The sequence below is a fragment of the Salvelinus fontinalis genome, chromosome 4, assembly GCF_029448725.1.
Source record: "Salvelinus fontinalis isolate EN_2023a chromosome 4, ASM2944872v1, whole genome shotgun sequence".
Lineage (NCBI taxonomy): Eukaryota > Metazoa > Chordata > Actinopteri > Salmoniformes > Salmonidae > Salvelinus > Salvelinus fontinalis.
Window position 1 is genome coordinate 28,809,554 of NC_074668.1, and position 259,187 is coordinate 29,068,740.

General features: G+C 44.8%; 5 protein-coding genes and 1 long non-coding RNA gene across 10 annotated transcripts in view; 5 read left to right on the forward strand and 1 right to left on the reverse strand.

The window, feature by feature from the left end:
- LOC129853473 (semaphorin-4C-like) overlaps nt 1-21,377 on the forward strand; it is a 51,979-nt gene extending 30,602 nt beyond the window's left edge. Inside the window, exons 2-16 of the mRNA XM_055919561.1 lie at nt 1,111-1,316; nt 7,424-7,578; nt 8,481-8,543; nt 9,519-9,617; nt 11,179-11,275; nt 11,394-11,513; nt 12,130-12,281; nt 12,830-13,005; nt 13,371-13,515; nt 13,805-14,018; nt 15,376-15,491; nt 16,138-16,295; nt 16,595-16,686; nt 16,879-19,487; nt 19,832-21,377. Of these exons, the coding sequence (XP_055775536.1) occupies nt 1,214-1,316; nt 7,424-7,578; nt 8,481-8,543; nt 9,519-9,617; nt 11,179-11,275; nt 11,394-11,513; nt 12,130-12,281; nt 12,830-13,005; nt 13,371-13,515; nt 13,805-14,018; nt 15,376-15,491; nt 16,138-16,295; nt 16,595-16,686; nt 16,879-17,789 (2,601 nt within the window). The 5' untranslated portion in view covers nt 1,111-1,213 and the 3' untranslated portion in view covers nt 17,790-19,487; nt 19,832-21,377. The remainder of the gene's footprint in view (nt 1-1,110; nt 1,317-7,423; nt 7,579-8,480; nt 8,544-9,518; nt 9,618-11,178; nt 11,276-11,393; nt 11,514-12,129; nt 12,282-12,829; nt 13,006-13,370; nt 13,516-13,804; nt 14,019-15,375; nt 15,492-16,137; nt 16,296-16,594; nt 16,687-16,878; nt 19,488-19,831) is intronic.
- A 1,051-nt stretch (nt 21,378-22,428) lies between these two features.
- LOC129853472 (cell division cycle-associated protein 2-like) lies at nt 22,429-37,319 on the forward strand. The gene is made up of 14 exons (XM_055919560.1): nt 22,429-24,606; nt 25,101-25,282; nt 25,500-25,630; nt 25,911-26,076; nt 26,342-26,541; nt 26,772-26,990; nt 27,266-27,383; nt 31,764-32,083; nt 32,362-32,413; nt 32,512-32,583; nt 32,771-32,859; nt 33,129-33,206; nt 33,651-33,801; nt 35,802-37,319. The coding sequence occupies exons 2-14, from the start codon at nt 25,129-25,131 to the stop codon at nt 36,902-36,904; spliced, it is 2,853 nt and encodes a 950-aa protein (XP_055775535.1). The 5' UTR covers nt 22,429-24,606; nt 25,101-25,128; the 3' UTR covers nt 36,905-37,319.
- Nucleotides 37,320-59,962: 22,643 nt separating this feature from the next.
- Nucleotides 59,963-95,458, forward strand: LOC129853474 (histone acetyltransferase KAT6A-like). Of its 2 annotated transcripts, none has more exons than XM_055919562.1 (17): nt 59,963-60,151; nt 62,137-63,500; nt 80,252-80,360; nt 80,683-80,798; nt 81,027-81,108; nt 81,466-81,580; nt 82,068-82,402; nt 82,845-82,957; nt 83,984-84,099; nt 84,236-84,377; nt 85,226-85,387; nt 87,279-87,372; nt 87,874-88,105; nt 88,338-88,521; nt 88,636-89,334; nt 89,505-89,760; nt 89,901-95,458. In XM_055919562.1, the coding sequence occupies exons 2-17, from the start codon at nt 62,829-62,831 to the stop codon at nt 93,155-93,157; spliced, it is 6,684 nt and encodes a 2,227-aa protein (XP_055775537.1). In that variant the 5' UTR covers nt 59,963-60,151; nt 62,137-62,828; the 3' UTR covers nt 93,158-95,458. The 2 variants fall into 2 exon arrangements, with proteins under 2 accessions (XP_055775537.1, XP_055775538.1); XM_055919563.1 differs by lacking the exon at nt 59,963-60,151 and adding an exon at nt 60,424-60,851.
- Nucleotides 95,459-100,803: 5,345 nt separating this feature from the next.
- LOC129853476 (AP-3 complex subunit mu-2) lies at nt 100,804-112,337 on the forward strand. Its single transcript, XM_055919569.1, has 9 exons — nt 100,804-100,920; nt 101,417-101,694; nt 103,023-103,194; nt 103,495-103,632; nt 103,771-103,856; nt 107,300-107,433; nt 109,515-109,722; nt 109,956-110,100; nt 110,833-112,337. Exons 2-9 carry the CDS (start codon nt 101,422-101,424, stop codon nt 110,931-110,933), a joined length of 1,257 nt encoding a protein of 418 aa, XP_055775544.1. The 5' UTR covers nt 100,804-100,920; nt 101,417-101,421; the 3' UTR covers nt 110,934-112,337.
- Nucleotides 112,338-124,296: 11,959 nt separating this feature from the next.
- LOC129853475 (methylcytosine dioxygenase tet3-like) lies at nt 124,297-183,055 on the forward strand. Of its 4 annotated transcripts, none has more exons than XM_055919564.1 (11): nt 124,297-127,120; nt 142,615-142,674; nt 162,029-165,017; nt 167,080-167,170; nt 173,259-173,352; nt 174,085-174,293; nt 174,623-174,773; nt 174,980-175,069; nt 175,608-175,745; nt 176,255-176,615; nt 177,017-183,055. In XM_055919564.1, exons 1-11 carry the CDS (start codon nt 126,731-126,733, stop codon nt 178,762-178,764), a joined length of 6,321 nt encoding a protein of 2,106 aa, XP_055775539.1. In that variant the 5' UTR covers nt 124,297-126,730; the 3' UTR covers nt 178,765-183,055. The 4 variants fall into 4 exon arrangements, with proteins under 4 accessions (XP_055775539.1, XP_055775541.1, XP_055775543.1 ...); XM_055919568.1 differs by lacking the exon at nt 124,297-127,120 and adding an exon at nt 141,740-141,832; XM_055919566.1 differs by lacking the exon at nt 142,615-142,674.
- A 54,869-nt stretch (nt 183,056-237,924) lies between these two features.
- Nucleotides 237,925-240,088, reverse strand: LOC129852777 (uncharacterized). The gene is made up of 2 exons (XR_008759048.1): nt 239,362-240,088; nt 237,925-239,098 (listed from the first exon to the last, which is right to left on the reverse strand). It is a non-coding gene; the product is annotated as an uncharacterized LOC129852777 (long non-coding RNA).
- Nucleotides 240,089-259,187: the final 19,099 nt, after the last annotated feature.

A 259,187-nucleotide genomic window follows, 5' to 3' on the forward strand; every position in this document is an offset into this window, starting at 1 on the left:
AGGATGCTTACTCACTCCATTTCTTAACTCTTGGCAGAAAGAGAAAAAGAAGATAGAATGCCATTATTGAGGACCGGGGGACTCTCAGCAGCGTGGAAGATAACGTGAAGCCTCCTGGTTTCAGACGCCCTCCATGTTTCTAAACACACCTTTCTGTCCATGTCTCTCCTTCACCCCCCCTCTCTCCACTCAAGGCGATAGCCAAAGGCCTCTTCATTGATCTAATAAAACCTGGAGTCAGAGCTGTGAGCTGTGAGGCATCAAATATTCTTATCCCGGCCCTCCATTTAAGCCTACTCATTTAGAGCACATTTCGATGATCTTGGACTTTTTCTGTCAGTGCGGCTGCTCTTACTTTCCTGAAAGAAAAATCAATAGGAGTCAGATTGGGTTCAGAACGTGCAGTACAGGCTCCGCATCTCAATTCACACCCCCGTCTCCTAAATGCCAAACAGGACAGAAGGTCTGCCTGTTGAAACGGACATTTAAAATTCACATGACATTGAGCAATAATAATGCAACAGCACAGACGGATATTTTCCATTTAATCTCCAAGAGGAAACACAATTTGACATTTAATGCATGTTTAGAAGTCAACAGCTTTCTTCTCAAATGGGTAAACAGCATCAAAGTGTTTATTTGGCTCCCCGATATACGCCAGCAGGTGTGCAGTGATGATTCCACAGGCGGGAAAGCAGAATATCTTTGATAGTCTATTCCTGAGGCATTTATTTGTGTATTTTTCAGCCGTGTCCACGGTGATGTTTGTATCATTTACCTCCATTAGTTGAACAGGCTACCGGTAGCTTCACCTGTCAAAGACAAAACAAGTCTGACGTTTGACATATTCACTTAGGAGAATTATCATGAACTAGATTGTGTGTTGAATTGTCCTTGCTTCGACATTAATTTCCCAGAGTCTGGTTGATGTGCTGCCAACACACATGAACTTCGATAGCGCTGCATTTCACTTGAATTGCTGTCATTGAATTGGCTTGACAGAGCTCCGATAAGTTGTTTGCGGATGTTGCACGGCTGTTACGCTAACGAGGTATCAAGGTAGTCGGTTCTGACGCTTTAACTGATTCTGCTTTTATCTTTCTTTGTCAGGCTGCCAGAGGCTGTGCCCACCCGGTCTATCTCTCCCCTGTCACTCATCCGTCCACCAGCGAATCAACGGCCTTGCTGAGACTGGGCGGGTCCTATCGGAGCCATGGGTGAGGCTAAGGTCCTGCTGTTGGTTCTTCTGATTGGTTGGGAGAAGTCGTTGTGTCTCAACTGGAACCCAGTCCCACGCAAGACGGTCAGATACCGCGGTGAGTAGATACAGGCCATACCATGTCTGTGGCTGAAATGGAACCCTGTTGGCCAGGGCCAATAGAGACTAGGGTGCTATTTCAGATGTAGCCTATATGAACTGTTCACAGTCACTCCGTTTCCTGTTCTTCTGTTGTCGACTGTCTGTTTTAAGTCCAGCGGTCAATGAAAAACCAGTATATAATTTCAAAAGAGGAAGTAACGTACTGCCTCTTTGTCACTCATATACCACATAACCACCTCACACCTTCATTCTGTCCTTTCTTTCCCTCCACTTCCTTCTCTTCCTTCTCCTTTCTATCCCACACCTCCCTCCTCTCTTTGCTTTCAGCCCTGCTACGAACCAAACAGCCTGTACTATTTTCACAAAGAGATCACATTTCAGCTACACTTAGCAAGACTGCTATTACGTTAAAGCAGTCCCTTTTCTGTCTTCTTTTCTGATTCCCATCTCCCCCCACACACCTTTTCCTGTCCCCGACTCACACTCAACCGTCATTGTTGGTGGTGAGGGTTGTGGATGGGGGATACAATGAAAAAAACAATGGACAAGCAGTCAATAGCAGCTTGAGAGACATGGCTAGCGGTGACACACAACTCCTGCTCACTCAACTCTAGTCAATCCACAGGCTCATCCCAGACCAATAAACAGACTCGGTAAACATTCAACAGGCAATGCAAACATCCATGCAGCTCGCTCACACAATCACTATCTCAACTAGACAGAGAGACAGAGACAGAGACAGAGACAGAGACAGAGACAGAGACAGAGACAGGGAGACAGAGACAGAGATAGGGAGACAGAGACAGAGAGACAGAGAGACAGAGAGAATCAGAGAAAGTTAAATAGAAGAGAGTGAGAGACAAATAGAGTTGAAGAAAGAAAGACAGAGCAGAGAGAGAGAACGAGAGAGCAGAAGGAGAGGAGCAGGGAGCAGACTGCCTTAAAAGGACAGGAAATAGTTTCACAGTAGCGAGAGGAGCAACGGAGTGAGAAAGAGACGGAAAAGACAAATACACACACAGCGCGGAACGTCTACAAAGTGTTTTATGTCGCGTGGAGCTGTCTCTCTGCACACGCAGATCTCATAAACATGAACTCTGTGTGTGGTGTGTGTGTGTGTGTGTGTGTGTGTGTGTTGGTTTTACTATCCTAAAAACATTTTTTTTATTTTAGGCTTAGGGTTTAGGGTTAAGGTTAAGTTTAGGGTTAGGGGTTATGGAAAATAGGATTTTGAATGGGAATCAAGTGTTTGGTCCCCACAAGGATAGTAAAACAAACGTGTGTGTGTATTTGTATGCAGTTTGGTTGCAGCAAACGTGAGACAATAAAAAGAGAGAGGGAGAGAGAGAGAGAGAGAGAGGCCCAGAGTGTGTGTATGAATAATGCTTAGCCTGGCTGTCTGAGGGATTTAGTACTCCCAGGCAGTTTGGGGTGGGTGGTGAAGGTGGGGGGGGGGGGGGGGGGGGGGGGGGGATCGGAGCAGAGATAATGTTTACTCCCTCTCTCTGCCCACCCAGGCCCCGCCTCTATAATTATGTGTGGCTTAAAGTCATTTAGGTTACGAAGGGGAAAAAACACAAACACTTTGAACTGCTTCTTCTCTCTCTCTCTCCATCTTTCCATCTCTCTCCATCTTTCAATCTTTCTACCATCTTTCCATCTCTCTCCATCTTTCAATCTTTCTACCATCTTTCCATCTCTCTTCTTCTCTGTCATTCGCTCTCTCTTTCCACTCTCCTCTCTTTCTCATTTCTCACACACCCTCGTTGCGCCCTGATTTGGGCACGCCTGATTGGAGTATCCATTGGCTGGTTATTTTCAAACACTTAGCGGACACAGACACGGCCCCGCTACCCGCTACTCACCCGACCTCGCCTGTGGCCCAGTCGGAAGCAGATAAAATGCCGTTTTGGGGGGTGGTTGTCCCCCCTCACCCCGGCACACCCCTCTCCCCTTTCCCAGCCCAACCCCAATGACAGAGCCCTGTAAACCATCTCCACACAAAGCACAGCAGCTGTGGCCAGAGAGAGAAAGAGGGACGGGGGACGGGCAGTTTGTTTGAAATGCCAGCAGGATGCTTTGATGCAGAGAATGAGACTCAAACTTAAAAGGAAAAACCAAAGCAAATGAGTGGTGCTGATTGAACGAGAGAGATAGACTGAGGATGTGAAGTGAGATCCACCCAGAACAGAGATGGGGGATGGACTTTTTCATTTTCTCTCTCTCTCTCTCTCTCTCTCTCTCTCTCTCTCTCTCTCTCTCTCTCTCTCTCTGCCCACCAATTACAGTAATGAGTGGTTGGGAGGGATTGAGGGATAGATGGATAGATGGATAAAGTTGTGATGGGTGTGTTTGTGTGATTGGGGGAGGACAGACAGAGAGAGATAAATCATCCATCCATCCATCCACACGCTATCTGACATGTGTCACTCACCCCACCAGCTTCCATCTCTCCATCCCTCCATCTTCCACTATGTCTCTGATTGAATGGGATTAATAGTATGGCGCAGATGTGACCTAGAGTGGAGTAGAGGGGCTTTAAGTCATATTGTTCAGTTAACAGCTGGGGGTCTATGATTTTCATAAATCCATCCACGCGCCATTCTCTCTCTCTAGCCAGGTTGAAGTAGAGCAGTCTTAACTGTGGCACTCTTCTTCAGAAAGGTCATTTGTGGAGTAAATCAACAACTCCTCCACTTGTCCTGTTGTTGTGTTAATCCACTTTTAACATTTCCTTTCCGTGTTTGCCCTCCCACTCCTCCTCCCCCGTCTCTCCCAGTTCCCTTCATTCCTCTCACACCACTCCCTTTGCTAATCTACAGCAATTACACAGTGCTTCCCATCTCTCTCTCTCTCTGCTCTCATTCTGTCTCATGCCTTGACATTCAATACAATCCACTCTGAAGTTTCCCTAGTCTCCTGATACAACAACTGGCTTTGTGTGTGTGTGTGTGTGTGTGTGTGTCCGTGATGCTAATGTTTGTGTGTACGTTTATCCCCATGTGGGTACCTGACTTGAGGGATTGAGTGTGTGTGTGTGTGTGTGTGTGTGTGTGTGTGTGTGTGTGTGTGTGTGTGTGTGTGTGTGTGTGTGTGTGTGTGTGTGTGTGTGTGTGTGTGTGTGTGTGTGTGTGTGTGTGTGTGTGCGTGCGTGCGTCTTTTGTAGTGGGCGGTGGGCTACACAGTGTGTATGTCTCCTTGTTTCTTAGTCTGTGTTGCTGCTTCAAAGGTCCTAAAATAGCCCTTTAATTATAGTGCAGTGTGTGAGCTCCTCCATGGTTAGCAGCGTAACGCAGACCGTGGCAGTATTTATAGTTAAGCACTCAACGAAAAGAAGGAGCGTTAGCTTGCTGGAGAAGAGAGGAGAGGCTGGAGCAGCAGCGTACACGGAGGCACATCAGAGGGGATCTAAACTAACCAGTCTTGACTGAGCCCTACTCCCTGCTCCCTGGACCGCCTTGCCTGGCCAGCCGCTCTGGCCTCCCTCCCTCCCTCCTTCCACCAGACTGACCCTGAGCTCTCCCAAAACGGCGCACACACCGAAACACACACACACACACACAGACACACACACACAGCTAGAGTGTGGCATCACAGAGATGGGAGTATAGAACTCCTTCGGTGTAGTGGCTAGCTTAGCATCACAGGGCGACAGAGCGCTGGTGCTCTTGTTACCATAGAACCCATCAAACTGACCTCGGCACATCTCAAGAGTTCAGCTGTGGAGAGACACAGACCTCTGCTGCCTCACCCACAAGCAACATTTTATGGGCTTGCAGTTTTCCCTTTGGTCTGTGTGTGTGTGTGTGTGTGTGTGTGTGTGTGTGTGTGTGTGTGTGTGTGTGTGTGTGTGTGTGTGTGTGTGTGTGTGTGTGTGTGTGTGTGTGTGTGTGTGTGTGTGGGGGTGGGTGGGGGGGTGGGTGGGGGGGTGCGTGGGGAGGTGGGTGGGCGTGTGTGTGTGTGTGTGCGTGTGTGTGTGTGTGTGTGTGTGTGTGTGTGTGTGTGTGTGTGTGTGTGTGTGTGTGTGTGTGTGTGTGTGTGTGTGGGGGTGGGTGGGGGGGTGTGTGTGTGTGTGTGTGTGTGTGTGTGTGTGTGTGTGTGTGTGTGTGTGTGTGTGTGTGTGTGGGGGTGGGTGGGTGGGGGGGGGTGTGTGTGTGTCTCATCTGTTGGAATCATTAGATCTTCTCTTTGCTCTCATTTCTGTGGCATGTTGCTCCTTCCCCTTTCATTATATTTTCCCTTACTAGTACAGTCTGTCCTCTTATGTTGTTACTTTAATGTCTGGTGTCTGTTCATAACAACTGCTAAATCAGACAAAGACCCCTCCGTCCACTGTATTAAAACCAAAAGATTTTTGAGTGGATTTTTCCTTTAAGGCCCCCTGCCGCGCAGACAGGCCTCAGGGCTGCCACTGTGTGGTGACAGGTGGGAAGTGCAGCCTTCCAGAACAACTAGCAATGACACTGCCACTAATAATTGTAAACAACCCCCTTCAAGCTCTGTAAAACTTTCTGTGAATGTGGACAAACATTATTTTCACTATGCAGGTACCCTAGGAGGGTTGTTTGCCAGTATGTGTGGCGGGAGGAAGGTTTGCGCGTGTGTATGCAAGCGATTGTGTTGGAGTGCACAGCCGTTTGTGTCAGCACACGTGTCTATGTGTGTTTACATGTGTGCAAGTGTGTGTGTTTATGTGCGTGAGTATGTGTGCTCTAGTGTGTGCGTGTGTGTGTACATGTCAACGCCAGACATTTTCTGGCTGTGTAGAACCGAGCAGATGTGCTCTGGGCTCCCTTGAGGATGTCTCGTCTCCTCTCTCCTCTTCTCATCTCATCTTTCCTCATCCAGCACAAGCGCCAATACCCTCCAATGTTTTTACGGTGCTGCTCTCTAGATAATAACTCTAGTTCCACGTGTATTACCTTCTCCCACCGCCTGTCCCCTCAAGTTTCCTCTCCTCCTTATACTGTCTCTCTATACCTCCATGCTCTCTCTCTTTCTCTCTCTCTCTCTCTCTCTCTCTCTCTCTGACTTGCTGTCCTGCACCCCGCCACCTCTATAGTTCTGGTTCGTTGCTATACCCTTAAACTAGGCCAGGAAGGAAGTCACATGACGTGCCCACCATAAATCAGAAGTGAAGTCTCTTCCCCCTGCTGTAGGATCTCAGCTTTTATTTGTAGAGGAACAGGAACATTATTATTCAATTCATGACATCACTTTACTGAGGCTTGCCTGACGTTTCGCTATATGACTTCCCTTTGCTAAGAGCGAGACGCAGAGACACGACAGGAAACACAGGCGTGGATAATGGAAACTAAACTGCATTTGTGCTCTGTCAGTTTCTCCCTGTGTGTTTGTCTTTTACTGCATTGTGTGTGTGACTGGGTGTGTGTGTCTGTGTTGGGTAGGGTGTGTGTGTGGCTGGGTGTGTGTATGTGTGGCTGGGTGTGTGTGTGTGTGGCTGGGTGTGTGTGGCTGGGTGTGTGTGGCTGGGTGTGTGTGTTGGGTGGGGTGTGTGTGTGTGTGTGGCTGGGGGTGTGTGTGTGGCTGGGTGTGTGTGTTGGGTGGGGTGTGTGGCTAGGTGTGTGTTGGGTGGGGTGTATGTGTGGCTGTGTGTGTGTGTTGGGTGGGTTGTGTGTGTGTGTGTGTGTGTGTGGCTGGGTGTCTGTGTTGGGTGGGGTGTGTAGCTGGGTGTGTGTTGGGTGGCAATATGTGTGGCTGTGTGTGTGTGTTGGGTGGGGTGGGGTGTATGTGTGGCTGTGTGTGTGTTGTTTAGGGTGTATGTGTGGCTGTGTGTGTGTGTGTTGGTTAGGGTGTATGTGTGGCTGGGTGTGTGTGTTGGTTAGGGTGTATGTGTGGCTGGGTGTGTGTGTTGGTTAGGGTGTGTGTGTGCTTGGGCCTTTTCCTGTGTCTCTCTGTGTGCCACTTTGACGAAACAGAAAGTCGTCACCTTCACACCGGTGCTGAGCTCCCATGTAGTTCCAAAGGCGCTTGATTTGTGACATAAAGATGGGCAACACTTCGATCTGCATTGCCATCAGGTCAAGTGAGACACGTGTGTGTTTCTAACAGTATTGTCTATGTATGCGTGTTCCTCTACAGAGGTGCTGGACAGCATGGCCAGGTTCCGGGCTCTAGGTGTGTGGAACTACACCATGGCGACTCTAGCAGAACACGAGAGGGTTCTGTATGTAGGAGCTAGAGAGGCCCTGTTCGCCCTGGACCCTAACGACATCAGCAGACAGCTACGACCTCAGGTAACTACACACACACACCTCAGCGCAGCAGACACCAACGACAGCTGGGACCTTAACCCCACAGACAGCTTCTTGTGCAACGTTCCTTCACTTTGTTGCATGGCAGTAAAGTTTCCTGATTCCGATGCCTTCTGCTCAGGGGTGGAGGGGGAACAAGGCTATTACATGATTATGGGAATGTTAATCAGTGTAATTAGCCTCGTACAATAAAGGCTTGATAAAATGTCTTAAGATGCCTCTGTCCCCTCTCATCTCATATCCCACTCAGACATATACCAGCACTATGGGGATTGTTATCTGATTAAACTTTCTAATTAGCATGAATTGGACTGTTGTGTGACTGATGATGAACACGCAACAGTTCTGTGTTGTGAGCAGCCCAGTAATACGCAGCCCACCTGTTCGCTGTTGCTCTGTCTACCAAGTGTAGAGGGATGATCGGGCCACTGGATGCCACCTGCCCCACTGTCTTCACTCTGCACCTATCTCAACATCTGCCTTCTCATTCTGTTATCCATCTCTCTCTCTGGTCCCGCTGTCTCTAAATCCCATCTCTCTCTATCGGTCTCTCTCTCTCTCCTCCCGCTGTCGCTAAATCCATCTCTCTCTATCGGTCTCTCTCTCTCTCCTCCCGCTGTCGCTAAATCCATCTCCCTCTATCTGTCTCTCTTTCTCTCTCATCCAACTCTCTTTCTATCTGTTACTGTTGCCGTCTCTCTCGTCCACTCATCTCTCTCACACACACATTCCTCCCTCTAATTCTCTCTCGCTCTCCCTTTGTCCCTCTCTCTATTTATATTTCTCTCTCTCTCTCTCTCTCTCTCTCTCTCTCTCTCTCTCGCTCTCTCTCGCTCTCTATTTCTCTCCCTTTCTCTCGCTCTCTATTTCTCTCGCTCTCTCAGATTGAGTGGCCAGCACCACAGGAGAAGAAGAGAGAGTGTGCCACCAAGGGCAAGAACAACCAGGTACATATCCTAAAAGTTTCTGTTTACATTTGAGTACCATCATAGACTGAGTACCCCTTTAGACTGAGTACCACCTTAGACTGAGTACCCCTTTAGACTGAGTACCCCTTTAGACTGAGTACCACCTTAGACTGAGTACCACCTTAGACTGAGTACCTCTTTAGACTGAGTACCACCTTAGACTGAGTACCTCTTTAGACTGAGTACCCCTTTAGACTGAGTACCCCTTTAGACTAAGTACCCCTTTAGACTGAGTACCCCTTTAGACTGAGTACCATCATAGACTGAGTACCCCTTTAGACTGAGTACCATCATAGACTGAGTACCCCTTTAGACTGAGTACCACCTTAGACTGAGTACCTCCTTAGACTGAGTACCACCTTAGACTGAGTACCTCTTTAGACTGAGTACCCCTTTAGACTGAGTACCCCTTTAGACTGAGTACCACCTTAGACTGAGTACCACCTTAGACTGAGTACCTCTTTAGACTGAGTACCCCTTTAGACTGAGTACCACCTTAGACTGAGTACCTCTTTAGACTGAGTACCACCTTAGACTGAGTACCCCTTTAGACTGAGTACCACCTTAGACTGAGTACCTCTTTAGACTGAGTACCTCTTTAGACTGAGTACCCGTTTAGACTGAGTACCACCTTAGACTGAGTACCACCTTAGACTGAGTACCACCTTAGCCTGAGTACCACCTTAGACTGAGTACCACCTTAGACTGAGTACCCGTTTAGACTGAGTACCACCTTAGACTGAGTACCACCTTAGACTGAGTACCCGTTTAGACTGAGTACCACCTTAGACTGAGTACCACCTTAGACTGAGTACCCGTTTAGACTGAGTACCACCTTAGACTGAGTACCACCTTAGACTGAGTACCACCTTAGACTGTGTGAGCCAGTGGTTATTGCTATAAATGGTTGAATATTATCCTTCAGTCTCAGCCCCATCTTTCCCCCTCCTACAGACGGAGTGCTTCAACTACATCCGCTTCCTGCAGAGCTACAACCACACCCACCTCTACACCTGTGGAACCTACGCCTTCCAGCCCAAGTGCACCTACATCGTGAGTGGCTTTCAATGGCCCAAATGACAGCCTGTTCCCTACTCACTGTTCCCTACTCAGGGGGAAAAGGGTGCCATTTAGGACAAATAGGGCCAACTTCATCCCACTCCCTCTGTCAGGGTGTTGCATTTTTGGTTGTATTAGAGCTGTATTAGAGTTGTATTAGGGTTGTATTAGAGTTGTATTAGAGTTGTATTAGGGTTGTATTAGAGTTGTATTAGGGTTGTATTAGAGTTGTATTAGAGTTGTATTAGGGTTGTATTAGAATTGTATTAGGGTTGTATTAGAGTTGTAAAAGGGTTGTATTATAGTTGTATTAGGGTTGTATTAGGGTTGTATTATAGTTGTATTAGGGTTGTATTAGGGTTGTATTAGGGTTGTATTATAGTTGTATTAGGGTTGTATTAAGGTTGTATTAGACTTGTATTAGACTTGTATTAGAGTTGTATTAGGGTTGTATTAGAGTTGTATTAGAGTTGTATTAGAATTGTATTAGAGTTGTATTAGGATTGTATTAGGGTTGTATTAGAGTTGTATTAGGGTTGTATTAGAGTTATATTAGAATTGTATTAGAGTTGTATTAGGATTGTATTAGAGTTGTATTAGGGTTGTATTAGGGTTCTATTAGAGTTGTATTAGAATTGTATTAGAGTTGTATTAGGATTGTATTAGGGTTGTATTAGAGTTGTATTAGGGTTTTATTAGGGTTCTATTAGAGTTGTATTAGAGTTGTATTAGAATTGTATTAGAGTTGTATTAGGATTGTATTAGAGTTGTATTAGAGTTGTATTAGAGTTGTATTAGAGTTGTATTAGAGTTGTATTAGAGTTGTATTAGAGTTGTATTAGAATTGTATTAGAGTTGTATTAGGATTGTATTAGGGTTGTATTAGAGTTGTATTAGGGTTTTATTAGGGTTCTATTAGAGTTGTATTAGAGTTGTATTAGAATTGTATTAGAGTTGTATTAGGATTGTATTAGGGTTGTATTAGAGTTGTATTAGGGTTTTATTAGGGTTCTATTAGAGTTGTATTAGAGTTGTATTAGAATTGTATTAGAGTTGTATTAGGATTGTATTAGGGTTGTATTAGAGTTGTATTAGGGTTTTATTAGGGTTCTATTAGAGTTGTATTAGAGTTGTATTAGAATTGTATTAGAGTTGTATTAGGATTGTATTAGAGTTGTATTAGAGTTGTATTAGAGTTGTATTAGAGTTGTATTAGAGTTATATTAGAGTTGCATTAGAGTGGAGCTGTCCTCGTGGTGGCTTCACAGCTAGCAGGACCACTGACATGGTGTCATGTCTCATATCTTCTATCTCCACGCCTCCACACCACATCCTCCCTAAGGCTGAATCCTCTGTGTCAAAGGAAAGAGTATTCAATGCCAACGAGGCCGTGGTATCTGGCTCTACATGTGTTTGTAACGGTGATATGATAAGACAGTGTGGTGGATGCAGGGAGCGAGGACTGTGGCTCCTGTTACAAATGTTGTCACGGACAGACAGAGCCCGGAGCTGTGTTAGTCGACACAGACCACTGACCACCTCTGTCTCTCCACAGAATGCAGACCACTTTAGTCTCAACCCTGGCTCCCTTGAGGATGGGAAGGGCAAGTGTCCCTACGACCCAGCCAAGGGCCACACAGGCCTTATAGTGGGTAGGTCATCTATTCTGTTTTATTCTATTCTGTTTTATTCTATTTATTCTGTTCTATTATGTTCTATGTGTAACTGTTCTCTAATTGTGCCTATCCTGCCTGTCTCTGTGTCTCTCAGACAAGGAGCTGTATTCAGCCACACTGAACAACTTCCTGGGTACTGAGCCTGTGATACTGAGAAACCTGGGACAGCAACACTACAGCATGAAGAGTGAATACCTGCCGGCCTGGCTCAACGGTGAGAGAGAGAGAGAGAGAGAGAGAGAGAGAGAGAGAGAGAGAGAGAGAGAGAGAGAGAGAGAGAGAGAGAGAGAGAGAGAGAGAGAGAGAGAGAGAGAGAGAGAGAGAGAGAGAGAGAGATGGAGAGAGGATGGAGAGAGGATGGAGAGAGGATGGAGAGAGGGGGGAGATGGAGGAAGAGTAGGGAGAGGAAAAGTGGAGAGGAAGAGGGGTTAGATGGAAAAAGCAAGGGATAAAGGATAGTCTATGTATGGGGAAAGAGTTGAAGAGGGAGACGAGACACGGGAGATAAGAAAAGGACTGGGTTAGAGGCTAGCTAATAGGAGCAGAGAAGCAGTGAGATGGAAAAAGCAGGCGAGAGTGTGAAAGAGTCTGGTGGAGGGGTGAGAGGTGGAGAGATGAGGTTAGAGAAGTGGACAGGAGGGATACGTGAGGGAAGAGGGGTGAGAGAGATGAGGGATAGTGAGAGGGTATAAAATTGAGACGAGGTTAGAGGGTTAAATTGCAGCGCATGTGAGAGGGTGGGAGATTAGGGGGAGTGGAGGTGGCAGTGTGTGTGACTGTGCAGTCATACGTGCGTGTTCATATATCGTGTGTGTTTGTTGTCCCATCAGAACCTGACTTTGTGGGCTCGGCCCTGGTGAGGGAGAGCAGTGGAAGCAAGGAGGGGGACGATGACAAGATCTACTTCTTCTTTAGTGAGAGAGCTGTAGAGCTGGACTGTGACACGGAGCTCACTGTGGCCAGGGTGGCCCGCGTCTGCAAGGTAGGCTACACGCACACACACACACACACACACACACACACACACACACACACACACACACACACACACACACACACACACACACACTGCCAACGGAACACACACACACAAGCAAACCACTCAATCCTACTCTGCTCACGGCCTTTTTACAGTGAGACTCAAACACTTCCAACCCTCTTTTCACTCTTTCTTTCCAGTCACTCTTCTCACCCAGTCCTACCCTCATTAGGTGTCAATAGTTATCAGGAGAAGTTGTGAGTTATGAGCTCAGAGTTTGCCATCCACTATCATTACATCTTACAACCTGTTGTTTTTCCTGGTGAGGTCAAAGGATAAACCCTTGCCCCTAGACTACCTCTCCTAACTTTTCCTCTGTCCCCTCCCAAGTCTATCAGACCACTCTTCTCACCCAATTCAATCCTAAAATGGTATCAAAATCCATCAGCAAATTGTAATGCAAGTGAACTGATTTTCCCCTCCACACTGGCAATATGCCACCTCTCCTGACTCCTGTCCCCTGACTGACTCGTGTGAGTCTCTCCCCTCAGGGTGATCTGGGGGGCACCAGGACCCTGCAGAAGAAGTGGACCACCTTCCAGAAGGCCAGGCTGGTGTGTTCTCTCCCCGAGCGACACGTCACCTTCAACAACCTGCGGGCAGTCTTCACCCTGCCAGGCACCGACTGGCGCACCACCACCTTCTATGGCATCTTCCACGCCCAGTGGTGAGTCACAATAACACTACCGCCAGGGGGTCCGGTGTGCCAAAGAGAATAGGCTCTCTCTCGCCAACTTAAGTTAGCACTTTTGTACCACTGGGTTAGTGTGACTTCTTAGTCTACACTATCGAAACTTTTCCAATTCTTTTGAAAATATTGTCTCATGCCCAAAATCACAGTTTTAACGGCCTTTAGTCAGCTAACGTGTCTTCTCTGTGTATGGACTTTTTGAATTCTGTTATTATCTCCTAGTAGAGCACAACCATCATTCTGTTTCTCATACAAACAGACAATGTAAAAAATGACAACAGGAACAACCCGTCTCGTTAATAACCTGAAGCCCGTCGTTTGGTTGTTCTCTCCTGTCCCAGGGGCGATGTGGATGTGTCAGCAGTGTGTCAGTACCAGATAGGGGAGGTGAAGAAGGTGTTTGATGGCCCTTATAAGGAGTACAGAGACGCGTCGCAGAGATGGGGGCGATACACTGGCACTGTCCCCAGCCCACGGCCCGGAGCGGTGAGTGATGGAGGGAGGGTGGAGGTAGGGAGGGAGGGAGAGGCGGCGGAATAGAGTGACTTGGACAGGGAGAGTCTGGAGAGTGATCAGAGCCAACAAGCAATGCCAGCCTGTCCTACAACTAATAATGTTCCTTGTTTCTCCCTCCCGCTCTCTCTCTCTCTCTCTCTCTCTCTCTCTCTCTCTCTCTCTCTCTCTCTCTCTCTCTCTCTCTCTCTCTCTCTCTCTCTCTCACGTCTCTCTGTTCTCTCCTCTCTGTCTCTTCTCTCCTTTCTTCTTCACGGCGCAGTGTATTACGAGCTGGCATAGGGAGAACGGCTACAACAGCTCTCTTCAGCTGCCAGACGCCACCCTCAACTTTGCCAAGAAGCACCCTCTGATGGAGGAGAAGGCTCAGGCTCGCCCCCTACTGCTCACCAAGGGCATCAACTTCACCCGCCTGGCAGTGGACCGGGTCAGCGCCCTGGACACGCGGGCATATAACATGCTCTTCTTAGGCACAGGTAGCTACTGACAGGGCGTACAGCGTGGGCTAAGAATCTAGCCACTGAAGATGGTCGAGTTTGAAGTTGCCGCAAGATTCCGAATATTTTTGACCTGACCACCGTTCCTAAGCTTAACCACAATGGAGGAAACACTAAACTGACTGAGATCAGTGTACTGTGTAAGAACTTCCCATACGCAACATAACAGTATAGGACCAAGACAGGTCCCAGATTAACCCATATGCCCACCAAAGATGCCCTTAACCACAGCTGTAGGATCAGTTTACTTTAACCCCCAACCATCCTAAGAAAACCCTCAAGACCCACAGTTTGCCTGAGATCAGTGTTCAGGTGGATTCAGGACAACTTCATCCTACTTCCGTAAGATTGTCTCACGTCAGATAGCACGACGACTCCAGCTACGTGGCCGGTTGAAGACGGTTGAAGACGGTTGAAGAAGGTTGAAGACGGTTGAAGACCGCATGTGGCCTAGGAAGGACACTGCCTGTCGGGAGACGATGCCTTTCATCAATAACATACAGTACATCCAACTGCAGTAGCTACTTCCCATTAAGTAGCCTACTACTTAGAATTCCACTCACTGCAGTGCAGTGTAGAGTGAATCTCTGACTGTGCCTGCGGTGTGTTGGAGGCCTATGACTGTCAGACTGACGATGGGCTCAGTAGCTTGGCAGGCCCCCTGCTGCCTTGCTTCACAGCACAAACTCAACGGGGCCCTTGGCACACGTACACACTGCCAATTGGGCTGCGGGCTTGATTAGCTATTAACTGCAGCAGGCTGACAGCTGATGCGGAGAGAACAAGTCTGGCGAGGATGGTTAGGAACGGAGGATGGGAGCGGGGGATTAGCCAAAATGCTCTCGACACAGCGAGAGAGGAGCATGATACGTCATGCATGGTACAGCATTTACGTGTTTGTGTGTGCGCGTGTGTGTGTTGCTGCTCTGCTCTGTGCCAGGCTCCCGTAGGGTCCAGGGTCAGTCCCTCACATTATCCATGACAGTCCTACTGTGGTGAGGGCAGGAGGCAGGGCAGGTTCAGCACACACAGCAGATCTCTGCTCATAAAAGTGCCATACACCCAGACAGACACACAAGGTCACACCGCCGGCAGCAGCAGCTCAATTGCCTTTCAATGCAGGGGATGTAACCTTGCTCCCAATATTACCCAAAGAGTAAACTACAGTACAACATTCTGAAATTATGTTCCTCTCTTCTCATCCTACCTACTTTTTTTCTGCTTTCCTCTTTATCCCCTCTTCTCTTTTCCCTCCTCGTCTCTCCTACTCTCTTTTCCTCCTCTCCTACCCCCCCCCCCCCCCCCCCCCCCTCTTTTCTCTCCTCTCCTCCTCTAGCGGACGGCTGGTTACAGAGGGTAGTGATCCTCGGCTCGGAGGCCCATGTGATTGAAGAGATACAGCTGTTTGATTCTCCCCAGCCAGTGGACAGCCTGACCATCTCTCACACCAAGGTAACACTCAACACTAAGGCCAAGGGATTTCCCCATCCGTACATATAGTCCATATAACTAGGCCCAGGAGTTTTCCCTGGCCCTACACCATCATGGACCATCACTAGGGTCAGGAGTTTTCCCCAGCTCTACACATAGACCATCAAGTTGTACTTGTACATCAAGCTGCCTCACACTACAGAAACAGGAGGTTGGGTCCTGCCCTATGGGCCGTTCTGAGTTTACTTACACATAGACCATCACTGGACCAAGAGTATTCCCTGATCATGTGACGCAACTAGGAAAGACTCCCTACTCGTCACCATTATGCCCTCACATGTCTGAGTGTCACCACTCTGTTTCACTGGCATTACACTCACGTGCTGATCCTTATCTAATTAAACCAGGCTTTTCCTGGCCAGCTATTTCATAACAAGCTTTGCTCTCTAGCCAAACAGAGAAAGAAGAGGGGAGGGAAAACAAAATGTTATTGTAATTGAGAGCGATTATCCCATTATCTCCGCTGCCCTCTGTCTGACTTGTTCTTTTTCTGTTTCTCCCATCCTCCTCAACTATCTCTATCTCCTCCCTCTCTCCTTTTCCCCTCTTGTCTCTCTCTCAACCCCCCTCTTTCTCTCCCTCTGTCTCTGTCTGTCTATGTCTGCAGAAGTACTTGTACATTGGCTCACGTTCAGAAGTGCTCCAGCTTCCCTTGGCTAACTGCAGCCGCTATCAGTCGCAGCCAGACTGCCTTCTGTCCCGAGACCCCTACTGTGCCTGGGACAGTGAGGGTCGCGCCTGTGTCCGCATCGACCTCCACCGCGGGTGAGCATGCCTGCCTCTCCCCTCCACTCCCCCTCTGCCCCTGCTCAGTGGTTCTGCCTCCCCCTCTTCTACTTGGTCCCTCCTCTGCTCTGCCCCTGCTCAGTGGGCTGGGTCCACCTGTGCTAGCAGTAGCTCAGTGGAGGCCAGTAGCAGAAAGTGGAGGCCAGTAGCAGAAAGTGGAGGCCATTAGCAGAAAGTGGAGGCCATTAGCAGAAAGTGGAGGCCATTAGCAGAAAGTAGAGGCCAGTAGCAGAAAAACATGTTATTAATGCCTGTTCTCTGTGCTCTCTGTTCCACAGGTCTACCTCCTCCCTGTCCCAGGATCTGATGCTGGAGAGATTCAGCAGGGGCAAAGCCAAGTTTGACAAGCCTGTGGCCATCCCCAGCCCTGGTGAGTAGGAGAGAAACTGGACTGGTGGCCCCTTGTGGCAATAACTGGTCACTACAGTTGTAGTTTTTTGATAGTTATTGAATGGATTTGAGCTTAGAATTTAGTAATTGAATCAAATTTAATTCAGTTGAGTTGAACTAAGAGTTTAGGAATTAAACATCTTGGCTAACACATACCCTCTCTCTCTCCCAGACAACTCTCGACTGAGGAATGTGACAGTAGTGGTAGAATCAGACATGGTGCTGCCCTGCCAGCTGGTGTCCAACCTGGCCCAGCCCTCCTGGCTCCTCAATGACCGGGAGCTGCAGCTAGGAGACGAGGAGGCCGGGGGGCCACGCTTCGACCGGGCCCTGAAGGCTCTGGTGGTCCCCAACGTGATGCCTGTGCACGCAGGACGCTACGTGTGCTACTCCGAGGAGCAGGGGGTCAAGTTTCAGACGGAGCGCTACCAGGTGTCGGTGGTGGCCAGTTCTCCTGTGGTCATGGCAGCCCGGGCCCCTGACGGCAGCATGGGTCTGTTCTGGGTGCTGGTTATCACCCTGGGGGCCGCTTGTCTACTACTACTGGTGGCAGCTCTGTATCTGAGGAGGCGTCTGAAGCTGGCCATAGGTAAAGGAACGGAGATGAAGCCCCTGGAAAGCACCTTGGTCTACCCCATCACCCTGCCCAAGGAGCCACCTACCTTCGTGCCCAGCAAGATGCCCAGCGACGAGGACCGCTTCTGGGAGACGGGCGCCAACTACTACTACTCAGACGGCTCGCTGAAGATCGTTCCCGGCCACGCCCTGTGCCCCAGCAGCCAGTCCCACCACCACGCCCCCACGGCGTCTCCCAGCGCCATCCCCGGTCAGCCCATCCACTCCCCCAGCCGGCTCAGCCTCACCAACATCAGGGGCTCCGGCAGCAACGGCTACATCCGCCTCAACCTGAGCTCGGCCGGGGAGGATAGGGTTAGCGGGGGTGGTTCTGGTGGAGGAGGGCTGGGGCTGGGGCTAAGCGGGGGCGGGAACGACTATTCCAGCCCCTTCAAGGAGGAGCTGCGTCGGACCCTGCAGCAGAGGAGCGTGCTGCCCGACGCCAACCCTGAAGAGTCGTCTGTGTAGCAGCAGTCGTCTTTCTCCACGCCCGTTGTAATGAAGAAAAAAATGAAAAAATAGACAACGAACGGCAACTAACCTACCTCCCTCCTTTAGAGGACGCCTCTCTCTCTCTCTCGACACCACTCTCGCTCCATGCTCTCTCTCTCTTTTTTTCTGCCAGTGCTCGTTTGGCTGACTGTGACTGGTGGTAGATGTTTCTTTTGCACACAGCATGTGATGTGACACACACCAACCCGTTCCTCAGCATCCTCTCCTGTTATTGTGTTCCCATACGCCACACTGACTGTCACACTTTACCTTCTTCACCAGTTTCACTTGCTTTCACTGTGCAAATCCCAAGCTGTGTAAATTCGGTATTTAAAGACAATTGAACTCAGAGAGCCTACACCTCAAACAAATGGAGAGATTTCCTGAGAGAACTCCTTCAGGATAAGAGACGACCAACAACTCATGACAAGGTTGCAGCTTCAGGGCTAAACCAATAAAGCAAGCAGCACGAGTTGACTGACTGAAAGATGGAGGAGCTGGCTTGCTTTTTTCCCTGTTCTGTTGAGGACTAAATCAATGTTGTATTTGTGAGCAAAGAGAGTGAGAGAGTCACATAAAAGACAAATGAATCCCAAAAACAATGACGACAATCACGTTCCCCTCTCAGGGGGTAAAACCTGGGAAGGAACGAGTGGGACAAAGAGAGAGAAAATGAAGTGAGTTTTGTTTGAAAGACATGGGGTTTTACATGAAGGACAAACTCTTAATTAGACTTTCTCGGCTCAATTTGTACTTTTTTCACATTGCCAGTCTATCCTCTGAGAAAGTCTTCAACCCCTGCCACATTGATATATTGTGACAATTTAAATTAATTTAAAATAACATTTCTATGTTCTTTTTCTATGTCTTGCGGACTACGGAAGCGACAAATAGAGACCAATGGCTTTAAAGCGCCTCTCTGTGAATGAGAATGTGATGGAAGCGTGTACAAACGTCTCATATCCCTGCACAAAGTAGATATCTCCCCAAATAACCTCCACACTAGTAAATACATTTTCGCACTACTTTTACAATAACTACACTACACATTTACACAAGTGGTTGATGGGAATTTAAACCCCTTCTGATGCTTATACACTTCCTTGGGATATGGTTATGGACATGTCTGTTTGACATAATCCCACAACAGAACCTACAATAGCACACTCGCTTATTATTCTGAATTTCAGACGAGACAAAGGCATTGTTTTCAGTAAAGTAGCAGGGATGGCACGGGGGAATGTAGGTCAACTCTCACTAAACTGTTGCGACTGCAGTGGATGTCTCAACAATTGCTTTACATAGTATGTTTGTGTCTGGGCGGGGTTGGTGGCGAGTTGAACTGCCAAAAAGACCTCCCTCCCTGCACCGCCCTGAATGCCAAACGTGGTGGATGTACTAGTGTGTCCTGGAGGGGACGGAGCAGCACTGTACCTGGACACGCCCTTTAACCACTTATTTCCCTAAACCCCACCCACCTACCTAATGACGTCCAGAGAATGACCTGGCACCACTGTGGAAAGCCTGAACACAGAGAGAAGGATGGACACTCAACTGTAAACACACACTGCCCTGTGCTGTTGGAGGGACAAGCAGAGAACAGCTGGAAGATAGATGAATGGCCTGTGACAAACCAACAGCTCCAGAGAGCAATCAGAGGCACATCAATCAGAGGTATGGCGCTCTCTCGCTCTCTCTCTCTCTCTCTCTCTAAAAGCCTACAGACACACAAAGATTCTAGCCAGGCCCAAGATCTGTTTGTGCTGTCATGCCGACTCCTATGTCACTGTTATGGCTTGGCGTGAACAATTCTGGAACTATCCTAAGAGACACCCAAAAACCGAACCAGAAAAAGGAGTGTCACAATCAAGAGTTTTACAGCTTTTGAGATTAAACATAGTTGTTTTATTATGCTGCGTCATCTCTACTCTCATGGAAGTGGCCTTTCATATACAATTATCACTATGTGTGCCCACTCTAACATGCTAGTTTTCCCCTTCCTGTGCTTTGACTTCCAGGGGTGGCTGTGTGACACATCAGCAGGGACCAGAGAACAACACAAGACAAAGAAAGAAACAAGAGGGTGACGACGTTTCTTTCTTTCTCTCCACAATGTAGACTAGAGACAGCTGAAGGCGATGTAGAATATTGCAACGATCCCTGAGTTGAAGAGGTACTTACTTACTTGGCCATCAGTGGTTAGTTCATCCTAGTGTTGCATGACCTTCTCTGCAAATGTACTGTACACATCTCCGATAACATGCTCATAATTGTAAAAGAAGTTTATCATGTTTCAAACTTTTGCCTACACTGATGTTCTCTAGGGAAAATAGAATATATGGTTAGAGTTGTTAAGGACTTCATCACGAATACTTCTTAATATGTTTTCTTTTGCCGTGCCTCTTCACCTTCGGATGAGCCAAAGTAGACTGCAGTTGCTTTTTTTTTTCTTCAACATTATTATTTAATATTATTTTATTATTCCACTTTGATATTTAAGTTTCAACAGTCCGTCCAACTTCACTTCAAAGAACTCTCATGTCTAGAACTTTCCTGCATATTTTATTTAGAGCTTAATTTCTTTCAGAAGGCAAAATGTTTGTGGCTGGTCAACATCCTGTTTACATGTCAGTAGTAATCTACTGAAGCAAACCCCTGATTCCCTAGCTCATGAAAAGGTAAACAAAAATCTTTAACCGTCATAGAACCAACCAAGCACAGCAACCTCCTTAAAACCAAATGATAACTCATAATTTGATGATCTAAGGTTTGATACTAAATCTTAAATATTTATAGATGCCTTTAATTTGAACATATGTACGTTTTAATATGTTACCAAGCACTGGTTCAGACACTTAACCATCTATTATGCATCAACAGCTACAGGAGCTGTTAAGATTGGTATAGATATTTATCTGATTTGTCTACCAATGGACATTATGTCTGATAAGTCATGAAACTGTCTTAAAAGAAAGTTCTCCATCAAACTCACAAAAGGGATGTTAGGCTAAGGGATGTTGGGGAGGCAGGTAGCCTAGCGGTTAGAGCGTTGGACTAGTAACCGAAAGGTTGTAAAATCGAATCCCCGAGCCGACAAGGTAAAAATCTGTCGTTCTGCCCCTGAACAAAGCAGTTAACCCACTGTTCCTGGGCTGTCATTGAAAATAAGAATTTGTTCTTAACTGACTTGCCTAGTTAAATAAAATGCTAAAGCTACCAAAATAAATATTTGCCCGTGTGTAACAATTCTGGATATAGATAGGCTAGTTATTACAATATACCTGTCAAAAACAATGCCTTCCACAGTCTTCTCAAGGCTTTCGATTCTGCTGTTATTCAATATTATTATTGTTATATTATCATTATTATTCATTTCTTCCTTTTTGGCTTTAAGTTGCAAAGGTTCCTCTGCCTGTTCGTTCACAATCTTTTGTTTGTTTTTTAAAGGATGTTAAGTAACTTATTTCGCTTGTACAAACATGTCGATATTTATTATCATTGTACATATGTCCTTATTTTTTATATGTGTATATATACATGAATAAAAGTAGAGATCGACCCAGATTGTGTGTGTGTGTGTGCTGGTGGTTCATGGATATAATCAAACCAAGAGTATGGGTGTAAGCATAAACATCTCTGTTATCCAACATTCAAGGGTACAACATTATACATGCTGCAAATGAAAATCGCAGTCTGCTTCAGCTCATTAGTGCAATAGCAGCCTGAGCATTCAGCGCATTAGAGGCAGAATGTGCAAAGGATGTAGTCGTATACTCTCACTAATTGAAACAAGTAGCTATGGGAAGAGCTTTACCAGCGGTAAAATATAATTAACAGGAAACAAAGATCACAAACATGTTATGTAAGAACTCGAGTAAGATACCTCATTAAAGATTCTTTATCTCACAGGGGAATTATAATGATGATATAAGGTCTTCATAAAGAAGGAGAGACAATTTGTAACATCTCAAAGAAGGATGACTGGCTCTGTCCTTTTGGAATCCTTTAAAAAAAAAAGAAGATTATATTAGGCGCCAAGCTTATTATTCTAATATTTTACTAAGCCTCTGTCACAGACTTGAACCTCACCTTGAGCGAAGCCTGGGAGCCAAGGCTATATTCTATTAGGCCTGATTCTATTTTATCAGGCCCGACATATGGCCTATTAATCTATTGTATTATACCTATTCTTTCTCCTGTTTCAAGGCCTGCATTACCATGTCTAGCGCTCATTCAGTCTCCTCTTCCCTGTTCACGTTGTGCCTGCTGCTTTGCCTGTATGCCTGGTGCTAGCGAGGCCACATGCTCTCAGTGTGCCAGACAGACGGATCCAGCTGTGGGGAGGGGTGGAAGTGTGACGTCACGGTGTACACAGCTGGGTCACAGAGAACTGCTTTAATCCCCTCTTTATAGGTCACCAACCATGGCTATGTCATCTCATCATACTCAAATGCACACACACACACACACACACACACACACACACACACACACACACACACACACACACACACACACACACACACACACACACACACACACACACACACACACACACACACACACACACACACACACACACACACACACACACACACACACACAGGCAACAGAGAGAGAGAGAGAGAAGGAGGAATAGGAAGAAGGTGGACCGTGGGTATACTGTATAGGGAGCGTCAGAGGGACAGAAAGTGGAAAGTACCTAACTAAAAATACTTTAAAGTACTACTTAAGTAGTTTTCGGGGTATCTGTACTTTACTTTACTATTCATATTTTTGATTCATTTTACTTCACTACGTTCCTTGTGAAAATATTGTACTTTTTACTCCATACATTTTCCTTGACACCCAAAAAGACTTGTTACATTTTGAATGCTTAGCAGGACAGGAAAATAATCAAATTCATGCAGCAAACGAACATCCCTGGTCATCCCTACTGCTTCTGATCTGGCGAAACTAAACACGGGATTTGTTTGTAAAGGATATCTGAATGTTGGAGTGTGCCCCTGGCTTTCCATAAATTTTAAAAACAAGAACATAGTGCCGCCTGGTTTGCTTAATATAAGGAATTTGAAATTATTTACTGCCATTAGGTACCGAGATGAGATCCTCAGACCCCTTGTGAGACCATATGCTGACACATGCACATTTGTGGCCTGCTGGAGGTCATTTTGCAGGGATCTGGCAGTGCACCTCCTTGCACAAAGGCGGAGGTAGCGGTCCTGCTGCTGGGTTGTTGCCCTCCTACGGCCTCCTCCACGTCTCCTGATGTACTGGCCTGTCTCCTGGTAGCGCCTCCATGCTCTGGACACTACGCTGACAGACACAGCAAACCTTTTTGCCACAGCTCGCATTGATGTGCCATCCTGGATGAACTGCACTACCTGAGCCACTTGTGTGGGTTGTAGACTCCGTCTCATGCTACCACTAGAGTGAGAGCACCGCCAGCATTCAAAAGTGACCAAAACATCAGCCAGGAAGCATAGGAACTGAGAAGTGGTCTGTGGTCACCACCTGCAGAATCACACCTTTTTGGGGGGGTGTCTTGCTAATTGCCTATAATTTCCACCTTTTGTCTATTCCAATTGCACAACAGCATGTGAAATTTATTGTCAAACAGTGTTGCTTCCTAAGTGGACAGTTTGATTTCACAGAAGTGTGATTGACTTGGAGTTACATTGTGTTGTTTAAGTGTTCCCTTTATTTTTTTGAGCAGTGTATATTTTAGAAATTACATTTAGTTTGGATACTGAAGTAAATTTTAAACCAAATACTTTTAGACTTTAACTCAAGTAGAATTTTACTAGGTGACTTTTACTTTTACTTGAGTCATTTTCTATTAGGTATCTTTACTTTTACTCAAGTATGACAGTTGGGTACTTTTTCCACCACTGGGGACAGATAGTAATGAGAGGAAGGACACAGTAGGCCTACATTGTTTTGTCTGAAGAGATTTTCTTCAACCCTGCATCAACATCCTTGGTCTTGCATTCAGACTAATACTACAAAGCTACACCATGGGGACAACCAAAGAACAATTTTAGGTTCTAGATAGCACCTTTTTTTCTAAGAGTGTAGACACATAAACTCTCCCCTCCCTGTTTGGAGGTAAATAAAGATGCTTGTGAGGTGACTGCAACCTGTCTGTCTGACAGATTGGATGTTGGCAATTATCATGTGAATTGTCAACGAGGGGGAAAAACTGTATTTGTATGAGTAGCAGCAGCAGAGACCGAGTAGGTGCCTACCAGAATATCCCAAAGGCCGTCTGGCGGACTACTACCAGAGGGTCCAATTAATCTTACAAAATGTATAGGCAATGTGAGACAAAGTTTTAACACAAAGAAGAGCTTTGATTTGTTTTTGGGAAGAAGTTTGGAAACTTGGGAATGGATGAGCTGTTCCTACACCAGTGCGCAAGGAAAAATATTATCTACAAAGATCATTTAAATGGAAAATAATGTTCTGCTCGCCTCTTCTTCTTCGCTGGCGTAGGAACTAATTTTGGAGCACTAAAACAGATGTGATTCATTGGATATTCTAGAGACACGTGACATTTGCTTTCACATTTATTGGCCAGTTCGTATGAAACTAGATCGTTTTGTAGACATGCGAAATAGTGCCCAAATGTCCATAACTATCGATTTATATCCGTATTTTGACAAGTTTTAACGAAAATGTTTTTGAATTTGGGTTTGATTTTGTTTAACATACATGTAATGATTTCGTTGGACATTTTAACGTTAACCAACATTTGTTTAGGTCGCGGAAGGATCTTCGTGCCACAGCTACTGTGAGTGGTGCGAAATTTGAAAATTACACTAGTATGGACTAGCTAGCAAGCATGTTAGCTAGCTGGAAAACGTTTTTTTCTTGTAGTCATTTAGCTGGTATGTTTAGCTAAGTCTAGTTGGATTCATAAGGGTGGATATTGTAGCGTTTCTAAAAAACATTCTTATTAAGGTAAGATGCTGTCGATTGAGTGTTAACTCTAGCTAGTGTTAGCTAACGACGTTAACTGGCCAACAAGCTAACGCTAGCCAGTTTGTAACGTAGCAAACAGTTAAATGTGAACTTGTAGCTAACTTCAGAGTTTGTTTATAAAAGTTGTAAGTGGCTTTGTAAGATGTTTTTAATGTGTTTGTTTGATGCATAGTGTCAACGTGCAAGCCACAAATGCGAGTGATCATCAAGTGATCATCAGTCGTTGCTTGTTTAGTCAGCCTTGCCTTCCTTGAATGCGTTATTGATCGACTGTTAACAGCAGTTAGGTGATCTCTAATTCAGGTGAAAGACCCCACTGAAGTCGCTGAAAATGGACAACGTTGAGGGAACTGAAGCCTTGACTGAACTGGAGGCCTCTTGTCCTCCTCTGAGCAACATCACAACACCTTTGGAATTATCCCAGCTCACATCCTCCCAACTGGATATATCCCCTCAGAGCTTCACGCCATCTTCTAACATCAAAGGTAATTCAGACATTGAAGAAGTTATCTGCTTATCATTCCACTGGGTCCACTGCTCTATCTAATCAACTCATTATTGTAAACGGAAACGCACATTTCCATGGCAATGTGCCGTTATGTTATAAGTCTACAGAGTGCTTTGTCAAGAGGTGCAATGAAATCTTAGTTTTTCTGAACTAAGAATGTCCCAATAAATGGTGCATCTATTGTCTTTCTGCAGAAAAATCCCGCCTGGCTCAGCTGAAGGTTAAGCGGCGGTCCAATGTTGGTGTACGGGGTTCACCAGAGACCAACTCCCTTATCCGCTACATAGCCCAACAGAGGATGAAAACTCCCCCCACAACCACACAGGTGAGATGTTTGCTCATGCATGATCATACTCAAAGATTGTGCAATAAAAATACTGTAGGTAGTGCACTGCAGATACAAGTTGCTCTGGGACTGCTTGTGTTAATCTGAGTTGGAGTTAGCAATGCTCCTAGCCAGAGTCAATTCAATTTATGAAATAGGCCTATAAGCTGTCTCTCTTGCTACAATTGTCTCTGTAATTTGTCAAACAGCTTGGTTTGAAACCAAGAATTAGAAACAATGAATTGGAAACGGTGTGTTTACCATGTCTTTCTCTTCATAGCCTACCCAAGCCAGATCCTTCTCTCCCAGATTCCCCTCTACTCTAAAGCAGAAGATGGCTGTTTTCCAGAGCATAATGGCTGTGGAGGAGAATGAGAATGAAACGGTGCCACCACAGGGCAATCACACTGGGGGATGCATCAAGACAAGAGATTTTCTGTCTGGTGGTTAGTCTGATTCAGTGACAAAGGCTAAATCATTTATTAATCAGTTATTATTACATTAACTGAAATTGGTGCTTTGTCTGAGTATACTATTTCAGTTTCAACTAGTTAGAATTTGAAAGAAATGTTGAAGTTTTGATATATTTTGTATACTACTTTGAGGGAATGGAGAAACATCCAGATACTACAGATTTCCCCTTTTAGTGTCTTCAATAAAGGTTTTCTATTCTGGGCTGTGGTTGTTTATGGGTGTTGTCTTAACTCTCAGATGGGTGGAGCTGTGATGATGGCAGTGGTGGGAAGGAGAACAAGACCCCAGTGAGCCAGCCTCCCTTTCTAACTCCACCACCCAGTAAGAGGCGCTGCATAGCAGTCCCCCAGGGGACATGTGTGGAGGAAATTGGCGAGGCCAACACTCCTGTCCTCAAACGCACCGGCACCATACTGAAGCAGCAACAAAACAATGAGGTAACCTCACCAAGCACTTCTGTCTGTTGAATGACAAATATAACTTGGCCAACCATTCAGCATCTGTTGGTGTGTTGATGTTTTTTGCGACTTTGGCTTGTACACGTTGTTCAACTGGTAAGAAATATTGAAAAGTGCTTATTTAAACTAAATGTATTTTACTATTAACTATTCTACTGTGGCCACAATGTTCTGATGTCCACTAAACCCACCATGACCCCCTACCCCAGGTTGCTGTTGTCCAGAACAAGGACCATCATCTAGCTCTCACTGTAACACCTGGCGCACAGACCCAGAATGACACTGAGCTCTCTGGTGAGCTAGAACGCGCTAGTGTGTCCCTGCCACCAGCCCTGCATACTAATGCTGTGTCCCAGGTCACACGGGGTGAGCCGCAGTCCTCTCCTCTAAAGCAGATTTGTACTCCCACCAAGGAGGAGCAGGACCAGGTAAGATGCCACCAGGCTTTATCTACACACACCAAACATGTGTCCCAACTGGCACCTTATTCCCTATATAGTGCACTACTTTTGACCAGGGCTCGGTCCCTGGTCAAAAGTAGTGAACTATATAGAGTGTTGTTTGGGACACAACCCCAACACCCCAACCTCCTCTCTTCTGTCTGTGAAGTCCTCACAGCTCAGCAGAGCACACGACTGCTATTCTCACCCCATGTTCCTGCCTGGCTCTCAAAAATTCAGTTTGGTTCCCTCTCACTCAACAGGAGTGCTCCTTTGAAGTCCACAGCCCCAGCCAACCTCTGGTTGTGCATTCAGGACCAGACAGGACAACTCTGTCCCCGCTGTTTGCTATTCCATCTCTTCTGGAGATGAACCCCACAGGTAAATACACTATGCTGCTCTCCTCTCTGTGCTTTGAAGCCCAGTGCAAGCTTAGCATAGTATAGATAGGCCTGGCATGGCAATTATATAATCGTATAACCTAGTGATGGGGGTGCTCGATACGGTTGCATTTCGGTATATTATTTTTGACGATATATCGTTTTGGCTATCGCTGTGTGTGTATATATAATTTGCGCTCGTTGGCTATACCTGCACCAAAACTCCAGTATTTTTCCTTCATAGCTTGTTCTCCATCTTTTTAAATCGAGAGCTAATTAGTTTTTTAGCACTTTTATTTCCATGACTGATCTAAACTAGTTTTCTCACGTTCTCTTGTCCCTCTGCAGCAGACATATGGTAAGCAATATGTTTGGAATATGGCATCGCAATAAAATCCCAGTATCAAATCACAATACTTTGGAATTGTGATATTCTCAATTCATATCTTAACGGCACCCACGTATCATGGTGATAATATAAGTAACCGACGATTTATGGATGAATACAGTCGTGAAAATAAAATAACCGTTATACAGTACCAGTCAAATGTTTGGTCATTCATTCAAGGGTTTTTATTTATCTTTACTATTTTCTACATTGTAGAATAATAGTGAAGACAAACTATGAAATAACACATATGGAATCATGTAGTAACCCAAAAAATGTTCAACAAATCAAAATATATTTTTTATTTTAGTTTCTTCAAAGTAGCCACCCTTTGCCTTGATGACAGCTTTGCACACTTGGCATTCTCTCAACCAGCTTCATGAGGTAATCACCTGGCGTGCATTTAAATTAACAGGTGTGTCTTAGTTAATTTGTGAAATTTCTTTGCTTATTAATGCGTTTGAGCCAATCAGTTGTGTTGTGACAAGGTAGGGGTGATAGCCCTATTTGGTAAAAGACCAAGTCCATATTATGCAAGAACAACTCAAATAAACATTTCCTTATGTGTTATTTCATAGTTTTGATGTCTTCACTATTCTACAATGTAGAAAATAGTACAAATAAACTCTTGAATAAGTAGGTGTGTCCAAACTGTTGACTGGTATTTATTTTTTATTTAACCTTTTTATTTAACTAGGCAAGTCGGCTAAGAACAAATTCTTATTTACAAATGACGGCCAAACCCGGACGACGCTGGTCCAATTGTGCACCGCCCTATGGGACTCCCAATCACGGCCGGTTGTGATACAGACTGGTACTGTGTGTGTATATACATACATGCATACATACATAAACGCAACATGTAAAGTGTTGGTTTCATGAGCTGAAATATTGTTCACAAATTTGTTTACATTCATCTTAATGAGTATTTCTCTTTCGCCAAGATAATTCATCCACCTGACAGGTGTGGTATATCAAGAAGCTGATTAAACGGCATGATCATTACACAGGCACCTTGTACTGGGGACAAAAAAAGGCCACTCAAATGTGCAGTTTTGTCACACAACACAATGCCACAGATGTTCCAGGTTTTCAAGGAGTCGACTGCAGGAATGTCCATCAGAGCTGTTGCCCAAGAATTTAATGTTCATTTTTCCACCATAAGCTGCCTCAACTGTCGTTTTTAGAGAATTTTGCGGTATGTTCAACCAGCCTCACAACCACGTGTAACCATGCCAGCCCAGGACCTCCACATCCGGCTTCTTCACCTGCGGGATCGTCTGAGACCAGTCACCCAGACAGCTGATGAAACTGGGTTTGCACAACCAAATAAACGTCTCAGGGAAGCTCACCTACGTGCTCGTCGTCCTGACTGCAGTTTGGCGTCGTACCCGACATCATCAATGGGCAAATGCTCTCCTTCGTTGGCCACTAGCACGATGGCGATGTGTCCTCTTCAGGGATGAATCCCGGTTTCAATTTTACCAGGCAGATGGCAGACCGTGTCGTGTGGGCGAGTGGTTTGGTGACGTCAACATTCTGAACCGTGCCCCACGGTGGGGTTATGATATAGGGATACATAAGCTATGAACAATGAACACAATTGCATTTTATCAATGGCAATTTGAATGCACAGAGGTACCGTGATGAGATCCGCAGCTTCCACTACATGTCACCCATCGAGCATGTTTGGGATGCTCTGGATCGTCGTGTACGACAACGTGTTCCTGTTCCCGCCAATATCCAGCAACTTCGCATAGCCACTGACAAGTGGGACAACAATCCACAGGCCACAATCAACAGCCTCATTAACTCAATGTGAAGGAGATGTCACTCTGCATGAGGCAAATGGTGATCTCACCAGATGCTGACTGGTTTTCTGATCCACACCCCTACTTTTTTTATGCGTATCTGTGACCAATCGATGTATATCAGTATTCCCAGTCATATGGAATCCATAGATTAGGGCCTAATGAATTTATTGCAATTGACTGATTTCCTTTTATATGAACTGAAATTATTTTGAAATTATTTTTGTTTAGTCTGTAGACTGTGCCTTCAAAGTATTCACACCCCTTGACTTTCATTGGTCTACACACAATACCCCATAATGTCAAAGTGGAATTATGTTTTCCAAAATTTGTACAAATTAATTACAAATGAGAAACTGAAATGTCTTGAGTAAATAAGTACTCAACCCCTTTTTGTTATGGCAAGCCTAAATAAATTCAGGAACAACTCTCATAATAAGTTGCATGGACTCTGTCTGCAATAATAGTGTTCTGAATGATTGCCCAACACACATCTGTACGGTCTCTCAGTTGAGCAGTGAAATTCAACCACACAGATCAGGGAGGTTTTCCAGTGCCTTGCAAAGAATGGCGCCTATTGGTAGATGGGTAAAAGTAAATAAAGCAGCAGACATTGAATGTGCCTTTGAGCATGGTGAAGTTATTACGCTTTGGGTGCTGTATCAATACTCCCAGTCACTACAAAGATACAGGCATCCTTCCTAACTCTGTTGCCAGAGAGGAAGGAAACCGCTCAGGGATTTCACCATGAGGCCAATGGTGACTTTAAAACAGCTGCACAATTTAATGGCTGTGATAGGAGACAACTGAGGATGGCTCAACAACATTGTAGTTACTCCACAATACTAACATAACTGACAGTGAAAAGGAAGCCTGTAAAGAATACAAATATTCCAAAACACGCATGCTGTTTGCAACAAGGCACTAAAGTAAAACTGCAAAAAACAATTGCAAAGGAATTACCTTTTTGTCATGATTACAAAGTGTTATGTTCGGGGCAAATCCAATACAACAGATTACTGAGTACACTGCAGTTTCTTACCAAGAAGACAGTGAATGTTCCTCAGTGGCAAAGTATGTTTTTACTTTAATATGCTTGGAAATCTATGTCAAGACTTGAAAATGTTTTTTGAGAAATTAACTAATTTGTCTGAATATATATATTGTATAGTCCACGTGTGCAAAACTCTTAAACTTACCCAGAACGCTGTAATCATTGCCAAATGTGATTCTAACATGTATTGACTCAGCGGTGTGTATATGTATGTAAATGAGAAATTTCTGTATTTCATTTTCAATGAATAAATCACTTTGTCATTATGGGGTATTTGTGTGTAGATGGGTGAGAATTATACATTTGAATCCATCTTGAAATCTGTCCAACAGCGTATAATAAGTCTAGGGGTATAAATACTTTCTCAAGACACTGTCAAATGTTTTGGGGCAGTGGCTCTAAGTGACTGCTTATGTCGCTTATGCCTGGAGCTGGCCCTGCTTGAGCGTGTTTCAAACAGGACTATCTTTAATTTATATTGTAAAACCATATGCCCTGGACTAGAGTATGGGTGGTGGTTCAAAACCAAAGTGTTGGGTTTTAGCAAACACAAATAAGCATTCCACATTTCTTCCCATAAAGGAAGCATGGTCCTATTTGGCTCAGTTGGTAGAACATGGAGCTTGTAATGCTAGGATAGTGGCTTCAATTCCCGGGACCACCCATATGTAAAATGTATGCACTCATGACTAAGTTTCTTTGGATAAAAGCGTCTGCTAAATGGCATATAAGACTTGGAGCTACACAAGCAGAGCAGAAAGTAGTTAGCGTTTAGCAAACACCAAGACTCAAAACTAGCAACGTCTAGGGGGATGAGTACTTTCTCCACAGATAGACACCTAAGTTGGAGCCGAATCCACTAGTCTTTGTGCTTGGAAATTGTTTCACAAATTCTCCTTCAGTCGAGCTGAATTGAGGAAGTGAATCCGAGCCCAGGTGTTAAAGCCAGGAAGGCGGCGCTTCCGAGGGTGGGCTCTGCATTTCATTGGCGTATTTTTAGTTCAGGTGAATGTCATACCGAACGACCGACTGAAATGGAACCACATTTTTCTGTAAGAGAAGCAGTTGTTTGAATAGAGCTGTTTTGAGTAGGGTCAAGTGATGATAAATATGTATTTTTCCTTTTAGATGAAGCTGATTCCTCTGGTGGTAACGTTACCTCAACTGTGAAGAGGAAGAAGCAGGTGCGTTTCGGGATCCTGCTGCCCCCCGAGCTCTTTGACAAGAAGCTACCCCCCAGCACCCCTCTACGGAAGGGGGGCACCCCGGGCAGGGTCCCAACATCTGCCGGGGTGTCCCAGCTGAGGTCACTGCTGAAGACTCCCCAGAGGACCCCTTTAAACCTGGCCCAGCCAGACTTCAGCAGCCCCTCTCTGACTGGAGCATCCCCACCCCTCACTAGTGGGCCATGCTGTGGGGAACAGAAGAGCGCTGACACTCAGGGAAAGGTACAAGTCACTCACTAACACATTGATTGATTGACCTGTCGCAAAAATTATGAAGTAAGGGTTGTATTCATTAGGCACCAAACAGAAGAAAATGTACTGAAACAGGAAGGGACTACCTGATCGGCCAATAAGGAACTCTTGTTTTACGTTGCCAAAACATTTAGCTACAGTGTTCCCTAATGGGAACGGACAATCATTGAATTGTTGTTCTTGGTAATCCAGCATGTGGGTTAGTTGTTTTTCACCATGGAAATAATGCAGTAATTCTCTGTCCTCAGATCACTTTCCCTTCAATGGAAGATGATGTTGACAGTTCCTTGAACAATGCAGGTTGGTTGTTGAACAGTGATCATGGCTGAGAGGATGTTATATTTCTAGTCAAGCACTGTGTAAAATGTAAAATTGTTACCTGCTGTACATATTTACAGAGCTGGAAACTCAACCTCTGGATTTGAACTCCGCTTTCCAAAAGGAGGACTCCGTTTGTGAGGCACTGCCAGGTGAGAGAGAGTCACTTCAGTTGACTCCCACTTCAGACGGCTTATATTCCATCCGCCCCCACCCTCTCTCCACACCCTCTCTCTCTCCTTAAGTAACAGCACCTCTCCTCCTCAGCCTCAAGTCATTGATTTACAGTGGTGCCAGTGAGTGTCAAATGAGAGTCTAAAACTGAGGTGTTTGCTGTAGATGCTGCCCCGGTGCCTGACGCTGCCCTGGACCGTGAACCAGAACCAGACGCCCCTGCCACAGCCCGCTCTCGCGGCAGAAATAGAAAGGTCATTTAACACACCACTCATTCACAGAACAGGATAACCTCATGCCCTCCACTTACACACCAATGAGAAGATTATCTCTGGATTAATGTTACCATAGTTTTAATATTATCTTCATCTGATGATTTAGGGTTAATCTCAATGGAAGATCTTGTGGGTATAACGAAATAGATCCTATCCTAATGCCACCTGTCTCTCGCTACCTATTTCTCCCTCTCTACGTCTATTTCTCTCTTTCTCTCTATATCACTCAATTTTCTCTGCTCTTTCAGCAACCAGAGGAGGAAAGTAAGCCTGTGAAGAAGAGGTCGACGCGTACGGCTGCCAAGTCTGCCTGTGGGAGGATGAAGGTCCGTCTGGGCTCTGCTCATCACTTTACTTTCTCTAGCGACTTATGATATTACGCGCTGAGGCTGTGGATAGTACAGTGAGCTAAGCCTCGGGGAGGTATTACATACACCGAGCTACTTTCCTCGTTCTAACTTTCTTTTATTTAGCCACAGTCAATCTGCCTTCCTCGCGCTCAAGGGATTTAGGTGATTCAAATTTTGAGCACGAACCAAACTATATTTAGAAGGTGGTGTTTTGAGTACTTGTGGGATTTACTTTAGTTCTGAACATGAAAGGAATGAGCGTTTTCGGGACCAAAGAAGGAAGTCTACTGTGATTGATGTAATAACTGTATCCCTCAGAGGTGACAGTAAAACAACATCAAAACATAAACGAGAAGAGGTGCACGGTTGTAAGGCTGGGGCAAACCAGCTTGGGTGTTCAGTTTGTTTGTGTTTCTCCAGATCCTAGCAAAGCGTGGCTTTGGGAAGAAGGCGGTAAATCACTCTCTGTACGGGAAGAGAGCCTACGCATCCAAAAACCCCAACCTCAGCCCAATCACGGAGAACCTGTCCTCCCTCAGCTGCTCCCCCACCCCTCAACACCCCCCCACAGGTAAGCACGCCGCTGTTAGGTTCTGTTTTGATTACCCAGGAAGAAACATTCCTTCCTTGAACTAATCATTGATCAAATATGATTGGATTGGTGAGAGCAAGGTTTCCACTCTGCTGATTTCACTGTATGCCTACTAGAGGTCGACCGATTATGATTTTAACACCGATTTTATTGGAGGACCAAAAAAGCAGATACCAATTAATCGTCCGATTTTTATTTATCTATGTATCTATATATTTTTTGTATTAATGACAATTACAACAATACTGAATGAAGACTTTTATTTGATTTATAAAAATCAATTTAGTCTGAAATAATGAAACAACATGTTCAATTTGGTTTAAATAATGCAAAAACAAAGTGTTGGAGAAGAAAGTAAAAGTGCAATATGTGCCATGTAAGAAAGCTAACGTTTTAGTTCCTTGCTCAGAACATGAGAACATATGAAAGCCTGTGGTTCCTTTTAACATGAGTCTTCTATAATCCCAGGTAAGAAGTTTTAGGTTGTAGTTATTATAGGACCATTTCACTCTAAACCATTTGTATTTCATATACCTTTGACTATTGGATGTTCTTATAGACACTATAGGTATTGCCAGCCTAAGTTGTTGATAGGCTTGAAGTCATAAACAGCGCAGTGCTTGAAGCACAGTGAAGAGCTGCTGGATAACGCAGGAAAGTGCTGTTTGAATGAATGCTTACGAGCCTGCTGCTGCCTACCACCGCTCAGACTGCTCTATCAAATCATAGACTTAATTATAATATAGTAAACACACAGAAATACGAGCCTTAGTTTCCAGATTTGATATTAATGAACTATCATTTCGAAATCCAAACATTTATTCTTTCAGTGAAATACGGAACCGTTCCGTATTTTATTAAACGGGTGGCAAGTCTAAATATTGCTGTTACATTGAACAACCTTCCATGTTATGTCATAATTATGTAAAATTCTGGCAAATTAATTACGGTCTTAGTTAGGAAGAAATGGTCTTCACACAGTTCGCAACGAGCCAGGCGGCCCAAACTGCTGCATATACCCTGACTCTGCTTGCACTGAACGCAAGAGAAGTGCCATACAATAATATTGCCTGCTAACATGAATTTCTTTTAACTAAATATGCAGGTAGAAAAAAAAATGTATACTCGTGTGTTGATTTTAAGAAATGCATTGATATGGTTAGGTTAGATACGTTGGTGCAACGACGGTGCTTTTTTGGCGAATGCTCTTGTTAAATCATCACCTGTTTGGCGAAGTGGGCTGTGATTCGATGATAAATTACCAGGCACCGCATTGATTATTTGCCACGCAGGACAAGCTAGATAAACTAGTAATATCATCAACCATGTGTAGTTAACTAGATTGATTGTTTTTATAAGATGAGTTTAATGCTAGCTAGCAACTTGGCTCCTTTCTGCACTCGCGTAACAGGTGGTCAGCCTGCCACGCAGTCTCCTCGTGGAGTGCAATATAATCGGCGTCCAAAAATGCCGATTACCGATTGTTACGAGGACTTGAAACCGGCCCTAATTTAATCGCCCATGCCAATTAATCAGTCGACCTCTAATGCCTATACCCACACTCACACATGAAGACACTGACGATACACCGCTCAAGGCACTCTCCACTCTCACTGACTGACACTTGAAATACAGTACTAAGTACAGTCAATAATAGAATGCTGCTACTGTGTATTGTGTAAACGTTCTCACGTAGGCCATTCAATCTGACTCGGTGCATGTCCAAGTACAGCCATTCCAACTGTCTGTTGTAGTAGTACCTGTAGTCTAGACAGTGTTATAAACTGGGTGGTTCAAGCCCTAAATGCTGATTGACTGAAAGCCGTGGTATATCATACCGTATACCATGGTTATGTCAAAACATGACTTTATTTGTACTGCTCTAATTACGTTGGTAACCAGTTAATAATAGCAATAAGGCACCTTGGGGGTTTGTGATATATGGCCAATATACCATGCTGTGTGTCCTCCATCCACAGCCAAAGGAAACTCCGGCCTATTGGAAGATGTCATTAACAGCGACTCAATCACTGGAGTGGTCATGGCTGCAGCCCTGTGGCAAAGCTGCCTGTGCCCCGCGGCCGGTGGGGTCTCACCAGAAGACACCATCCCAGCTGCAGAGCCCTCTGTTGGGCCTTCAGAAGCCCCTGTAGGCTTTACCACAGGCCGCTCTGGGACTGGGAGAGCAGCACGGGCCGGGAGACGACGGTCAGGTCCAACAAATACCTTCAGAACCAAAGAGCAGAAAGAACCGAGTGTTATTAGAGGAAAAGGCAGGAAGGTGAGTGTTCCTGTTGATGACTGTCTCAGTGAAGAGCAGGTAGAGAACACTGATGCTGAGCAAGACCCAACAGAAACAAGCCAGGCAGAGGTTTCAGAGTCCAGCCCAGCCAAGCACACTGTACCTGGTGACCGAGAGGGTGAACCTAATGCTCAGTGTGCCTCAGACCCTGTAGATACAGATCAATGCACTTGCACACTACCAGATGCAGGTAGGAGTGGGGAAAGTACAGTTAGGGCAGACACTACACCCTGCCCTCCTACATATGAGGTTAGTGCCACAGTGGCTTCATTAGAACAGGAGGCAGTGAGCCATGTAGAACAGAGACCAGACAAAGGCAAGCAGAGAGAAGAAGCTCGGGGCCCAGGCCGCTCCAGGGGTAGAAGGAGCTTTATATACGCCAGATCAGTCGTAGAGGAGTGGGAGGAGGCGCAGGCACCCCAGTCAAGCGGTCCAGAGGCAGTGGAGGAGAGCGGCCAGGATGTGGAGAATGACAGCCACAGGTCAGAGATGGAGCAGGGTAGCATTACAGAACAGGCCTCCTTCCGAGACTCCCTCCTTCCCCCCTGGGCAAAGGAAGAGTTCAGCATCGATGATGTGCTGCGGGCTCTTCCCAGCAGGGGGCATCGGTCTGTCCGCCGCAGCCTGAGGAACCAGAGCCAGAGCAGCACCCTTAAGGCCAGCGGCTCAGGCCTGGCCTGGCTGCCTCAAACCTCCCCAGAATCCATCAGGGCTATCCGCAGGAAGACCAGGGGCCGCCGCAGCTCAATCCAGGCTCTACTGCCCCCTCCCCTGGAGTAAGTGGACCACATGGACCGTTGAGCTGCTCACGCTGTCGGCTACTGGACACTGGTTGTGTCTGAAATGGTGCCCTATTCACTATGTAGTACATATTATATTGAATGGGGTAGAATTTGATACACACCTGCCTTTTTGATACTTTCAGAGAAGCTAAATGGAATGTGGTTCTCTGAGTTAATTGTTTGTTGGTAGTTTTATAAATCTTTTTGTTTTTAGTCGGTAACAAGTTGTGTAAATAGAATAAGGTCTTCCTTTAATGTGATTGAGCTGTCTGGCAGTTATTTAGTCTTTTTTTATTTTTATGTTTACCTCCTGTATCCATTGAATAAAATGGTTATCTTCCAAACCATTCATCGTCTTAACATTGTACAGGCCTCTTGAAATACACATTAATAAAAACATGCCTAAAGTTTAACATATACACTATATCATAGGAAGTTGGTGGCAACTTAATTGGGAAGGACGGGCTCGTGGTAATGGCTGGATGTAATTGGTGGAATGGTATCAAACATGGTTTTCATGAGTTTGATGCCATTCCATTTGCTCTGTTACAGACATTTATGAGCTTTCCTTGCCTCAGCATCCTCCTGTGATGACTGTTCTATTAAAAACAATGATGGTTATTTCGTACAATAGATCAGACTACTGATCTGTAGCTGGTTTCATGAACCAAGCTTGTCAATATACACTGCTCAAAAAAATGAAGGGTACACTTAAACAACACAATGTAACTCCAAGTCAATCACACTTCTGTGAAATCAAACTGTCCACTTATAAAGCAACACTGATTGACAATAACTTTCACATGCTATTGTGCAAATGGAATAGACAAAAGGTGGAAATTATAGGCAATTAGCAAGACACCCCCAATAAAGGAGTGGTTCTGCAGGTTGTGACCACAGACCAGTTCCTATGCTTCCTGGCTGATGTTTTGGTCACTTTTGAATGATGGTGGTGCTTTCACTCTAGTGGTAGCATGAGACGGAGTCTACAACCACAAGTGGCTCAGGTAGTGCAGCTCATCCAGGATGGCACATCAATGTGAGCTGTGGCAAGAAGGTTTGCTGTGTCTGTCAGCGTAGTGTCCAGAGCATGGAGGCGCTACCAGGAGACAGGCCAGTACATCAGGAGATGTGGAGGTGGCCGTAGGAGGGCAACAACCCAGCAGCAGGACCGCTACCTCCGCCTTTGTGCAAGGAGGAGCACTGCCAGAGCCCTGCAAAATGACCTCCAGCAGGCCACAAATGTGCATGTGTCTGCTCAAACGGTTGGAAACAGACTCCATGAGGGCCCCATGTCCACAGGTGGGGGTTGTGCTTACAGCCCAACACCGTGCAGGACGTTTGGCATTTGCCAGAGAACACCAAGATTGGCAAATTCGCCACTGGCGCCCTGTGCTCTTCACAGATGAAAGCAGGTTCACACGCACATGTGACAGAGTCTGGAGACGCTGTGGAGAACGTTCTGCTGCCTGCAACATCCTCCAGCATGACCGGTTTGGCGGTGGGTCAGTCATGGTGTGGGGTGGCATTTCTTTGGGGGGCCGCACAGCCCACTATGTGCTCGCCAGAGGTAGCCTGACTGCCATTAGGTACCGAGATGATATTCTCAGACCCCTTGTGAGACCATATGCTGGTGCGGTTGGCCCTGGGTTCCTCCTAATGCAAGACAATGCTAGACCTCATGTGGCTGGAGTGTGTCAGCAGTTCCTGCAAGAGGAAGGCATTGATGCTATGGACTGGCCCGCCCTTTCCCCAGACCTGAATCCAATTGAGCACATCTGGGACATCATGTCTCGCTCTATCCACCAACGCCACGTTGCACCACAGACTGTCCAGGAGTTGGCGGATGCTTTAGTCCAGGTCTGGGAGGAGATCCCTCAGGAGACCATCCGCCACCTCATCAGGAGCATGCCCAGGCGTTGAAGGGAGGTCATACAGGCACGTGGAGGCCACACACACTACTGAGCCTAATTTTGACTTGTTCTAAGGACATTATATCAAAGTTGGATCAGCCTGTAGTGTGGTTTTCCACTTTAATTTTGAGTGTGACTCCAAATCCAGACCTCCATGGGTTGATACATTTGATTTCCATTGATAATTTTTGTGTGATTCTGTTGTCAGCACATTCAACTATGTAAAGAAAAAAGTATTTCATAAGAATATTTCATTCATTCAGATCTAGGATGTGTTATTTTAGTGTTCCCTTTATTTTTTTGAGCAGTGTATATACTCAGAGAGGAGCACAGTTAACTACTGGTAGTCAGAGTGCATATATGTCACCATTGTAGTAAAATCATACTGTTCTACATTTCCCGTTCGAGCAGGAAGTTTCTCCTTGGCTCTTTTGACCATTACAGCCTGAGCTGAACCATGCTTCCTCCCTATTTTATAGACATGAAGTGGATGTTTTAGCTAAATGAAAGGAAAACAACGTGCTCTGCATATGGATACACACTCTGGTAAATGCAGAAATAAATAAAAATAGCAGGGGACTAATGTATGCAATAAAAACAATCTGCAAGGATCATGTACTTTGATATGCCATTTCGTTCTGGGTGCTGGTAGTTGACCAGTAGAGGTCACTCTCCCCTCTGAACTAAGGCCCAAAGACCGTACAGCAGCACAAAAAGACACAACCAAGACCTAGACCAATATAATATCAAACCTTTGGCGAAATCTATTTCACAATATGGTAAGAGAATACAATTTAGTGGGATGGAACTGACTACATCCAATACAGGACTGTGTAAACTAAGGGTAAAGCTGTGACTTGTCTTATTTCATTTCAAGATCCCTCTTGTTTTTCTCTGTAGAAGATGGATGGTTGAGCTGATAAGTACTGGCCAGGTGGGGACATGTTGCCATATCGGGAAGGCAATAGGACAATATGCATATCAAACAATTTATCAGGCCTAATCAACCACTTAATATTCAATCCCATCATTGGATATTGTGCCCTTGTGGAATAGTCTCTTTTTTTAAAGACTTCAAGAAATACTACAACATACATTCTGTTCAGGTTTCTTGTAAGTTTTTCTTTCTTACATGAACTCGTTAATAGAATCTGATTCATTTACCAATTTGTCTTTGTTCCGTCCTTGTAGTTGGACTAATGTATATGCCTTCATTCCTCCTCGCTGTCTATAAAGGTGATTTGTGTTGTAATTGCAGTGTTTGTCTGAACGTGCCGCCTCCTACTACTTAATGGGTTCATTGGGCCAGTGTGTGTCGGGGTGTGAAGCCCCTGTCCCTGAGCCTGGCAGACAGGCATAGAGAAGACGGCTTAACACAAGAACAATGGAGTCCTTTGACCAAAACGACGCCCCCAAGACGTGGCCTCCTGTCACCGTGGCAACCCCCCCCCCCCATGGGATAGGGAACGGGCTGACAGCTGGAGAGGGAGAGTTACAAAAATGTAGTCTTGAACCTTTCCTCCATCATTTCCTCTCTCAATCATCACTCTGTGTGCAGGAGGTCTATATGTTACACTGCACTTCCCAGCTGTTGCAATGAACATGCATGTGGCTCCACTTTGTGACCTATCTCCGGTTTTGATATACTGTGTAGGCCTGGCTGCCCTACCTATAAATAAAGTGAGTGTGACACCAAGTGATAAATCACACAAATGTTACTTCCTGTTCATGGAATAATGACATTTATTTACCAATGGGGTCATTGATACTTTGGGTGATTTACAGGATCCTACAGTAAATCAGTTTTTACACGTAATGCAAAAAGCTATTCCAACAAAAGAAAACCATTCCTTAATAACAACGTCACACTTGATTTATATAATGTTACATACATTATACACATCCCTTCTCCTTGAAAGTCAATGGGGATGACAGTTTTGTTCCTATATGCTCCTCAGGACCTTAGTGTTGTAGGATGAGGATCTGAGCTCTCTATTATTCATGCTCTGTGGTGTCCCTCCCTCAGCTCTGCATGGGTTTCCTATAGAACTAAGGACAGCAGGAGGATGAGAGCAACAAAGAGTGGAATGGACTGCTGCAGCACCAAGGGCTCCTAGGGCCCCAGCCTCCAATCTATTAGTGTTTTTCTCCTGATCTGTCCAGCTGCTATGTCTGTAGCGGTGTTAGCTGGTTGCTACCTCTTTCTTTGACAGGTGACTTTTCCCAGGGCTCTAATATGAGTAGATAAATACAAGTCTAATTTGAATAGAAGGTTAAGTGGGATAGAGCTGTTCTGGTCACCTGATTGACAAGTGACTTGAGGTATGATAACAAGCCAACCAGCACGCAGGGACAAACATCAAACTGAAGAACAGTATTGCCAGTAGCAGTAACACTCCTACAGTTGAAGTCGGAAGTTTACTTACGCTTTAGTCAAATACATTTAAACTCCGTTTTTCACAAATCCTGACATTTAATCCTAGTAATAATTCCCTGTTTTAGGTCAGTTAGGATCACCACGTTATTTTAAGAATGTGAAATGTCAGAATAATAGTAGAGAGAATTGTTAATTTCAGCTTTTATTTCTTTCATCACATTCCCGGTGGGTCAGAAGTTTACATACACTCAATTAGTATTTGGTAGCATTGCTTTAAATTGTTTAACTGGGTCAAATGTTTCGGGTAGCTTTCCACATGCTTCCCACAATAAGTTGGGTGAATTTTGGCCCATTCTTCCTGACAGAGCTGGTATAACTGAGTCAGGTTTGTAGGCCTCCTTGCTCGCACACGCTTTTTCAGTTCTGCCCACACATTTTCAAAAGGATTGAGGTCAGGGCTTTGTGACGGCCACTCCAATAACTTGACTTTGTTGTCCTTAAGCCATTTGGCCAAAACTTTGGAAGTATGCTTGTGGTCATTGTCCATTTGGAAGACCCATTTGCGACCAAGTTTTAACTTCCTGATTGATGTCTTGAGATGTTGCTTTAATTTATCCACATAATTTTCCTCCTTCATGATGCCATCTATTTTGTGAAGTGCACCAGTCCCTCCTGCAGCAAAGCACCCCCACAACATGATGCTGCCACCCCCGTGCTTCACGGTTGGGATGGTGTTCTTTGACTTGCTGAGCGGCCTTTCAGGTTATTTCAATATAGGACTTGTTTTACTGTGGATATAAATACTTTTGTACCTGTTTCCTCCAGCATCTTCACAAGGTCCGTTGCTGTTGTTCTGGGATTGATTTGCACTTTTCATACCAAAGTACGTTCATCTCTAGGAGACAGAACACATCTCCTTCCTGAGCGGTATGATGGCTGCGTGGTCCCATGGTGTTTATACTTGCGTAGTATTGTTTGCACAGATGAACGTGGTACCTTCAGGCGTTTGTAAATCGCTCCCAAGGATGAACCAGACTTGTGGAGGTCTCCCCAAAAAAATTCTGAGGTCTTCCCAAAAAAATTCTGAGGTCTGATTTCGTTTGTTTTTCCCATGATGTCAAGCAAAAAGGCACTGAGTTTGAAGGTAGGCCTTGAAATACATCCACGGGTACACCTCCAATTGACTCAAATGATGTCAATTAGCCTGTCAGAAGCTTCTAAACCATTACATAATTTTCTGGAATTTTCCAAGCTGTTTAAAGGCACAGTCAACTTAGTGTATGTAAACTTCTGACCCACTGGAATTGTGATACAGTGAATTATAAGTGAAATAATCTGTCTGTAAACAAAATTACTAGAGATGTAGATGTCCTAACCGATTTGCCAAATTGCCGATTTGCCAAAACTATAGTTTATTAACAAGAAATTTGTGGAGTGGTTGAAAAACGAGTTTTAATGACTCCAACCTAAGTGTATGTAAACGTCTGACTTCAACTGTATAAGGAAAGATCGTTTCTTCCTGTGCATGTCTGGACTAGATGAGACACAATCTGACAAGGTGTGTCTTTGGGATATGCTGAGGAACATAGTACCCCTGTGTGTGTCTGTGTTTCTGAGGGAAGCTCATTCCAGTCACCCTGAGAGAGACAATCTGCCCAGTGGAGCCATTAAAGCAGGGATTGGCATCTAGATTCAGCTGTGGGACAATTTGTATTTGAATGTATTGTCTGGGGGCCGGAACATAATTATAATAATTTGTAAAATGCAAATTGACCACAAATAAGGCCAACAAGAGATAGAATTTGAAAATAACAATAATTTCATATGATTTCCTACATTTTTTTTTTTTTTTACTGAATTCCTGGTGATTTGACAGTTTAAAAACATTTTTTAATGTGACTTATTTATCTTATTAAAAACTTTTGGTGCCCCTGAAAAATATCACTTGCGGTCTGGTTTTGTCCTGCAGGCACCTGCTGCCAACCCCTGCTTTAAAGGATGTAGTTTTAGATGTGGAGAAACAAGAAGTGAACATAATCATGGTTCAAAACCATATGACACTGGACAAGGCTCCATATCAGAGATGACTAGCCCACCACAGGGATGATACTAACTAGGCACTGTGTGATCTTGAAGGGATAATAGTAGAAGTAGGCATATTAGGTTAATTTTAGGGTTAAGGGTTTGTTAGGGTAAGAGTCCGTTTTAGATCTTGTTTTTTTATAGGTCAGGAGTGGTCTTATAGCAGGGCCAGCGTTATGGGTGGGCCTTAAGGGGCCTGGCCAGCCCTCGTACCTTGTTGCCCATCCAAATAAAATATTTAATTTCAGTGGTTTCCAGCCTGGGGTACTTGGCCTATCCACAGGTGGTACTTGAGAAGACTCATGAGACCATAGACTTACTGGTGAAATGCACACGAGGTGGTACTTCAGCGGTACTCCAATGGTGGTTCACTAACCTGAAAAGGTTGGGAACCACTTATTTATTTATCTGAGACTCGCGCCGACAGAAAGACGCATCAATCTCAGTTAAAGCATATAGCCGAGTGAAACAGCGCCCCCTGTTTTAGTAAGTGTAGTATACCATGTACCTGAGGCTGTCTGGACTAAATGAGTATGGTATGTCATACTATGTATGTCCAGACATCATCAGATACATGGGCTACATATAGAAGGGCTATGTTTCGCTCGCACGGATGCTTTCTCCGGTTTTATAGTTTCAACAGAAAGGAAGAGGCGAGGCAAGAGGGCAAACTCTCGCCAAAATCGGTCCAGTATAAACCCAATGCGTTTCTATTGGAAGAATATGCAGACCTAAGCTTGTCGCTTGCCTTCCCGCCTTTGGGACAAAGACTCCCATTATTAGGCCGGAGACATGAGCGTCTCGTCATTATATTCAGATCTCTGGTTTCAGCCTCGCGAATTGGAAAGGAAAGTTGGCGAGTGCAGTTAGGATACTGGATTGATGTTTCGCCAAAATTATAAATGTCTAAATAAAACCATTTAAAATACTTCACCAGGGAGCATGACTTTGCCACATTTTATTTTTGCTGTGGATTGTTTTAAATCACAAGTGTGTTTGGGAAGCTCGCCATTTTGGTAGTGCGGGTGACAATAGGTCTAACTAATTGAGTTGCGGCTGTCAGTGAAAAGCGTCTAAAATATTTGTGAATATAATATGTATTCTTGAGTATAATTTCAAATATTGCAACAAGAAGAAAAGGTGATGATTTGATCATATGTTGAACTTCACTAGCAATAGTTCATGTCAAGACAGATAGAAAGGGAGGCAGACAGGTGGAGAAGAGAGGTGAATGTGATTGAAAGTACAGAAAGTATCGGAATTTATCAGGATATTTTCTACTGTTTTTAGTTGTCGGCTTTAGGCCTATGTATTTTACTTAGTTGATGATGGACGTTATAAGCGTACTGCTGCATTGGCTATCTCTGAGTTGTGCTATCTCTGAGTTGTACTCTCATTTCTTTAGCCGCCAATGGATCACAGTGTATCAACGTGTCCATATGACAGCGGCTAGCGCTCTTGCCATAGTTGAATTTAAACTTTTTGATTTTTATCATTTTACTGTAGATTGATATGATTTACAACGTGACAATACTTTTGAGAAACTAAAACTTTATTATTGAAATGAAACTGTTCCATGAAAATGTGCATATATAAATATTCATAAATGGCATGCAGATCGGTAGAAATAGTAGGATAAATTGTAATCTTCCCCAAACTTGAAACTCATGAGCTGCCTATGGCCTTTACTATTAAACCCATTTTTTTTTAACGCGTGCAAGCACGTGCACACATAGGAGGTCCCGTAAAAAAAAAAACGGCCTATGGAAATCAAATGCCCTCCAACTGATTCCTTCTGGCGCCGGGTCTGCCTCATAGCCTCTCCCCACTGGTCTTCTATGGCCGTCTGGCAGTGGACAGAGGGCCTGTAGATTAGCTGTGACATGCCAATTTCATGTTTTATTTGTACAATCATACTATCTATGACATGATTGTAGTAGCATTATGGAAGAGGTTAATGCATTTAATGGGAAAGGTAAGCTATATACATCACAGGAGGTTGGTGGCACCTTAAATGGGGAGAACAGCTAGTGGTAATGTCTGGAGCGGTTATATGGAATGGTATCAAATACATCAAACATGGTTTCCATGTGTTTGATACCATTCCGTTTGCTCTGTTCCAGCCATTATTATGAGCCGTCCTCCCCTCAGCAGTCTCCACTGCAAACACACTGTATTTCTCCCACATCTTTCTAGTTTCCCCTGGTCGGCACAGGGGGGAGACAAACATACACATCTTTACACAAACCTGATCTTAATTATGTGCTATCTTGAATGGACGACTGGATGACTGAATAATGAGGATCATACAATCCAAACCAAGGACTTACATTAGGTGTTTAATGCAATTTACGACATAAGGAAGGGCATAAAACTTAAAAGGAACCCAGTAGACTGACTTGTCTAAATTTCATATGGGTCTTGAATATGTATCAATGATATATTAACAGGGAATATTCAAGGACAAAGGCATATCCACAGAACACTTAAGATATTAAAGAACTCTCGACTACCTATATGTTAGTTCATAGACAAACCCACATAGTCATGAATCCTGATTCATAATGAAGCTACTAAAGCAGAAGCAGTACTACTAGTTAATGAGAAGGAGATTATTGAGAAAGTAAATGTAGCGGGAATGAGAAAATGGGGGTATACTATGGGAGTCTGCAGAGACAGCGGGAGGGGGGGGGGGGGGCAGTGCAGACAATGAGTGTTGAGCTCCAGAGGTTAAGTCCCCCAGCCCGCCAATAGGGCCCACAGGAATGTGTAAGGCTCTTGGAGGGGGCATTGTTGTCTGAGGTGCATCCTGCTCTGTAAATATTAGACTACACATTACAACTCGAGGTCTATGGACTGACTAGTCTATGGAAATACTCACACTTCTTTTTTTAGGCCTACGGTAGAAGACATAATTCACATGGTATCTTCACAATCTTTCAACTTCTATGTGTTTAATGTGTGGTTTGTCTTCTGAAATAATCTATATGGATATGTAAATGAGCACAGAAGCACTGATCATCCAGGATATTGAAGCATTCTTCTCTGTATGCAGAACCTTCCGGATAAAGACAACTTGGGGCATTGATATCCCTTGACTGAGCCCTCTCAGGCAGAGTGGCTTGTGATACCACTGTGTATCAGTGACTATAGCCCCAGGGGAGTGTCCTAGCCCTAACCAAGCTTGTGTCTGGGATAGACAAAGGGGGTCCAACAACACACTGAATAGACTGGGGGCTGTTGACCCACCTAGGAAGATGCCTATGGCAGAAATGGATCTAAGCCAGAGTTAAACCATCAATTGAGTTTTAACACCAATAATGTTCCTCTCTTAACACATAAAATAGGAGGCACTACATTATGACATGCATCCTGCTGTAAGACTGGTCTGAGAATCATGGTTTTGGAGGAATGGCTAACTGGCATTGGTTTGGAATGGTGCCTTGGCCAATGGATTCTCTGCAAAAGGGTTTAGCTATGTTATCAGAAGGACCCAAATTGCCGTAGAGCAATTAGCAAATGGTATCTCAAAGTAATGCCTCGTATTATGACAGAGTATAATTCACGTTTTGAACCAACAGGTTCCTTCATGGACCTACGGATTTGTTACAGTATGTCAGTAGCTCCATTGCAGAGGAGGTACCTTTCTGTCATCGTTACTATATACAGAACTCCTCCACTTAGGATTAATTATATTAGAGTCAGAATTAGTTGTTCATGTTAATTACCTTGTCAGCGACACAGCTGTAAATGTACTCACGTTGAAAGGATTGCAAAGTACAGTCAGCAAGACAATTGATTTGTCAAACAGAGTTGCCCACACAACCTCCTCCTTTGTCTTTCAATTGGGCACCGTCTTTGACAGAGAAGTGTACTTCAAGGCACTTTAAAGGTACTAGTGGAGGAGTTTAGGTTTTCAGGGGATTTCTGAAAAAGGAAAGCGTGGAAAGAGTTATCCACCACTTTGTGAGTGTGTGAGAGGTGTCTGGCCAAGTTTAAGTTCCATCCTCAATTCCATCCTCAATTCCTGGAGTGTGTGTCCAGTCAGGGAGACCCCTGCTCTGGGTTTCCAACACGATGCACTTCACCTTCCAGCTGCTCTCTGTCCCCTTTGGATTGAGGGAGGGGAGGCAATAGGGGCCATGTGGGTGGGGATGCAGTGGGGGCATGTTCTTGGGCAGACAGGCCTGGAAATTTCCGTTGTATGTTTCAGCAGCCCATTCCAGGATGGGAGGGGTGTGAGCAGTGGGGTTGGGGTTTTGGAACTTGGCTAGGAGCCAGCCACAGCAGGAAGCTTTCTAGTTCACACAGACAAAAGCAGTCCTGGCCGCTGCCTAGCTATCTTTGCAGGACTCAACAGCCCTCACAAAACAGGAACTCTGCACAGTTATGAGTCTGGCTACACCACTGCAAAGATTGACTGCAGTCACTCACTCACAGCTACACTGTCTCCTCAACACTCTAGTATATATGTAATATCAGCAGTGTTTGTCTTCATTGTGGAAATGTTCATTTCAAGTTCCATTATGTTCCATTTATGTTTTCATTTGTTATCTTTCTCTCCTTCTCAAAATCCAGTTGTCTGTATTTTAAAGGCCCAGTGCAGTCAAAAACGTGATTTAACTGTGTTTTATATATATATATTTCCCTACTATAAGGTTGGAATAATACTGTGAAAATTATGATAATGCCTCTCCTTCTGCCTGCACTCTGCCTGGTGGTAAAATTGCCTATCAGGACCCCTCAATGGGCCCGTGTGTAAACAGCAGCAAGGACAAAAACAAAAAAGTAATCTGCTTCCACTGTTGATCAGTCTGGATAGAAAACCATACATCTGCTTTACCAATATCCAGGGTGATATACAGTGCATCAATCAGACCCATTCCCCTTTTTGACATTTTGTTATGTTACAGCCGTATTCTACACACAATAATGTGTAGAACAATGACAAAGCGAAAACAGTTTTTTTTTTTTTTTTTTTGCAAATGTATTAAAAATAAAAAACAGAAATACCTTATTTCAGACCCTTTGCTATGAGTCTCACATTTGAGCTCAGGTGCATCCTGTTTCCATTGATCATCCTTGAGATGTTTCTACAACTTTATTGGGGTCCACCCTGTGGTAAATTCAATTGATTGGACATGATTTGGCACACACCTGTCTATTTAAGGTCTCACAGATGACAGTGCATGTCAGAGCAAAAACCAAGCCATGAGGTCGAAGGAAATGTCTGTAGAGCTGAGAGACAGGATTGTGTCGAGGCACAGATCTGGAGAAGGGTACCAAAACATTTCTGCAGCATTGAAGTTCCCCAAGAACACAGTGGCCTCTAGCATTCTTAAATGGAAGAAGATTGGAACCATTAAGACTCTTCCTAGAACTGGCCTCCCGGTCAAACTGAGCAATCGGGGGAGAAGTGCCTTGGTCAGGGAGGTGACCAAGAACCCGATGGTCACTCTGACAGAGCTCCAGAGTTCCTCTGTGGAGATGAGAGAACCTTCCAGAAGGACAACCATCTCTGCAGCACTCCACCAATCAGGCCTTTATGGTAGAGTGGCCAGACGTAAGCCACTCATCAGCAAAAGGTACATGACAGCCCGCTTGGAGTTTGCCAAAAGGCACCTAAAGGACTCTTAACTTAAGAAATAAGATTCTCTCATCTGATGAAACCAAGAAGTCTTTGGCCTGAATGCTAAGCATCACATCTGGAGGTAACCTGGCACCATCCCTATGGTGAAGCATGGTGGTGGCAGCATCATGCTGTAGGGATGTTTTTCAGTGGCAGTGACTGGGAGACTAATCAGGATCAAGGGAAAGATGAACAGAGCAAAGTACAGATAGATCCTTGATGAAAACCTGCTCCAGAGCACTCAGGACCTCAGACTGGGGCGAAGGTTCACCTTTCAACAAGACAATGACCCTAAGTACACAGCCAAGACAACGCAGGAGTGGCTTCGAGACAAGTCTCTGAATGTCCTTGAGTGGCCCAGTCAGAGCCCGGACTTGAACCCGATCGAACATCTCTGGAGAGACCTGAAAATAGCTGTGCAGCGATGCTCCCCATCCAACCCGACAGCACTTGAGAGGATCTGCAGAGAGGAATGAGAGAAACTTCCCAAATACAGGTGTGACTAGCTTGTAGCGTCATACCCAAGAAGACTTGAGGCTGTAATCGTTGCCAAGGGTGCTTCAACAAAGTACTGAGTAAAGGGTCTGAATACTTATGTAAATGTGATATCAGTTTTTATTTTATACATTTGCAGAAATTTCAGACCAGTTTTTGCTTTGTAATTCTGGGGTATTGTGTGTTGATTGATGAATGGAAAACATACAATTTAAAACATTTTAGAATAAGGCTGTAACGTTACAAAATGTTGAAAAAGTCAAGGTGTCTGAATACTTTCCGAATGCACCGTATATTCAGTGAGTACTCCCATACCCAGGAGGGTGTTCCCACTCTTTTTGTTAAACCAGACTTCTGCATCAATTTATATGATATCTGTAATAGATAGTACATGACATTATTAATTGATGTTGATTGCGATGGTAGATCTGAGTCAAGGGGGGATGCCATGAGCATTCCCCATCTTCTATCTGTGCTTTCTATTTCTTGTTCAGTTTAAACTCATGATCACTATAGTACTGAAATATTTGAAAGATGCCTTTTTTTTTTGAGACGTATGCCTGTGATGATGGTTTCATGTATGCTAAGAATATTTTTTGCACACATATTTGATATTTCTCTTCTGTCAAAATCTACTACAGGTAACACAGCCTGCATGTCTACCTACCTACCTACCTACCTATGTACCTACCTTGCCTACAGGTAGCTACTTCAATGTGCATATGTGATGTATATGTTTTGTCTCATATGTTTTTTTTTCTAAACAGGGAAAACCTCTTCTGATCTAATTGCTCCCTTTATAACTTGATAATCCCACTCCGAGGACTGCAGGGGGCTAATCATTTTAAACAAAGCTTCAGATAATTACATTTTGCATCCATGAATAGGGAGTTCTAATAAGGAGGGCTGGTCTTTGCCCGGTTGATAGACAGGCAGGTGTTGTTCTCTATTCAGCAAAGAGGAAACTAAAGAATTAAGGACATTTTAAAATCCATGTGGTTGACAGATTTAAATGCATTATAGGCTACATTGTCGATAGGGTAATTGCTAACAGCCCAATTCTATTATTTTCCCCAGTTGTTAGCAAAAGATATGATCTGATCAGTCAAAAGATCAATTATTGGCAAAAGTTCAGAATTGGGCATTCACTAAATGTGACACTAAACTGATCCAACTTCAATAGGGTAGGTACTCCCCAAGGATTCCGGATAGCATGGACACATGATGTAGCCTTGCTCTGGAGAACCCAAGGCATTGACAAGGCATTCTACCTTATCCCACGGGTTTTCAGCTATAAGCACCGCTTACAGGTGGGACCATGTGAACTACAATCCCGATGCTCTGTTTTCATTTTTAGAAACGTAAATAAACATTGCTTGCCATACGGTTGTCGAAACATGGAATTATCTTTCATAACAGCGAAATATAATCTTTAAAATAAAAAAGATACAGGTGTCACGACTTCCGCCGAAGTCGGCTCCTCTCCTTGTTCGGGCGGCGTTCGGCGATCGACGTCACCGGCTTTCTAGCCTAGGCCTCTCCAATTTTTCATATATCCATTTGTCTTGTCTTGTTTTCATACACACCTGGTTTTCATTTCCCCAATCTGTCACGTTCCTGACCTATTTCTGTTAGTTTGTTTTATGTGTTAGTTGGTCAGGACGTGAGTTTGGGTGGGCATTCTATGTTTTCTGTTTCTATGTTGGTTTTTGGGTTGCCTGGTATGGCTCTTAATTAGAGGCAGGTGTTTGGCGTTCCTCTAATTAAGAGTCATATTTAGGTAGGCGTTGTCACAGTGTTCGTTGTGGGTGATTGTCTTCCGTGTCTGTACACCACGCGGGACTGTTTACGGTTTGTTCGGTTTGTGTAGCCTATGTTCCTATTCGTGCGTTTTTCCTTGTTTTATGTAAGTACGTCGTCTAGGTCTGTCTACACCGTTTGTTGTTTTTGTTAGTTTAATCAAGTTCGTGTTTCGTTAATAAAATATGTCTTTTCACTACGCTGCGCCTTGGTTCCCTCAATTCATCTGAAGAGGAGGACTGCCGTTACACAATCAATCGACTTGTATTTAACCCTCTGTTTCCCATCATGTTTTGTGTGTAATTATTTTTATGTTATGGTTGTTGAGCGCTTTACTTTATTGTTCCGTTTTTTTGAGCGCGTTTGTTTTTGTTGTGCTCCCGCTTTGGAACTATAATAAGGTGTGCTTTATTTAATCATACTCTGCTCTCCTGCACCTGACTTCGCCTTCATACACAGCCTGACAACAGGGCCATATTTCCACATTACAGCGATCTGTCTTCCATAAACAAGTGCTGTAACATAGAGATATGACCATGTGGGAACACTAACCCGAACCCTATAAAGGTGTGTAATAATTGAACCTTCATTTGTTTTTATTTCTAGCTGATACGTTCCTTATGTTTCCAAAACCGTACCGCAAGTGATGCATGTTAACATTCAGAAAGAGCGCTAGGGCTCTTATCTCCCCCAGTCTGAAGATAACTTCATGAATAGACGCTAAAGGTAGTTAGCGTCAATGAATGGGCTAGATGTAGCCCGAAGGGATAATCAATGGGCTAGATGTAGCCCGAAGGGATAATCAATGGGCTAGATGTAGCCCGAAGGGATAATGAATGGGCTAGATGTAGCCTTTAAGGGCAATTCACTTACGCACAGTGGCGATTTTATCACGTAAATCTAGGTGGAGCAAACTCCCAAAAAATGTTTTAGATGCATGCCAGCAAAGCCACTACACAACACTAAACAATACATTAATTGCACTATAAAACGGTGACAAACGGTGCCCGATCACATCGACAGTGTTTTTGTGCAAAATAGTACACAGCATCATCTTAATATGTGTGGAACCAAAGTTCAAAATTCACCTTATGCTACCATTTCTGTCAAGCAGTCTACGCATACAGTTTGACGCATATGTTCGATAAATCCAACGTATGTACCACACAGAATGCACTGCCTCTGCAATGCAATGCTGCAAGGCAAACACAGTTTTCCATTGTAAATTAATGTACTTCTGGTGTACCAAAATGCAATGACCCTGTCGGTGTGATCGAGGTGTTAGGGCCTACACAAAGCTGTCCCAACAGCAGAGTTTTCTTTTCAGCACCATGGAGTGAATCCTTACCACTGCTACACCTGGCTATCAGCGGAGCCTTGTCTGGCAGCGAAACAGTTAATTCAGCCTCATTTAGTGCCATTTTAAAAAACATGGCTGACTTGCTTAAACAAACGTGGTTTCTACTGACAATTGAGATGTCAAACTATAGCATAAGGGAACGACGAGCGCATAAGAGGCAATCTGTAATTTTGATTAAGACATTAATGAGCTAGGACGGACGTAATCAATATAACTATTTGTTCAGCACTTTTGAAATGTACAGTGACAGAATTCAGAACATGGATCGTTCTTACAGTATTCTCCGTGTACACCAAGTCAGAACCGTAGGATAAATAAAAGGGGGATTTAAGCAGACAATCAAATGTCTTACAATGTTCAATGATACAATTTCTATAAAACAGGCTAAAGGCTACATGTGCACCACCAAGTCAGAAAAGTAGGCTAAGTTAAGTGGGGGAAAGGGACCAAAATTATTATGGTGAGGCACATGGGCTACTAACAGCTTACATCACAACATAAACTTAGTATTACTTTCTAAGAAAAAGTAAAAGTCTGAAAAGCTGTCATCAAGGCAAAGGGTGGCTACTTTGAAGAATCTCAAGTATAAAATAGATTTGTTCAACACTTGTTTGCTTCTACATTCTACATTCTACAATGTAGAATAATAGTAAAAATAAAGAAAAACCCTAGAATGTGTAGGTGTGTCCAAACGTTTGACTGGTACTGTATATATACAGTATATACAGCGGCAGGAAGCCTAGTGGTTAGAGCATTGGGCCAATAACCAGAAGGTTGCTGGACCGAATCACCGAGCTGACAAGGTAAAAATCTGTTGTTCTGCCCCTGAGCAAGGCAGATAACGCACTGTTCCCCGGGCGCCGAAGACGTGGATGTCGATTAAGGCAGCTCCCTGCACCTCTCTGATTCAGAGGGGTTGGGTTAAATGCGGAAGACACATTTCAGTTGAATACATTCAGTTGGACAACTGACTAGGAAACCCCCATTCCCCTATATATACAGTTGAAGTCGGAAGTTTACATACACTTAGGTTGGAGTCATTAGTTTTTCAACCACTCCACAAATTTCTTGTTAACAAACTATAGTTTTGGCAAGTCGGTTAGGACATCTACTTTGTGCATGACACAAGTCATTTTTCCAACAATTGTTTACAGACAGATTATTTCACTTATCAAAATTCTAGTGGGTCAGATGTTAAAATACACTAGGTTGACTGTCTTTAAACAGCTTGGAAAATTCCGGAAAATGATGTCATGGCTTTTGAAGCTTCTGACATAATTTGAGTCAATTGGAGGTGTACCTGTGGATGTATTTCAAGGTCTACCTTCAAACCCAGTGCCTCTTTGCTTGAAATCATTGGAAAATCAAAAGAAATCAGCCAAGACCTCAGAAAAAAAATTGTAGAACTCCAAAAGTCTGGTTCATCCTTGGGAGCAATTTACAAAACACCTGAACATACCACGTGCATCTGTGCAAATAATAGTACGCAAGTATAAACACCATGGGGGCACGCAGCAGTCATACCGCTCAGGAAGGAGACGCGTTCTGTCTCCTAGAGATGAACGTGCTTTGGTGTGAAAAGTGCAAATCAATCCCAGAACAACAGTAAAGGACCTTATGAAGATGCTGGAGGAAACAGGTACAAAAGTATCTATTTCCACAGTAAAACAAGTCCTATATCAACATAACCTGAAAGACCGCTGAGCAAGGAAGAAGCCACTGCTTCAAAACAGCCATAAAAAAGCCAAACTACGGTTTGCAACTGCAGATCGGGACAAAGATCGTACTTTTTGGAGAAATGTCCTCTGGTCTGATGAAACAAAAATTGAACTGTTTGGCCGTAATGACCATTGTTATGTTTGGAGGAAAAAGGGGGAGCCTTGCAAGCAAAAGAACACCATCCCAACTGTGAAGCACGGGGGTGGCAGCATCATGTTGTGGGGGTGCTTTGCTGCAGGAGGGACTGGTGCACTTCACAAAATTGATGGCATCATGAGGGAGGAAAATTATGTGGATATATTGAAGCAACATCTCAAGACAACAGTCAGGAAGTTAAACCTTGGTCACAAATGGGTCTTCCAAATGGACAATGACCCCAAGCATACCTCCAAAGTTGTGGCAAAATGGCTTAAGGACAACAAAGTCAAGGTATTGGAGTGGCCATCACAAAGCCCTGACCTCAATCCCATAGAAGATTTGTGGGCAGAACTGAAAAAGCGTGTGCGAGCAAGGAGGCCTACAAACCTGACTCAGTTAAACCAGCTCTGTCAGGAGGAATGGGACAAAATTCACCCAACTTATTGTGGGAAGCTTGTGGAAGGATACCCGAAACATTTGACCCAAGTTAAACAATTTAAAGGCAATGCTACCAAATACTAATTGAGTGTATGTACATTTCTGACCCACTGGGAATGTGATGAAAGAAATAAAAGCTTAAATAAATCACTCTCTACTATTATTCTGACATTTCACATTCTTAAAATAAAGTGGTGATCCTAACTGACCTAAGACAGGGAATTGTTACGAGCATTAAACGTCAGGAATTGTGAAAAACTGAGTTTAAATGTATTTGGCTAAGGTGTATGTAAACTTCCGACTTCAACTGTATATATAAACTAAGCAAAAAAAGAAACGTCCCTTTTTCAGGACCCTGTCTTTCAAAGATAATTCGTAAAAATCCCAAAAACTTCACAGATCTTCATTGTAAAGGGTTTAAACACGGTTTCCCATTAAACAATTAATGAACATGCACCTGTGGAATGGTCGTTAAGACACTAACAGCTTACAGACGGTAGGCAATTAAGGTCACAGTTATGAAAACTTAGGACACTAAAGAGGCCTGTCTACTGACTCTCAAAAACACTGAAAGAAAGATGCCCAGGGTCCCTGCTCATCTGCGTGAACGTGCCTTAGGCATGCTGCAAGGAGGCATGAGGACTGCAGATGTCGCCAGGGCAAGACATTGCAATGTCTGTGCTGTGAGATGCTTAAGACAGTGCTACAGGGAGACAGGATGGACAGCTTGCAGTGGCAGACTGTGTGTAACAACACCTCCACAGGGTCGGCACATCCGAACATCACACCTGCGGGACAGGTAAAGAATGGCAACAACAACTGCCCGAGTTACACCAGGAACGCACAATCCCTCCATCAGCGCTCAGACTGTCCGCAATAGGCTGAGAGAGGCTGGACTGAGGGCTTGAAGGCCTGTTCTAAGGCAGCTCCTCACCAGATATCACAGGCAACAACGTCGCCGATGGAAACAACCCTACCATCGCTGAACACAGTGTCTGTGTTCTTTTGCCAATCTTAATCTTTTATTTTTATTGGCCAGTCTGAGATATGGCTTTTTCTTTGCAACTCTGCCTAGAAGGCCAGCATCTGGGAGTCGCCTCTTCACTGTTGACATTGAGACTGGTGTTTTGCGGGTACTATTTAATGAAGCTGCCAGTTGAAGACTTGTGAAGCATCTCTTTCTCAAACTAGACACTCTAATGTACTTGTCTTCTTGCTCAGTTGTGCACCGGGGCCTCCCACCCCTCTTTCTATTCTGGTTAGAGCCAATTTGCGCTGTTCTGTGAAGGGAGTAGTACACAGCGTTGTACGAGATGTCACATGGAATAGCCTTCATTTCTCAGAACCAGAATAGACTAATGAGTTTCAGAAGAAAGTTCTTTGGTTCTGGCCATTTTGAGCCTGTAATCGAACCCACAAATGCTGATGCTCCAGATACTCAACTAGTCTAAAGAATTACATTTGTATTGCTTTTTTAATCAGCTCAACAGTTTTCAGCTGTGCTAACATAATTGCAAAAGGGTTTTCTCAATTAGCCTTGTAAAATAAACTTGCATTAGCTAACACAATGTGCCATTGGAACACAGGAGTGATGGTTGCTAATAATGGGCCTCTGTACGCCGATGTAGATGTTTCCAGCTAAAATAGTAATTTACAACATCAACAATGTCTACACTGTAGACTGATCAATTTTATGTTATTTTAATGGACAAAAAAATGCGCTTTTCTTTCAAAAATAAGGACATTTCTAAGTGACCCCAAACTTTTGAACGGTAGTGTTTGTGTTTTTTTGTGTTTTTTTTTGCAAAACAGGTGGGGCTCTACCCCACATGCCTTGAATAACGGTTCGCTACTGCTTATGCACATATACTTAGCAAAAATAAAAACACAACATGCAACAATTTCTATGATTTTATTGAGGTCCAGTCCATATAAGGAAATCAGTCAATTGAAATAAATAAATTAGGCCCTAATCTACGGATTTCACATGATTGGGAATGCAGATATGCATCTGTTGGTCACAGATACCTTCGCATAGAGTTTGATTAGGCTGTTAATTGTGGCCTGTAGAATGTTGTCCCACTCCTCGTCAATAGCTGTGTGAATTTGCTGGATATTGGCGGGAACTTGAACATGCAGTCGTACACGTCGATCCATGCTCAATGGGTGAAATGCCTGGTGACTATGCAGGCCATGGAAAAACTGGAACATTTTCAGCTTCCAGTAATTGTGTACAGATCCTTGCGACATGGGGCAGTGCTTTATCATGCTGAAACATGAGGTGATGGCAGCAAGCTCACTAGTGGCACAGCGGTCTAAGACAATGCATCTCAGTGCTAGAGGCGTCACTACAGACCCTGGTTCGATTCCAGGCTGTATCACATCCGGCCGTGATTGGGAGTCCCATAGGGCGGCGCACAATTGGCCCAGCATCGACAGGGTTAGGGTTTGGCCGGGGTGGGTAGTCATTGTAAATAAGAATTTGTTCTTAACTGACTTGCCTAGTTAAATAAAGGTTACATTTAAAAATTAAATCAAATGTTATTTGTCACATGCGCCGAATACGTAGAACCTTATAGTGAAATGCTTACTTAAAGCCCTTAACCAACAATGCAGTTAAGATTTTTTTTTTTAAAGGTAAGAAATAAAAGTAACAAATAATTAAATAGCAGAAGTAAAATAACAATAGCGAGGCTATATACAGGAAGTACCGGTACAGAGTCAATGTGCGGGGGCACCAGTTAGTTGAGGTAATTGAGGTAATATGTACATGTAGGTAGAGTTATTAAAATGACTATGCATAGATAATAACAGAGAGTTGCACGACTGTCTTGGTGTGCTTGGACCATGTTGGTTTATTGGTGATGTGGACACCAAGGAACTTGAAGCTCTCAACCTGCTCCACATCAGCTCCATCGATGAGAATGGGGGTGTGCTCGGTCCTCCTTTTCCTGTAGTCCACAATCATCAAATTGTTATTGACAAAATGCAGATGTGTTCGTTGTCTGTAGCTTATGCCTGCCCATATCATAACCCCACTGCCACCATGGGGCAGTCTGTTCACAACGTTGACATCAACAAACCACTCACCCACACAACGCCATATATACTGTCTGCCATCTGCCCGGTACAGTTGAAACCGGGATTCACCAGCATGCTTCTCCAGACTGCCAGTGGCCATCGAAGGTGAGCATTTGCCCACTGAAGTCAGTTACAATACAGAACTGCAGTCTGGTCAAGATCCTCGTGAGGAAGATGAGCATGCAGATGAGCTTCCCTGAGACGATTTCTGACAGTTTGTGCATACATTCTTAGATTGAAAGTGTGGGTATGCACATCAGCTGTCCGAGAGGCTCATCTCAGACCCCCCTGCAGGTGAAGAAGCCCGATGTGGAGGTCCTAGGCTGGTAGATACACATGGTCTGCGGTTGTGAGGCCGGTTGGCCATATTGCCAAATTCTCTAAAATGATATTGGAGGCGGCTTATGGTAGATAAATTAACATTAAATTATCTGGCAACAGCTCTGGTGGACATTCGTTTAGTCAGCATACCAAGTGCACACTCCCTCAAAACTTGAGACATCTGTGGCATTGTTGTGTGACAAAACTGCACATTTTAGTGGGCTTTTATTGTTCCCAACACAAGGTGCACTGTGTAATGATCATGCTGTTTAATCAGCTTCTTGATATGCCTAAATGACTTACCTTTCAGAATAATATGCAAATAAAAAATATATTGTTTCAAGCAGGGTTGAAAGCAGCCCCCTTTCTGAAATGCAGAACATTCATAGGCGGTGTTGATATGGTACCGAGATGAAATGAGTTTTATATTGGATATTCGGGTTTCTCTCGTCAACAGCTTTTGAACCACGCATGCGATGACTATAAAGAAGGTATATTCTGAATCGGGTGGATGGAGAATAATCCACACCTAGAAAAATGTTTTTATAATAGATTTTGGATTTCAATCTTCAATAGCTCTTATACAAAGCATTTCATGAATCTGATAATGATATATTCTGAATCAGGGGAGGATGGACAAGAATCCACAGCTTTTTTTTTGGGGGGGGGGGGGGGGGGGGGGTAAAATAAAAAAATATCTTCTGGCTTTCAATCTTGAATAACTGTTACACATAGCTTGCCATGACCATGAAAATGATATATTCTGTGTCAGGGGAGGATGGACAAAAACCCACTAGAGAAAATAAAATATATTAAAAAGCTTGCCATTTGTGTAAGAACTTTATGTAAGAAATATTAAAGATTGAAAGCCTGAAGAAAAACATGTATAATATTTATATTTTTGTCCATCCTCCCCTGACTCAGAATATATAATTTCATAGTCATGGCACGTTTGTGTAAGAGCTATTGATGATTGAATTATTTTTTTTTAAAGAAGAAAAAAATGAAATTCCAACAAAAAAAATCGGTGTATTTTTGTCCACCCTACCCTGATTCAGAATATATAATTGCCATAGTCATGGCAAGCTTTGTGTAAGATCTATTAAAGGTTGAAATCCGAAATCGTATTATTATGGTGTGGTTTACTGTTGCTTGGCATTGCGGGCAATTTACATAATCGTTTTTTTGTGGGAGGATAATAGCTGCCCACGTATCATAATCTGACTGGCGGGGAATAAGCGCTCAACATAAACAGATAGGCTTTGTCAAGTGATAGCCTACTAGCATGATCGGATACATAGTAAGAAGCCCTCAACATAGGCCTATTTCGAGCACTGTATAAATTGCTGGTTTATTCTCCTGCTCTAATAAATAACAGAGCTGCTACCATAGATTGTAGAACCTACCTGGCTGTGTGAAGGGCTCTTGTTTGATCTTTAAATACCCTCTAACATTAAAACCACACTCAGTTGCTTTGATTTCTCTTACGAGCCAGCTGTAAAGCATACATTCAGACGTTCCCCTAAACGCCAATATCCGTGTGCGCGCGCCCCAGTGGAGAAAGCAAGAACACCTATCCCTTCACCATCTGTCCCTTTCTTCCATTTCATGTGTTCAACCAATATCCACCCTCACAGCTACAATTCCGTTGTCCCCCCTCTCCCCTTGCAGTGTATTTTCCTGTCCGGTCCACTCGGGTTTGCGTTTGAACGATGCAGACGGTCCCTTGCCCCGACTGTTCCCCCCTCCCCCACTAGCTGAGCTCCTGTTCCACTCAAAGATGGCGTCAGCTTTGGAGCCTCTGGTCTCTGGCTGCATTTTTGGGCTTGTTGTTGTCTCTGATTCGAATGATTTTTGGCACATTCTACTCGGCAACTCGACACGAAATTACGGTGAGTAGCGGCTAGTGGGAAGAGGATATTACAAGTTCTCCGAGCTTCCCTTTAAAACCCGAACTGGACCCGTCCTAGCTTTCTGGGAACCGCGAGAGGTAGAGGGAAAGGGGTACGGGAGATGGAAGATCGCGAGGGGGGGCCGTGGTTGGTTGGTTGGTTGGAAGGAAGGAGGGGGCGAGTGAGTGAGCGAGCGAGCCGAGGCCTACTTCGCTCCAACGGCCTTGTCTTCACCGCAGGCACTAGGTGGGCGGGTGGGTGATGGAGGAAGGAAGTAGGGAGAGGTGAGGGTTATCTAGCGGTGTGTAGGGACGCGTCTTGCGGGGAAATATTTTCACCCAGAGCCGAGGCGGAGGAGGAGGCCGAGCGGCCATAGAACATGTCATGTTAATGGAACATTCTTCAGCACTTTGAGATCTTCATTTTTGCACTTGCCCGATAGCGGTTATGGCCGTTTGTAATTTACATTGTGCCTTGGTTTTGTAGGCCGTGATCTCACCGTGAATATCATACATGACATTCTAAATGGGATTATTCCTTGTGATGGCTGCGTGTTATTGTTTGAAGCCTCGGGCGTTGTAGGAATCTGTCATTGTTGATTGTGTCAAAACACAGTTTTCCTTCACCGAGACTACATGTTGTTACTATTTTGAGCTATTTCGTCACTACTCCCAAGCAAATAACTACAGTTCGCGGGAAGGTTTGTAACAACATAATTGCCTGACAATTCATATCAGTACTAGAGTGACGTAAAGAGTCAGAGCAGTAAATGTTGAGAAAGTTAGGCACTTGGGGCTGTTTCTTGGATCGCTAACGTTACTGTAACTAGCTATGCTAACGGTAACGTTAACCACCAATCTGTTTTGACCGACATGGCTAACGTTAGCTAACTATAGACACATGCTCAATGTTAGCCAGATAACGAACACAGCTACTAGGTCACAGCATAGTTTTTAAACGATTTATCTTCATCAGTTACTGACTGCCATACATATGTAATCAATGATCATGTTTATGTTGTGCATGGAATTGAAAGCTAGCTAGCTAACGTTTGCATGCTTGCTGATATATGGCACTGAACACAACTAACGTTAACTAGCTAGCCAAAGTATATGAAGTGGCTTGCTGGTGTTCTGTGTGTTTTTTTGCTATTTCAGTTGATTTGTTCTGCTATGCAAAGTGACAACCATGTTGCTTGGCAAAGTCATAATAACAAGTGTTCCTCACATGTGGCTAGTTTTCCCATAATCTGGGAAGTTGTGTTATTACCTGCGATCAATCTCTGTGTTCTGACCCAATTCATGATGTTGTGAAAAGTATATGAAGATACTATACTAGTTATATAGCATGTGAATGTGGTGTGGCCTTCTCCACTAGTGTTTATGTTACTATCATCACAGTTATGAAAGTTGCTGTGGTTTTGGGGATTAGACAAAAACATAGTGAACCAGACTTTGTAAAGTTACCTCCATTATCACAGTTGGTGATGTTTACCTACTCACAGACACTAGTCTGGGACTGTCCTGAGCTACTGGTTAAGGAAGACAATGTTTAGATCTTGGTTTATGCCCTCTTTGCTCAGGGGTTTCTCTTCCCCACCTAAATGTGTTTTGTATCTCGAATCTTTAACCTTTATCTTTTAGCTTTTAACTTTGCACATGTCCTGTAATGTTGATCTAGACTCCAGGCAGTATCCATCACATACAACGCATGTGGGTTAACTGTGTCGTGTTGTTTACGTGCTGCTGTTGTTTTGAGGAGTGTGTTTGTACATGTGTCCTGAGGGGTTGCATTCAGTAAGCACTAAAGGAAGCAAATGTTTTGAAACAGCAGTATTACCTGAACTCCAATAAAAACTAATTTTAAGACACTTTTTTTTTTAAATTACATTTTTTGTCTACCGATTGTGACCCAGTCTTGCTGCTGTCCCTCTTGCACATTGTTTCTCTGACCCTGCCATATGTGTGTGTCCTTTTTTTCTGCAGAGTGCGTTTCCTGTTGAAGCACAATTGGCATGAAGGTGATTAGCCCTCGCTGCTCCATGGGGTGTGATATCTGTTCCCTTCCAGACCTTAGAACAGGTGGATACCGCTAGAGAGAGAGGAAAGAGAACAACTGGAGCCGCGTGGCTGAAAGACTTTTAAGTCCTCCTGGACTTCCCAAACACTACAACTGATCTTCAACTCAAGATGACGGTCACAGTTTCAACATCACATTGAGAGCCTGTTATTTACATTGATTGGAGACTGAATCAACAGGTTTCTATCTGTTTGTCCCTCTGTCCTTTTGCAACAGGCAGTAGTTGGAGATACCTAAGTGTTATTGTGAAAGCCCCCGTAGTGTGCGAGTCAGTCCTCCACAGCTCCAGAGTTAGTCTAGTATCTGGTGCTCCACGACACTGCTCTCCCTCAGGCTAACTGACCCTACCGGGCGAGGGTAGTGGGTGGCCAGGTTTTATTTTTTTAGGGGGGGTGGGTGGGGTGGGCTATGCTATGGTGAGCTGCTCCCTGCCGTGCTGCTCGTGCTCAGGCTCTGAGGGACTCTGTGCAGCCCCGGGACAAAGGATAGTCCTTGGGCAGAGGGGCGAGGAGGCGGCGGCTTAGGCCGCAGGACTCTTACCTTTTGCCCGCCACGGGTGTTAGCGTGTGTGTCGTCATCGTGACCTCCAGCCACAGCCATGGTGAAGCTGGCCAACCCGATGTACACCACCTGGATCCTGGAGGCCATCAAGAAGGTGAAGAAGCAGAAGCAGCGGCCGTCGGAGGAAAGGATATGCAACGCTGTGTCCATGTGCCACGGGCTGGACCGCAAGACTGTACTGGAACAGCTGGAGCTCAGCGTCAAGGATGGAACTATCCTCAAAGTGTCTAACAAGGGGCTCAACTCCTACAAGGACCCAGAGAACCCCGGCCGCTTGGCCTTCCCCAAGCCCTGCATGGGCAGCGGTGAAGTGGAAGGAGGCGGAGAGGATGGTCATCATGAGGATGGGGGTCATGGGGGGAGCCACCAACACTCTGGGAAGAAACCAGGACTGGACTGGAACAAGCTGATCAAGCGTTCCCTAGAGGGGCTTCATGAGCCAGGGGGCTCCACCCTAAAGAGTGTTGAGCGCTTCCTCAAGTGCCAGGGTGACGTGGCGGCCTACTTGTCCGGCAGCGGCTCCATGGGGCCCGGCCTGTTCCACCAGCAGCTGAGGGTTGCGCTGAAGCGGGCGTGTGCCCACGGTAGAGTGGCCAAGAATGGGCTGCTGTTCCGCCTCATCAGCCGCAGCTCCCAGTCAGATGGGACGGGTACTGTGGTGCTGGACTCCCTGCCGCCCGTCCGCCTCCTGCCACACGAGAAGGACAAGGTAAGCCACACACCGTCCCATACATCACATTCTCTTCCTCAAATATGAACACAATGTAATGTCTCTATGTAAACATGCAGTGTAAGTGTAAGAGGTTAACTGTTAAAAGAGCAATTGGTAATTTATTTGTCCTTTGTGGGAAGAAGTAAACAATCAAGGCTGAAGGCAGAACACCCACCACACGATCAATCTTAGCAGAGCTCAACCTTTATTCTGAATAGTAGATCCCATGTTGTGGTAAGGCTGCCAGGGAATACGTAACGCCTAAAATGTTACTTTATCACGGGCAATTAGTAGCCAGGTCAGGCAGCCAGGCAGTAGATTTTGGCAACCCACAATGCAGAGCCTGGAACGTAGTTTCATTTTTACCCAGTCAGTGCACTGTACTCTCACAAAATCCCTTGCTCTTTTTTAGGGCAATAACTTACAGATTGCATGATCAATATGTTTCCATGTTGTGGGTTGACTGATAATGTCGTTGCTGGAGTGAGTGGTCACTGGTGTCGAATCATTATCGTAGATAGGAGTGTGAATATAGGCAAGGGAAGAGACGAGATGTGTTGCATGTCTGTGTTGCATGTCTCTGTGTGATTAACATGACCCTAAAGCCACACTGTTGCTAAATTGACTCCCGATTTTGAGACGCTCCGTGGGGGGGGGGGGGGGGGACAAGCGTATCATCGCTGTGGCAGTCAGTGGGTCGATTCGACCTGTGTGTATTCGGAGCCCTGGCTTGGGCACAGAGTACCAGGGCTTTCAGTGTCTCTTTCAGTGGGCCAGCCCTGGGTTTGGGCGTAGTGGTGGCGTGTTGCGTGCTCAAGGAGGCAGCAGGAGTGAGTGGAGCGCCATGCGAGCCGGATGAGCTTAGTGCTCTGTGGTCGGCTGCCAGGGGTAAGGGCTGCTCTCCAACCTTCTGTCTCAGGCATGCAGCAAGAGGAGAAAGAGAGGGGAGGAGGAGGTTAGGGAAGATTCACGTGGCGCCATAGCGAGCGTCCTGCTGGGGCGAGAGTGACTGGCGACCAGCTGCAGGGCTGCTCCCTGTCAGGAGCTGTCAGGAGATGAGAGGAAGAGTGTGTGTGGGAGAGAGAGAAAAAAAAACAGGAAGAGCGGAGGAAGAGGCCTGGCTGACGCATGCTCTGGGCCACCTTACCCAGTCACGAAGAGGGAGAGAGAGAGGGAGGGAGAGAGAGAGGGAGAGAGAGAGGGAGGGAGGGAGGGAGGGAGGGAGGGAGAGAGAAAAGAGACTGAGACAGTGGCAGAGGAGCAGACACGCAGGCCAGGACGGTGCCAAAAGACACACCCACAGGGTAACCTGACAGACCGCAGCCGGATGGGCACTAACCTCTCCTACTACCCAGGGGCCGGACCGCACATAGCTAACACCCATTGCATGCGTTCATGCACACATATAAACGTATGGCATGTGCTGTGAACAAACACAAGTGCGTGCAAGCTGACATACTGTACACACACTTGCACCCCTACACAAACACATACAGTACACACACTTATCAGCCATCAGTTGGAATTGTGGGAGGGTGGAAATGTAACTTTTTGGTCCAGCTGACGCAGTGGGTGATAGCAGACCAAATGTTACCAGCCACTCACATTTTTTTTGTTCTCCTGCAGGTGAATAAATCACTGAAAACGCACGTGTTTTGTAACGTTAAAACAACAGTTAATGAATGGTTTTTAAATGGATTGAAAGTGATTTCAAAGGAAAACCCAGAACATGACAGACAGAAGTGGATATCAGTGTGTGTTATTGACCCATTTCAGTGGGCGAGATCGCCACCTTTCTCTCTCTATTGTTTGAACCAAATATTGAACCTATGCTGCAGCTGTACCCCACCCCGCTTTCACCACTGTACCATTTGACATTCTCTCATCCAGAACTGACACACACACACTTTTTTTTTTTTTAACACGTGGGCTTTGCATAATAAGAAAATGATAAAATATCTGAGCCCAACTGCTCTGTGTGACCACCTGTCAGTGTGGCTGGGAGGAATAGACATTCTACAAGGGTAATGTCCTACCCAGGATGTAGTGTATAGTGATTTGAAAGGTCCTGGCCTTGCCCCTCCAGACAGACTTTGTGACTGGGGGTGTTGTAAATCTCTGCTCTACTCTGCCGTTCTGCAGGGTTGGGTCCTGATGGCACCCTATCCCCTACACAGTGCACTGCTTTTGATCCGAGGCCTATGGGCCCCGGGTCAAAAGTAGTACCCAATAAAGGGAATAGGGTGCCATTTGGGGACGCACCATGGGATTTAGAGTGGTGGGAGCAGCCAGGAGTCATATGCCTGGCTGACTGACCGGCTGACTGATCGGCTGGCTTGCTGGCTCGAGGGCTGTGTAGGCTAACGCACTACCGACCCTCTGGCCCAGATGGGCCTTCGCTGACAACTGTGATCCCTCTTTGACTTAACTCACTATGAACGTCATTGAACTAACGGGCTCTTTCGTTGTGGTGTTCATGTGTTGCTTGGAGGTGTTGCATGGTGAACCATGAGTGTACTGCTACTACAACAGCTGCCAGTCTGGCTGGGAGTGATTTGAATGTTTCTCTTTGGCATTCACACAACCTCCACTCCAGACAGCTCTGTTCCTCTTATGCTGCTATTTGCAGTATTCAAGTAGCCGTCTCTCCATATCTCAGCTATAGAGCCTCTCTCTCCGCCTCCTGTCCTCTAGCTAGCCCCACTTTTGTGTTTGTGTGTGGTTGGTGGGGTGTGACGCGATGCTCACTCTTCTCACTCTCACTCTCTCTCACTCAGGCGAAGTCTCATCAGTGCCATATTGCCTGCATGATTGCTATGGGTTGTGATTTAGAAAGGGAAGGGGTGGGTGAGGGGAGAGGAGGAAAGGAGGGGAAATTAAGCAAAACAAATGAATAAGCCCCGGCTTTGACCCCATTGCAGGGGAGATTTGTGTACTCGACCGCCGATTGACTGTGTCGCCCAGCTCCATTCAAACAGGATCGCAGACCCACTCACTCTCCCTCTCCCCCTATTAGGAGGTCACTGGCGGGCCAGATTGGGGGAGGCGAGGGGTGTGTGGAGTCATCCAAGGGTCACGGATATATACATGGGAAACGTCTGCTTTTCCTGAGATGAGCCACCCGTAGCTGGCCATAGTTATGAGCCTAGTGGGCCATTAGGAGGCTAGTGGATGGGGACGGGGATATGATGGGGATGGGCCTGAGTCTGTTGTCGGGAAGAGCGATCATGGCCCTGTGCTTGCCCTTTTCACAGCAGCTGGACCCAGGAGAAGCAGAGTTCTCCTCACTGACGTTGCCGTGTCGTGGGAGGAACGACACTGACCGGGGTGATGGTGTTCTATGACCTCGTGGGCTTTGTTCTGTCAGCTAGCATGGTGGCTGTCTACCTATGAATGAGCTGTACTGTAGTTAGGCCTAATTGGAGCCTAATTTTATCTTTATCCCAGTCTCTTTCAAAACGTAATGTCATACGCATGTACTGCTCGCCCTGTGTAGGTTAGGCTAATTACTGAAACCTCTCGCATAGATGTTAGCTGTCCTTTGCCTTTTTAGCGAACATTACAACCATCTAGTGTTTTCTTTCTGCTCAAGGTGAAGGAAGAGCGCTACACAGGACATGAATACAAAATACCAGTAAACATTGATTATGTGCCTTGTGTCAGTGCAGTCTCCCCACTACTACGTCATTGTGCGTGTGTGTGTGTGCGTGTGTGTGTGTGCGTGCGTGTGTGTGTGGCGCCGGGCAGAGTATTTTATTCAACCTTTTATTTAACAAGGCAATTCAGTTAAGAACAGAGCCATTTCTCTTAGTAGTGGACACCACTGGGGTCAAGAGAGAGGGCCATCTTTCAGGGCCATGATGGCAATGTCTTTGATGCCTTTTGGTTGACAATAGAGCAGCTATATTAGTAGACTACTAAACTAATGGAACAAGTAGTGTTGAGGAAAGCATTCACAGCCAATACAGGGCTGATATTTGGTAGTGGACGAAACCGTCTTATAGGGAGGGGTATGGAGTCTAGGGAAGTTTAGGTTGATTTACTTTGGAGGCAGCCATTGTTTACCTTTTCAACCAACGCATCACCTGGTGTCCTTAGATACGAGACATAACTTTTTAAAATTTTTACAATATTTTATTTTAGCAGGAAAGATATTACTCCCAGTAAATAAATAAAAATATCCCCTGTTGGAAAGGTTTGAATTTGTATGTGTGTGTCTAACAAACACACACATACATCTACACACATACCTGCTTATACACACAGCAACAGCACAGCCTCCGTATAATTCATTTCAGAATATTAATGTAGAGCTCTCTTTACTTGCTCACAATATTGCTTGGTCGCCCCGCCTTGAGCCGTAATTTGAATATGCTTCTACTCTGTGCTCAGTCCACGTCCATTGACCTCTACTTCACTCGGGCAATGATATTTCCTTATGGACGTATTCAGCCTATGCTTGGCCTTTTAAGTAGGGGTGTATTATGAACAGGTTGTTAGTGATGGTGTGTCACTAATATAATCTAACAGAGCTCATGTTTCACTGCCTAGGTGTTCCCACTTTCCACATTCACACCAGAGGTGCTGAAATCAACACCCAGACACACATCATCGGGACAGTAGTCTGGTGAAGTGCCATTATCCGGCTGACTGAAGATAAAGTGGCTAGGAAGGGCGAGAGTGATGAGAATGTTTGTTGCTGTGAGAATGACTGGAACTGTAATCCAGCAAATGGGGGCAATGTGTCCTCCATCTGGAAAGTGTTTTGCTGCCACACACACACACACCCACACATGGCCAACCCGTACCTTTTTGATACAGGGATTTACCCTGGTTACCTCGTTAATCTCACTACTGTACGGTGCCCCACTGCTTCCAACAGCTAGACTGGCAGGAAGCATGTCTATTTCAACTGAAACGCCAACATGTGTAATAATATGGTCATGTAGTTCATCCTAATGGATTTAGTCAGTATTACAGCTGTTCAGAATGTGGTCCACTGGTCTGTGCAGAAGTCAAACCCACTACTCGGGTGTTCCTAACAGCATTCTCCACTCAACCAACTGAGCCCATCGAACCATGTTTTATTACTCCACCGTCAGTTGAAGTCGGAAGCTTACATACACTTAGGTTGGACTCATTAAAACTTGTTTTTCAACCACTCCGCAAATTTCTTGTTGACAAACTATACTTTTGGCAAGTCGGTTAGGGCATCTACTTTGTGCATGACACAAGTAATTTTTCCAACAATTTTTTTTACAGACAGATTATTTCACTTATAATTCACTGTATCACAATTCCAGTGGGTCAGAAGTTTACATACACTATGTTGACTGTGCCTTTTTAAACAGCTTGGGAAATTCCAGAAAATGTCATGGCTTTAGAAGCTTCTGATAGGCTAATTGACATCATTTGAGTCAATTGGAGGTGTGCCTGTGGATGTATTTCAAGACCTACCTTCAAACTCAGTGCCTCTTTGCTTTACATCATGGGAAAATCAAACGAAATCAGCCAAGTCCTCAAAAAAAATGTTGGACCTCCAAGTCTGGTTCATTCTTGGGAGCAATTTTCAAACGCCTGAAGGTACCACGTTTATCTGTACAAACAATAGTACGCAAGTATAAACACCATGGGATCACGTAGCCGTCATACCGCTCAGGAAGGAGACACGTTCTGTCTCCAAGAGATGAACGTACTTTGGTGCGAAAAGTGCAAATCAATACCAGAACAACAGCAAAGGACCACGTGAAGATGCTGGAGGAAGCTAGTACAAAAGTATATATTTCCACAGTAAAACAAGTCCTATATCAACATAACCTGAAAGGCCGCTCAGCAAGGAAGAGGCCACTGCTCCAAACCGCCATAAAAAAGCCAGACTACGGTTTGCAACTGCACATGGGGACAAAGATCGTACTTTTTGGAGAAATGTTCTCTGGTCGGATGAGAAAAAAAAAAAAAAAACAATAGAACTGTTTGGCCATAATGACCATTGTTATGTTTGGAGGAAAAAGGGGGAGGCTTGCAAGCCGAAGTACATCATCCCAACTGAAGCACAGGGGTGGCAGCATCATGTTGTGGGGGTGCTTTGCTGCAGGAGGGACTGGTGCGCCTCACAAAATAGATGGAATCATGAGGGAGGAAAATGATGTGGATATATTGAAGCAACATCTCAAGACATCAGTCAGGAAGTTAAAGCTTGGTCGCAAATGGGTCTTCCAAACAGACAATGACCCCAAGCATACCTCCAAAGTTGTGGCAGAATGGCTTAAGGACAAGAAAGTCAAGGTATTGGAGTGGCCATCATCACAAAGCCCTGATCTCAATCCTATTGAATATTTGTGGGCAGAACTGAAAAAGCGTGTTCGAGGAAGGAGGCCTAGAAACCTGACTTTGTTACACCAGCTCTGTCAGGAGGAATGGGCCAAAATTCACCCAACTTATTGTGGGAAGCTTGTGGAAGGCTACCTGAAATGTTTGACCCAAGTTAAACAATTTAAAGGCAATGCCACCAAATACTAATTGAGTGTATGTAAACTTCTGACCCACTGGGAATGTGATGAAAGGAACAAAAGCTGAAAAATCATTCTCTCTGCTATTATTCTGACATTTCACATTCTTAAAATAAAGTGGGGATCCTAAGACAGGACATTTGTTACTGGGATGAAATGTCAGGAATTGTGTAACTGAGTTTAAATGTATTTGGCTAAGGTGTATGTAAACTTCTGACTTCAACTGTATTTTAAGTAGTCCTCCTACATTCCATATTCCTGCTATGGCCAAGTGGGCTTGTGTTTCTCGTGTGTGTGTTTCTCGCTCGTGCGTGTGCGTTTGTGTGTGTGGCGGGCGGTGTGTAACAGTGATCAATGAGTTTGGGGTAAGAGGTCTGGGTCTGTATTGGGGAGGGGGCTGCTCGGCACCACCTGGTTGGACATTGAGATGGGTTTCACATGTTAATGAGAACCTTGACTTCAGAGGAGACAAGGACAACAGGACAGCTTTTCCCATTCGTTCTCCCCCCCTCTCTCTGTTCCACACTCGCATCCTACCCCCCCCCCCCCCCTTCATCCTTATCCTCCCGTCCTCTCTTCATTGCTCTCTCTTTCATTATCTCCCTCCACCTCTATTACACCCAGTACCACTGCAAATGGACAAGGAGAAACCAGGCCACTCTCACAGTACATCTCTCAGCTAGTGTATTGTACACCCCGCACATCTGCCTCCGTAGCATGGGCCAGTCTATCTTTCACATCTAATCTGTGGAAAATGTAGTCCTACACCACAAACCTTTCTATCAGCTAGGCTCTGTTTTTGCTCAAGTGTAGGCCCTTAGTGATACAGAGGGTTAGACGTGTCAGGATAGAGACGGAGACTCTTCCTGCCCGTCTCAGTATAAAGGACCTGAGCCCTCACTCTAACCTGAAGGACGTGTTTTGGCCTCTGTCTGTAATTGTTGTTCAAGTCGAGCGGGTAGATTACTCTGTTGGCATGGTGAGACGTTATAGGCGTGTCTGTGTTGTGACTAACTGGTGTTTCCTGTTGAAATCATCTCTCTTAGCTAGTGTGCATAGTAGCTTAGAGGTCAAAAACACACACACACACACACACACACAGGTTAAAAAATATGCCCAGCAGTAGTCCGGTGCTAGTAAAGTAAAAAAGGAGGGCAACCTAAGACTAACGTGACAATAAATGTTGGCTTTTGAAATAAAGAAAGCAAGAGGATTTTAAAGGAAATGTTGGCCTATTCCATTTCTCCCACACATATCTTGGAAAACGATTAGCTCTTTTGTGTCTTTGGGATTATTTTAGTCACAGTCGGACAGTAATTGAGTCATGTCACAAATGAAACCCTGCATTGTAATGTTTGTATGAAACACGATGCCTGGACTCTGCCTGCGCTAGTTACTCGTGGAGAAAGCAAACGTGTGTGTGTGTGTGTGTGTGTGTGAGAGCACACAGACACAGGTAAACCCCTTCCCTCCCGCTGAACTGGCAGGAATGATTGGGAGGCTGCACAAAGGGGTGTTGCCATATTTTCGCTCTTCCTCTCGCTCTCTTTCTCTCTCTCTGTGTCTCTCGGTGTGTCTGTGGTGTGATGAGAGGTGTCCCTGTATGGAAAGCGGGAGCCTGAGTCCGAGGGAAATGAACTCAATAAATCAAGCTCTTCAGCCCGTCTCTCCTCACTCCCTGCCTGGACTTGCTCCTTCCCTCTTCCCTCCCTGTGTTGAGCTATGTGCAGCCAGCCAGGAATATCTTTGCACCTGCCACAGCCCACCGAGCCCCTCCCACCCTACCCCACAGCCCCAACCCCATAGCATAGCGCCAGCCCTATAGCCTAACCCCAGCCCCAGTCCAGGCCCCCTACCTCAAAGCCCCCTTTAGTCATCAGCAGGGCTCTCATTTCTCAGCGGCCATGGCCATCGATGCCGCCTTGTGTGGCCTTGCGGCCAAATTGTTCCCTTGGACTGGATATAATATTCATAATTCCCTAATTCCCTTCCCGTGAAGCACCTCTCACTCGCATGGCTCTCTCAGATATCTCCATTTTTATTAGCCAATACCCATCACGTGATCGGGTCCTTCTCACAGGCATTGCAGCTCCGAAGTAGGCTACAAGTGAAGCCAGACACATTGGGGATGGAACGGTGCACGTCCTTATTGAATTTCGAGGCGCATGTTGAAGATGATAGAACTGTCCACGTTTACTTTTCTTCAGCCAATAACATGAGTAGGTTTAACAAACAGTAAAAACACTAGCCTATGTCAATCTACTATCCCACACAGTACAAAAGTTGACCTATTCTATTGGTCAGCTTGTCCTTCTGTGCGAGAAATAAATATTCCAAACATACACTGGGACAATTGTGGGATGCGATAGATCCCAAATTAAAACAACCACTGTACATAAAAAAATTTAACAATTTAAAAGTAACAGATCAGAACGTTTAGCTTAAAATGTTGCTAAACTATTAAGCTATTTGTTCACATTTATAAACGTAGCAATGTGCACATGGCAGTAGGCTATAAGCGCGAATGTTCCCAAATGCAATTAGCGGGAAAATACGGTTCTCAAAAGTACACCGCAAATGCAAGCGGTTTGATATGACCAAGATGAAATTATCAAAAAGAAATGTAGAAAGAGGGAGACGCAACCACAAGCATGGCTTGTTAATATGACTAGGATTGTGTTTTTGGTTGCTGGACAACGAAAGAAAGTTGAACATGAGAGAATTTCTGGTTTCAATGGCATATGAGAAAGTGTTTATAAAATACTACTTTTAACGTTCCTATGGCCGGAACATGGTAAGACATGCCTCATAAAATGACAAAACATTGAGGTTTTAAGTAATTACGTTTATGGTTTACTAGTTTCAAAATGTTGACTGCCTCCGCTCCGATTGCAAGGTGGGGGATGTTGCAGGGCATAACAGGCACTGGCCTTTCTATCCTATCGGAACGAACAGTGTCTCAAGTATATCACAGAATCCAGCCTTTACATATGAATAATTATCCTACATTATTTTTGTAAAACATGACTGGTGTTTAGCCTATAAAAATATAAACGCAACATGCTTCAAATTCAAAGATTTACTGAGTTACAGTTCATATGAGGAAATCAGTCAATTGAAAAACATTTCATTAAGTCCTAATCTATGGATTTCACATGACTGGGAATACAGATATGCAAAAAAACTATTTGCCTCACAAATTGAGATGGTTTGGGATGAGCCGGACCGCAGAGTGAAGGAAAAGCAGCCAACAAGTGATCAGCATATGTGGGAACTCCTTCAAGACTGTTGGAAAAGCATTCCAGGTGATGCTGGTTGAGAGAATGCCAAGCTTGTGCAAAGCTGTCAAGGCAAAGGGTGGCTATTTAAAGAATCTCAAATGTAAAATATATTTTGATTTGTTTAACACTTTTTTTGGTTAGCACATGATTCCATATGTGTTGTTTCATTGTTTTGATGTTTTCATTATTATTCTACAATGTAGAAAATAGTAAAAATAAAAACCCTTGAATGAGTAGGTGTTCTAAAACTTTTGACTGTGTGTGTAAAATCAAATTTTATTGGTCACATACATATGGTTAGCAGATGTTAATGCAAGAGTAGAGAAATGCTTGTGCTTTTAGTTCCGACAGTGCAGTAATATCTAACAAGTACTCTAACAAATTCACAACGACTACTTTATGCACAAATGTAAGGGATGAATATGTACATGTAAATATATGGATAAGCGATGGCCGTGTGGCATAGGCAAGATGCAGTAGATGATATAGAATGCAGTATATACATATGAGATGAGTAATGTAGGATATGTAGACATTATTAAAGTTTACACGGCTGTGACTATAATTGAAGAGAATTCTCTTGATAGAGAATGCAGTTGGCATTTGATTGTAAGGATTTCTAGGTCAGGTGAACAAAAGGACTTGAGTTTCTGTATGCTGTCATGATCACACCATAAGGCATACACCCCCGCCCTTCTTCTTACCAGAGAGTTGTTGCGCGAAGAAACCGGGTGGCTGTACCGACGCTGACACCATATCCCGAGTGAGCCATGTTTCCGTGAAACAGAGAATGTTACGATCTCTGTCTCTCTGGAATGCAACTCGTGCCATAATTTCGTCCACCTTATTGTCTAGAGAGGGGATATTGGTGAGTAATATGCTCGGAAGTGGTGTATGACGTGCTCACCTTCTGAGTCTGAGCAGTAGGCCGCTCCGTCTGCCTATCCTGCGGTGACCGCGTTGTTTTTGGATCGGCCTCTGGGATCAGATCCCATGTCCAGGGTGGAGGTCCGAACAGAGGATCATGCGTGCGTATGTATATGTAATGACAAAGTATGTGGACACCTGTTCATCGAACATCTCATTCCAAAATCATGGACATTAATACGGAGTTGGTACACCTTTTCTGCTAGAACAGCCTCCACTCTTCTGGGAAGGCTTTCCACTAGATGTTGGAACATTGCTGTGGGGACTTCCATTCAGCCACGAGCATTAGTGAGGTTGGGCAATTAGGCCTGCCTCGCAGTCGGCGGTCCAATTCACCTCAAAGGTGTTCGGTGGGGTTGAGGTTAGGGTTCTGTGCAGGCCAGTCAAGTTCTTCTACACCGATCTCGACAAACCATTTCTGTATGGACCTCGCTTTGTGCATGGGGGCATTGTCATGCTGAAACAGGAAAGGGCCTTCCCCAAACTGTTGGAAGTACAGTACTGTATTTTGTAGCATTAAGGGGCATAGCCCGAGCCATGAAAAACAGCGCCCAGACTATTATTCTTCCTCCACCAAACTTTACAGTTGGCGCTATGCATTCGGGCAGGTAGCGTTCTCCTGGCATCCACCTAACCCAGATTTGTCTGTCGGACTGCCAGATGATGAAGTGTGATTCATCACTCTAGAGAATGCGTTTCCACTGCTCAAGAGTCCAATGGCAGCCATCTTTACACCGCTCCAACCGACACTTGGCATTGCGCATGGTGATCTTAGGCTTGTGTGCGGCTGCTCGGCCATGGAAACCCGTTTCATAAAGCTCCCGATGAACAGTTCTTGTGCTGACGTTGCTTCCAGAGGCAGTTTGGAACTTGGTAGTGAGTGTTGCAACCGAGGACAGAAGATTTTTACATGCTAAGCGCTTCAGCACTTGGCGGTCCTGTTCTTTGACCCTGTGTGGCCTACCACTTTGCAGCAGAGCCGCTGTTTCCACTTCACAACAGCAGCCCTTACAGTTTACCGGGGCAGCTCTAGCAGGGAAGAAATTTGACAAACTGAGGTGGTGTCCTATGACGGTGCCAACGTTGAAAGTCACTGAGCTCTTCAGTAAGCAACAGGTGTCAGCAACAGGTGTGCCTGAAATTGCCGACTACTAATTTGTGTGTGTCCACATACATTTACATTTACATTTAAGTCATTTAGCAGACGCTCTTATCCAGAGCGACTTACAAATTGGTGCATTCACCTTATGATATCCAGTGGAACAACCACTTTACAATAGTGCATCTAACTCTTTTAAGGGGGGGGGGGGTTAGAAGGATTACTTTATCCTATCCTAGGTATTCCTTAAAGAGGTGGGGTTTCAGGTGTCTCCGGAAGGTGGTGATTGACTCCGCTGACCTGGCGTCGTAAGGGAGTTTGTTCCACCATTGGGGTGCCAGAGCAGCGAACAGTTTTGACTGGGCTGAGCGGGAACTGTACTTCCTCAGAGGTAGGGAGGCGAGCAGGCCAGAGGTGGATGAACGCAGTGCCCTTGTTTGGGTGTAGGGCCTGATCAGAGCCTGAAGGTACGGAGGTGCCGTTCCCCTCACAGCTCCGTAGGCAAACACCATGGTCTTGTAGCGGATGCGAGCTTCAACTGGAAGCCAGTGGAGAGAGCGGAGGAGCGGGGTGACGTGAGAGAACTTGGGAAAGTTGAACACCAGACGGGCTGCGGCGTTCTGGATGAGTTGTAGGGGTTTAATGGCACAGGCAGGGAGCCCAGCCAACAGCGAGTTGCAGTAATCCAGACGGGAGATGACAAGTGCCTGGATTAGGACCTGCGCCGCTTCCTGCGTGAGGCAGGGTCGTACTCTGCGAATGTTGTAGAGCATGAACCTACAGGAACGGGTCACCGCCTTGATGTTAGTTGAGAACGACAGGGTGTTGTCCAGGATCACGCCAAGGTTCTTAGCACTCTGGGAGGAGGACACAATGGAGTTGTCAACCGTGATGGCGAGATCATGGAACGGGCAGTCCTTCCCCGGGAGGAAGAGCAGCTCCGTCTTGCCGAGGTTCAGCTTGAGGTGGTGATCCGTCATCCACACTGATATGTCTGCCAGACATGCAGAGATGCGATTCACCACCTGGTTATCAGAGAGGGGAAAGGAGAAGATTAATTGTGTGTCGTCTGCATAGCAATGATAGGAGAGACCATGTGAGGATATGACAGAGCCAAGTGACTTGGTGTATAGCGAGAATAGGAGAGGGCCTAGAACAGAGCCCTGGGGGACACCAGTGGTGAGAGCACGTGGTGCGGAGACAGATTCTCGCCACGCCACCTGGTAGGAGCGACCTGTCAGGTAGGACGCAATCCAAGCGTGGGCCGCGCCGGAGATGCCCAGCTCGGAGAGGGTGGAGAGGAGGATCTGATGGTTCACAGTATCAAAGGCAGCCGATAGGTCTAGAAGGATGAGAGCAGAGGAGAGAGAGTTAGCTTTAGCAGTGCGGAGCGCCTCCGTGACACAGAGAAGAGCAGTCTCAGTTGAATGACTAGTCTTGAAACCTGACTGATTTGGATCAAGAAGGTCATTCTGAGAGAGATAGCAGGAGAGCTGGCCAAGGACGGCACGTTCAAGAGTTTTGGAGAGAAAAGAAAGAAGGGATACTGGTCTGTAGTTGTTGACATCGGAGGGATCGAGTGTAGGTTTTTTCAGAAGGGGTGCAACTCTCGCTCTCTTGAAGACGGAAGGGACGTAGCCAGCGGTCAAGGATGAGTTGATGAGCGAGGTGAGGTAAGGGAGAAGGTCTCCGGAAATGGTCTGGAGAAGAGAGGAGGGGATAGGGTCAAGCGGGCAGGTTGTTGGGCGGCCGGCCGTCACAAGACGCGAGATTTCATCTGGAGAGAGAGGCGAGAAAGAGGTCAAAGCACAGGGTAGGGCAGTGTGAGCAGAACCAGCGGTGTCGTTTGACTTAGCAAACGAGGATCGGATGTCGTCGACCTTCTTTTCAAAATGGTTGACGAAGTCATCAGCAGAGAGGGAGGAGGGGGGAGGAGGATTCAGGAGGGAGGAGAAGGTGGCAAAGAGCTTCCTAGGGTTAGAGGCAGATGCTTGGAATTTAGAGTGGTAGAAATTGGCTTTAGCAGCAGAGACAGAAGAGGAGAATGTAGAGAGGATGGAGTGAAAGGATGCCAGGTCCGCAGGGAGGCGAGTTTTCCTCCATTTCCGCTCGGCTGCCCGGAGCCCTGTTCTGTGAGCTCGCAATGAGTCGTCGAGCCACGGAGCAGGAGGGGAGGACCGAGCCGGCCTGGAGGATAGGGGACATAGAGAGTCAAAGGATGCAGAAAGGGAGGAGAGGAGGGTTGAGGAGGCAGAATCAGGAGATAGGTTGGAGAAGGTTTGAGCAGAGGGAAGAGATGATAGGATGGAAGAGGAGAGAGTAGCGGGGGAGAGAGAGCGAAGGTTGGGACGGCGCGATACCATCCGAGTAGGGGCAGTGTGGGAAGTGTTGGATGAGAGCGAGAGGGAAAAGGATACAAGGTAGTGGTCGGAGACTTGGAGGGGAGTTGCAATGAGATTAGTGGAAGAACAGCATCTAGTAAAGATGAGGTCAAGCGTATTGCCTGCCTTGTGAGTAGGGGGGGAAGGTGAGAGGGTGAGGTCAAAAGAGGAGAGGAGTGGAAAGAAGGAGGCAGAGAGGAATGAGTCAAAGGTAGACGTGGGGAGGTTAAAGTCACCCAGAACTGTGAGAGGTGAGCCATCCTCAGGAAAGGAACTTATCAGGGCGTCAAGCTCATTGATGAACTCTCCAAGGGATCCTGGAGGGCGATAAATGATAAGGATGTTAAGCTTGAAAGGGCTGGTAACTGTGACAGCATGGAATTCAAAGGAGGCGATAGACAGATGGGTCAGGGGAGAAAGAGAGAATGTCCACTTGGGAGAGATGAGGATCCCAGTGCCACCACCCCGCTGACCAGAAGCTCTCGGGGTGTGCGAGAACACGTGGGCAGACGAGGAGAGAGCAGTAGGAGTAGCAGTGTTATCAGTGGTAATCCATGTTTCCGTCAGTGCCAAGAAGTCGAGGGACTGGAGGGAAGCATAGGCTGAGATGAACTCTGCCTTGTTGGCCGCAGATCGGCAGTTCCAGAGGCTGCCTGAGACCTGGAACTCCACGTGGGTCGTGCGCGCTGGGACCACCAGGTTAGAGTAGCAGCGGCCACGCGGTGTGAAGCGTTTGTATGGTCTGTGCAGAGAGGAGAGAACAGGGATAGACAGACACATAGTTGACAGGCTACAGAAGAGGCTACGCTAATGCAAAGGAGATTGGAATGACAAGTGGACTACACGTCTCGAATGTTCAGAAAGTTAAGCTTACGTTGCAAAAAATCTTATTGACTAAAATGATATAGTACTGCTGGCTGGTGAAATAGGCTAGCTAGCAGTGGCTGCGTTGTTGACTTTGTTTGAAAGTGTAGCTGGCTAGGTAACCTCTAACTGGCTAGGTAACCTCGACAATTACTCTAGACTACACAATTATCTTGGATACAAAGACGGCTATGTAGCCAGCTAAGATCAAACAAATCAAACTGTTGTACTGTAATGAAATGAAATGTAATACTACCTGTGGAGCAAAGCGGAATGCAACTACTCGCTCCAACCCGGAAGTGCGTATCGTAGAGGGAGAGGCAATAGAAGTGTTGTTTCTTGTATTATTGTCTTTTGTGTCTTTAGAGGACTGCTTCATCTTAATGTCCCCTTTCCCCCCTTTCCCTTTTCTTCTGTCCTTATTTTGTCCCACTTTGTCCCTTCTTTGTCCCTTCTTCTCTTCTGCCAACTAGACACTCCTTGTTAGCTAACATACACACACACACACACAGACACATTCTATACAAAAGTATGTGTAATTAAAAGTGTCATTATTGCTAAAATATACCATAAGGTAAGGCTTAGCTCTTGCAGATAATTTTTTTTCAAGAATGGGTTATTTTTACACTTTTCAGGCGCCTCCCTCATGTCCGCATAGGTCTGTACATGACAGACCGTAGCCAAAGGCTATCGCCTACACTTCGACATTTACGCTCGTTCTTTATGTACATTTACATACAATTGTGTTTTTCTTAACAGAATAGCTACTGTTTCGGGGTTTTCAAATCAATTTAATTGGCTATTTTGGTTAGTGGCCTTGGTGCCCTAGCAGATTGGGCACCTCCTTGAAGGTCAAACGGCCTAAAATCACAAAATTCCAGGCCTGGTCATCAGCCTCCCTCCACCACTGGCTATCCCCCTGGGCTCTGTGTAGCTGCCCTGCGAGAGGGAGAGTTTGTGTGTATCTGTCTATGTATGTTTGTGTGTGTCTCAGAAACAGGTTCATGGGAGGCTCTCCTCTCCTCCTGCTCCATGCTAAAAGATTTATGGTGCCCCAGAAGTGAATGTCAAGATGGCGTGCTACAGAATAAGCATCAGAACACAACAGGGCCTTTAGTGGTGCTCACGCCGCAGAGCTGCTCTGGAAATGATATGGGAATCCAGTTGAGTGGAACAAAGACCTCTGGGTAGTGTAGTAACTATCACCTCTGGGCTCATATGTATCAAGCGTCTCAGTTGGCGTGCTGATCTAGGATCAGGTCCCCGTGTCCATTCAGTCCAATCTAAAAGGCAAAACCTATAACCTGAGAGTATAGGCAGGTTTTCATCATCATCATAGCCTTTAATGGTCATCTGTTAGGTCACAACGTCATCACCAGGGAATAGTCTGCTGCCTCTGCCATTCACTTAATCTGACGGACAAATTCTGTATTCATTTTCTGTCTGAGTGAACTGTAACTGCTGTCTCTGTGGCACATTGACAGTTATCTGAATGTGGACACACAGCGATTACTGCCCCCCCCTCCCCCTCATGTCTGGTACAATGGAGCTGTTTTGTGATTTGTCTCTTTCTGTGTCCCTCTCCTTCCTCTCTCCACCCCCCCCCCCCCTTCCTCTCCTGCCCCACCCCCCCGTCTGACTCCCGTTTATCTATATATCTCACTCTCTGTCCGTCTCTCTCTCTCAGCCTGTGGCAGAGCCCATCCCTATCTGCAGCTTCTGCCTGGGGACCAAGGAGTCGAACCGCGACAAGAAGCCAGAGGAGCTCATCTCCTGTGCAGACTGTGGCAACAGCGGTGAGTAGCACTGTGGCAGCACGGTTTATATATGCTGGGGCGTCAATGAAGCGCTGCCTGCTACTCCCCCCCCCCCGTCCCCCCCCCGCCTGCACCTTGGATTTACGTCTCGGGTTTCATTTGAATACTATGTCAGATGTAGTTTTTGATTCGTCGAACTAGGCTAAACGTGTGTTTCGACAGGCTGTTCTGTTAGATGTTTGAGTCTTTCAGTTTGTCGTCATGGTTGCGCTGGATCTATACGGCTTTCGGAGCGGTGTTTTGATCTTGTGTGGCTGTCAGGCCTGTGAGTGTTTCCACGTTGTTGATCTGTGTCCCCTAGGCCACCCGTCCTGTCTGAAGTTCTCACCGGAGCTCACCGTACGAGTCAAAGCTCTGTGGTGGCAGTGCATCGAATGCAAGACCTGCAGCAACTGTCAGGATCAAGGCAAAAACGCGGTGAGTGCTTGTTGTACTCGGATCGTTTTTTGTGTTTTTCAACTGACTGAGAACTATTTTAGACGGCTGCTACAGATGGTTCTCTCTCTTCTGAACGTCCAAGTACACTACAGGACTGGTTGAAGGCAAATGGTGGAAATGTAAGTTCAGCGTAAACATGATGTGCAGTGAGTGACCATATATTTACTGTGTGTGTTTGTGTGTGTGTGTGTGTGTGTGTGTGGGTAGGAGAACATGTTGTTCTGTGACTCCTGTGACCGGGGCTTCCACATGGAGTGCTGTGACCCCCCACTGATGCGGATGCCAAAAGGTAAACCCCGTCCTCTCTCCCACCCCTGACCCGTCTAACGTACCCAATAAAACCCACTTAAACATACACAGTCCCTGGAAAGACCTGCGCCTCTCTGCAGTAAATGGATCCACTGTACATCTGAATGACTATGGCCACGAGGTAATTGGTAACGAATGACAGAGCTCAGAAGGACCACAAACCCATTTTCCGACAGTGTAATGAAACGTATCCATTTTTTTTTTCTGTTCTCATGCTGCTGGTACTGTGTGGCCGGTGCATGTCATAGAATAGTAGTAGTAGTAGTACCGAAGAGGTTTAATGCCAGCTAAGCTAATACACAATGTTCTGATCGGTTCTGCTCTGCTCTCCCACCAGGCATGTGGATCTGTCAGATGTGTCAGCCCAGGAAAAAGGGCAGAAAGCTCTTACATGAAAAGGCGGCACAAATCAAACGGCGCTACAACGCACCACTGGGACGACCCAAGAACAGGTTGGTAACGTGACGGAGAGGGCGGCTGCACTGTCCGGGAGCCAGCAGCTCGGGCACGGCGTGTCGCTGGACCTGTGAAACACAGCAGGCCACTTCAGATCGGCTCCGCTACAGTTTCACTGGCCGGAGCAGACCATTTCCCATGACCACAAACTGTTTTTAATGACAGTGTCTAATAGCTACAAAAAAACAGGTTGGCTGTGTTTCATGCTGGAAATGAAGCTTTGTCGGAGCATAAGAATCTAAATATGAAGCTCACCGATTGACGTTTTAATGTCGGGAGTGAAGGACCGAGCCTTACTCATTTGTAGACACTATTCGATCATTGGAAACATGAATGCCAATCTGTACAAGGGATCATTAGTTTAGTTGTTACGTTTTGGCTGTGTTCAGTGGCTCTTGTCGCTTCCAAATGACCAGGCCTTAGTTTGTATAGTGTGTTGCTTTTTCCTGCTGCGTCTCTGACCAATCCTATCTCCCGTTGCAGACCAGGCCGGCCATTCACGAAGCTGCGTGGGCCAGGTGGGCGTGGCCGGCGGAAGGGGGACCGTCGCTCGCAGTGCTCCTCCCCGCGCTCGTCGTCCAGCTCGTCCTGCGAGGGTTACCCTGGCGACGATCGGCTGCTGTTCTCCCTGCGAGAGGACTCGTCGGAGCAGGGCGGCCTGCGCTTCAACAGGAAGACCAAGGGCCTGATTGATGCCCTCACCAAGTTCTTCACGCCCTCGCCAGACGGACGCAAGGCCCGGCACGAGGTGGACTACTCCCAGCAGTACCGCATCCGTAAGAAGGCCATACGTAAGGGAGAGGGCGACGACAGGACAGGTGAGGAGGGTAGGCTGGAATAATGCGTTGAATACTGAGGGTGAAGGAGAGGCTGTCGTGGCTTTATTTGTGTCAATCAAACGCCGAACTTGCTTACTCCAGACGTTTGTCCACACACCTCACGGCCCAACGCCTCTCCCCCTGTTTGACCTCGATAGTTTGTGTGTGTACTGATATATGTAGGCTATGCGTGGCATTTAAAAAAAAATTGACATAGTTCTGTCCTTGAACTGTTCTTGTCTATTAATGTTCTGTATTATGTCGTGTTTGGTGCGGACCATAGAAAGAGTAGCTGCTGCTTTCGCAACAGCTAATGGGGATCGTAATAAAATCCCAAATAGCATTTACAAGTTCCAGCACTTTGTGTCTGTCAGAACCTTAAAACATGACTGTGCTGTTCCCTTTCTGTAAGTGTCCCGCCGACTGTTTCTTCCCTCCACAGACAATCAGGACAGTAGTGACTGGCGCGAGGATGAGGACAAGCTGCCAGGACATGAGAACCTGACCGAGAAAGACGTGGAACTCTTCAGACGCATCCAGGAGCTGGCACTACAGGTAACCAGACGGAGAAGGAAAGAAAGTGTGTCTGTGTGTGTCTCTCTCTCTCTCCGTCTCTTTCTTTGTGTGTGTGTCTGTCTCTGTGTCTCTCTCTCTTTCTCTCTCTGTCTGTCTCTCGCTCTGTGTGTGTGTCTCTCGCTCTCTGTATGTGTGAGAGTGAGAGATCAGCTGCCCTCCATATCTCTCTCTCGGTGTTTAATCCGTTGCGATTCCTCACTGGCACAGACGCCGCAGAGCTTCAGAGCGTTGCTGTACATCACAGGAGAAACTCTCAATGCCAACGTTGTTTTATTCCTCTCCTGACTTTCCTCTAGTCTTGGTCGGTAGGAGAATAGGAGAGGCAGGTGAAAGGTAGAGGTGCACGCTCAGCGATAAAATTTCCACTTTTTTATTTTATAATTGATGGCTTCCCTTTTTGTGTTGTGGTTTGTTTACAAATAGTGTAGACTAGACGCATTCTGGTACTGCTCGCTTTTGTCTTCGAGTGGATCCTCTCTCCCCTGTCATGGCAGTCAGTGAAAAAGACCTGACACTGTAGGCATGGGTGAGGGGCCTCTCTGTGTGTGTGGAAGCGTGTGGTTACCAGAGTGTCAACAGAACCCAGTGGCAGATGCCTAGAGTTTCCACTCAAGACAGACCAGAGAGCTAATAATAATCCTATGAGCAGCACAGGAGACCAGTTTGTTTCTGTTTTACTGTGCCTGTGTGCCTTCTTTTTAGCATGTGTGTGTGCGTCTTCCTGTCACTAAGTGTGTGTGTATTCTTGTGTTTGAGTGCCAGTGCGTGTCAGGCAAACACAACCACACGCTGTGCTGGGTTAGGCAGGGGGCAGTCAGAAAGCCCAGTAATCCCTGGTGTGTAATCTCTGTCTGCTCCATGCTCTTCTTAATCCCCTGTTGGAAAACCTGGCCTTCGCTTGATGCTGGAGCTCCAAAACTAAACCCTCCTCTCTCTCTCTCTCACTCCGTGTGTGTCTGTCTCTTTTTTTCTTTTCTTTGGTCTGTATTTTTTTGCCTTTTGCAGAAAGTTGGGGTGACCGGCCCTCCAGATCCCCAAATGCGTTGCCCGTCTGTCATCGAGTTCGGCAAGTTTGAGATCCAGACTTGGTACTCTTCTCCGTACCCGCAAGAGTACAGCAGGTAACGAACAACACGACCCACACTGCTTTTCCCCACACACGCTCCACTCTGAGTCAGTCCACTGTTAGTTGGCGCTCATGTAACGGGATGTCTCACCCTTTCCCCCTCAATCTTCTCCCTCCTCTGCCTGGCCCAGGCTGCCTAAGCTCTACCTGTGTGAGTTCTGCCTGCGTTACGTCAAGAGTCGCAGCATCCTCTTCCAGCACATGAGGAAGTGCGCCTGGTTCCACCCTCCAGCCGACGAGATCTACAGGAAGGACGACGTCTCCGTGTTCGAGGTGAGACAGAGGGATACAAGATGGAGGCGGGGGTGGGGAGACCGAGGTCACCTCCTCCGCCACAAAACCACCCTGCTCCTTCTACGTCCTCTGCCAAGAGTGGCAGTGTCACACAGGCGTTTGTCAAAGACTCTCGTTCCCCCACTGAGGCGTCAACTGTTCCCAAAACCACCGTGTTATAATATTGACCCACAACACAGTGCACCTATGTGAAGCTACCGTACCTAGATTGTTGTTTAGTACAACTACTACTAGTCTTTTGTTGTACCTGGAGCCGGGACTGCTTGTGCTAAAACTATCACTTCGGAACCAACTACCGTGGTGTCAGCTAATCCGTCTGAGTTACTGATCAGCGACATCCAAGGTGCAGAAGGTTAAGAACCGCTTTACCAGTACATACTGCAGGCCTCTAATTCGGTCTATGGCCGTCCGTCGGTCTTGTAGGATAGCGTCTGCAATTTCGCTACCGCAGGCTGGAGAGGAGCCCTTCCTCTCCCGCCTGCCTCGTCCACTCGTCCTGCCTCGTCCACTCCTGTCCTCACTCAGCAGCAGAGTAGAATAGCTGGGACGTCTGGCTGCCTGCCAGGGAGCCCCTCGCTCGCCCAGCCTGGGACACCAGAGATGCCATGGCTCACATCGTTGGCATCATTGTCTGAGGCTATAAAAGCAATCGACTCCCCTCCCGTATCCCATGAGTGTCTGTCTCATAGTTACTGACGTTGCGGTTCGGAAAGGGGCTGAATGGTGCGGTCAAGACTGGTGGTTGCTGTCTGTGCTCATGATGTGCAAATCAAATTCCCTTCGGGGCAATATAGGTTTTCATTCATGTTGTGTGTGTGTGATCTCAGGTGGATGGGAACTTGAGCACAATCTACTGTCAGAACCTGTGTCTGTTGGCCAAGCTGTTCCTGGACCACAAGACGCTGTACTACGACGTGGAGCCCTTCCTCTTTTACGTTCTCACACAGAACGACAGCAAGGGCTGCCACCTGGTGGGCTATTTCTCCAAGGTACGTCTAACCACCAAATAAATGCATATATATACGTTCCGTCAATTTTTTTGTGTCACTGAGCAAATTTTAGGTCTTGTGAGCGGAAACTTTTTTGTGCAACTTCCCGGCGCGCGTTTACAGTGAACACTGAGGCTGTACCCTTACAGTTTTAGACAGTAGCCAATAGGCTACAGTGGCTATTTGAGCGTAATGTAGGCCTATCAGAGTGGCCTACCAATAAAACCAAAGGAGCAAATCCCATAACATTTTCACAGGGAAATACTGTAGTTATTGATTTCTCCATGTAGCCTATATGTGGTGTTCAATGCAGGACTACATTGCATGAGACTTAAAAAATATATATATATTATGAAGGGCTTGACATTGAGGGATGATTGTTTTCTTGGTCTGCAACACCATGGGTCAAATAGGTGACTGTAAATTGCATTTTATTGAATGACGCAAGAAACTGTAATTGTTACCATACAGAGAATTAGACAATGTAATCTACCCTTTGCCTATTGGCTTAATTGCATATTCAAGCCTGTCTCAAAATACAACACTGCCCCTTTAATTAAGACAAGCTTTTTTTGTTGTTGGCCTGACTGGCTTTTCATTAGACGGCTTGACATGTGGCCTACATGTTTTGTGCTCTTGTAGGAAGCAGTAACTCCCCATTGCTGACCTATACTTATCTATAACTGGGCTTTATAACGCGCTGACTTGCAAAGAATATCAACAATTGTGCACGCGCGCTGCTCTGATCTGAAAGCGTATTCGCATGTGGGTGCTTGAAAGACCTCTCGTGGGCTAGCCCCCGTCAATAGAATTATACTCCGTGTGCTCTGGCTCTGCCTAAAACAAAATCTGACTTCATTTTGCAAAGTTAGGTTTGGTTTTGTTGCATTGAAAAGGGGCTGATATATAATGTTGATTCGATCACAGAAAAAAACATTGATTTATGTAGCGCAAACTAATGGGGCGAACTCAATCTGGAGCAGTCCTGGAGGAAGTGCGCGTCCGTGTACGCAGCTCAGAGGGAACGATGTACATTAGGAAACACAACAAGGTGAACCCAAAAGTTGCCTTAAGTACAGATCTAGGACCAGCTTACCATCCCAAAATCCTAACCTTAACCGTTCCGAGTGGAAAAGTCAAAACTGTCTGTAGATCACTGTCTAGGTACACCTTCGTTTTATTCTGGTGAATCCCTCAGTGTGCAGAGCAACGACCACGGCTGCTTTGACGCTTTCTCTGTCTCCCCCATGTCTGTATGGATGTTAATGCTTATTAACATAGACTGCCTGCCAAAACACAGCAATTATCTTACTGCACACACACACACACACACACACAGACACTATTGCGCTGCTCCCAGGACATCACCGCAGTGCTGCACCACCTCATACTGGAGCGGTGAGATACGCACACAGTCAAAATTAGGATGCCGTCACAAATTCAACGACAATGTGTCTTCAGGTCGGTGTCTACACCAGGGCTCTCCAACCCTGTTCCCGGAGAGCCACCCTCCTGTAGGTTTTTTGCTCCAACCCAATGTAACTGACCTGATTTTTCAGGTCAGTTACAGCTAATTATTAGAATCAGCTGTGCTAGATTAGTGATAACCAATTGGACGGTAGCTCTCCGGGGAACGGGGTTGGAGAGCCCTGGTCTAGACGCACCTTCCTTCTACTCCGGTGAAGCCCTCTGTATGCAGAGAAACCACCGCTGCTTTGACGCTGTCTCACCCCTGTCTGTCTGTACGGATGCAGGTGCTCCTGGAATCGGCCAAAACACAGCAATTATCTTACCACACTCTCACACACAAGACTCCTACTGTATGTACTAGCACAGGCTTGCTCAGAGTGTGTTTCCATGCCTACTCTCTACCTCTCTCTCTCCTCTCCAGGAGAAACACTGTCAACAGAAGTACAACGTGTCCTGCATCATGATTCTTCCCCAGTACCAGCGCAAGGGCTATGGCCGCTTCCTCATCGACTTCAGTAAGGACCTCCGCTCAGGCTCTCAGCTAGGCTTTTACCTCCGCTCCCCAGACCTCTGATGCCGAACCCGTGGTTCTAAGCTGCTGTAGAGTTCTTGGTCAATGCCATCGGAATAGCAGTCAATCCCATTCAATTGAACTAGCAACATGTTGGAATCTGACTCAAAGTGCCTGCAATGAATAACGCCCGGTCCAATTCCTTGTTGAGCTGAATAATCGAAACCGCATTGGCCCCTTCCTACTCTGCTTAGCTGGTTGAATTGGACGGTTTAAAAGGTGGTGGTTGTTCTGAGGAAAAGCTGGACCACTATCATGTAGTAACAGGGCAAGTAGTGGTAGAAAAGGTAGCATGAATTTATTTTACACGGTCGGACTGAATCGTACACATCAATAGTCATAGACTGAAATGTCCGTCAAATGTAAATGCACCTCGTGACGCCGACTGGTTTTTAAAATGAACTTGGTTCTCCGCCCGCTCCTGTCTCTCTCCTCTCCCCTCCAGGCTACCTGCTGTCCAAGCGGGAGGGCCAGCCCGGCTCCCCAGAGAAGCCCCTGTCAGACCTGGGACGGCTGTCCTACACGGCCTACTGGCGCAGCGTGGTGCTGGAGTGTCTCCATGAGGTCCGCGACCGCCAGCTCACCATCCGACGCCTCAGCAAGATCACGGGCATCTGCCCCCAGGACATCACCGCCACGCTGCACCACCTCAACATGCTGGAGCAGAGAGGGGAGAGGTGAGACATGCGCTCGCACCATCAGAGGCGTAACCACGATGCCGTCACAAATTCAACGACTCGCTGACTACCAAGGCCATTTGAAAGCTGACGAGACTATTCTACTGCATGGAACACGTGTCTGTTTGGGAGTTGTTATTTGTTCAGAGTGGTTCTCCCCTCCTTGTGGGGTTTTACCCATTTGTCTGAACAACACCTTGACCTCCCCTGTCTCTGTCCCCCTGTCCTGTAGGCTAGTCCTGGTGCGTAAGGAGAAGCTGGTGTCCACCCACATGGTTCGTCTCACCGCCAGGCCCCGGCTGCTAGAGGTGGACCCTGACTCTCTCCGCTGGACCCCCGTCATCGTCACCAACACTGTGGTGTCAGAGGGAGAGGAGGAGGAGGAGGAAGAGAGGGAGGAGGACACCTGCAAGGAGGTGAGGATAATGATGCTTCAGGTTCTAAAAAATGTTTTGATGGAAGACATTACAACAATGACTTGTGTGTATTAGGGTGGTAAATTATGGAGTTAATTTGATATTTTGAAACAGATCAAGCCTAGCCACAAGGTGTCTCCGTTCTCCTGGCTCATCCGAGGAGGAGAGGAAGAAGAGGAGAGGAAGTGCTTCCCGGGGTTCCCCGCTAGCCAAAGCTCTCCGGCCTCCTCCCCAGTCCGCTGCCCTTTGCCCATCCCCGACCACCGCCCCCCTCCACCCGCCAACGGAGAGCGCCGGGGCAGGGGCCGCCCGCCCAAGAACTGGCCCTGGGGCAAGGTGAAGGATGGGCCGCGGGCCGAGAAGCGGCCGGGCCCGGGACGACCCCCAAAGATCCGGGTGGAAGTGCAGGATGATGATGAGGAGGAGGAGGAGGACGACAGGACTGAGGGCACTAAAGCCAGCACCACCTTCGGCAGCAGCCCACCCTCCCTCTTCTCCTCAGATAGGCAGCAGGCGGATTCTACAGGCACCATCAGGCCCCTAGAGATGCTTGGCAGGCAATCTGTTGTCCCACCCCCACGCAGCAGAGGGCGACCTCCCAGGAAGACGAGGGGCCCCGAGCGCAGGCTGAGTGAGGGGCCCGGGGAGGCCTTTCCCCAGTTGCCCCTGTCACCCAGGCTCAGCGACACGTCGCCGGTCAGACGGAGCTGCTTCGGTGAAAGCAGCGAGGAAGAGGATGGCGACGATGACGTGGAGACGGGGGATCACTCCCCACCCATCCTCACAAAGCCCACCCTGGGGCTCAAATGCAAGGTGAATGGAAAGACGGTATCTGCTGAACTGCTTGATATAGGTCACTCCAAATGATAAGAACGTTGTAACCTCGAAAGAAACATTAGCGACGACCTCTTCCAAAATAAGAGATTCACACTTTCTGCTTGCAACGTTTTACTGTTTTCAAAAGCTTTTCCATGTCTCCCCAGAAACCGTTGAGGAAGAGGCGCATGCGTCAGCGCAGCCACAGCCACGCCCACAGCAGTGTGGTGACCGAGACCATCTCCGAGACCACCGAGGTGCTAGATGAGCCCTTCGTGGACTCTGACTCTGAGAGGCCAATGCCCCGGCTGGAGGAGGAGACCCCCCTGAGGCGCTACCCCCCGGGCCGCTCCGCCCTCCGACACACGGACCCTACGGCCAAGCGGGGCCGACGAGCCAACCTCACAGAGTCTGAGGAGGACGGTGAGTCCACAGGGCTAACAGAGCAGTTATTTATGTCGCAAGGTATAGGTGTACAGTAGCTAGGCATTGATATAGAGTACTTGCTTGAGTAGATCTGTATGTGTAACAATGGATCTCTCTCCCCCTCTGTTCTCGTATAGAACCCACTCCTGTTCTGAAGTCAGTTGCCTCCCTACGCAACCCAGAGCCCACGGCCTCCGCAGACACCTCGGCGGCCAACCCGGAGTCCCCCGTCAAGAAGAAAAAAGGCTGGCCCAAGGGCAAGCCCCGCAAGCCCCTGCACTTGAGGAAATGGCCGGGCAGAACACCTGGCAGCGGGGCCAACCAGAACGCGCGGGACACCAGTCTGACCACCTCGGGGGACCCTCTGCCCCCCAAGATCAAGATGAAGCCGGGCCGCAAGCCCCAGAAACGGTACCTACAGCGGGCCCAGGAGGAGGCCAAGAGGCAGGAGGCAGAGAGACCGAGGCTGGGTCTGGGAGGGGGGCAGCAGCTAGACAAGCCCCACCAGCAGCTAGAGGACCGTGCCTGCAAGAGGTCCTCCAGAGCTGCAGCTACCGACAACGACAAATGCAAAGACTCTGATGAAGAGGACGACTACCCCCCCAAGCCCGTGGAGCAGAAGATCCCCAAGAGGCGGGGGCGACCGCCCAAAAACCCATCCCTGCTACAACAACCCATCCCTAAGCCGCTCCTTGTCTCGGAGCCAGAGGAGGAGGAGGAGACAGAGAGGGGCTGGGTAGAGGACAAACCGAGCCATCCACCGCCCCGCTCCCTGCTGTCTTCTACCGGAGGCCCCAGTGCCCCCAAGCCCAGCAGGCCAGACAAGAACAGAGACATAGCTGACAGGGAGGATGAGGAGGACGAGGAGAGGGAGGATGAGGAGTGTGCGAGCCTGGGCAGCAGCAGCAGGAGGACCGTGGCAATAACAGGCTCGGGGAGCAGACGCAGTGACGACCATGATGCAGACGACGAAGGAGACGGACACCTGGAGGACAAGAGCAAGAAGAGGAAGGCCCAGGACTCTGAGGAGGAGGAAGAGCCTACCTCCCCCGCCTGCTCTCCGCCTGTCAAAGAGGAACCCCAGGGCGGGGAAGGTTTTTTAGACATGCAGGGAAGCGTGCAGGCCAGAGACTCCTATGTCAGCAAGCAAGAGGAGGACGACGAAGAGGAGGACGACGAAGAGGCGGAGGAGGAGTTGCAGGAGGTGAAGTGCCGGCCGCTGGACGCAGCACAGGACGAGAGGAGGCGGCGGCGAGAGGTGGAGGAGTCAGCAGCGGCAGCTGCGGCGGTGGAGACCGTGACAGCCATCTCAGTCCCCTCCGAGCCCCTAGAGCTGCAGCCTCTGCACCCCGAGGACAAGGCTGTCACTGTGCTGATGGAGCCCCAGCACCCACACTCCCACCAGCACCCCGACTCCTTCAAGGAGGAGCTGACCCACCACCACGGGTCTCATCACGGCCAGCACCACCACAACAACGAGCTGGACCTGGAGACGGTGCAGGCGGTCCAGTCTCTGACCCAGGGAGAGGCCCAGGACGAGGAGCCAGAGAGCCACGGGGTCTCCCACGGAGCCTACCAGGACTGTGAAGAGACGCTGGCCGCCTGCCGCACCCTGCAGAGCTACAGCCACGCCGGGGAGGCCGAGGAGGAGGCTACCCACCTGGCCCTGGTGGAGGAGTGTGGAGCCTCCCAACACAGCAGCCCCCTGCCCCATACCATAACCCCCTTACCCAGCCAGTCAGTCCGTTCCGTCAACAGCCCAGGAGGGGTGATGGAGTCTGGGCTGGGGCAGCAGAGAGAGGGCACGCCAGGCCCTACTGGGGGAACAGGGGGAGGGGTGTACACCCAGATCACCCCTGAGCACCCCAGCTCTCTGTCAGCCCCGTCCCAGCAGAACATGGAGACCAGTCCCTTGATGGACGTGCCGTCGGTGTCGGACCACTCCCAGCAGGTGGTGGACAGTGGATTCAGTGACCTGGGCAGCATCGAGAGCACCACAGAGAACTATGACAATCCCAGCAGCTACGATTCCACCATGGGCAGCGGGGGAGGGAACAACAGCGGTAACCATGCGGTCGCCTCTTCCTCGTCGTCGGCGGGCTCTTCCTCTAACTCGGCCACGCCCTCCTCACAGGGCAACAGCTGCTCCTTTGTCCCGGCGCCCGGCCTCACGTCTCCCAGCGGCGCCGTGACATCACAGCTCGCCATGGGCAGCTGCAGCCTCATCCAACAGACCGGGCCAGGGCCCAATAATGGTCCGGGAGCCAACATGGGTGGCAACAACAGTGTGTCCCAGCCTCCACTGCCACCCCGTCCGCCGTCTGCCAACACCCACCAAGGCATCAAGTCCCCTCAGAGCTTTGTGAACGAGAGGCCGCCCAGCGCCAGCCAGCAGTCCCAGAAAAAAGTGCAGCAGCCCCCTCAGCAGCAGCAGGGTCCCAACCCCCAACCCTCGGCCCCTCCAAACCCCCACCCGCCACAGCAGCAGCAGCCCCTGTCCCAGTGCAGTATGGGGAACGGCTTTGGCTCCACGCCAATGATCATGGAGATCCCTGAGAGTGCCTCCCAGGGTGGGGGCCGCAGCCTGTACGAGCGGATGGGCCAGGACTTTGGTGCAGGGGGTTACCCCCAGCCCTCGGCCACGTTCAGCCTGGCTAAGCTGCAGCAGCTTACCAACACCATCATGGACCCCCACGCCATGCCCTACTCGCACTCGGCCTCCGTCACGTCATACGCCACCAGTGTTTCTCTGTCTAACCCCGGTCTGGCCCAGCTCTCCCCCTCCCCACACCCTCCCTTAACCCAGGGCCAGGCCACCATGAGCCCCCCTCCACAAATGAGCTCTGGCTCCATGAACCTGGGCTCCCTGCAGCTGCAGTGCAACATGCCCACCGGCAACATCGGCCTGCCTCCCCCGCCCCACACCCAGAGGCTGCAGGGCCAGATGGCCACAGTGAAGGGCCACATCGCCATCCGCTCCAAGGCCCAGCTGGCCCCTGCTCCCTCCCCGCACCAGCAGCAGCTGTACGGCCGCAGCTCTGGGTCCGTGGCCATGCAGGGCTCGCCCCGTACCCTGGCCGTGCAGCGCAGTATGATGCCCAACCTCATGCCCACGCCGGCCGGTTACAACACCATGAACATGAACCAGCTGAACGCCATGTCGGCCGGCTACCGCATGCCACAGCCTATGATGAACAGCGGTTACCACGGGAACCCCCCTTACATGAACCAGCCCGCCCAGTATCCCATGCAAATGCAGATGGGCATGATGGGGGGGCAGGGGTACCCGCAGCAGCCTATGCAGCCCAATCACCACGGCAACATGATGTACACGGGCCCCACCCACCACAGCTACGCCGGCGTCCCCAAACAGTCGCCTTACATGAGCAGATGAGTAGAGAACCCCACAGCAGCGCCGCAGCTCTCAAGAGATGGGGGGGGGGGGGACACTCTCCGACCTGGCACTCTGACGTAGGGAGGGACTCTGCTGTCGCCTCTCTTTACTGTATTACTTGGTGTTGAATCCACCCTCTCCAAAGCCAGAGCGAGCATAAAGGGAGAGCGAGGGGAGACTATTTTCAATGTTTTGTATGTGTAATTTTGTTCTATTCAGTTGGATTCATCCCCCACCCCCAAGCTGGCTGTGTAGGGAGTATGCTGGCTGTGTAGGGAGTATGCTGGCACGATACATAACGTGTAACTGAACCTCTGGTACTGTCTGGCAGACTGCACTAGTCTAGTCAGACCTACACGACACGCTCCTCTCTGGCACAGTTTCTACGCTAACGGAAGGCTCCCCTCCACTGTTTACTGGGAGGAGAGTGGAGGAGGAGGAAGATAGGCTGAAACATGGACTTTGGAGGACCTTACATTGTCAAAACTGAGAGGTTAACTAAATATATTAAACCATGCACACAATATTGTAATTGACATAGGAAGCCTTAACTTGGAAAAAAGAGACTGATTATAATTGTAGATGGACTTTTCTTTCAATATATTTGAATACTTTCATTGTTTTTATTTTGACAACCGTTGAAAACAACTCGCGTGCAGTTCAACCTCTCTATGCTTTGGTCTTGAAGTATGGCATACTGAAATGGTGGTACTCCATCTAGCTCCGACACACACACACACACACTCTCTCACAACCCTTGCCACTTGGTGAGCCGGGGCACTTCAGTCTCACAGTTGAGATTCATGGGTCCTCAGTGTCACAACAGTGTCAGGAGTCTGTCTTCCTGGTAGGAGGGTGTGTATCAGGAGAGGGATCACTGTCCAGAAATAGGTAAACCAGTAGTCTTCTTGGGCACCACCCAGGATGCTGTAGCTGTGCGTTCTGGAATGTTTAGATGTAAATATTCTGCTACTTCCTGTCGATTCACAGTCCAGCATGGTCAGTCAGCGAGCCAGCTAGTCTCTCCTCAGTGGCAGGCAGAAGACATTGCAGCACTTACATTTTTTTGGGGGTCACACTCTACAGAAGGCTATTATTAGGCCTTTTTACCCAGTTGATGGTGTATGTCTGTCGTCTCCATGCAGTTTACCTTCCAGGGAAAGAGATATGAAGTCTGCCAGGTGGAGTAACTCACTGCTTTAAGGAAAACCAGCTGTTGGAAACTAGCTGAGCCACTTCATTAAGTGTTAGTAACCCACAAGCAGAGGTCAAGGCATCCTCTCTGAACACTGTTTTCTGTTAAAACGAGTTCATCTGTGCAAGTCTGCAGTGCACTTCCATTGACTAGTAGAGATGTCTGCGCTCTATGGACCATCGGCATACGGAGAGGTGGCCAATGCCAAATACTGTGCATTGTGTACGCCTTGCCCCCCCCCTCCCCACACACATAGACATCTGGATGGTCACTGTGTTAGGATGGGACGGGTGGTGGAGGAATTGACCCAGTTGTCTCAATGTTTCAGTATTCAAAGTCAAAATGAGGATACTTTTCTTAGACCTGACGTTTTCATATATTATTTGTGTTTTTTGTTTGTTTTTTTATTTTCTCTGAATTTTATCAGACTGGGCAGCTTTCTTTTATGACACAAGCTGACTCTTTTTGACTTTAGAAAACCTATTGTAGAGAATGTTTTTTCTATAATATAAAAAAGAAAAATTCTGACATTGGTACTGTCATTTTTTTCACTTCTGTTTCAGGAAAAAACTACATATTTTTTAGCTCTACTCTTGAGGTAATATTATTAAGAAATTCAAGACAAAAAAAATTAACACTCACTTTTAGTGAATTTAAGATGCCTTTTAACCTCTCCATTCCATCTCATCTCTAGAGTTTTCTATCTTTGTGTAGTATATTAATGCTATTTTAAAACAAAAGGAAAAAACATATCTGAAGGCCACTTAGCCGTTCTTTTGTTTCGATTTCTTTTGTGTGTGTGTATAGGACGACTTCCTTGCGTTTTAAGAGGCATGTAAAAATGAGCTCAGTATATTTGTCTGTTTATATCGCTTCCCTTTTTGTATCCTTTGTAATTGTACATGGTGCATTGTGAGCTAAGAGAGTACAAGATAGAGGTGGGGCTGGCTGGGTGCATAGCGATGGTTGATAGCGCCCTGCTGCCTCTGTCTCTCTAGTTTGTCCCTGTATGTATTTCCATTTATTTGTTTGTTTTTCTTAGCAAGTACTTTCAAAGAACTCTGTACATTTTAACATAAAACAAAAATAAATTATGTTGAGCCATGTATGTTGTCATGTTATTTTATCTATTGTTCGAACTTTTAATAATTGCTGCTCCTTGGCAGTGATTTTCTCACTTTAACCAGAAATTCTTATTTGTGCTTCTTTGCTAATAGAAACATTGCTATGTGAAGCTGGCTCATATATACTGAACAAAAATATAAACGCAACATACAACAATTTCAATGATTAGGCCCTAATCTATGAATGACTGGGCCAATCAGAATTAGTTTTATTACAGACAGAAATACTCCAAATGTCCAGTTGGCTGGTCTCAGACAATCCTGCAGGTGAAGAAGCCGGATGTGGAAGTCCTGGGCTGGCGTGGTTATGTGTGGTCTGCAGTTGTGAGGCCGGTCGGACGTACTTCCAAATTCTCTAAAATGACGTTGGAGGTGGTTTAATGTCAGGGTTGAGAAGTAACGGATTACAAAAAAACGGTAACTGATCCGTTACTTTACCAGCAAAACCCCCCCCCCCCCCCCCCCCCCCCCGAAAGTTTAAGTTTGTTCCACCTGAGCGAGCCTGACCACTATGATGACACACCAAATGTGTTTGATGGATCGTTGGAAAAGAGCAGGAATAGGCTTTTGTAGGATACAATCCAAGCTGTCTTCCAATGGTACGACTGCTGTCAGCATCCAAAGATTATCCAATTTGAATAAACGCTTGGAGGTAAGGATGACAGCAGTGGTGTACAGTCGTGGCCAAAGGTTTTGAGAATGACAAAAATACTAATTTTCACAAAGTCTGCTGCCTCAGTTTGTATGATGGCAATTTGCATATACTTCAGAATGTTATGAAGAGTGATCAGATGAATTGCAATTAATTGCAAAGTCCCTCTTTGCCATGCAAATAAACTGAATCCCCAAAAAACATTTCCACTGAATTTCAGCCCTGCCACAAAAGGACCAGCTGACATGTCAGTGATTCTCTCGTTAACACAGGTGTGAGTGTTGATGAGGACAAGGCTGGAGATCACTCTGTCGTGCTGATTGAGTTTGAATAACAGACTGGAAGCTTTAAAAGGAGGGTGTTCTTCCTCTGTCAACCATGGTTACCTGCAAGGAAACATGTGCCGTCATCATTGCTTTGCACAAAAAGGGCTTCACAGGCAAGGATATTGCTGCCAGTAAGATTGCACCTAAAAAGAAAACGTTTATCGGATCATCAAGAACTTCAAGGAGAGCGGTTCAATTGTTGTGAAGAAGGCTTCGGGGCCCCCAAGAAAGTCCAGCAAGCGCCAGGACCGTCTCCTAATGTTGATTCAGCTGCGGGATCGGGGCACCACCAGTACATAGTTTGCTCAGGAATGGCATCAGGCAGGTGTGAGTGCATCTGCACGCACAGTGAGGTGGAGACTTTTAGAGGATGGCCTGGTATCAAGAAGCGCAGCAAGGAAGCCACTTCTCTCCAGGAAAAACATCAGGGACAGACTGATATTCTGCAAAGGGTACAGGGATTGGACTGCTGAGGACTGGGGTAAAGTCATTTTCTCTGATGAATCCCCTTTCCGATTGTTTGGGGCATCCGGTAAAAAGCTTGTCCGGAGAAGACAAGGTGAGCGCTACCATCAGTTCTGTGTCATGCCAACAGTAAAGCATCCTGAGACCATTCATGTGTGGGATTGCTTCTCAGCCAAGGGAGTAGGCTCACTCACAATTTTGCCTAAGAACACAGCCATGAATAAAGAATGGTACCAACACATCCTTCTCCCAACCATCCAGGAACAGTTTGGTGACGAACAATGCCTTTTCCAGCATGATGGAGCACCTTGCCAAAAGGCAAAAGTGAAAACTAAGTGGCTCGGGGAACAAAACATCAATATTTTGGGTCCATGGCCAGGAAACTCCCCAGACCTTAATCCCATTGAGAACTTGTGGTCAATCCTCAAGAGGTGGGTAGACAAACATAAACCCACAAATTCTGACAAACTCCAAGCATTGACTATGCAAGAATGGCCTGCCATCAGTCAGGATGTGGCCCTGAAGTTAATTGACAGCATGCCAGGGCGGATTGCAGAGGTCTTGAAAAAGAAGGGTCAACACTGCAAATATGTACTCTTTGCATCAACTTCATGTAATTGTCAATAAAAGCCTTTGACAGTTATGAAATGCTTGTAATTATACTTCAGTATTCCATAGTAACATCTGACAAAAATATCTAAAGACACTGAAGCAGCAAACTTTGGAAATTAATATTTGTGTCATTCTCAAAACTTTTGGCCACGACTGTAGTCTACGGCGATACGGATATCACTTATTATTGATATCTACATAGCGCATTGATGTGAATCACACTGCTGCTCTCATTAAGCTATTTGCGCCTTACGGATTGTGGTTGTGAATGGCTGTTCACAAATCTAAATGTGTATTTGAACCCAATAATGGTTGAATTCAAGAAGTTTAAGCTGCCTATCAATCATTGTTTTTGAAACCAGTGGACATTCAGTGAAAAATGCGCTCTTCCAACAGCTGTATAGTGCGGATCCCAGCCTATGGAATAAAAGTGGGGCTTTTATTGCTCAATCTAATTCATGCTGATTAAAAAAATATATATATCAATAGGCCTAATAAACACATGCTCAAACTTGCACACTTTTGATAGACTTAAGGGGAAATCTGTAGTTGCTACATCCATTTTTGGAATTATAAATTATATATTAATGTAAAGATATAATTTAATCATATTATATGTAGTAGAAATTGATGGGTTAGAAGAAGCCTACATAACCAACCCATAAAGTAAGATTTAACATCAATATGTCCAGCTATGTAAACTTTAACACTGATTTATCCTGCAATAGATGACGTTCAATTGGTAACATACATTTTTGTCTTCTTCTAATGCCTCTTAAGGGGAAAGTCATCTAAAAGTAACTGAATGTAATCAGATTACGTTACTGAGTTTGGATAATCAAAAAGTAGAGTTACTGATTACAATTTTGGACAGATAACTAATGGATTACATTTAGAAAGTAACCTACCCAACTCTGTTTATGGTAGAGAAATTAACATTCAATTCTCTGGCAACAGCTCTGGTGGACATTCCTGCAGTCAGCATGCCTATTGCACGCTCCTTCAAAACTTGACATCTGTGGCATTGTGTTGTGTGAAATAACTGCACATTTTAGAGTGTCCTTTTATTGTCCCCAGCACAACGTGCAGCTGTGTAATGATCATGCTGTTTAATCATCTTCCTGATATGCCACACCTGTCTTGGAGAGACTACAGAAAGATAGGGACGGTGTTGATCCATCTGGTTTGTTTAAGAGACATCTGGATACTGTATCAGGATTTTGTGGCCATTTACACAGATGGTTCAAAAGATCCAAGGACAGGAAGTACTGGGTCAGCATTTGTAGTGCAGGAATGTGGGGTGGATGTCAGGACATGTATTATAGAACATCTGGCTGTATACACAGTGGAGCTGACGGCCACACTGTTGGCCTTGCAGTGGGTGGAGGAAGTCCAGCCAGTAGTTATTTGCTCTGATTCATGTGCAGTGTTAATGAGTCTCCAGTCCTTTAGGTCACGTAGTAGACAAGACCTGCTTTGTGAGGTGCTACAAGCCCATGGCAGGATTAGACAGATGGGTATACAGATAAGATTTACTTGGGTTCCAGCCCATGTGGGGATGGACGGGAACGAGGCAGTTGATATACTGGCTAAACAAGCACTTAGAAGTGGCGATGTTGATGTTATAGTTTCAATGAGCAAGGCAGAGGCAAAAAGCCTGATTAGGACAGTGATGTTGCAGAGATGGCAGGAGCAGTGGAATAGAGATGCTAATGCAGGCATTTATTTCAAGTACAGAGGCAAGTTGGGGAGGCTATTTTTACAAGATTATGGGTGGGACACAGCCAGTTGAATAAGTCCTTAAATGTGATAGGAAATCATCCAACAGGAAAGTGAGTATTGCCAGGAAACCGAGACCTTGGAGCATGTATTACTACAGTGTGGGCAGTATCAGAGAGAAAGAGAGAGGCTGAGATCTAGTATGAGGGAGAAGGAGATACAGGAAATTAGTATAAAGAGTATATTGAGTAGAACGTCATTAGACATAGTCTCAAATATTTTTGTATCTTTCCTACGGCAGGTAGGATTTTGTGGCGCAGTGGTCTAAGGCAGTGCATCTCAGTGCTAGAGGCGTCACTACAGACATCCTGGTTCGAATCCAGGCTGTATCATAACCGGCCGTGGTTGGGAGTCCCATAGGGTGGCGATAAACACCACTGAAGAAGAACCCACACCTGTCAGGTGGATGTATTATCTTGGCAAAGGAGAAATGCTCACTAACAGGGATGTAAATAAATTTGTGCACAACATTTGAGAGAAATAAACTTTTTTGTGTATATGAAACATTTCTGGGATCTTTTATTTCAGCTCATGTAACATGGGACCAACACTTTACATATTAGGCTCCCGAGTGGTGCAGTGATCTAAGAAACTGCATCTCAGTGCAAGAGGCATCATTGCAGTACCTGGTTTGAATCCAGGCTGCATCACATCTGGGCGTGACTGGGAGTCCCATAGGGCGGCGCACAATTGGCCCAGCGTCGTCCGGGTTTGGCGGGGGTAGGCCGTCATTGTAAATAAGAATTTGATCTTAACTGACTTGCCTATTTAAATAAAAAAAGATGCGTTTATATTTTTGTTCAGTATAAGAGTGGATCAGAAGGTAGTCTGTGACTGCAAAAGGTCAGACTGATTGCAAATACATATTTGGCTTCCATTTAAGGGATCCATTTGAAGAAAATTGCCAATCACCCCCATAAACAGCTATCTACTTGATTAGACATCTTCAATATGAGTGAGTCCATTATCCAATTTATCATATTTACAGACTCACATATGGAAAACACTTTTAAAGGGACCAATTATATTCTGATTTAACAGTATCTCCATTTCACATACAGTATGTATGTGCCAATTATGTAAATTATATAAACATGTATATTCAAATAGCCTACACTTTAAAAATATATATATTTTACCCCTCCCAGGGGCTATGGGTTTGATAGATTTGATACATGGTGGTTTCAATGTAACCAAGTAAATTATTTTCCATTACATTCTATTCATTGGAAATATATCTATTTTGTATCCACAAAATGTATCCACAAAATGAAATCTGATATGATCCGTGGACGATGTCTTGACACAAAATGTCAGACACGACGGTGCCGTTTAGCCAATCAAGGTGCATGTTCAGCCTGTGTTTACTGGGCGTTGTCCAATTACAATTGAGTTCCGAGTGGTACTGACAGGCACGAACCTCCGCACTATGGACCAATCACTATTTGGGAGAGGAGGGCATAATTGCTTTTTTTCGTCTCCGATTGGTCCTGTCTGGTGTCAGATTTCTTGTCATTCATGCCAGCTAACTGAGAACAAGCGACGGCCTTCTCTAATCTTTCATTGAAAAAAGGCGAAAGCGAGACGAAAATACCAATAGATTGACACCGGTAAGTAATTACACGCTATAAATATAAGGAATAGCACTAAAATATTGAGCGCAAGCCATGAATAATTCCGTTTTCACCATCGCTGTATGACGGCGCTCGCCTGCTGTCACAAGACAACTGTGAGGAGAGAATGTTGTAAGAATACAGAGGCAGGCCTATCTTCCAGTAAAATACCATATATTATCATCATCTGTAGTCATCTTATTTAACAGGTTCGTGTGCATGCCTACTGATATTACGGCCGCCCACGGCGGAACCTGATAACACAGCCGAATATTTCATGAAATGGTGTCGCCTGTGACCTGTCCTATCCCTTGTCTCCACTTCACAAGTTAACGTTACATGGTCACTCGTCATAGATGTATGTCTATATTGAGTGTACCACAGGTTCTGTGTAACTCAAATTATATTGTATTCCAACTGCATGGATGGTATCGCTAGAATCGTTTTAGAGTCGCTAACTAAATATTTGTTCTTTTTCTGTCTCACCCTCCAGCCAAAATGATCCACAGCCTGTTCCTCGTGAACTCCTCGGGGGACATTTTCCTGGAGAAGCACTGGAAGAGCGTTGTGAGCCGCTCCGTGTGCGACTACTTTTTCGAGGCGCAAGAGCGCGCCAGCGAGCCGGAGAACGTGCCCCCAGTCATCCCGACCCCCCACCACTACCTAATCAGTGTGCTAAGGCACCGCATTTACTTTGTGGCAGTTATCCAAAGCGAGGTGCCGCCGCTCTTTGTCATTGAGTTCTTACACAGGGTGGTTGATACATTCCAGGTTTGGACTTGGTATACTTACTTTTCGTCCATTCACTTTCACATGTACAGGTTGTTAATCACCATGGTGCGTTCTTAAATTCACTCTGGAGTGCCAAGTGCGCTCCATGTGCTCATGGCGTTTGTAAATTCAGAGTTGTCAGATTGTCAGTTCTTAAATTCAGAGCCTTTTTCTCTCTACACTTTTTTTTAAATTTTCACCTAAAATGACATTCCCAAATCTGAATGTAGCTCAGTACCTGAAGCAAGGATATGCATATTCTTGATAACATTTGAAAGGAAACACTTGTGGAAATGTGAAATTAATAGTAGTAGTAGTAGAATATAACACATTAGATCTGGTAAAAGATAATACAAAAAAAAAAAAAATGTTTTCTTTTTATTTATTTTTTGCTCAATCATCTTTGAAATGCAAGAGAAAGTCCATACATTGGGATATAATTCTAGGTGTTAAACTGTAGAACCCAGTTACTACATTTAAATATAAAAATCAATTTTATCAAGCAAAACTGTTTCATTTTATCTCTGGGACCCTCAGGATGACAAATCAGAGCAAGAATGTAAGTACATTATTTAACTTAAGAGGTGAATGTATCAAACCAGTTGTCGTGATAAAAGTGTTTTGTTGTTGTACACTATCCTCAAACAATAGCATTGTATTTATTTTGCTCTAATAGCTACTATAAATTGGATACTGCAGTTAGATTAACAAGAATTTAATCATTCTGCCCATATTAAACATGTCTATGTCCTGGAATTAGCTGTTTACAACGTCATTCTAGTCACATTATCGCAAATTGAGCAACAACTGTCCCGGGTTAGGCACACCGATCCTGTAGAGGTTTTTAACTGACTAAAGTTAGCTAGCTACTTCCAGACATAAATGAGAGAACACCTCACTCTGACCAATTCTCTCACCCGAGCAGAGCTGGTTAAGCTGTTTTCATGTTATCCAGAGCTTTGGTGACTAACTGTGCTGCTGGCAACAATTTAATTGCGCTTTTTGCCGACGTTTACTGACACCGGCCATATATTCAACGGGTGTTGAGCATTCGTAAATGCATCAGTTATTCTGCGCTCTGGCACACTCAAACGAGAGTCCTTTGACATCCGGGTAGATGGCCAGAGGGAATTTACGAATGCACCCTAAGTCTACCTTGCAATGTAATCTATCTGTTTCTGTGAGTTACTGATTGTCTTATTGTTAAGTTACCAAGTGTTACTTTTTAAAATGTTGTAAGTCATTTTGTTAAATCTCTTCTCACTCTCCACTCCCTCAACTGATCCCTGCCTCCCCTGGCCTCTCACTCCTTCCCTCCCTGTTGTCAGGACTACTTTGGGGTGTGCACGGAGGCAGCGATCAAGGACAATGTGGTGGTAGTATATGAGCTACTAGAGGAGATGCTGGACAATGGTTTCCCCCTGGCCACAGAGTCCAATATCCTCAAAGAGCTCATCAAGCCGCCCACCATCCTGCGCACAGTGGTCAACACCATCACAGGTACCTGAAGATGACCAAGTTTGCCTCTGCACAGTTAATTACTATGTCATCACTTTTTCCTGACCATAACAACCTCAACACCCTAGTATTACACAACGCAACTTGACCAGGAAAATCTCGGGCCCCTAGTCATGACATATGTGTTCATCAATAGTTCTATTTATTTACAGATTATTGGCAGTGGGCGTTGGCTATGATTTGTTTTTAAACTTTGCATCTAGACCCATGTCACTACACAACTATCGGAATGTGTACATCCTGTTTGTGTGTCATTATATTTGACTGTTCTGTTGTTTGTAGGCAGTACCAATGTAGGGGAGCAGCTCCCTACTGGCCAGTTGTCTGTGGTGCCATGGCGACGCACTGGAGTGAAGTACACCAACAACGAGGCCTACTTTGATGTAGTGGAGGAGATTGATGCCATAATCGATAAATCAGGTATGGTAGGCATACTGCCCCATCATGCTCTCATGTAAATCTATCCTGACCCATTAAAAATAACAAACACAGAATTTGACTTTCTGATTGAGTTGTTCTCTTTCTCCATCTCTCTCTGTTTCTCTTACACACTGTTAGGATCCACTATCACAGCAGAGATCCAAGGGGTGATTGACGCCTGTGTGAAACTGACAGGCATGCCTGACCTCACTCTCTCATTCATGGTGAGTCCTCTCTTTCTCTGTCTCTCTAGCCCAGGGGTGGGCAATCATTTTGTCTCGAGGGCCACATCGTGATTTCAAAATTCAGTATTTTTGGGGGGGAAATTTGTTTCGTCAAATGCATTACCGGCCAGAAAAATTTGAGTTTTTTATTTTAATTTTTTATTTTACCGTTATTTTACCAGGTAAGTTGACTGAGAACACGTTCTCATTTGCAGCAACGACCTGGGGAATAGTTACAGGGAAGAGGAGGGGGATGAATGAGCCAATTTTAAAAGATAGGTTCATTATAATTTTTGCATGCTTTCTATCTGTACTGAGCAAGAATATAGAAAATGCACCATGTAAAGTGTTGGTCCCATGTTTCATGAGCTGAAATAAAATATCCCAGAAAACTCCATTCGCACAAAAAGCTTATTTCTCAAGTAAAAGGCCACTCTAAAATGTGCAGTTCTGTCACCCAACCCAATGCCACAGATGTCTCAAGTTTTGAGGGAACGTGCAATTGGCATGCTGCCTGCAGGAATGACCACCAGAGCTGTTCCCAGATAATTGAATGGTCATTTCTCTACCATAAGCTGCCTCCAACATAATTTTAGAGAATTTGGCAGTACGTCCAACTGACCTCACCACCGCAGACCACGTGTAACCACGCCAGCCCAGGACCTCCACATTCGGCTTCTTCACCTGCGGGATCGTCTGAGACCAGCCATCCAGACAGCTGATGAAACTGAGGAGTATTTCTGTCCGTAAGATATCCCTTCTTGTGGGGAAAAGCTCATTCTGATTAGCTGGGCCTGGCTCCCAAGTGGGTAGGGCTATGCCCTCCCAGTCCTACCCATGGCAGCGCCCCTGCCCAGTCATGTGAAATCCATAGATGAGGGCCTAATGAATTGATTTCAGTTGACTGATTTCCTTATATGAACTGTAACTCAGTAAAATCGTTGAAATTGTTGCGTTTTTGTTCAGTATAATTTAAGACGTTCAAGAGTTTATTTTTTTACCACAAATAATATTTACATTTGTCTCTACACGCCATAATTTTGTATTTGAGATCAAATGATTTATGAGGCGACAGTACAGAATGTCACCTTTTTTTGTAGGGCTATTTTCATACCTGTTTTACCATTTTAGAAATGAATGCAATTTGTATCTAGTCCCCATTTGAAGATGTCATCAGTATTTGGACAAATTCACTTATTTTTTAGGATGTGTTGTGCCCAATAGAAATGAATGGAAATGATATATTGTCATTTTGTAGTCACTTTTATTGTAAATACGAATAGAATATCTTGGGCCTCCTGAGTGGAGCAGTGGTCTATTGGTGAGGAGTCACTGCAGACCCGGGTTCGATCCCGGGCTATGTCGAGGCCGGCCACAACCAGGAGACCCATGATGGGCCGCACAATTGGCCCAGCATCGGCCGGGTTAGGGGACGATGCTGGGCTGACACATTGGTGCGGCTGGCTTCTGGGTTAAGCGAGCAGTGTTTCAAGAAGCAGTGCGGCTTGGCAGGGTCGGGTTTTGGAGGACGCATGGCTCTCAATCTTCACCTCTCCTTAGTCCGTACGGGAGTTGCAGCGATGGGACAAGACTGTAACTACCAATTTGGATGTCATATAAAACTAAAAAAATACAAATTTGATTAGAATATGCTTCTGGACACTTTACATTATGCTACCATGCTACCATGATTACGGATAATTCTGAATGAATCATGTTTAATGATCAGTGGAAAGTACAGATGCACAAATATACTACATGACAAAATGCTTGCTGAACATCTCATTCTAAAATAATGAACATTAATATGGATTTCCCCCCCCCCCCCTTTTGCTGCTATGGGGAGACCTACTCATTCAAGGGTTTTTCTTTATTTTGACTATTTTCTACATTGTAGAATAATAGTGAAGACATCAAAACTATGAAATAACACATGGAATAATGTAGTAACCAAAAAAGTGTTAAACAAATCAAAATAGATTTGAGATTCCTCTTCTTGGAAGGCTTTCCACTAAATGCGGGGACTTGCTTCCATTCAGCCACAAAAGCATTAGTGAGGTCGGGCACTGATGTTGAGCGCTTAGGCCAGGCTCGCAGTCAGGGTTCTGATTCGTCTGTCAGACTGCCAGATGGTGAAGCGTGATTCATCACTCCAGAGAACACGTTTCCACTGCTTCAGAGTTCAATGGAGGCGAGCTTTACACCCCTCCAGCCGACGCTTGGCATTGCGCATGGTGATCTTCGGCTTGTGTGTGGCTGCTCGGAAATGGAAGCCAATTTCATGAAGCTCCCGACGAACAGTTCTTGTGCTGACGTTGCTTCCAGAGGCAGTTTGGAACCAAGTAGTTAGTGTTGCAACCGAGGACAGACAATTTTTATGAGCTTCAGCACTCTGCGGTCCCTTTCTGTGAGCTCGTGTGGCCTGCCACGTCGCAGTTGAGCCGTTGTTGCTCCTAGACATTCACACTTCACAATAACAGCACACACAGTTGACTGTGGCAGCTCTAACAGGGCAGTAATTTTAAGAACTGACTTGTGGGAAAGGTGACGTCCCATGACGGTGCCACATTGAATGTCATTGAGCTCTCCAGTAAGGAAATTCTACTACCAATGTTTGTCTATGGAGATTGCATGGCTGTGTGCTTGATTTTATACTTTGTATATATAGTGTATCATGCCCTTAACCTCCTACCATTACCAGCCAATAACAGCAGAGGTTAGCATTTTGTTTGGGGGGGCAGGTTATTTATGCCTCTAACTTTCTCACTCGTAGTTATTCAGGATTTGTTCATGAATATCCGTAGTCATGGTAGCATCCATATTAATGTAGAAGTCAAAATAAATACGCAGAGGAGTGTGAATGTATGTACAGTACCAGTCAAAAGTTTGGGGAGACCTACTCATTCAAGGGTTTTTCTTTATTTTGACTATTTTCTACATTGTAGAATAATAGTGAAGACATCAAAACTATGAAATAACACATGGAATAATGTAGTAACCAAAAAAGTGTTAAACAAATCAAAATAGATTTGAGATTCTTCAAAGTCGCCGCCCTTTGCCTTGATGACAGCTTTGCACACTCTTGGCATTCTCTCAACCAGCTTCATGAGAAATGCTTTTCCAACAGTCTTGAAGGAGTTCCCACATATGCTGAGCAATGAGTAGGTGTGTCAACTTTTGACTGGTACTATATATTTATCTGAATTTTTTTATTATACTTTTTTTTTACTCAAACCTCCCGCTGGACAGATTGAATGGGCTGGTGAAACGGATCCGCTCTAGCCAATCGTTTATCTCCAATCCTGTCCCCTGCAAATAGCCGTTCACTCTCTGCCTCTCCGTATGACATACTGAAGTTAACGGTGTCAAAATGGTCCTATCTGTTTCTGTCACTCCCACTCTCTTTCTCTCTGTCTTGATACCCCTGTTTGATCCTGTCACAGAACCCTCGTCTGCTGGATGATGTGAGCTTCCACCCGTGTGTGAGGTTCAAGCGCTGGGAAGCGGAGAGGATCCTCTCCTTCATCCCCCCAGATGGAAACTTCCGGCTTCTCTCCTACCACGTCAGCTCCCAGAAGTCAGTAGCTCTGTTCTCGTCTAGTCTTCTGCTCTGTTTTCTCAGGCTTTACGCTGGCTTTACAGTATTAAACCACATACAGTGCCTTGAAAAAGTATTTGTCCGGTTTCTGATTTTCTCTATTTATGCATATCTTTTTATACTGGATGTTATCAGATCTTCAACCAAAACCTAATATTGGGTAAAGGGAACCTACGTTTACAAATAACAAAACAAAGATACTCATTTAATTAACAAAGTTATGCAAAATCCAATTCCCTTGTGTGAAAAAGTAATTGCGCCTTACACTCAATAACTGGTTGTGCCACCTTTAGCTGCAATGACTGCAACCAAATGCCTCCTGTAGTAGTTGATCAGTCTCACATTGCTGTGGAGGACTTTTGGCCCACTCTTGTCGCTGAGTTAACTTCTTTAACTCATTGACATTTGTGGGTTTTCAAGCATGAACTGCTCGTTTCAAGTCCTGCCACATCATCTCAATTGGATTATGTCTGGACTTTGACTAGGCCATTCCAAAACTTCAAATTTGTTGCTTCTGAACCATTTTCATGTTGACTTGATTGTGTGTCTTGGATCATTGTCTTGCTGCATGACCCAGTTGTTCTTCCACACCGATCTCAACAAACCATTTCTGTATCGACCTCGCTTCCTGCGCTTGGGCAAGTCAAGCTGTTGCAACAAAGCTGGAGACACAATATCGTCTAGAATGTCATTGTATGCAGTGGCGCTAAGATTTCACTTCACTGGAACTAAGGGGCCTAACCCGAACCATGAAAAACGGCCCCAGACCATTATTCTTCCTCCACCAAACTTTTGTTGGCACTATGCATTCGAACAGGTAGCGTTCTCCTGGCATCCACCAAACCCAGATTCGTCCATCGGACTGCCAGATGGTGAAGCGTTTCCACTGCTCCAGAGTCCAATGTCGGTGAGCTTTACACCACTCCAACCAACGCTTGGCTTTGCGCATGGTGATCTTATGCTTATGTGCGGCTGCACGGCCATGGAAACCCATTTCATGAAGCTCCTGATGAACAGTTATTGTGCTGATGTTGCTTCCAGAGGCAATTTGGATCTCGGTAGTGAGTGTTGCAACTGAGGATAGATGACTTTTATGCGTTTCAGTACTCGTGGTCTCATTCTGTGAGCTTGTATGCCCTACCACTTCGCGGCTGAGCCGTTGTTGCTCCTAGACGTTTCCGCTACACAATAACAGCATTTACAGTTGACCAGGGCAGCTCTAGCAGGGCAGAAATTTGTCAAACTGACTTGTTGGAAAGTTGGCATCCTATGATGGTGCCACATTGAAAGTTTCTGAGCTCTTCAGTACGGGCCATTCTACTGCCAATGTTTGTCAATGGAGGTTGCATTGCTGTGTGCTCAATTTTATACACCTGTCAGCATCTGGTGTGGCTGAAATAGCCAAATCCACTAATTTGAAGGGGTGTCCACATACTCTTGGCAATGTCGTGCATGTGCTTAAGGCATAACACACGTCTGCTTGCTTCCCAGTTTCTGAATGTTTACTTTTTCTTGTCATTGTCTTAATTTTTAGTCTCCACCCATTAAGGTCAGCAAGGTATTTCAAAGTAAATTGACATTGTAGTTGGGACTCGACCCAAAACTAGAGTTGTTTTAAAGTGTTAGCTAGATGAAGACCTGTGTTTGGTTGAATGTTTACATTAATTATTAAATGGATGTTTTTATTCTCAAAACATCCATTTGACAAAGCATTAGATTTAAGTAGTATAGTTTTAGGAATGTAGTGCAGTACTGTACGTGTCTTGGTATAGATTGGATCATTATCCCTTCTGGTTTTGCTCGGGAAAACCCAGGCACAATATTTGGCACCAACGCCCGTATGACCCTGACATTTTACATTTGTATTCCCACATTTTTAGTAAGACGTTTCACATTTTTTTTAAAGTTGTAATAACAAACTGACATCCGAGCAGCAAATGATTCACTTGTTTTATTTAGTACTAGTCACTCACACACTTTGTGTTCAGTGTGCTCTGAATGTTTTTGTCTCGGTGTCTGTCCTACCTGTGTCCTTCTGACATTCTGTGTCTGCCCCTCAGTCTGGTGGCCATCCCGGTGTACGTCAAGCACAACATCACGTTCAGGGAGGGTAGTTCTCAGGGCCACTTTGAGCTGACCCTGGGCCCCAAGCAGACCATGGGGAAGGGAGTAGAGGCTGTTCTGGTCAGCAGCCAGCTGCCCCGCGGAGTTCTCAACACCAACCTCAACCCCACCCAGGGGACATACACCTTCGACCCTGTCACTAAGGTAAGGCGGTGGGGAAAGGGAGTGCATGTATGTATGTATGCGTGCGTGTGTGCAGATATGGATTTACCCGACCAGTTGGTGGTGTATGCTGTAAACTTACATAAGGGTATGTAGTCATACATCCCATGGAATGGTTGATTTCTCCCCCCACCCAACTCTGTGTATTCATAATTATACCCTTCTCCCTATGTGTGGTAATAACAGTGTGAGGATACTGTGTTGTCCCTATGCAGCTCCTGTCGTGGGACGTGGGTAAAATCAACCCTCAGAAGCTGCCTAGTCTAAAGGGCTCTATGAGCCTGCAGGCAGGGGCCTCCAAGCCAGACGAGAACCCCACTATCAACATCCAGTTCAAGATCCAACAGTCGGCCCTCTCTGGTAAAACAAACACACACACACACACACAGGTAGCTTCGAGGTTAGTGTTGGGCCAGTAACCGAAAGGTTGCTGGTTCGAATACTGGAGCTGACAAGGTAAAAAATAATTTGCTGTGCCCTTGAGCAAGGCACTTAATCCTAATTGCTCCAGGGGGGCTGTACAATGGTGACCCTGGCTGTGACCCCCGCTCCCCGCAGGTGTCTCAGTGGAAGTTGGTATATGCAACAAAAAAATATACATTACACAATTGTGTTTAACAGACGAATATAAGCACCCCCCCCCCCCCCCCAAATGATTAGTATTATACACACACCTTTATCATAATCGGTTATTACACTCTAGAGTAGAAGTTGCCACTTAGCAGCTGATTTAGTATCAGTTTACTTGACCCATAATCATTTCAGGGAGTAAATAAATATTTAACCCTAGACCAGATCTTATCAATCTACTAACTCCATATTACGAAGCATGCTCAGCAGACAATCACATGACATCCACACAGCTCATTCACAGTGATACCTTTTCCCATTAGATGGAAACAAGATACTCAATCTCTATTTAATCTATCTGATCCTCAGAGAGGTTTGTATCGGTTTCCAAAAGGGGTTTACATGTATCTTATGACCCTTGCAGTGACCAAATCAATGTTTTATGTGACTTTCTGTAGAAATCCATTTTGAATAGCAATGTGACACCTTTTCTCCTTTTTTAATTTCCTTGTTCTTCTCTAGGACTGAAGGTGAATCGGTTGGATATGTACGGGGAGAAGTACAAACCATTCAAAGGCATCAAGTACATGACCAAAGCTGGCAAATTCCAGGTCCGGACATAGAGGCTTGGCTCGCCACTCTCTGGCCTCTGCACCACTACTGTACAACAGATAGGAGGTGGTTTCAGAATGGGGGGGGGGGGGGGTATGATACATTCCCTGTGTAAATGCATTTCAGGATTTGTCCTCACAAACTAGGGGCTCTGCTGTCTAACTGAACTACTACAGAATGTGTGACAGGACACACGAAATCCTGTTTTTAATGGAGTTGTTTGCACAGTCAAATGTGTTAGTTGAGAGGTTACCAGGCTCAACGTAGCTACGGCTTTTGTAGCAGGCCTAAAATGGGTATCTCTGTTGTCATTTCTGGTTCTCTTTACAAGCTCTTTGCTATCCTTTCAGTTCGTCTTGTGAGTGAGAATGGCAGGCAAAACGGTTTATGTGCTTCCCTCAGATGTGTAACTACTGTCTACTGCTAGTACCCCTTTTCTCGTGCTTCAATCCAATCCTTGGCCAGGAAACACTCCTGGTGCTACTTCTATTACATTCCTATGTTATTCCTCTGTCCCCTTGGTATTTTCTACCCTCACTTATTCCAAAACTCCCCGTTTCCTGAATTTTTCTTCTCAGTCCTCCGAACCATATTTATGTATTTGCCTGTCTGTCATCAACACTGAAGTCAACACATTAGAGTTTGAGTATGTGACATGAAATCCCTTCCCCTGAATTATGCACACCCATATTCATTGTTCTATCATCAGTTAATACTGTATGTTTAACTATGTCCTTCCATATCAAATTTAACGGTTGTATTATGCGGGTGATATGTTACTGCTTTTCTCTCCTTTATATCATGTAAGGTGTCATGTTGAGCACTTTGCTGTGGTCTACCTGAAGTTTTGTCCACCTTAATCCCTCTTGATTACCTTTTTTTTAATTCTTATTTATTGACCAATGATTGATCAGGGACTGAATCCTGATCCAAGCACAATCCTATACTGTATAGCCCTATTATATAATACAGCACAGATTTATCTTTATTACTCTATAGTGAATTCTCTTTGTAGGTATGTTCTCTATACTGACTGACATACTACAGTTTGATGATAACGATGGGATTCCCTATCAAGAATGTTAAAGGTTTGTGTTTACAGCTTTTGTTTGTGTCTGTCAAATTAATTCAAGTTGAGTTTTACAATGGTATGATATTAAAGATTTAGGAATTGATATGATATACCCTGAATTATCGGGTTAATTTTGGTCCTCTCAGTTAGTGGATACTTTGAAACTACTACAATGTAGTCGGTGTAGATCTGGCTGTTACCAACTTAAAGAGCCACATGTTTCTACATGTCTGACTTCAAACACATTTCTGTCATGATATCTTGAGTATTATGAGAGGCCATTAATGAAGATGTATGGGAGGTTTTAATGTTTTTGGTTTGATGAACTAAAAAGTAAACAAATGTTGTTGATTGTGATTCTTTTCTACCCCACATCATGGGTAGGCTACAATGAACATTCCTCTCAAATGATTTGATCTTTGAATTCCACAGATATTCCAAACTTAAGATTGACAAATAGCCCACACCAGTTACTATTATGTGGAAAATGACATCAATGCAAATACCAATTTTCATAATTTTGATTAGGACATAGCCCATCTCGTATTTGTTTTCTTACCGTCTAAAAAATAATCCCATGATTTGACTAATGTCATTTCATGTTTTAATTTTATTGAGGGTTTGTGTGTAAAACGTAAAAACGTGTATTGTCTGAGATGAGAATGACGTCATGGGGAGAAGCGTTAACTCTGTTGTTCCACTGTGTGTATCGAACTCCACTCCGTAATTTGCTGATCACTTTAACCGCTCCACAACGTTTTCTGCTATTATTTTCTTCGTCTTTTAACTCTAACCAGACCTCGGACCTTCAACGAGTCACTAAGTGAAAAACTGTGTAAAAGAATCGCGCATTTTCTCAAAGTTTATTGGCTACGTTTTGATTTTATTCTGGGAGTTGAGTTGCTTTTTATGTTACTGTTCCACTGCAATTTCTTGCATTATTTTTCTCATTATTGTAATTCACATTCGAACAACTTTTCAATAATAATATCTAGACTTTTGCTTTGCCTTTGAAAGGGGAGTTTATGCTGTTTTATTTTTTATAAACTTTATCTAAGGTATAAAAAAAATCGAGGGATATTTAAAGACCCACCCGTCAAACCTGGTATGTATCCTATCTCTTGAGATATTTCTCTATTTCCTTTCTACGGCCATCAGCCTTTCCAAATAGCCTAACAGCTTGTTGTCGAAATAAATCTGGATGTGTATTCCACCAAATGAAAGTGAGTAGTATCTCATCAGTAAAGCAATTAGTCAAATACACATTGGGCCCACTGATAAATGTAGGAGTAAGTGACATATGTAGGTAGATATCACACTATTAAACAATAGATAGGTAAATAGTATAAGAAGGTAGATGTGAGTGTGTTTGCCATTCTGGTAAATACAGGAAACCAAAGATTAGCAGATGATGTAGTAGTAACATAAAATACATGGATAACATATAAATATTAAAGATAGCTGAACATTAAAGTAACAAACCACATGGTAACATAGATCATGAGACCGTGGTAATGGAAATCTACTAAGGGACGTTCTGACCCTCTGACCCTTGTAGATTCTCCATTATGCTGTCAGACAGATAGGCGCTTAAAGAAATTGGACACTAGACACACAGTCTGCTGATTCTTTAAAGAGATACACATGTCAGAGAAATATGTGTTTAGGGCACTTAGACCCACTAGAAATATAGTCTACTCATTCCACTAGAAAAGCATACATACCAGAGAAATATGCCTGAGATGGCTGGACACTAATGAACAAGAAACACATAGTCTGCTGATTCCATTTGAGTGAAACTGACCAGACACATAGACGCCTATAAGCAATTGGATGCCCTAGAGAGGGGGGGGGGGCACAAAGAGTGCATTGATTTAGTGGTAAAGGGAGGGTCCGGCCACCATTATAAACTGATTGAAGGCAGATGGTGGGGAATGACGTCATAGGGGACGGACAATACTATGTGGGTATAAATATAAAGGACTGGACTTCTGAGGGGGGGGTTCCGCGGTGGGGGTTCCGCGGACATTCCAGATGGCTGTACAATTGTAATAAAGAGCATGATTGAATTTACAAGTTCTGATAAAGCGTTATATTTCTGAGATGATTTTCCACGACATATTTTGGCGAGCTTGCCAGGAGCTGATAGGGACTGGGACGTTCTTGGCTGATGATGGGTTCTTTGGACAATCTAACAAACAAGGGTGGCCGCCCAACTAGACGGTAAGCAAGTTCTTACAATGGTTGAAATGTTTGTGTAAGATTGCTTCAGAGATACTGTCTCAGCGAGAGGAGCGCCACGTAAGTCTCTCTTTCAAATTTCCTAAAATGAAACCAGTAAATACAAAAGAACTTTTAAATTCAATGAATTTGCATGTATGTGTAATTTGGGGAATTGTATTAAATATAAATGCATGTGCATGTATAGAGAATGAGTGAATAGGCGATGTGAACTTTGCTTGTGTTGGGTGTTTAGTGGAGCATGCGCTCGTTCTGATTAGACCGTTCGAATGTGTAGCTTAAATGATGTGCTTGTTTGTGCCATCTGGCTGAGATGGCTGGCTATAATGTGGGACAGCCCATACGGTAAAAACAGATAATGTAGGTAGAAAATCCTGTGATACTTCTTCAATAAAATTAGTAGAAGGAATGCTTGGACAGGTTACTTATGAATAACGGCTCTAAAGATAACAGAGAACTGCATGAATAAGTAGTTAGAAAGCCACGATACCGCTCGTTAAAAAAGGAACATTTTTAAAGAGGTCTGATTGGGTGGATATTTAGTAAATAAATACTTCATGGATACCGCCTCAGAACGGGGGACTGTACGGATGAATATTTAGAAGGCAGGAAAAACGTTAGCCCGATTGTGCGGCGTTCAACTGCAAAAGTAGCTTATAAATATTAGGTTGTAGGAAAACGTTAGCCCGATTGTGCGGCGTTCAACTGCAAAAGTAGCTTATAAATATTAGGTTGTAGGAAAACGTTAGCCCGATTGTGCGGCGTTCAACTGCAAAAGTAGCTTATAAATATTAGGTTGTAGAAAAAACGTTTGCCCGATTGTGCGGCGTTCAACTGCAAAAGTAGTTTATACGGTCGAAACATAAATCAGTAGTTAAATAAATATTTCATGGTTAACGCTCTGAAAGGAGGACTGTACGGATGAATATTTAGGACGTTTGCCCGATTGTGCGGCGTTCAAATGCAAAAGAAATCCTGCGAATAAAAAACCGCTCTGTCTAGCTAACAGGGTTTTGTAATTCAGTAGGTCACGCCATAATACTACTCTAATAAAAGAAGAAAAGATCAGTATTGGGGGTTGGGTAGGATATGAAGACAAGCTGATCCGATTAGACAGTAGTCTCTCGTCATATCGTAGAAATCCTATTAGCCTAGGCTTATGTTGAACAAAGGGATTAAGTCAATAAAGAAAGAACTGAGTTGTTTTGAGGTAAAAACAAAAGGATGAATGATAATGTTGTAAGAAATGAGTAGATCTGTGTAGAGATAGAACATTAGGAAGAAAGAAAGGACAGGTTGGGTTGTGTGTGTGTGTCTGTGGTAGGAAGAGGCATGCGCAAGCCTCTCTGATAGTTAACTGAGTGTAATTTGAGAAGGAGAGTGCAGTTAACTGCTATTAGGCAGATGGAATGAAATTAAGGAACATCGAAGTAAAATAAGTTATAATCAAGGATAAAAACACTGATGTGATAAAGTAATAAGCGACCATAGTAGAATACTAAAAAAGGTGTTAAAATAAATAACCATAAAGATAATAAAAGAGGATTAAACCAAATAGTGTGTAACAAGACAGAAAGTAGAATCGTCGATAAATTGAAATTGTACTATAAAGTTAAAAACGAATCTAGGTTAGTTAAGATAAATAGTGATAAATAGTGAAATTCAGGACAGATTAAGGATTCACGAACGGTGTAACAAAGGAAGAGGAAAAAACAGGCCGTCGATCACTCTGTACCCACAGAGACTGCGGTCTAAAAATAGCCTGAAGGACAGAGACCAAAATATGAGAGGTTTGTTTCACTAAAACCGTGAATCGGGAATTAAACAGTAAAATGGGATAAAAGACAATGAAATAATAAGAATATAGATAAGAGGTAAGAAAGTATAGACAAAATAAATTAATAAAGGTAAACGTAAGACGTTAGATAGAGATCGTAAAGGAGCGGGCAGTGGACTGGTGTGACTCAGTTGGTAGAGCATGGTGCTTGCAACACCAGGGTTGAGGGTTAAATTCCCATGGGGGACCAGGATGAATATGTATGAACTTTCCAATTTGTAAGTCGCTCTGGATAAGAGCATTTGCTAAATGACTTAAATGTAATGTAAATGTAATCATAAAATTGATTAGAATTATAAAATGAATAAATAATAATATCTGTAATGGGAAAAACACAGTGATATTTGAAGTATTGTATTAGAATAAGACATTAAGTCATCTGTAGTATTCAGAAATAATGTCTGTACTATATAGAGCTTGGTTTGAGAAGAGAAATTAAGTGATGGGACAAATGCATTTTTAATTGGAAAGGGGATTCGCTCTACCTTGGAAAAATAGTAAATAAAAGGTGTATAATACATGGGAGTATTTAGAAAAAATAAATAAATAATTAGTGGCATGACAACAAAATGACTGTTTCCATAGAATAGGGAGAGAAGGACACTATTACCTGATGAACAGGATAAATAGGACAAGGGAATTAAACAGTCACATGGGACCAAAATGTGAAGCTCGATTTGCAGGCGTTCTGATGTCAACATTCTATCATCAGAAAATACATTGCGATGGGGGTGTGTGTGTGGTTCCTCTAATCCTCACAGACGTGCGGGTGATTGGCAGAACTATTGACAAGATCTAAGAACCAATAAGAAAATAGCTCTCTGTTCTGGATATAGGTATATCGGGTATGAGAAAAATTAGTGTAATGTGACATTAGAACTTAGTGCGGTAGAAGGAAATGTCGCTATACAAGAGTATATATCCTTGTCAAAATAACAAACAACTAATCGGTTTGAGGTTAGTGAGAATGGAATTTTTACTTGGCGGTGTGTAGTCTCTGAGGGAACAATGAGTGTTTCATAGAGATTGCAGTTTATATGTGGTCAAGAAGAAGTATTAGATCACGTTTGACTTGACATCTAGTAAAGTAACGATGGAATATTAATTGTTAGACATTATATACCACAATTCTCTGGAACTGTTAAAGACGCTTTAGAATAAAATCTATGGATAAGTAAAATTATTGGTTTGCTGACTAAAAGGTAACATTGTGAATATTAACGATATGTACACTTTCTTTTCCAGAAAGAATAAGGGAAAAAAAGGGTTTTCAATCTTCTCTGGTCAACAATGTCATTGGAGACTAATTAACTGCTTTCCACAGTAATTAAAGTCAGCCGCTTTAAAAATAAAAATATCTGGATAAGGCTAAAACATGGAGTTCTGGATGAGTGAGTCCAGTTCGTTTGCTATTATTAGCTTATGGTTCACTAGTGAGTACACCATGTACTGGGAATGAATATGCATTAGTAGATATATTGGAAGGGTTTTTTCCAATTCAGTTTCAAATTGGGTATGCAAAAGGATGAACATGTTTTTGAAAAATGTATTTAAGTTGCTCCTAAAGAAAGGGGGAGTGGAAACATATTAATGGTGTCAAAATGCCCTGAATCCTAGGAATTTCCTGTGAAAGACTGATCACCTTTTACTAGAAATTGTTGGAACAGGTGGGATTTACTTATAAAATGTTTAAGACACCAGACTCTATTCAAACTGTATAATTACTTTGAAAATCTATTATGTCTCTGGGAAAATTATGAAGAGTTGTACCCTTAAATTGAATAAGTTATTCGAATAGGTTTATTTTAATTTTTATTTTTGATATAACATGGGTTCATGGGTAAAACTATCAGTTCCTTGGGGTTATGGTCTTTGGGGAAATACACAAATGTGTTTTGTTCATTATGCATATAAAAAGTGTTGAAAGTTATTCCAACGGGTTTATTGGAGTGTGGGTTTGTGAGGGTTTTTGTTGATAAATACATCATCTGTAATTCATCTGAGAGAACACTGGTGGAATAAGGGAGTTATCATAAGAAGGTGACGTCAGAATGCTTTAAGGCATGGGAGAGAATATTACCACAAGTGGGTGTGGAGATCAAACCCACCCTAACCGACTGAACAGTGAGGGACAACTGTGTCTGATGACCTGTGAACTGTATCTAAAAAAGACATGCTGAAATGACATTATATTTGTTGGGAGAATAATGACTTAAAGTTATTGGGGTACTGATTTTTTATTATCAGGCCATTCATGAGAGAAACTGAGACAAAAGGGCTATTGGAAAATAGATAATACTGGTATTTAAAGTGTTTAGTATAAATGTTCATTATTAAAGGGATGTTGTGTATTGAATAGATAAGGTCAAATTTGAGTTAAAGTAAACACTAAGGACTGTTATCCTGAATATTGGGTTGGAAAATGTATTTAAGAAATAACTGTTTAGTTATTTAGATATAGAACTGTTTAAATTTAATAGGCCTAGGGAAGCTCTGGAAACTAATCCTGAGACAAGGTGGTTGACAAAACTTACAGAATATTAGATTAAAGGTTTTTTATTTTTTGTTTTATAATGTCATTGGAATTGGAATGATAAAATCTAATGTTTAATTGAATAAAAATATAGTATGTTGTGCGATGATACCCAAGAATGAAGAAGAAAGAGACCAATAATAACAGGGGCATAGAATGAAACAGATGGACGTTTTTCTCCAGGTTTAATTACATTACGAATAGTGGAAATTTATTGCAAATGTGTAATTATTATAAAAAAAATATTATTATTATATTTTTTTTTTTCTCTTTTTCTCGTTTGGTCAATTTATTTTTGTTTTGAGGAACATAAGGTTGTGTATATGTTCCTGAGGAGGGACTGATTGATATAAATGATATATAAATTGACTTAAGGATGTATTAAACAATGGCTGCTATGGGTTAGGGGACTCATAAATGAAGGTAATGGTAGTGAAGGGGTGTTATTTGTAGAAACTATGTATAATAATAGAGATAATTCACAGAAAAGGAAAGACAGCTGACTGTGTAAAATATAGGGAAAATTCTAAAGTAAATAGAACAATTCACATATCTAAAGATATGGTAAAAAGAATAAGTGGTGGCATTTTGAACACTAGAGCAAAAGTTTAAGAAACTTATGACTTAGTTTTGTGAGGATTGGATATTCTTCCAACTGGAAGACACTTGACTGAGTACATGTTATTTTACAGCAGTTGCCGTAGGGACCATCATTTAACTATCATTATGAATATTTCTGTGGCAGGAGGCCAGGTATTTGAGGCAGAATGGTTACATAGGGCTGTTATTAAAAATTAAGATTTAGTGATCTTGCTAATGTTGTCAGGAAATAACCCATGTGTAAGTGTGTATGTCCTCAGGAAAAAACAGCCAGAAATGGAAGGGCTTGGGCTGCATTCTGGAGACTGAGTGTACATCAAGATACACCAGGCTGGTGGTATACTTCTTACAACACTGCAGTGGTAAAGTTCTTCTTGTCTCTCTTTGGTGGGTGCATAAGTTTCACGAGAAATAAGGTCCAGCTGAATAATGGGTGAGCTTGAAAACACCATGACAGAGGATGTGGAATCAGAGAGAGAAAGAGAGAGAGATTAGATTCCACTATAGACATACTGGGTTGAGTTTGGAGGCTACTTGTTTTATTTTTAATACATCATGTGAAAGAGAATGGATGATAGGATATTATACTCTAAACAAACATGTTAAAGGGATTGATATGAAAGCATATACAGTGTTGAATTAATTCAAGAAGAGAGAATGTTAATTGTAGGTTATGCACATGATTATCAGTTGAAATGGAGTAGATGGGAAACTAAGTAAAAATGACATGATTTGGGAACACCTCTCAGAACCTGGGGCCGAAAGGGGAAGACTGGGTGGAAGCATGAGGAAGCTTTTTAGGGCTTTTATTTTTGTGGAGTCCAGCAGAAAAGTATCCTGGAGGCATAGAGTCAGGTAAAGAGAGAGTGGGAATTGTCATGGTCTCAGATTTCAGTTTGCATGAATATATTTATGCATAACACATAACATTGTCAATGCTGTTATGTTTTGTCTGTTGTTTTCCAAGTCTTATGTTTAGGAAACCAGAAGGAGAGGGGTTCGCCAGCTTCAGCTGGAATGTCTGTTTGTTGTGTGATGAGTGATGGAAGTAAGAGGATGTATGGTGCAATCATAGAACAGAGGCCATAAGTCTCTAAGTATGAATGCTTCACAGAAAGTAGGCAGAAACCTGAACCAGGATGAGAGATTCTGCGTCTGATGATCCAAGGGGACCAGAAGGACCTCTCCCAGTGATACCAGGAGATCTAGTCCACGTTGGAGGGATCCGGAGGAAGTGGGATCAACCGAGGAGAGATGGACCCTATGAGGTGGCCAAAGCAACAAGAACGGCCGTCCAAGTGAAAAGAAGCCAGACGTGGTACCATCTGAACCACTGCACATGAGTCCCAACAGAGAGAAGGATACAACCACATAGAGATGAGGACACAGAGGATGCTGATTCACCAGGAGGGAGCCTGGAGGGAGCAGGAGCAGCGGAAACGATTGAGACGCCAGGGAGGAGCCAAGAAAACAGCAAATCAAGTGAAAGCCAAAATATGACACGTGCACCGACTAATGCACCCAGAAGAGGAGGAGAGGCCTCACAAGGAACAGAATAAGAACGTTTCTTCCCTAAAATTGAAACTCTTCCAGATGGAAGTTAAGTCCGGCCTGAGGAGGGAGCCTCAGGTGAAGAAAGAGGAGGAAAAGTCCCGCAAGCTGAAGAAAATGGGGATTACCCTACAATTGACTTTTAAACTGTTGAATGGCCTCCTTTACAGACAATTGATGTTAGAACAACAAAAGAATAATGACATTGACATAACAGAAGTAACAGTGAATGCTAGAATAGAAACAACAGACTAATGCACAATCAAGATGTATGGTGGGAGCAGGAAGAGAAGAATGGAATCAGCCAAACAATCCAAAAAGACTGACAAGGTTAGAATCTATGTTCCACCTCAATTTATAACAGAAGTAGGAGAACTGAAGTTTCTCAATCATAAGGATCAAACCCTTATCGGAGATTGCACTCTGTGGATGGACATATCACCAAACAAAGGGACAAGTCATTTGGGATCCGAAAGGATGTGACCTGACATTAATCAAAGAAAAAGACGAGAGGGTGCTCATCATGAATCAGATTGAACCAGTTGAAGGTGAAGAATTAATAGTTGAAATAACAAGAACAACAGTGACCGAAGGGAGTAGCACCACTGTCATTAAGGTTGATTCTACCCCTGCACATGAACAGGAAGAACCTGTGACAACAACAAGGGTGGCGGCTGCTGTGACGACCACAGTAGCTATCACTAGATGACATCGACTGCCCTTACCAAGCAGACCACCGTGCCACAAAGCAACCTGAGACATCTGAGTCAGGAGAGTTTTTTACTGACAATTGGAACTTTCTGATAAACTCTAATGATCTACTTCAAGATAAGAACATTGAAAAAGCAACAGAATTAGATATATCAGAATCAGAACCACTCAAGGACACCACATGAGAAGAAGTAGTGAAGAAGGAGTGATACGAATGGGCTAAGTATATGGCAAACAGACACAGAATGGATAATTGTATTTTGTGAAGAAAATCACCTTTGTCTGATCTTTTAATAGTCTCTGAACCAGCATCATGTAAAAACTGTGTAAGTTGGGAAAAATGACTATTGTACCAATAGAAAGTATTCTATTCCCTTGTGTGACATAAAATGTAGGATTGCTCTGGGTAAGGACTAGGGGAAAAATTATGTTGAATGAGACCATGCTGGGAGACAATGATTGTGCTGCCTATAACATTAGAACTGAATTAAATGTACCTTAATTAGATAGAGGTACCGTGGTTAAATTAAAATATGAATGTTTTTACAGACATCACACCGAAGGAATTGATGTAGGAAACACCACTGTAGAAGTGATACTATTTGGGTGTTGGAGAATGTGGGAGTTTGTAAAAGTAATGATAAAGGGTTGATTATGAATAGAAAAGGGTTGTGTAGTTACATAACTCAGGTTACGCCATCTCTTACTATGTTGAAAAATCAAGACAGAGTTATTGCTGATAGTTTATGGATGTGTGGAAAACACTAACTGTTGAATGTATTGTCTGATGGATGGATTGGTCCTTGTGCCTTAGTTAGAGCAATTAAATAGGTTACTATTATTGAATCACTCCATGATGACTATGTTAAACCTAGAGTTAAAGTGGTTTATGATAAGGATCCTGAGGTATACCTTAATGCAATTGGACTGCTTAGAGGTCTACCTAGGGATTTCAAGGCCAGAGATGAGGTTAAATCAGGATTTGAATCTATATTTTTGTGGATAACACCAAATAAGAACTTAGAGTGGATTAATTATATATGCTATAACCAACAGGGATTCATTAACTATACTTAATTGGCTCTTAGTGGAGAAGGGTGGAGTTTGTGTCATGTTTGGGGATGACTGTTGCACCTTTATTCCCAATAATGCTATGGCCAAACTCAAAGGATTATGAGCAGAAGTAAAGGCTAATTCTGGTTTGGACTCTCATGTTTGGGATTGGTTGGACCTAGTGTTAGGAAAGTGGGGAGCCATGTTTGCTAGGATGGCCATCATTTTGGGAGGAGGGTTATTGGCTCTGGGTATTGTATTTTGTTGTGTTATACCCCTGCTAAAGTCAATTGTGGTTTAGACAACAGTTAAACAGATGTCTGTAAGGAGAGAGGGGTGGTCATGCGTGTCATGGTTTCCATGTATATGTTAAATTACCCAGTTCAGATTAATATTTACTCATACATGTCCACAAAAAGTGTAATTTGCGTCACAATTTCAAGTGGTGTACAAAAATTCATGAGGATGGTCATTATCATCACCTAGAACCTTTTTTCTGTCAAAGTGTCAAAGAAGAGATTGTCTTATATGTAAGGATGAGGACTGTGGTCTTATGTAAAGGGGTTTTAGCATATCTATTTTGCCTAATGCTTTGTGTTCTTTGTAACCTTAGGCAGGGATTCATACTACATGCTCATTGCTTCATCAAAATATAATGGTTGATTATTAGTATTTTTTATTTTAACTAGATCTTTCATTCCTATTTTATGTTATTAATTGGAGATGTTTGGTCTAGTTGGGTTTTGTAAGAATATTATGTTTCAATTGGATCTTTTCTTCCTGTCTGTGTTTATGTATTGGAGATGTTTGGTACAAGTGATTTGTAAGCTTTATTTTGATAATGTTTTAGTCAATTGTTGGTATTGATATCTACTCTCTATATGTCATTTTTAATATGGTTTTTGAGGTTATTTACCCTCAAGAGGAGGGATTATGTAGGAGTAAGTGACATATGTAGGTAGATATCACACTATTAAACAATAGATAGGTAAATAGTATAAGAAGGTAGATGTGAGTGTGTTTGCCATTCTGGTAAATACAGGAAACCAAAGATTAGCAGATGATGTAGTAGTAACATAAAATACATGGATAACATATAAATATTAAAGATAGCTGAACATTAAAGTAACAAACCACATGGTAACATAGATCATGAGACCGTGGTAATGGAAATCTACTAAGGGACGTTCTGACCCTCTGACCCTTGTAGATTCTCCATTATGCTGTCAGACAGATAGGCGCTTAAAGAAATTGGACACTAGACACACAGTCTGCTGATTCTTTAAAGAGATACACATGTCAGAGAAATATGTGTTTAGGGCACTTAGACCCACTAGAAATATAGTCTACTCATTCCACTAGAAAAGCATACATACCAGAGAAATATGCCTGAGATGGCTGGACACTAATGAACAAGAAACACATAGTCTGCTGATTCCATTTGAGTGAAACTGACCAGACACATAGACGCCTATAAGCAATTGGATGCCCTAGAGAGGGGGGGGGGGCACAAAGAGTGCATTGATTTAGTGGTAAAGGGAGGGTCCGGCCACCATTATAAACTGATTGAAGGCAGATGGTGGGGAATGACGTCATAGGGGACGGACAATACTATGTGGGTATAAATATAAAGGACTGGACTTCTGAGGGGGGGGTTCCGCGGTGGGGGTTCCGCGGACATTCCAGATGGCTGTACAATTGTAATAAAGAGCATGATTGAATTTACAAGTTCTGATAAAGCGTTATATTTCTGAGATGATTTTCCACGACATAAACTCCAGTATTGAATGTGTGTGACTTCACACATGCCTTAACAGATGTATGTATCTGTTTGACAGATAATGAGGTTTATGTAAATGTGATCATACCATCTAATTGTGTATTGTTTTATCTGATGTTTTTCTCACTTTTTATCCTTTGATCATTGTTCTTGTCTATTTGCTCCCCGGGGTGATGTTTTAAAAGTCATGTTTTTTCCCCTCCAACCCCTTTAACTGACACCCCAATAAACTATTGAAAAAGTGTTTAATACACGAGTTAAAACATTGTTGGTTATAATAATGGGACTGTGTAACAGTCTTGTACAGCGCTGGAGTTTGCCTCCAGTTAAAGCACCGGGTATAAATTGCTGAATAAGCCATGTGCTTATTTTGGAAGTAGGGTAGTGGAGCGCGTGTTGCATTGTGGCAACGTGCCATTGCATCTGATTCTGCTCAAGACTTTCACAGGAAAGTAGCCTAATTAATACCCGTTGCCAAATATTATCTAATTGTGTGGCTAGGCCTATATTAGCGAGCATGTCAGGTGGCATTGGAGAGCCTATATTTAGGCTTTTTCATAACGATTTTTCCATTCCAGCATAATTATTTTTTGTTGCATATTGGTTTTTGCACACAACCAAACAATACAAAAATGAACTATAATATTTCACAATTCACCCTGTATTTACGCTCAGTATGCATGGTTACACCTGTCCATAGGCACTTCATTGGGCATCTATATATTTGCGTTGGTGATGTATAGGCTTCCTAAAAAGGTTGTAGATGTATTTATTTTTTTGGACAACAATAGGGGTTGAAATAGCCTAGGCTTGGATGTAGAAGATTGACACCCAATATGCAGATTTTTAGGTCTCTATCGTGCCGAATGAATGAAGTCAAACTTCATGCGATTGGTTTGTATCAGAGACCTTGGGACGATAAGGTTAATTTTGCAAAACGATGATTCTGATATAATTGGCTTTACATTACCGAACCCTCATTAGTTTGAATGGTATCAGCAATTTTTTATCTTGTATTCTTTTGAACTTAACAACATGAATTGGGTTATTTAAAGTACCATATAGGTAGAGAACATTGAATAAAACAAGGCTATGCCAATAACACTTTTTTAAATAAAAATGCAGATAGAACCTTAGTCCCAAGTTCTCGTAATGGCACACTGCTCCGTCGGAATAGTGGTTGTGACTAATGTTGCAATAATAACGACTTTGAAACCATGTTTGGGACGACTGACAATATTGCTATACTAAAGTAAGAAAGTAACTAGTGTGCTCCCTATCGCGCAAAATAAAGACTTAACCTCATCTGCGGATTTGCACAACTGAAAAGCATCTTCTTCGTGTCATTCGAATTCCAGACACGTTGACAATATTAGTGGGCCTAATAATACGTCGTCAAAGCACATTCAATTAGAAAAGCTAATGATACATTTCTGAGTGTATCCTATCTTTGTATATGCAAAATATGAAACAAAATGCTACCGCAGTGATTCAACATGAGCGTGATTCAACGTCGGCGTAGGCCTGCTGCCGTGGAGAAACAATTTGGCTACACCGGGTTTATCGACACAGTTAAAACATTTCAGTTTAATGAGTCTGACTGCGGAACAAAGAGCTCCGTCGCGGGCATCAACGAAACTCCCTTTCTCATTCATATAGGACAAACAAAGCCCCCTCCTCGTGGGGATGGATCGCCATTATAGAACTCGGCATCTTTTCTCAATTTGCATGTAGGCCCATATCGACCTATGTGCATTTCATCTGCCTGTGTAAGACTCCCAGACAATATTAAAATAGACTGGCATCCCCAGACCCAGCCATTTCTAATGACAGGTCTAGACTACTAATACCTATCCTGATGTGAGATTTATGTATTTCCCTGTAAAGCAGTAATTTATTTGATACATTTGTGTGGGGGGGAAATGACAGGTGAATTTGTATTCTCATATTTTCTCTGTTTATTGGCCGACATGGAACACACATATTGCTATTGTCCATTGTAAGTAACTGTTCTCTCTTCCATATTTCTCTCCTTCTCTCCATGCTGTCTATTCCCACTTTCAGATAGCAACCAGGTAGGCTACTGCTGGATTGGCAAGACCAGACCATGTCTCCTCTCACACCTCCTCCCCTGCTGTGGTTATGGCTGACCCCTATCTGTCCCTCTGGGTAGCTGGGAAAGATGCCCTATCCCCAACGACCAATCTCATCCAGCAGGCCAACCAGGAGACTGAGAGGACAGGATGGACTAGACTAGCATCTAGAAGTTGCGTACGTCTCAGCCCTTCTCAGCTCTTACAACAACTACCTTCCAAACTCTCGAACTCTCCCATTAGACTACACTACTCTGTGTTGCTGCTGTTCTGTGTTTATCCCTCACATTGCTACCAGGACTGTGCAGCTAGGCTTTAGGCTGGACTGTCTGTTAGAATGCACAGGTCCAAGGGAGGGCCTGGCCCCCCACCCTTCCAGGACATCTATGAATTCTCCACGGACGGTGACGAGACCGGGACCCAGATCTTTCTGCGGGGCCCGAGGATAGCCATGGAGTGCCCAGGGGTGCCCCTGTCCCCTCACTCCGAATATATCCAGACTGAGCACCAGCAAGGCGGTCTCTTCTCTCTCGGCCCCCCCGCCCATGGAGTGCCCCACGCTGCCCCCCAGGGTAAGAAGAGGAGGCGGTGCGGCGTGTGTGCACCCTGTATACAGAAGGAGAATTGTGGCACCTGCAGCAACTGTATGAACCGTAAGATTGGGAAGCAGATATGTAAGCTGCGTAAATGTGACCAACTGAAGAAGAAGGGACAGAAGGACTGTGAGGTGAGTGGAAATGACTGACTAAATGTCTAACTAACGCACATTTTCATGATATAGTCCCAGTGGCTATTTCTCCTAGTTCAGTGGGATACTGTTTAGAGCTGATTGAGGGAAATTGAAGTTGGAAATGTTTACTAGAAAATGTCTCTATATGGCCCTAAAATGTAAATGTCATGACTCATATAAGTTTAACAGTTTAAACATGAAAGGGTTTATAGGTTTAGTTTTGTATACAGATAACGACCATATGTGTACATACCACAGCAGAGGAGGATTGTATTTGGGTTCGATAACTGATGAATCACATTCATTTAAAAACAGCTAACTTTTAAAGTGCATGCAGCTGGCTGTCTTAGAAGGTTTTCATCAGACCACCTAAGTCAATGCAAGCTGACGTTAAAGCCCCTGTCTGCATCCCTTGAACATCCTTTAGTTGTCAAATCTGGACATGCATCACCTCAAGGCCTGGTTAAATGAACAGTCCACCCAAATTACACATACAGTATACCTAATCTTGCCTATACCTTAAAGTTGACCTAGGAACAGCTTACGATTGTCATTGTTTTGTGCAAAACAATGGTGGAGATAGGGACCCCTGAAGGCGTTCACATGCTTCCCATCCGAAACAGTTTGGAACAGTTTGTGCATGTATTAACAGTTTGGGACGTTTTTGTTTGTTTTGGTCTTTGGCAAGGGTTTAATAGGCTGTTTGTGCACACAACATTTTTTCTCGTGGCAAGCCGAAGTTGGGAGCCGAAGCGTACGCCCCTTCAGCGGTCATTGGTCAACAGTAGGGATTCTTCAATTAAGTGTTTGTTGTCATTCAACGATAGCCGACTCGTTCTCATGCACATTTTTTAACTTAAGAAGTACTGTACCAAACATATTAGTTAGATGTAAAATTGCGCGACTAAGATCAACAAAAACATCAAAATGAATGACAGATTTCTTGAGTTATCTTAGATTAATTCGGACTATTTTGGCTACGGCGTCTCAAGATGGACAAATAGTACTATTGTTGCTTTTTTCTTGTTTTTCAAGCATAGGTCTTTTAAGGGAGTATGGGAGCACACTCGTTTGGTTCGCCTAGCTGATTACGGCTAAGCACCAGCCAAACCGAAGCATGCGGAAGCCTTTAGTGTGCTCCAAATAGCATGTCTGAATGGACTCAGACTAAGTTGTTGAGCAACTAGAAGACCAGTCCTTGTCCCAAACAGACATTGTAAATCAGTTGGAGGAATTATTACTCAGCAGATTTCCAGTCTGTTTAAAAGTAATGGAAACAGGTGAGATATCCACTGAAGTGTGGGTATGTGTTCATGTGCGCAATGTCAATGTGTGAGTATAAAAAACTTGATATACATGTATTACAGAAGATTTGACTTCTAGAAAGCTTAATACATTCTATTTTGGTTTGACTGAGGTTTTATGCCAACGCCAGAACTGTCTCCATTAGCTCTATTTGTGGAATAATTGAGATGAGGGTCGTGTTTGGTTTCTCCTTCCAGTCAACAAACAGCAGCAGTGTAGAATTCCTTCCAGCGCCCTCTGCATTTTCTCCCCTGACCCCTGAGGCCCTGCACTGACACTCAGGGTGGGGGTTGACCTTAGGGCCAGGGCCGAGGAGGGCAGGGAGGGTGGGGGTTGACCTAAGGTCCAGGGCCACGGAGGGAGGTGGGGAGGCAGGGAGACGGGGACAGTGTGTGCGGTGCGTACACAGGATGGGGATGGGGCTGAAAGGCAGGAGGACAGGAAGAATGTAAATAAATAGTCAGCAGTGAGGAGGAAGGGAGGAGGGCTCAGGCACAACTCTGAACTGGCTAGAGAAGGCCTTTTTCCCTCTGTGTGTGTGTGTTTTAGGATGGGAGGGTGACTGTAGACAGGGAAATGAATGACAGTTAGGACATGGTGGCCTGTAGCCTTGGGGACAGAGGGAATGGTCTGAGGAGGAGGGAACAGGTTCAGTCAATTACAGGAAATCTTGGCTTCCTTCCTGGACTGCTCTCCCCTGCTCTGTCACTCTGTCCGCTTTGTTTTCAGACACTCGCTGTCCCAATCTGTGATTGGTTACCTAGACCTCACACGTGGTCATAGTTGAAGATGAGGTTCTTGGAGAGGAGTTGTAACCCAGACATTTCAGTAGTCCTGAGTGGGAATAACTTACGTTTCTGGATTTATCCTAACTTATTATCTTTTAGTAACTGCATATTCAGGGACTATACCATTTTTATAGCCTAACATTGTAGAAACGTCCAGCTATATCTAACATGATACTCATGATGACATCTTCTATCTGTCTCAGAGAGGAATACAGAAGCAGCCCCGCTAGTGTTTATGGATTGGATATATGACCTTCCAGAGGTTCTCACTCAGTCCCATTGTTGTTAGAAGTAGAATGTTTATGGCCACCATAGATTATACCAGTGAACTCTAGGGGAACTCTTCCTCTATTCAACCTGCTGTTCAGTAGCTAGGGTCTGAACCATAGTAATAGTAACACTGGTAGCTATCTTTCTGTCTTACTGTAGCTGCCTAAACTCAGCAAAAAAAGAAACGTCCTCTCACTGTCAACTGCATTTATTTTCAGCAAACTTAACTTGTGGAAATATTTGTATGAACATAACAAGATTCAACAACTGAGACATAAACTGAACAAGTTCCACAGACATGTGACTAACAGAAATGGAATAATGTGTCCCTGAACAAAGGGGGGGTCTAAATCAAAAGTAACAGGCAGTATCTGGTGTGGCCACCAGCTGCATTAAGTACTGCAGTGCATCTCCTCCTCATGGACTGCACCAGATTTGCCAGTTCTTGCTGTGATATGTTACCCCACTCTTCTATCAGGGCACCTGCCAGTTCTCAGACATTTCTGGGGGGAATGGCCCTAGCCCTCACCCTCTGATCCAACAGGTCCCAGACGTGCTCAATGGGATTGAGATCCGGGCTCTTCGTTGGCCATGGCAGAACACTGACATTCCTGTCTTGCAGGAGATCATGCACAGAACGAGCAGTATGGCTGGTGGCATTGTCGTGCTGGAGGGTCATGTCAGGATGAGCCTGCAGGAAGGGTACCACATGAGGGAGGAGAATGTCTTCCCTGTAACGCACAGCGTTGAGATTGCCTGCAATGACAACAAGCTCAGTCCGTTGATGCTGTGACACATCGCCCCAGACCATGACGGACCCTCCACTTGCAAATCGATCCCACTCCAGAGTACAGGCCTCGGTGTAACGCTCATTCCTTCGACGATAAACGCGAATCCAACCATCACCCCTGGTGAGACAAAACTGCGACTCGTTAGTGAAGAGCACTTCTTGCCAGTCCTGTCTGGTCCAGAGAGAGTGGGTTTGTGCCCATAGGCGACGTTGTTGCCTGTGATGTCTGGTGAGGACCTGCCTTACAACAGGCCTAGAAGCCCTCAGTCCAACCTCTCTCAGCCTATTGCGGACAGTCTGAGCGCTGATGGAGGGATTGTGCGTTCCTGGTGTAATTGGGGCATTTGTTGTTGCCATCCTGTACCTGTCCCGCAGGTGTGATGTTCAGACGTACCGATCCTGTGCAGGTGTTGTTACATGTGGTCTGCCACTGCGAGAACGATCAGCTGTCCATCCTGTCTCCCTGCAGCGCTGTCTTAGGCGTCTCACAGTGCAGACATTGCAATTTATTGCCCTGGCCACATCTGCAGTCCTCATGCCTCCTTGCAGCATGCCTAAGGCACGTTTACGCAGATGAGCAGGGACCCTGGGCATCTTTCATTGGTGTTTTTCAGAGTCAGTAGAAAGGCCTCTTTAGTGTCCTAAGTTTTCATAACTGTGACCTTAATTGCCTACCGTCTCTAAGCTGTTAGTGTCTTAATTAGAGGTCGACCGATTAATCGGAATGGCTGATTAATTAGGGCCAATTTCAAGTTTTCATATATTTTTTTAAATGTTACACCTTTATTTAACTAGGCAAGTCAGTTAAGAACACATTCTTATTTTCAATGACGGCCTAGGAACGGTGGGTTAACTGCCTTGTTCAGGGGCAGAACGACAGATTTTTACCTTGTCAGCTCAGGGATTCAATCTTGCTACCTTACGGTTAACTAGTCCAACGCTTTAACCACCTGCCTCACGAGGAGCCCGCCTGTTACGCGAATGCAGTTAGAAGTCAAGGTAAGTTGCTAGCTAGCATTAAACTTATCTTACAAAAAACAATCAATCAATCAATCATAATCACTAGTTATAACTACACATGGTTGATGATATTACTAGTTTATCTAGCGTGTCCTGCGTTGCATATAATCGATGCAGTGCGCATTCGCGAAAAAGGACTGTCCAACGTTGCTCCAACGTGTACCTAACCATATACATCAATGCCTTTCTTAAAATCAATACACAGAGGTATATATTTTTAAACATGCATATTAAGCTAAAAGAAATCCAGGTTAGCAGGCAATATTAACCAGGTGAAATTGTGTCACTTCTCTTGCGTTCATTGCACGCAGAGTCAGAGTATATGCAACAGTTTGGGCCGCCTGGCTCGTTGCGAACTAATTTGCCAGAATTTTACGTAATTATGACATAACATTGAAGGTTGTGCAATGTAACAGGAATATTTAGACTGATGGATGCCACCCGTTAGATAACGGTATTTCACTGAAAGAATAAACGTTTTGTTTTCAAGATGATAGTTTCCGGATTCGACCATATTAATGACCTAAGGCTCGTATTTCTGTGTGTTTTATGTTATAATTAAATCTATGATTTGATAGAGCAGTCTGACTGAGCGATGGTAGGCACCAGCAGGCTCGTAAGCATTCATTCAAATAGCACTTTCGTGCGTTTTGCCAGCAGCTCTTCGCAATGCTTCAAGCATTGCGCTGTTTATGACTTCAAACCTATCAACTCCCAAGATTAGGCTGGTGTAACCGATGTGAAATGGCTAGCTAGTTAGCGGGGTGCGCGCTAATAGCGTTTCAAACGTCACTCGCTCTGAGACTTGGAGTAGTTGTTCCCCTTGCTCTGCATGGGTAACGCTGCTTCGAGGGTGGCTGTTGTCGATGTGTTCCTGGTTCGAGCCCAGGTAGCGGCGAGGAGAGGGATGGAAGCTATACTGTTACACTGGCAATACTAAAGTGCCTATAAGAACATCCAATAGTCAAAGGTATATGAAATATAAATCGTATAGAGAGAAATAGTCCTATAATTCCTATAATAACTACAACCTAAAACTTCTTACCTGGGAATATTGAAGACTCATGTTAAAAGGAACCACCAGCTTTCATATGTTCTCATGTTCTGAGCAAGGAACTTAAACGTTAGCTTTCTTACATTGCACATATTGCACTTTTACTTTCTTCTCCAACACTTTGTGTTTGCATTATTTAAACCAAATTGAACATGTTTCATTATTTATTTGAGGCTAAATTGATTTTATTGATGTATTATATTAAGTTAAAATAAGTGTTCATTCAGTATTGTTGTAATTGTCATTATTACAAATACATTTAAAAAATCGGCCAATTAATCGGTATCGGCTTTTTTGGTCCTCCAATAATCGGTATCGGTATCGGCGTTGAAAAATCATAATCGTTCGACCTCTAGTCTTAATGACCGTACCACAGGTGCATGTTCATTCATTGTTAATGGTTCATTGAACAAGCATGGGAAACAGTGTATAAACCCTTTACAATGAAGATCTGTGAAGTTATTTGTTTTTTTACGAATTATCTTTGAAAGACAGGGTCCTGAAAAAGGGATGTTTCTTTTTTTGCTGAGTTTAGGTCTAGTTAAAAGTCAGACAAACAGTATATACAGACGTGCTCAAATTTGTTGGTACCCTTACAGCTCGTTGAAATAATGCTTATTTCTTCCTGAAAAGTGATGAAATTAAAAGCTATTTTGTCATGTATACTTGCATGCCTTTGGTATGTCATAGAATAAAGCAAAGAAGCTGTGAAGAGATGAATTATTGTCTATTCAACAAAGATATTCTAAAATGGCCTGGACACATTTGTTGGTACTCCTTAGAAAAGATAAGAAATAATTGGATTATAGTAATATTTCAAGCGAATTAGTTTATTTAATTAGTATCACACATGTCTCCAATCTTGTAAATCAGTCATTCAGCCTATTTAAATGGAGAAAAGTAGTCACTGTGCTGTTTGGTATCATTGTGTGCACCACACTGAATATGGACCAGAGAAAGCAAAGGAGAGATTTGTCTGAGTAGATCAGAAAGGAAATAATAGACAAGCATGGTAAAGGTAAAGGCTACAAGACCATCTCCAAGCAGCTTGACGTTCCTGTTACAACAGTTGCAAATATTATTAAGAAGTGTGCGGCCGCAAGAGGAAAATCGACCCCAGATTGAACAGAAGGAGAGTGCGAATGGTAGAAAAAGAACCAAGGATAACTTTCAAAGAAATACAAGCTGAACTCCAAGATGAAGGTATGTCAGTTTCTGATCGTACCATCCGTCACTTTTTGAGCGAAAGTGGGCTCCATGGAAGAAGACCCAGGAGGACTCCACTTTTGAAAGAAAAACATAAAGAGAGACTGGAATCTGCTAAAATGCTGAGTCAAAACTGGAGCTTTTTGGCAAGTCACATCAGCTCTATGTTCACAGATGGGGAAAAAAGGAAGATTTCAAAGAAAAGAACACCATACCTACAGTGAAACATGGAGGCTGGGTTATGTTTTGGGGCTGCTTTGCTGCGCCTGACACCGGGTGCCTTGAATCTGTTTAGGGCACAATGAAATCTCAAGATTATCAAGGCATTCTGGAGTGAAACGTACTGCCCAGTGTCAGAAAACTCTCTCTCTGTCCCGTGTGCTCCCTCTCCAGCCTCTAGGTCACCAGGCTGCTCGTTATGGCGCACACCTGTCACCATCGTAACATTCACCTGGACTCTATCACTTCCCTGATTACCTTCCCTATATATGTCACTCCCTTTGGTTCCTTCCCCAGGTGTTTCTGTTTCAGTTCCATGTCTGTGTGCTGTTAGCTTTTCTTGTTTTGTGTTATGTTCCGTTTATTTTATTAAAACACTCACTTCCTGAACTTGCTTCCCGACTCTCAGCGCACAACGTTGCAGAATGACGCCTCACCTAAAGAAAGCATCAGGGAGTGTTTTTTTTGTTTCGGTGGGAATGACGTCGGGTCCGGGAGCCGCTACAGGCTCTCATCCCTGAGACAGATCTCCAGGCTCCCCTGCTTCCTCCGGCTCGTCAGGCTCTCATGCCTCAGCCGGATCACCAGGTTCCCCTGCTTCCCCCAGCTTGTCAGGCTCCCATGCCTCAGCCGGATCGCCAAGCTCCCCTGCCTCAGCCGGTCTGTCAGGTTCCCGCGCCCCAGCCGGCGACAGGTTCCCGCGCATCAGCAGGTGTGACCGGTCCGCTCCTGATCCCGAGATCGTCCCTTTGGTTGGCGTCCTGCGTCTCCTTCCCTATATATGTCACTCCCTTTGGTTCCTTCCCCAGGTGTTTCTGTTTCATGTCTGTGTGCTGTCAGCGTTTCATGTTTTGTGTTATGTTCCGTTTTATTTTATTAAAACACTCACTCCCTGAACTTGCTTCCCGACTCTTAGCGCACAACGTTACAGTTTCAGTTGCAGGTCATGGGTCCTCCAACAGGATAATGACCCCAAAATACACAGCTAAAAGCACCCGGGAATGGATAGGAACAAAACATTAGACTATTCTGGCCTTCTATGTGTCATGATCTGAATCCTATCGAACATCTATTGAAAGAGCTGAAACTTGGCACCCGTCAAACCTCAGACAGCTGGAGCGGTTTGCTCAGGAAGAGTGGTCCAAACTACCTGTTAACAGGTGCAGAAGTCTCATTGAGAGCCACAGAAAACATTTGATTGCAGTGATTGGCTCTAAAGGTTGTGCAACAAAATATTAGGTTAAGGGGCTCATAATTTTTGTCCATGCCATTTTCATTTGTTTTATTATTTACAATATTATGTTGAACAAAAAAATCTAAAGCAATGTCTGATTTTCTATTAAATATGGAATGACCAATGGTGGATGCCAATTAATTTTGTCAGTTTCAAGTTATTTCAGAGAAAATTGTGCATTCTTTGTTTTTTGTGGAGGGGTACCAACAAATTTGAGCACGTCTGTATGTAATATTGATGGTGATTTTCTCATAGAAACAGACCATTGCACCCTGGTAACTGTGTGATTAGCGAGATCAGAGTTATAGATGATATGTGACTAATAATGTCTTGTCTGTCTGAACCTGACAATCCCCTCACAAGGAAAAAGGGTGGGTGATTGTGTGTGCGTACATGCATGTGTACATGTGTGTTTGTGTACATGTTTGTTTGTGTACATGTTTGTGTACATGTGTGTTTGTGTACATATGTGTGTTTTAAGCATTAGACTATAAGGCCATGACATAACACAAACTACACTGAACAAAAATATAAACGCAACAGGCAACAATTTCAAAGGTTTTACTGAGTTACAGTTCATATGAGGAAATCAGTCAATTGAAATCAATTCATTCGGCCTTAATCTGTGGATTTCACATGACTGGGAATACAGATATGAATCTGTTGGTCACAGATACCTTAAAAAAAAAAGTAGGGGCGTGGATCAGAAAACCAGCCAATATCTGGTGTGACCACCATTTGCCTCATGCAGCGTGACACATCTCCTTCGCATAGAGTTGATCAGGCTGTTGATTGTGGCCTGTGGAATGTCGTCCCACTCCTCTTCAATGGCTGTGCGAAGTTGCTGGATATTGGCGGGAACTGGAACACTCTGTCGAACACGGTGATCCATCCCAAACATGCTCAATAGGTGACATGTCTGGTGAGTATGCAGTCCATGGAAGAACTGGGACATTTTCAGCATCCAGGAATTGTGTACAGATCCTTGCGACATGGGGCTGTGCGTTATCATGCCGAAACATGTGATGATGGTGGTGGATGACTGTAACGACAATGGCCTCAGGATCTCATTGCGGTATCTCTGTTCATTTAAATTGCCATTGATAAAATGTAATTGTGTTCGTTGTCCGTAGCTTATACCTGCTCATACCATAACCCCACCACCACCACCATCATCACCATGGGGCACTCTGTTCACAACGTTGACATCAGCAAACCGCTCGCCCACATGAAGCCATACACGCTGTCTGCCATCGGTGAAGTTGAAACCGGGATTCATCCGTAAAGAGCACACTTCTCCAGCGTGCCATCGACGATGAGCATTTGCCCACTGAAGTCAGTTTCGACACCGAACTGCAGTCAGGTCAAGATCCTGGTGAGGATGACGAGCATGCAGATGAGCTTCCCTGAAATGGTTTCTCACAGTCGGTGCAGAAATTATTTGGTTGTGCAAACCTATAGTTTCATCAGGGTGTCTGGTCTTAGACTATCCTACACGTTAAGAAGCCGGATGTGGAGGTCCCTGTCTGGCGAGGTTACACGTGGTCTGCGGTTCTGAGACGGGTTACACGTACTACCAAATTCCTTAAAATTACGTTGAAGGCGGCTTATGGTAGAGAAATGAACATTCAATTATCTGAAACCAGCTCTGGTGGACATTCCTGCAGTCAGCATGCCAATTGCACGCTCCCTCAAAACTTGAGACATCTGTGGCATTGTGTGTCAAAACTGCACATTTTAGAGTGGCCTTTTATTGTACCCAGCACAAAGTGCACCTGTGTAATGATGCTACTGTTTAGTCAGCTTCTTGATATGCCACACCTGTCAGGTGGATGGATTATCTTGGTAAAGGAGAAATGCTCACTAATAGGCATGTAAACAAATTTGTGCACAACATTTTAGAGAAATAAGCTTTTTGTGTGCAAGGACAATTTGTGAGATCTTTTATTTCAACTCATGAAACATGGGACCAACACTTTACACGATGCGTTTATATTTCTGTTCAGTATATACAGTTGAAGTCGGAAGTTTACATGTACTTAGGTTGGAGTCATTAAAACTCATTTTTCAACCACTCCACAAAATTCTTGTTAACAAACTAGTTTTGGCAAGTCGGTTAGGACATCTACTTTGTGCATGACACAGGTAATTTTTCCAACAATTGTTTACAGACAGATTATTTCACTTATAATTCACTGTATCCCAATTCCAGTGGGTCAGAAGTTAACATACACTAAGTTGACTGTGCCTTTAAACAGCATGGAAAATTCCAGAAAATTATGTCATGGCTTTAGAAGCTTCTGATAGGCTAATTGACATAATTTGAGTCAATTGGAGGTGTACCTGTGGATGTATTTCAAAGCCTACCTTCAAACTCAGTGCCTCTTTGCTTGACATCATGGGAAAATCAAAAGAAATCAGCCAAGACCTCAGAAAAATAATTGGAGACCTTCACAAGTCTGGTTCATCCTTGGGAGCAATTTCCAAATGCCTGAAGATACCACGTTCATCTGTACACACAATAGTACACAAGTATAAACACCATAGGACCACACAGCCGTCATACCGCTCAGGAAGGAGACGCGTTCTGTCTCCTAGAGATACTTTGGTGCGAAAAGCAAATCAATACCAGAACAACAGCAAAGGACCTTGTGAAGATGTTGGAGGAAACGCGTACAAAAGTATCTATATCCACAGTAAAACGAGTCCTATATCGACATAACCTGAAAGGCCGCTCAGCAAGGAAGAAGCCACTGCTCCAAAACCACCATAAAAATTCCAGACAACATTTTTCAACTGCACATTTGGACAAAGATGGTACTTTTTGGAGAAATGTCCTCTTGTCTGATGAAACAAAAATAGAACTGTTTGGCCATAATGACCATCGTTATGTTTGGAGGAAAAAGGGAGACGCTCGCAAGCCGAAGAACAGCATCCCAACCGTGAAGCACAGGGGTGGAAGCATCATGTTGTGGGGGTGCTTTGCTGCAGGAGGGACTGGTGCACTTCATAAAATAGATGGCATCATGAGAAAGGAAAATGATGTGGATATATTGAAGCAACATCTCAAGACATCAGTCAGGAATTTAAAGCTTGGTCGCAAATGGGTCATCCAAATGGACAATGACCCCAAGCATACTTCCAAAGTTGTGGCAAAATGGCTTAAGGACAACAAAGTCAAGGTATTGGAGTGGCCGTCACAAATCCCTGACCTCAATCACATAAAATAAAATAAATAAATCTCTCTACTATTATTCTGACATTTCACATTCTTAAATAAAGTGGTGATCCTAACTGACCTAAGACAGGGAATTTTTACTAGGATTAAATGTCAGGAATTGGGGAAAAATGTAGTTTAAATCTATTTGGCTGAGGTGTATGTAAACTTCCGACTTCAACTGTATTTACAGTGTAAGATTGTATTGGTTAGGCCAGCAGTGAGTAGGATAGACAGAGAGAGGAAGCTGTAGCTGTGCTCTTTAGGTGAACTATATTGAGCAGAGGTTGAACATCTCCCTCTCCTCACATCCCCCTCTCCTCTTCTGTCCTCTCTGGCCCCTGTGTGGGTCCACCAGCTGTGTCCCCATCGCCTTGGCAACCACATCCCATCATCTCCATCCGTTATTCTCCTCTCCAGACACGAGGTCTGGCCACACATCTCATGGTGTTTACACTTCTATTGCCTTAGTCACAGGAGGCGTATAATTTGGAAGGACAGCCACACAAGACTAGTATAGCCTTGTGTACATTACTCTATCTTTAAAGATGCATATGGTGTTTATATGTCTATTGCCATTTTTATTTAGCCCGAGGCTAAATAAGCCAGGTAGGTTATTTAGAGAGGACAGGAGGAGAGAACAGGACAAGGACATCCCAGGAGAGTAGAGGACAGGAGGGGAGAAGGAGAGGACAGAGGGGACGGGGGTGGGAAGTCAGAGTGCTAGTTAATTAATACTGTTAATAGTGTTGTAATTACAGCCGGCCACCTCTTTCCACTCCTCCCCCTACCCTCCTCACTGTGAGTTGCTGATTTTTACAACTCATTGTTAAAGTGGTTGTAATGAGTCTCCCTCCCCCTGATTCTTGTCCTAGTCTAGAGGGGAGTGGGAGTGGGTTGTCACAGGTCTGGGTGAGTAAGGAGAGTATTGGAGGGTTGCCGGGTTGGTAGCCTGGTTACACCAGACTGAACACCACTCATTCTTGCTTCACTTGTTTAATTTGTTGTAACCAAAGTTGTTAGGGAGGATGGTGACGTCCTGGTTACCAGGCAATAATCTGTCATTTGTGGGGGTGAGGGAGACTGACATACAGAGTACGTGGGAATTAGCTGAGATTGAGTTGGGGGGGTTTATTTATACAACAGGATTACAGTAATGTCATTGAGCAGATGGGATTTTGTGTGTGTGTGTGTGTGAGAAAATGGGGAGGGCTGTCTGGGGAGGCCAGGTGCAGTGTAATCAGATCAGTCAGTGCTGAGTATTGAGGTGAGTTGGAGATATAGACTACACTACGTAAGGCAGAGTAGTCCACAAACTTCAGGCGTTAGAGTCGCGTGTCTGAGTCGAGGCTAACAGACTGTATTACAGATATTTGTATCACTCATGTTGGAGCGATAATTTAGGCGTGCCACACAATGGAACCACGGCAGGTACAATGACGTTGCTCGGTCGCCACTCATAACACAAAACACGCTGCGCAGCCGCTCTTGCTGTACCGCTTACTACAAACACACCCCTTTACGCACACATATTCACACACACTCTCTCTCTCACACACACACACACACACACACACACACACACTCTGAGTGACGTCAGAGCAGGGAATTTCCACGCCAGCCATATAAGAGGCTGAGGCTCAGACAGAAATCACAAACGCTGTGTCACTGACTGGCTGCTTGCTTTACTACCACGCTCTCAGTCGTTCTCTCTCTCTCTCTGTCGTTCTCCCTCTCTCTGTCGTTCTCCCTCTGTCGTTCTCCCTCTCTCTGTCGTTCTCTCTCTCTCTCTCTCTGTCGTTCTCTCTCTGTCTTCAACATGGATTCGTTCTCTTTATTTTTGTGATTTGAGCTTTTTCTTTGACTAAATGGCTGTTTAAAATGTTTTTACACTTCTCTCAAAAGAGATTGTCAGTAAACCTGTGTAACTAACAACAATGAATCCAGGTAAGCCCATATACATCGTCGCTGCAGTTGCCTGGCACTCTGTGAAGCTTGGAAATTACAACGGCCAACCCCAGATACAACTTTGTTCAATAGTTGGCTGGCATTCAGAGGCACATTACTAGTGTCAGTGAAAGCTAAATCGAGAGCATATTTTACCTGCGTCTGAGACGGTACTAGCAGATCTCGCTCCCTTTAAACCGACATAAACAAAACACTCCCCCCCCCAGACCTCCTAAATATGATCGGTATGTTCATCTCGTAGGGTCAGTTTCCTAAAAGAGAACAACTCAGAATGGAGGGGAAGTTATTTTATTGTACAACCTTGGGGGTTATTTAGTCTATCAGAATGATACAAATTAGGCAGTGTGTTTACTTTAATTTTATTTGAAATTTTGTCAATGACCTGTGCAACACAAAGTGTTCACACGGTACAACAATATGTTTCATATTCTACCTTGTGTTACGTTTTCACAAATTTCCATAAATTTGCACAATTCAGAAATGTTTGCTACATTACGTCAGTGTGTGTGGATCTTGAGTCAGCATGTTTAAATGGCTGTGGTGCTGTGTAAGTGTCTGTTCCCCGGTACACAGAGAGAGAGAGAGAGAGAGAGAGAGAGAGAGAGAGAGAGTGTGTGTGTGTGTGTGTGTGTGTGTGTGTGTGTGTGTGTGTGTGTGTGTGTGTGTGTGTGTGTGTGTGTGTGTGTGTGTGTGTGTGTGTGTGTGTGTGTGTGTGTGTGTGTGTGTGTGTGCGTGTGTCCGTGAGTGTGTGTGCACTGTGCACTGTAGTCCAGTCCAGTTATTGCAGGCAGCCCTGACACAGATGGTCTTCAGCTATACCACATACCAGAGGCATTGTTTAGGGAAGCCGAGCTCAAGGAGATAATTGACAGCCATAGAGAGGTCCCATCCCCCAGTCCACCTTCCGTCTATCTCTCTCATTCTCTCTCTTTCTCTGTGTTATTCTCACTAACTCGATATATGGCTGCATGTGCAAGCAAGCATACACAGACCCCCCCCCCCCCTCCCTCCCTCTCTCTCGCTCTCTCTCTCTTTCACCCTAGCAGCAGAGCTCAGGCTGGCCGCTGATTGGCTGCTTGACTCTCTTTGTGTGCGGTGTGTAGCGTGACGTTTCGCCGGCCGTGTGTGTGCGTGTGTTCATGCGAGTGTATTGTTGAAGAGGGGGTGGGGGGGAGTATTCACATCACGAGTGCAGTTAGTTTTTCTTGATGGAAAGACTGAGAAAGAGAGGAGGGGGGTTTAAAGAAAGGAGAAGGAATGGGGGGAGGTAGTGCGTAGAGCAGCAGTGAAAACGATCACAGAGGCTGGATTTGGAAAAAAATCTTCACTCGTGTGTGTGTGTGTGTGTGTGGTAGACCTATTAACATAGGGGAACGAGGGAGGGAGGGAGGGAGGGAGAGAGGAAGGGAGAGAGAGAGAGGGAGGGAGGGAGGGAGAGAATGTGTGTGTACTAGGGCTAATGTAAAACAGGATTAAAAACACAAGATGGCTTCCTGAATGGGTTGGAGCACAGACTAGAGAGAGCGAGAGAGAGAGTGATAGTAGAGGTTAGACGAGAGGGAGCTCGAGTCTTCTGATGGGGATACGGCCATCCGACGGAGAGAGAGAGCAGCACACCAAGACAGATTGGCACACTGGGTAAATATGAATTACCAGGCAGAATGCCGGACAGGGACACAGAGAGCCGGGAGAGAGAGAGGGGAGTCTGTGGGGTTTATTTGAGATAGAGGAGAGGGGGGTGGAGAGACCAGGAGGGTTAGCTGGAGACAAAACACTGCCGGCACTCTAACAGCTAGAAGTGGTTAGAGGGGCATATCCAATGTACACTGCTGCTATTCTGTGTTCATTATTTCAGGACTTCACTTATTACTGCTGTTACTGTTACAACCCCTTTGTAGTGTATTGTAGTTGATTCTTTAAACGTGTTATTATCATCGTATTGACAGTAATCTATACACGAATAATGTATATGAATTATAAAGACGTTATAAGGCATGACCATTGACAGAAATATTGTATATGTATATGTTGTCATGGTGATATTCAAAGGCACATTGCTACAATCGTGAATAGAGGCTATCCTCCTCGTTCATGATGCATTACATAATTCCATCATTAAAATAGAATCCTTGCTCTCTCACCGTCTCTCACACTCGCTCATAGAAGTGGGGAAGCGCCGGCTTGGTTTGCCATTTGAAGGCAAATAGAAGTGATATGTGTTAGGGTCCTTCCCTGTCAGGAGGAGAGAAGGGGATTATATAGGCGGGGTATTCTTTAGGCGCTCATGTTGTCTGGATTGACACGTCTCTTTGGAAAGCTCTTGTCGCATTGTTCGATTGATTGTTATTCTCCCCCCATTTCTCTCCCTCCCTCCCTCTCTCTCTCTCCTCCCTTTCTCACTCTCCTGAATGGCTGGAAAGGTGGGACATATTGAGGACTACAGTAAAGCCTGGTCGGTAAAGCCCAGTCTGGCAACAGAGGTAAGAGGAAGACTCCACCTGGGGCAGATACCGTGGAGACAGAGCTACTCTTTCAGACGGCGTATTATGTGCTGTGTTTCTGGGTTATTAGTGGGATTGGAGGGCTTCAGTCCTCGTGTTACTGCAGTGGGGGGGAGGGGGGGGGGGGCACTGACAGATACACTGACTGGGCTGTCATCTGTCTGCGATTTCCCCGTGTGTCTGTTCTGTTTGTCTTGGTTTAAAAGAGAGAAGAGCAGTTGGAGGCTTGCAGACATTAGAAGGGAGGAAGGGCATATAGTGCTGCAGAAACCTGTGTGTGTGTGTGTGTGTGTGTGTGTGTGTGTGTGTGTGTGTGTGTGTGTGTGTGTGTGTGTGTGTGTGTGTGTGTGTGTGTGTGTGTGTGTGCGCACGCGTGCACTTATATCAGGGAGCTTTACACTAGCCCTTGATCAACAAACAGACAGACAGTAAATAGACATCCACATGTCATCTGTCTGTTGGCGCTCACGCCGGTGACCACGTGTGGTTTGTGTTCAGAGTTGTCTGAGCTCCATCTCACAGGAGAGGAGAGGCCTTTAAAGGCAGGCGTGAGAACAGACTTATACTGTAGCGCGGTGCAGTGTGTAGTTAGTTAGTTATCTTCCCCCTCTAGCTGGCTGCATGGCTGCTAGCTCAGAGCGCAGGCTTTATCTGGCGGCTGCGTTTTGTGCTAGGTTGCTGTGATTAAGTGGCAGGCGGCTAGGCTGGGCCGGGTTTAAAGCGTCCCGGGCTGGGCGGCGATTGGCGGCAGATCCAGGCATGTGATGAGAGAGGCGGCCAGCGAGAGGAGGAGGATGAGAGAAGGAGGAGAGGAGGTGGAACCGTACCCACAGCTTCAGGAGCCAGGGAGCTCTCAGAGTTCGGAAGTCAGCCGAGGGAGTAAAAGTTAGTGGGTCAGACAGACACGCATGCGCACATGTTTATCTGGCAGTGTGTGTGTGTGTGTGTGTGTGTGTGTGTGTGTGTGTGTGTGTGTGTGTTTGTGTGTGTGTGTGTGTGTGTACTATAGTAACCTCTAGCACGTGGCCTCTAAGTGCTGGCGCGCTGCTGTTCTCTGGTCTGCCAAGTCGTGGCACGCTTGTGTGTTTATATACGAGGTGAATCTTTGAGCTATGGGTTCAGACGGAGGATTTCATCCATGCTGTCGCTGAACTGGCAATCTGTTTATAGAGACTGGCATAGCTAATCAATGTCCAGTATTCTGACGTATGTCTTGTTTTTGAATGGATTCTTTCATTGTAAGATTGGTTGTCAAAGTTGAGTTTTGCCATGTTGATGATCAGTTGAATATGAGGAAGTAGATTCAAATTTAGCCGTAGGCTTTTCTTGTTGCGCTAATGATCTTCACGGTTTCAGTTATACATGTTCAGACAGTCAGGGAATTGGTTGTCATGCTACTTTTGAACTCAGTGAACTTACTAAGGTCTAAGTGCTGACACATACTTCTCATCAGCTAAGGCTGTTGGTCACCATCTGTTGTTGTCATGATTCAAGCATCATTCTGGAAAATAGTCAAGACTGGCTCATACATCCACACAAACAACGCCCTGTTGAAGAAGCACTCTATAAAAATCTAGTTTTCACTCTTTAATTCTCCAGTGAACACATACAATATACAAATATATATATAGTTGAAGTCGTAAGTTTACATACACTTATGTTGGAGTCATTAAAAATCGTTTTTCAACCATTCCACAAATTTCTTGTTAATAAACTGTAGTTTTGGCAAGTCGGTTAGGACATCTACTTTGTGCATGACACAAGTCATTTTCCAACAATTGTTTACAGACAGATTAGTTCACTTATAATTCACTGTATCACAATTCCAGTGGGTCAGAAGTTTACATACACTAAGTTGACTGTGCCTATATCGACATAACCTGAAAGGCTGCTCAGCATGGAAGAAGCCACTGCTCCAAAACCGCCATAAAAAAAGCCAGACTACAGTTTGCAACTGCACATGGGGACAAAGATCGTACTTTTTGGAGAAATGTACTCTGGTCTGATGAAATAAAAATAGAACTGTTTGGCCATAATGACCATCGTTATGTTTGGAGGAAAAAGGGAGATGCTTGCAAGCCAAAGAACACCATCCCAACCGTGAAGAACAAGGGTGGCAGCATTATGTTGTGGGGGTGCTTTGCAGCAGGATGTTCTGGTGCACTTCACAAAATAGATGGCATCATGAGAAAGGAAAATTATGTGGATATATTGAAGCAACATCTCAAGACATCAGTCAGGAAGTTAAAGCTTGGTCGCAAATGGGTCTTCCAAATGGACATTGACCCCAAGCATACCTCCAAATTTGTGGCAAAATGGCTTAAGGACAACAAAGTCAAGGTATTGGAGTGGCCATCACAAAGCCCTGACATCAATCCTATATAACATTTGTGGGCAGAACTGAAACAGCGTGTGCTAGCAAGGAGGCCTACAAACCTGACTCAGTTACACCAGCTCTGTCGGGAGGAATGGGCCAAAATCCACCCAACTTATTGTGGGAAGCTTGTGGAAGGCTACCCGAAACGTTTGACCCAAGTTAAACAATGTAAAGGCAATGCTACCAAATACTAATTGAGTGCATGTAAACTTCTGACCCACTGGGAACGTGATGAAATAGATCATTCTCTCTACTATTATTCTGACATTTCACATTCTTAAAATAAAGTGGTGATCCTAACTGACCTAAGATGGAATTTGTACTAGGATTAGATGTCAGGAATTGTGAAAAACTGAGTATAAATGTATTTGACTCAGGTGTATGTAAACTTCCGACTTCAACTGTATATCTGATGTATACATTTGAAGTATACACTGCTGTTTTCTAACATTTAGTTTCAGCTCTAGAAGGGTTACTGGTCTTTGTAGTAGCTCTTCAGGAAACACTAGAGCAACGTGAGCGGTTACAACAGACTCTGCTGGCGTGATTTCTCTTCTCTTCAGACGCAGTTATTTCCTTTTCAATCATCAAATGTGCACTTGCACCATGCGCAAATACACGTAGACTGTTTACCGGAAAGGTAGATGGAGCAAAGACATGAATTAGTCATTGTGTTTCTGATTACAAATGGAAAGTACAGCGCTAGCAGGTTTGGTTGAACCGTGCTGTGTCCCAAATGACAACCTACTCCTATGGGCCCTAGTCAAACACTAGCTATGTAAGGAATAAGGTGCCATTTGGAACACAGCCATGTTGTGGAATCCCCACCCTCGATTAGATTAGAAAGGGTTAACCGTGACCTAGTTTATGTGGTAACAGTGAGTGGCAGATGACATCACTGTAATTTGAGCTGTGACGAGATGGGTTGCATGTGTGCGTGGGGGGGGGGGGGGGGGGGGGGGGGTAGCAGTGTCTGCAGGTGTAGTACTTACGGAAGGCGTGCGGTGTTCCAGGTTAGTTACATTCAGCGTCTTTTTTGTTGTTGTTGACCTGTCACTGAATACGGTTACATGCACACAATAATGCGATTACTGTGGATAGTCAGATTAATATAATAGTTCAATTTAAACATTTACATGCTTTGCAAAAAAATATGTATCTATTTCCCCAATAATCCTGTTTACATGGACATATCTGAAATCAGGCTAACTGATGGGACTCTGATAAATGCAGAAAATCGCTCTGTTTGTATGTGAAAACTACTTCTAAGACGCATACATTCAGTTGTTCTGAACTCACTTCATTCATTCAGTTGTTCTGAACTCACTTCATTCATTCAGTTGTTCTGAACTCACTTCATTCATTCAGTTGTTCTGAACTCACTTCATTCATTCAGTTGTTCTGAACTCACTTCATTCATTCAGTTGTTCTGAACTCACTTCATTCATTCAGTTGTTCTGAACTCACTTCATTCATTCAGTTGTTCTGAACTCACTTCATTCATTCAGTTGTTCTGAACTCACTTCATTTGCGCAAAAGAGGGAGGCTCTCGGCTGGTGCTAACACATGCGCAGATCAAATACACCCCTGGAACACCGATTTAAGGTGTTTACATTTCCTAATAATTCTACAGATTGCTCAGAAAACCAGGTGTTTTAATCGGCGTATGCTTACTTCGATTTTGACCTTTTTAGATAAGCAGAGTAAGTTGTTTGCATGACTATTGCATTGTCTGCCCACTGCCATAATCAGTTTAATATTGAATTATTACTGTGCATGGAAACGTAATCATGGTCCTGATGCCTGTTGCCAAATGTCCATCTACTGTTTGTTGGATTGAGGAGGTGGGGTTTTATAGTGCCCACGTGTAGAGGAATTGAACACAAATCGAGCCGATTGTTGAATGTGATTGACCAAGTGTCAGTGCCTTCCGTTATGAGTCTCAATGCACTTGTGTCCTATAGATGACAGCCCGCAACTTCTTAAGAACGAAACCTGTCGAGCACAACGAACAATCATTCCTCATGGTTACGTTTCCATTGGTTCCGTCAGATATTCGAGAATTATTACTCAGAAATCATCAAACCGTTATGCAAACCACTTCAAATCAAGTGACTGTCTCCCCATATTACTCACCGACCGAGATGTGCAGGAAACATATTGAGCCCCAATAGGATCCTAAATGACATTTTGATTCAGATTCTGTATTCACCCACTAATTCACCTCCCCCGATGCAGAATCCAGGGACCACTCAAATGTCAAGAAGGGATTGACTGTCATCAGCAGCTCTCTTGTAATGTGTCTTTTCTAATTAATGCTCTATAACAGACGCTCGTCCCAGTTCCCAGTCATGTTTCTTCCCCCTCACGGGTCCTGTCTGTGGGGCTGACTGAGTGCCCGTGGCTTGGTTTAAGTCCTGGCATGGATCATTGGCGGTGCCCTGTGTGGTTGAAGTGTTGTGGCTCTCGTCCGTGCCGGATGGCATCTGGTTTCTCCTGGAGGATAGAATGGCTGAGCGGCCGAGCACCGCTGCCTGCCACGGTTAATGAAAAATGAATGGAGGGAGGAGTAGGAGGCTGTTGTGTCATGTCTTAAATTCTCACCTCTCTGCTGGCTGCTCTCTCTCGGAGACTGGGAACCAACTCTGTGTGTATAGTACTGTAATGAATCCAGCCAATCCACAACCTTTCTCCGCCAAACCATGACTATATGACAGGATTTAGAAGTTATCCCTGTAGGTCTGTTTTGAGTTTTCATGATACAGTATTGGAGTCTGGTGTGAAAACACATGGATCCAATCGGCTAAACTCTTAGAAAATGAAGGGGTCCAAAAGGGTTCTTCAACTGTCCCCATAGGAGTACCTTTTTTGGTTCCAGGTGGAACACGTTTGAGTTTCAGGTGGAAATCTTTTGGGTTCCATGTTGAACCCTCTGTGGAAACGGTTATACATGGAACTAAAAAGGTTCTACCTGGAACTAAAAGGGTTCTTCAAAAGGTTCTCTTAAGGGGACAGCCGAAGAACCCAATTTAGGTTCTAGATAGCACCTTTTTTTCTACGAGTGTAGGCTACAAACTTATAGGCGATACAGTATGGCCTCAAGTGGCTTGAAAATGTTAGTTTACAACACACGTCATGGTTATTGGATATGTAGGGTATGTAGTAGTTGATGTAAAGCATGACACAGAGCAAGGCGATTGATGCTATAGGTTCTCTGCAGTGCTACAGGCAAGGATATCGCTGGACCTTTTAAAACGGGCTGCACTTGACTTGAACATATGGGGAGCTAATGTTAGCAACACACCGCCATGCAGGGGCTGGGGAAGGTTCTCTCCCTATTCGTTCCCTTTAACCCCCTTTCTATATATTTCTCCCTCTAGCTCCCTCTCCCTCTCTAGCCCTCTCTCTCTTGCCTTCTCTTTATCTCTCCCCCCTCTCTCTATTTCGCTCACAGTGTAGCCCTCCCCCTAGGTGTTACGTTGTTGCACCGTAGTTTTATTCTCTAATATTTTCCCTCCCTGTACTGCTGTACTGTTTGTTGTCTGTCTGTGTGTCTTTGATAGATGGGTGGTAGACAGACTCCTCCCCAAAGTGTTCCAACTGAAAGTTAATACTGATTTAAACAGTATAACCTCATCGCACTAGTGACATCATCTGCTATCAATTCTACTGTCTCGTCAACTACAGTATGTAAGGGTATTATTTCCCACTACTACTTTAAACCCTTTCACCCTTTCTCTCCCCCCCTCTCTCCACCCTCTTCCCTCCACCCGTTTCTTGCCTCCTCATTGTTCCCTCTATTTTTTCGTTCAGTCCCAAGTCTTTCCCACAAAGACCAGTCTTTCAAAAACACTATTCCTCCTTCACTTTCCTCCCCCTCTGCTGGTGCTGGAGTGTTTTTGGTGGCTCCGCCCTGGCCTCCCTTTTCCTCCCTCCTCTCCTCCTTTCTCCCCTTCTCTTTGTGAGGAATGGTGGAGTGGGGCAGGCAGGCAGACCTCTCCCTCCCAGCTGGGCTGTGTGTGTGTGTGTGCGTGCTGACTTGCACGTGCCATGTGTCAGGAAGGGCAGAGTCAGGAGCTACTTCCCTGTCCCTCTCTGTCTATCTGTCTGTCCCTCTCTGTCTATCTGTCTGTACCTCTCTGTCCCCCCTGTCTATCCATATCTCTGTCCGTCTCTCTGTGTCCATCTGTCTGTCCCCCTCTCCTACCTCTCTGTCCCTGCCCAGAGCAGAGGAGGAGCTCACAAGTCAGGGACAACACAGAGGAGAGGACAGGGACAGAGTTAAAGAAAAAAAAGAGAAAGAAAGAAAGAAGAAACGGATGGAGAAAGACAGAGAAATAGTAAAAACTTCAGTTTTTTTTAAAACCGGTATTAGCTGTCTTTTGGGCAATTTTTTGTTTGTTTTGAAAAGCCGATAAATATAATTGCTACTGGCCAATTGTCCGGGAGAAGAAGAAAAAATCGAATTGCGAAATAATGTTTTTTTCCTATTCATTGATGGACATACCAGTCGATGGAAATACATTTGACTGGTCATGCTTATAGGTTCATTTTAGGTAGGTTCATTTAGCATAATCTTGTGGAATTAAATTGCGGCGTGTAACGTATATTTGCAATGTATTTTATTTATCACACGTGTACAGCATACAGATACAGAGCCTTTGAGCAAAACATCTGTCAGACACTGCGAGAGCCACTGCCACAGCATCTCAAACAGCAAATACATAGGCAGCGGGAAGGCAGGCTTCATCAGCGCGTCACACACCACTTTGCAATGAGCTGGAAGCAGTATGCATTTTGAAAACATATACTTCATTGTTTGAAACCTGAACATTTTTATACATATGAGGCATGTCTTACCTTGCTTTAAAGTAGCCTAGCCAAAATCAGATCATATTTGTGGAGGCAATTATTTTATATCAACTTTCTTTCATTGTCCAGTAGCCAAAGGCACAACCCAAGTCATATTAGCAACCCATGCTAGTTTTTGCCTATTAGATCTCACCTCTTTCTAAATTTCAAATTGATATTTTCCTCTCTGTCACATGCCCTTTTGACAACTGTGTTTTCCTGCTAATTGCATTATGGAACGAACAATCCCGCGTAGACTGCTGCCTTGTGTGCATTGTTGCGCTTATAATGCGAAGAAATAATAGTCTATCAACATTTTAAGCTACAAGTTCTGATCTGTTGCATCTGACTCATGCCTTTTAACGTTGTTTTTTTATGTAGCCTGGTTGTATGAATTTGGGATCTATCGTCCCACAACTGTCCCAGAGTCGGTTTGGAATAGGCTTTTTCGTCGTTGACAAGCTGACCAATAGAATAGGTACACTTGTCTGCTATGGGTGATAGTAGATTGACACAGGCTAGTGATTCTGCTGTTCGTTACTCATCTTGTTGGCTGAGGAAAAGTAAATGTGGACAGCTATTCTAACATGTTCAAAGTGCACATCAGAATTCGGTAAGAAGGGCGGCACATGGTTTCATCCTCAATTTGCATGTTCTGTTAATATGAATTACCATAATCTAAATGTGATTCCTGTCATTCTGAGCACCGTGGGTGGACGTCCTAATCAGGTTACAATGCATATGGGTCCGGTAAATTTCTCAAATGTCCGGTAAATTAAAATGCTGCCTGTCAAATGTCTGGCGCCACACAACCGAAAACCTGCTAAAAAGGTAACTGTTTTTTCTAAGAGTGTAGAGTGAGAGATAAAATAAGACAAAGGAAGGAAAAACAGAGAGAAGGAGTGAGCAGAACGATGAGGATAGATTCTCAGATATTTGTATTCTATGCTACACTTTCAGTTCCACTCAGCACCTGCTCATTCACCCTCACCAATACACCCAATGACCCTTGTTTACATTTGAGTCATTTAGCAGAAGGTCCTATCCATAGCAACTTACAGTAGTGAGTGCATACATTTTCATACTTTTTCTTCTTTCTTCATACTGGTCCACCATGGGAATCGGACCCACAACCCTGGCGTTGCAGGCGCCATTCTCCACTAACTGAGCCACTTGGGACCACCTTCAGTCATTGTATGCGTGTGAGTGAGAGCACAATCAATCAATCAAATGTATTTATAAAGCCTTTCTTACATCAGCTGATGTCACAAAGTGCTGTACAGAAACCCAGCCTAAAACCCTAAACAGCAAGCAATGCAGGTGTAGAAGCACAGTGGCTAGGAAAAACTCCCTAGAAAGGCCAAAACCTAGGAAGGATCCTAGAGAGGAACCAGGCTATGAGGGGTGGCCAGTCCTCTTCTGGCTGTGCCGGGTTGGAGATAATAACAGAACATGGCCAAGATGTTCAAATGTTCATAGATGACCAGCAGGGTCAAATAATAATAATCACAGTAGTTGTCAAGGGTGCAACAGTGTGTTACACAAGCCAGCCAGCCTGTACTCCGCAGAGAGCCTTTGCGTGTGCTCCCCAGTTTGCGTGTTCTCCCCAGTTTGCGTGTTCTCCCCAGTTTGCGTGTTCTCCCCAGTTTGCGTGTTCTCCCCAGTTTGCGTGTTCTCCCCAGTTTGCGTGTTCTCCCCAGTTTGCTTGTGCTCCCCAGTTTGCGTGTTCCCCCCAGTTTGCGTGTTCCCCCCAGTTTGCGTGTTCTCCCCAGTTTGCGTGTTCTCCCCAGTTTGCGTGTTCTCCCCAGTTTGCGTGTTCTCCCCAGTTTGCGTGTTCCCCCCAGTTTGCGTGTTCCCCCCAGTTTGCGTGTTCCCCCCAGTTTGCGTGTTCCCCCCAGTTTGCGTGTGCTCCCCAGTTTGCGTGTTCCCCCCAGTTTGCGTGTGCTCCCCAGTTTGCGTGTTCCCCCCAGTTTGCGTGTTCCCCCCAGTTTGCGTGTGCTCCCCAGTTTGCGTGTGCTCCCCAGGCGTTTGCCTGTGTGAATCTCTGCCTCTCTCTCTCTCTCTCTCTCCCTCCCTCTCCCTCTGTGTGTGTCACATGAAGTGTGTATCAGAACAGATGACCTTGATGGCATGAGGCTGGAAGGGAGCAGGGTGTGTAACGTGGGTCGGGGGATGGAGGGATGGGGTCCGGGACTGACAGGAAAACATTGGATTGGGGGTTGGTCTCTGCTCTGTCAGGAACCTAGAGCAATGATCTAATTTGGGTGGCTGGGCCGTCTAATCTATTGATGGTATTTGGCCTAGGCTATGTTTCTCCTTAGAAGACTTGCACTGTCCACTCCCTAGACCTCTCTGTTGTTTTAGAAGAGGTGACTTAAGACATATGGTATGTTCTGACACAAGCCTCCCTACCAATAAGGTGAGAGGGTTGAGCGTAGTTGCATCAGCCACTAGGCTAACATGCTGTCTTATATTTGCTGTTTCCTCAACACTGAGAGCTGGTTTCCTCTGTACCCTGTAGAAATAAATGACACATTCTGTTTGTCATGTTTAATCTTTCTCATCTTTGAGATTCACCCACCACCTGTGCCTTCTTGATACAGTAAACGCGTACATGTGTTGATTCGTGTGTGAGGGGGGTGTGTGTTTTCTTTGTCAGTGTGTGTGGGTGACTGTTTGAAGGAAAAGATGAGTCAGTCCGTCTTAGTCATGGTAGAAAGAGGTGAGCACAACACACGGCCCCAGCTGCACTCACTCTATTCTGTCATCACTCCTACAAGGCCAATACAATGCTTTGTGAGAGAGAGAGAGAGGAGTTGAGATGTGGAATCGCATCTACTGATAAATCGAAGAACTAGTCAGATAATTATTTCATTTCTGAGTTACCACATACCACGCACCTCATGCTCAAATAGAGTACTCCTACTGTAAGTGTTGAATTACCCTTCTGTTTTTTTTTAAATCATCACATTCTCCTTCTTTAGTCCCCCTCATTAAACCAGCACTGTCTTGTTATTATTCACTAGTACATCAGCGGACCACTTGTTGCTATGGAACTACCCACTGACCACAGACGTCAGTTCAACGACTAGTTTTGATTTACATTTGGTTGAGTTGTCAACTAACGTGAATTCAACGTGAAATCAACAAAACATTTCACCGTGTCATTGGATTTAGCTAAAGTGGGGTGAGAAAAAGACTAAATTCCCTGACGCTGATGACTTCCAAATCCAATTATTTTCCCACGTTGGTTCAACATCATCACATTGTATTTTTTGGTTGAAATGACGTGGAAACAACGTTTATTCGACCAGTTTTTGCAGACTGGGTACCCTGCAGTGTTTTGAGAGCAGAGCACTCACTTTGCTCATTTCTGTAATGCCTTGAGAGTTGTCGATGTGCTAGTTGTGTTCTTTACGGTTGGAAACAAAATAGTGTTATGTCTGTTAGGGCTTTGGCAGTACTTCAATTGTTGTGACTGTCTGGCGGTTTGGGTCTAGGCAACAGAAGGTAGTCAGGGGTTTGCCTGAAGGAGTTCAAAGTACACGTGACAGTTGTGTCTGCAGGTGGTTGAGACATAGGGAACGTTCTCTCTGGTGTATTGTTGAGGAGATCACAGGACAATAGTTTCTGCCATCTGGGAGTAAAATAGACTCCTTTTGTTTTGATGAGTCTGATGGAACATATGGTTAAAATATATGGCTAATATGTGTGTAGATTTATATCATCGTGGGTAGATTTAAGTTTAAATCATTTTTCACATTTAATTTTGACAAGAGTGGATGTTAGTTTATCCCGTCCTATACATAAAGGGACAGTTTACCGTGCACAGATTAAGCCTAGTCCTGGACTAGATACAAACTCAATGGGAGATTTGCATTAAATTCTTTTAGTGTCCAGGACTAGAAACAAACTCAATGGGAGATTTGCATTCAATTATTTTAGTGTCCAGGACTAGAAACAAACTCAATGGGAGATTTTACATTCAATTCTTTTAGTGTCCAGGACTATAAACAAACTCAATGGGAGATTTTACATCCAATTATTTTAGTGTCCAGGACTAGAAACACTCAATGGGAGATTTTACATTCAATTCTTTTAGTGTCCAGGACTATAAACAAACTCAATGGGAGATTTTACATCCAATTATTTTAGTGTCCAGGACTAGAAACACTCAATGGGAGATTTTACATTCAATTATTTTAGTGTCCAAGGACTAGAAACAAACTCAATGGGAGATTTTACATCAAATTATTTTAATGTCCAGGACTAGGCTTAATCTGTGTCCGGTAAACTGGCCCTTTATGAGTCCACACATGAACAGGGCCGTCAACTTTGGCGTGGCTCTGACGTACTGAGGTGAAAACTACAAGGGCCTATAGGGCTCGTCAGGGAGGTGGTGGTCTTGACCCACTCGATAAGTGAGTCTGTTGTCTGAGCTGTGATGGCTGCTGGTCTGCTCATCCTAGGTGGTGTATCACAGAACAGTAGCACTAACCTAAATCTCCTTCAGTGTTATCATAATATAGCTTTTTTTCTGGGAAGATATTATTTGTACGAAAATCGACTATTTTAGCTTCAAAAAATGTGAGAGAAAATGTATTTTTTAAAAACAGTATAGTTCTGACAAGTGTAGTCTGCTAGTAGCAGAATGCATCTATATATTGGCCAGTGGTGGCTGCTGAGGGGAGGACGGCTCACAATAATGACTGGAACAGAGTCAATGGCATCAAACACCTGGAAACCGTGTGTTTGATGTATATGATACCATTCCACTTATACTGCTCCAGCCGTTACCACCAGCCCGTCTTTCCCAATTAAGGTGCCGCCAACCTCCTGTGATTGGCCCGCTAGTTGCTTAAAAGCATTTGGATTATCCTACACTGTTTTAACTGTCTATATGACATGGCCAGAACAGCCTTTTAGAAATCGGTTGGGGCTAATCACATTCATATTGGGAATTCATATCGTATTCAGGTTCTTAAAACAGGGGGGGGGCAGGGGGGGGGGGGGGGGGTAGTACACAGTTTGCTTCTTTCTTTGTTGTACATACACTCTCTTGTTGGCGTTGAGCAGATGAGTGTGTTACGCTGAACGGAGACGGTTAAGTTTGCTCTAAGAGCGAGAAATGCTGTGTCACTGCACAGCGGGGTAGAGCGAGCGCTAGTCAGGAGGGTGAATGAATGAGAGTGTGTGTGTGTATTGGGGTAAGGGGGGGGGGGGTCTACACACGGTGTCATATGAGACTTAAGTCCAGCCTGTGCGAGGCGGGGCAGCCGGGCGGGTTCTGATGATGTAACAGTTATGTCATAACTACATGCTTTCACTAGCTCTCTCTCTCACTCTCTCCCCCATTGGTGCTTCCTGGACATGTGACACAACACACTTCCCTTTACTACTAGGCACCAGCTTGGGTTGTGCCGTGTTTGTCTTTGGGTTGCGCGTGCGGTGTGTGTGAATGCCAGGCAGCGCTGGTGGAGGACTGTGTGAATCACAGGGCCAGACAACGAAAGCCTCCGACAGGGTTGGAGTGACACTGTCTGCCATGAACCTGGAGCGATGGAAAGGAATGGACAGAAACCAAACACGAGAGAGAAAGTGTGAGCGGAAAAAGAGAGAGTGAAAGAGAGATTAAGGGAGAGGGAGAGGTTACTCAAATAAATCCAGCCAATGCGCAGAGTCCACATGCTCATTCATAATAATAAAACGAGACTGTGCAGGAGCTGACAAGGATCTCATCTGCATGGAGGAGAGACGAGACGTCAGCCATGTTTTTTCCCCCTTCTTCTTTGATAAATCTGATTCCAGATAGAGAGCGGGGACAGAGAGAAGAGAAGGAGCAGAGAAGGGCGGTCAGAGGGGTAGCATGTGGAGTGAGCTAGCGATGGTGGTGCTAAAGCTGAAGCAATGGTGAGGGGATAACGTTGGGAGAACATTGGCGGGACAGAGGGACCGGCCGGATGGGAGGAGAGGGAAAGCAGGCACGCCACGGAGAAGGAGAGACAGCGGAATCATTTCTGTCCTCTTAGACGTCGGAGCAAATGATGTTGCCGTTTGTCGATGTCTCTAGTAGCACCATGCCGCTGCGGACGGTCTCTGTCAAGCGACAAGCCGCTCGATCGCTGCTCCTCTGCTCCCTCGTCCTTCTCTTATCCATGTTCTCCTCTCTTGCTAGAGCCGAAGTCACATGAATAAGACAACTTACTAGGTTGTTATGTGTGTGTGTGTGTGTGTGTGTGAATGTTGCATTTCTGTAGCTCAACATCTCTCCTTACTCTCCCCTCGATGTTCCTCTCGTCTCTACTGTCCCTCTGGCTTCCTTCATCCCTGTGGTCTGTATGTTACCAAACTGCCATCGACTGCTGCTTGTGCAGTTCCCCAGACTCCTGTCCTGTAGTCTTTATCCCCCCCTCTCTCAATCACATTCAATCCATTTGCTCCCTCTTTCGCATATGTATTAATCAGGAGATTATAGGCTTTAGAAACGATTGAGTGTGAAACGTATTGGCACCTTTAAAGTCCTCTCAAGCCATCGCTATCCTCTGGTATGTGGGAGACTCGCTATGCTTCGTCTCTCCTTTACAAGTCCTAGGCTGCCCTTCTTCCCCCGGCATCACCTCGCACTGAGCGACACATCAGCGGCCGGGGAAGGTAACAGACCTGTAAAGAAGTAGCTACTATTAACATTTTTGTGGTAGGCGACAGAGACACGAACAGAGAGACCGCCAGCGGCTTTGTAACGACCAATGGACTATGACAGAAACAGAAAGATGGACGTACAGCTTGTCTCGCAGGAGAAAGCCTGAGTCTGAATCGGTCGAATTCAAACCACATATATATGGACTTAATGTTGTTTGGTTTTTATTTCATTTTCTTGTTGATGTTCCAGCAAGTGCCCGCTGAGATTGGCGTTCGCCTGCATCTAGTGGTTTCCATCGCGTCCACATGCTCAAAAACCGCTCCGCTCTTAGATAACCCAAATGACTAGACATGACTAGATAGACTAAAACGCATAACATAATGTTATCCGAAACACACTTATGTATTCAAGGTGTTCCTATTCAATAAGGGATTGTGCTGGTGGAGAGAGAGAGAGAGCTTTGCCTGGTAACAGCTCTCGCTCTGCTGCAATGTGCTGCTGTTTCTAGGGCTGCCGCTAGCGTCCATCCCCGAGCTCTCTCTTTCTCTCTCTGCTCACTGCACACTCCTCCATTCCCTCGTACGTGCCCACTGTGCCTCAGATAATGGCCTCTCGCTCTGCACACACAGAAGAGAGAGGGGGAGGGAGAGCGAGCGAGTGAGAGAGAGAGAGAGAGAGAGAGAGAGAGAGAGAGAGAGAGAGAGAGGGGAAGGTGGGGGCTGCAAGTAGAACCAGACTGTGAGTGTAAGAGAAAGAAAAAGGATATTGAAAAGGGAAGGGAGGAGCAGAGAGAGGTAATGAGAAAGGAAAAAGGAGAAAACAGAAAGTGACGGCCGTAAGAAGAGACAGAGAGCGGGCGTGCGTTCCATGGGGGGAGGTGTGTGTGCGTGTGTACGTGCGTGTCGGTGCTTGTGTGCCGCAACAACAACAAAAAAGCCTCCAGCAGATTGCTAGTGGCTCCCCTCCTCTCCCTGCTGTGTCTCTCCACTTCCACTGGCAGGACGTCTAGACCCATGTAAGTACTGAAGCTGTGTGGGGCTCTCTACTCTTTTCTGGGTCTTATTCTCATGGTTCCTCCTTCATGTTTTCTCGACGACCGACACGGCAGGAAAGGAAAGCCAGGGGAGGGGGGGATAGAAGGAAGGAGAGAGGGAGGGTGTCGTGTGTCTAACTGTTTGGATTTATGTCTACTCCCAGGCTTTATGCCCCCCCCCCCCCCCCACCCGCTTTGTCTCCCCACCCTCCTTCCTTTTTGACTTTGTGCTGTCAACCTTGGAGGCATCTGTTCTGGTCTGGTGGAGGTGGGGACGTGAGGTGGGGACAAACGCGTAGTGGTCTAGTTGTAGGATAGACCAGCTTGACTGTTTAGCCGGCAACGTACTGTGTCGTTTAAAGGGACTAGTCTCAGAGTTTAGGGTGTCTAACAGGTTAGGCCGTCTCTTCTGGTTGGGCGTGTTGATGTTTTGGATTGGAACCTTTGTGCGGTGCGTGCTGTTTGTGTGTGTGTGTGTGTGTGTGTCCTGGCAGGAAAGAGTAGGCTCTCACACGGCGTCAATAGTTGTCCGAGCACGTGGTCTGCTCTGTCAGAAGCACCGTGGTAGGTGCATGCAGGTGTAAGCATGCCACAGTGTGTATAACACCGTGTGCACGACGAGAGAGAAGGTATTTGTGACAGTCTAATTTGGCTAATTACATCTGTGAAGTCCCAGTTGACTGGGTATGAGAACTGTTGTTGTGATCGTGTTGTTAAAGTGTTTAGGTTTAAGCCGGGCGTGTGGAACCGGCGATTCAACTGGTGCTGTACGTGTTAGAGAGAGTTAGAGGAAGTGTGTCAGTTTATCGACTGTGGGGAACAGAGATGAACAACAACAATGTGACTGGTTCTGGGGTTGTTGGGTTGTACAGTTCTGTGACCACGCTGTTTCAATATATTGCAATTCTCTTACTCACTCTGTCTCAACCCCCCCCCCATCCACTAAGCTCAGTCTGATGATCAGTCTGTGATGGGGCAACGTGAGGCTTCTCACGTATCGCCGGCCGGCTGTTCACCCCCCTCCACCCCCCCAGGGACACCCCCCAGACACCCGGCACAGAAGGTGAATTCAAAGGGCCCGAACAAGCGGCCCGTCCAATAATTAGACACTTCAAAAGGCTCATTTCAATATATTTAAATGACGGGAAGCAGGGTGTCTGGTCCACTTCAGCTGTCAACCAACTGTAGGAGCTACAAACGAGAGCTGTATTCTCACTGTGAATACAGATGGGATGAAGTCTGCATTATACACAGACCTGTTGGATCATAACTCAAACAACAAACCAGCCTAGTTCCTCTTCTAGGATTAGGCAGTCTTTTGACATGGTGTAGTCTACCTTTATGTGTATCTGTGTGTGCAGTAAACGGTGTGTGTGTGCATGGCGGTGTAGTATACAGTATGTACGTGTGTACAACATAGTGTATGGATATGATTATGACTGTGTGTAATCCTCATAGAGCTCAGTCTGCCTGAGCTCACAGGACTTCAAGCATTATCAACGTGTGTCTGTCTGAGGCATAGAGCAGGGCTTGCCTTTCACCTGCTATAGCCTCAATGCCACAGCACTCCCTGTTCTGACATGTCCACAGTGCCATGTTGAAGACTTCCTTATTTAGTTTAGGCTATTGTAGAATAGGACTTGAAGATGTTCCGAGGCAAATTCAAAATATGAAAAGGTGTTATTTGGTTATTTGGATACTCAGTGTGTCATGGATTTGTGTCTCGGTGTAGAAGTGGTTGAACATACACTACATTTCAAAACTTTGAGGTCACTTAGAAATGTCCTTGTTTTTGAATGAAAAGCACATTTTTTTGTCCATTAAAATAACCTAAAATTGATCAGAAATACAGTGTAGACATTGTTAGTGTTGTAAATTACTATTGTAGCTGGAAACGGCTGATTTTTTATGGAATATCTACATAGGCGTACAGAGGGCCATTATCAGCAACCATCACACATGTGTTCCAATGGCACGTTGTGTTATCTAATCCAAGTTTATCATTTTAAAAGGCTAATTGATCATTAGAAAACTATTTTGCAATTATGTAAGCACAGCTAAAAACTGTTGTTCTGATTTAAAGAATAATTAAAACTGGCCTTCTTTAGACTAGTTGAGTATCTGGAGCATCAGCATTTGTGGGTTCGATTACAGGCTCAATATGGCCAGAAACAAAGAACTTTCTTCTGAAAACTCATTAGTCTATTCTTGTTCTGAGAAATGACGGCTATTCCATGTGGGAAATTGCCAAGAAAAACAAACTTTTGAACTGTGGTGCATATTCATTACCTGTACTGTGTTTGTACTTGGATTATCTTTGTTTGCTATGCCTCCTCAAACACAGTAAATCATAATGAATCGTCTTCAGACCTGTGTTCTCCCTGTTTTATACACACCACTGACAGACAGTGTCATATTACTCTAAAGAGGAAGTAACGTAAGCCTGTGTAGAGCAGATCACCTTCCCTGTTTGTATGTCAGATGCTTGTCAGTTTGCAAACAGTTTGTAGACACACTGAAAATATGGACACAGTTTTACTCTTAGGAACCAACTCATCTTAGTATGGGCTCCATTTTGACAAAGCAAAACAGCAGACCCAGTCCTTCCAATACTTGTATGATGTCCATTTAAGGGGTGTCACTGCAGATACATGATTCAAGCACAGATCGTTTGCATTTCCAACTTGTTTTGAAGTCAGTGTCGTGTTGAGAAGGCTGTTTGAAGCAATATAATGTGTTTTGACAACAGCACTGCTTTGGTTACACGGTCAAAATGTCCCTTTTAGTTTCCCCCTCCAAAACCAGGAGCCAGGAGACCAGATTCTCCCCTATAGTCTATCACCTTGCAGCCTTCATTCTGCAGGTCCAGTAAACAGTGATGTCATCACAGCTAATGTATTGGATGAGCAGCTTCAGCAATCAGATGAGATCATCGTGCTCTATCTCTAATGGACTCTAATGGAAGTGAGAGTCATACAAGGCTCTACTTTCATCTTACGAAGCACACTTGTGAAATGGCATCAGGAATGTCACCGTAGACTATCAATGCACATGATTTGGTATTATAAACTGGGTGGTTGGTGCCCCGAATGCTGATTGTCTGACACCCGTGGTATATCAGACCGAATACCACAGGTATCAAATCAAATCAAAGTTTATTTGTAACGTGCGCCAAATACAACAGGTGTAGTAGACCTTAAGGTGAAATGCTTACTTACAGTCCCTTAACCAATAGTGCAATTTTTAAGTAAAATAAAAAAGGTATTAGGTGAACAATAGATAAGTAAGGAAATAAAAAAACAACAGTACAAAACATATATTTTTACTGCTCTAATTACGTTGTTAACCAAAATATAAAAGCAATAAGGCACCTCGGGGGTTTGTGATATATGGCCAATATACCATGGCTAAGGGCTGTGTCCAGGCACTCCGGGTTGCGTCGTGCTTAAGAACATCCCTTAGCCGTGGTATATTGTCCATATACCACACCCCTTCGGAACCTTATTGCTTAATTACCACACCACTCTTTGCTACATCTTTGCTCTCTAGATCCTTGACACATTCCTATTGCGTTTTGTGGATCCATCATGCATTTATTGAGCGTGTCTAGTTACCTCATGGTGATATGACAGGTGTTGAATGCAGCAGTCCCGTCGAGACAGATACTCCCTAGTCATAAAGGCCTAAGGGAGGGAGATGTTCAGGACCACGGGATCAGGAACCAGGAACCCCGCTTGGCTAATAGACAGTCATTGACAACGTATAGAGCTAATATATACACTGGTAATATGTTGACATTTAAATAGGGAAGTTGAGTTGAAAGTTTATTACCTGTAACTATAGAAGTGAATGGTTTGAGATGCAGTAATGTTGCCCGTAGTTCACAGCATTCTCCTCGTTCTTCCTTGAGTAAAACAGATATTGTGTATATTTGATTACTTTTTAAATAATCCTTTGTGCCTTTGGGGGGGGGGATGGTAAACTTTTACATGGGCTGACTGCTGTGTGTAGTAAGTAGCGTGAGCATTACTGCGCAATGATGTCACATGGTCTGTGACTTCAACACTCTGATCATTGTGGAAACACTGTTGAAGCAACAGTTCATTCATTTCCCCAACTGGAAGTGTGTGTGTGGGTGTGGGTGGGTGGGTGGGTGGAACCCAAACCAAGACATCTGAAATGAGGAATGGATTCTAGCCAGTGCTCTGTCATAATCATTATGATATGTTGATTTGCCCTTCTCTGTGAATGCTTTGTTTGAGTATGATTTTAAGCTAAGATCATCAACTGAATAAAAACTTGTTAACATGTGAAAACAATATATTTTTGTATATTGATTGCTATTGCTTATTCCAAATTGGTGCACAGTTCCTATTTTTTTTCTTCTGGTCTTTAACCTCTTTCATCTGTGTCCTCCCTCTCTCTCTCTCAGACTGTTTCGGACACTGGTTCAGTGGATGGCCCCAGAAGAGGAGGCCAGATGGAAACTGGGTCACATGACCGCCTCGAAGAAGGCGGTTCGTTGAGCCTGGAACCGACCAATGGGGTGAGCCGGCAACCCAGTGACACCAATGAGGAGGGTGGAGCCGGCCTGGACACCCAGAGGGAGCCCCATCGGTCAGGGAGTGTTCCCCCAGGACAGGGTTGGGTACCTGGGCAGGGCAAAGCCCCTCAACCCCAGAAGCAGCTGCCCTGCAGTGGCTGGAGCAGTAGTGGTAGGACTCCAGGGAAGCCCGTCCACGAGGCAGACATGGAGGACGCACGCAATCTGGTAGCCTTCTCAGCCAGCGTTAATGTGGGCTCCCTGGCCCCCATCCCCGAGGCCCAGTCCTACACCGCCCAGCTGTATGAGAAGTTCAACCAGGAGATGGGCACTGCTAAGGGGGCCGCGGCTCAAGCCAGGCTCCAAGCCCCAGAGGGAGGGGACCAGGCTAGCCCCCCAGAGGACTTGAACACCCTGCAGACCACCCTGAAGACCGCCCTGAGCCAAGCGAGGCACGGCCACAAGCCCCCAAACTGTGACTGTGATGGGCCGGACTGCCCAGACTACTTGGAGTGGCTGGAAAAGAGGCTCAAACAGGCGGGGGCAGGGGAGGAGCAGGACAACAACACACCCTGTTCCAAGATGGCCGCCGACACGCCGCCTCATCAACAGCCACCACATTCACAACAGCCCCCTCACCCCCACCATCGTCCTCACCCCCATGTCAATGGAGGTAACCCGCCCTCCTGTCCACCCCTTCACCCACACCAACAGGGCCAACGCCCAGGCTCTGTCCCCTGCTCACCTCAGGTCCTCTCCATCGCCAAGGAGAAGAACGTCAGTCTGCAGACGGCCATAGCCATCGAGGCCCTGACCCAGCTGTCTGCCACCGTACCCCAGACTGTGGTCCCTCCTGCCCAGGCCTCCTCCACCAGCCACCAACAACCCCCTCTACACCCCCAGCACGACAACCGCTTGCTCCCCTCCTCCCCCAGCCCCATGTCCTCTTTGTCCTCCTCGCGGTCACAATCTGTCCCCCCTGGACTGTACCCCCAGCAGAGCTCCGCGTCGTGGGAGCAGCAGCACAGACCCCAGTCCCAGGGTCAACCGGCCCACGCCTCCCCTCTCCCGTCCTCCACTTTGCTTTTCCCCGGGCAGACCCAGGCAGGCAGCCCCCACCCTCAGCAGTGGCAGCAGCAGCAGGCCCCTGGAGGAATCCAAGAGCAGAGGAACCAGTGGATGATGATGAACTCAGACTCCCAGCAGTCTCACTTCGCCCCTCCATCTGGTGGCCACAGCGTTGGCGACCCCATGTCCGAGCTCAAACAGCTACTGGGGGACTCCAGCGGAAAGTACATAAATGACCCCTTCAAGCTGCCTATCCCACACCACCACATCAAGCAGGAATCAGGGATGCCTCAGGTCAAGCAGGAGGTCAACTCTGGGGAGTACCAGAGCGCTGCCTGTGCCTACATGGGCGGTCGCTACGGCCTGATGAACGGCCAGCAGCAGCCTGGGTATCCTGGTCCACCTCTCTCCGCGGGCAGCGCAGCCATCCACTACTCCACCCAGACAGCCCTGCAGCAGCACCTTCACCACAAGAGGAACCTCTTCTCTAATCCTCCCGGCCCCCCAGGCCTCTGCCCTCCACGGCCCACCCAGGCCTGCCAGAACCTCCGCAAGTGGTGGCCCCAACAGATGGGCCCCGAGGGCCACCTCATCCCTGTGGCCATCAAGCAGGAGCCCAAGGAGCCCAAGAGGAGGAAGAGCACGGCGGGGACATCGCCGCTCCTCAAGCAGCAACCAGGGATGCTGCTCTATCCAGGTCCAAAACCCAAGACGATAGTCATCAAGAAAACCAAGCAGAAGGTCTCCCTGCCAACCTTCCTGCCTCACAGCCAGATCTCCATACAGAAACCGTCTCCACTGATCGGAGCCCTGCCTCTGGCCAGCGCCCATTCAGGTTCTCTCCCTTTCCCTACCGTCCCCCTCCTCAGTAACCCCACTCAGGCTGCCGCAGGCCTCCCAACCCCGGCCCAATCTCAGGTATCCATTTTAAACTCTTCTATTGCACGCTCTGTCACTGCTCCTGCCTTCTCTGTAAACAGTCCAGCCGTCTCAACCCCTCTGCCTCTCCCTGCAGCCCCGGACGCCCCGGCTAGCTCAGGGGAGGCCGGCGCCACACAGACCTCCACCACCTCTCAGTCCATACCAGGCCTCAGCTCCCTGGACCCCAAGTTTGAGGAGCTGATCCTCCAGTTCGAGGCAGAGTTCGGGGACAGTTCATCCTCGGCCCCAGTGCCCTGCCCTCCTCAAATCCAGCCTCAGGACCAGTCCCCCTCAGCCTCAGCCCAGCCCGTGGTGATAGATTCTCAGCCCAACATTACCTCAGGACAAGCCAGGCCCGCATCACCGTCCAGCGCCGCCACCGCCACCCCGTCCTGCAGCCCCACTCCCTTAGCTTCTACAACAGCCCCACCAGCAGACCAGGACATGGAGGTGGACACGGAGAATGTGACAAGGGGTGTGAGTGAAGCATCCTATACCTCCGCCACACAGCCCTCCACTGAGAGCCCCATGGAGGAGCAGCCCGAGGGGGCCCAGTTGCCTCTCTCGCTGCGCCAAGAGGCCCATCTGGAGCAGCTGCAGCACCGCGTCCTTGAAGACCCCTTCACCGTGCCTCTCTCCCCCTCCGCGTCCCCGCTGCCCAAGCACATGAAGATCGAGACCAATGGGAACGTGGCTGTCCTCTCCACCACTGGATCATTCTCTGAGGGGGGCGAGGACGACACCCCCACTAAGGACGGCTTCCCCCTCAACCCCTCCCTAAAAGGCTTCCTGGAGTCGCCGCTACGCTACCTGGACACGCCCACTAAAAGCCTGCTAGACATCCCCGCCAAGGACCTCCAGGCTGAGTTCCCCACCTGCGACTGTGTCGGTGAGTAGTTAGTCTGTGTTGAACTGCGCAGTTCTAATTTAGCTACATTTCGACCACTGCTGGGCCCCAGAGTTACACATGCTTTACACTCCCAGTAAGTGGGCTGCACACAAATGTTTTGGCGTACATAATAAAACCAGAAAACGATATAGTATCTAGTATAGAAACAAACAAAACTCCTATAGAAGACATGTCTTCTATCTTGAAATCCTCTCACTCCATACATTTAGGATTACTAGAAAACATTAAATATACTGTACAGCAGTGGCTGATGCTATACAGCAGGCAGCAGCAGGTATATTTAAGCGATAAGGCCCGAGGGAGTGTGGTATATGGCCAATATACCACGTCTAAGGGCTGTTCTTAGGCACAACGCAACGCAGAGTGCCTGGACACAGCCCTTAGCCGTGTATATTGGCCATATACCACAACCCCCCGAGGTGCCTTATTGCTATTATAAACTGGTTACCAACGTAATTAGAGCAGTACAAATAAATGTTTTGTCATACCCGTGGTATACGGTCTGATATACCATGGCTGTCAGCCAATCAGCATTCAGGGCACCAACCACCCAGTTTATCAAGAGGTATACATCAAGTGGCCCAGTCACTTCTGCTCCAGCTCCTCTCTCTGAACATCACATGAGTGTGTCTGAGAATGTGTGTGTTGCCAGCCGGAGTGTGTTTGTGTTGCCGGATTGTGTGTTGCCGAGGTGAGTGTGATGCAGGCTTGTGTGTCCCGGGCCTCTACTCTCCAGTCAGCTACAGTGCAAGGTTCAGAGGGAGACGGTGAGAGTAATACGACACAAGAAGGAGTCCATTGTGTGGGTCTGGCTGGCAGACAGCACAGAGCAGGCCACTCTGTCAAGGCTACATGTCTGACAAAGTGGCACACGGCCTCTCGGTCCGCTTCCCAAATGTGCACTATTATTTGTGTGCCCTATTTAGTGCACTACTTTTGACCAGGGATCACAGGGAGGGAGAGAAGGGAGACATAGAGAGAGAGAGAGAGAGAGAGCAGCTGCAGGGAACACTTGCTATGCCGTGTGCTGTAAGGCTGTTACCAAGAGAAAAGGCCACCAGGCAACGGGTCTCCATAGTGAAGCCTATTTACACACTGCCCTGTCAACACCACACGGAAACACCCCATGTGTAACCCGACTCCCTCACACACCCACACATTGACTCATTCACTCCTCTCTTTCACCGAACCCCTCTCTCTCTCTCTCTCTCTCTCTCTCTCTCTCTCTCTCTCTCTCTCTCTCTCTCTCTCTCTCTCTCTCTCTCTCTCTCTCTCTCTCTCTCTCTGTCTTTCTCTCACTCTCAGAGAAGCAAGCATAGTTTTACAAATCCCTCTTCTCTGCTGATTCCAAACATGGAACCACTACTCCCCCCTCACACAACTATTTTCTCACACACTATTTAGGCCAGTAGTCCTGTGTAGTATTTCCTGCTTCTCTCTGACCACGCCTTGCCTTGGTTCCTCCCTGCACTGTCACAGGAATGTGACCTCAGATACACTCTCTCATACTCTAGCTTTCCTTCTTACACAGACGCATGCAGACACGCAGGCACACACACACACACACACACACACACACACACACACACACACACACACACACACACACACACACACACACACACACACACACACACACACACACACACACACACACACACACAAGAACACACACACACACACACACTGACTCATTCGCTCTCTCAAACACCCTTGTTTCTACTGTAGTGTCCCCACCCAGACTCTCCCTCTATTCAGAAGCTCACTACTATTCCCCTGTCATAACATAGTCAGTCACAGGATACAGGAAGTGTGTGTGGTTTTACATCTGGCTTCAGTCACACCAATCTATGGTTCTTCGTTGTTTCCATGGCTTGTTAGATCTGAATAATTGGGCACTACTACTTCTGATACCTGCAATGTCACAGAACTGTCCTGCACTAATCCAAATCATACAAATACTGTTGAGTGGAAGTTACAATTTGAATTTGGACTGCATTGTGAACTCTGTCTGTAACTCACTCTCTCTCTCTCCTTACAGAGCAAATCCTAGAGAAGGATGAGGGTCCGTACTACAATCACTTAGGCTCTGGGCCCACTGTGGCCTCCATTCGAGACCTGATGGAGACCAGGTGAGACTTCTGGAGCATACTTGATACCTGTTAGAGAAGAGACTGACATAGACTGAAATAACTCAGAAACCATAGGAGTATGATGCATACTAGTATTTCCCTCTAGATAAGGCAGGGAAAAGGAGCATGGACTGAAATTGATGAGGGGGGGGGGGGGAGGAAACACTACACACTAGCTACAACAGTATTTTGCTTGTCCAGGGATTTTAGCCCCCTAGATTACAGCCACGCAACTCGCAATGGCAGTCTCCTGATTCACCTAGAGCAGAGCTAGTTGTCCTCTTCTTCACAGTCTCTCTCTCCCTCTCTCATTCTCCCTCTCCCTCTTCCTCCTTCTCTCCTGTCCCCTCTTCCTCTCTCACCCCCTCTCACTCTCTCTCCTCTCCCTTTCTCCTTCTCTGTCTCCCTTTCCCCTTCTCTCTCCCTCTCTCTCCCACTCCCTCCCTTTCTCTCCCCTCCTTCTCCCTCTCTCACCCCCCTTCCCTCCCCTTCGCCCTCTCTCTTTCTCTCCCCCTCTCTCCATTCCTTCTCTCCTCTCCTCTGCGTGTGAACAAGAGTCTTGGCATCAAACTCTCTCACAGCTGTGAGCTAGCTTCACTCTCTTTTCTTCCCCCTCTCTCTCTCCATGCCTCCCTCTATTTTGCTCTCTCTCCCCAGTGCTGCTGTCCTCCTACTCTCTCTCCCGCCTCCCCTTAACACTCCTGTGATCCTGTCCCCAGGGAATCCCTGACCCAGAATCCAATAGGAGGAACAGGAAATAACCACGTCAGCAGATCAGACCAAACAGAGAAGAGGTCTAGGCATAGAGAGGATAGGAGAGCGGTAGGGAGAGATGAGAGGAAGAGACAGAGAGAGGAGAAGTAGGGAGAGATGAGAGGAAGAGACAGAGAAAGGAGAGATAGGTAGAGATGAGGAGAAGTAGGGAGAGATGAGGGGAAGAGACAGAGAGAGGAGAAGCAGGGAGAGATGAGAGGAAGAGACAGAGAGAGGAGAAGCAGGGAGAGATGAGAGGAAGAGACAGAGAAAGGAGAGATAGGTAGAGATGAGGGGAAGAGACAGAGAGAGGAGAAGTAGGGAGAGATGAGAGGAAGAGACAGAGAGAGGAGAAGTAGGGAGAGATGAGAGGAAGAGACAGAGACAGAGAAAGGAGAGATAGGTAGAGATGAGGGGAAGAGACAGAGAGGAGAAGTAGGGAGAGATGAGAGGAAGAGACAGAGAAAGGAGAGATAGGTAGAGATGAGAGGAGGAGACAAAGAGAGGAGAGATAGGTAGAGATGAGGGGAAGAGACACAGAGAGGAGAAGTAGGGAGAGATGAGAGGAAGAGACAGAGATAGGTAGAGATGAGAGGAGGAGACAAAGATAGGAGAGATAGGTAGAGATGAGGGGAAGAGACAAAGAAAGGAGAGGCAGGGAGAGATGAGAGGAGAAGATAGAGAGGCAGACAGAGAGAGAGGTATATATATATATATATATATATGTATATATATATATATGTATATATATATATATATATATATATATATATATATGTATATATATATATATATATATATATATATATATATATATATATATGTATATATATATATGTATATATGTATATATATATAGAGCGAGAGAGAATGAGAATCAAACCGAGTACATTTGCATTCGGAATGGATAGACTCAGTTTCAGAATTCCTCTTGGGAGAATGGTAACGTGAAACTAGGGAATGGAAACAATCACATTTACCATGTATCCTAATACTTACGCAAATCTCAACTGACAAAACTGGAATAGTTCAATGGCAGCTGAGTTTTCACTGACTGAACATGGGGGGCTGCTTAGGTTGGGTCCCACACATTGTTGTATAGGGGACCGGGGCCGAGAGGGACTGGCCATTATATTGACAGAGGACTGTTTCTATAGACCAGTGACTGATCAGGGTGGATGGGGGGGGATGGGTGAGGAGAGGAGGGAGAGCCTTCTTTGTTTGAGAGATGACGTAAGAACTAAAGCCCTCCATAGTGTCCTCCTGACCCCTGACCCACCTCTGACCCCATTGGCCCACCCCCGTGGAGGCCGAGCCAACACACTTTGACCGGCTGATGATTGGTGAATGAGTTCCCATTAAGGACAAAGCCACATGTGTCACACCATGATAGACCCGGTCAGGGGTGATGTTATCAACATGACAGGTATGATACACAGGGAAGAAGGAACATCTGAGTAATGCTGGTCGCTAACCCAACCACATCTCTCTACACATTGTGCAGCGAGAGACACACGCGCCAGAACCTAACCAGGCACATACACATATACCAAGCAAACGCACACTGATGCGGTTACACTTTATTTGGATAGTTCCCTATAGATGATCAAGAGATTAGGTCATACTATGATCAACTGCACATGTTGATATGCAACCGCTTGCTAGGGTTATGGTTTAGGGTTAGAGTAAGGGTTAGGTTTAAGGTTGGAGTAAGGGCCATCTACAACATAACGATAACTATAATGATGAATTATACAGAACTATAGACGTTGACGAGCATCCTCGCCAGCGGACAGTTTATCGTTCTGCGGTACACCTGTCAATCAACTGATCAAAGCATCCTATTGGAGGCTGTAGGCCAGCGATCATCAACTAGATTCAGCCGAGGGATGATTTTTTTCTTCAGCAGATGGTCGGGGGGCCAAAACATATTTACAAATAATTTGTCGATTGCAAATTGACCGCAAAGAGCTCAAACAGGTATAATGTTTGATTAAAACATAATCATTTTGGGGCCTCCCGAGTGGCGCAACGGTTTAAGGAACTACATCGCAGTGCTAGAGGCGTCTCTATAGACCTGGGTTCGATCCCAGGCTGAGTCACAACCGGCCGTGATCGGGAGTCCCATAGGGCGGCGCACAATTGGCCCAGCGTCGTCCGGGTTAGGTGAGGGTTTTGGCCGGGGGGGCCTTAATTGGTTCATCACGCTCTAGTGACTCATTGTGGTGGGCCGGGCACCTGCAGGGTGACCTCGGATGTCGGCGACACATTGGTGCGGCTGGCTTCCCGGTTATGCGGGTGGGTGTTAAGAAGCCGAGTCATGTTTTGGAGGACACATGACTCAACCTTCGCCTCCCGAGCTTGTTGGGGAGTTGCAGCGATAAGACAAGATCGAAATGTCAAACCTTGCTTACATTTGTATACGATCACGTGTCTCTATTATGCGTGGGAATACTTGGGAACAGTTTTTTTTAAGTAAAACTTTTATGCCCCCCCCCCCCCCCCCCCCCCAAAAAAATATATATACACTACAGTTCAAAATTTTGGGTTCACATAGAAATGTCCTTGTTTTTGAAAGAAAAGCAAATTTGTCCATTAAAATAACATAGAAATTGATCAGAAATACAGTGTAGACTTTGTTAATGTTGTAAATGACTATTGTAGCTGGAAATGGCAGATTTTTTAATGGAATATCTACATAGGCGTACAGAGGCCCATTATCAACAACCATCACTCATGTGTTCCAATGGCACGTTGTGTTAGTTAAGTTTATCATTTTAAAAGGCTAATTGATCATTAGAAAACCCTTTGCAATTATGTTAGCACAGCTGAAACGGTTGTTCTGATTAAAGAAGCAATAAAACGGGCCTTCTTTAAACTAGAAGCAATAAAACTGGCCTTCTTTAAACTAGAAGCAATACAACTGGCCTTCTTTAAACTAGAAGCAATAAAACTGGCCTTCTTTAGACTAGGTGAGTATCTGGAACAGCAGCATTTCTGGGTTCGATTACAGGCTTAAAATGGCCAGAAACAAGGAACATTCTTCTGAAAAGTCCGTCTATTCTTGTTCTGAGAAATGAAGGGTATTCCTTGCGAGAAATTGCCAAAAAACTGAAAATCTCGCACAACGCTGTGTACTACTCCCTTTTAACAGAACAGCACAAACTGGCTCTAACCAGAATAGAAAGAGTAGTGGGAGGCCCCGGTGCACAACTGAGCAAGAGGACAAGTACATTAGAATGTGTCTAGTTTGAGAAACAGACACCTCACAAGTACTCAACTGGCAGCTTCATTAAATAGTACCCGCAAAACACGAGTCTCAACTTCAACAGTGAAGAGACGACTCCGGGATCCTTGCCATCTGGGCATCGTTCCTGTGTCTGTGTTCTTTTGCCCATCTTAATCTTTTCTTTTTATTGGCCAGTCTGAGATATGGCTTTTTCTTTGCAATTCTGCCTCGAAGGCCAGCATCCCAGAGTCGCCTCTTCACTGTTTACGTTGAGACTGGTGTTTTGTGGGTACTATTTAAACCAATACTTAAATGAAAATGAAAAATAATATTGAAACTTGTATTTGAATGTAGCAATTCTACAACAAACGCTGTTTAGCCTGCACGTCTTTTACATGACATTGCTTGCCTCGTTGCTCAAGTCGTTTGCAAGTGATTTCCATTTTTTTATGCTTGTCATTTCGCTTGGATCTTTTTTTCCACTGTGCCCATCTTTCTGTATGTCCTGTGCAACCATTTGCAATGCATCAGTGCAATCATAGTATCATTACCGGCCCAAAGTGATCACACCAATGTACTCTCTCTCCTTAACTTTCCCTGGCAGTTCATTTACCCTAGGCCTATTTCACATTTTAGCAAGAGCAAGCCTGCTTCTCTCCACAAAAGGATAGTAGGCCTAGTATAAAAAAGTGCTAAAGAAATGTCCTATTTCTTTTGTAGCCTATAGCTTTTCCTGCGATTTCACGAGAAGAGGAATAGTGGAGAGGCTCGCGTCCGTAGCCATATAGCCTATTGAGCACTGAAACAGCTGGAAGAGAACGGCTAGAGTTCTGTAGCTGAAGTAAGAAGCTAAATATTAGGCCAGTCATTATCTAAATAGTAGGGCTATACATATTTACTTGTCAAAGTGCAAGACAAATAAATAAATATGTGCATTCCTCCAGGCTGCGCTCTGCAAGTCCCCTCTGGCACATAAAGCTCCACTATTGATTACTTCTGCATTTTTAAACCAAGAACATTATTCTACCTAGGATACAACGACACAGTGCAATGAGGAATGTATTATTGTAGCAAATGAGTACACAATTACTCTATAGGACTATATACTGCAGTGATGCATTTGCTAATTTGAGTAACTGCTTAAACATCCTGTTTTGAATGATTCATGCCGAAATAACTGCATAAAGCCTTTGCAATCATTTGGATCAGTAGGCTAATGGGACTTTTCTTTGCAGTTTACAAGGTCCAGAAAGGCACATTAGCAGGCTCATCATAGTTTGTATTTTGTCATGTTGTATCTCCGTTAACAGATACCATCAGAGAATATGGCCTTCTCGTACAGATATGCGCTGTTTTGGCGTTGATCATTCTCCCAAGTCGTCCTGTAGTTAATGTGGCCACCAATATGCTCACACATGCCCAGTCATTCATGCAACGTTACTGTGCACTTTGCCTTCTCTCCTGTTCCAAGCAGCCTCGCACACCTAGAACCAAGAACAAACTCTTCAACCAAGAACAAACTCTTTTCGATTGGTTGTCAACGTTTTATCATCTGCGGGACAGGGACAAACTGTAGCTCTCGTTAGCGCTCGCCGCTCTATTTGTAGTTGTCATTGAAGCGCGAATGCTCCTGTTCACTTGAATTAGAACGATAAAAACAAAACAAAAAAAATGATATGGTTATAATTATCGTTATAGTTATCGCACTTGGTGTGGACGGCCCTGAAAGGTTTTGGGTTTCATTCTCTTCATCAGACACACTGACTAAGAATGTTCTGGTCAGATTATGTTGGGCTTTGGCTGCTACTGTCACGCCTCTGTGAATATCAACGGCGTCCTGTGAACACTCCTCTTGGCCAGCCAGCTTGTGGTTTCTGTGTTTGACAAGACACCTTCAACTCAAACATTTGCATTATGGCCATGCAGAAGCACATAGGCTACAATAATGCCAGAGGGCGTGTGGTATATTTAGTTAATATTTCACAGCTAACGGGTGTTTTAAGGCACGATGTGAATGTTTCATACTGAATACAATACAGTTGAACTGTTGTGTTCAGGAAGACATACAGTATACACTCACACTGTGCTGTCTGTCTCTCGGTGCAGGTATGGAGAGAAGGGAGATGCTATCCGTATTGAAAAGGTAGTCTACACCGGCCGGGAAGGAAAGAGCTCTCAGGGATGTCCCATCGCCAAGTGGGTGAGTACATAGAACACTGAACCTACCTCTCAAAAGAACAAACAAAGCCTAACCCTACACAACACCTGGTCCCAGATCTGTGTGTCAACACCCAGTCCCAGATCTGTGTGTCAACACCTGGTCCCAGATCTGTGTGTCAACACCCAGTCCCAGATTTGTGTGTCAACACCTGGTCCCAGATCTGTGTGTGCTCTAACCAACTCCATTGGTCTCATTACCAAGCCAAACATGACAATGAGTGACAGGGGGTTGGCATGGTAGCACAAACAGACTGGCCCTTGGGCTGACACAACACACTAGTGTTGGTAACCACAAACAATTTCTTATCAACACACAACGTTTCATCAGACATTGTAAAACCAAACAGACACTTCACACGTGGGTTTTTTTCTCTCTTCTATATACTAATAGCTATTAGTGAAAATGAGGGGGAGTAGAGCAGAGGAGATGGTAGTGGACAAACACCACAGCCTCACCCTCAGTCAGTAGAGCAGCAGGGGGTCCAGCAGGGCGTCTCCCTGATCCCTCTCCTTCCCAGTTGGAAGTCTCTACCTCTGTCACTCTCTTTGACACCCTGCTAATGGTTTCATGGCTCCTCAACAGACACTATTGATATAGTAGAGGAGAATACAGGTGTCAATCTCTCTCTCTCTCGCACGCGCTCTCTCTCCCTCTCCCTTTCTCACTCTCGCCCCCTCCCCCCCTTTTCTGTCTCTCCCCCTCTCCTGTCAGGTGATTCGTCGGGGCAGCGAGACAGAGAAGTTGATGTGTCTGGTGCGTCCCCGGACGGGTCACCACTGTCCCAACGCCTTCATCATCATCCTCATCATGGCGTGGGAGGGCGTGCCCCGGGCGCTAGGCGACAAGCTCTATCGAGAGCTCTCCGCCACCCTCACACAGTTCGGCAACCCCACTAGCCGCCGCTGTGGACTCAACGACGAGTGAGTGACAGGAAACATTCACAGAACCACGAATGAGTCAGCTGAATATGCTTATATTCTTCTTAAATTAGCAGTAAACTCAGCAGTGCAAAGATGTTTAGATGGCGCACTGAGGGAGGCTTACAGACAAAACATCTGTGCATGAAAATAAAATGAGTAAGTTTGTCTACTTATGTACTGCAGACCATTTCATTGTCGTTTTCAATAGACATTCAATGCACTGAGGCGTTCTCTGTCTGAACGATGAACATTACCTTGTGAGTGTCTGATCGGGTTGTGAGTGGTGCTGACTGTGTTCGTGCTCTCTGTCTCCCCCTGCCTGCCTGCAGTCGTACGTGCGCGTGCCAAGGCAAGGACCCCGACAGCTGTGGAGCTTCCTTCTCCTTCGGCTGTTCCTGGAGCATGTACTTCAACGGCTGCAAGTACGCCCGCAGCAAAACACCACGCAAGTTCAGACTAACAGGAGACCACCCCCAAGAGGTAATGGACTATGTGTAGTATCATATGTGTACTACTGAGACTTGAAAAAGGTTGTGCAGCCTCCACAGACAAGAGATGCCTCCCTTCCTTGCTTTTATATCCAAATACTACATACCACCTGTGTAGAATTATTATTATTGACCTCACCACACTAAGCTAACACTGTGATTGAGCTACCAGGGTATCTGTCTTTGTGTGTATGTTAGGAGGATCAACTCAGGGATAACTTCCAGGATCTGGCCACTGAGGTGGCTCCCCTGTACAAGCAGCTGGCCCCACAGGCCTACAGTAACCAGGTACCATCTGCCTTTTCACACACCATCACCTACCTGCACTTACACTCTTAGAAAAAAAGGTGCCATCTCGAGCCTGAAAGGGTTCGTCGGCTGTCCCCATAGGAGAACCCTGTGAAGAACCCTTTTTGGTTCCGTGTAGAACCCGTTCGGGTTCATTGTAGGACCCTTCCCACAGAGGGTTCTACATGGAACCCAAAACGGTTCTCCTATGGGGACAGCCAAGGAACCCTTTTTCCTAAGAGTGTACATCTAACTGAGAACAGCACCAGAAGTGTAAATAGTAGACGGTTCCTCTGAAAGTAAACAAAACAAACTGAAGGGTGTTAGATATGTTGTGTACTGTAACAGGTTGCTCTTGGACATGCCATCCTCTTCCCTGTGTCTCTCAGGGATTTTACACTCCGCTGGAGAAGAACTTTGTAGACTTCCCTCCAAAAAGTGCACAATAAAAACTCCCGGCTGCTATGAGTGTTAGATATGGTCTGTAGAGTAAAACCACGCTAACCCAACTTGTGTCCTCCCCTCTCCTGTCCCTCAGTGTCAGAATGAGACGAAAGCCACAGACTGCAGGTTGGGTCTGAAGGAAGGGCGGCCGTTCTCCGGCGTCACCGCCTGCATGGACTTCTGTGCCCACGCCCACAAGGACCAGCACAACCTCTACAACGGCTGCACCGTGGTACGACACACCTCTACCCCCCGTCTCGTTCTCTCTCCGTCACTCTTCTTTCTCGCTCTTTCCCTCTCTCTGTGTGGACATTGTATGGATGCTCCGCTGTGTGTGGGGGCATATGGGGGTTGGCATAGAGTCTGTGTCTGACTACATGAGGATAGAACAGACAGCGAGTGTCCCACCCTAACCCTTCCTCCACCCCTACCACTCCCCCTGTACGGTCCAGGTGCACTTGCCCCCCAATCCCCCCTTCCACAAAGCATGTGTAAATATTGGACTAAAATGTTTATTCTATTCTACTGAGCCATTTACTTTATGGTCGTATTCTTATCTTTGATTATTTCTTATTGTTGTCGCATTGTCGAGAAGGAACCTGCAAGTAAGAATTTCATTGGCCAGTGTATCACCGTACAAACACCGTACATAAAACTTGAAAGTTGTGCAGGACAACTGTACGACACACAGCAGTTACCATGTCTCTCTCGCTGCGCTAAGACCCCTCTGTTCACCCCCAGGTGTGCACTCTGACTAAAGAGGACAACCGTAAGGTGGGGGAGATCCCAGAGGACGAGCAGCTCCACGTACTTCCCCTCTACAAGGCCGCCCTCACAGACGAGTTCGGCAGCGAGGAGGGCCAGCGGCAAAAGATGCGTACAGGCGCCATTCAGGTGCTCAACAACTTCCGCCGCGAGGTCCGCAAGCTGCCCGAGCGCGCCAAGTCCTGCCGTCAGCGTCGCCTGGACGCTAAGAACCGCGCCTCCGAGAAGAAGAAGGGCAAGCAGCAGCCGCCAACGCCCACAGAGACGCCGGAGAAACCCGGGATCAAGATGGAGGTCCGGCACGCTGGCTCCCCTGTCAGACAGAATGGCAATAAAGGTGAGATGACCTCTGAACTCTGCTATGAACATGTAGGAGAGTTGCTTTTATGAGTGCTGTGAGGTTTATGATAACAATAAGCCCATCACTCTGGTATTGTGAGCAAAACTCCAACCAGCTTTACAGTATGATGATAATAGTGTGGTCATAGAGCAGATCAGGGATCGTTTTTCTTGAACGGACGGTCAGGGGGCCGGAACAAATGGTCTACCAGTTGGGGAGCCCGAGAGTAGATGCTTTAATCCAAACTGACCTACAGTTGACACCTATAGCTAGTCAGCTTACAGTATGCAGGCCATGCAGGAATCAAACCCCTCAATCCCAAAAGTCCAACCAAGTGTACCATTAAAACCGCTTGATCTTACCCGTCTTATCACCCCTCTATCTTCCCTCCTCCACAGCCATCCCTAAGCAAGAGGTGAAGCCCACCATAAAGAAGGAGCCAGTGGACCAGCGCTTCCAGCCCTTCCATGGTCAGCTGGAGGGCTACCCTGCCCAGGCTGCAGACCCCTACCACGTCTACCCCTCCCACCCTGGCTACTACGCACAGGGTGGCCTCTCTTCCAATGGCCAGCCCCCTGCACTTCCACCTCCACCAGGCCCTGTCAATGGCTACCGCCCTAATCTACCGGCAGCACTGCCCTATGGCTACTACAACTACCCCCTCAACCCTAGCACATTTTTCCCCCATGAGCTCACTTACGAGGGCTGCAACGGCTCCTGGCACCACATGGGGCCCAAGTTTTCCCCCAGTCCTGTGGACAAGAAGCCAGACGTTCAGAGCCTCCAGGCGAGGCTGGCTCACTCCTACTCGAGCCCAGGCCACCTCGAGCAGCAGCAGCACAGAGACCCAGCCAACCAACGCAGCGCTTACCCTCACCAGCCTGACTACAACCAATCACGTCCCTCCTCAGTCTCCTCAGAGCCCTCCCACAGAGGGACCCCCGTCATCAAGCAGGAGCCCATGGATATGCCAGTTTATAAGGGGGTCAATGCCCAGAGCTGTCCCGGCACGCCAAGCACCACCCCACAGCCTGGCGCTGCTGGAGGGCCCTGGCATGGGCACAAGCCCAACGGCATTAGGGTGCCCAGCAGTTGGGAAGGCAACCTCCAACCACCAGGCCCCCCGGAGGCTCCCTTCACTTCAGACAAGCAGCAGTTCCACCAGCAGGGACCTCAGCAGACTTTCCAGTCCCCATACCCCCAAGAGCAGCATCAGCATCCCCCACAACAGCCCTCCCCATACTCCCAGCAGTGGAACTCTTACCATGGCCCAAACACCCCCACAGCCTCCCCTGCGCCCTCCCCGTCCCCCTCCATAAAGATACCCCCGTCCCCCTTTCCCTCCTCACACCCCGGCACCCCCCGCCACTGGGACAGCCCTGATTCCAGCCCTCAGCCTAAGGCTTGGCCCATGGGCATGGTTCCTGCTGGTTACAGCCCCAGTCCCACCGGAGGCTTCCCCGACACGATGTGGTCCAAGGCGGGCGAGAGTTGGGGCTCGACCCCCTTGGGGCTCCAGGAGAAGGCCTGGAAGTCTTCCGGAGGCTCTATGGCAGGTACACCGTCCCCGGCCCCAGAGGGACGCTTGTTCCCCGATGCCCTACAGCAGTCGGATGGACAGTCCCAGGCTGAGACTCCTCGCAACCTCGAAGAGGAAGAGCGGTGGTCAGACAGCGAGCATAACTTCTTGGACCCCAGCATCGGAGGGGTGGCGGTGGCGCCCGCCCACGGGTCCATCCTGATTGAGTGCGCCCGGCGCGAGCTGCACGCCACCACACCGCTCAAGAGGCCCGACCGCTCTCACCCCACCCGCATTTCCCTGGTGTTCTACCAGCACAAGAACATGAACCAGCCGTGCCACGGCCAGTGGATCTGGGAGGCCAAGATGAAGATGCTGGCGGAGCGGGCTAGAGAGAGGCAGCAGGAGGCAGCTCTACTGGGGCTGCCCTACGAGGACATCAAACATGGGAAGAAACGCAAATTGGGGGCCACGGCAGCAGGGGCCAGCCCGGGGCCTGGCCAGACCATGGACAAGAGAGAGGGGCCGGTGACGCGGCTGGCCCCCACGCGACACACCACCTCTACCGTCACTGTATCCCCCTACGCCTTTACCACCCTCACCGGGCCCTACAGCCACTTTGTGTGAGGATGGATGGACACACAGACACCGACTGGTGGAGGGAGAGAGGGCTGAGCAGTCCAGGGAGGAGTGTCTCAGCCCTTCCTTTAGTCCTGTGTCTCTCTCCATCCATCTCTTCCTGCTCTGTGTCCTCTGGGCTAGAAGGAGGGGGACTACTGGTTTAACCCCTCGTTTTGTTTGTTTTTTACCTCATGTCAGGCAGCAGTTTGGACCAAACCCTGGACCATACAGACACACTGCCTGTGGTGCTCGTCCTCTTTCCTCCGCGGGGGGACTCCATCGCTTCTCCTTCTTCATAGAATTTTAATGATCCTCCTAATTATCACTATTATTATCAATATTATTACGATTGCTATTGTTACTGTCAATGTTGTTATTACAGGTATTGTTATTTTTATGATGCTGAGTTGATTCGTTTTTTTTTGCTGATATGGTTGTTTTGTCATTAATGTTGTTATTAATGATGTGATTGGTTTTGGTTTTGTCTTTGACCGAGGGGGTTCTGTCTCTCAGTCGGATCTTTATTTTTTCCCATATTTCTGGAAATCTGCCCATTTCTTTGTTGTTTTTCCTTTGGCCTTTGACATCCTTGTGACTGTACTTGGAGAATGGCCTTTCTCAGCACTGCACGGCTCCTCAAGACAGCCTTTCCAGCATAGAACTCTAAACATTTGAATCACTAATCATTACCAAAAGAGTGAAGAGAAGCGCCACCACCCACAGAAACTTCTGGGAACCATCCGTTTTTTTAGCAACGTCCCCAAACTCATGCCTTTTTTAAAAACTCCTGTCTTGTCTGCCGTGCTGTGAAGAGAAGGGGTCTTCTCTCGTCATTGTTACTCTCACCCTACCAATCCACCTCACCCTATTGGTGCTTCATGTTGACCTTCATCCTTTTCACAGGGAGGATGTCAGTCACTCCATTTCTCTACTCTTCATGGCACTAGATGCTGAATATAAGGAAGGGTGCTTTTATGGCATAGACGTAGAGTGAGTAGAACAACAGGCACTAGAAGTCCTCATCATCCTTCAGGTGTTGGTTGAGAGATCTATCCCTCCAGTTCTATGACTCCCCTGTAAGCCCCTGTAACATGGTGCACTGATACACACAGACACACGCACGCACACACAAAGCTCTTGTCATCCAGCCAGCACAGAGCAATGCCTTACTGCTTTAAACCACCGAAGCATGGCCGCTAAAGTCTGGTCCTTCCAATGACCGCAGGCAGCACGGGCCACGCAAGGCCTTTACACTGAAACCGGAGACATTGATGGGAATAGTGTGTGGACAGAAATGCACTCCTAAACACACACTGGTGCTTTCTCTACACATGTCGACACACAAAGGGCTCAGTCAGTCAGTCCTGCTTTCTGCATGGTGCTGTTGGTTGTCTTGAAGCAGAGCTAGGTTTGTCTCTATGCATACATTGTCACAACAGAGCCAGTAAAAACGTATTCACCAATCCTGGCTGCCTCCTGCATTGGCCCTAAGTCATCAAGTGTTGCAGTCAGTGGGTTGAGCCCCAGCTGTCTCTATCTAATGTGCACCACAGTGGACTGGGCTATAAGAGGTTGTGAATCTTTTTCCCACATCATGCACTAAGATCCTCCTCAGCCTGTTAGAGAGGCCTCTCACTCAGTGCAGCGCTGCATGTTTTATCCAGCTCTTAGCTTTGTGTGTGTGTGTGTGTGTGTGTGCGTGCGTGCAAGAACCAGAGCCTGCTTGGTGCTCACTTCTGAGGAGAAAAACCCTGGTGCTTATGAAGCTGTCGATATAGAGCTCTCTATACCTCAACGTTGCAGAGACACTGGTCACGGTTGCAAAAAGCTAGGAACACACACAGGCACCGCAGAGAAACATGAAAAACATCAGTCCACAGCTTCCCTGTGTGCTCTCTTATCTAAACTCATTTTAATCCACTTTTTTTATTGTTATTTATTACATGATAATGATGATTGTTTTTCTTTTCTTTTTTTATATAGGTAATACAAATTGTACATACAGAAGAAAAGATTTTATAAAAGCACTTTTAATCTTGAAAAAATAACAGATTATTGACAACTTGAAGCTTTGTTTTTTTTGGTTTGTGTTTTTTGAGGGGGGGAGAGATAAAAAAAAAATGTAAATATTTAAAATATTTAGGTAAGATTATTTAACTGGTGAGGGATAATGACTAAATCATGAATGATTCCAGGCTTTTAAGTCCAGTCAGTTTGTCAGACAGCCTTCAGCAGCAGAAAGCAACACAGAGATTTCCAATGTTGTTGTGTCTGTTAATGTATACTCAATACTGCTGTCCGGATTTCATTAGTACTGTACTACACGATACCTCTGACAGCAACCAACCAGTCCCCCTTCATGAGAAGAGATAGACCTAATCAGTAATCAGGCTGCTTATAAACCTGAGTATGATATCTAGCTATCCGTTCTGAGAACCAATGCTAAACGAAGGGCTCTCTAATCAATCCGTATCGCAGAAATTCAGTGGTAAAGCCCAATTGAAATTTAAACGAAACCGTCCGGTGTTGGAAGAGACGGGCGTTCACGCTAAATGCATCACATGTCGGCGAAATCGGGAAATGACTACATTTCTATCACGAAATCTGTAACGCTTCAACAATACGGATTGAATAGAGCTCAAAATATTTATTTTTTATTTTTTTTAAACACGAGAATCAAACAGGTGCAGAATCAAACTCATCAGAAATGTGTGAGAGAACTCTAGTGACAGAGGTGAGGTGTAGCCCCAGCAATCTATCTTGTTCATTGTGTTAGACTATGAGGTGAGAGGTTGCCACCACCGTAACTCATTTTTAATGTGGTTGTTGGTTATTATTATCAATGATAGTGATTATAACAGTAGTGACGGATGTAACCGTAATGAAAAACCATGACAACTTACCACTTGTAGTACCCGACTGAAGGTACAGTGCATTACTGGAAGACACCAGATAATACCTGGTAGTATAGTTTGTAATATTGTCTTTTGTTAATTGTCATAGATTGTCACAGACATGACCAACAGGACTTTGACTAACTTAGGGACTGGGGGGAAAATATGCCTGTTCCTTTGTCTCACAACTAGTCATGATCCGGTTTCAATTGTATTCTATTCTCACTGTTAGAACAAACTCCCCCTTTCAGAACGACAATGCATGAGTCACACACAGTTATAATGATCCAGTCATATTTATGATCCGTATGTAATAATGGGTGCTGATCATTATGTTCTTCAGATGAATTTTGTAAATTTCTATTCAAGACGTGATGGAAATAACAGAAAAATGCTCAAAGGAGGCTGGTGCTATGGTGCCCCCCCCCCCCCCCCCCCCCCCCCGTGGGATAGTGTGTGTGTGTTGGGGGAGGGTTATATCACTGATATTTTTTAGAGCTCTTAGAATGATAAGAGGAACTATTATTTGAAATATGTTAGTTTCAGTGGATGGGGAACTTCTCCGGTGCTGATCTTATGGGAATTTCCCATTCATGTTCAAGGCAGTGAACAAAAAAAAATGACAACTGTTGAATTGAAGCACTCACACATTTCATACATACACTTTTATTAATCCTTGTCCCCATAAGGTACTTTAAACTGGTATGGGGATTGAATGATCATATTATATTGAAGTGAACAGACTGTTATCTTAATTGAAAACTTTTTGCAGTGTATGTGCGGAAGCTATTCTATTAAACATGACTGTTTGGGTATGTTGTACATTTTAATGGTGAGGGGAGAATGTTAAAATATTGGAACAATATTGGAACAATTGTGTACTCCCACGCTATTTTTCTCCCTCATGCACTTATTTTCTTACGTACTTATACACTCACTAACTGCTTACACATCTCACATATTTCCTCACATACTTTCCAGCTCTCTCTCTACCCCCCCTCGCTCTTCCTTTTCTCCCTCCCCCCTCTCTCTATCCTTTTCTCCCTCCCCCCTCTCTCTTCCTCCCCCCTCTCTCTTCCCCCCCGTTCTCCTTCTCACAAACGCAGACAAATATTATCACAATTTATACCCCCCTCTCAGTTCTCAAGTTTAAATCGTGCCCCAAATAAACAGAAAACAAACAAAACACCACAACTGGCAGCTACATTCCTTTTTGAGTTCAAAGATTGTTCTTGGTTCTATTTTTTCATGTCAAGTATGCAGTATGTAAAAAAGTTGTTTTGTTTTTGTTCAGTCTCTCTTTGTAGCTGTATGGTGTATTATGTGAATACATAGTGTATGTGGTACAACCCACAATACTGTTTTATGTTGCGCGATAAATAAAAAGCTAAAAATGAAAATCATTTGTGGTATGATCAACATTTTTGACAATTTCTTGTCAATTTGACTTATAGCATGTTAGTTTGGGACTAGAATAACGATCACTCAAAGCACAGTTCAGTTACCTCTTCATGTCCACGTGATGGCAGCACAGCAATATTGTGTTCTATATGTCTGTCTATCTGTCTGTGTCTGCCTCTCACTGTCTCTGTCTGTCATCTCTCACTGTCTCTGTCTGTCTGACTGTCTATTTGTCTGTGTCTGTCTGTCTGTCTGTCACTGTCTCTCGCTGTCTGTCTGTCTGACTGTCTGTCTCTGTGTGTGTGCGCATGTGCGACCTTGCAGCAAGAGCCCAGCAGCAGGAGAAAAAGCACGATATGCAAAATATGATGATTTCATTCACCGAGATCAGCTGCCATTCAAATTGGAAGTATATCATAGAATAAATCAAACAAATAGACACATTCACATTCGGAGGGAACTCAGGACAGATTAGCTCTGAATAAAATGTATTTTGCACCTCGCCTCTATCACGACTTCTGAACATGACACAGTACTTTGTCATTTCTGTCTCGCCCTCCGTTACCCATCTGTACACTGTCCCAATCAAATAACCACTGCCCAGGTCAACAAATAACATATGTTGGACTGAATTAAACATCCTGCAACGTCCAATCCAACATCGTTCAACCCCCTCACCCAAATCAAAAGAGTCGCCAATCAGTTGCAGGGTGTACTTTGATGCAATTACGCTATTTTCTCTCATGATGGGATGATGGCTTTCCTGCAAGGATTCCTTGGAGGTCTGAGGTTAAAGCATGACCGAAGAATAAGAAGAAGAAGACGCGTCTCGTTTTATCTATAAAATGTCTTGCACAACTCATTTAATTAACTTAATTTTTTAAAATCAATTTACACATTTATTTTGGCATACGCCACTGTAAACGTAATTTGCCTGATGACACGCAAGAGGAATAGGAGAGTCTCATTTCATCAGAGAGGAAGAGGCGAAGGGAGAGGGTTTACGCAGCCCAAAATCTGTACACGAAAATATGACCACGAAGTGAGGAATTTTTGTATGGAGGTCAATGATAGAGAATCGTATTTGGTCAACAAAAAATGTAATTGCTAATTGGCTACGTGAGGCTAATTTGATCAAAAATACAGTGGGGCAAAAAAAGTATTTAGTCAGCCACCAATTGTGCAAGTTCTCCCACTTAAAGAGGGAGAATCAGAGAGGAAGATTCAGAGAGGGAGAGGGAGAATCAGAGACGGAGAATCAGAGAGGAAGATTCAGGGGGAGAATCAGAGAGGGAGAATCAGAGAGGGAGAATCAGAGCGGGAGAATCAGAGCGGGAGAATCAGAGCGGGAGAATCAGAGAGGGAGAATCGGAGAGGAAGATTCAGAGAGGAAGATTCAGAGAGGAAGATTCAGAGAGGAAGATTCAGAGAGGAAGATTCAGAGAGGGAGAATCAGAGAGGAAGATTCAGAGGGAGAATCAGAGAGGGAGAATCAGAGAGGGAGAATCAGAGCGGGAGAATCAGAGTGGGAGATTCAGAGAGGAAGAATCAGAGAGGGAGAGGGAGAATCAGAGAGGGAGAATCAGAGAGGAAGATTCAGAGGGAGAATCAGAGAGGGAGAATCCGAGAGGAAGAGGGAGAGAGGAAGAGGGAGAATCAGAGAGGGAGTATCAGAGAGGAAGAGGGAGAATCAGAGAGGGAGAATCCGAGAGGAAGAGGGAGATTCAGAGAGGAAGAGGGAGAATCAGAGAGGGAGAATCCGAGATGGAGAGGGAGAATCCGAGATGGAGAGGGAGAATGAAAGGAGGAGAACAGAATGGTGAGCAGACAGAAAGAGAGAAACAGAGAGGCAGACAAAAAAGAGGAAAACAGAGATGGAAGCAGACAGAGAGGGAGAATCAGAGAGGAAGATTCAGAGAGGAAGATTAAAAAGATGAGAGGCCTGTCATTTTCATCATAGGTACACTTCAACTATGACAGACAAAATGAGAAAAGAAAATCCAGAAAATCACATTGTAGGATTTTTTATGAATTTATTTGCAAATTATGGTGGAAAATAAGTATTTGGTCAATAACAAAAGTTTATCTCAATACTTTGTTATATACCCTTTGTTGGCAATGACAGAGGTCAAATGTTTTCTGTAAGTCTTCACAAGGTTTTCACACACTGTTGCTGGTATTTTGGCCCATTCCTCCATGCACATCTCCTCTAGAGCAGTGATGTTTTGGGGCTGTTGCTGGGCAACACGGACTTTCAACTCCCTCCAAAGATTTTCTATGGGGTTGAGATCTGGAGACTGGCTAGGCCACTCCATGACCTTGAAATGCTTCTTACGAAGCCACTCCTTCGTAGCCCGGGCGGTGTGTTTGGGATCATTGTCATGCTGAAAGACCCAGCCACGTTTCATCTTCAATGCCCTTGCTGATGGAAGGAGGTTTTCACTCAAAATCTCACGATACATGGCCCCATTCATTCTTTCCTTTACACGGATCAGTCGTCCTGGTCCCTTTGCAGAAAAACAGCCCCAAAGCATGATGTTTCCACCCCCATGCTTCACAGTAGGTATGGTGTTCTTTGGATGCAACTCAGCATTCTTTGTCCTCCAAACACGACGAGTTGAGTTTTTACCAAAAAGTTATATTTTGGTTTCATCTGACCATTTGACATTCTCCCAATCTTCTTCTGGATCATCCAAATGCTCTCTAGCAAACTTCAGACGGGCCTGGACATGTACTGGCTTAAGCAGGGGGACACGTCTGGCACTGCAGGATTTGAGTCCCTGGCGGCGTAGTGTTACTGATGGTAGGCTTTGTTACTTTGGTCCCAGCTCTTTGCAGGTCATTCACTAGGTCCCCCCGTGTGGTTCTGGGATTTTTGCTCACCGTTCTTGTGATCATTTTGACCCCACGGGGTGAGATCTTGCGTGGAGCCCCAGATCGAGGGAGATTTTCAGTGGTCTTGTATGTCTTCCATTTCCTAATAATTGCTTCCAGTTGATTTCTTCTAACCAAGCTGCTTACCTATTGCAGATTCAGTCTTCCCAGCCTGGTGCAGGTCTACAATTTTGTTTCTGGTGTCCATTGACAGGTCTTTGGTTTTGGCCATAGTGGAGTTTGGAGTGTGACTGTTTGAGGTTGTGGACAGGTGTCTTTTATACTGATAACAAGTTCAAACAGGTGCCATTAATACAGGTAACGAGTGGAGGACAGAGGAGCCTCTTAAAGAAGAAGTTACAGGTCTGTGAGAGCCTGAAATCTTGCTTTTTTGTAAGTGACCAAATACTTATTTTCCACCATAATTTGCAAATAAATTCATAAAAAATCCTACAATGTGATTTTCTGGATTTTTTTCTTCTCATTTTGTCTGTCATAGTTGAATTGTACCTATGATGAAAATTACAGGCCTCTCTCATCTTTTTAAGTGGGAGAACTTGCACAATTGGTGGCTGACTAAATACTTTTTTGCCCCAATGTATATTTGATCAAATATGCTCTGATTCTCCCTCTCTGATTCTCCCCCTGAATCTTCCTCTCTGATTCTCCGTCTCTGATTCTCCCTCTCCCTCTCTGAATCTTCCTCTCTGATTCTCCCTCTTTAAGTGGGAGAACTTGCACAATTGGTGGCTGACTAAATACTTTTTTTGCCCCACTGTATTTTTGATCAAATTAGCCTCACGTAGCCAATTAGCAATTACATTTTTTGTTGACCAAATTCGATTCTCTCTCATTGACCTCCATACAAAATTTCCTCACTTCGTGGTCATATTTTCATGTACAGATTTTGTACAGGCTTTTGTACAGGCCTCTCATCTTTTTAAGTGGGAGAACTTGCACAATTGGTGGCTGACTAAATACTTTTTTGCCCCACTGTAAGTATTGTAATACTTAGGTTGTTACGAATGCGCTGATATTGGTGGACTCGTCATTTCAGCAACTTTGAAAATAATTCTATAATAATCAGTCCCTCTCTATCCTTTTCTCCTTATCTCCCTCCCCCCCCCCTCTCTCTGTCCCCCTTTCTCCTTCTCATAAACACACACACAAATATTATCACAATTTATACCCCCCTCTCAGTTCTCAAGTTTAAATTGTGCGCCAAATAAACAGAAAACAAACAAAACACCACAACTGGCAGCTACATTCCTTTTTGCGTTCAAAGATTGTTCTTGGTTCTATTTTTTCATGTCAAGTATGCAGTATGTAAAAAAGTTGTTTTGTTTTTGTTCAGTCTCTCTTTGTAGCTGTATGGTGTATTATGTGAATACATAGTGTATGTGGTACAACCCACAATATTGTTTTATGTTGCGCGATAAATAAAAAGCTAAATTATTATGAAAAGAATTTGTTGTATGATCAACATTTTTTGACAATTTTTTGTCAATTTGACTTATAGCATGTTAGTTTGGAACTAGAATAACGATCACTCAAAGCACAGTTCAGTTAACTCTTCATGTCCACGTGGTCGCAGCACAGCAATATTGTGTTCTATAGATATCTGTGTGTGCGCCCATGCTGCAAAAACCCAGAAGCAGGAGAAAAAACACAATGATATGTAAAATATGATGATTTCATTCACAGAGCTCAGCTGCCAATCAAATTGGAAGGATAGCATAGAATAAATCAAAGAAATAGACACATTCACATTTGCAGGGAACTCAGAGCAGATTAGCTCTGAATAAAATTTGTGGCTGTTGTTCACACACGCATCTGCCCTCTCATTGGCTAGAATGGTCCCACTTGATCTCGCATCCTCTCAGCTGCCTGTCTTCCACCTTTGAGAACATGTATTCCCATTGTTAGAGTGGTCGCTCGACTATCTTGTCAATATAATTGTCACGCCCTGATCTGTTTCACCTGTGGTTGTGCTTGTCTCCACCCCCTCTAGGTGTCGCCCATCTTCCCCACATATCCTCTGAGTTTTCTGTCTGTCTGTGCCAGTTTGTCTTGTTTGGTGAAGTCAACCAGTGTTTTTTCTCAGCGCATGGATTTTTTCCCAGTCTCGCTTTTTCTCGTCCTCCTGGTTTTTGACACTCGCCTGTCCTGACCGTGTACCCACCCGCCTGACCACTCTAAATGAGCCTGCCTGCCGTCCTGTACCTTGGCCTCTGCTCTGGATTATCGCCCCTTGCCTGCCTTGACCTGTCGTTTGCCTGCCCCTGTTACAATAAACATTGTTAATTCACACAGTCTGCACTTGGGTCTTACCTTGATTCCTGATAATAGAACATTTAATTTCATACAAACACATTTTCGTCCACGTTCCCTTTCCTCGCCGCCAATCTTCAATAGCCTTTGACCTTTTTCAAAAGGATCCGAGAGGACGCAGGAGTTGTGGAAATCCAATTGAGAAAAGGTCAAGGTCTATGTCTACGCCAGCATTAAGTTTTATTTTTCTGGTGGAAGACTTCAATTTCACATCTTCAATCATTTCTTCAATGGGAAATAATTGTGCCAAAGCATTGTTGCCAAGAAGCACTTTGTGGCGAAAATCAATAGGAACTGAGGACTTGTCCTTTGTTCAATGTCATTGACTGAGTGTCCCTCCATTTTTGGTACAGTTACCATGTCAAAGCCCTGTAGGATGTAATGACGGTGACCAGGAGCAGTCGTTTCTAAGCATATCTATTTAAGTGTCAAAAGCAAGACCATTATAACGCAAGAGTCATTTAACCCTGCTGCCAAAATGTTCTAAATAACCACAAGAACAAAAAAAATTGCTCATATAAGTGCCAAATCTGTTGTTCTGTCATTGAAATAGGTGATGGCTGGACTTAGACCTAGTGTTATATTACTGCAAGATTCATTTCATTTCTCTTTACACCTACAGAATGGTTCCCATCTGTTCTTTTATACATTACAAGCACTTCCCAACAAGCCAACCCAGAGAATATCTTTAAATTAATCTTTACAATTCTTGAAGACACTGAAAATGTCAGTACCAGGGCATTTCCCTCAGAAACCATTTCATATATTTCTCATCAATCCACCATTACTTTGGTCTCAAAATATAATTATTGTCCACATATGAGCCTCATAGCTATCCTAATATCATTTCAGCATTTATTGGAAAGTTAGACTACAGCTCTGAAATACAAATTAAATACACAGGGGTGTAACTTTGGTTTTAGAAGAGGGGGGCATAACTTGGCAGGGGTCTGGGGGGGTCCTCCCTTCTTTGGGGGCATCTATCAATCAAGTTTATTTTATATAGCCCTTCGTACATCAGCTAATATCTCGAAGTGCTGTACAGAAACCCAGCCTAAAACCCCAAACAGCAAGCAATGCAGGTGTAGAAGCACGGTGGCTAGGAAAAACTCCCTAGAAAGGCCAAAACCTAGGAAGAAACCTAGAGAGGAACCAGGCTATGAGGGGTGGCCAGTCCTCTTCTGGCTGTGCCGGGTGAAGATTATAACAGAACATGGCCAAGATGTTCAAAATGTTCATAAATGACAAGCATGGTCAAATAATAATCAGGAATAAATGTCAGTTGGCTTTTCATAGCCGATAATTAAGAGTTGAAAACAGCAGGTCTGGGACAAGTAGGGGTTCCATAACCGCAGGCAGAACAGTTGAAACTGGGACAGCAGCAAGGCCAGGTGGACTGGGGACAGCAAGGAGTCATCATGCCCGGTAGTCCTGATGTATGGTCCTAGGGCTCAGGTCCTCCGAGAGAGAGAAAGAAAGAGATAAGGAGAGAATTAGAGAGAGCCAAGATGTTCAAAATGTTCATAAATGACAAGCATGGTTAAATAATAATCAGGAATAAATGTCAGTTGGCTTTTCATAGCCGATCATTAAGAGTTGAAAACAGCAGGTCTGGGACAGGTAGGGGTTCCATAACTGCAGGCAGAACAGTTGAAACTGGAACAGCAGCAAGGCCAGGTGGACTGGGGACAGCAAGGAGTCATCATGCCCGGTAGTCCTGACATATGGTCCTAGGGCTCAGGTCCTCCGAGAGAGAAAAAAAAAGAGAAAAAAGAAAGAGAGAAGGAGAGAATTAGAGAGAGCATACTTAAATTCACACAGGACACTGGATAAGACAGGAGAAGTACTCCAGATATAACCAACTGGCCCTACCCCCCCCGACACAAACTGCTGCAGCATAAATACTGGAGGCTGAGACAGGAGGGGTCAGGAGACACTGTGGCCCCATCCGATGATACCCCCGGACAGGGCCAAACAGGAAGGATATAACCCCACCCACTTTGCCAAAGCACAGCCCCCGCACCACTAGAGGGATATCTTCAACCACCAACTTACAATCCTGAGACAAGGCCGAGTATAGCCCACAAAGATCTCCACCACAGCACAAACCAAGGGGGGGTGCCAACCCAGACAGGAAGATCACGTCAGTAACTCAACCCACTCAAATGACGCACCCCTCCTAGGGACGGCATGAAAGAGCACCAGTAAGCCAGTGACTCAGCCCCTGTAATAGGGTTAGAGGTAGATAATCCCAGGTGAGGGGAACCGGCCAGCCAGAGACAGCAAGGGCGATTCGTTGCTCCAAAGCTTTCTACACAATCTAATATGACCCATGGCCCTTCTAGCGGTCTCTATTTAGAACAACAAAGTAAGCAAAAATGCCCACAGTCATCAAGCTAGGTATTAAATATGTTTGTGATTGATAAGACTGAACTAGATCCAAAGTAATTCAATAGTCAATATTGTGTTGCACCTTTAACCAATCGCCTAACAAATGAACAACTCTTACAAATAAAGTACAAAGACTTTTGAAAGTCTTAAGACATCCTCTATATCAAATTTAAGCCAGAACGACCAATCAGCCCAAGCCGCCTGCACGCCCGACCCCCACCAATCTAGTCAATAACTCAACTCTCCCCCGAACACAACTTCGTCCCCAAGGAAAGGTTTGGAAAATAAATGTTTTCTAAAACACATACACATGAACACACAGAAACAGTAGACCCTCCATATAATTCATATCATAGGCATATTGGTACTCTTTTTACTTGAACACAATATAGCTGGGTCAACCTGTCCTGCCCCTAGGGGTCCACAGCCCTGACACTCCCCAACCCAACACACCCCACTCACCTTTAGGATCTTAGTGAAACATTCATTATCGGTTTCAGGTGTGTTAGGCCAAGGCCAGAGTGACAACCAACAGAGCGGCAGACCCCCAGGGTCAGGACTGAGCAGCCTAGCAGCTAGGGGTTGCCTAAATAGGTATCTCCCCTGATGCGTGCATGTTTCCAATACAAACTCTAGTTATACAGTATTCCATATAAGGCATCCAGACCTTATGAAAGTTGCAGTGTACCCTTAATCTTGTAATAAATCAAGTCTAGTGATACATAACTTGACATTTCTTCCATCCATTGTGGGAGGATGAACAACCTTCCAATGAATGGCAATGCATTTCATAGCTGCTATCAAGGCACAAGGCGAGACCCAAACGCAGACACAGGAGGCAGATGGTTGGAGTCTTACGATGTTTATTCATCCAAAGGGGTCGGCAAGAGAATGGTCGTGGACAGGCAAAAAGGTCAAAACCAGATCAGAGTCCAGGAGGTTGGGGGGGAGCGACACCTGGAGGGGGTGGAGACAATCACAAGGACAGGTGAAACAGATCAGGGCGTGACAGCCGCTATAAATGCTAGTTTACACAGTTTCTTCTGATAACAGTCTCCCGTATCAACATTTCCAAGTAAACAAAAACAGGGAGAAGGGAGAATCTGTAGACATGCTGAGATAAAATAACATACTCTTTGCCAGAATTCAGCCAGCCTTCACAAGACCATAACATATGCAAATATGTCTCCTTTAGTGTTTTACATCTCCAGCAGAGGTATAACATTGCTGAGTGCATGATATTCACTTTCACTGGCATATAGTATGTTCTATGGATGATCTTAAACTGCTGTAATTTATGTCTGAGATTATATGAACATGACTGGGCATTCTAACATATCTCTATCCATTCATCATCAATAGTGTCTCCCAGGTCTATCTCCTATTTTTGTTTTATATGCTTTGTGTCATCAGGAAAAGCCTATCAACCCTTGATACAGTTTGGAAATCAATTGTAGAGGTTAGTCAGACTGCCTTGTCAATCGTTGAAGCTTCTTGCTTGTCCAGTGTTTGCTGCACAGAGAAAATACATTGTTGTATCTGCAAAAGTTCACCTCTGCACTGTCACAGACTGGTCTTCCCTGGCTGTCTGACCCTGCAGGGACACCTGAGATCATCTGATCCTGCTAAGACATGATGAGCATAGTGTTGTGTACTGACTGTGCACCATGACAGTGAAGCCTATAGAGCTGTATATACCGTGTCAGTGGGAAAAGTAGGGAATTAGCTAGGGAAACAGACAGATCAATAACATTACATTGCTTTACTGACTAATAAAAACTCATATTGAGCTGAAAAAACGTCAGAATATCTTCAATCGTTTGGCCGCTGGTTTCATCATTTGATTCAGGTTGTTAGGTTCTTATTTTTCAGAGTAAATAACTCACGGACACTAGAGAAGCTTTAAACCAAGTTGAATTCTTCCCGAAAGTTCTGTAGAGCTGTAATTCAGACAACCCAACATTTCTCCCATATCAGGTATATATATCCCCCTTAAGACACTCCTCCTTCTCTCCAATCCTTACATCGTATGGTTCCACAGGAAAAGGGTAGTACACCCTTATTACTCCCTTCAGGGGATATAGCAATCCTTTGAGCTCCTCCCGTCCACCCAGCACCTTCCACAGCCACTGTCTTTCTACAGATCTCACTCCTTAATACACTATGCGTCTGATCTATCATGTCTTTAATATCTCAATGTTCAAAATGTCGAATCCAACAGTCCCTCCTCTTGAACAATAGCATCCTAATGTTCAATTTATATAAACTTGGAAGTTACTAATAAATGGATAAACAATGATAATAAAACATGAATAAAAAAACGAACAAATGATTATAAAACACGAATTAAACAAACTAACAAATGGAACAAACAATGAACAAGCATTCACAGTGAGGTTTACAAATTCAGAGACTTATGGCCTTTGTACTATGATCACACACTTTTATTTCCATCATTCATCACAAAAAGCCATTCCAGCTGAATCTGCTGTCTCATTCTATGTCAGATGGAGCAGCTTTTAGTTTCTCCACTTCCCCCTTCTGGTTCCTAAGAGAGTAGTAGCACAAGACTTGGAGAGCAACAAAAAGACACACAAAACATAACAGTATTAATGATGTGATAAACTATGCATAATTATATATGCATGAAAACCAAAGTCTGAGACCATGACAATTCCCATTCTCCCTTCACCTGACTCTATGACTCCAGGATACTTTCCTACTGGGTTCCACAAAAATGAAAGCTCTAAAAAGCTTCCTTATGCTTTCGCCCAGTCTTCCGCTTTAGGCCCCAGGTTCCGAGAGGTGTTCCCAAGTCATGCCATTTTCACTTTGTTCCCCATCTCCTCCATTTCACCTGATAGGCACGTCACCTGATATGCAAGTGCGTATCCCTAATCCACGTCACATCCTCTTGAGGGAACTCAGCACTGTACATGCTTTCACATCAATGCCTTCAACATGTTGTTCACAGTACAATGACCCCTCTATCCTCCATCATATGATGCATTAACCAATAAAGCAGCTAACCCAACCCAACTATGATGTTTAAAGTAGCTCCCAGACCCCACCCATCTGTATGTCTTAGTGGAATCTAGTCTCTCTCTCGCTCCGTTTCCTCTGTCATGGTGTCTTCACTCACCCATGATGCAGCTGGACCTCACTTCACGTGAGAACTATGCAACCCCCAAGGAGAGACGTGACAATCTTTACCGCTGCAGGTACTGTACGGAGTAGTGTGTGTCCCAAACCCCCGCCTGGTGTCTCTTGATGTACACTCAATCTCCAGAATTCAGCCCGTGCCCTTGGTTATATCTCTGCTTCCACCTGAGGATATACACACTGCAACACATGGGTCATTTCCTGACGACATCATTTGTGACATTTGAATAACCGCATCCCCTGTCCTCCCATCGGTCCCCCGGTTACCAATCCATGTGACATGAGTCGTCATAAACTGATATCCCAACCCTGCTACTAAAGTAAACACTGCTACTTCCAACGTGACCCATGACTATAGTCTCACAATACCCCTCATTTGCACAGTAGTCCAATTCCATGCTATCAATATAGCATCCTTCGCTACTAATACTGCTCCTTCAGTTACTGTCCCTACAGCGCCTGTGGTGAGAATACCTCCTGCATGTAATCTGTCAAATGTTCACTGTCTGTTAGAAATTGGAGAAAAATTAATGAGTTGGGAATAACAAAACTCTGAGCCCCAGGTGTCGTGAACGTTTACCATAGTGTCTGATATGCCACCACTATCTCTTCTACTCTCACCATGATCTAGGTATGTGTAATGTTCAACTAAACCCCCATATTGTGTACAGTTAGCTGTCCTCCCTCTTCTATGAGCTATCTCCTGTAACAATATACAGTCTCTGGGAATGATACTCCTCTGTCATTACATCTAACCCATAACACACGATACTCCTCTATCATTACATCTAACCCATAACACACGGTACTCCTCTATCATTACATCTAACCCATAACACACGATACTCCTCTATCATTACATCTAACCCATAACACACGGTACTCCTCTATCATTACATCTAACCCATAACACACGATACTCCTCTATCATTACATCTAACCCATAACACACGGTACTCCTCTATCATTACATCTAACCCATAACACACGATACTCCTCTATCATTACATCTAACCCATAACACACTATACTCCTCTATCATTACATCTAACCCAGGACACACAGTACTCCTCTATCATTACATCTAACCCATAACACATGATACTCCTCTATCATTACATCTAACCCATAACACATGATACTCCTCTATCATTACATCTAACCCATAACACACGGTACTCCTCTATCATTACATCTAACCCATAACACACGATACTCCTCTATCATTACATCTAACCCATAACACACGGTACTCCTCTATCATTACATCTAACCCATAACACACGATACTCCTCTATCATTACATCTAACCCATAACACACTATACTCCTCTATCATTACATCTAACCCATAACACACGATACTCCTCTATCATTACATCTAACCCATAACACATGATACTCCTCTATCATTACATCTAACCCATAACACACGATACTCCTCTATCATTACATCTAACCCATAACACACGATACTCCTCTATCATTACATCTAACCCATAACACACGATACTCCTCTATCATTACATCTAACCCATAACACACGGTACTCCTCTATCATTACATCTAACCCATAACACACGATACTCCTCTATCATTACATCTAACCCAGGACACACGATACTCCTCTATCATTACATCTAACCCATAACACACTATACTCCTCTATCATTACATCTAACCCATAACACACGATACTCCTCTATCATTACATCTAACCCATAACACACGGTACTCCTCTATCATTACATCTAACCCGTAACACACGATACTCCTCTATCATTACATCTAACCCATAACACACGATACTCCTCTATCATTACATCTAACCCATAACACACTATACTCCTCTATCATTACATCTAACCCATAACACACGATACTCCTCTATCATTACATCTAACCCATAACACACGATACTCCTCTATCATTACATCTAACCCATAACACACGATACTCCTCTATCATTACATCTAACCCATAACACACGGTACTCCTCTATCATTACATCTAACCCATAACACACGGTACTCCTCTATCATTACATCTAACCCATAACACACGGTACTCCTCTATCATTACATCTAACCCATAACACACGGTACTCCTCTATCATTACATCTAACCCATAACACACGATACTCCTCTATCATTACATCTAACCCATAACACACGGTACTCCTCTATCATTACATCTAACCCAGGACACACAGTACTCCTCTATCATTACATCTAACCCAGGACTGTCACGACTTCTGCCGAAGTCGTTGCCTCTCCTTGTCCGGGCGGTGTTCGGCGGTCGACTTCACCGGTCTTCTAGTCATCATCGATCCATTTTTCATTTTCCATTGGTTTTGTCTTGTCTTCCCACACACCTGTTGTCAATCCCATTACCTCACTGCTAAAGGGGGGACCGGTGCGCTTGCAGTGGTCGGCCGAGGCGAATAGGGCTTTTGGTAAACTGAAGGCTCTGTTTACCTCGGCGCCTGTGTTGGCTCATCCGGATCCCTCTTTGCCATTCATAGTAGAGGTGGACGCATCCGAAGCTGGGATAGGAGCAGTGCTCTCTCAGCGTTCGGGTGTGCCACCGAAGCTTCGCCCCTGTGCTTTCTTTTCGAAGAAGCTCAGCCCGGCGGAGCGTAACTATGATGTGGGGGACCGAGAGCTGTTGGCTGTCGTAAAAGCCTTGAAGGTGTGGAGGCATTGGCTTGAGGGGGCTAATCACCCTTTTCTCATCTGGACTGACCACCGCAATCTGGAGTACATCCGGCAGGCGAAGAGACTAAATCCTCGCCAGGCAAGGTGGGCCATGTTTTTCACTCGTTTTGTGTTTACGCTTACTTACAGACCAGGCTCCCAGAACGTCAAGGCAGACGCATTGTCTCGGCTGTATGACACAGAGGAGCGACCCATGGATCCCACTCCCATACTCCCAGAGTCGTGTTTGGTGGCGCCAGTAGTGTGGGAGCTGGACGCGGACATTGAGCGGGCGTCACGTGCAGAGCCCTCTCCTCCTGAGTGTCCAGCTGGTCGTCTGTACGTTCCGTCTGCTGTCCGCGACCGATTGATCTATTGGGCTCACACATCACCCTCCTCTGGTCATCCTGGGATAGGTCGGACGATGCGCTGTCTTGATGGGAGGTACTGGTGGCCCACTTTAGCTAAGGACGTGAGGATTTATGTTTCCTCCTGTTCGGTGTGCGCCCAGTGCAAGGCTCCTAGACACCTGCCTAGAGGTAAGCTTTTACCTTTACCCGTTCCTCAACGGCCGTGGTCGCACCTGTCAGTGGATTTTGTGACTGATCTTCCACCTTCACAGGGTTACACCACGATCCTGGTCGTTGTGGATCGGTTCTCTAAGTCCTGTCGTCTTCTCCCTTTGCCCGGTCTCCCTACGGCCTTACAAACTGCGGAGGCTCTGTTTACACATGTTTTCCGGCATTATGGGGTGCCTGAGGATATAGTGTCTGATCGGGGTCCCCAGTTCACGTCAAGGGTCTGGAAGGCGTTCATGGAACGTCTGGGGATCTCGGTTAGTCTTACCTCAGGTTTTCACCCCGAGAGTAATGGGCAGGTGGAGAGAGTTAACCAGGATGTGGGCAGGTTTCTGCGGTCCTATTGCCAGGACCGGCCAGGGGAGTGGGCGAAGTTCGTGCCCTGGGCAGAGATAGCCCAGAACTCGCTACGTCACTCCTCCACTAACCTTACCCCTTTTCAATGTGTATTAGGGTATCAGCCGGTTCTGGCTCCTTGGCATCAGAGTCAGACCGAAGCTCCTGCGGTGGACAATTGGTTTCGGCACGCTGAGGAAACTTGGGAGGCAGCCCACGTCCACCTTCAGCGTGCCATAAGGCGCCAGAAAATTGGCGCAGACCGTCGCCGCAGTGAGGCCCCGGTGTTCGTACCAGGGGACAGGGTCTGGCTCTCGACCCGAAACCTGCCCCTCCGCCTGCTCTGCCGGAAGCCGTGTCCGCGGTTTGTGGGGCCGTTTAAAGTCCTGAGGAGAGTGAACGAGGTATGTTATAGATTACAACTGCCCATTAATTACCGTATTAACCCCTCGTTCCATGTGTCTCTCCTCAGGCCGGTGGTGGCTGGCCCGCTCCAGGAGGCTGAAGTGCGTGAAGTTCCTCCGCCTCCTCTAGACATCGAGGGGGTCCCGGCGTACGCTATTCGATCCATTTTGGATTCGAGACGTCGGGCGAGGGGCCTTCAGTACCTCGTGGACTGGGAGGGGTACGGGCCGGAGGAGAGATGCTGGGTTCCGGTGGAGGACGTTTTAGATCCTTCTATGTTAAAAGAATTCCACCGCCTCCATCCGGATCGCCCTGCACCTCGCCCTCCGGGTCGTCCCCGAGGCCGGTGTCGACGCGCTGCTGGAGCCGCGCGTCAGGGGGGGGGTAATGTCACGACTTCTGCCGAAGTCGTTGCCTCTCCTTGTCCGGGCGGTGTTCGGCGGTCGACTTCACCGGTCTTCTAGTCATCATCGATCCATTTTTCATTTTCCATTGGTTTTGTCTTGTCTTCCCACACACCTGTTGTCAATCCCATTCATTACCTGTTGTGTATTTAACCCTCTGTTTCCCTTCATGTGTTTGTCAGAGATTGTTCGTTGTCATGTGTTGTGTTAATTGTGTATAGGTGTGCGACGGGTCTTCGTACCCAGATTTGTTTTTATATTTTTTCCGTGAGTGTTATGGAGCAGATTACTAGGACTTTAATTAAAGTACTCCATTCTACACTCTATTTGACTCTCCTGCGCCTGACTTCCTCTGCCACTTATACACGCCATTGTGACAAGGACACACAGTACTCCTCTATCATTACATCTAATCCATAACACACGATACTCCTCTATCATTACATCTAACCCATAACACACGGTACTCCTCTATCATTACATCTAACCCATAACACACGATACTCCTCTATCATTACATCTAACCCATAACACACGGTACTCCTCTATCATTACATCTAACCCATAACACACGATACTCCTCTATCATTACATCTAACCCATAACACACGATACTCCTCTATCATTACATCTAACCCATAACACACGGTACTCCTCTATCATTACATCTAACCCATAACACACGGTACTCCTCTATCATTACATCTAACCCATAACACACTATACTCCTCTATCATTACATCTAACCCATAACACACGATACTCCTCTATCATTACATCTAACCCATAACACACGATACTCCTCTATCATTACATCTAACCCATAACACACGGTACTCCTCTATCATTACATCTAACCCATAACACACGGTACTCCTCTATCATTACATCTAACCCATAACACACGATACTCCTCTATCATTACATCTAACCCATAACACACGATACTCCTCTATCATTACATCTAACCCATAACACACGATACTCCTCTATCATTACATCTAACCCATAACACACGATACTCCTCTATCATTACATCTAACCCAGGACACACACATCACTACTCTTAATGCATGTTCTACAGTTATAAACATACTAACACATTCTCAAATCAGTTAGTCAATATACATCATTCCCTCCTCTGGAACAATGAACAACCTCATGTTCCACAAAACCTAAAAACATATTGACTTGAAAAGAAAAGAGAAACAAAGTACATGTTTAATAACTTAGCACCACCCATTGATGCGATGTAACATAACAATTCTGAATAGAGGGTAAAACAAAAGAGAACAAAAAACTTTCATGGTCGTCCCAAGCTGTCATCCAGTGATTCCCCCAACAAACCACCTCCCTTCAGGATGACACTTAGAGATACGTTTCTGGAGACTCTCTCGGCCAAATAAATGTTAGCAGCGCCCCCACCCCTCATCGTGCTTTAGCAATTCTCTCTCGTTGTATCCCAACTAAATTGAAAAGACCCCATCCAATAAATCCCACAACACGGCGACATTATCTCTCCACCGAGTAACGATTCACTGGTTTCCTTTTCTCCATGATTCTCCATAACCACCACAGCACACCACAAATGTAAAGTACATTTTAGGTTTGGTAACCCCTATACCAATTCCTCGTGACTCCAGTTCATTTTAGGTTAGGTAACCCCTATACTAATTCCTCGTGACCCCTATACTAATTCCTCGTGACCCCTCCACCCTTTCGTCCATTCTAGAATTCCATTCCAGAATAAGACGACATAAAACGTAAATGTATTTTAAAAATAAAACCACATAAAATGTCTAATGATTGAAACAAACCTAAGGCCTTCTGCATTTCCAAGGAGTGTTTGGCCATATAATTTAAATGTGTTACCTTTAGAATCCATTCCCCTGGCATTTCGCCTAAAATCTTCAACCCAAAATACGTTTTCCTGTGGCAAATTTAGCCAATTTCTCATCGTAAGGAATCCGCAATATTTACATGTGGTTCTCTAACCCTTTCTCTCACCAAGGCAGCCGCCTTAGCCATTTCGTCTGCTTTACGATTACCTATGGCGATTTGATCTGTACGACTAGTATGAGGTTCACATTTCACCACTGCTAATTTACTGGGTAACTGACATGCCTCTAATAATGCCTCTACCTCCAGGCCATTTCTTTATCGGTGTTCCTGTCGCTGTTAACATGCCCCGTTGTGATCACAACGTACCGAAATCATGAACTACTCCAAATGCATACCACACACAGCGTACCCCGTTACTCTCTTCCCTTCTGTGGTCATGTAACTAGAGCCATCTGAATACAATACTTTTCCCGATTCCAATGCTGTCTCTTGCAAATCAGGCCTCGGGTTTGGAGTAATCTGATCTGGGTCACATGTATGCGATTCACCCTCCCCATGCAACAGCATTAACGATGCAGGATTCAAAGCACCAATCTTATGAAATTGTAGATTTTTCCCCATTTAACGTTAACTCCCAGTTTGTCCATCTTGCACTAGTAACATGTGCTTTCGTGCTGTCCACTATGGTTGCTACTGCGTGTGGAACATACACATCTACGTTTTGACCCGTTGTAATGGAAGCCGTGCTATGCAACCCCATTTCTATCGCCTGCCTTTTGCGTAACCATCACACTACAATGTTCTTCCTGTTCATGAACATTTTTTTAAAGATCATTTTAGGTTTGGCAATCCCAATGCTAGCACTTGACACAATTGCTTCTTTAACTCGACAAATTCTTCCTCACACTATTACACTCTATCCTCTCATGGGGACCCTTCTCCCCTTTTCGTCCACTCTGTAAGTGTCTCACCAATTTCAGAGAATGACGGAATAAAATGTCTAACAAAATGTAAAACTCCTAAAGTTTTCCTGAGCGTGCGAGGAGGTTTTGGCCGTGCCAAAGAATGCATGGTTTCTACCCAATCCCGGGTAATTGTGTATCTTGCACTAAGAAATCGAAACCCCCAAATATGTTACCTCTTGCTTTGATAGTTGTGCTTTGTCATACGATGCTTTATGACCCTGTTCCGCCGAATTGTCTACCAATGTGGTTCGGTCTCGCTTATGAGTTTCTTCGTCTTTTGACGCTAATAACAAATCCTCCACGTATTGTACCAACACAGAACCTACAAATTGACACTCTTTTAACGATTGTTTCAATGCAAAATGATACCAAGTGGAAATATTTTTAAATCCCATAGGTACTCTACTAAAAGTTAGGTAGAACGTGATCTCATACGTCTTCCATCACATAGAAACTGTAATCTCTATGAACCACTTATCGATCGAACAGAGACTATACACCGCTAGGGGAAAGTTCCATTCTTGCTAACCTCAAAACGATTAGTTGTTGCTCTTTTGAAAAAGATGCAAACTCTTGTATAGCGGCATTTCCTTTGAATGCAGTAGGTTCCAGTATCACCTTACACTCATTCTCCCAATGCCCCATAGTCCCACATCTAAAACTGGGAGTTATCTCCTTACGCTTTGATGTTTTTTCGCTTCATTTCTTAGTCTTATCTCTGCTATTGAAACTATAGTTAGTGATTTTCTCCATGGCCCTATTAACTATTAACCCCTCGCACGTCTGCGAGGTGAGCGGAGTTATATTCCAGTCTCAAAACATCGTCTTGAGACACCAATTACCGTTTTGATCACAGGGTTCAAACCTGCCATCAAAGCAGAAGTGCAAATTCTATCAATACACTCCTGTTCCCAGTCCTTCTGTAGTAGCGTACTGGTACTCATTCTGGGTTTATCGTGATGCATTTTTTGTTGATAGAATACTGACATCAAATGCTGGTATATCAAGCTTTTGATTCTGCTTTTATGTCTTTATGCCAAGTCATAATTGCCTCCCTGAAGTCTTTATTTGATTTGAATTCTCCGGGTCTGTTTGTCACCATATCAATAGTTATTATTCCCTAAACACTCCCGATGGTGTTCAGGGTATTTTAGATTTCTTCACTCCCGTCTCTAATACACACCTTCTATTAACTATGTTCTAAGATAGAACTACACACTCCCCCGGATAATAATTCATTGGTCACGGCACTTAATACTTTCTATTAGAACCGATATCATAGCGTCTGCAAATGTATTACTGGAGAATACGGATTAGTTAATGGCTTTGTCCTGTATCTCCTCCAATATCCCTATTATAGATAACACACATTACCAAAATGATTCACACTTGTCTTCCTATTTCCACATAATCTGCCATGGTTCACTACCCCAACAGGTCACAAAACTAACCTCTTTCACACACACACTCACACCCTGCGCTCTCACGGCCACTGCGACTGGGTCTTTTGCCCTTCTTACGGGTCTATATACCCGTAAGAAGGGCAATGGTTACACTATGGTTTTACCCTCCACAGGACTACCCTGTCTCTATGAGATTTTACCCTCCGCAGGCTTTATGCTCAGGACTTTATCTATGAGATTCTACCCTCCACGGGAACTATCCTGCTCGGGACTTATGAGACTTACCCTCCACAGATCTATTCTGCTAGGGACTTACTCGCTATAAGACTTACCCTCCACAGGATCTATCCTGCTCAGGACTTACTCAATACTTTATGGTACTAGCATATGCCACAAAGCTACGACCGGCCGTTACTCAATGGACCTGTAGAATTAAACTTAGGCTCTCCAGGTCCGTATCCCATAATTAGTTCAACGATTCACATCTCCCCAAGATGTCAAAATGAGTGGAAACAGATATAGGAACTAGCCTGCCTTGTTTGTTGCCAGCTCTGCTCGACTGATCTCCTCTTTGGTTTGACTACACATGTGGTGAATCCTGCCGACAACATAATCTGTTAGGTTCTTATTTTTCAGAGTAAATAACTCATGGACACTAGAGAAGCTTTAAACCAAGTTGAATTCTTCCCAAAGGTTCTGTACAGCTGTAATTCAGACAACCCAACATTTCTCCCATATCAGGTATATATATCCCCCTTAAGACACTCCTCATTCTCTCCAATCCTTACATCTTATGGTTAGACAGGAAAAGGGTAGTAACCTTTATTACTCCCTTCAGGGGATCTGACCTCACCTTCTGACCTCAACCCCTCCTTCTTCTAGTCCACAGGTGTCCATCAAATCAAATCAAATGTATTTATATAGCCCTTCTTACATCAGCTGATATCTAAAAGTGCTGTACAGAAACCCAGCCTAAAACCCCAAACAGCAAGCAATGCAGGTGTAGAAGCACGGTGGCTAGGAAAAACTGCCTAGAAAGGCCCAAACCTAGGAAGAAACTGCCTCCCTACATCTGCCTCCCCTATAGCAATCCTTTTAGCTCTCTCCCGTCCACCCAGCACATTCCACAGCCTCTGTCTTTCTACAGATCTCACTCCTTAATATACTATGCGTCTGATCTATCATGTCTTTAATATCTCAATGTTCAAAATGTCGAATCCAACAAGGTCTACTGTGATTGAGGGAAAAATAATAGCTAGCTAACATTAGCCAACGTTTGGCTAGCTTTGCTAGCTAATGGTACATCATAAAATGTACTTCTGTTGAAACGGTACAAAACAAAGGCTACAAAACATTTCCATACACACAACAGCTAATATGGAGAGTGGAGAGGGTTAGATACAGCTAAGTGACAGATAGCTAGAGGCTAGCTACAGCTGAACTGGCTGTGGTAGGTACAGTACTTGCTAACTGCTAGTAGTTCATTCACTTCAGTCGAGAGGGGATGAAACATTAGCTAATGTTACACTACTAGCTCAGCACTGGGAATATATATTTTTTTCTCTGTCAAACAGCAGTTACCTGGCCAGCTAGATAAATCAGCTAAAGAGTAGCCAGTTTCTGCTCTGCTTGCTTTTACAACTCAGAGAAAAAGCGCAACACAGACAGCGGCTGTTCATCTCTGCAGTGCTGGTCCTATACGCCAGCCTTTCAGAAGCTTTTCATTCACACAGCCTGTCCGCACGCTCTGTGGTCTCCATAATCCAGCCATCTAAAACCGGAAAACATCCTACCTGACCTCTCTGAGGCGTCCGCAATGTCCTAAAGCACCCCCAGGGTTGTATCACAGTGCAATGATAAAACTGGGGGAGACAAAAATTCAATTTCAGAATGTGGGGGGTTGGGGGGTTATGTCCCCCTCGTCCTCAGTGAAAGTTGCGCCCCTGAAAATACATGAGAATGCAGTGTAATGGATAACACGTTTGATAAAAGGTCAAACGTCCCATCGATGGAGCATTGTGATGGAGCATTGTAAAGGAGCATCAGCTTCTTTGAATGTTGGTGGTGGTGCAGCATATTGAAGATGCATTGAAGCACATCTATACAGATAGCGTATGTTCTGGCATGGCTACTGACAAAAGGAGCAAAGTCAATGGATTTCTGAGCCTTGGTGGAAGGTTGACAGTAGGCTGAGATAGTCAAACACACCCACTGCTCTCTTATGTGTAAGTGTCCTTGCAAGGCTGCCGGCCCAGATGACATCCCAATCCGTGTCAATTCAAAATCAAATCAAATGTTGTTTGTCACATGCACCGAATACCTTACAGTGAAATGCTTACTTACAAGCCCTTATCCAACAATGCAGTTTTAAGATAATACCTACATTTTTTAGGGCCTTCCTCTTACAGCGCTGGTATAAAGGTCCTGGATGGCAGAAAGCTTGGCCCCAGTGATGTACTGGGCCGTACGCACTACCCTCTGTAGTGCTTTGCTGTCGGAGAACGAGCAGTTGCCATAACAGGCAGTGATGCAACCTGTCAGGATGCTCTCAATGGTGCAGCTGTTAAACCTTTTGTGGATCTGAGAACCCATGCCAAATCTTTTCAGTCTCCTGAGGGGGAATAGGTTTTGTCATGCCCTCTTCACGGCTGTCTTGGTGTGCTTGGAACATGTTAGTTTGTTGGTGATGTGGACGCCAAGGAACTTGAAGCTCTCAACCTGCTCCACTACAGCACCGTCGATGAGAATGGGGGCGTGCTCAGTCCTCATTTTCCTGTAGTCCACAATCATCTCCTTTGTCTTGATCAAGTTGAGAGAGAGGTTGTTGTCCTTGCACCACATGGTCAAGTCTCTAACCTCCTCCCTATAGGCTGTCTCATCGTTGTCAGTGATCAGGCCTACCACTGTTGTGTCATCTGCAAACTTAATGATGGTGTTGGAGTCTTGCCTGGCGGTGCAGTCATGAGTGAACAGGGAGTACAGGAGGGGACAGAGCACGCACCCCTAAGGGGTCCCCGTGTTGAAGATCAGCGTGGCGGATGTGTTGTTACCTACTCTTACCACATGGGGGCTGCCCGTCAGGAAGTCCAGGATCCAGTTGCAGAGGGAGGTGTTTAGTCCCAGGGTTCTTAGCTTTCTCACTGAGAACGTGAGAGTCTCCCCTTTCCATAGTGGGGTTGGCTCCAGACATTTTCGGGAGAAGACAGATTTTCGGTATGTATCATGATCTGACAAACACTGCTTGGCCACCTTCCACTGCAGATGTGTAAGGCCGACATAGGTGGATGTGATGGAGTGAGAGGCAGCCCATGCAACTGATATATCTAGCTTAAACTGACAGATTTCTATGAGGATGTTTTATTATGTTACTTAGATTGACGCACAGGTGCGAGTCAATAGACTCTTAAGGATTTTAAACACTGTAGCTGTTTTAAAATCCCCATTGGAGTCATAGTAAAATCCCTGTGCAGTTTCCTTCCTCTCCGGCAGTTAGGGATTCCTGAATCTTTGTAGTGACTGGGTGTATTGATACACCATCCAAAGTGTAATTAATAACTTCACTATGCTCAAGGGATATTCCGCTTCTGCTCTTTTCTACCAATTGGTGCCCTTCTTTGCGAAGCATTGGACAACCTCCCTGGTCTTTGTGGTTGAATCTGTGCTGGAAATTCACTATTCGATTGAAGGACCTTATAGATCATTGTATGTGTGGGGTACAGAGATGGGGTAGTCATTCAAAAATCATATTAACCACTATTATTGAACTTTTAATTAATTAATCCATGCAACTTATTATGTGACTTTTAAGCACATTTTTACTCCTGAACTTACTTAGGCTTGTCATAACAAAGGTGTTGAATATTTATTGACTCAAGACATTTCAGATTTTAGTTTTTAACTAATTTCACAGCTGGCTAGTTACACCCAGGACCAGAGCTGGACCAGAGCTACTGCAGACCAGAGCAGTAGTTGTGGTAAGTATTTGTGGTCAGCAGTTATGGTAAGTAGTTTGTTAGTTGTGGTCAGTAGTTGTCAGAAATTGTAGTCAGTAGTTATGTGGTTAGTAGTTGTGTATTTGTGTTGCAGGTTCTTTGGCCCTACAGTATGGATGTGGTCAATAGTTGTGGTCAATAGCTGTGGTGTGGTGATCATTAGTTATGTGGTTCAACACTTTTGTGGTCAGTAGTTATGGTCAGTAGTGTGGTTATGATCAGTAGTTTGGGTCAGTAGTTGTGTGGTTGTGGTCATTAGTTGTATGGTTCAGTAGTTGTGTGGTCAGTAGTTGTGGTCAGTAGTTATGTGGTTGTGGTCAGTAGTTTGGTCAGTAGTGGTTGTCAGAAATTGTAGTCAGTAGTAATGTGGTCTAGTTGTGGTCAGTATTTGTGGTCAGTAGTTGTGTAGTTGTATTGTAGGTTCTTTGGGCCCTATAGTATGGATGTGGTCAATAGTTGTGGTCAGTGTCTAAGCTACAGTTGTTGCGTGTGAAAACTGAAAGAAGTGCGTTGAGAAGTGATCGGATGAAATTTGAAGTGATTGAACAGAGACAGCTTTGCTGCATCCAATTCAAGCAGCAGGATCATCATACAGCCTGCCTTTCTCTTTACAGACAGGCAAAACGATATGCTAATTTATGCATATTTAAGTAGTTATAATTTATAGTGCATAGCAGAGCTAGTGCGAACTAGAGCTGGCTACTACACATAGGAACAGAGCTAGTGCAGGACAGAGCAGTAGTTGTTGTCAGAAATTGTAGTCAGTAGTTGTGTGGTCAGTAGTTGTGCAGTTGTGTTGCAGGATCTTTGAGCCATGCAGTATGGACGTGGTCAGTAGTTGTGGTCAGTAGTTGTGTGGTTGTGGTCAGTAGTTGTGGCCAGTGGTAGTGGTCAGTAGTTTTGTGGTTGTGATCAGTAGTTGTGGTCAGTAGTTGCGTGGCTGTGATCAGTAGTTGTGGTCATTAGTTTTGGTAAGTAGGTTTGTGGTTCAGCAGTTGAGGTCAGTAGTTTTGTGGTTGTGGTCAGTAGTTTAAAAAGTATGCTTTAAAAAAACACATTGTTTTGTTGTTTAATTGAAATTAAAAGCCAAACTTATTAGAAAGTGAGAACGTACATGGCTCAAATGCAGTGTAATTTCGTGGAGAAGTGCAAATATGATCTGTAAGATGGATCTAAGATGTTTATAAAACATTACATTTGGGAGCAGTATAACGGTGAGTAGACATTCCCCCTTTCTCTTTATATAGGATCTTTATCCAGCTTCTGTGAAAACTTTGGATGTGCGTAAAACCTCTATAATCTAAGTGGCCTTGTCTGTATTATATGCCTATGGGAGCAAATGGTGCCTGCAACTGTATTTAGACATAGCCATAAAAAAAAAATGTTTTGATTTTATTTGAATTATAAGCTGTCTTTTTATGTCTTATCATGCTTGTTGACTATGTTTGGCATGTCCATGACAAGACTACAATTTACAGTAGGCTTAGCCCCTATATCAGTGTGAATGTTACTATGTATGTTTAACAATGTGTTTCCATATTGAAGCAATGCCATTAGAACAATGTGGACTGAACATTTTTCAAAATATTTAGCAAATATAGGGCCGGCTATTTAATGAACTAAGCTATATCGGACTAACATTCGAATTGGAGTTGATATCAACACAATACATAAAAGACCATAAATACACAACTTGAAGCAACCACATATTTAGCCATGGAGCATGTTCTGACTGGATAATGAGGGGCCAAGCCTCGACACAAAACACTCTTTTCACGCGACTTTGATACAGCTACCGACCGGAAGTGACTTTTTCCTCAGTCTTTTTTTTAGCAGGTTAGGAGAACTTACACAGCAGGTTATGATAATTAATTAGGTTAAGGTTAGGAAAAGGGTTAGGGTCAGGGTTGGTGAAAATGCTCTCCTAACCTGCAACAAAAATCACTTCCATTCATAGCTGTACCGAATTGGTCTGAAAATAGTTTGTCCACTTTCGCTTCGCTGCACCCATAATTCCTATAATGCTACCTACAGCAGCAAGATTTGTCATTGCATTAGGTTTGTTAAAATAGAGCCCCTTAAGTGAAACCCTAATCTCGGCACCCAGAACTAATTCAGCTATTAACAGACTAGTGAAATCCTTAAGGCTTAAGATGTTTTATGCAACCTGTTACTTATCCATTGTCCACAGGAATCCACTGTTAGTTTACATCTCTGTTGTGGGTAGGCCTATGTACTAGAGCTGGGATGATGAACCGAAAATTGCCAACACTGACATTGCCTTCCTCTTACCAAAGATTGTGTCAGTCATTTTTTGCTTCACAAAGTTCCTATAGATTGTTCGAGAACCATTATCTGGTCAACAGTAATAACTAGAGGTGCAACTTTCACTGGGGAGGGGAGGGGAAGGACCATGCAGATGCCTCAGTGCTAATGTTTCATTCCTTTTCAATTGAAGTTCTGTCTGAAGAGACTAAACTAGCTACTAGCTAGCTGTAGCAAGCTCCCACAGCTAGTTCAGCTCTACAGCTAGTTCAGCTCTAGCCTCTAGCAGTATCTAACATCTGTTGTGTGTATGGAAATGTTTCGTAGCCTTTTTGTCATGTTTCAACAGAAGTAAATTAACTTGGCTAGTTTTCGGCAGTTGATGTACAATTAGAGCTAGCCAAAAGTTGACTGACATTAGCTAGCTAGCTCATTAACTTTAGGTATTATTTTTGCCTCAATCACACTAGACCTGAATCAAACAATGAAACCAGTGGACAAATCATTGAAGACCAATATTCTGACATTGTTTGACAGCCCAATGTGAGTTTTTATTAGAGTCAGTATAGCAATGTAACGTTATTGATATGTCAGTTTCCCGAGCTAATTCCCTACTTTTCACACTGACACAGTATAAACAGCTCTACATACTACACTATATCTCACACCAGCCTTCACTTTGGCTCCCTCCCCTGTCCAGCTCAGGCGTTCGGTGTCGTCGGCCTTCTAGCTGCTGCCGAACCTGCTGCTGGAAAACGCCATTCACTCATCAACCCCGGACTTGTCTCATCATCATTACACACACCTGATTCCAATCCCCACTCTATCACTGTATATATACTCCCTCTGTCATGTGTCTTTGTCGGTCGTTGTAAATGTTGTTTGTTCTCCTGAGAGGAATCGATCCTACTATTTACTGAGTACTTTGTTAATTTGCACTTTGGGTTTTGTCCCGCTTTTATATATGGTGCTTTAATAAATTCAGTAGTTCTAAACCTGCGACTGCCTCCTGCCTACTCCTCTCTACACTTGTGACACTATCATGGTGTACAGTCAGTACACAACAAACTATTGATGATGATGAATGAACACAGATATGTTTGAGTGCCCGGTCATATTCATATAATTTCAGAAATAAATGACTGAAGTTTGCTAGTGAAACTGAATATAATGTGCTCAGAAATGTAATTCTTTGCTGGAAATGTAAAACACAAAATGCGACATATTTGCATATGTTGTGATCTTGTGAAGGCTGGCAGAATTCTGGCAAAGAGTATTATTTTATCTCAGAGTGTCACAGATTCTCCCTTCTCCCTGGTTTTGTTTTCTTGGAAATGTTGACCTTGGAGACTGTTATCAGAAGAAACAGTGTAACCTAGCATTTATAGCGACTAAGAAATGCATTGCCATTAATTGGAAGGTTGGTTATCCAATGGATGGCAGAAATGTCAAGTTGTCTGTCATTATATTTGATTTATTACAAGATTAAGGGTATACTGTGCAACTTTCATAAGGTCTGGGTAACCTATATGGAATATGTATGACAAAGGGGTCTGTATTGAAAACATGATATTCTTTTTGTCAAGCAGTCACAAATACACATATTTTTTAATGGCACATGAGACACCTGTGTGATTTGCGCCTGTCTCAGTGGATTAATCCATTGAGGAGGCTGCTGGGATGGCACGGTCCAAGAATATGGGGATTGTGGCTCAGATGCACAAGGCACGTCTGTCTCCAGAATGCGCTCTCTCCCGCCTTTTTGTGGGAATTCATTGTTTCATAACTTCATTGTGTGCAGTGTTAGCTGTGCCTATCAATTCCCCATTAAATTAATCACCAGTAGTAGCCTACATTTACCGTTAATTACCATCATTTCTCATCTGCAATGTTTGGTTGTATCATTTCTCTTAATGCACTCAGTAAATTATTACTACAGTATTTTACTGTTCATTCTCATTGTCGGAGTGGACATGTGTTTTGTAGAACTCACTTAGGAGAAACAAGTTTGTTTATTTCATTTACGAGTTTTGTCAATTTATTTATTGTCTCTTTTGGTTGAAATGCTCCTGTCAATGTAGCATAAGGACGAGCACCTGATTACGCATATAAACTCAGCAGCAAAAGAAACGTCCCTTTTCAGGACCCTGTCTTTCAAAGATAATTAGTCAAAATCCAAATAACTTCACAGATCTTCATTGTAAAGGGTTTCAACACTGTTTCCCATTCTTTTTCAATGAACCATTAACAATGAATGAACATGCACCTGTGGAACGGTCATTAAGACATTAACAGCTTACAGACGGTAGGCAATTAAGGTCACAGTTATGAAAACTTAGGACACTAAGAGAGGCCTTTCTACTGACTTTGAAAAACACCAAAAGAAAGATACCCAGGGTCCCTGCTCATCTGTGTGAACGTGCCTTAGGCATGCTGCAAGGAGGCATGAGGACTGCAGATGTGGCCAGGGCAATAAATACAATGTCCATACTGTGAGACGCATAAGACAGCGCTATGGGAGACAGGACGAACAGCTGATCGTCCTCGCAGTGGCAGACCACATGTAACAACACCTGCACAGGATTGATACATCTGAACATCACACCTGCGGGACAGGTACAGGATGGCAACAACAACTGCCCGAGTTACACCAGGAACGCACAATCCTCCATCAGTGCTCAGACTGTCTGCAATAGGCTGAGAGAGGCTGGACTGAGAGCTTGTAGGCGTGTTGTAAGGCAGGTCCTTACCAGACATCACCGGCAACAACATCACCTACGGGCACAAAAACACCGTTGCTGGACCAGACAGGACTGGCAAAAAGTGCTCTTCACTGACGAGTCACGGTTTTGTCTCACCAGGGGTGATGGTCGGATTCGCGTTTGTTGTCGAAGCAATGAGCGTTATACCGAGGCCTGTACTCTGGAGCGGGATCGATTTGGAGGTGGACGGTCCGTCATGGTCTGGGGCGATGTGTCACAGCATCATCGGACTGAGCTTGTTGTCATTGCAGGCAATCTCAACGCTGTGCGTAACAGGGAAGACATTCTCCTCCCTCATGTGGTACCATTCCTGGAGGCTCATCCTGACATGACCCTCCAGCATGACAATGCCACTAGCCATACTGCTCATTCTGTGCGTGATTTCCTGCAAGACAGGAATGTCAGTGTTCTGCCATGGCCAGCGAAGAGCCCAGATCTCAATCCCATTGAGCACGTCTGGGACCTGTTGGTTAGGAGGGTGAGTGCCAGGGCCATTCCCCCCAGAAATGTCCGGGAACTTGCAGGTGCCTTGGTGGAAGAGTGGGGTAACATCTCACAGCAAGAACGGGCAACTCTGGTGCAGTCGATGAGGAGGCGATGCACTGCAGTACTTAATGCAGCTGGTGGCTACACCAGATACTGACTGTGACTTTTGATTTTGACCCAACCCTTCGTTCAGGGACACATTATTCAATTTCTGTTAGTCACATGTGTAACGATTCTCGTCTGGTGAAGGAGAAGAGGACGAAAATGCAGTGTGGTAAGTGTTCGTCATAATTTAATTGAAAACTGAACACTACACAAAATAACAACGAGGAGAAAACGAAACAGTTCTGCAAGGTGAACAGACACTACACAGAAAATAAACACCCACATCCAAAATTGGGAAAACAGGCTACCTAAGTATGATTCTCAATCAGAGACAATGATCGACAGCTGCCTCTGATTGAGAACCATACCAGGCCAAACACAGAAATATAACAACATAGAAAAAAGAACATAAACTACCCACCGCAACTCACGCCCTGACCAACCTAACACAAGATTTAAAAAAGGAACTAAGGTCAGAACGTGACAGTACCCCCCACCAAAGGTGCGGACTCCGGCCGCAAAACCTGAACCTATAGGGGAGGGTCTGGGTGGGCGTCTGTCCGCGGTGGCGGCTCTGGCGCGGGACGTGGACCCCACTCCACCATAGTCTTTGCCCGCTTAAGTGGCGCCTTTGGAGCGGCGACCCTCGCCGCCGACCTCGGACTGGGAACCCTTGCAGCGGGCCCCGAATAGATGGGAGACTCCGGCAGCACCGTAGTGAAGGGCGACTCCGGCAGTGCCGTAGTGAAGGGCGACTCCGGCAGCTCCTGACTGACGGGCGGCTCTGGCAGCTCAGGACAGACGGGCGGCTCTCACTGTTCCGGACAGACGGGCGGCTTTCACTGCTCCGGACAGGAGGGAGACTCTGGCTGCTCCGGACTAGAGGGCAACGCTGGAGGCTCCGGACTAGAGGGCGTCGCTGGAGGCTCCGGACTAGAGGGCGTCGCTGGAGGCTCCGGACTAGAGGGTGACGCTGGAGGCTCCGGACTAGAGGGTCGACGCTGGAGGCTCCGGACTAGAGGGCGACGCTGGAGGCTCCGGACTGTCGTCCCTCGTTGGAGGCCTCATGCCATGGATCCTCACCGGAGGCTTCGTGCCATGGATCAGCACAGGAGGCTTCGTGCCATGGATTATCACTGGAGGCTTCTTGCCATGGATCATCACCGGAGGCTTCGTGCCATGGATCATCACAGGAGGCTTCGTGCCATGGATCATCACTGGAGGCTTCTTGCCATGGATCATCACTGGAGGCTTCGTGCCATGGATCACCACTGGAGGCTTCGTGCCATGGATCTCCACTGGAGGCTTCGTGCCATGGATCATCACTGGAGGCTTCGTGCCCTGGTCCATCACTGGAGGCTTCGTGCCATGGATCACCACTGGAGGCTTCTTGCCATGGATCACCACTGGAGGCTTCGTGCCATGGATCACCACTGGAGGCTTCCTGCCATGGATCATCACTGGAGGCTTCGTGCCATGGATCACCACTGGAGGCTTCGTGACATGGATCACCACTGGAGGCTTCGTGCCATGGATCATCACTGGAGGCTTCGTGCCATGGATCACCACTGGAGGCTTCTTGCCATGGATCATCACTGGAGGCTTCGTGCCATGGATCATCACTGGAGGCTTTGTGCAATGGATTATCACTGGAGGCTTTGTGCCTTGGATTGTCACTGGAGGTTTTGTGCCATGGATCATCACTGGAGGCTTCGTGCCATGGATCATCACTGGAGGCTTCGTGCCATGGATTATCACTGGAGGCTTCGTGCCATGGATCACCACTGGAGGCTTCTTGCCATGGATCATCACTGGAGGCTTCGTGCCATGGATTGTCACTGGAGGTTTCGTACCATGGATCATCACTGGAGGCTTCGTGCCATGGATCATCACTGGAGGCTTCGTGCCATGGATTATCACTGGATGCTTCGTGCCATGGATCACCACTGGAGGCTTCTTGCCATGGATCATCACTGGAGGCTTTGTGCCATGGATCACCACTGGAGTGGAGAGACACACAAGAGGCCTGGCTCTGGGAGAAGGCACAGGACTCACCAGGCTGGGGAGACATATAGGAAGGTTAATTCTCGGCGCAGGCATAGGACTCACCAGGCTGGGGAGACATGCAGGAGGCCTTGTCCTTGGCCGAGGCACCGGATGCACTGGACCGTGGATGCGCACTGGCGGTCTCGAGCGCAGAGCTAGCACCACTTGTCCTGGCTGGATCCCCCCTGTAGCCCGGCAAGTGCGGGGAGTTGGAACAGGCCGCACTGGGCTGTGCTGGCGAACTGGAGATACCGTGCGTAGGGCTGGTGCAGTATACCCCGGGCCGAGGAGACGCACTGGAGACTAGATGCGCTGAGCCGGCATCATCCCTCCTGGCTCGATGCCCACTCTAGCCCTGCCGATTCGAGGAGCTGCGATGTAGCGCACCGGGCTATGCGTGCGCACTGGGGACACCTTGCGCTTCTCCGCATAACACGGTGCCTGCCCAATCACTCTCTCGCCACGGTAAGCACAGGGAGTTGGCTCAGGTCTCCTACCCGAGTCCGCCAATCTACCCGTGTGCCCCCCCCCCCCCCAAAAAAAATTCTGGGGCTGCCTCTCGTGCCCGTTACCTCGCGCCAATTCCTCGTAGTGACACCGATCTGCTCTAGCTGCCTCCAGCTCCTCTTTCGGACGCCGATACTCCCCCGGGTGTGCCCAGGGTCCTTTGCCGTTCAAAATTTCCTCCTATGTCCAGGAGTCCATGTTCCCATGCTGCTTGGTCCTTTGTTGGTGGGTGTTTCTGTAACGATTCTCATCTGGTGAAGGAGAAGAGGACGAAAATGCAACGTGGTAAGTGTTCGTCATAATTTAATTGAAAACTGAACACTACACAAAATAACAACGAGGAGAAAACGAAACAGTTCTGCAAGGTGAACAGACACTACACAGAAAATAAACACCCACATCCAAAATTGGGAAAACAGGCTACCTAAGTATGATTCTCAATCAGAGACAATGATCGACAGCTGCCTCTGATTGAGAACCATACCAGGCCAAACACAGAAATATAACAACATAGAAAAAAGAACATAAACTACCCACCCCAACTGACGCCCTCACCAACCTAACACAAGATTTAAAAAAGGAACTAAGGTCAGAACGTGACAGTACCCCCCACCAAAGGTGCGGACTCCGGCCGCAAAACCTGAACCTATAGGGGAGGGTCTGGGTGGGCGTCTGTCCGCGGTGGCGGCTCTGGCGCGGGACGTGGACCCCACTCCACCATAGTCTTTGCCCGCTTAAGTGGCGCCTTTGGAGCGGCGACCCTCGCCGCCAACCTCGGACTGGGAACCCTTGCAGCGGGCCCCGAATAGATGGGAGACTCCGGCAGCACCGTAGTGAAGGGCGACTCCGGCAGTGCCGTAGTGAAGGGCGACTCCGGCAGCTCCTGACTGACGGGCGGCTCTGGCAGCTCAGGACAGACGGGCGGCTCTCACTGTTCCGGACAGACGGGCGGCTTTCACTGCTCCGGACAGGAGGGAGACTCTGGCTGCTCCGGACTAGAGGGCAACGCTGGAGGCTCCGGACTAGAGGGCGTCGGGTCAGAACTAAGGTCAGAACGTGACACCATGTCTGTGGAACTTGTACCGTTTGTTTAAGATGTTGAATCTTGTTATGTTCATACAAATATTTACACATGTTAAGTTTGTGGAAAATAAACGCAGTTGACAGTGAGAGGACGTGTCTTTTTTTGGCTGAGTTTAGAAGTAGGGCTCGTCTACCTGGCCTCCGGCAAATGTAGGCCTATACATGTGCCCATTTGGTGACGTCTAATAGTATTTCTTATAGTCTTAACTCACCACCATTTTTGAGCTGTGGAGCTTCTCAAAGTCATTTTTCTTCACCTCAGACAGCAAGTAAACAAAGTGTTTTTAGAATCAATTGAGATGACAATAGCAGCCTGGCCCACCTAGAGGGAAAACGGGAGGAACCCCTGGGGCTGGCTTGCTGAATAGATGCTCTCCTGCGTCATGGATGATCTTAACTTTGAGTCTGAGGAGGAGGCAGTCAAGTATTTGAAAAATATTTCCAGCTCGATAACCACTCGACATGAAAGAGAAAAATGTAATGGTCTGATCCAGTGGAAATGTCATAAAACACCTGATTACGTCTCATCCCTTGCACAAATAGTGCCCAGAATATTTTATACAATGTTTAAAGTTTGCTAGAGAGAGTTTTTGGGTGCGAACCAGTTGATAGTTCATACAATGTTTCAAGATTGTTGCAGACAGGCCATGCATAGCCAATGTGATTTATAGAGTATTTATTTATATTATGATATTTTTTACCTGCAGGCTGCAATGTTTTTATGTTTTGGCTTTATGTAGGTTATGATTACATAGTTGGCAACTACAATAAAAGATACTTTTAGATTTGTAAAATGTTCATTTATATTTAGATAGAATGTAGAATAACCACAGACAATGTGTTGTGTCACACCCTGATCTGTTTCACCTGTCCTTGTGACTGTCTCCACGCCCTCCAGGTGTTGCTTATTCTCCCCATTGTATTTATCCCTGTGTTTCAGTTATCCCAGTTCGTCTTGTATGTTAGTCAAGTCAACCAGCGTGTTTTTCCCGTACTCCTTTTGCTATTCTCTTTTTGATAGTCTTCCCGGTTTTGACCCCTGACTGACACTGGACCACTTTCCCGCCTGCCTGATCATCCTGCCTGCCCCAACCTTGATCCTGCCTGCCCTTCGGTACTTTGGACTCTGAACTGGTTTTGACCCTTTTGCCTGTCCACAACCATTCTCTTGCCTTACAATACAATAAAGAAATATTGTAAGACTCCAACCATCTGCCTCCTGTGTCTGCATCTGGGTCTCGCCTTGTGTCATGATACAATGATTTTGAGACACAAAGACTATTATAAATGAAGTAAAACTGTTCCATGAAAATGTTCATATGAAAATCAGAACTGGCATGCAGATTGGTTGAAATCGTAAGATAAATTGGCACCCCAAACAAAAAAGGTTGCCGACCACTGGTGTAGCCAACTTCAGGAGCATAACAGCAGAATCTGCGAAGGCCAAAGGCCAGCAGCAGCAGGAGGGTCGGGAACAGGTTTTCTTCTTCTGGTTAGGCTATCTTGATCTCTGGCTCACTTTGAGTCATTTGTGTCTTCATTATGTAGTCAAAGCATGCTTAAAAAATACAGTTGATTTGATTAAAAGACATACATTGTGTCTATATATGGAGAAATATGTTTAAAAAACGTTTTAAAAAATGGTCAACAAATGTATTAATCGAAATAAAATATATATTTTTTGTCAGGGGCAGCCGTAGTAGAAACATAGGAAATAAGCTTTAGATGTTCAAAAAAATTCTGAGCAAGGACCGCCTGCCCCCACAACTTCTAAAACCAAAGTTGCGCCCTTGGTAATAACCTATTCATTATATTGAATGAAAGTGCCTGCCTGCCCCTGTTTCCCTGTCAGCTGCCAACTCTCACTCTCTCTCCCCGCTGTGAGCACGGAGTAGGGAGAGATTCTGAGAAGCACAAGCATGCACATGACCGTTGCTCAAAATGCTATTGTGGGAGAACGATGGTTTTTAAAGCAACTACCGCTCTAGTAACAGACAGGAGAGTCACAGATTTGTGTGAGTATACAACGTATTTCTAACCTCTTAATATTGAGTTCATGGCACCACTTTACAACTGGAACAAAAAGTATTTTACTGAGGTACAGTCCATATTTATTTTATTTCACCTTTATTTAACCAGGTAGACCAGTTGAGAACAAATGCTCATTTGCAACTGCGACCTGGCCAAGATAGAGGAAAGCAGTGCGACACAAACAAACTTGGGATAAACAAACTTACAGTCAATAACGCAATAGAAAAATCTATATGCAGTGTGTGCAAATGTAGTACGATTAGGGGGGTAAGGCAATAAATAGGTCATAGTGGCGAAATAATTACAATTTAGCATTAACACTGGAGTGATAGATGTGCAGATGATGATGTGCAAGTAGAGATACTGGGGTGGAGATACTTGACCTGGAGCCAGTGGGTTTGGTGACGAATATGAAGCGAGGGCCAGCCAATGAGAGCATACAGGTCGCAGTGGTGGGTAGTATATGGGGCTTTGGTGACCAAACGGATGGCACTGTGATAGACTACATCTAATTTGAGTGTTGGAGGCTATTTTGTAAATGACATCGCAGAAGTCAAGGATCGGTAGGATACTCAGTTTTACGAGGGTATGTTTAGCAGCATGAGTGAAGGAGGCTTTGTTGCGAAATAGGAATAGGATTCTAGATTACATTTGGGATTGGAGATGCTTAATATGAGTCTGGAAGGAGAGTTACAGTCTAAGCAGACACCTAGGTATTTGTAGTTGTCAGAACCGTCCAGAGTAGGGCGGGCGGGTTGGGCAGGCGGGTGCGGGCAGCGATCGGTTGAGAGCATGCATTTCATTTTATTAGCATTTAAGAGCAGTTGGAGGCCACAGACGGAGTGTTGTATGGCAGTGAAGCTCGTCTGGAGGTTTGTTGACACAGTGTCCAAAGAAGGGCCAGAAGTATACAGAATTGTGTCGTCTGTGTAGAGGAAATCATCAATTGAAATAATTTCATTAGGCCCTAATCTATGGATTTCACATGACTGGGAATACAGGTGTTGGTCACAGAAACTTTAAAAAAAGGTAGGGACTTGGATCAGAAAACCAGTCAGTATCTGGAGTGACCACCATTTGCCTCATGCAGCACGACACATCTCCTTCGCATAGAGTTGATTAGGCTGTTGATTGTGGCCTGTGGAATATTGTCCCACTCCTCTGACATGGCTGTCTGAAGTTGCTGGATATTGGTGGGAAGTGAAACACACTGTCGTACACATCTATCCAGAGCATCCCAATGCTCAATGGGTGACATGTCTGGTGACTATGCAGGCCGTAGAAGAACTGGGACCTTTTCAGCTTCCAGGAATTGTGTACAGATCCATTCAACATGGGCAGGGTATTATCATGCTGAAACATGAGGTGATGGTGGCAGATGAATGGCACAATAATAGGCCTCATGATCACGTCACAGTGTCTCTGTGCATTCAAATTGCCAATGACAAAATGCAATTGCGTTGTCCATAGGTTATGCTGGCCCATACCACAACTCCACCGCCACCATGGGGCACTCTGTTCACAACGTTGACATCAGCAAACAGCTTGTCCACACGACGCCATACATGCTGTCTGCCATCTGCACGGTACAGTTTTTGGGTTCCAAAGTGGTGCAGCCGTCTAAGGCACTGCATCTCAGCGCTAGAGGTGTCACTACAGACACCCTGGTTCGAATCCAGGCTGTATCACAACCGGCTGTGATTGGGAGTCCCATGGGGTGGTGCACAATTGGCCCAGCATTGTCCGGGTTTGGCCGTCATTGTAAATAAGAATTTATTCTTAACTGACTTGCCTAGTTAAATAAAATGTAAAACAATTATTCAACTGCTGAAACCAGGATTCATCTGTAAAGAGCACACTTCTCCAGCGTGACAGTGGCCATCGAAGGTGAGCATTTGCCCACTAAGGTCAGTTTTGACACCGAGCACGCAGATGAGCTTCCTTGACATGGTTTCTGACAGTTTGTGCAGAAATTATTTTGTTGTGAAACCCACAGTTTCATCAGCTGTACGGGTGGCTGGTCTCAGGTGAAGTAGCCGGATGTGGAGGTCCTGGGCTGGCGTGGTTACACATGATCTGCGGTTGTGAGGCTGGCTGGACGTACTGCCAAATTCTTTACAAAGACGTTGGATGCGGCTTATGGTTGAGAACATTCATTTCTCTGATAATTCTGGATCCTATTTTGACAGGTTGCACATCAAAATATCAATCATTCCTTTCCTGGATATGTTAGATGATATGTTATTTTTTCATAGGCTACCATCTCATTTGTTTTATCGTTGAATTTGTTGTTATCGAGCAAAATTGTTTGATCCTTAACATAAAAACGGGTCAATTTATCGCGATATGGATTTTTGTCCAAATGGCCCAGCTTTAGTATGTACTGCTGTCTTTTTATGCAACTGGGCACACATCCATCAAAATAGTCTTAAAATCAATACGTTCTGTGTGAGTTACAGAATTGGCATTTACTGTATGTCAGAGAATTGTAGAAATTCAAATACAAATCAAATCACGTTTATTTGTCACATGTGCCGAACAGCGAAATGCTTACTTATAAGCCCTTAACCAACAATGCCGTTTTAAGAAAATACCTAAAAACAGTTAGAGATAAGAATAACAAATAAAATCAGCTAAAAAAGAAACGTCCTCTCACTGTCAACTGCATTTATTTTCATTTATTTTATGTGTAAATATTTGTATGAACATAACAAGATTCAACAACTGAGACATAAACTGAACAAGTTCCACAGACATGTGACTAACAGAATAATGGAATAATGTGTCCCTGAAAAAAGGGGGGGTCAAAATCAAAAGTAACAGTCAGTATCTGGTGTGGCCACCAGCTGCATTAAGTACTGCAGTGCATCTCCTCCTCGTGGACTTCACCAGATTTGCCCGTTCTTGCTGTGAGATGTTACCCCACTCTTCCACCAAGGCACCTGCAAATTCACGGACATTTCTGGGGGGAATGGTCATGGCCCTCACCCTCCTATCCAACAGGTCCCAGATGTGCTCATTGGAATTGAGATCCGGGCTCTTCGCTGGCCATGGCAGAACACTGACATCCCTGTCTTGCAGGAAATCACGCACAGAACGAGCAGTATGGCTGGTGGTATTGTCATGCTGGAGGGTCATGTCAGGATGAGCCTGCAGGAAGGGTACCACATGAGGGAGGAGGATGTCTTCCCTGTAACGCACAGGTAGATTGCCTGCAATGGCAACAAGCTCAGTCCGATGATGCTGTGAAACACTGCCCCAGACGATGACGGACCCTCCACCTCCAAATCGATCCCGCTCCAGAGTACAGGCCTCGGTGTAACACTCATTCCTTCGATGATAAACGCGAATCCGACCGTCACCCCTGGTGAGACAAAACCGTGACTCGTCAGTGAAGAGCACTTTTTGCCAGTCCTGTCTGGGTTTGTGCCCATAGGCAACGTTGTTGCCAGTGATGTCTTGTGTGGCCTGCTGGAGGCCTGCTGGAGGTCATTTTGCAGGGCTCTGGCAGTGCTCCTCCTTGCACTAAGGCGGAGGTACCGGTCCTGCTGCTGGGTTGTTGCCCTCCTACGGCCTCCTCCACATCTCCTGATGTACTGGCCTGTCTCCTGGTAGCGCCTGCATGCTCTGGACACTACGCTGACAGACACAGCAAACCTTTTTGCCACAGTTCGCATTGATGTGCCATCCTGGATGAACTGCACTACCTGCACTACCTGAGCCACTTGTGTGGGTTGTAGACTCCGTCTCATGCTACCACTAGAGTGAGAGCACCGCCAGCATTCAAAAGTGACCAAAACATCAGCCAGGAAGCATAGGAACTGAGAAGTGGTCTGTGGTCACCACCTGCAGAATCACTCTTGTTTTGGGGGGTGTCTTGCTAATTGCCTATAATTTCCACCTTTTGTCTATTCCATTTGCACAACAGCATGTGAAATTTATTGTCAATCAGTGTTGCTTCCTAAGTGGACAGTTTGATTTCACAGAAGTGTGATTGACTTGGAGTTACATTGTGTTGTTTAAGTGTTACCTTTATTTTTTGAGCAGTGTATATAAAGATATATACACAGTGTAACGTCCTGACCAGAGTTCTTATGTGTTTTGCTTGTTTAATGTTGGTCAGGACGTGAGCTGGGTGCGAATTCTGTGTTGTGTGTCTAGTTCGTCTGTTTCTGTGTTCAACCTAATATGGTTCTCAATCAGAGACAGCTGTCAATCGTTGTCCCTGATTGAGAATCATATATAGGTGGCTTGTTTTGTGTTGGGGATTGTGGGTGGTTGTTTCCTGTCTATGTGTTTTGTCTGCACCAGATTGGGCTGTTTCGGTTTGCCACATTTTGTTATTTTGTTATTTGTTAAGTGTTTAGTGTTCACTGTTTATTAGTTTTATTAAACATGTTGAGCACTGGCTACGTTGCGTGTTGGTCCGATCAATGTTACACCCTCTCTTCTCGTGAAGAGAGGGAAGGCTGCCGTTACACACAGGACACGACAAGACAAAGACAAAGACGCCTGACTGCTACGCCATCTTGGAAGAATGACTCAGGGATGTGAATACTTATGGAAATAAGATATTTCACTATTTAATTTTCAATAAATTCACTTTGTCATGTATACTGTACGTAATTAAATAGTATGCATAATGAACCTGTCACCACTACAGCAGTGACACTGGGATGATAATAAATTGTTGCCACGTCAACAACTGCATCCATCCCAATTATACAAACATCCAAAGCATTGGATAATGAATAAACAAACCTATACACTTCCATGTATGATGACGTGATTATCAGTCTCCTTACTCCATTCAACAATACAGATCGTCCTTGATAAACATCTGAAACATCTGATAATTAATAAATCAACCAGAAAACATCTATTTATGGTGATTATCAGTCTCCCTACGTTATTCATAAGAGTGTCTTGCCCACCTGCTCTCCACGATAGTCTAATTAATAAAAACGTTACTGGATTTAATTGGCGTCTCCTCTCCATCTGCTCCATGGTTTCTGAGAGGGATAGAGTAACCAGCATTCAGTAAGCCTCGTCTGAGCTATAACAGCCTATAGGATAGAAGCCTATCTTCTGTTTCTAGCGTGAGGCAGCTTGATTTACAAAATGTTCATTGCTGAGGACTGTGATTATTTTTCTTGATTATATTGTTTTTTATTTTAAATTGTATACTGAATGCCAAGAAGAGATGCATCAGGTTCCATATTTTGTCTTTTGTATGACTCAACCGGTGATCAAACCCCCAACCTGGTCAAGGCTTTCGACTCTGTCAATCACCACCTTCATATTGGCAGACTCAATAGCTTTGGCTTCTCAAATGACTGCATCGCCTGGTTCATCAACTACTTCTCAGATAGAGTTCAGTGTGTCAAATCGGAGGGCCTGTTGTCCGGACCTCTGGCAGTCTCTATGGGGGTGCCACTCGTTGGCTGGCACTCACTACATATCCATCGCCAAACCCACTGGCTCTAGGTCATCTATACGTTTTTGCTAGGTAAAGCCCGCCTTATCTCAGCTCACTGGTCACCATAGCAACACCCACCCGTAGCACACGCTCCATCAGGTATATTGCACTGGCCATCCCCAAAGCCAACACTTACTTTGGTCGCCTTTCCTTCCAGTTCTCTGCTGCCAATGACTGGAACGAATTGCAAAAATCTCTGAAGCTGGAGGCTTTAATCTCCCTCTCTAACTTCAAGCATCAGCTGTCAGAGCAGCTTTCCGATCACTGTACCTGCACACAGCCAATCTGTAAATAGCACACCCAACTACCTCATCCCCATATTATTACTTACCCTCTTGCTCTTTTGCACCCCAGTATCTCTACTTGCACATCATCATCTGCACATCTATCACTCCAGTATTACTGCTACGTTGTAATTATATTCACCTCTATGGCCTATTTATTGCCTACCTCCCTACTCTTCTACATTTGCACACACTGTACATAGATTCTTTCTATTTTTCTTTTCTTTTGCGTTATTGGCTGTACATTTGTTTATGTGTAACTCTGTGTTGTTGTTTTTGTAGCACTGCTATGCTTTATCTTGGCCAGGTCGCAGTTGTACATGAGAACTTGTTCTCAACTGGCCTACCTGGTTAAATAAAGGTGAAATTATTATGTTTTTAAATACAAAAACCTTCCAATATCAACAAAACAAAGGAGATGATCGTGGACTTCAGGAAACAGCAGAGGGCACACATCCCTGACAAACTGAAATGGTCCACCCACACAGACAGTGTGGCTTGGCACCTAAATCCCTCACTAACTTTTACAGATGCACAATTGTGAGCATCCCGTCGGGCTAAATCACCGTCTGGTATGGCAACTGCACCGCCCGCAACCACAGGACTCTCCAGATGGTGTTGCGGTCTGCCTAACGCATCACCGGGGTCAAACTACCTGCCCTCCAGGACACCTACAGCACCCAATGTCACAGGAAGGACAAAAAGATCATCAAGGACAACAACCACCAGAGCCACTGCCTGTTCACCCCGCTATCATCCAGAAGGCGAGGTCAGTACAAGTGCATCAAAGCTGGGACCGAGAGACTGAAAAACTGCTTCTATCTCAAGGCCATCAGACTGTTAAATAGCCATCACTAGCACATTAGAGGCTGCTGCTGCTGGAATTCTTAATTCCATTCCTTTACTTAGATTTGTGTGTATTGGGTATATGTTGGGAAATTGTTAAATATTACTTGTTAGATATTACTGCACTGTCGGAGCTAGAAACACAAGCATTTCGCTACACCCTCAATAATATCTGCTAAACACGTGTATGTGAACAATAAAATTTGATTTATCAGGGCGGACACTTTAACCACAAGGTCACTGAGTTCATGTTGAGTAGGGTACATGCCACAGTCTAATGATTAACTACAACATTCCTTTAATTGGCTGCCAGCTGTCTGTCTGTCAGAGTGAGGGATAGACCACCCAACAGGCATGCTTACACCCAGGGGCGTCGCTAGGCCTATTTTAGGGGGGCTTTATTCCCTCCTTAAATATTAATTTGCCCCCTAAATAAATCAATATTTCAGTCAATATCTTTTCTCTGTGATTTTTATTTTTATGTCAACCGTTCCATCGCATCTTAAACTTCTTACCGGGTGGGCACTGGAGGGGGCTGCTGCTGCAGAGGTCTACTTGTAGCTAACATTTTGGTTAACGTTAGCTGCTGCTGTGGCTTGAGACTGCTAACTAACAGTAAACTGACAGGAAAGGCTCTGACAGGACAGATTCATGCAGATAGGCTACGATGTGAATTTGCGGTAAGTTAGAACAGAGAGAGAGCGTATTCACTACTATAGACTTTGGTCATAATCAAAGCTTTGTTAACCAATACGTTTGTATGTGAGGCTGCCTGTAAGTTACAGCGTAACAGACGTTGCGAGCTAGCTAACGGTAACGATGTCTTTTAAATTCGAAATAAGTTATGTGGCAATGATATCTAGTTAACGTTGTATTTAATGTCGTTTTGCAATCTGTGCCAGGCTATAAATGAGACAGATGACCTAACATCATGCACATATCTTCTCATACTCAATTGCTTTCATTCAGTAGACCATTGCAAAACAATTATAAGTAGGTCATGTGTAAAAAAGATGACATAGTGTTGATTACAATGTCATTGTATTATCCTCAATTTCTCAACGGTAGGCTAGCTAAACGACTAACCTTAGATGGATATACTCTTGGATATATTCTTCAAGAGAGGCAACGCCAGCAGCTCTGCCGAAGGCCAATCCGGTGAGAAATTAAGATTGCAAACAAACAAATTAAAATTTAAACTGATTAATCACCTATTAAGCCTTGAGTTATTGTAAATATGAGTTTATTAACAATACATGTCAAAACCCAACAGACAAGAATGAGGGAAAGAAGCTGGAGGCTGACAGGGCTGAGGGAGCATATCTGATGAAGGTTAGTGATTTTTTTTTTAAAGCGAGTAGATGTTTAAGCTTTCAGTTAAATTTGTACAGCACATGACAGCATGTCTTACTTTTGTTAGGCATAAATACATTATGGGTCATGCAGAAAGAGAGGCTTCTACGCAAGGCAGAGATCAACATACGAGCTGTATATGTAAGAGAGAGCAAGCATGCCCAGAGAAAGAGGAAGAGCGAACAGATCCAGACAGGGAGGGACAACAAACAGATCCAGAGAGGGAGGGACAACAAATAGATCCAGAGAGGGAGGGACAACAAACAGATCCAGACAGGGAGGGAGGACAAACAGATCCAGAGAGAGAGGGACAACAAACAGATCCAGACAGGGAGGGACAACAAACAGATCCAGAGAGGGAGGGACAACAAATAGATCCAGAGAGGGAGGGACAACAAACAGACCCAGAGAGAGAGGGAGAACAAACAGATCCAGAGAGGGAGGGACAACAAACAGATCCAGAGAGAGAGAGGGACAACAAACAGATCCAGAGAGGGAGGGACAACAAACAGATCCAGAGAGAGAGAGGGACAACAAACAGATCCAGAGAGAGAGGGACAACAAACAGATCCAGACAGGGAGGGAGAACAAACAGATCCAGACAGGGAGGGACAACAAGCAGATCCAGAGAGGGAGGGACAACAAAGATCCAGAGAGAGAGGGACAACAAAGATCCAGAGAGAGAGGGACAACAAACAGATCCAGAGAGAGAGGGACAACAAAGATCCAGAGAGAGAGGGACAACAAACAGATCCAGAGAGAGAGGGACAACAAACAGATCCAGAGAGGGAGGGACAACAACCAGATCCAGACAGGGAGGGAGAACAAACAGATCCAGACAGGGAGGGAGAACAAACAGATCCAGACAGGGAGGGACAACAAGCAGATCCAGAGAGGGAGGGACAACAAAGATCCAGAGAGAGAGGGACAACAAACAGATCCAGAGAGGGATGGACAACAAACAGATCCAGAGAGAGAGGGACAACAAACAGATCCAGAGAGAGAGGGACAACAAACAGATCCAGAGAGGGAGGGACAACAAACAGATCCAGAGAGAGAGGGACAACAAACAGATCCAGAGAGGGAGGGACAACAAACAGATCCAGAGAGGGAGGGACAACAAACAGATCCAGAGAGGGAGGGACAACAAACAGATCCAGAGAGGGAGGGACAACAAACAGATCCAGAGAGAGGGAGGGACAACAAATAGATCCAGAGAGGGAGGGAGAACAAACAGATCCAGAGAGGGAGGGACAACAAACAGATCCAGAGAGGGAGGGACAACAAACAGATCCAGAGAGGGAGGGACAACAAACAGATCCAGAGAGGGAGGGACAACAAAAAGATCCAGAGAGAGAGGGACAACAAACAGATCCAGAGAGAGAGGGACAACAAACAGATCCAGAGAGAGAGGGACAACAAACAGAACCAGAGAGGGAGGGACAACAAACAGATCCAGAGAGAGGGAGGGACAACAAACAGATCCAGAGAGAGAGGGACAACAAACAGAACCAGAGAGGGAGGGACAACAAACAGATCCAGAGAGAGGGAGGGACAACAAACAGATCCAGAGAGGGAGGGAGAACAAACAGATCCAGAGAGAGAGGGACAACAAACAGATCCAGAGAGGGAGGGACAACAAACAGACCCAGAGAGAGAGGGAGAACAAACAGATCCAGAGAGGGAGGGACAACAAACAGATCCAGAGAGAGAGAGGGACAACAAACAGATCCAGAGAGGGAGGGACAACAAACAGATCCAGAGAGAGAGAGGGACAACAAACAGATCCAGAGAGAGAGGGACAACAAACAGATCCAGACAGGGAGGGAGAACAAACAGATCCAGACAGGGAGGGACAACAAGCAGATCCCAGAGAGGGAGGGACAACAAAGATCCAGAGAGAGAGGGACAACAAAGATCCAGAGAGAGAGGGACAACAAACAGATCCAGAGAGAGAGGGACAACAAAGATCCAGAGAGAGAGGGACAACAAACAGATCCAGAGAGAGAGGGACAACAAACAGATCCAGAGAGGGAGGGACAACAACCAGATCCAGACAGGGAGGGAGAACAAACAGATCCAGACAGGGAGGGAGAACAAACAGATCCAGACAGGGAGGGACAACAAGCAGATCCAGAGAGGGAGGGACAACAAAGATCCAGAGAGAGAGGGACAACAAACAGATCCAGAGAGGGATGGACAACAAACAGATCCAGAGAGAGAGGGACAACAAACAGATCCAGAGAGAGAGGGACAACAAACAGATCCAGAGAGGGAGGGACAACAAACAGATCCAGAGAGAGAGGGACAACAAACAGATCCAGAGAGGGAGGGACAACAAACAGATCCAGAGAGGGAGGGACAACAAACAGATCCAGAGAGGGAGGGACAACAAACAGATCCAGAGAGGGAGGGACAACAAACAGATCCAGAGAGAGGGAGGGACAACAAATAGATCCAGAGAGGGAGGGAGAACAAACAGATCCAGAGAGGGAGGGACAACAAACAGATCCAGAGAGGGAGGGACAACAAACAGATCCAGAGAGGGAGGGACAACAAACAGATCCAGAGAGGGAGGGACAACAAAAAGATCCAGAGAGAGAGGGACAACAAACAGATCCAGAGAGAGAGGGACAACAAACAGATCCAGAGAGAGAGGGACAACAAACAGAACCAGAGAGGGAGGGACAACAAACAGATCCAGAGAGAGGGAGGGACAACAAACAGATCCAGAGAGAGAGGGACAACAAACAGAACCAGAGAGGGAGGGACAACAAACAGATCCAGAGAGAGGGAGGGACAACAAACAGATCCAGAGAGGGAGGGAGAACAAACAGATCCAGAGAGAGAGGGACAACAAACAGATCCAGACAGGGAGGGAGAACAAACAGATTCAGAGAGGGAGGGAGAACAAACAGATCCAGAAAGAAAGGGACAACAAACAGATCCAGACAGGGAGGGAGAACAAACAGATCCAGAGAGGGAGGGAGAACAAACAGATCCAGAGAGAGAGGGACAACAAACAGATCCAGAGAGAGAGAGGGACAACAAACAGATCCAGGGAGAGAGGGACAACAAACAGATCCAGACAGGGAGGGACAACAAACAGATCCAGACAGGGAGGGAGAACAAACAGATCCAGAGAGGGAGGGAGAACAAACAGATCCAGAGAGGGAGGAACAACAAATAGATCCAGAGAGAGGGAGGGACAACAAACAGATCCAGAGAGGGAGGGACAACAAACAGATCCAGAGAGAGGGAGGGACAACAAACAGATCCAGAGAGGGAGGGAGAACAAACAGATCCAGAGAGGGAGGGACAACAAATAGATCCAGGCAGGGAGGGACAACAAATAGATCCAGACAGGGAGGGACAACAAGCAGATCCAGAGAGGGAGGGAGAACAAACAGATCCAGAGAGGGAGGGACAACAAACAGATCCAGAGAGAGAGGGAGAACAAACAGATCCAGAGAGAGAGGGACAACAAACAGATCCAGAGAGGGAGGGACAACAAACAGATCCAGAGAGGGAGGGAGAACAAACAGATCCAGAGAGGGAGGGAGAACAAACAGATCCAGAGAGGGAGGGAAAACAAACAGATCCAGAGAGAGAGGGAGAACAAACAGATCCAGAGAGAGAGGGAGAACAAACAGATCCAGAGAGGGAGGGAGAACAAACAGATCCAGACAGGGAGGGAGAACAAACAGATCCAGAGAGGGAGGGAGAACAAACAGATCCAGAGAGGGAGGGACAACAAACAGATCCAGACAGGGAGGGACAACAAACAGATCCAGAGAGGGAGGTACAACAAACAGATCCAGAGAGAGAGGGACAACAAGCAGATCCAGAGAGGGAGGGACAACAAACAGATCCAGAGAGCGAGGGACAACAAACAGATCCAGACAAGGAGGGACAACAAACAGATCCAGAGAGAGAGGGAGAACAAACAGATCCAGAGAGGGAGGGACAACAAACAGATCCAGACAGGGAGGGACAACAAACAGATCCAGACAGGGAGGGACAACAAACAGATCCAGAGAGAGAGGGACAACAAACAGATCCAGGGAGGGACAACAAATAGATCCAGACAGGGAGGGACAACAAACAGATCCAGAGAGAGAGGGACAACAAACAGATCCAGAGAGAGAGGGACAACAAGCAGATCCAGGCAGGGAGGGACAACAAATAGATCCAGAGAGGGAGGGAGAACAAACAGATCCAGAGAGGGAGGGACAACAAACAGATCCAGGCAGGGAGGGACAACAAATAGATCCAGGCAGGGAGGGACAACAAATAGATCCAGAGAGGGAGGGAGAACAAACAGATCCAGAGAGGGAGGGACAACAAATAGATCCAGGCAGGGAGGGACAACAAATAGATCCAGGCAGGGAGGGACAACAAATAGATCCAGAGAGGGAGGGAGAACAAACAGATCCAGAGAGGGAGGGACAACAAACAGATCCAGAGAGAGAGGGAGAACAAACAGATCCAGAGAGGGAGGGAGAACAAACAGATCCAGAGAGGGAAGGACAACAAACAGATCCAGAGAGAGAGGGAGAACAAACAGATCCAGAGAGGGAGGGAGAACAAACAGATCCAGAGAGGGAGGGACAACAAACAGATCCAGAGAGGGAAGGACAACAAACAGATCCAGAGAGAGAGGGAGAACAAACAGATCCAGAGAGAGAGGGAGAACAAACAGATCCAGAGAGGGAGAGAGAACAAACAGATCCAGAGAGGGAGGGACAACAAACAGATCCAGAGAGAGAGGGACAACAAACAGATCCAGAGAGAGAGGGAGAACAAACAGATCCAGAGAGGGAGGGAGAACAAACAGATCCAGAGAGGGAGGGACAACAAACAGATCCAGAGAGAGAGGGACAACAAACAGATCCAGAGAGAGAGGGACAACAAACAGATCCAGAGAGGGAGGGACAACAAACAGATCCAGAGAGGGAGGTACAACAAACAGATCCAGGGAGAGAGGGAGAACAAACAGATCCAGGGAGAGAGGGACAACAAACAGATCCAGAGAAAGAAAGTAATCACCCCGCTGCAGCAACTCCTTCCAGAAATGAGAGCAATTTAGGTGACAAAGACACAGGGCCCAGACAACTTAAGCTGAATAGCTGTCCACACGAAAGTTTTGGTACACAGAAAAGGGCATTTCAGCACTGCTGGTTTGAGAAATACAATTGGGTAGAGTACTCTGTCCACAAAAACGCAGCTTTCTGCTTTCCAATGTAGAGCTTTTGGCAAAAACATTACATTTCATTATTTTGTCAGTAAAAATTGTAAAAAAGCTTTGTTTATCTTTGGTAAACATGAAATGGCACAAAAGCACAGAGACAGTGTTGTGGCATGGCAAAGCTACCAGGCAACTAGCAGTCATGGGAACCTTGCTCAGATTTTAACAGCTGCTCATGCTAGTGATATTGCAGAGAGAAGGGAGTATCTGAGGAGAATTGTTGCGGTCACCTCAATGTTAGGAATACAGGGACTCTCTTTCCGAGCCAATGATGAATCTAGTAAAAGCACAAATAGAGGGAACTTTCTTGAATGTATGGCGCTTTTGAAGGAGTTTGACCCTTTCCTGCAAAGGGACAATACTCCATCAAATGGGACGTATCTCTCTCCAGAATCTCAGAATGACATGATCGAATGCTGTGCTCAAGAGATTATGGACACCATGGTCTCTGAGATGTCAAAGTCTGGAATGTATGCCATAATGGCGGATGGGGTCAGGGATGGGCAGTCTGAACAGTTGGCTCTGTGTGTTAGGTTTGTGACAGAGGGGAGGGACAGTTATGTAGCGTTTACTAGCACTAGCAGGTATACATTTCACTAATTGTGGTTGTCCCCCCCCACTCCTGGCTCTCTCTTCTCCTGTAGCTCCAAGGCAAAGATATTGGTCTCTACTATGTCTCCCACCAGCTCCTCTGTCAGAAACAACTTGAAGCACTCTGCTTCAGATGGAAATGGTAAGGGGCTTTGCACTCCAGACTGGGACTCATCAAAGCAAACAGCAGGGCCAGGACGGGTGAAATGGCTGTCAGCCTTCCAGCTACCACAGAACTCCTGTACGTCATCCATTGTCGGTCTGCCTCCATCACCACCAGCATCTTTAAAGGGAACTGGGACTTTGTCAGTGGACAAGGGGTCCTCAGATTCAGGGTTCTCAATGGCTGGGGGGGGGGGCAGCTCCTCACTGTCACTGTCAGAATCTGATTCCTGGCTTTCATACTCAGACTCATTGTCAGAATTTAAAAAATATATCCAGAATTTCCCGCATTTGTGACTTGTCTCCTTTTTGAAAGACATTGCTAATGCTACAGCTTAGCTCATTAGCTACACACTGAATGTCTCAGAGTGGGAGTGAGAGGTTATGTAATTGACTGCCGGCACAGCGCCATTTGTATCAATAAATCACTATCAGAAAATGTTTTGTGTGGTAGTTATTGATATATTTACTGTTTTATTCTCATGTTTTCAAGTAACGGTGATAAATCATGCATTCCGATTCTTGCATAGATTGTAATGGGCACATAGTATGTGTGTAAAATACTTTTTTGAGGGTTGTACTGATTATGATGAGCTAAGCTAATTCCAGCTATGTGTGTGGAGCCATGTTTGTTGACATACAATGCATTCTGGGTTTCACGTAATCGTCTGTCTGACCAAAGATGCTATAACAAAATGAGGTGAGTAATGGAGTTCTCAAAAAACTCCTATTTTGAGAACTTCAGGAAGTGAATGGTGGGATGTGAACGATGGTAGACGACACACCCCTTCAAAATGCATACTATAAACAGACCAAACTCATCTTGTCTTCTCTTATCTTTGGTTTCTGTGAGGAAAGAAAGCATGGCGGCACGATGAAACTAATCGTAGGATTACTTTCGAATTCTAGAAAGTGTTTTAATCAATTATTTCGATCAATGGTGATCTCACCCGTGATGTGATTAATTATAAATAGTAATTGATATTAGCTAATTCATGATGTAGTTTGTCAGCCGAGAGTTATACAAATATGACCGCTTGTGTTGTGTCAATCTTTCCTCAGTTAGCGCTAGGACAAATGTAGCCCACATTTTTCCAGTTTTGATGATTGTGTTATGCTATAGATACTTCTGTGAATGTCTGAACATTGCATCCAAAAATAAACTGCTCACATTGTGGACATAACTTTGTAAGGACTGTGTTTGTGTAAATAGTTTCTGATAAAAGTGTGGCCAGCTCAAATGCTGATTGTTGCGTCATTCGAAACTGTCCGTTCTAAATAAGCATTCTAAATAAGCGTTCTAATCACATGGGTGTGATCGTATGCTTCCGGGACCGCTATAGAATGATCACACCCGTGTGATGGTACGTGTGAAAGGGTTAAAACATTTTAATTATGAATCTTGTACCTATGTTTTGTCATCTGAAGTTGCTGAAATCCATACTTTTTCAATAAATATTAATCAAATACTACCACCGCTTGTTTGCTCAATGCTGTTGCTCTAAGATGGCAATTGAATCTCAGTAAGGAAACAGTCGGTGGTTGTCTTCAGTGACTTGCAAAAGTATTCACCCCCTTGGTGTTTTTCCTATTTTGTAGCATTACAACCTGTAATTCAAATGGATTTTTATTTGGATTTCATGTAATGGACATACACTAAATCAGAGGTGTGGACTCGAGTCACATGACTTGGACTCGAGTCACTCGAGTCACAAATATGATGACTTGCAACTTGACTTTGACTTTAACACCAATGACTCGTGACTTGGACTTGAGCCTTATGACTCGACCTGACTTGACACCCTCCCCAAGCCCAAATAAAACAAATTATGCTATTAAAAAAGTGTGCAGCGCATCAACTCTTCATTTAACGGATTACAGTTTGAATCGGACAGCAGCCAATTAAATTGTGCCAGCTGAGAAAAAGTTGTGTGTGGCAGTGCAGGGGAACATCGTCGGGTGAATTCAGATGGAGCCCTTGGAAAGATGATACCCCAAATTATTATTTTCGGATATAAAGACGATGCTGTATCAACAAAAAATGAATTGCAACTTGCAAAACATGCGGGAAGAAAATTACAGACGGAGGCGCAACAATTTCCAACTTTGTTCGACATTTGAAGCTGCACAAAGAATGGTAAGTCGTGGCTAATATAGCCAACAGCTATATATTTTATTACTTTACTGGTGTATCATGTAGGCTAACGTTAAATCAATGAGCCTCCACACACACAGTCAGTCAGTGAGGGAACGTGATCATTGCACCCAAGATTGAGCTACAACTGGCTAGGCAGTTGGTAGCCTAAATCCTGCCTGATGTTACTGCTGTTCCTAAAACCATTGACATACGTTAGCCTACTGTAACCACACAGATCGAGAGTGTTTGTGTGTGTGTTAAGGTTGGGCGATTGTGTACAAGCCAATATCGCCCGATTGCACCCCATAGCGATCCTCGATAGTCGATCACTATTGGGGTGGTGTGTCTTTCTCATGGCTACCTATGTATTTCCATGGAAATATAAAGTTTATTTGGAAAGTAATAAATATATAGATATTTTTTTAAACATTCATGATTTGCGTAAATGTAATATAATATTACTCTTGTTAAAAATATGAAATGGTATTACATTTGGTGAAGAGCACATTATGACTTGTTTAGGACTCGAAACTCAACTTGACTTGATACTTGACGGTCTTGACTTGAGACTTGACTCGGACTTGCCTGTCTTGACTTAGGACTTGACTTGGGACTTGAGTGCTAAGACTTGAAACCTACTTGTGACTTGTAAAACAATGACTTGGTCCCACCTCTGCACAAAATAGTCCAAATTGGTGAATTGAAATTTAAAAAATGACTTGTTTCCAAAAAAGTATTATTCTTTAAATGGAAAAGAGGTGCGTGCATATGTATTCACCCCCTTTGCTATGAAGCCCCTAAATAAGATTTGGTGCAACCAATTACCTTCAGAAGTCACATAATTCATTAAATAAAGTCCACTTGTGTGCCTTCTAAGTGTCACATGATCTGTCACATGATCTCAGTATATATGCATCTGTTCTGAAAGGCCCCAGAGTCTGCAACACCACTACGCAAGGGGCACCACCAAGCAAGCGGCACCATAAAGACCAAGGAGCTCTCCAAACAGGTCAGGGACAAAGTTGTGGAGAAGTACAGATCAGGGTTGGGTTGTAAAAAAAATATCCCAAACTTTGAACATCCCACGGAGCATCATTAAATCCATTATAAAAAAATTGAAAGAATATGGCACCACAACAAACCTGCCAAGAGAGGGCCACCCGCGAAAACTCACAGACCAGGCAAGGAGGGCATTAATCAGTAATGCAACAAAGAGACGAAAGATAACCCTGAAAGAGCTGCAAAGCTCCACAGCAGAGATTGGAGTATCTGTCCATAGGACCACTTTAAGCAGTACACTCCACGGAGCTGGGCTTTATAGAAGAGTGGCCAGAAAAAAAGCCATTGCTTAAAGAAAGAAATAAGCAAACACGTTTGGTGTTCGCCAATAGGCATGTGGGAGACTCCCCAACATATGGAAGAAGGTACTCTGGTCAGGTGAGACAGAAATGTAGCTTTTTGGCCATCAAGGAAAATGCTATGTCTGGCACAAATCCAACACCTCGCATCACCCCGAGAAAACCATCCCCACAGTGAAGCATGGTGGTGGCAGCATCATGCTGTGGGGATGTTACTCATCGGCAGGGACTGGAAAACTGGTCAGAATTGAAGGAATGATGATTGACGCTAAATACAGGGAAATTCTTGAGGGAAACCTGTTTCAGTCTTCCAGAGATTTGAGACTGGGATGGAGGTTCACCTTCCAGCAGGACAATGACGCTAAGCATTGTCGTGGTAATTTCCTGTATTACTACGTGATGAGAGCAAACCACACACAAGTCAGAGTTATATTTAAAAGTCCATCTTTAATTATATATGAGCTTTACCATGGCCCTTTTTGACTCTCAGATCAATTCAGTGTCTATAAATGAATTCTCTGAGAGTCCCTACAAAACAATTCTTAGTATCATTTATAGCCAAGATACACCCCCTCCTAACTTACATGACGAACCACAGATCTTAGTAACAGTTCACAAAGAACCTTTTACTTGAAAGAGGAGTATCCCATAGCTAGATAGCATTAGCTATAAATTTTCGTTCAGTTTGGTCTCCTAAAACGAGGTTCCAATCTCGTGCTTGGTACCAAAACATTACCTCATCCAATGGCATATATCAATTGTCAATTCTAGATACTCCCATCTCAAATACACCCCCTCCTCTCCCCACTCATAGAGAAGCTCACTAAGGGGAGTGACCCTCTAGGTCATATACCATGAAAGATAAGTTCAACACATCAGAGGGGTAATACAATGGTTCCAGACACTGCCATTCTCCTCCCCTCTCTGGGCCCCAAGTGTCTTTTCCCTAGAGAGAAAGGAAAATGCAACTGCCGACAGTATAGTTCAAAAAGAGACATTCTAACTGACAAGTATCTCACATAAGCATAATATGAAAGTAAATAAAACATCTTATTTGTCTATGTTACCTAACTAATTCTGATTCAGCTACGACAGCATACTGCTAAAGCAACACTCAAGTGGTTTAAGGAGAAACATTTAAATGTCTTGGAATGGCCTAGTCAAAGCCCAGACCTCAATCCAATTTAGAATCTGTGGTATGACTTAAAGATCGCTGTACATCAGCGGAACCCATTCAACTTGAAGGAGCTGGAGCAGTTTTGCATTGAAGAATGTGAAATAATCCCAGTGGTTAGATGTGCCAAGCTTATAGAGACATATCCCAAGAGACTTGCAGCTGTAATTACTGCAAAAGGTGGCTCTACAAAGTATTGACTTTGGGGGGGGGGGTGAACAGTTACACACGCTCAAGTTTTCAGTTTTTTGTATTATTTCTTGTTTGTTTCACAATAAAACATATTTTGCATATTCAAAGTGGTAGGCATGTTGTGTAAATCAAATGATACAAACCCTCAAAAAATCTATTTTAATTCCAGGTTATAAGGCAAAAAAATAGGAAAAACCTACCTATTGTTCACCTAATACCTTTTTTGCACTATTGGTTACTACTATTTGCACTATTGGTTTTGCACTATTGGAGCCTGTAAGTAAGCATTTCACTGTAAGGTCTACACCTGTTGTATTCAGCGCACGTGACAAATAAACTTGGATTTGATTTGGCATAACTTTTGGTCAAACGATTATGCATATTTTTTTTTATCATGCAGTTAATTTACGAAAATTGCGATTTAGCAAACTAGCTGACTAGCTAACATTAGCTATCTGGCTAGCTTTATGGGTGTTGTTTAATGTTTTAGGGACTCCTAAAACAACCAGCAACCAAGCTGTCGTCTTGTGAAACTGGATGTAAAGAATCTAGCTAGCTAAAGCATTTACTGCAAATTGAATGTACAATTTTGTAAGCTTCCTTGCTGATATTTGCCATGCAATGTAGATAGATTAAATAACGTAGCTAGCTGTGTTCTTGCTTATGGTGCAGTGGAGGATAAAAATACCTGTATGCCTATGGATGTGTAGCTAGCTATCTAGCCGATCTGTGTATGGACCCAAATGTTTGGTATAGATATTAGTTCAGAAACTAGCTATTAACCTCAGCTATCATAGCCAGTTGTATCAACTTAAAAACAGTCTGACATTAATGAAGCCTATGGATTGAGTAGAATATAATATAACTTTGTGCCAAGAATGCAAGTCCTATATACTTGTAGTTATTACCATGCATGAGATCTTCACATTGTAGCCTGTACACTTAATATATTCACTGATCATATACTCTACCTTGGCCAATAAAGGTGCAGTTCAGGTATGAATGTCTGACATTATTTTTCAGTCATATCCAGTACCAGGAGTATCAAATTCCAGCCTATGAACGATGCTGTGTCTGCATGTATGTATTACAATTATACACTTCAACAGTGTTTACCAATCTTGGTCCTGGGACATCAACGGTTACACATTGTTACACATTGGAACTAATAGACTGGAAACAGGATTTAAATAGTTGAAGGTTGATTTGTAATTCATTATTACAGAAATACAATTTGGAAATAACAGTACACTACCCTTCCTATGCATCATGTAAATACTCTAAAACCTGTTCATCTCAATATCTAATGCCCTTCATCTGCATTGATCTGATACACACAGGATAGGTGTAGTATTTCATCAAATGAGACTTAATTTCAACCAGTAGAGAATGTGAAACACTTTATTAAAGAAGTTCATATCTAAGTGCTATAAATACATGCATTAATATTATAATTGTAATATTATAAATACAAGTTCAATCTGTACTTCAATGCACATCTGTTGTGAATTATAAAAACAGAGGAAGAAAGAGTAGGTGGTGAGGGAGGTGTAAAAGACAGAAAGGGAAAGAGGTAAGAACATAGGAGCAGGGATATGATTATTGAATCAGTGCTACCCAAATATTCTCTCAGTTCATCACAATTACATAATAGTGTCTCTAATCGGCCCGAAGGTTATCTTAAAAGTGGGTGAGGTAGCGGTGATGGGACCGGGGGTTGGCGAGAGACTGTTATTGAGAAAATAAGGTAGTTAAAAAGACAGTGTTCAACAGGAATCTATGTGTGCGGCCTCACCTGGTGTCCACACTACACTAAGTGGCTGCAGAGTACTTTAGGAATGGACACATGAGGACAAACAAAATATCGTGGTAATAGAAATAATGACGTGCTTTATTATTCTGATGGTTGGCCCTCTTACCTTTTCTTTGAAGGTGGAAGGAGCCACAGTTATATACCTGAGCCTGCTTATGAGTGTGTAGGTATGGCTTATAGGGTGTCTAATTGTTCTACATTTCTTTCAATATGGGTGATTTAAAATAGCCTGTTTTGTTTTTGTACAGACATCACACCCTTACCCAAACAGCACCCTCACCTGAGAAGTAGAAATCAAAGGGAGAAACTGGGAATTGAATAACTGCAGTTGACATAGCTAAGTAAATGGAAGAATACTCTTATTGCAATGTGAATGGCTCTTAAAATAGCCTTTGGTTGTGCATAGTGTAGTCTATGGTGTTGCCAAGGAACAGCACCCTCTTTGAAGAAGTAGGAGGTGACGAGCTCCAGCACATGGATTGCCTCTCTTGCTGCGTTGTTGGACCCCAACCTTGAAACATCCTGCAGAGCAGCATGCACTTCTCAGCAGCACTTCTCTGGCACACGGCGGCAATCTGCAGATCCCCTCCTGGTCCTCGTATCCATCCTCATGAAGTTATGCAGGACACAGGTAGCCTTCACACACGTGAATTCGTCTCAGATGGCCCTGGTCACCCAACCTTGCAGTGCCCTATACGTTAACTGTAGGCAATGGTTTTGAAGGAATCTCCAATTACAAGGTATCTGTGGGAATATCGAAGATAATGTAATTAGACTTTTACCAGGTCATTGTGGATTACTAAAGTATAATATCCCTGAAAACAAATCATGATAATATTGGATTGATAGATGCATGGGCACACACGTGCATGTGTAGCATGTGACAATAACAGGATCATATCAAGGATAGCATCACAAATGAATACATAAATAACACTTGAAGCTTGATGATGAGTTGATCATTTGAATGAGCTGTGCAGTGCTAAGGCAAAAACAGAAATGTGCACCCCTTTGAGTCCCCAGGACCAGGACAGAGAACCACTGCTCTTCATTGGGACCTCTTCATATGTAGACTGGCTTTCATAGCTCTCTTTATCTGAGGACAGAAAACCTCACAAGAAACAGACTTCATTATAGTCAAATTACACCACACCGAATATTATGTTGCTATTATCTCCATCCTCACATCTAGGGACAGGAACTACACAAAAGTACCTGCCCTATCTAGAATAGCCTACTCTCTCACTGACAGTTGGGGTTGTTATCTTTTCACCCTCCTCCATGGCTGTTAGCTAGCTACATACAAATGCATTTTGAGTTTGTTTTTTACAGTGATAAATATATCAAGATAGCTAGCTAATATTAAGTTAGGTAGATGGTGATATTTCATTCACTTAGCTAGCTATCTATACAGTATGTGAAGTTGGCTGGGTAGCTAGCTAGCCAACTAGCTAGCTCATTTAGCAGCTCATTTGAGTTAGCCTGCACCATAGCTAATTAGCTAATAATAAATACTTTTTTACATTTTAGAAATGTATTTACTTACTCGAATAGGTTCTCCTAGCCATGTGGAAAATTGGAAACAGGGCAGTAAAGTTTGTTTGTCACCAGATCGTTGTAGAGGATATTACTATTGAACTAACGTAAACTCAACCCATTCCGTACAAATGTGCGCAACCGCGACATTCAAACAGTGCTGCAAAGATAACTAATGGGACTGTAGCGACAGTGTTGACTTCAACATCGGGGGTGTGAACTACGTTTCTATTCAAGTGTTGATCGACATGGTAATGGATCTATAGTATTGGAGAAAATTGGAAAAAACTGACCCTCCGTTACATCGTGACGTGTCATGCCGTAACGTACAGCACGCGTGAAGCAACTATTTCTGTCTTACAATCTCTCTCCACCAGGTGTAGCACTTCTCTCATCGTTTAAAAACAAGAAATGGACATTGACGGTTTTATTTTATTTTTTATTTTATGGTAATACAAAAATCAACTTACATTGCTACATCAAACATGTCTAGCAAACCAAACACAGGTATTAACAATGCTCAAACATACAAAAAATATAAAAAATAAAATACAAAAAAGAAACAATTTAAGTGCAATTATATTCACTCTGAAAATATCTTATTATAATGATTCATGAAGATGTTATTCTTGTTGTTATTCACTAGGGTTAGGGTTATAATAAGATAATTAAATTCAATCAGAAAAATTTGTAATTTTGGTATAGAATTTTGGAATTTTTGTTTGTGTATAAAGTATTTGGCAACAAGAATAAAACAATTAACAATCATTTCAGTGGTTTTGTTATCATTGCAATAGTAACATATTATATATTTTATGTTAAAATTATAGGCAGTGTTCATAATGGTAAATAAGTACTTTGCAAGGTTTTCCCAAAATTCTGACACAAATTTACATTCAAAGAACAAGTGAGACAGATTCTCACCTTCTTTTTCACAGAAAACGCAGATATAATCAATAGCCACAAATTTGGAAATCATAGAGTTACATGGATATATCTTATGTAAAATTTTGAAGTGCACTTCCTTAACTTTGTTTGGTATACAATATTTGTAAGGCCTTAACCATGCATTTTTCCAGACAATGTCAGGAATAAGCATGTTTCAGAAAAACTTTCCTCTCGGTGTAAGTTGGTTTTGTGAAGGAAGAATTTGTCTTATATATTTATTACAACAAGATTTCTCAAGTAAGCCCACGCCTTCCAATCTGAGATAAACTTCTGGATAAACTTCTGGATAAACTTCTTGATAAACTTTGTGATCATTCCCCAAATTAAGATGACTTTTCATAAGTGTAGTTAGAGCACTGGGAATGGCTTTGATCACAGAAATAAACTCTCTGAAAGGTATTGGAAACTCTTTCATTGTTATAAATTGTTCATATGTGAGAATATTACCCTTGTTGTCGAAAATATCTAGAACAAAGTCATTATTCCTCTCATGCCAGCTGGGGTAGAACAATGACTTATTCCTTACAGTAATGTCTGAATTATTCCACAAAAGAGCTTTATGAGGGGAAAAATTGTGCAGGAAACATATTTTCCAGGCCATTAAAGCTTGTTGGTGAAACCTAGCCAATTTAGCAGGTAATCTTTCAGGAATATAATTACATTTCAGTAAAAATCGAAGACCTCCCAATTTATTAAACACATTATTTGGAATGAAATACCATATTGAGTCAGTATCGAGCAAAAAAAATTTCAGCCAGTTTATCTTGAAAGTGTTATTTATGTCAACAAAATCCAATACGTCTAGACCGCCTTCAGCTCTTTTGTTAGAAAGGACAGATTTTTTTAGTTTGTGAGACTTATTTTTTCCAGATGAAGTCAAGAAAGGTCTTATTGATCTCTTTACAAGTAGCTGGATTTACACATAACGATATTGAGGGGTACACAAAACGAGACAGTCCCTCTGCATACAAGCCATACAAATTTGCATCATTCAGAATATCTAGAGATAGAAGTTCCACAACCAAAATTAATAAAAATGGCGAAATTGGGCATCCCTGTCGTACACTTCTGTTGATATTAAATCTTTTGGAAGTATTAAGGTTTAGTAGCACAGAACTATTTATATCTTTGTAAAACATGTGAATTACTTTAATAAAATGTTCCCCAAATCCAAAAAGTTTAGGAAACCTAAAGAGAAATGCATGTTCAATTGTGTCAAATGCTTTACAGAAGTCCAGAAATAGGACAACCGCATCTGAGTCAATTGCATCTGAATAATCTATAAGGTCCAAGACTAAACGAATGTTAGAGCTTATGTGACGGCCCTTCATAAATCCTGTTTGAGTCTCATTTACAAATGGTATCTATTCCTTTCTTTAATCTTTTGGCATAAACCAGAGCAATCAATTTTTAATCAACATTTAATAAAGTAATTGGTCTCCAATTGTCAATGAGAGAAGGGTCTTTATCAGGCTTCGGAATCAATGAAATAAGGCCCTGTTTCATAGTGGAGACCATTTCCCCATTTTTAATGCAATCTTGAAACATATTGAAAATCGGGTCTTCTAGCAACTCCCAAAACTGTCTATAGAATTCAACTGACAGGCCATCAGGGCCAGGTGATTTCCCTTTTTTCATTGAATTCAGAGCCTCTCTAATTTCTCCAATTGACACAGGTGAATCGCAAACTGAGTGGAAATCATCCTCAATTACAGGGACCCAATTCTGAATGTGGCAAATGTAGCTTTCACAACCATCTTCCTGAAATTAAGAGCTGTAAAGGTTTTCGTAAAAGGAATTGACAAATGATGATATTGTAATGGGATCTTTGCATAAAACATCGTTCATTTTGAGTGCAGTTATAGATTTTCTTTTGTAGTTTCTCTTTTCAAGTGCAAAAAAGTAACTAGTGTTTCTTTCCCCCTCTTCAATCCATTTTGCTCTTGATCTTACAAAGGCGTCCTTTGCCAGATCCGTGTAAGTCTGTTCTGATTCTAGTTGTAAAGACCTGAACACAGACTCCTCTTCTTCAGATAGATTATCTTTCTTTAGAAAACTGTCCAGCTTGCTCATCATCTCCTTTTCTCTATGGTTCTTTAATTGAATCAGCTCTTTGGCGTGTTTAATGGCTACAACTCTGACTTTATATTTGAAAAATTCCCATCTACTTCTATGACCCAAGTCTTTTCTTGCAAAAATATCTTTAGCTAATGATTTGATGTTTTCAATGAGATCAGTATCTTTAAGAAGTGTATTGTTTAATTTCCAATACCCTCGAGTGCCTTTAGATTTTTTAGTAGCTTGTAAATTCAGGGAAATCAAGTGATGATCAGAAAATGGAGCCAACTGATGATCTACATCTATAACAAATTGTAACAAAAAAGGGGAAATTAGGAATAAATCTATTCTAGATTTACGTGACATAGTTTTGTTGGTCTAGGTATAACCCTTAGCATCCGGATTGAAATAACGCCAGGCATCCTCAACACAGAGATCCTTGCATAATGTAGTAATAATGTTACTATTTTGAGGGTTTTGACTCGTTCTAGGAGGAAAACGATCAACAGATGCATCAGGTGTTTCATTAAAATCCCCTGAAATAATTAGAAAAGCCTCTGAGTATTTTATGTTTAAATCCTGTACTTTCCTGGTAAATTGGGTAAAAAGGGTCTTATTAGGAGGATGTGAGTTATGTACATTACAGATGATAGTTATACATTACAGATGATAAAAATAGCATTGTCAAGTTTAACAGTTACTATGACCCATCTGCCGTCTTGTGAAGATGTGGATTCTAGAATGTCACCTTTAAACTTGTGAATAAGTGTCAAAACACCAGCAGAATGATTTGATCCATGACTGAAATAGGCCATATCTCCCCATTGTGCTTTCCAAAATTTCAAATCACTTTCACCCGAATGAGTTTCCTGAAGAAGGTCCTGAAGAATTACAGTATAAAAATAAAGCTTTCCTTTTTGTAGGATTTCTCAAACCCCTAGCATTCAGACTAACGATATTGAGTGAATTGAAAACGAACTCCTGCATTAAAAAAAATTCCACACAAATTAGATAACAAGTATTAATATGAACAATAAAACAATCAGTGAACCTTGAGAGGATTACTCGACGGAAAACTACGCTCAGCTGAGGTAGCGGTGGTTAACAGAATAACACATCTATTTACTTCCTTTTCTTTGGCAAGTGTTTATAAGTTGTAGTTCGAAAGGTACATGTATTATTGGCAGTACATTAACTGTACTCATGGTAGTACTCACAGTTCCAATTTGGTTCATGTCAATAGAGTTACCCAGTAATCATTCTTCCTTCGATAAACGCGTGAGGGCCCTTGAACCCCGCCTTCTTTCCCTCTTGTCGCGCTTTCTGTATCAGCGGCCACAGTTTCTCTCTGGCAGCCTGATCCTGCGGTAACAGAGCTTCTTTGATGCAGAGTTTCTTCTCGTCCAGAAACTTGTTCCCCGTGGCCACTTTCCATATGATGTCCGTGTAATGGCGCATAGTTAAGCGCATGATGATATTGCGAGGGGGTCCATCAGATCTTCGTTTCCCAAGTCGATGTACCACATCAATCACGTCTCTTAGCCTGTCTTTGATGCATGGTGCCACTTTTCCCAGGATATTAATAACTACTTCTCTAATATCCTCTCCCTCTACTTCTTTAACACCTTGGATTTTCAGATTCCACCTGCGAGAGTACCTTTGAAGTTCAGCTACATTCTCACACAGCTCATTATTTTTGGATTGCATTTTCTTCAGCTCATTCTCTAAGAACGTTATCTTTTCCTTGTTCTCGCTCACAATTTTGTGTAGTTGATTGACAGTTTCTGACAAATTATCGATCTTCTTTGATGTTTCTTCTGTAGCCCGCTCTATGATGGACACTTTGGAGAGCGTGGCATCTTGTTTAGTAGACAGGGACTGGATTGCAGAGAAAAGTTCCGACATGGAAATGTCCTCTTTTACTTTTTTCACCGGAGAATTTTTACTTGGGGTCTGAGGTAAAGAGGTTGCAAGGATTTCATCCTGGTCAGTTTTGTTCTTTCTCTTGTTAGAGATCGCGGCTTCTTGTGTATCCATGCTGCTCTGGTCCTCGTTGTGGCTAGCCAGCATGTCAGCCGTCTTCTGTGAGACTTGGATATTTCGTCTACTTTTGTCTTTCTGTCGTGTTCTTCCCATTCAACTTGACAAAAACTAACTCTAAACTTATTCCATGTCCATAAAAAAAGTTATAGTTAGTTTCTTTCAATATTAATAGCCAATATTTGACTGTTAACCACCTAACCCTCAATATTGCTTTGAAGAGCGCGAAAACTCTCCCTCTCACAGCGACGCCATCTTGGCCTTCGACAGTGACGGGGGTAAGGGGGATACCTGGTAATTTTTTGCATCATCACTGTAACCGATCATGACTCTCAAAGCCGCTGTTTACTTCTGAAGACCACTTTAGCGCCGCCCTAAAAAGCCGATTCAAATTCGACACAAACCTTCAAATAGGTATGTAATGACACATTATATAAACTCTTTATAGTGTTTTATTTGCATTTTAGAGGCGATAAGGTGATAAGTTGGACAGATCGAGTGAAAAAAAGGCATTTTCCAAAACATCTCCTCTCCTTCTCACTACCACGCATTAGTTTCGCTTCCCCAGCCGCCATTAAAAAAAAATAATAATAATTTCCCCCCAATTTCATGGTATCCAATTGCTAGTAGTTACTGTCTTGTCTCATCGCTACAACTCCCGTACGGGCTCGGGAGAGAGAAGGTCGAGAGCCATGCGTCCTCCGAAACACAACCCAACCAAGCCGCACTGCTTCTTAACACAGCGCGCATCCAACCCGGAAGCCAGCCGCACCAATGTGTCGGAGGAAACACAGTACACCTAGTGACCTGGTCAGCGTGCACTGCGCCCGGCCCGCCACAGGAGTCGCTGGTGCGCGATGAGACAAGGATATCCCTACCGGACAAACCCTCCCTAACCCGGACGACGCTAGGCCAATTGTGCGTCGCCCCATGGACCTCCCGGTCGCGGCCGCCTGCGACAGAGACTGGGCTCGAACCCAGAGTCTCTGGTGGCACAGCTAGCACTGCGATGCAGTGCCTTAGACCACTGCGCCACCCGGGAGGCCCGACCCACCCGCCATTTTAAAAAGACCCGAAGGAGCTAGCGTGGAGGTCTCGGCATGAATTCTTTTGGAAAGGGGAGAAAGTGTGCTTTACAATGGTATTGACATTATCGTTGATCTGGAAGTATTACGTTTTTTGGGCGATAAAGGACCAAGGCAATGTACAAAAGTGAGCGAGTCTACATTATGTATCCATTTAATAACAAGACCTTCATACAAACTTGCTATGCTGAATTCTTGACGCATGATCGAACATGCTGCCATATGCTGCCAGCATGCCCACAAGCGAGTCACAATGGGTGGCCTAAGTGGCACGCGGCAATTTACCGCTATCTAGTGTACATTCACCGTAACCAGCTCTGCTAGGGTGAGTAAAATGGTCAGAGTGGGGTGTTTTCTCATTATGAGTCTGGAAGTAGCTAGCCAATGTTTGCCAGTTAGCTTGGATGCTTGACTGTAGTTATGAGGTCAGAGCTTTTGGAACAACCCTACTTATTGGCCAGAGTGTCCAGTGTGCGCTCTGAACGCGAAACCACAGAGCGATACGCGAGTAATGTTCAGTCTGCTGTTCTCTCTCAGATGTCTGGAAGTAGCTGGCAAGTTGGTACAGAATGGATGGATCAACCCTTAAAGAGATGGGTGGGGCTAAGTCTTAAGAGGGTGTGAACAATGTTGAATAGGTGTAGACAAAGAAGGGCTCTCCAATAGTAGCCCAATAGTAGTACCAAAACATTGAAAGACGGTTTTCTCAAAAGTGAGGTTAGAAGTTGATCAACTTTCAAAGCAGAATTACTTTCCCATTGTTTCCTCAAATGCAGTGTATGATACCATTTTGTAGCTCTGAGTCTCTACTTTTATCCAATGTAAAAAACAGAACTTAAAATGTTGCTACATAAGACCGAATTTTACAACATTTAGATGTAAATCTGATTTATACATTGTGAAAGCTCTTATTGTTACAATGTTTCCATTATAATGTCTTTCTGATCATTTTAATGACATCACAAAATAGACATTAGTTTCCCATATCCCATCCCTCGTCATCCCCAGCGTTTGCATGTTGAAGTATTTTGTCCCAGTATCTGTTGTTTGAAGTTTTGGGCAAGAGTCTCTCTTCTATAATACAAATTATGTCTTTCCCATTACTGCAGAGCCAAAGGGAGCGTTTTTGCAAGGTATTTACGATACGATTGTTAAGTCATGAAACCAGGCCAACTCCCCCAGGACAGAGAGTTTGGCTGACTGTCAGACATTAGCCTAGCTGATCCGGCACCTTTGATCCTCACAAAGGAGAGAGAATCATGACACCGGTCATGTCCTATTACACTTTGACTATATAAAATTATTTAATTTCAGGTGGTTTCAAGTACATTGTTTAGATTGGCTAACCACAGTGACTGCTTTGCTTTGCAGAAGTACATTCTACTGCGCCCTTCTTGGACCTCTCCCTGACCTCTTAGTTCTCCAGATAGAAGAGGCATACAAGAACTTTGACCCTCTAGCCAAGCCATGGATCTGCAGCATGGGGATGTCTGCTGAAAAGCTCCCACTTTGGAAAGGTACAGGTGGGGAGCCTCATGTCTTACCAGCAGGCTCCAATCCCAACGCGACACATAGTTCACCATAAGGAGACACCATCATTCCCTTCCTTGCCCCCTGGATGGCTACAGACTGGAGAGCAACTTTCAAGGCTGCACATTTGTGCTCAGTGAAGAAGACCAGCTTTACATAGTCTCTTCAGGTGAGCTTCGCAATAGCCCATAAAATAGAGGAAGCTACTTGAAAACAGAGTGCTGTCTCCGACTAGCAGGTGCTCCGGAAACCAAGACTGACCTCGTCACAGTTCCGAGAGGCTTGCCATGTGAGAGGGCTGACATCCGCAGGCAATCTAGCTGAAAGGATCCTCAAAGGCACAGCACCAACAGCTGACATTAATAAATAAATAATTTAAAATAATTCAGTTACATTTTTTCTGTTCTCTTGTCACTGTAAATTAAACCTCTTTACAACATTTTGTGTTTGGAGTATAAGCAGTGGTGTTTATCAATAATTGGACTACAGGGTGTTAGACAATGTGGACAGCAAAAAAGGGAAAGATGCATTGCAGTAATAGCTCATTGCTCATTGCTCATTGCTCCTTGGCCCATGCCTTCACAAGATGCCCCCACTTGTAGTTTGTGAGAAGGCAACCCACAGCCCAGATGCAGTTGATGCTTCCCATCAATGGCATGGGGATCTCTGACTGAAACAGCTTGTTCAATTTAATTCTGACAATTAATATCTCAATGTGGACTCTAAAATGAGCAATCTCTTGCGTTTGATGGATCTGTGCCGCTGGCATTTGGCTCTGTTTAGACAGAAAGGGTGGACGGTAGACCTTGCCTGGCACACAGTCATCAATCAGGAACCCCTTGTCTGCCATCCCTGCCATGTCTTCAGTGAGCAAGCCAAACAGTCCTGATTGTTTGAATAGCTCTTCGTCGCTGATGGAGCCAGCATACAATTCTGACACAAAAGTAACTGCTCCATGTGGGGCCGTCCCGAGCAGGCCTTTCAAGGTGCAGTGGGACTTGTAATGAGAGTACATCTCACTGTGTAGAGAGAGACTGGCTGGCTACTGGCATCTCAACTCGGTACAGTCAATGATGACTTGGTTGTCTGGATACCTAATGAACTCCTTCAGCAACACAGCCTTGACATCTTCCGAAGACATCCATATAGAGACAGACCCCAGAAGAATGTAAAGGTAGTTGGCCCATGTGACAACGATCCTGCTTACTGTTGAGTGATCGATTCCAAATCGGTCAGCGAGGTCCATCTCAGTTGACCCCAAGGACAAGTACACGAGGAAGAGGAACAGGTCATCCAGCATGGATAGGGCATGTCTCTGTAGGACACATGCACAAATCACCAACAGATATGTACATTAGGCTATAGCTTTTAGCTCAAGTGAAAAGTAACGTTGGTAAGACAGTACAGTTGATCAGAAACGGGATAACTTACTGAGTAGGTACATGGAAGTGTCACCTCCTCATTCCGCAGCTTGGCTCTCCTTGCTCGTGTGACCAGAACAACATTGTCAGTTGACGGGTCGATGAGAGACCAAAAGGCCATCAGATGGTCATATGAGGCAAGAATCATTGATAGGAGTTATTTACTCACAAGTCTAAGACAGAAATGCTGGTAGCTAGGGAAAATGGTGCCAGAAAGCAAACAGTGTAAAGTTTATGATGTAACAATACTAAGCAGGGCTAGGTTTACCCACTGTGTGAAGGACTGTGCCTCTGATCCCACAAATCGCTGCAGCCCAAAATGACTTCTCACAGTCAACTCCTCTACTTTGTTACATAGGTCCTCAATCTCTCTCTGCATCTCTTCCCTCTCAATCAAAATCAGGTCAACAACAGCGGGCCACGCCAGTAGTCATGGTCATGGTAGCAATCCATCTCTTCATCCTCTCCATCTTCAACATGGTTGTCCTTCACACATCCAGGCCTTGGTCTCTCCCCTCTTTCCCAAACACTTGCTCTTGCTTAGTTATTTCACTGGAATAGCAAAGGTGCTGCTCCCTTCCTCAGACGTCAAAGCCCACAAGGTTCAATGAAATCATGTGTTAAAAAGTGTCTACCACAAACCTTGGAGTGACTTGTGATGGGGAAGTTTTCCCTGCGAATATTGATGACCCATTTTGCTCTTAGCTTAGTATAACTTGGAAATGAGTGAAAACTCATCGAGGAGTATTTCGCTGAGGAGGTACACAACGGAACAGAGCAATATTCCATGGAGATCACCTCTCGCCTCAACCTTGATGTTGCTCTTCGTTCTAACTTTCAATAAAGATGCTGCACCAACTAATAACGTTAGCACTTACATTAGCTAGCTACTGGTAGCTAACATTTGCTAGCTAAAGAGTCATAAAAGACACAGAACACAAAAATCGAATCACTAACTGAACAGATAAACACAATTTTCAACAAGAATGATACAAAAAGCTTTAGAAATATGATTATATTAATATACTAAGATAATGATAAAACGAGCGACTTCGAGGCTAGTATGGCTACAATCATCCTGACAGGACGCAATCGGGAGAGGAAGCTATGTATCGGGTAAGAAGTTGAAAAGAAGTGGGCGTTGCTACGTTGTGCAAAATAACTATTGAGGCAAATTCCATTTAGAATTATACATTTTCTTCTTCACGATTGGCTGATCACTCCTGATGACCCAGTTGGACATGTAACAACCACGACAGCTGACTACATTAAAATGGTGGAAGCCCTCAATGGCGCTACCCATGCTAATATGGCCTTTTGGCCACTAGAGGCCTCTCATTCTCTGATTTCACCACGCTTGATACAACATAGTCTCTGCCACTATCCAACAACCAGGATGTTACAGTTTTCAGGGTAAATGGAAATTGAGCCTTTGATGCGACAACCACTTTTGGACATTAACAAGGCAACACTACATCTTAACTCCTCCTCCACATTTACAGGATTGGTTGAACAGTGCAGAAGAGAACCTCCTCCAACTGTTTTTTTTCCTTCTAATCAAGACCAGTATGTAGGGGATGTAGTTTCAGGCATTTATTTTATGCCGGCTACTTTAGGTTATATGTAATGTAGCAGGCATAAGAGAAACATCTGAGCGGAGTTACCACATCCGGTTTTCAGCGGAAAAGGAAGCTAGGTTGAAAATAGCTGTATCCCTGAAAACCAGAACATCCATTTTTTTGGTAACTCCTTTAAGGCTAGGTTAGATGCAACATAGCATGCGGAGTGATAAGTCAGCAGTCAGTGCGCACAGTGCCTTCAAAAAGTATTCACACCCCTTGACTTTTTCCACCGTTTGTTTGTTTATCAACAAGCTACACACTCTAATGTCAAAGTGGAAGAATTTTTTTTTTAAATCTAAGATTCTGTAATACAGTTGAAGTCGTAAGTTTACATAGTTTACATTAAACTCAGTTTTTCACAATTCCTGACATTTAATCCTAGTAAAAGTTTCCTGTCTTCGGTCAGTTAGGATCACCACTGTCTTTTAAGGATGTGTAATGTCAGAATAATAGTAGAGAGAGTGATTTATTTCAGCTTTTATTTATTTCATCACATTCCCAGTCGGTCAGACGTTTACATACACTCAATTAGTATTTGGTAGCATTGCCTTTAAATTGTTTAACTTGAGTCAAAAGTTTCAGGTAGCCTTCCACAAGCTTCCCACAATAAGGTGGGTGAATTTTGGCCCATTCCTCCTGACAGAGATGGTGTAACTGAGTCACGTTTGTAGGCCTCCTTGCTCGCACACGCTTTTTCAGTTCTGCCCACAAATGCTCTATAGGATTGAGGTCAGGGCTTTGTGATGGCCACTCCAATACCTCGACTTTGTTGTCCTTAAGCCATTTTGCAACAACTTTGGAAGTATGCTTGGGGTCATTGCCTTACTCACCGCTTTAGCACACTCTGCCAACCCTGATGTCCTTGCCGTGTCTGAATCCTGGCTTAGGAAGGCCACCAAAAACTCTGAGATTTCCATACCCAACTATAACACTTTCCGTCAAGATAGAACTGCCAAAGGGGGAGGAGTTGCAATCTACTGCAGAGATAGCCTGCAAAGTTCTGTCATACTTTCCAAGTCTATGCCCAAACAGTTCGAACTTCTAATTTTAAAAATTAATCTCTCCAGAAATAAGTCTCTCACTGTTGCCGCCTGCTACCGACCCCCCTCAGCTCCCAGCTGTGCCCTGGACACCATCTGTGAATTGATCGCTCCCCATCTAGCTTCAGAGTTTGTTCTGTTAGGTGACCTAAACTGGGATATGCTTAACACCCCGGCAGTCCTACAATCTAAGCTTGATGCCCTCAATCTCACACAAATCATCAAGGAACCCACCAGGTACAACCCTAAATCCGTAAACATGGGCACCCTAATAGACATTATCCTGACCAACTTGCCCTCCAAATACACCTCTGCTGTCTTCAATCAAGATCTCAGCGATCACTGCCTCATTGCCTGTATCCGCCACGGGTCCACGGTCAAACGACCACCCCTCATCACTGTCAAACGCTCCCTGAAACACTTCTGCGAGCAGGCCTTTCTAATCGACCTGGCCCGGGTACCCTGGAAGGATATTGACCTCATCCCGTCAGTTGAGGATGCCTGGTCATTCTTTAAAAGTTACTTCCTCACCATATTAGACAAGCATGCTCCGTTCAAAAAATGCAGAACCAAGAACAGATATAGCCCTTGGTTCACTCCAGACCTGACTGCCCTCGACCAGCACAAAAACATCCTGTGGCGAACTGCAATAGCATCGAAGAGCCCCCGTGATATGCAACTGTTCAGGGAAGTCAGGAACCAATACACGCAGTCAGTCAGGAAAGCAAAGGCCACCTTTTTCAAGCAGAAATTTGCATCCTGTAGCTCTAACTCCAAAAAGTTCTGGGATACTGTAAAGTCCATGGAAAACAAGAGCACCTCCTCCCAGCTGCCCACTGCACTGAGGCTAGATAACACGGTCACCACTGATAAGTCCGTGATAATCGAAAACTTCAACAAACATTTCTCAATGGCTGGCCATGCCTTCCACCTGGCGACTCCAACCTTGGCCAACAGCCCCGCCCCCCCCGCTGCTACTCGCCCAAGCCTCCCCAGCTTCTCCTTTACCCATATCCAGATAGCAGATGTTCTGAAAGAGCTGGAAAACCTGGACCCATACAAATCAGCTGGGCTTGACAATCTGGACCCCCTATTTCTGAAACTGTCCGCCGCCATTGTCGCACCCCCTATTACCAGCCTGTTCAACCTCTCCTTCGCATCATCTGAGATCCCCAAGGATTGGAAAGCTGCCGCTGTCATCCCCCTCTTCAAAGGGGGAGACACCCTGGACCCAAACTGTTACAGACCTATATCCATCCTGCCCTGCCTAGCTAAGGTCTTCGAAAGCCAAGTCATCAAACAGATCACTGACCATCTCGAATCCCACCGTACCTTCTCCGCTGTGCAATCCGGTTTCCGAGCCGGTCACGGGTGCACCTCAGCCACGCTCAAGGTACTAAACGATATCATAACCGCCATTGATGAAAGACATTACTGTGCAGCCGTCTTCATCGACCTGGCCAAGGCTTTCGACTCTGTCAATCACCATATTCTTATCGGCAGACTCAATAGCCTCGGTTTTTCTAATGACTGCCTTGCCTGGTTCACCAACTACTTTGCAGACAGAGTTCAGTGTGTCAAATCGGAGGGCATGTTGTCCGGTCCTCTGGCAGTCTCTATGGGGGTACCACAGGGTTCAATTCTCGGTCCGACTCTTTTCTCTGTATACATCAATGATGTTGCTCTTGCTGCGGGCGATTCCCTGATCCACCTCTACGCAGACGACACCATTCTGTATACTTCCGGCCCTTCCCTGGACACTGTGCTATCTAACCTCCAAACGAGCTTCAATGCCATACAACACTCCTTCCGTGGCCTCCAACTGCTCTTAAACGCTAGTAAAACCAAATGCATGCTTTTCAACCGTTCGCTGCCTGCACCCGCACGCCCGACTAGCATCACCACCCTGGACGGTTCCGACCTAGAATATGTGGACATCTATAAGTACCTAGGTGTCTAGCTAGACTGCAAACTCTCCTTCCAGACTCATATCAAACATCTCCAATCCAAAATCAAATCTAGAGTCGGCTTTCTATTCCGGAACAAAGCCTCCTTCACTCACGCCGCCAAACTTACCCTAGTAAAACTGACTATCCTACCGATCCTCGACTTCGGCGATGTCATCTACAAAATAGCTTCCAATACTCTACTCAGCAAACTGGATGCAGTTTATCACAGTGCCATCCGTTTTGTTACTAAAGCACCTTATACGACCCACCACTGCGACCTGTATGCCCTAGTCGGCTGGCCCTCGCTACATGTTCGTCGTCAGACCCACTGGCTCCAGGTCATCTACAAGGCTATGCTAGGTAAAGTGCCGCCTTATCTCAGTTCACTGGTCACGATGGCTACACCCACCCGTAGCACGCGCTCCAGCAGGTGTATCTCACTGATCATCCCTAAAGCCAAAACCTCATTTGGACGCCTTTCCTTCCAGTTCTCTGCTGCCTGCGACTGGAACGAATTGCAAAAATCTCTGAAGTTGGAGACTTTTATCTCCCTCAACGACTTTAAAAATCTGCTATCCCAGCAGCTAACCGATCGCTGCAGCTGTACATAGTCCATCTGTAAACTACCCACCCAATTTACCTACCTCACCCCCATACTGCTTTTATTTATTTACTTTTCTGCTCTTTTGCACACCAGTATCTCTTCTTGCACATGATCATCTGATGATTTATCACTCCAGTGTTAATCTGCTAAATTGTAATTATTCGATTTATTGCCTACCTCATGCCTTTTGCACACATTGTATATAGATTCTCTTTTTTCTACCATGTTATTGACTTGTCTATTGTTTACTCCATGTGTAACTCTGTGTTGTTGTCTGTTCACACTGCTATGCTTTATCTTGGCCAGGTCGCAGTTGCAAATGAGAACTTGTTCTCAACTAGCCTACCTGGTTAAATAAAGGTGAAATAAATAAAAAATAAATAAAAATAAAATTGTCCATTTGGAAGACCCATTTTGCGACCAAGCTTTAACTTCCTGACTGATGTCTTGAGATATTGCTTCAATATATCCACATAATTTTCCCTCATCATGATGCCATCTATTTTGTGAAGTTCACCAGTCCCTCCTGCAGCAAAGCACCCCCACAACATGATGCTGCCACCCCCGTGCTTCACGGTTGGGATGATGTACTTCGGCTTGCAAGCCTCCCCCTTTTTCCTCACATAACGATGAGCATTATGGCCAAACAGTTATATTTTTGTTTCATCAGATCAGAGGACATTTCTCCAAAAAGTACAATCTCTGTCCCCATGTGCAGTTGCAAACCGTTGTCTGGCTTTTTTATGGCGGTTTTGGAGCAGTGGCTTCTTCTTTGCTGAGCGGCCTTTCAGGTTATTTCGATATATAGGACTTGTTTTACTGTGGATATAAATACTTTTGTACCTGTAACCTCCAGCATCTTCACAAGGTCCTTTGCTGTTGTTCTGGGATTAATTTTCACTTTTCGCACCAAAGTACGTTCAACTCTAGGAGACAAAACGAGTCTCCTTCCTGAGCGGTATGACGGCTCCGTGGTCCCATGATGTTTATACTTGCGTACTATTGTTTGTACAGATGAGCGTGGTACCTTCAGGCGTTTGTAAATTGCTCCCAAGGATGAACCAGAGTTTTTCTGAGGTCTTGGCTGATTTCTTTTGAATTTCCCATGATGTCAAGCAAAGCGGCACTGAGTTTGAAGGTAGGCCTTGAAATACATCCACAAGTACACCTCTAATTGACTCAAATTATGTAAATTAGCCTATCAGAAGCTTCTAAAGCCATGATATCATTTTCTAGAATTTTCTAAGCTGTTTAAAGGCACAGTCAACTTAGTGTATGTAAACTTCTGACCCACTGGAATTGTGATACAGTGAATTATAAGTTAATCTGTCTGTAAACAATTGTTGGATAAATTACCTGTGTCGTGCACAAAGTAGTGTCCTAACCGACTTGCCAAAACTATAGTTTCTTAACAAGAAATGTGTGCTTGAAAAACAAGTTTTAATGACTCCAACCTAAGTGTATGTAAACTTCCAACTTCAACTGTATATCTTGATTAGACAGGTATTCAATCCCTTGAGTCAATATACTTTAGAATCACCTTTGGCAGCGATTACAGTTGTGAGTATTTCTGGGTAAATCTCTAAGAGCTTTGCACACCTGGATTCTGGATTGTACAATATTTGCACGTTATTATTTTTGGAAAGGAAAAAGTGCAATGCTTGCTCACCATTAAAGTTTTTTTTGTTTTATTTAGGCAAGGTTAAAAGATGTATGTTTTGGCCATCAGAATTCTGAATTGAAGGCCGAAACATTAATATTTTAACCTTGCTTAAATAAAACAAATACTTTTTAATGGTGAGTGAGCGTTGCACCTTTTCCTTTCCAATGATGACAAAAATGTTGGTTGCACCTCGACTCACATTAGTTGAGCACTCTCCACTTTGTTCCACATTATTCGTTAAAAAATTCTAGCTTACTACATTTCAACAAATGTTGCCATGGTGTGGAGATGCAGTTTCATAATGCTTTTCTAAACATTTTGTCATGGGGCAGTGTTTTATATCTTATCTCATGCTTTTGTTCACATTTTGCCTTGAGGCTGAGAAAATATTCTGCAGTTTTAACCCTTTAACGCGTACGATCATGTATTTGTGATCATTGTTGAGTGGTCCCTGCAGCGTACGATCTCAAATATGTGATTTGAACAGTAGCAACAGAACGTATGACGTAACAAACGCGTCTAAACAGTATTGTTGCCTGAACAGCATCTACATATATTTTTGTATTCATGGTAAATAAAGGTCTTAAACTTTATTCCTCAGTTTGACCTTTATTGTAAAAGATAAATGCGAAATTCATCATCCAAGCATCACACGGAACACATCTACAGCCATTTCATAAACCAGTCCAAATAACAGGTTGTGCTGACAAAAAACTAAACATAAGTTAGCGACTAGACTAGTTTACAATGTATCACATCTCTGGTGAGCACGAGACTAGTGTAATATTGTTTAGAAAATAAATGTGTGTCAGCTAAGCTAACAGCAGCTAAATTCTTTATGATGGCAGCCATGTTTGTTTATGTTAGACTGGGCGAAATCTCCCTAATCCCAGAATGCTATTCACTATAAAATGCAAATAAACAAAGTCAAAGATGGCTGTGCTCATTGCCTGAAAAATATTAACTCAGTTTAGCCACTTTTCAGCATATTACGACTCGTCGATGTACTTGTTACACTGTAAACAAGAACCGGAGCACATGACTTGACAAGTCGTTTACCGTTTTTTGACAAATCACAAAGCAAATTAAATGTTTTCACCTCATAGATAATCACACCAAATACAAGCCTACTGCCTAGCTTAACCATTGCGCGAAAGCTAAACAGGGATGAAACCATTTTAGGGGGATTCTTGGGGGTTTTTCAAGTCCATGGGGGGTACAAATGGGAGAAGATATCGTGGAGGGATATGATTGAGGAAATATTACTATGATGGTTTGCCCCCCATATCAATAAATGGGGGGCAAACAAGAGAAGTTTATACGCTAAATAAAAATACAACCCCTGGAAGGGGTGGGGTCTGAGCTGGCAACCCTGAGGTACCAAAGTTACAATCTGATGCCACGTTTAAGACAACTGGGAACTCAGGGGAAAAAATTAGCTCCGACTGGGAAGAATAGTTTTGAACGGTCATCCAACTCGGAATTCTAACTCAATAACTCTGGCCTCTTTCTAGCCCTCCGACTTTCCGACCTGAAGATCATCGACGTCATGATTTTACCTAGTATTTTTCCGAGGTCACAGTTGTCTTGAAAGCACTATAAATCAGCTGAGTGAACTCTCCCTTGTTATAAGATCTTTGGTCTGACAGCCGCTTATGTGACAACCAGAATGCATTGTATGTCAACAAATATGGCGCCACACATAGCCGGTAAATAGTATTAATTCATCATAATCACTACAACATTCAAAAAAGTATTTTACACACATCATATGTGTCCATGTGTCCATTACAATGCAAGAATCAGAATGCATGATTTGTCACCTGAACTTGAAAACATGTTAATAAAACAGTAAATACATTATTATCCATACATACATACGGTGTGCTACAGCAGAAACGATAACATAATATACAGGTATTTGGGGTTGGGGGCCCCCTGGAGGTTGAGTGCCCCGGGTCATGTGCCCTGCGTGCCCGTTTGGTAAGCCGGTTCTGCTGGCTAACATTATAGGTTTACAGAGTCATGTCTAACCATACAAATCATTGTTTTCTAATCTATTTTTGGGTTAATCATTTCTCTTGACTGTAAATAATTTTTTGCATGCTTATGGTGTTATAGTGATTCACTTTTCACAGGTCGAAAATGTTTGTTTACACTGTTGCTATGCTTACCTGCTTGTGATCTACATTATGTGGAATTTGCGTCTCGCATTCAAAATAAAAGTCCCTAATTGAAAGTGATGCATACTGATACAAATAGCGGAATCATGTCATATTTGGACTAGATAATGCAAAACATTACATTAATACATTAATGAATTAGTTTGACAATAAACATACTTTTGGGGGGAAATCCCACTGTGGATGTGTTAGACTGCATAACTGAATTGGGGGCATACTGAGGCCTATCAGCCTACACCGTGACACGCACAGAACACAACTATGTTTACACAAATATAGAGTTTACACAAATATGAATGGCTTAGCTCTTACTCCAGAACTCCGAAACCACAGTGAAATGAGCCACATTAGCTCTGAATGTTCAATACCCATAGTATGTTGACTGGCTAGCTAATGTGGCTCATTTCACAGTGGTTTCAGAGTCCATAAATAGAGCTAAGACGCTAACATTTGTGTAAACTCTATATAGTTGTGTTCTGTGGGTGTCACTGAGTAGGCTGATACCCAATTTCCTGGGTGAACAATCCATAGGTTAGCCTGTACAGTGTAATGTTCATTGCGCACAATAGACTGACTGGGAAGGGGATTTTCCACAGTCAAAGCCCTGCAATAAGAGCTTGGATGCTAATATTTGAGAGAATGGCTTCACAAGAAAAACTTACAAAAGGACTCATTTGAGGTAAAACGGATTTGGAGCACTCAACAAAAAAAGGCAGAGATTGATTTATTTTTGCTCACTTGAATTCCTTGTAAGGGATGTGAACGGGTGACTGATGTTTCGAGGTCAAACTGACTTCTTCCTCAGTGATCTGAACATTGCACTTAGCTCCTATTTATAGCCTAGTGGCCCATTGAGACACAACAATGTAAAAACAATAATCATGATATGGTTCAAGGTAAATAGCAAATTATAGAACAACGCAATAAGATAAATAGTGTGCCTCGTGAATCTGTAGACAAAGAGACCCCAAAACAACATTATAGAAATGTTAGGACAGTGAAAGATCATAGTTTAGCCCCTTTGGATCTACAGTGTGTAAGGAATGCTGCCAGAATGCCTCTTTCTCTCAATGTCACCTCTTTGTGAAATTTTATGATGCAAAGTTTCAATACTCTTTGTGAAATTTGGATGATGCAAAGTTTCAATACTCTTT

Excerpts from the sequence above, each read along its gene's own strand:
- LOC129853474 (XM_055919562.1), top strand. The coding sequence starts at position 62,829 with ATGGTGAAGCTGGCCAACCCGATGTACACCACCTGGATCCTGGAGGCC. Across the intron at positions 84,378-85,225 it reads ACGACGTCTCCGTGTTCGAG|GTGGATGGGAACTTGAGCAC; the intron begins GTGAGACAGAGG and ends GTGTGATCTCAG. Across the intron at positions 89,335-89,504 it reads CCCTGGGGCTCAAATGCAAG|AAACCGTTGAGGAAGAGGCG; the intron begins GTGAATGGAAAG and ends ATGTCTCCCCAG.
- LOC129853472 (XM_055919560.1), top strand. The coding sequence starts at position 25,129 with ATGGACAACGTTGAGGGAACTGAAGCCTTGACTGAACTGGAGGCCTCT. Across the intron at positions 25,631-25,910 it reads CTCCCCCCACAACCACACAG|CCTACCCAAGCCAGATCCTT; the intron begins GTGAGATGTTTG and ends TTCTCTTCATAG. Across the intron at positions 32,084-32,361 it reads GCGCTGACACTCAGGGAAAG|ATCACTTTCCCTTCAATGGA; the intron begins GTACAAGTCACT and ends CTCTGTCCTCAG.
- LOC129853475 (XM_055919564.1), top strand. The coding sequence starts at position 126,731 with ATGCACAGGTCCAAGGGAGGGCCTGGCCCCCCACCCTTCCAGGACATC. Across the intron at positions 142,675-162,028 it reads AGCCCAGTCTGGCAACAGAG|ACTGTTTCGGACACTGGTTC; the intron begins GTAAGAGGAAGA and ends TCTCTCTCTCAG. Across the intron at positions 167,171-173,258 it reads CGAGACCTGATGGAGACCAG|GTATGGAGAGAAGGGAGATG; the intron begins GTGAGACTTCTG and ends CTCTCGGTGCAG.
- LOC129853476 (XM_055919569.1), top strand. The coding sequence starts at position 101,422 with ATGATCCACAGCCTGTTCCTCGTGAACTCCTCGGGGGACATTTTCCTG. Across the intron at positions 103,857-107,299 it reads ACCTCACTCTCTCATTCATG|AACCCTCGTCTGCTGGATGA; the intron begins GTGAGTCCTCTC and ends ATCCTGTCACAG. Across the intron at positions 107,434-109,514 it reads TACCACGTCAGCTCCCAGAA|TCTGGTGGCCATCCCGGTGT; the intron begins GTCAGTAGCTCT and ends TCTGCCCCTCAG.